We start from the raw sequence: 288,358 nt of genomic DNA on the forward strand, positions 1-288,358 counted from the left end.
TTCTTTGTATATCTCATAGATTATCCTGTTCCTGCTCAGTGTGTGTTTGTCTGTATCATCTAACACATGATACAGACAGGGGGGTGGTGACGACAATGAAGAAAAGCAGGGAAGAGGAGGATGATGAGACATTGCCTGACCCGCTGACAGATGTGTTGAGCTCACCGCTGCTCTGCACTGATGAGAGGAGATGAGAACATGGAGAAGGGATCAGTGAAGAGTGTGGAGGTGTCACATGAAGAGGGGTCAAAGAAATGTGTAGAGCAGGAAGGAAAGGAGGAGAAAACATCACTCTTTCAAATTCCTAAAACATCATTCATTGTTTATTAAAAACAAATTCACACATTTCATTTGCTTTGATATTCATTGTTGTGTTTCCAGTGCAGCCCACAGAAGTGTCTGCTGTGTGTTTTTATCCAAATTTAAATGTGAAAGTCTCGCTGAGATTATTAGATTATGAGTCAGCATACCGTAAAAAAAACAATGACACAACAAAGGTATCAGGTCGCAAAATTAACTCAAAATCACACTAAAAATCAACCACTTAACTGTATAGTGAAGATGTACTGAGCTTCATTTTTGGGAAAAAAAGCTCTTGAGACGTCACATGACTCAGTTTGTTTACACCACCATGTTGGCAGGAAAAATGACAATCTTCAAGTTCTTCATAAACTTTACCTCGTCCTAATCCATAGAATAAACGCATTTGAAATAAATAAACAAGATCCATCCATTCATCCATCTTCTATACCGCTCTATCCTCACATGAGGGTCACAGGGGGGCGCTGGTGCCAATCCTGGACAGGCACCTGGACAGGTCTCCAGTCCATCACAGGGTCACATGTAGAGACAAACAACGTCGAGCTCGAGTGTCCAGTTTGCCTAATCCCCAAATCTGTTATATGTTTTTGAACTGTGGGAGGAAACCACACACACACACACACACACGGGGAGAACATGTAAACTCCATGCAGGGTCGTGAACCTCGGTCTTCTTTCTGCAAAAGGCAAGAGTGCTAACCACAAGTTCATTAGCTCTTGATTGTGTACCTGATATGATGTGATCTCTGCAGATTCACATCATTCCGTCTTTCTATGCTCGTTTTCAGGCAGTGATCTCAGGATCTTTGGAGATCTGGTTAAATCTGGTTCACGACCTGATTGTTTGTCCTTGTTGCCTGACATGTCATGGCTCCCTGTGTGACGTGAGCTACCTGAGCACTGTTGCTGGTTTATTAAGCCCCTGATGGTTCGAAATAATAACAATAATAATAATAATAATAGAAATAATAGAAAAAATGCAGTATGCTGTGAGTGAAACCTGCAGGTTTTATTCTCACGTCTTTGCTCTCTGCGAAAGACCGAGCAGACGAGTGTGAAGACATTCCTGAGCTGCTGAGACGCAGCATGAATCTCTGTGATGAGGTCACTGTTTGTTTTTCCCCTTTAACACAAACCCTCGAAAAAAACACAACCTGAAAAACTCTGGGGGGGGGGGGGGGGCGCGCTGTGGAATATTAGCTCGACCGTGAATGTCCTGGATGCTGCGGCTTCATTTACCAGAAGTTTCGGTCTCCGTTCAGTCATCCTAGTCACGATCATCTGTGAAAATCCTGTCCACTGCCAGAATACGAGTGTTCAGTCCTCTGGACACTGAGGCCTCGCAGGACCCTTTGGCTCATTTGTGGACGGGGTCTGGAGTGTGTGTGGTTGGCTGGTTGAAAGGGTGTGAACCCATGGAGGAGATTCCTGCGAGCTTGAGTCAACAGCAGCTGTGGTTGGTGATGAGGAGAAGCTGTCCAAAAAGCTTCTTCTTCTTCTTCTTTCTTTTTTTTTTTTCTTTTTTGCAGCAGCAACAACTGCCTCTTCAGTGTGAGAGAAGCACTCAGGTGAATGGAGTCAGTGACCATGACGGCCTCTGACACACACACACACACACATACACCTGGGAAAACAAGTCATACACATACAAAAATTAGAACGATACCGTACCTATACATACTCTACTGGAAAAGACAAGATATTGGTTTAGTGCTGTGAAAATGTGCACACACATAGATACATCAAACACATGCACATGCACACACACACATATGGGAACAACACAGACACCTGGCTGGCATTGAAGTGCTCTTCTGTTTGCATACCTCTCCCTCCCTCCCTCCCTCCCTCCCTCTCTCCACTCATCCTCCACACGGCCGCAAAGCTGCCACTAAAACTGGGAAAACAAAAACACACAAAAAAAGGGGAGCAGCAGGCGGCTTCCATCCTTCCTCCGCCCATTCCCTCCCTCCATCTCTCGACTAAACGCACTAAACACTCACCCCCCCAACTCCTCCTCGTGAAAAGAGAGGGATGTGGACATACAGGGTGAGAAAAGAAAGAAATCTGGCAGATGGGAGAGGAGCCAAGGCCTTTAAAGTCTGCCACACAGCCGTGACAAAAGCCTCCTAATCTCGGTGTTGTCTTTCGGCCCCTTTTTCTTCCTGCACATCCTGCCAAGTGTGTGTGTGTGTGTTTGTGAGAGATAGAAAGAGAGGAATAAAGTCAGAGACAGTGTGTGTTTTACAAGCAAGAGCTCGTGTGTGTATTTGTTTGAGAGAGTAGTAAAAAGCAAGAATAGTCCACATCTGTGTGTGTGTTTTTGTGTGAAAAGAGATTGTGTGTGATAAAGACGTATGTGTGTGTGTGTGTGTGTTTATGTGTGAGACAGGAAAGGAATCTTTCCACGGCCGTGCTGACATCACTCAAGCATGCATGGGACAGTTGGAGGAGGCCAGGCTCTACAAAGGCAACAGCCTGCCTGCCGTCACATGCATGTGTGTGTGTGTGTGTGTGTGTGTGTGTGTGTGTGTGTGTGTGTGTGTGTGTGTGACCTCCTGAGCGTCCCTTCCTCATCCTGCAGATCCCTATCACAGGCAGCTGTGGTCCAAAGACCTTCACACACACACACACACACAGAGTGGAGGAATGCATGCCTGAGTTATCACGATGCTGGGACAACAGTGAGACAGACACCAGTGCCACCTACAGGCTGATCAATTTAATTTAATACAATCAAGTCAAGGGATTTGAGTTCAGACGAGCTGATGATCCCCACCTGCCATAAATCAGTGTGTGTGTGTTTTTACACCTGGTGATGAGACTGTGTTAAAAACTCATCCTGAGGAAAAAGCCATGGAACCATTTCTGTCAGCCTCACCCAAAAAGGACACAGAAGAAAGACTGTTGTTGTTTTTATGTCAGTGCACTTGTGCTCACACCTGGAGCCTCAAGATCCTCCTCCATGCACCAGCACGATGACTTCATCGTCAGCCTGAACAAAAAAGAAATGGCAACCACACAAGTGGAAATCCAGTTTGGTGAACAGACAGACGTCAGACGGTGTCAGGTTTGGTGAGTAACATTTTGGCTGCTTCTGCCACTGCAACATTTTGGTTTGAATTTCACCCACTGACTTTCAAAGGAAATATAAATATACAAATCCCTTGCATTATTAACTTGCAGAGAAATGATGAGACACGTTTGTGTTTGCTTTTGTGGTCTTTATTGTATAAAGTTATGTCCCAAAATGAAGTTACGCCCCTTGTTTCCGGACGAGGCCGAGACCTTTTTAAGAAACCTTTATAGTAACTAAACTGACATTGTCATCCCTACAACATCAGCCTTTGCATAAGGTAAGGGAATTAGAAAAAAAATGCATCCAACAAACAATTTTTTTCTCTCTTATTTTTTAACCAACGTTTTTGTAGTTCCTTGAAACATGAGTCTGAGGAAATTTGCCTTTAACTTAGTGGCCAAATAAATGCAGCCTAAAATATATGTTTTTAGATCTGAGTGTCTATAAAGGTTAGTTTAAACCCTTAAAAATTTTCAAAAAATTAATGATTTGGGGGATTTTTTGAACGGCAGATCTCCCTCAATGTCGTTGCAATGATCTAAACCACAAAACAACTGCATTTATTAAATGCACTTAAACTTCACAACACAGGATAATAAAATCACATTTGTTTAATACTCGCACTTTAATCATGGGCAGAATAAATGTAACCACATTCAGAAATAAACACTCTGCGTTGGCCTTTTAGAGAACACAGGAAATCTTCATTAATCTTCGCCCTGTTTTCCCCCTGAACAAAACAATAAAAGGTGATGATGGCGATCATTGATGCTGCTGCTGCTGCTGCTGCAGAGGAAGAACCTGCACAGGAACATTTTCCCTGCGCACCTCACAAAGACAAATAGCTCGAGTGTGAAATCATTTAGTTCATGTCGTGTCTTGCCTTGAGGGGATTACACTTACAGCACCAAAGGTACAAGACTGACATATAGAGTGGCAAAGTGTGAAATCTGGATCAGATTAAGTGAGAAGCTTCTCTCTCTCTCTCACACACACACACACACACACACACACACACACACACACACACACAGAAAGAAAGATGGAGATGTTAAGGGAGGAAAGAGAGAGAGAGAGAAGGAGGGAGGGAGGGGAGGATAAGTTGTGGGAATATGCTGCTGAGTAATTACCACTGACATCAGAATAGTTTTCTTTTGCTCTCTGAAGTGGCAGGGCTCATTTGTACAGCCTGGAGCCATACAGGGGTGTGTAGGTGTGTGTACGTGTGTGTGTGTGTGTGTGTGTGTGTGCGTGCGTGAGAATGTGTGAGAAATAACGACAGAGACTCAGGGAAACAATGGGAGACGTCTTAGTGTGTAAGAAATGTGTAAAGAGGAAAAGTTCAACACATGCTATATTACTGTCAGAGGTAGAGCATCACCAGAGATCATCCAGTGTGTGTGTGTGTGTGTGTGTGTGTGATGGAGAGTCTTGTCTGATTTAGTCTTCTCCCCGTCAGTGTGTGACACCATGACAGCTTAGTCTGCCCCGGGGAGTCATTTCTCTCTAAGTGGACCTTAAAAACAGGAAACGACTTCCAATCCCAGTGAAGCGGAGAGCAGGATCAAGCCTACTGACTTTGTACAAAACCCTACAACCTCTCACACACACACACACACACACACACACACACACACACACAGAGAGTGAGTGCCTGAGAATAACCTGCAAACGTCACACCTGAGCCCCTTTCAATAGACGCCATTCACCGCCCTGACAACCCGGCACAATAGAGGCAAAAACTCTGGTCCACAAAGACAGAATCGGCCTGTCTGAACACATCAGGCCGTCCTCACCGCCTGCTTCAGTGCATCAGCTTTTTCACTGCAGCAGTGACTTCAGGTGATATCGTGTTCCAATACGGCTACAGTTTTCCTGTGCAGCTGTTTTGTAACAAGATTTCAGCGTGAAATAACGAGTCATGTTACCGAGGCTGCATGCAGCAGGCGAGCAGAGCACACACTGTTGTTGTTGGTGGTGGTTGGACTGAATCGCTGCCTAAGGGGGCGTCTGAGCGTTCACACAGCATGGGTCTGTCATCCCTGAATGCTAGTGTTGTAGAACCTGGTAAATGAGCATCACATAATCCCAGTTTATCTGTTTAAATTGAACAGGTGCTGCTGCACCTCAGAATTGTGCCTTTGGCAGAAATCGTGTGCGGCACACTGTGGGGCTGAGGCCTGCGAGTGTCTCCGCTGGATTACTGGAAGTTATTCACTTCCAAAACAACACAGCCAAAGAATGCAAACCCCAACTGAATGACTTGACCTTTGACTGCATACCAGTCACCACCACAGGAACGAGCGCACCAGAATATCTGCACTATTACTGCATCAAAGCTTAAGCCCATAAAAAAATCCTGCTTCACTAGACAACAAAAGGGCTTAATAATAACCAAGAGAAACTGCAAATGAAACAATAGTTAATCTGAGTTTATTGATTCATATACAGTTAAATTGTGGCAGAAGTTCAAACTGAGTCAGTTTAATAGTCTCTATGAAACCTGGGTTGTTGGATAAAACTCACAAAGAGGACTGTGAATTTAGGCTGCGACAGATTTTGTATTTAGTTGTTTTCAGTCAGCGAGGCTCATTGAATCCATGCCTGCTTACATCTACGATATCTTAAGAATAATGTTTGTCAGTGTTAGACAGTCTTTTTCTGACTGGAAACTGAAGTCTGTGTCACTCTGTAAACAAGCTCCATCTCCCACACCAAAGTCCATAGAGAAAAACAGTCATTTTACATCACAGCACCCAAGAGTTGTTGATCGACTGTTACCTCCGTCAGTAGGTTTGAATGTTCTTTTTGTGCGACTTCAGTGTTTGAACTTTGTCAATCAAATAAATCTCAACACTTACCAAATGAAGCAGCAGAGGACCAGCAGCTCCTGTGTCCCACTGAGCTAAAAATGCTGATTTCTCTATGGACTTTGGAGCAGGAGAGTAAGTGGTTTACAAACTCCAGTTTCCAGTTGCAAAAGTTCTTTTAAAAGGTGAAATAAAGCAGCAAATGCATGTCTAAGATGCTGTAGAGTAAGAAAGCCTTTTGTTAAGTGGCTAAAATCTGTTTATCCTTGTGTGAATGTTTGTGTCTCAGGCCGACAGTGAGTGACGACAGTGGACATTTTTGGTCTTGAGGCTTTGTGCGTCAGTTGCTGCCTGTGTGTTTGTTAAGGACGAGGGCAGAGCAGCGAGGACATGGAGTGTCTGAAGGAGGTGGGGGCTTTGAAGATGGGAGACGTCCATCCAGAACTCAGTCCAAATGAAAACTCTGGCGTCGCTGGTGCTCCGTGAGAATGACTGACAGTGGGGAGAGAGGAGAACGTACAGGTGAATTTTTATCACATACTGTACAGAGGATTTGTTATTGGATAATAGCAGCTGCAGTGCGAGCAACATGACCTGCAAATCAGGAACTAACTTTAGTAGAATTGACAAATATACTGTATTAAGAATGATTTAAAATGAAAAATGCACCCGAGGGAAATTAAAACAATCTTCGTTTTAATCTTTATCTTTGGTAAATTAAGCTCAAAACTTTATTTTATTATTATTATTATTATTGTTGTTGTTGTTATTAGTAGTAGTAGTATTATGCAATTACTAATGAAAGATCGGTACTGTCATACAAACATGAGTATTGTATAGTTATTACCTGACTGTTGATGAGCGGACCATGTGATTGGTCAGTATGTTCTGACTGGACGACCTGTGAGGGCGTGTGCCTAAACATCAGAAAACAGACAGCCATGATAAATCACTGAAATTCACTTATTTATTTATTTTTTTTAAAAGTCATTTTTCAGCATATAGAGAAGCACAAAAATGTCCTCTCGCACTTCTGAACAGAGATGAGCGATTCATCAGTTATTAAATGACTAATAAATTCATCAGCTATTTTGATGATCAAATAATCATAATAATTCTAGATGACAGCAGGTTCTGATTTATGTTATGATTTCTTTCCAGTAAACAATATATTTTGAGGTCGTTATCATATTTTTTTAAAATTTGGGAACTACACATTTTTCAGTATTTTATAACAGATTAACAGATTAACACCTACTCAACCAATGCTGGTTAAATATTGTGGCTTTCTTTAGTGAAATATTCATGTATCCAAACTCTCACAGATATAGTGAGAGTCTTCACACGTTTTCAGCTAAATTATTCACCATAACTACAGTCCAATCCCTGCAGAGAGATTTACTCACAGCCCCTCCACAAAACTGACAACATCTGCCCCGGTTTATTCACTGTGGGTGGTCAATTTAAGTGTCCATTACCGAGAAAACAAGCCTGGACTGCCAGATGATTGTGTCTGACTCCATTATAAAATAAAAAATATGATTAACCACACAGTAGCGAGCTTATATGGACTGTGTAGATTTATGACAGGTCGAGCAAAGAGCATACCCATGTGTTCATCTCGCGGAAGACTAATTAATGACAGTCGCGGCACAGACTGAGGCTGAAACATAAAGAGAAAAACAAACATTTTATTTGCTCATTCTGACGGCTACGATATTATTATTACATTTAACACATAGTGTAATAGAGATATTTTATAAATGACACTCTGTAATGCAAACAACAGCTGCGGCAATTGACCACAGCCAAATAATTGAACTTACTTTCCTGAATCGTTCATCAGCTGCCATGTTTTCATTGCTAGCAGACGAGAAAGAGCACGCTTCATTAGTGGGTTCATTTTATAACAAGGTAAAGATCTATAGTGTGTACGGCAACAGTTCAAGTGACTTCGCTTTTCACAAAACTCGAGTTGAAACCTCAAGTAATACTACATTTCTTAAAGTCCACTACAATAACAAAGCTTCTGATAAAATATAAGTGTGTTATTACAGTCCAAACGCACACATTCACACAAAAACATCCTTGTGCGACATTCATCTTTAAATGAATTGACAGCTCAGTGTCCTCCTTCACCAGGGTTCATATCCATAGTAGGACAATCTCAAGTCTCAAAGGATAAAACAACAATTGCTCCATTACATTCAGGCAGCAAATCAATCCTGTGTCAACGGTGTCTGGGAAACACCACAGGGATTCCTGACTAAACCCAAGAAAACCTTGGCTTATTCAGGTGTGCGAGTGCGAGTATGAGTGTGTGTGTGTGTGTGTGTGTGTGTGTGTGATGTAGATGGCCGAAGGGCAGGGCAAAACTACACAGCAGCTTAAGCTAACATAAGAGACCGGGGCTGAACCCAGGTTATAGCTTGTTTACACTGTGAAATACCTCCTACATTTTCTCCCCCTCTCTCTCTCTCTCTATCTCTCTCTCTATCTCTCTCTGTGGCAAAGTGAGAGACAAATAAGGGCAGGCCAGAAAAACACAGAGCATTAAAGCATTAGACAAGGCAAAGAGAGCAGAGCAGAGAAGAAAAGAGACGATGATGTGCAAGAGAGCAGGAAGAACAAAAGCGGAGGAATACTCACACGTTTGTGGACGAGGAGTGCCGTGAAAGGCACACGGGAGAGTTGTATGGGATCTGTAAGACTAATGGAAAGGAAAGCGGTAGTTATAGAAATGTACAGTGATGAGGAAGTGTAGTTGTTAGGGTTAACTCAAGGAAACACATTTTATTTTGCATTCTATCTAGCTGTTAGACACCAAACGCTGGACCCCTCACTCTCCTACACCAAAGCCCATAGAACAAAATCATTGTTAAAGCTCATGGTGACACCAGAGCTGCTGGTCTAACTGAGTTTGTGGTACTTGGGTAAATCTGAACAAAGGATTTCAAACACTTAAATCACAAAACAACATGTATGAATGATGTAAAATCACGATTATCCTATGGGTTTCATCTTGATCATAAAAATAGGCAAACAGATTCTTTATATCGCAGTCCTAAACTGGCATGGATTTTATTAGTTGACCTTTTGTGGCCTAGTTTTTAGAACGAGCATCCATAGATCTTGTTTGGTCCTGGCGAAGTCACTGATTGTGTCCGTACATCACACAAACACACTTCAGATAACCTGAATTGGTGTGTATGTGATTGTGAATAGCAGTTCAGGACGTTTGAGATCAATTCAATGTTAAATCAGCTTGATATAATTACAGAGGTGTCATTAAACTATGAGATTATTTACCTGGTTTATGTCCGTGTGGAGTACTGTAGCTCCTCTGAGACCCTGATGAAGCTTTGACACTGAGTGACATAAGCAGTGGAATAAGGTTTATGAGATAAAACAAAGCAGATTGTGGCACAGTGCTTCACACGCAGTCAAGAAGACCCTTCTCTCTTGAAGGTGACATGAAGCACAGTCAAATTCTTTTTTGCGTAAGTTCCATCTTTAATTTAGTGCCCTGAACTACATTCAATATCTTTCCTCATCATTAAGGCTGTGACATTGAAGTTGAAAAATCACCAGAGACCAGCCCACGACAAAAATCCCCACTATCCCTTTAAATTCTGTTCTGGCTGCAGCAGGGCAGGAGTGACACCTAGTGACAGGTGAAGCATAATAACCAGCAAACAATTCCAAATAATTACAGGCTTCAGTGACTCCACTGAGCCTCGTTTATTCTCTTTTTTAAAATCCCTTTTATTACAATCGGGCAGGATTCATGCCACACAAAATATATAATGATAGAATAACTTAGATCATGGGGAATTAAAAATTAAACAGCAGCCGTAAATGCTTGCAAAGCAAACTGTCTGGTTTGTGGAATCATTAACAACTTATATAGCAACTTAAAAGTTTAAGTTTTACAAGGTTTAAAAGCTTGAATAAAACACAAACTTTATAATATCCCACTTTAAGAACATTAGGCTCGATTGTGTGGTGTACAGTACCTCTGATGCTGAAGACAGTTTTCTAGCTTTGAGATGTAGGCACTCTGTTCATTCAGCTTCCTTTAGAGGGAAAACAAATGCATAAATCTCCAAAATTCCAAAATCAATCAAAATGGATTTAACACGTGTGGTTTAACTTACTTTGACATTTGCTGTATTTCATGTCTCATCTTGACTAATGCCTCCTCCAGTTTCTCATTCTGTAATTGATAAAAAAGGTGCAACGATGCATGAACATGGCAGGATAATGCTTCAAGAACACACATGCCAAATGAAGGACTGAAAAAGATAAATATCTCTCACCCTTTGCTGGTAGAAACTCAACAGTCTACTGTTATGTCTTGTCTGGAACATCATAACCTGAGAGGAGGAAGAGTCACCTTTGAGAAAACACTTTTTTTTTTTTTAGGCCAACCACGGGTTACTTTAAGATATGAAACAAAGAAAATGACTAACTTTTCTGATTTCTGCCAAGTGTTTGGTTGCCACAACATTGATGTCAGAAAACAAGGCCTTCACCTCTGAGCTGCTCTGAAACCGATATTTCACATGGATGTGATGACAGGGTGAGTGCACAGCAGTATCAGTTTATAAAGCCATAACCTGGGTTGTTGTTGACAACCGCACTATGATGAGAAGAGAAATGCTTACCGTATCAGAGAGAGGTGACACTTGGCACTTGGTGTTGCATATCAAACATTTTCCTTGTGTGCCTGCAATTACAGTGTGTGTGTATATATATATATATATATATATATAACCACAATTACAAAGCAAATAAATTAAACGTATACTCTTTACAGGGGGGTAGTGCATTCAGAGCTCATACAAATACATTTAATCAACTGTAAATACTTAATATAATGCTGGAAGCCAGTGATAATTAAAACAAATTACACCCATGAGGAACAGACCTGTGGTGTATGAATGTGAGATATGTTATATAATGACATAATATATGGATAAAATCTGTTTTCCTGCTGGCAGCCTACTACGGTCAGAATATTCTGACCTTATTCAGATGAATATACTGGAAAATGCGCTTTATCCTCTCCCTTTTTAAAATACTATTGGACAAGAACATCATAACAAAGAAGTGACACCCAAATTCTTACCCACAGGAAGTTTGGAATGGCTTATGAGCATGGAAACAATTCAAAGCGTATAAACCTGGTGTCAAATTGAGTAAGAAACTCTGCAGTATCACTCTAAGGCCAACAGATGTCTCTGTCTACTCAGGCTCTAAGTCCTGATCAGCAGGCCTGGTACAAGGTGAAGTGCAGGTCTGCTGCTCAGATGACTCACCTTGTTGATGGCAGACACTGCAGATTATATGGCCACATGTTGTTACAGCTAATCTCCGGTTAGTACTGGGGTAAAGGAAGCAGGAGTTGCAGCAGATCCAGTAAGCCATTTAAAGTCCTGCTTAAGACAAAACCAACAATGACAGGTTAGGACTGGGTAATAATTCAATACGCTTTCAATATTTATTAATAATCATGTTTCTGTTTAATACAGTTGTGTTGTTTTCTGACTTCATAAAGAGGTTTTTAAACGAAATAAACTGGATTATGCAGTTTTTAATCTGGACATGTAGGCTATTTATCATGTTACTTGATCATGATAACAGTTTAATTTTAAGTCTCCCTGTTAATGTGTGTTCCATTAAAAGACAAACCTCTCAGTTTTATGTTGACCTCAATATTTCCCTGAACCCAAACAACCATGAAGGTCACAAACAACTAAATTACTACATTTTAAAGGGAGAAAAATAGCATAGGCTAAGTAAATGTCAACATGGCACCTGCTGAGTTTAAGCTCTAAACCAAAGAAGTAATTTAATAGCCAACTCACCCCTTCTTACTGTCGGTTGATTAGATTTGTTAGGAACTCGCTCTCAAGATATTAGCTAAATGCTAACTAACCTAAAAGCTAAAAAAAGGCTACTACTGTAATCAAATCAGCCGCCGTTCCCGTTCTGCATCGAGAACAACATCCGGCCCGTCGCTCTTCATGATTTCGACTGCGCAATTGATGCAAAGTTTACGGTAATCGCAAAACCGCTATAAACCCTATCCCTATCCCTATAAACTGCTTTAAGGAAAGAGTCTGATTAATTAAACGTATCCTATATTTAAATTTGGACTTTAATCTTTCCTCTTTTTACCTTGGTTAACCTTTTCTAATTTATTTTATGCTGTTTTGTTTGTGACTGTTTTCCTGCTTTGTATTGTTTTTTTCATGTCTCTGTGCAGCATCTTGAATGTGCCTTTTGTGTCATTTATGTGTATACAGTAAGTAAATGCTTAGTTTTAGTTCCATTTGTATTAGTTTTAGTGTTACTATGAGGGTTTTTTTTTATGTAATGTGGAATATTTGCCAGATGCAAGATGCAAACAGGTCATAAGTATTGTGTCATAACAAACCAGCAAACAATACCATTTCAAAAGTTTATTAGGACAGATGAACAACCATTCCTGAATCAAATCGTAAATAGAAGAGCATGTAGTTTATCTTATACGTTTCTTGGTTGAAAATGAGACCCCCTGTCTCAATGTTATAACCTGTGTGTATATATAAATAATAATAATAATAATAATAAAATAAGACGCTGCGAAAGAACCGAAAACACAATGTACAACTCGTGCATCGATGAAGGATGCAGCTAGCTGCGAGAACTGATGTGAATTGCAGGACACATTGATCATTGACACTTCGAACGCATGATTCACTATCGTTACAGCATGCAGACATTAGTGGTTAGTAAACCAAACTTAACTGATTTAATGTATACAAATAATGACTATTCATTCAGTGTTCAATATCAAAATGTATCATTTAATACAGCTCTATCAGTAACCTGGACAGTTATAGGCCTATGAGGAAACCAGGCATACAGTTAAATACTCTCATACTGCCACCTACTGGTAGCGAGGGTAAACATCACTAATAGTCTATCTATCTATTCATCATTCCATCTATCCATCATTTGTGTCTCTACTATCCGCTTGGCTTTTATTTTGAAGTATTTGCTTTTACTTTTGGGTTACCTAACTTCCTGTCCTTCCCTTCGTTCCTCAGACAGAAAAAATGGCAAAATAAATAGTCAAAAAAAACACAAAATCGGCACGTTTGGTTTTCTCATTTCTCGTTTTTTGATTTTGACAACAGAAACGATTTTTCGTTTATGGTTCAAAACGAAAAACGATGGTATGTCCGTTTTCTCGTTAATTGGTTTAAACGAAAAAATGGACGGTTAAAACATGGCAGCCATTTTAAAGGGTTGTCAAACAGAACGGTTGTCAAAGCTATGGCTTACGTCTAAGAAGACAATACACCTGCTATCCAGTACAAGTAAGTCCTATGTACCTACATGTGAGCCGACACAAACATAATATATGACCGTGGTCAAAGCTAATTTTACATGATACACAATAAAATTTAGCCCTCATGCTACCTTGTGTGGGTCAGTTTGACCCGCTCGCCCCCTCCAATCGATTTAATGTAGCTCAAACACTAAATATTGAGTTATAATGAGTTATGTTATGTGTGTTTTTTTGTAATACATTAATTTTGCATCAGTAATATTTATTTTTATTGTGAACTGTATACCATTCCTTATCAAGACAATCATTTTTATTTGGAAATTGCGTGAAATATCGTCACTAATACTGTTATTGCAATATCATTATGGATTTTTGACTTGACCAGCCCCCTCCTGACCAGACTAAATGCTCAATGGCCCCCAGGTCATTATAGTTTGAGACCCCTGATCGTTAATATATACTGTACCACCACAAACTTGTTCATTGTCTATAAAAGTGCATGTCTTCACATTTCAGTGGTTAGTTATTTCATGGAGTGGATATAACATAATGGCCTTTTTCATGGCAGCCATTTTGTGAGGAAGCACAGGTGTAATTAATTAAATTAATTGTTGCTAATTTCCATTTAGCTTCCTCAAATTGCTCATGCTCAGTAACTGTCATACTTTTCTGACTTACTATACAGGAACTCAACAAAGCTATCATTGGTGTTAGCAGGTACTAGTTCTTTGTTTTTGTGTAACTGAGGTGGTTACTAGTAAACATTTATCTCTGCTCACCTTTTATATTTAGCTGTGTTGACATCAACAGTATGCTAATATCTGGCTACTTAATAGAATAGAGCACATAATAAATGTAATAAAGGAACTCTATATTATGCTGTTCCTTTATTACAAACAATAATGTATGTGTGCCCGCATGTGCCCGTTTGACCTTTTTCATAGTATGGTGTTGACCCGCCTGCTAGTGAGTCATACTGGACTTGAGCTAAGACGGCTGTGACAACAAGACTCCATAAGATAATGAAATGTTGGGGTAAGTTATATTTAAAAGTCATATGGTGAAAAGTAAGGTGTAAGGACACAAATGTCATGTCAATGTCACTCAAACATTATAATAAGGATGACATTTTAATGGACATCTTCATCAAAATATAATATAGATGGGCACTGTCCACTGTTTTACAGCTTTATTTATTACAAACACATTTTTCCACACATATCTGTATATCCATCATATGCTAATTAAATGGTTTTATTTTATTGTGTATTTGGGCATAAAGCCTCTTTGTTGCAGGGACAGTATAGAAGGTCCAGTAGAGAACCCTGAGACAGGTGTGGGTAAACGACAGATACAGTGTTGAAAGGTCAGAGCCTGTGGTCAGACAAGCTTCTTGGCAATGAAGAAGTCCTTGAGTCGTTTCATCTGCCAAAAACCGACAAACAACAGGATAGAGGTCTGCACCACAGCCCACCACAAGACTTTACCGTTGGCGTCCTCGCCGATCTGCCGAAACACTTCCTCTTTCTCCTGCGTGAAAGCAGACCATTTAGACCATCGGAGAAACGATGCATGAAAGGTTTCTTAATAAAGTTAATCCTCAAAAAATATTTGACAGAATTTATTTACCCTCTGGTACTCCTGTTGTCTGGCGATATACATCATCTGATCTATGAGGTGCATGAGGCTGTTCTGTAGTGTCTCCATGTCGTCTTTGGCGATTTTATGACTAGGGTCAATCGAGTGCTCTCCCATCTGAACGTCCAAATGTAGCTTCTGTACAGGACAGTGGGGGGAAATGAAGAATGGAGAGTGAATGTTACCTTTTTTCCATATCATGTATGATCTCGCTGGTTGTGCAACCATTGGTTTTCATCTTCAGTTACTTTATTATATCCTTAAAATAATCAAATGGCCAATTAAACTCAGAAAATACCTTTGAAAATGATTTGTCGCAGTACAAGATATATTGTTGTAATTTTATAATGTGTGATTTCATTGTGCTCTCTTTTTGCAATAGTTTTTTTCCATGGGACTCACCAGCCTTTCTCCAGAAAAGACAGAAAACCTTGTTGAGTTGGTTTGGAAGCAAAGGTAGTGCTGACCCGAGTCATGACCTGAAAATGTGAATTTACCAAATTTACCGAAACGTTTGGTCATCAGGACCTAGAGAGAAGGAAAGACACTGTTAGGCTTATGTTTGGTCAACCTAAACTAGAGATGTGAGACAAGATGTTAATAAATAGATTAAAATATTGGTCTCGGTCTGGTTTCAATGGGAAAACCAGCTTGCATATGTTCTAATGTAACACGGCCACACACATGTTTTTACATGAACCTGGCTTAGTGATGAACATCTCCTTCGAGGGCAGTACCTCATGGTTTGGATCTCTGATTGTCACAGTAACACCAAAGTGAGGGGAGTGGCTGGTCACCGCTAAATCCCAAGGCTCCAACAAGAAATAACCTAGAGGTAAGAGACACTCAGTGCATAGACGTGCTAAATGTGCACAAACACACATGGCTGCATTCAAGGTCAAAAACAAAGCCTCTAACATTGATGAGGAAAACATTAAGTTAAATGTTACTCAAGCTCATTTCTTTCACCATAGGACAACTTTGTGTTTCATAATATATTTCTTTACATTTACTTAATGATGTTGTTGAGAAAAAAAAATGTTACTACAGTTTGTAGTCATTCTGTGATTATAAATTGGAATATTCCCCTCTTCAGGACTCACCAGTCACCAGCGTGTCTTCAGGAATCTCCTCAATGATGCATTTTTCCTCCTGCTCTCCAAGATCAAAATACATGGCTGCTGCCAACACCAGGTAACAATGGAGCAGAAAGCCAATGCCTCGAAAACCCATTTTCAGTAAACGGTGAGCTTTTAGATCACAATACACCTAATACTGACCAAATGTTTGGCCTGTAATTCAGATCTTTTTTTGTAGACTGCAAATTCTAAGTCAGGATTGAGGTATTTTTTTCTACAGACAAATACCCATGTCCTATAAAGTGGAGGGCTTCACTATAAGGGAAAAAAGGTAGTGTGAGAATTTCCCAGGTGTTGTTTTGTGTGACGAGATATTCCTGCCGTGGCGTGACTGGTTAACCTTGGAGCCAATAGCAAAGTGTCAGACTAAGGATTAATCTCTTGCAACTAGATACAGAGTAAATGAGCTGTCAAAGAAATTTCTAGAGCATTCCTAATGCTTCAAAGCAGACAATGTCTACCAATTATTATACACTAATTAAAAATATAAGAACTGTGGCTCTTGTTTCAGCTACAGGGCCAAGGTCATTGTGTGCATTTATACCACACATTTACACATGATGATTTATGTCCAAGGTGACAAATCTATCTCTATGTGTTCACAGTGTTGTTTGTTTTGATTGTTCTCTTGGGGTCACTCTTGTGATGATAATATGCATGAGCCCACTATAGACTGATGGTTTTTCTGGTATAAATAAGAGAAAACAGTTTTGACCAAACTACACAGTAGCATAGACCTATGTGAGTGATTATCATATCATACTAAAATCTAAACATTTCTTCTTTGGGCCATAACCTACATGCTCAGAAAAGTTTATCGTAAAACTAAACCTCCTTGGCAAATGTAATTAGACAAATGCACATCTCATGCACCCTACTAAAGCATGTCCTATGTCTTTTACATTTACTAGCTCTTTTTAAAAAATGTAGTAATCGCAGTACAGGAGGATTACCAGTGTCTATTGCGTCCGTTGCTGCTGTCTCTTTGAAAATTGATTGGAAACTGTAATCCAACAGATTGCATGTAATAGTTACCATATGCTTACCTTTTGATCAGGTCACCTATGAAGTAAACCCCCAACACACCCACACAGAGAATAAACCTTTCTCATATTAAACATCTGCAAAAGATGTCATCACCTAACTAAGCGAAGAGTCAGATTTCCCTCTCCTCCCACACGTCAGTGTGAATACTACTATACTGTACCTTGTATATAGTCTCTTCAAACCTTTAAGTCTAACTTGTGATGAATTTGTCATTTTGCTGCCATTTGCCACTTCCTCCATCATAATTGTGTCGTGTCAGATTCAACCTAATCATTGTCATTGTTCATGAAACGAATGTAGGATGGCTTTTGCTGTGTGATAATGGTGCATTATTATAGTGGAAATAGCCATTAGAAGCGGGTATATTGAGACCATAAAGGGATGGACAGAAATTGAGCATAAATTGCGATTAATCAAACCCAACCAAGTTTTCCCAGTCAGTCTTCAACTGTTCAACAGTTTCTATTTTTGGCTGAAAGATTAAATGCTGCTCAAACACACATCCTCATTTCGCGTAAACCAATCTGACAATTCTTCTCTCACTTTACATCAATAAGGATGAATTTGCTCCTGGATAACCTTCACCCACTGGCGGTTTATTTGTACCATTCTCTGTAAATAAGAGATTGTTGTGCCTGATGAGATCAACTTTCTGGCAAATACTATTCTGCCACTGCTGTTTACCCCAATTAATATTAAATGAAGCCCCAGAACCATATGTGCATGACTTTATGCACTGCACTGCTGCCAGATGATTGACTTGATTGACTGGATAGTCGCATGAATATACACCTGTCCAGGTGTCCCTAATATAGTCCCGAAGACAAATTCTTAGTAACATGAATGTACAATATATACTGTACACGCTGTGATACAGTCTTCGTCGCACATTATACTGGACATAATTCTCTAATAACATATTTGCTGATGAAACTACTATTAAGAAAAACCAGAAACAAGCTCTGCTCTCCAACTGATTCTTTATCTCAGTAATTTTCCTCTCCCTTGTTATTCAAAACGGAAGGAGCTCCCTCGTGCACCAGATGTTTAGTTCTCATTGCCATTCAATCTGTCATCTGCGGTATGGTTTCTGAGTTGCTCGTTGGGAAAGTGGGTGGGGTCATAGGCGATTTTTATCTATTTCACATGTGAAAAAAGAGGTCACATTTCATGTAACTGGGGTCTGTTCTGTCCATTAAAATGGACTCTGAAGCTTCAGAGTGGGATGTGCAGAACTTGGCCATTGCAGCACAAAGTGATCTCTCTCTAAGACTTGGTGATCTAAATCAACATTTGTTGAACTGTTTTTAAATATTTGGTGAGCGACTGTTTTACGAGCAACACTTCATCAGGGTACACTGCGGCCAACGCTGGTGCCTGAACTCGGGTCATTCCGTTCAAATTGTTTCTCTCTCTAGTCAATTTGATCCTGCAGCTTCAGTGTTTGTAATATCACCTTGGGAGCCCAATGAAAGTAAGCCCAAATGTGTGATTGAGATTTAAAGGTCATACTCTGCACTGAGCAGAGGCAGTAAAGAGGGATATCAATTCATATCATGGAAATCAATTTTGTGTTTGACACAAAACCTGCAAATGTACTCAAAATATTACTATTTTTTTCCCCATTACAATGCATTAAAGAAACAAGACATTTTCTCAAGATATATTTGGACTTTATTGACCATACAGAAAACATACATTGTTTTTGTACATTTTAGTACTTTTATTTATTTTTTACAAAAAAACGTATTTTCTGCATTTAACTACTATCTCAATAACAAAGGAATACAAATCCAATTTGATATACTGTACATTATCCTGTCAATAAATATATTCTTTGTTCTCAGGAAAATAACCACAATGGCTTTGTAAACATTGTGCTTTTTTTGGTCCGCACATTAATTAATAGTCTGACTCATTTCTCTGTTAGTCAGTGAATGGAACTATTGATGCAACATGTGTTCCCCTGTGCAGGAGCCAATGTAGTGTTTCGTGGATTTGTCTTAAGTGTTGTTTATATGGATTTACTTTCAAATCCGTGAGATCAAAACTGCTGGGAGGGAAACCGTTTTCTGTGATCAGCAGAAATGTCAAACAACACCCAGCTTTATTATGTGAAAATCAGATTTTATTTGTCGTGGCTTTCTTTAAAACACCGTTTTTCTCCATGGCCAGTCAGTTTTGATCATTTGCCAAAAATGGCTTTGTGAGTACAAATCTGTAGGCTGTCGACTCTAACTAATTTAACAGTTAGGCAGTGTGTGCATTACTCATTTCCACAGAAAATGCGCATGGCCAGGGAGGAAAGAACTCTGAGACACTTATGTCGCATGGAAATAAACTGCAGAGCTTTTGCTGTTATTCCTCCGTCTTCGTCCCTTCCTCCCTTTCCTCGCTTTCCTTGATTTCCTCTCTTTCTTCTCTGTCCTCTCCTTCCTCTTCTTCTTCTCCTTCCTTTCTTGGCCTAGTCATAAGCAGTTGTCTGGGAAGCACTTCCGCCCTTCCTCCAGCAGGGGGCAGACTGCTCCATTGTTGGCAGGGTGCAGGAGGATGTAGCGCGTGCGGTGCTGCACACCTGAGTCTCCACACTTGCCCTTGCACAAGCCCCAGGGCGACCACATTGACACCTCACAATCCAGAGGTGTATCTGCAGAGAGAGAGAGAAATGGTCATTATAGTGCCAATATCATTTTTTCTCGGTGCTGCTTTGGTGCATTCACTGTTTTTCCTCTTTCTTTAGACTTTTTAGTGACGTGTAAGTACAAAGATCAAAATCAGGAAAGTAGCTGCTCTTAAACATGTTTGTCTTTCTTTAAATAATGAAAGGGAGTTCCAGTAAATGGTACGTGTCCAGCCTTTTATAGAGACCATAGCTTCTGGTTTTAAATCCTTGGCAGTGGCTGCGCTGCTGGAATCACAATGGGGGAAATAAGTATTCATCACTTAAACACAGTTCCAATGCAGCAGTCTGCATTAAATTATCACCAGACATTGGTATCAATTCCAGATATTCATGCATATAAAGAAATCCAAGCATTACAATACATAAAATGTAAACTGAACACAAGCTCTGTGTGATTTCAACAAGTCGTCCCACAGCTTCTGATAAATTGGAATCAGGTTAGTGCATGTGGCACTACTGTAGTAGTAGTATGTAGTACTGAAGTACTGCAGTACTGTATGTGGCACACCCACCTGTCAGTATGTAAGTGTGCAAATCAGCTGTTACATAAAACTCAACATGTGTGAGGCAAAGGGCTGGACCAACACCTTTACACCATTGTTCTTGCTCTTAACCTGGCATATTTCACAACTTCTCAATGTTCCTGTTAGCACCACTGGGGCCATTACGCATAAGTGCAACTCGGCGTTGCAATTTGGGCATTACACTGTCATATTAATACCAATGTATGGTCAAATAATTTAACATGAATCACCTCCGTGTTGATGTGTTGAATATTTATTACCTCCTCTGTAAATGTCCGTCCTTCCTTCCTTCCTTCCTTTCCTCAGTGCCCTTTCCTCCAACATTGTGAACCTGACTCAGCCAATGTTGTGTACAGCTAATATGTATCACAGGCTTAGCTGTGCTGTTAAGAAGTAGAAAAGCAGAGTGATGGGAGGTGGTGCGGAAGCTGCATGGACGGACAGATGGACAGAGTGATGAAACATTCACATCACGTCTGTCATCTCCCTTTATTTTGTGTGTCTATTTAGGGCAAAACGGGAAAGTATAACTTGATAAGAGGCTATAAGAAGCACTGCTGATGTTTCTTACTTTATGTCGGTGCTGTGTTTCGCAGATAAAATCGAGAGCAGGTGATTCCTAAGCTGCAGTGTATAATTGTTTTCCAGCCCTGGGAACGGAGATTGAGGGAAAGATAAACAGTCGGAGGGATAGGATGGAGTATTGGGAGCAGGGTAGGAAACCCCAACAGATTTTTGGCCCCTCTTTGTTGTTTGTTGATGGGTTGTCAGGGAAACGGATTTGTCGTCTGTGATGCTGAGTCAAACCTTTACAGTCTTAATCTAACTCGTGCACTGTCAGCTCTACTGCCAGGCTGACACGCGATCGGTTCCTTTTCCCTTTCTGCTGAATGAATGCTCTCCTGGTCGAGTCATTTATTTAGATTTTATGTGTTAAATTGCGATTCTATATGTCACGTTGGAGAGTAGAAAACACATGGAGAGGTCGTTCTTTTACCATTTTTTTTCCTAGTCTGTGCAACAGGGACTCTTAAAATCTAACAGTCTGGAAGCCCTCATTATGTAAATCTTGCTTCAGCTCATATAGATCCAGGTCTTGTTAAAACATGCGTGTCCGCATCTCATTTTTTGGTCCCAACTTAGACGCACTTAAAATGATACTTCACTACATCTCTCTGTCGGCTTTCGACTCTCCACTGGATGCCAGATGTGCCCCTGGCGTTTTCGGATGCCCTACACTCGCTTGGCTGCTCAGGTTTCTGGTTGGAAGTAATTGAGGTTATGTGTGTGTGTGTGGCCTGTAATTGTTTGCAAATGCTTTAATATCTGAGTCAGCAGAAGTCAAGAGCTCCCTGTATTGTGTTAAACCCTTCTGTCTGTACGTTTTCCAAAGCGTAAAGCAAATACAGTACATGTTTAATTTAAGCGTGTATATTATTCTTTAATCAGTGCAAATAGAGTGGGTTGACACTGGTGAGGGAAGGAATGTTTAACTGTTGATCTTATCTACATTTCATTCAACTAGCGCTTGTAGACCAGTCTACATCTTGAAACTACTTTTTGAAAGTCTCGTCTTGGACTCGCACACATTTTTACATGCAGTATGTGGACTTGGAATTTCAAACCAAAATTGCTCAAACATACAACTGCTTTTTTGTGGTTGGATGGAAAACCTCTATCTTCAATTCTAACCAATAATATAAGTAGTATTTTTATTTGTTGTCTGAACTCTCATTGGTTTTACATGACACAATGCAAATATTAGCTTATGGTGATTAAGACAGTGAAGTTTGTGACAACAGTAAATTGTAAAAACAGTAAAAAAGTGTTGATCTGTAAAATAGTATTATAATAATAACTTTACTATAATAGTTTAACATTTTGGTTGTGGTCTCAGTTTATGTCAATAACCCTTGAATACTAAATTTACAAATCAGTTTGTATTTGCTTCCTTTTTATCTTAAACCTTTGTTGACGCTTTGCAAAAACCTTTTAAGCCACTTCCTTAATCTCTTGAGTGAAATAGAAAGAAACCAGTGTTGTGTTTTCATATAACCATGTTTGCAATGCACCTGCACAATAAAAACCAACGGGGAACCCGTGGAAATGTTGCTCTATAGCACTACTAGTGGTCAAAAACTCTTTGGTACTTTAATAGCTGTGATTTATGTGGGACTAGTTTTACACTGTGGTGTATTTCAGAAATATAACATTTTTAATCTACTCAGAAGGCTTATTATTCACATACTGTTTATCCATTATTATGCACCATGTGTTTTTTTTACTGCTGTCGTTTCTATTTTTATTATACTATTATAATGCGACTGCCATATATCAATAGGTGTGTGGTCTTACCTATGAGCACTTCTTCAATCTCGTTTCCTGTTGGCAGTTGGTTGGATTCGGTGGGCTCCACAAGCAGGCTGATAATCTGATTGGTTTTCTTAATCTTCGTCAGCGTTACCTTGGCGATGGGTGGGAGGCGTTTTAAGCGGGGGTAGTAAAAGGAGTTGGCAGGGTGGCTGGGAAAGGAGGAGGTGATCTAGGGGGGGAAAGAATGGATGTTGATACAGGGAGATGTTTTAGTAAAGGTTATAATACAACTGGTGAGTTTTTTTTGGATTTAAAGTCAGGGAATTTTGGCTCACCTGCATGATTCTTTCCTGAGGGATAGTTTCAAAGTTTGGAGAGGAGAAGGTGAACCCACTGTCGGTTCCTGCATCATATGGGTAAAGCTCCAGAGACACACTCTCCCTCCAGTGGTCACCGATACACAGGTTCACACTGTCCACGCCCACAAACCAGTCCGGGCTTGGAACAATGCGAACGATAAACGACAGCTGCAGATGGAGGAAGTGAAACATGGAGGGTAGAGAGAGAGAGAGGGAGAGAGAAAATGAATAAAGATGAGGGAATAAGGAGGTGAGGCAATGAAGTATACAAAGATAAGAAGAGAAGAAAGATAATGGCAAAGGATTATATTACATTTATTTGTCACGACTGGGTGAAAGTCTCAAAACTTTACACTATTATTTATTGCTTGTCCCTGGTTTGATTTGAATAGTTTTGGATATCTTTACTTTTGGTGGTAATGTTTTAGAATTTAAAACATTATTTGGAAGTAAAATTAATTATTTACTACTCAAACATAGTAAGGAAGAAAGGAATGATTGGTAACAATTTTAAGACATTACTCTGTCCAAGACAAAAAAAAAATCACACCATTATTCCCTCACTTTATGTGTTAACCAAGCAGAAAAAGGCATAATATTCTTGAAGGACTGAAGGAATCCAGGTGTTGAGTGACTTACATAGGAGTGCCTGGCGGAGACCTCGAACTCAGTGTTCATCTGGCCCGTTCCTCCCACAACAGCGGGAGCCGACAGGATCCCATAAACACTCTGGATCCGTTCGCCGGCCGCCTCAACTTCCTTCATGAGCGTCCAGGCCTCGCCTTTCTCCGCAAACTCCCTCACTCCGTTGCTGGCAAAGTCATTACGCTGCCACATGTGGTAGTCAGTGCTGTGAGTTAACCCTAAGAACAGATAGAAGAGAATAAAATGGATCAGAGGTTGGGTTACATAAGGGCTTAGTCTGCATGATTCAGTTTATGCACTGCTTTTTTGCTGAAGGTCATTTTCTACTGTATAGTGTTTGTCTTAATGTCTTAGATGAAAAGATGGCCTTCAATGCATGAAAGTGTAATATTATCCTTTCTGCATGAGCTCTTTGTTAATCAAATAATAAAAAAGGACGTCACTCTCCGGCATCTGTGCGATAATCTGTTCCACTTACCAATAAGAGTTGACCACTGTGCAGGGGGGCGGTAGATTGGATACTGCTTAGGGAAAGCTGCTGTGGTCCACTTTCCTGTAAACGTTAGACTGTACTGGGCAGTTTCTGAAGATGTGCACATGGGGACATCAGTAGGAACAGGCATTGAGTGAGCACCTTGACTCAGGGTCAGCATCATGACTGTCAGATGGAAGAGCGCCTTAGAGATGGAGAGGATGTTCCAAATGGGGTCCATTGTAGGGGAAGATGAAGGACCTGTAGAAGATATATCCTTATTATTCATACTGTTCAGACCACAACAATCTACCTTTCGGGGGGTGCACTTAACAGCTTTGCACTCGTCTGATTTTGAGGTAGTTGTCATTTATTTTGTCTGTCCTTTTCCTGTCAGATCTGGCACATGGCAAAACTAGAAAAAAGAACTAGGAAAAAGGGGCCGAAGTGTGTGTGCCTGCACCTTCACTGTTGATTTTAACCAGTGGGACATGTGAGTCAGAGGGAACTTGCATCCTTTCCACTATTTATTTTCCACTGTTTTGTCTTGTAAACTCAAGTTAAACAGGGAGGGATCTGACATTTAATTCAATTCAACATTTTGCTGCTGCAGCTCGGTGAGCTGTATGTTCCTGTCTTAGATTATTCTCTGAAGATATTACTTCACAGTATAACGCGCTGCCAGCTGAATTTCCAAACACTGGATTCCTCATTACATCATCCTCACTGTCGTGTAGTCCAATTCTCTATAGAGGGAGCTGAATGATTTTGATAATAACAGTCATGAAATATTTTCCTGAGGGACACGCATATGGACAACATGCACATCAAGTGAAATGCTATTTTTTATGCATTGTCCACTTATTTGAGCATATACACTTTGATGTCCGGCAGGGTTTATAAATGTGCAGAGTTCATATTTGTTGAATAGTCATTTCTTAATCATCTCGTGCATGAAAATTAGTGCTATTGCTCTTGACATATTAACACATTAAAGTAAATCCAGATGTGCATTTTACAGCTCCACTAATTCTTTTATAATATTAAGCAGAATATCCCAACTTTGTTGTAGCCACACTTCTTTGTCACAGATCTTCAAATGTCTTTTTTACTGAGATGGAGTAAAATTGCACAAGGCTCCACTGTAACATGCAGTGGGAGCCTTCTGTCTGTAATACAGTGCTGTCACACAGTTTGTCTGTACTGCTGTTGTTGGTGTGGTGCAGAAACTACTCACTGATTTTGCTCAGGGTTCCAGATGAAAGAAGGGATGCAGCAGATGAGTGGAGAGGAGGGCTTGAGGGGAGGAGAAGGGGAGAGGAGACCGGTGCATGTGGCTGTCTGGAAGACTGACTGCGAGGCTCCAAGTCCTCTTTTGCCTATTTATGCCTTTCAGGAGGTTCACCCCTCTCTCTCTCTCCTCTCACTCTTTCCCTCCTTCCCCCATTGTCTACCCCCCTTTCCTCATTTTGCTCCATTCCCCCTCATCAACTTGCTAAACTCTTACACTCAGCCTCTCTATCTGCCCCCATGATGCCCTTTTGACTTTGGCTCTCCCTCCACCACTCTCCACCTCCTCTCTCCTTTTCTTTTTAAGTACCCCATTAACTGGCTAATGTGTTCAGCAGTGCTGGATTCACAGCCAGGTGTCCTGTGCAGCCCCACTGGTAGTGTCATTTCACACTGTGATACTGTAGGTCTCTGTGCCTACAACTATGACTTATTAAGCTATATAAAGCATTTGTAGAATGTTCTAAATGTCTCTTGGTGGTGTTTTTGAATTGCAGTCAGTTTCTAGATCCAGTCCCTGTGCTACAAGAAGGTATATTACCTATGACACAGTCAATTTGCATAGCTCATTTGATGGCTTTTTCAGGTGCTTTTATCGTCAAACTGAGGCATTATTCAACAAAATGAAAATACTTGGCTGTCACTGAGTCAGGGTTTATCTGAAACCTGACAGCCTCACATTTTTGTCAGGTTATTTCAGGTGTGTAATGATTTCAGACTATTGTAGTATCCCAGTCTGCAGTCCTGTCTTCCTGTCTTCCATTAAGTGCAATAATTATTTTTCCTCAAGTGAATGCAAGACCGTTTTAAATCAACACTTTTTCGAAAGTGAAATGTGCATATACACTCACTGGCCACCACATTAGTGCTAGATGGGGTCTTCTGCTGCTGTGGACCATCTGCTTGGTCAAATTGGAGGTTATTTGAGTTATAGCTGCCTTTCTATCATCTCAAACCAGTCTGACCTCTGGCATCCACAAGGCGTTATTGCCAAGATAACTGCCGCCCACCAAATGTTTTGCCTTTTTCACGCCATTCTCTGTGAAGCCTAGAGATTGATCAGGTGAAAACCCCAGTAGATCAGTAGTTTCTGAAATACTCAGGCCACCCCATTTGGCACCAACAACCATGCCATGTTCAGAGTTACTTAAATCACCTTTATTCCCCATTCTAATGCTTGGTTGGAAATTCAGCATGGTCTTCTGGACCATGTCTACATGCCGTGGGTTGCCGCCATGTGATTGGCAGATTAGATTTTTGAAGCCATTGAACAGATGTACCTAAAGAAGTGGTATATTATAAAGACATTGATGAAATTGGTCGGTGAACACAAGCTTGTCTTGTCTGTGTTTCAAGTGTGCTGTGCTATGCCCCAACGCCCAGAGTCATAGAAGCAGTGTATCCTATAATCAATAACTGTAGGTGACTCAGACTTTAAATATTTAAATTGCTGTGAAGTTTGCAAAAAAATATCTATTTCTCTAATATAATAGCTGCCAAATTGCAACATTATACACAACATTAGTGTTTTGTGCCCATAGTCATCTCCCTCTTTTTACCCAGGGACAGTATTTTCACTATATGACAACACAGAATTTGTTGAATCTTAAAAACAATATAGCCTTTTTTTACATTAAGAAAGACTTCATTCTTCTAAACCTGTATTTATGTCCCCTTCTGGTCTAGTGTTTGACTTACTGAACCTGGAGGTGGCAGTCAACACTCCACACACTCACGTGCAAACACACAAATATGCTACTGTGCTGAATCAGCCCACATCTAATGATTTCCACATGGTCACGTTTCTTATAAACACAAACTAACTCCAGAGTCCAGTCTGCTTTCCGTCAGTGACATTTAAGAGGAAACCCATCACTGGCTTCCCAACTCACGTGCACAGAACAGAGCTGTGCAGTGTTCACTTTTATCGAGGGCAGTAGGGCAAAGGGAAATATAGTAGAAGCATGATCACAGTGGCAGAAGGAAGTGGTTTTCTGATGGGACACAGTACTGCTGGCTTAGTCTTTGCTGTGTGTACCATCAGCACACTGTAGTTCCTTAGACGTGGATGCTCACCCTGAAAACAGATCTCAGACATATTACATTAGGCTCATCTGCACCCACTAAAGTCTATTAAAGTCCACCAAAGACACCAAAGTCACAAAATAACACTTTTAAACCAGTGATGAAGGCAGCAGTGGATCAACAACCCCTGTGTGTTGTGAACAGTGTAGAAGAGTTCACTGATTTACACAACAAAATAGACTTCCAGTTTATTTCCAGTCAGGAAAGGCTGTCTTTGATATTGTCAACTTAAACAGGTGTAAATTATATTAGCCTTTAAAAGGCTAAAATCTTTCTCCTGGTGTCCCTGCTGCCAGCCATATTTTCAGTGAGATCAAGCATCCATATCTCAGGCTCGTTCCAGGTGATGACAGCTGCTGTGTGTCTGTACCAGATACAATCATAGGTTAAAAAACCTGAACTACCCCTTTAAGTGCACTTGTCTGCCCTCTTGTTCCCTGTAGTTGTTTGGAAATTCTTGTTAATTCAGACGCACATGGCCTCAGTTTGTTATTATACTGTTTTTTGTTGTGTTTTGCTGTTGTTATGAAACAATGTCACAAGAGCACGCTGTCCTATTTTTTGCTTCATGTTTATGTGACCATAAAAAAAAAAGGTCCTGATTGAAAAAACATGCAGGTCCTTGTCTGACCTGATCCTGCGCTTGTATAGGAAAATATTCAATCATATGCTGTTGAGAAGGAAGCTGTAAATACCAAGGGCGAAGAGGGTCTACGAGAATATAGGTCAGGAAAATGATCATGAGAAGAAAAACATACTGCTTTGCTGCAAGTGTGTGATTCTCCTTTGGTGAACTCTTGTCCCCCAGCATGTCTATCTGTTAACATTGATCATGCCTTTGATTGTGGCCATTATTGATAACAGGTGCAAAGTGAAAAGTTGTCACATGATATTTGTTCACCCTCAGTAAGAGTGAAAGGAGTAGGAGAAGGAAAGAGCAAAATTTATAGCGCAACCGTATAAGGGTTTGTGGTTACTAAAAAGTCGAAACCTGGGAGCTGTAGATAACCAAGTTTCTGTGACACAGGAAAAAACAAAAACAAGGCAATAGACAACCCAAGCTTTTCTGGTTGAAAGATGTGGAGAAAAAAAAACCTTGCATGTAGTCCATCACAACTGTTTCACAAGCTTTGTTTAATGGTGACGTACCGAAAGTGCTCATTGCACTCAAAAGATGCGCCTGGAAAAACAGTTGCATCACAACAGATATTATGCGTTGGGACTGTTTCAATCTCTTTGTGCACGCATGTCTCTATTGAAAATAATCACAATAACCTGACGCTGCATGCAAACAACCTCTAATTAATAATCTACTCTACCTCCTAACCTGTTGTAAGTCATAGGGAAAGGTGGAATCTGACACCATACCATCAGCCAACATACAGAGATATACAACAACTCACACTCACAATTTTCAGTTGAGAGTCTCCACTTAACCTAACCCAGACGACACAAGCATATGGTATCAGCTCATGATTGGCCTGAAGAAGCAGGTCCGGCACATGTCTGTTGCATTTGTGTGTTGAGGACATGTACAGATGGAGGTAGGAGGTTGAGAGGTCATCCTATAGATTTAATTGGTAACAATGATGATGGCATGTGAGCAGTATGAACCTCTGAAGAAATAGTTCAATATACAAACCAGCTGCCCAGTGTTATTCAACCACAGTTCAGGTCAGTTTAATAGATGTGTTTATCTGAGACTTGGGCTAATTGAGCTAATCGCTGAGGTAGCAGGATGCATAAGTTGGACAGGTAACTGTTGCTCGACCCTGTCCATCTTCAGCTGGAACGTATTATTCTCCCTGTTGCCCCCTTGATTGTTTCAACCAATGCTCTGACCACTTCTCTTTTCCTGTGCTCACTCTTGTCCACCCAGTGTGTAAATCTGGCTTTATCGTTCAACCTTCTACTCGTTCTTCAAACCCCCAGGGCCTTGTTACAACAATTATTTCCCCCTGATTTCCTGAAGTAATTTTTCCTTCTGTGTGGGCGCAATCTGCGTTCACTTGCCCCCATTTGCGCACATCTTTCAAATGTGTGTATTTGTCTATGTGTGTTCCCTCTAGTGGTAGACATACTCTGGAGGTTAGAGCAATAACTGTATATACCCCATATAATGTTGGGTGCACTGGATTTTGCAGGTTACATAAACACAGTGTCCTTTTTTTGTATGGTAATGATAACGTCAGCTCAGTCCCACTATTCCACTCCACAGCAACAGACTGCTGGTATTGTAGCTCAACTTTGTTTGTGTCATCAATCATCGTAACCCACCACAGCCAGACAAGTCAATATTAGATGTCGAGACCTAAGCGATTTATATCTGAGAAATGTGAATGGTCTCTGCTCTGGTCCAGGGTATTAGGTGACCGCAGAGTATTAAAACACAGCGCAATAAATTCACCATTAGGAAATCACAGCTGCTGAGTCGGCTGTTCTTGCTCCCGCTCACTCACACTGATGTTTTTCGTAGTGATTGGCTGAGCAGTTGGCACATGTGTTACTTTGTTCACTCTTAGAAAAGATTAAGGAGTTTAAAGAAGCTGCACAAAGCAGATTTACACACCAGCAACTTCAAGTGGCACAGAGACAAGTTGTAACAGCGGTGAGTGAGCCATCATTGTCATTTAGTTTTGAGTGGCCAAAACCATTGCTAGATATCACTTTGGAAAAATATATGAGAATATTAATAACAGTCCTATTTCCATTAGTTGTAATATTTGTTTTTTTTCCCATGTCACATATTTAGCTTGCTTACATACATTTCAGTGAACATCAACCATAAAAATTCCTTATCTCTTTAGAAAAATAAGTGTGAGTCACACTGACTCACACTTATTTTACACTTATTCTGGAAGTCAGAGATTTCCAGAATGCATATTGAAGCTGCTCCTCTAAGCTCAGCATGCTGTAGATCCTGCAGAAGTGATGCAATTTACCATGGTCTTGAATGCATCTTGTTAGCTGCTCCCTTTAGCTGAACAGGTCGTGAACCCTGCATTCCTTTCACTAGTTCTCATGCGCCATAGTTTCGAATATTTGACCAATAATACCATCAAATATTTGAATAGCAGTTTTGCTAGAGGTGCCCATCCGTTGCACTCAAATGACACGGTGCAGACAGAACATTATGTTATTCCAAACTCTTATCTCCACTTAGTTTGTTTGAATTTAATACAGAAAAAAACAAGCATTTTCAGCATTATTAGTCTTTCAACTTGTTCTGATTACTGACAGTGGAATAATACAAACATAGAGTTTTAGTTGTAATGTTTTAAAAGGTTGCCGTACACCAGACGTTTACAATAATATATGATACACTTTATTGCCCCCGTGGGAAAATTTGTCTTGGACTGAAGAGCTGCACTCATAAATGCTTCCACATTTACAGTAAAATGAACATCATAAAAATAGTAAAAAGGTATTTGTGCTGCATAAAAACAGTCAGTCAACATCGTTAGCAGTTTATTAATTATTTGTTTGGTCTACAACATTTTACAGGATGGTGATATTACCAATATAATAGGATAGTTACTCAGAGTCATATTTAGGAATTTTAAAGATATTGATTTGCTATAGGGAAGGTTTGAAAAAGTACTTTTAATTTAATGGAATCAGTCAAAGTTAGTGGCTTTGAAAGATGGTGCAAATTGAATATGTTAAACAGTTATATTGTATTTTGTCTATAAAAATTCTTGTAAAGAAAGCAAATTGGAATTTTATCAAACACTTAAAAAAAATATATGCAACTGTGTCCATTTCTTCTTTCAGCTAATAGGTCATGATCGCACCGTTTATTTATTTATTTATGTAAAATTTATTGCTCTTTGTTATGTTTTTTGTGCCCTGTTGCAGTGTGGAGTTACATTGCCGGTTGCGTAATAATGCCTTGAAATGGGAAATCTGAGTTTTATTGCCTTTACTGTGGTTATACATCTTCATTTGTCCGTCCGTCCGTCTTGATTTCACTTTCTCTGTGTGCTTTCAATATTTTACCCCCTACTGTCTCTGTATCTCTGTCATCTTGTGAAGACAAGTCCTCCAACCTGCTTCACAGCCCCTCATTCTCGTTTGCCCTTTTTCTCCCCCCTCGCTCTCTCTCTGTGACCCACTAAAGTGAGATCCCATCATGTTTTTCTCATCATGCTGTCCTCCCACCCTTTGGTGAGGCGGTGAACCCCCGGCCGGAGGTATAAGGACATGATTTACAGGGCCCCTTTGCAACAGCAAAAATAGGAAAAAACATCAAATGAAAGCTCAGTTTTCCAACACAGTAGCTCTCTGCTTCAGTGCAGGTTTCACTCTTCAAAATTTCAACTTAAAATATGGCACGCCTGCCACAGCACGGTGTGGTCCAAATTTGTCAGATTGCAAAAGTGCCTAAATTAATTTACACAAGTGGAGAAAATGATGATAAAGCCGGTGTCAGTTTTCTCCATGTGTGCTTTGTTGACATATTGTCTCAGGAAGGAAGTGAAGGCAACAGTCAAGAATTAAGACCTGAGGCTGTGGTTTTGACACATTGTAATGATGTGTTTTAAAAGAAGGCGTGGGACGTAAAGTCCCACTTGAATAAAGTCTGGCTTTTTCATCTCGGTGGCCACTTGTTCATCCAGTTAAAGTCTGCAATGTGCAGCCCTCTGCACGTTGCAGCTGCTGTAGGGGATGAAGCAACATTGAATGAGGTTAAGATAAGCCATTGAAAACCTTTAAAGGTTGATGCTTTTGGGCTAATCTGAAGCAACTGTCATGTGCACTTGTGATAGACATGTCATTATTTCTTAAAAAGCAAGAATACCTGGACTTTGTGAACTTGTAATGAAGCAATAAACCAGCAAAACATTTGATTTCTCACAGTTAGAAGCAAGTCTGCATTTTTTCTCTGCAAAAAAGCTTAGTCTTCGGAATTTAATTCTGCAAAACCTCTAATTGTGAAGTGGAATCACAAGTGTGTCATTTAAGTTACATAAAATAATTGATAATAGTTTTGAAAAGCCTATCAGTTTTTATATAAAGTGCAATAACCACAGGCTTGTGGCTGAGGAGTTACCAATTTACAACCTGGACAGAGTTAAAAGGAAAAAATAAACAAGTTTATAAGCTTCTTTGTCCCAACTGGTGCAATGCAGTCTTGCATATGTGGTCGAGAACAATCGAAGAAGAAGCAGTGAAGCTTTCATGAGTCATTTTCTTGAAAAAATATGGCGGCGGTTTTCCTTCGAAATTACGACATTCAACCCAGGTTCAAGTTTAAGGACACATTTGTTGTGGAATCAAACATGAACCCTGTTTGTTCCAGGTTGATCTGGGGCAGGTTACCCTGCTGGAACATGATCTGAAACACACTGAGTCATTGCTGCGAGTATCTCACATCTCCTGTGAGGTGAGCGGTGCCCAGACAGAAAACTCCTCCTGAACCAAAACATCGTCAGACAGTGACAGACTCGGCCCATAAATTTCCCCGCTGGATCCACACCAGTACATCTGTGCTTCAGTGTCCAGACAATTCCACAACATCCATAAATAAGGCTGATTACAATTGCATGAGCACGCAACTAAGATAAAGATAACTTGATTCTTGGCATATGTTTTTAAAACCATGCAAATACAAATTGTAACAATAAAATACTATAAATTAATAAAGCTCATGTGGAAAGTGGTGGGGATGGGAAAAAATTGGATTTTATTATTTTTTTTACTATTTTTAAAAAAAATAGTTATTGTGATATTTCTGCTTGCTTGATGAACAGAAACAGCTAAAAGTTGCTAGTTTACCGCAAAATGTATTGGAATTGAAGTTGTTCTTGCAACTAGTAAACTAGAAAATTAGCATTTGTCATTTCTTAATTAACACTCTGCATCTATGTTTTCTGTTAAATGTTGTTTTCTTTTACTCATTTTAAAAAGGTATAAAAAGACAGATGCCCCCTACCTCTGAACTAGATCATTCAATTTGCGATAAGCAAAAATAAGCAAGAAAATAAACAATTAAACAAAGAGCTAACAATAGCATTTCGATTGAAGGAAGACACCACCAATCAAGCACATAATAAAATTGACACTCATGGAGTTGAACTATGTTAAATGAATTGTTAAAATCCCCACCAGCAATGAAAGAGTAAATACAAATGGAAATGGAGGCAGCTTTAAAATGTAACATCTGTGGTTGTCAAGCATAGCTAATGGAAAAGTTGACAGCTCACGAAGAGGAAGTTCATATTTCGAACACTTGTGTTGTGGAGCTCCTCAGTAACGTCAGCAACCCGATAAAACTGAACAGCATATGTTCAGGCACATACTTTTTTTCTTATATGAAAGATGAAAAAAAAAAAAAAAAAATAGAATTGGATATTTGATAGCCAGAATGGCACATTGCACATACATCCCCTGAAGTTTCCCCTAATCTAATTTGGTGACTGGATTCAATACGTAATAGTGAGATCACCCTACTCGTAATCAAAGTAGCCAATTTGAAGTTTTCTGGTCTTTGACTTGTGATGGTTGGAACATCTTTCATTTACAGAGGACAAGAAAAATATGTTGGACAGAAGTCTGTCCAGCTGTCAGGCTTTGATACAGTCGAGTTACTAATAGTTTGGAAATGAACAGACAAAGGAGGGTTATTACATTCTCACTACAGTCGAAAGAAGACCTTAAATCTCTGAAGTAAACCTGCACAAAGAAGTCCATCATACAGTAATTTGCTTTCACAAAAAAAAGGTAAGAAAGGTTCTCTCAAAAGTGATGGAAACATTGTGAAATAGATACTGTATGATATCATTCCATAGGTGTTGGGATAACATCATTTGGAAATTGAACTTTAGTGAAACTACGTCACCTTCCTGTTAGGATTTTAAGTCTCAACAAGACACTGAATGACTTGTCAAGATGGTTCATTTTTGTAACAGAAGAAAAAAAAGAATCAAAGTATTCTTATTTCAATGTGACGCCAACTGATTAAAAAAATACACAGCAGGATTTGAATGGATTTCTCAGACATAAGGTCATATCACTCCCTCGACATGTTGGTGGATGATGTCACCTTTACAGTTCAAGGTAAAATGAAGCTTATGCCAAAAAGGACTATACAAGATTTCCACATGGATGAGGTGTAGCATAATGACGTTTGGACAGCGAAATCCCTGTGGTGGCGTATGAAACTGTGGCCAGTCACTTCTGTAATTTAAAGCTTGATTTATGACCTGTTGAAGTTGCTGGGCTAAACGCACACTTCGATGACATCGGGCAAAGTACCATGCATGCAAATCAGCGGGCATCACAGTCACAGGGACATGACTGCACTCATGAATACAGAACAGGATAAATGAAAATGCAAGAACACATACAGAAGATGTGGTTTGATAATGCACCAGATGTCTGCAGAAAGAATGATTTAAAGACGTTCTGTTTTTCATATTATGCGGAGGGAGATTTGTATTGATGGAAAGGCAGAGACACTCATGAAATCTTATAAAAATACAGACATGTCTTCATGGCATTACTGCTGGACAAGACACAAGAGACTTAATTACACACAACATATACATGGACATTAGGCCCCTGAGCGATAGAGCAAGTGGTTCACATGCATTATTATTCAACTTAGGAGGCAAAGTAGGTTACTGTGCAGCTACTCTTTTTAGGAACGTACAAGTATAATGGCTTTCATGTATGTGGCGAGCTAAACCAAAATGTTATTCCAAACCATAACCTAACTATAATAATTCATGTCCCACAACTAAACCTAAAGGAGGTCGTATGTAAAACTGTATCCATAAGCATTTAAAGCAATTACTGCACTCCTAAATCAAACTATTGGAGATAGTCGACCTAGAACTACCACTTGTTCACGATAGAACACTGTCGTCATGCACATACATTAATGTCCCACCATCTGTTTTATTTTATAAACATCAAATTATATTTGGTTACTTTTTACTGTTGGAAACAGGTTTAAAAAGTGAAAGTGTTTCGACTCCAAGCAGCAGCAGCTTTTCAGGTTGGGAAACAATTTTCAATTTTAATTTTGAAAATTTTCAATTTTAATTTAAATTGGCTGTGCCATTGTTATCAATGAGGCCGGTTTAACATAATCCCTTGAAGCAGAACTCCTGGCCATGTGCATTTGTTTTCAACAGAGCCGGCAAACCCAGGCCATAGAACAGTCAACCACCCACCGAAAACAAACCAGCAACACATAAAATGTTAAAAATGGTCAAGCAAACACCTTAACAACAATAGAAACATTGAATACATAGAGAACAGAGAGTTTGTCTTGCACTTCTAAGATAAGATAGAAGTATCTTAGATACAGCAAGAGCAAGAACACCAGGTCAGCAACCATCTTGCATGCTTTTGTGTTTTTCAATTCTTGCTATTCGGAAAAAGCTGGTCCGATGTTTACTCGCTCTGTCACATAGTTATTTCCTCGTCCTCGCTTCCTCCAACAATGGTTTTCTCTGCTTCTTTGTCGCAGACTCTGTAACCATTTCAACTAAAATGCTTAAACCCAACCTCTTTCTAACCAAAATCTAAACCTATACTTTCTCCTGAAAAAATTCCAACAAAACTTGAAGTTGTAAGGACTGGCTAATGGTTTTGAGCCAGTATTTGTCCACAACTGTAGAGACACACACACACACACATATCACACATGCATATCAGTTTTATCTTGACTTTTCACTAGTCAGCCAGGAACATCGTCTTGTGTTTCTGCTGTCTATCTGTACAGAGATTTACTGTCTTACTCTGAGGATCTGTTGGATGATGCTGCTCTGTTTTCCATTAACTCAGACTTTGTCTTTACACTAGAAAACAACTACCAGAAGCACCTGCTGCTTTCATGAACCTGGCTGAACTGGTGAAGTCAAATGAAACCTCCAGATCCCACACTTAGCTCTCCCACTCACATGCTGGATTTGGCCAGGTGGAAGTAGGGTTTTTGAGCATTTTTACATGGATAGTGTCAAAAGCAGGTGCAGTGAAAGATCGCAGTCAGCAAATAATGTCAGGTGCAAGCATCAGGGGGTGTGTGGTGTTGGTGACAGAGGGTAAAATGTCAAGACTTTCGCTGGGGTACTAGAGGCATACTTGTCTCACTATTATTTGTATCTAGTATCAGATTAATAACATGCCATTCTGTGAGCCTGTGGCTCAGGCATAGACTGTATTATATCACTTTCTGTGGCATCTTTCCCTACAAGATTTTGGAAGAAGCTTATGAAGACTGGACTTAAAACAAAATGGTCTTGGCAGTTTTTTGGAGCAGAGGATCCTCAAGCCTTTATACAGATGCCAACCAGGCAGAGAACATAGAGTTGGACTTACAGTAGTTGCAGTAAGTGTGCGTCTTTTCTCGCTTAAACACTGACCTTCTCAGGGTCAATAGTCCTTACGGAGACCAAAACCTGAGGAACTGGCTGAGTTTAGGGTTAATGGCATTAACTGTTAATGGTTAAGGTTATGGATAAGGCTTTGTTTCGGCTTTCCAAATGAATGGAAGTCAGTATAGCATCATAGGAAGAATAGCCGTGCAAGCCTGTGTGTGTTTTGTGTTCAGTATTGTACATTATGCAGTATTGATGCGATAAAGACTGAACCTTTTGATAGTCGTTAATTCCCATTTCTCTTGTTTTTATTTGTCGTTCACACGACAACTGTTGATTCTGCACACTTGGTACAATTCACACGTCCGTGTCTCTTAGGTGATGAATTGCAATAATGTAATTTCCAAGTTCATCAGGTCAAAATTCACATTTGTCAGATACTTTTACTGTTTTGAAGCCAAATGCAAATTTGACAAACATTTGCCTAAATACGTTTTCAAACGTTATTTGTGACGATGCATTCATTTCAAAATGTCCCCAATAACCCTGTTAACCTTACCCTATCATTTTTTTTCTGGGTGCCGTTCTGCCAGAGTTGGTTCTGGCCAATTTCTTATGTAACCTTTGTATGCACTACTGAGACTTCTCTGTGCCAGAAAAAGCTTTAGCTCTGATTTGTGATGATATTTGAGAGACGTTTTGAGGGGAAATTGTGTATTCAACAAGGTACAGCCTTTATTAGTTAGTATTGATATGCTCATTCAATTTGCACAGTTAAATTTTTTTTCTTTAATGTTTTGAACTGATATTTGCAGTAATAATAAATATATTCCTCCACTTCAGCCTCAATACCTAACATGAGACTGAATAAGTACATTTAAGAAACCCATCAACCACTGGTTAATAATTTAGTTTCCTGGACCACCCTGATGTCCCTGTTTGGAAAAGTATAAATCACTGCTGAGGGTTACTCTAGCTTTTTGATTTCTCCACATTTTGTTCCATGGTTTCTCCCCAGCCTTTTATATTATGTAGTATTCGAACAATCCATTAGCTAAAATATTGTATGTATGTAAAAAGTCGAAACAACTTCAAGTAAAAATCAGATATACTGATAATTTTATGTAACTGAAGTTTGAAATGTTGGAGTAGGATAAGAGCTATTATGTATAATGAGATTACTGTAACACCATAATCTGTTTCTTCCTACCTCTGGTTTCCTCTGACGGTGTAACAAGAGCCGAAGTTTGTTTTCATAGGTGTATGCAGTTACTGCCCAATATTCTGCGTCAATGACCTTGCCAGTCGCCGTTTTAGGTTTCTCTTTTAATTAAATAATGAAGATGGATGTGAGAAATGCAAGCAGAAATGTGGCAGCTGGGGGGGGGGGGGGGGGGTGATTGAGAGGAACACTCATCACCTCTGTTTCTGGACCTGTCTGTCTCTTACATTAGGTGTATACACATCATACGGTATGTTTTCTAATATGGAATTTGAACTAAAGGATGTAGTTTCTATCCAACTCGTCAGTCTCACACAAACACCACTCACTCACTTCTTTCTTATATTCACAATCTTATCCTTGCACATTGCAATCTAGTTCAATAACAGTTATTATAGGAACTCTTCTGAAGTCAACAATGCATCATAGTTTGCATAAACGCAGTCCCTATGTTATAATCACATGTTCTTCCTACTGGACTAGTATCTTAGGAGAGAATCAGAGGAAACTCATTCCCATCAAATTGTATCTGAGATATTTATTGCATTAAAGATCAGGTTTGTGAGAATTAGTGACCTCTAATGGTGCGACTGAAGATTGTGACTCAGGACTCTACTGCTCACATCTCTCTGTCCCTTGCGCATTTGGGATCTATGGGGGCCTTTGCATACCAGAAAGGCTGTTAAAAACCTTTAACAGCTCTCTTGCCACGCTCTGTCATTTTCTCCTTCATCTTTGTTGGTTTATGGATCAGGTTTACTTGGGCAGAGCATTTGTTCGTTGTTCGTAAAATAACAAGTTTATTGCGCAGTGCAAAACACGCGTATATTTGGTAGAGATATGTCAGTGCAAGATGGCAGCCTCTGTAAAACAAGGCTCTTGCCTAAAATACATAGGTATACGTAGTATATTAAATGTATGCCAATAAACCTCCTACAAAGAATCACTGTCTCCATTTACTTGACAGTAAAACCTGTAACACAAAAGGTTCAGCCCAGATAGAAAACTGGATACAGTGCATAACACTGTCCTCACTTTGAAAAAAAAAGAAGAAATGTACATCTGGCCTGCAGAGCAGCTATGCTATTGGAGACCATAAAGTGAATCTGTTCTTTAGCAGATTGACCCCTGTTTTACATTAAAACATCCCTCACTTGGAGCTTCAGTTCAGATTATATTGTGATATACTTCATAACACCTGAAGTTGCTTCTGCTTTTCATACAATTTTCTGCAAAAATCAATCAGTGTGTGGGTTGTAATGGACAAGGCACTGGTGTAGAAGTAGTGTTACTTTAGCAGTAGTAACATTTTGGCTAGTAAAGGGGAACCTCAACCACAATGGTTGAAGAAGCCCAACAACTAAATTCATTATTGTCCATAGAGACTTAGGGACTTATTTTGTCCTTCAACACACCCAATTAAAAAAAGGAAAAAAAAAAAAAACAGAAAAGAAAAGAACAAAAGATTTCAGGTGAATGTCATCAGCAAGAAAAAAACTCTTGTGTATGAGACATTGCTTGGCTCAGACAAACGTATTTACTTTGTCAGTTGAGGTTGACTCATTTAAACCAATATAGACTTTTCTGATGTTGTCCGTGACCATATTTATGTGTTATCCAGCCATGGTTTAACACATAAGTGTACAACTGAAAAGTAATGGCTAATTGTTTGATTGTACATAATAATAGACAATTGAGTTGTATCAAGTATTTTTAATGTGATCCACTGCAAGATTAAGGTTGACATGAATTGTTTTCAGACATACAATTTGGATAATGTAATGGAGTATGATGAAGAGAGCAGATTTTTCACCGATATCTAAATTGTCATTCGTTTCTCCTGCTGTGTTCTCGCATGTGCTCTCACAGACATTATCCAGAAATTTGACTTGGGAGCTGGCAGGTGAACCTCTGGAGAATGTCCGGAGCAACTTTTGTCAAAATTTCGACAGCTGCTACAACTGACAGGATTTAGAACACAGCAATCAGTATTGACATAAATCAACATGAGTGCAATTTATGGCAGACTCAGTGGTATCCTCGAGGAAAACTAGAACCAACATGACAACTTTTGTTCGCAGGAATAGAACATACTGTGGTACTGCCTCACAAACAGACATAGAGGTGTATTTTTGCCACCCACAGGATTGGAATCACTTCACTTATTGTGTACTACTCAGTGGCAACAATTCAGTGAGTTCCACCTCCTCGATATACTGGTCCAGTCTGGTTTTTGGCTTAAAATCAAACCAGTTACACAATTTGTATTCTGGCCCAATCTTAGCTGCAGAATAAATGCATACGCCTAAATCTTTACAATCACTGGCATGCCACCAGTTATTCTGGCTATGCCTGTCTGTCTGGTTTATGTATCCATGTGCATATAATAGCTAAGATCATCTGTGTTGGCCTTTACGCTTTAAGTCAAGTGACGAAGACCTCTCAGAAACAGCTTTCTGGATCGAAGTTTGGAAAACAGGCTGTTATTAATCTGTGACAGAATGAAGCACTGCCATATGAAATGAATTTATTCTCCATTCCTAGAAGAAATCTCCTCTTGATTTGTTCAAATAACACTGGGTGCTTCTGCAGATGATTTGATGTTTCTTGGGATCAAGTTGAACACGGCGTCTGTGGTTTTGCTTTGGAAATATACAGAAAGTCTATGAAAACAGGCTCTTGCTATTAGGCAACTTTAAAATGAGAATTCAAAATGTCTTTCAGTCTCATGTTAAGTTTTGATACCCCCCAGCCTCTGCTGTGATGAGTGGATAAGGAATAGACCTGAATACTGATCATATCTGTGCACGAGGGTTTTAAAACCTTAAAGTCACATTTATGTATTAACAAGTCTACATTAATCTCTCAAGAGGTGAGTGAGTTTGTGTGTTTCACTGGACAGTATGTGCGCTAGAACATCATTTTCTATAGTATACAGCATGCAAGACTCTGTACATGCACGCGCCAACACACCTCCCTTCCTTCAACGCACGTCAAGAGCCATGACACCATAATTAATTGCCGTGAGAGTTTGTCTCGTAGCTGATGCGGTGAAGTGTAACTTTTTTCCTGTTTGCTTCAAACTGGCCACACAGAGGTCATAAGGTGGGAATAGCACATCAAAATTTCAAATGTAACAAACAGTGTCAGATTATGTATATTTCTGTCTTTTTGGATGGGCAATTTTGAAAGTTAAGTGGCTTTGCAGCACCACCAGCATTGAATAGTCATAAAAACAGTGTTTACCATATTTTGTTCTCCCTCTATTGATACTTTTTAGGCTTGCCTGCTTAATAGTGCTACATCTACGTGTGTTTGCCTTATTAGGAGTTCCTTTATAGGAGTCACATGGCATCTGTCAAGTGTCAGCTCCTCCCACCTCAGACACATTTAGGCATAAAAATAACAAAGAATTCCAGGAACCTGGTGGCTGAAACTGGGTCACCACTGACTCAGATTTGTTTAGGAGACAAACAAATACAAACCCATGTGTTGAGTGGAAATGTGAAAACATGACCTCACGTCACGTTGAAAAATATAAACAGTGTAATTGGAAAAAGCTGATTTTTAGGTTAATGGAATGTGTCGTGTTCCAGTAATTGAAATGACCTGTTTAAATAGAGGGGCCTCTGTCACCTCATCAACCTTTCTCCATATTTTTCTCCTTCGTATTTTTTCCCTCTACTTCTTCTGTCTTCTTTTGCTCCTTTCTGTTTGTATCTTTAGCTGTCTTTCTCATAATCTTTGTCCTCACGTTTGATTCCATGCAGTTTCTCCAGCAGCTCAAGCCCCGTCCAACAGTCTTTATTTCATATAAACTTCATATAAACTATTGCACAAAGTCTTCCAACATCATATGGGTCTAATAAAACCCATTAGGCCAGAGATAATAATATAATCTACTTTACCAGACCGAGTTAAGGAATAAGAGCCAGTATTTTTGCTTTGTTAAAACCCAAGAAATTGAACGAGGTATTCAAAGAACAGACATCAACAAAACCCAAACGTCGGTTTGGCGTTATGGTCGACCGCTGTTGTCAAAGGGTTTAAATATCTCTTGCAAATTGACAACAGTCTTTGTGCTGCATCTCTGTATCATGACTTTGGTAAGAATTGCTGCCAAAACAGTCGGAGGTCTTCCATCCTCAAGTTCGGTTTGGTGAGGCAGCTCAGTTCTACTGTCATAATACATGTGTGACACAGTGGTGGCCAGATATAATTTGTGAAAAATTATAAATTGTGAAAATATTACACACACAATTTCTGCTCTCACACCAGCAAAATATTGATGACCTGCCAAAGCAGCCAATGGAGGTAGCACCTTTCCAGCAGCAGTTGACATTTACAAGCACATGTCCGGTGTTGTTAACATTTTTCTTGGCAGGGTGGAAGGGCCCTATGAAACCATATGTGGACCCATTGGATTTTGAAACCTGCCTCTGAAACAAATGCTAATGGATTCCTGCATTTTGGTGGGGGGAACTCGTCTCAGCGGGTTGTCTCACCTTCGCAGTGTTATGGCGCCTACCATGTTTTCTGGATAATAATGCTTTGTTTGGCTTTATTTGGACTAAGTCCATTTGAGGGGAGGAGAGAGAAAATGTTGGAATAAACCACATAGAGGTGCGAGGAAAGGGGAGAAGAGCAGAGGGACAGGAGAGGGAGATGCAACGAGGAAGTGGAAATACACCCATTTCCTCCATGTCCATCATTGACCACGAACCTGTGTCGTGCTGCACGAATATATCTTTTTCATGTACAGTGCTTTCCACAAAGAGTGTTCAAATTTGACACGAAACAAAGTTAACATGTCATAAGTCATCGATGTGTGTGTGTGTGTGTGTGTGTGTGTGTGTGGTCTAAAACCTGAATCACAATTTATAATGTCAATGTCATTTATTGTAGAAAATCAAGACATCTGGTTTTTTGCCTACTACTTGGTCCGAACCTCTCAGTCAGGCAGAAAGTTGATATCAAGCCAAAAACTTGCCTTGATATCTTATCAAGCTATAGGGTTTAGGAGAAGACAGCTGTTCGGGCCCAAACAGGGTGTCTGGAGTTTGTCCCACTGACCCTTGAGCTGACAAGGGACAAATGGAAGTGCAACAGCCGGAAAATGCTGGAGAAGTCGCTCAAAACATGTAGAATCTGAAAAATGTTTTGAATTGTCTTTTAGAACTCTTGGAGTGCACCATAAAAGTAGCTGTCGTGTATAATGAAGACTTTTGAACTCAAGAAATATTCTTGGATCAGAGTAATACAATAAACTGTGAAGTTGAGAAATCCACTTTTTATTTACATTACATTTGAAATGGGAAAACATTTTTTCTTCAGTCACTCATTCTGCCATCCATCATCTTTTCAGTCGTTTGGAGAAGGCTTTTGTTTGTTTCTGTGCCTCAGTCTCTTGTCCGACTGCCAAGGGTTTAACAAGGACAAAAGGCCTCACTCTTCCATTTGAACCCTGTAAAACACAATTATTATGCTATAACATGGATTAATGTTAAGTGTCTTGCTCAGGGGCAGCTTCAAGGTATTTCCTTAAGAAGCGGAAAGCATTAGTCTTTCACCTATTCCCCCAAATGTCCCTCCTCCTTACAAAAAGGCAGCATCTCTTAAATCTCCAAGTGTCATCTAAATTCACAATGGAAGACGTGACCGTCTCTAACCTTCGAATTTATGTCTGAAGATGGTCATGGTGGTAAATTCATGAAAACGTCTCTTTCCTTGTGTGACGTGCCATTTGGAGGTCCTCAATGCTAGCTGAATATAATGTGCCCGCTGATTATATTCATTTTTTATTGCATCTGGTTCCCATCCTGCGTCCTGAGATTTAGATTAAACTATCTTGAGTTTCCAGCTGCTGGAGAGCTTGTTCCAGTGGTTGTAACCCTGAATGGATGAACCAGAGAGGAAGGGACAAAGAGTGCAATGGAGCGATTTTGGGATATGTTGGGAGCAAAACAGAGATGGATGAAGAGAAAAACAAAGACAGAGTGATGATGTAGATGTCGCTTCCGTGTCCAGCGTCTGAAGTTCAGTTCAAGATGAGGTTACATGTGATTGGCAGCTAACAACCATTTCTGCTCTACCATTGGACAAAGACAGAGGAAGAACAGATTTGGCATCTCCAAACAAATGGCACTTTTCCACTACAGTATACAATTCTGGCTCGGCCCGGCTCAGCTCTGCTCGGTATATTTTGCTTTTCCGTTACGGATACTACTTTAGTAGTAGTTCTTTAGTACCTTCTCCGGTGGGGTTCCAAGAGTTCAGAAAGTGTTGTCACTGGAAGAGTCATGAGCACGACGACTGACGCAAGAATCAAACTAAACAATGTTGAACTGTAGATCAGTTAAAAAGACTTTAAAAATCATGAAAAACATGCGTTAATCTCCAACATTTAGCAAGGACATTTCTAAAATCTCAGTCCGGTGTATTTAGCGATAGTACTGCTGAAAGCCGCCGATTGTGAGTCACAACCTGTTCAGCCGTATTTTTGGTTCAGTGACTTTGTCAGATGGAGTCTGCTGCACTCTGGTCATGCAGGAAGTACTGAACTAATATTTTTAGTTAACTGATTCTAATGTTTCAGTTACACCGAAAATAATTGCTTTGCTCGGCACGAGTTTGTGTGTTTGTGTCGCGTATGAAACGACGCCATGGCAGTTTTGTGAAGCCGTGCTATGACGACCCCGCCCACCTTGAGGAGGTACTATGGAGTAATAGACGATGTGTCTGTTGCCCAAACCGTATAGAGTCGAGCTGTATATACATATGGATATATCTATATATAGATATATGTGTATATATGTATATATGTATATATATATGTATATATGTGTATCTATATATATATACATATATATGTAGACAGCTCGTTAATATATAAGACCGGCTTTAAGTCGCATCACTTCATTCCAAATTCCAATGATCACAGAATTTATATATATGTATATATATAAAAATGAAAGGTTCAGTGTATAACACTTAGTGACATCTAGTGGTGAGGCTGCAAATTGTACCAAACCTTTACCTCCCTTTACCTATGGTGTCATAACATAAAGGATGTAATTCTTCTTTGTTTGCATTGTAAGATTCTGCTTCAAAATTCAAAATTCCTCTTGGAAAACATGCTCTGACTAGTTTGTTCCAACTAAATGTTACCCACTGGACCTGGAAGTTGAAATAGATATTATTTTGACTTAAACTTGTCATTATGATGATAAATCTCGAGTACTCGGTGTAATAGCCTTGTTGATCTTTTACCAGAATGGTGTTTTCGCAGACAATGATAAATGATTATTCTGTTTTTCAAAACAATGAAGGGATGAGTGTTCACCCTGGCATCCATCTTGTTTCCAATGCAGGACTGCTTGTCATGACAGTGCCAACTGTGAGGAAAAATAGCTTTGTTCTTACCAGCATCTTGTTATTGCTGTGTCTTCACAATGGTGCCTTGTTGTTATCAATAATAATGTAACAATAATAAGTCTGTCATTTCTACGCAACAAATTTAGGTAAGCCATAATCTATAAACCCCACAATCTAATATATATTGATAATATATGTGTAATTTTTAGGTCTCAGTTGTGGAAAAGCACTTATAAGTGTAAGCTAGACACATACATTTTTGTACTAAACCTTTACTTTTCCAACTAGAATCCAACCATACCCAATTGATTTCCACACTGCAAATATCTGAAACAAAACACACTTCCATAATTACAAATAAACCTTCGTTCTCCTTCGTGCTGTCCAAAAAATATAGTGTTTCCGATTTCATAAGATTCCCCTTGAGGCCTTTCAATCATTGGTGTTTTTTTATGTCCAACTCTAAAGCACACAGAAATACAGACAGCGAAAAGTTATCACAGTCAATATGTTATTTTCCTCCCCACACCTTTGAAATTAAAACTTCATAATATGAGTGTTGTATTTATTGGATGATGATTTAATTATTCTAGCTGTTTTATTTGACCAGTGAATGTTTGCAGGTGAGTGCTTGACTGTCACAGGAAGTGTTGACAACCACTGCGATGCTGCTTCACTTGTGCACTTTATACGCCTGGAAGAGGACAGAGGGATAAATATGAATTTATTGCAGCCATAGATTAAACTCTAAAACAGACCTGAGTAGCAGAGTTTGTGCAGATTCACAAAATATTCAATGCTGGCGTTCTTGTCTGTAGTGCAGCAGCTATTTTGGTGACACCTGGTGGAGTCCATGGGTAACTGGCACTGAAATATACCATAAGTAATAACATTTCCTTTGATAAATGAGAGGAACAAATATAAAGCTGTGCATTATAACTTTTCAGGAAAATATCTGAAATATTCATGCCTGTGTGAGGGATCTAAAGGTTTTTTTAATAGAAGATTAATGTCTTGAGCAGAGAATGTCATCTGTGGGCCACTCTTTTGGTATCTGGTCTAGGTGCTGCCTTTGAGTACCGTTGGAAATACGGATTCTTGTATTTATGGTGTGTTTGAATTGGGCTATTTTAAACATGCACGAGAGCAAACAAGCAGCACCAGTTGATCAAGGCACCCAGCTAAAGGCTAACTATAGGCTGACTATATTTATTTCCAAAAGAAGCTTAGTCATTGGCTAGAAAGGCATCAGACAAGGAGAAGGGAGAGCTTGCTCGAGTAGGCATTATAGCTCACTGACATTAGTTTACGCTATGACTCTTATTTTGGTCTGACATGCATACACAACTGCAATGCTTTAGTAGTGCTCAATTTTGCATATTGGACCTTTTTAAAAGGAATTTCACTTTCACTAAATTGTCATTTTTCCCACACATGAGATTAAAAAGCCAACCTATCCCTTCCTCAAAAAAAGATCAGAGGCACACTTCACCTTTCCACAGTTTATTTCCTTTTAAAATAATTCATACAAATGCATACAGTCACAAACATATCTTTGTCAGGTTGTCAGTTTTGACCAAAAATAATGATATTTACTGTAGAATATAGAATATGTATACTGTATATTGCTACGCCTACTATACCATAAAAGGGACCAAGGTAGGCAACAGTGGACTGTTTGTCACTATCAGGGATGGAATTTCAAAGAGCACTTTGTCACTTGAAAACAAACAAACAAACAAAAAAAAAAAACAGTGTGCTGTTGTTGATTGTGGCACTCATTGGTTTGAGTAAGGAATGCTTTGAGTTTATATTAGACTGAAGTACAACTGAAGAGTTTCTCCTCCACACAATGACAGGCATCTGGTGAGGAAAGATGAAGCATAACGTCCAAAATATTTGCACATTCCTTTCAGTGTTTTGGAGGTTCTGGACAAAATCCCCGGTTTGGTATCTGGCTGTAGAGAACTCGACGCTAGCTTGGGCTTGTGAAATTTCCATCCCTGATTGCTACACTGACTACCTCACCATGAAGACAACCAGGTAGGCAACAGTGGACTGTTTTAACTACTCAGCTGCTGGTAGAAGGGGGTTGAGAAAGCACCGTCACTCAGCTGGGCCCGCTAACACCAACAACACAGGAGCTGGAATCGGTAATAAATATTCATCATGAGGGAGAGACCGTCAGGTGTTTTACCCCTGACGTAACAGTTTTGTTTGGTTGTCGCATTGTGGGAATGTGACCAGTAAAAAGTTTGGCTCAATTCGCTATCTTAAAGTTCCAGTGAGGAGATTTGGGAGGATTTATTGGCAAAACATTGAACAAACTAGCCATAAGTATGTTTGTGTAAGTGTGTAATCATTCTTTTGTATCTTTAGCATAAGCATTTTATGTACTTTAAGCAATTGCCTTGCATTAAGGAGGCCACCATTACACCTGGCAGTAAAATGCATGTTTCTGTGATCACATTGCAATAAGATGGCATCTGACCACTTCTAAGTACAGGTGTAAATACATCCGGGAGGCATTGAGGACAGTTATCCGATCTGCCAAGCCACATTGGGAGCTGGTCAGAGACACATTGTGTCCACATTGAGCAGAAGTGTAAATGCAACGAGTCTCTGATGCATCTCCACTATGTGAGTGGAAATACGTTGGTAGCTCCAACCACAGCTAATGTGAAAATGACGACAAAACTGTGCAGTCTCCTCTGCTTTTGTTGTCTTTCCACAACTTCTTCCCTCGCTTTTAAAAGCAAAGAGAAGTCCATGCAATAGAGTGACTTCACATGCAGTTGTTGATATGGCAGCACATAGGACGTGACGCTGTAGTCTGCTGCTGGAAATCTTTGCAGAAGAATGGAGGGAGGTGACGTAAGGGGAGAATTCTAATGCCAGGTGTAAAGGGTGCCTTTCTCATTTTAAAGCAGGAGCTTACTATGCTGATGAAGAAGGGTGACATCCTTTCTGGTGTGCAAAGGCCACTGTAGTTCCCTCACACGCTTGGGAAAGTGGGCATGAGCAAAGGAGTCCTTCATTAGTTCCAATCTGAAGTTGCCACCGTTCAATGCCTCTAATTCTTACACCACTGGACCTTTAAGTCAGAGAGTTATTCTTTTTTAACTTGTGTATTTGGATGGCAGTATTTGTAATGTTGAGTGCTAGTCACCACCCCTCCTCCCAGTGCTGCTTTTTTTTTTTTTTTCTTTAGACACAGATACAACCAAGTCACATTGACACAGGCAGGCAGAACACCATATGTACACATAGACAGAAGCCACAGAGGGTGGCTAAACGGTATACTCAGGAAGGAGCCATCATGAAATGTTAAAGGGATTCTACTGGAACAATTCATACATTCTGACATGCTATCATTAAATATCTTTTCTTGTGCATCCATGATGTCACTCACGGTTTTGTAAAACCATAGTTTTTTTGTTTGCACAAAGTAAAGTAGGTTGTTTCTCTTTTAGCGAGCTCTTTAAAATGACACGCCATGAAGCTCTTTTTTCAAATTATTCTTAAAAAAAGATGATATTGGAGAAAATCAAAAATATAAAAACAAAAATAGTTTTGACCAAACATCAAGCACACAACTGTTCCTCATCTGTCCACTTGCATTAACTGTCTTCAAGAGGATGTGAATGTTTTATCCAGAGCTAGACGGACGACTTTTGTGAAATACTTATTTAGCAGCAAGAAGCAAAACACCGATCCATCGGTGCTGTGCGTCATTTGTAAACCTCGCTGTGCCGAACGGTTACTGTGTGATTGTGGAAGTACTGGATCATCGCACAAGAAGAAGACAAAGATAAGTACATTTTTAGAAGAATCACCTCATGGACAAGCGGCTTTGTCATACACAGTAATTAACACAACCAGTCTGTTTTGCAATTTAGAAATCGTGACTGGTAATGAAGTCGCTCGAGCCAAGCATACCATTTTGCCACCTGCCTGCAGCCTTTCCTCCCACAACCCCTTCAATTTGGGAGAAACATTTACATAATGTCCAAGAGCAAAATCACATGCTCCTTTAAACATGACAAACAAAAGCCGACATTAGATGAACTTAAGTTCTCTTTCTAATGTAGTGGAACACAAAAGGCAAGCAGGTAAAAAAACAAAAGCACGAGGTTCATAGCACAAACGGGTGAAAGAATATTGAGGGGGGAAAACCAACCGCGGAAACTTAATTTCCTGAGATGGTGTGCAAAAAGCTGCCTCTTTTTTTGGAGGGATGGATGAGCTTGTTAATTTGGGGACAAAAAACAAACAAAAAACAAAACATGTTTCAGTTCTCACACCAGTTTGGCTACATAGAGTGATCGCATAACTCTTGTTTTTGTGTAAGACTGGGATACAAATGTCAGTAACTTCTTGCTGCAAGTCTAAAAACTGTACACCGACAGGTTACATTCATTTCATAACCTACTACTTGCTCGTACATCAAACTAAGAGAAAGACACACAGAAAGGGAGAGAAAGACATGAACGGCTCTCTTCTAACTTTGGACACACTACAGTCTAAGACAGCAGAATTTGATTTCTTTTTTTAAATATTTCCAAATCAAGAAATATGTGTTGTTTTTTTGTTGTTTTTGTTTTTTTACTTCTGGCAGAGGAAAATACTTAAAAAGCTAGTCAAGTTGTTGTGTGAAGATCAAACTGTGGACCTTGAGTTTTACAGTCTTTCTTGGGACTTCTGGGCAGAGCAGAGGACAACTGTCTTGTGCTTGAGTTACAGCATTTGACAGCTGTCCGCTCCTCATCCTCTTTAACATCATCTTCATCTTCTTCCTTTTTGTAGAGTGGTGAATGGGCTGTTTTTTGGGACCTCAACCTGTCGATCTGACAATCTGTAAATCTGATAAGTTGTCACTAGGGAACTCACTGCTTTGTCACCAGTTGTCATGTCGACCTCCTCCAGTTACCAGACAACATGGATAAGCTTTTATGTGTGTGTGTGTGTGGCTACAGTTGGTCGTTCAGATGCTGCTCTCTGTCTCCCTCTGGTGGCTTTACTGTGTTTTGTCCAGGAGATGGGGCATGAGGAGGGTGTGTGATAGCAGGCGGGAGGGTGTGTGTGATGGGCACAGCGCTGGGCACAATGCCTTCAACTGGAGGTGGGAGGCCGCCGGCTGGCAAGCTCACAACTCCTGCGGGATACCTGAAGGTGAGAGAGAGAGGCTAAGAGTTAGACTGAGATAAGTAATAAACATTTTCTGAAAATGTCCCAGTCACAGAGTGTGCTTTATAACAGAAGGTCCTTAGTAATGTTATTGTGTGTCTGTGTTCTTGTATTTCTTATCCGTTGAGGACCTTTTGTGGCATAAACACTGACCTAGGAGACTAAAACCTCGTCCTAACGATGCAGAACCTCATATCTGAGCTGAACTGTTTAAGTTTAGTTTAGCTTAGATTTGAACTGTGGTGTGGTTATGGATGGGGTTAGGCATTGACGAGTTATGGTTAAGGTTTGGGATACGGCTTTGTCCAAATGAATGGAAGTCAATGCAGTGTCCTAAGAAGAACAGCTCCGCAAATGACTTTTTTAAGACCTGATTTTAGGGTTAGGTACTTGGTTGTCTATGAGGAATCCTCACTAAGCTATATAAAGTTGTTTTTGTTTGAGAAGACAAGAGAATCTTGAGACTTTTTGTTCTTCATGTTTCCAGTTGTCTAATGTTATCTTATGTGTCATATGGTTAAAACAAAAAAAAAAAAATCCAATTAACTAAAAATCATTTTGACTGCCATCCTACTGAATTACAAAGACAAAATCCATAGTGTCATTCAGCCATGGTGAAATCGTCTGATGTGCAAATATTAAACAGAGCTAGTCAGTAAGTAAGTCAAGTTTATTTATATTTATATAGCACTTTTCACAGATAAAAAGTGCTGTACAATCCTAAATAAAATACTACAGCAAGGAAAAATAAGAGCACATACAACCCTGAGTAAAATCCTTGTCTAAAAAGATACATTTTCAACTCCTTCTTAAAAGAATAAATAGAGTTCATACAGCACAGGGATAAGAGAAGTGTGATGACCTCAGGGGACGCGCTGGGGAGTTTGACATAAGGAGATTGGAAATATGAAGTGGGAGGCTTGGCCATGCAAAGCTCCAAAACTTAAACTGAATTCAAAAATTGATTGGCAGCCAGTGAAGAAATTCACAAATGGATTTCTGGCCCACTTGAGGACAAACAGATACAGTGTCCTATTTATGATAGTTCTATTTATAATTGAAAATGATCTCTGAGCCATAAAACAAGAAATTATAACAGTAAGGATGAAAAACAAGGCATTCTGCTGTCATTTGAAATGTGGGTGGCCCTTCATGCATCTTACCTATACGCCCCGTTTAGCTCTGGATGGACAGACGATGGGTCAACTCCTGTCCAGTGGTTGTTCTGGGAGAGAAACTCTTTGTTCACACAGTTCTTCAGACTGTCTGGAATACGACCTGAAAACAGACGAGAAGAAACGAAAAAGTAAGAGTTTGCTGAAGTTAAAAGTGAGTCCAGTATTCTTGTACTGCACTACATTTTCAGAACAGATTTTTTTCAATAACCCACTTTCTACATAGACAGAATAGGTAGGCATGATTAAACAGGCCACTGGTAAACAGACCGAGCCACTGGGGAAACCACGAGCCAGAGAATGGAAATAGCAGAAAGACTGAGAATACAAAAGTGGGATAGGAAGGGGTTAAGAGAACAGAGACTCTGGTTGTTAAAAGAATAAGACGGATGGTTGACTGTAGCACAACAGCTACGACATGTCACCAGAGACCTGTGTTTACATATTTCAGTGTGTTTGCATTACCTGTAATAGCCCTTCGAATCTCCCTGGCTGCCTCCTCTCTCATTTCCAGTGAAGCCTGTTCACTGTACCAGGCAGCGTGAGGAGTGCAGATCAGATTGGGGGCATCCTTCAGTGCGCCCTGACTGAAACTGATTAAACCAACAATGAATAAAATCACTGTATATTGTATTATAGTTTCAGTCATCCATCACGTCGCTTTGTCTTAAAAAAACAACTTCTCTTTTATAATTTCTATCTTGTAAACCCCTTATTTTAATCAAGGAACAGTCAAAACCCAAAGATATTTTGTCAATACGTGAATTAATTCTACAAGCAGTCAATGTTTATGGTCATGCTGTGTACTGTGATTGTTATGGTGCATGGTTAAGTCAGTTAATCAAATAGAAAATTAATGATTCATGTATCTTGATGATCATACAATCGTTCCATGATTTATTTTGAAGCTCTTCTAATGAGAACATTGTGTCTTTATATGTTTTTTGTCATTTATGACCCAAAAAAATTGTTTTATATGGAGCCAAATAAAAATATGTTGGATAGATGAAATAGCCATTTCAGAGAGTACATTTATATCTAAATTCAACATTTTGAATTCATGTTATTTAAAGCATAAGAGAACTTAAAACTGCTTTTAATTTGACAGCTATTGCAACTGTGATATGATTCATAATCGGTCTTTTTCATGAAAAATAAATTATCAAATCAAATCATGAGGATTTTTTGTAGTCCGTCAAACAAAACATTTTTTTTGGGGTCATTGAATTCCTGAGGCATTACAGAATATATCATCATAATGCTGTTTTGTCAGGGAGCTCATCTTAGTCATATAGTTATTTCTATTATTCTGTGATTCATCATGCAGCCCAAGCATGAACACATAACTTCAGTATGAGGCTGGAAGAAGAAGATAATGAATAAGAACTAAATGCTGTCTCACTTGGCAGAGAAAGTATAATCTCCTGATCGCATAAACATTTCCTTAATCACATCAAAAACCAAAAGAGTGAGGTCATTACCTGAAGGGTTCTGTCTCATGCACGTCCAGAGCGGCTCCACGTATCCTTCCCTCCTTCAGAGCCTGAGCCAGAGCCTTCTCATCCACCAAACCTCCCCTGGCTGTGTTTACCAGGAATGCCCCCTGACGCATCTATAACACACACGTACAGTATGTGGTGACTCACGCTCTTTCATTCCAGTAGAAAGACAAAACATGGTCTGAAAACATGAAATATTCATCTTAACAATATACAAGTATATCATGGCCTGAAACAATTACTATTATAAGTTTTCTGCTTTTTCAGCTTCTTAAATGTGAATATTTTCTGGTTTCTTTGCTCTGTACAACAAAGAAATAATTAAAACAGGTTGTTTTGTGGTCAAACAAGACATTCAAAGACATCATTTCCACGTTTGGTAAACACTGATCAACATTTTATGGACCAAACGATTACATTAAAAGTATACACACACATACACAGACACGTTGTCCCTAATAATTATGTTTTCTGCACCTCGTGCAAATGTTTCTAAACATAACGATTACTATTCCATATTTTATTGAATCAAACTGTTTTTTTCCCCATCTTTCTTCCTCCTTGCCTCAGTGCTGTAATTCTGTAGAAAATAGACATAACCTCATTTGTCCTATAGGTTTCTGTAATATTCATGGCCCTGGGTTATAGTATAGTGTAAAATGGAATAAATAAATAAATAAATCATGCATGTGCATGTGTGCTCCTCCACCTGTTTGATGGTGAAGTCGTTGATCAGGTGGTGGTTGTGTTCGTTCAGGCTGCAGTGTAGAGAGACGCAGTCAGAGTGGAAGAGCAGGTCCTGAGGTCGAAACACAGTCAATTATGTTACTATCTATTGTTTTTTACACTAACCCTGATAAAACACATGCAAAGTAAAAAGGTGTTGTAATGGTGCGTTCACTTGCAATCGGAAGTTGGAATCCAATCCAATTTGAGGCGGGCCCTCAACTTTTCCAACTCAAATCGGATCAACCTCTTAAACCTTGTCACATGATTCCCTGATAGCACAGACACTCTTGCTACTTTCACGGTAAATTGCACGTCTGTCTACTTTGTTTCACATGAAGTCATTCATGCACATCGTTCAGTTCAGTTTTAATCCATTGACATGTTGATAAGCTCTCTGTGTGTGACAAATACCATTTAGAGCAGTGGTTCTCAAACTTTTGATACCAAGTAGCACCTGAGAAAACATTACGCTCTCGAAGTAACGCCAATATCCCAAAGTCAGCGACGGACTTATCACCGGAGGCTGATTTATTTCCATTCAGATAAATTTGCTCTGTCATCCTCCTCCTCCTCTTCCTCCCATATACTTCACACACTGGTATAGTGAAATTAGATTGAGATGGAGCGAGAGATAAGGTGACTCTATTATTTATTTAATTTTCTGCACACTAAAAGATTTCCTTTACTGGGTCCTCTTACTGTACGTTAGATGTAACTAGGTTTTTGTGGCCATATGGAAATGTCATGTCATGATTATTCTGACCAATATCACTCAAGATTAAATATTATGGCAACATCAATATGCGTTATAACTCTTAAAATGACTCTAAACCCGTTGAAATCACCAAACTTGACATGATGGTAAGAAACATTTATTTTAATTTATCTCATTACATTAGGATAGTTTTTATTGCTGAACTGAAAAGAGTCATATTGGTGCAGTATTAGGAATTAGTGACATCTGGCCTTGGCATAGCACAAAGCATGTCATTCCTTCACTTATCGTATAGTAAAAATTTGTGTGAAAATAAAAATGTGAAACGCATGGTGTGGCCTAAGGGCAAAGACGTGGCCTCCATGAAACAAGGTCCTTCTAAAACATAAAAAAGGCTTACATTTTTGCCAGTCCACTCTTAATGTTGCACACTAGATCTTAAAATGAGATCATTTTAAATCCTCAAGTCCTTGAATGACAGGAAAGATGCCGTATTTTCAAGTTGCACATGAAACATTAGTGATTTTTCCCGTTCACAGTGATTCAGAACATGAACATTTTGACAGTGAACGTCACCGAAAATGTGAAAATGATCACTCAAGAAAAGGTGTACGGTTCTGTGGAGAAACTGTTTGTGACACGCATGATTGCTGATTTCAAAGACCACAGTGTGTGTGTGTGTGTGTGTTACCTGTAGTGTGGTGACCCTCTGAAGTCCTAGGGATCTTTCTACTCCGTCAGCCAAATAAGGGTCATAGAAAATCACATTAAAGCCAAAGGCTTTGGCTCGCAGAGCCACAGCCTGCCCCACTCGACCTAGAAACACATGAATACACATTCAGGCAAATTGCAACTCGCACGACAACTCGTTCAGATGGAACATAAAAAAACACAGCACTTCACATTTTGTACATGGAATATTCCTCTTCTTTTGATTTTTACATAATGCTGTGGCTACTCACGTCCGCTCATTATTATGAGTGGAAAATTCTCTGACCGTACGGGGGGGAAAGATTAGCATTCTACCTCAGGTTTAATCCGCTTATAGTTTATTGGCACTAACTCCTCAGGAGGCCAATTTAGCTGAGCTAAGGAGGAAAACTTCTCAAAATTAAAATGCCAAAGAGAGGAAAATGGCTTGATTAACAACTTTCCACAGTGGGATCCTGCGTGAGAAGACTGAATATCAAACCGAACCGGGGGAAAATCAACTCAACAATAACCACATTTTTTTATTTATTTCTTTGCTCACCAAGTCCTATGAGTCCCAGCGTCTCTCCTCTGATCCTTGCTGCCCCCGACGCCACCTCACGTATCTGCTCCACACTCTGAACCCGTGTGCCTTCCCTCAGAGCCTGGCATGAACATCGGACATCAATTGGTGGCGTGCAAAAATTACCACATTAACATGATCCAGGTTTACTTCACTATTCATAATAATATGACCCTGCATTAAACAACCAGAGTCTAAATCCTTTTGGATATTATGACCAACTGCTTTGAGGAACAAATCATTTTTACTGTACCTTCTACATCTTACATCAACGTCTTTCAAATACAGCAACATTCTAAAGGAAACGAAACGTTTCAATTTTGCCGATTTTGCCAGCGGACAATTGTTATTATTAAAGTGTTGAGAAGCAAAACTGTGATGGGCAAAATGTGCAATCTCTAAAAACAACACATTTCAGTGTGAATTGGCTCATTCAAACCCGGTTGAGTCGATTACATTGGTAGCCGCACAGAGACACACAAACCTGATGCAGCCACGTGGTGCGTCGGTACAAGGTGAGGATGTGGCACAGAGTGGAGTCCGCTGTCTCCTCCACTGAAGCTGCTGGCATATTACATACAGCGATGCCTGTGCAAACCAGAGAGCAGATAAGGATGAGTAATTGCTTTTGGGGCAATTTTAGGAGCGGGATGAAGTCTGGCAAAAAGCTATTTGGGCGGAGGAGAAGCAGGCAGAAGCAAGATGTCAGCACTTTTCTTTACAAACACTGCTGCCAACTTTTAAATGGCAGAACATCTTGGTGGAAGGAGATATGGCGGATATTGGTGAATCTAAAAGTGGGAGATTTTTACTAAATGTACCTTTTCTCTCCACTAATTAAAAACGAGTGTATTTATATAAGCAGAAAACAGCAGGGATTTAATATACTACCCATAAGTATGTTTATTATGGTTTGAAAATAAAAAAATCATTTGGTTTTCTTAACCTTTTATATGTACTTTAGACAAGGGCCTTGTTTATGAAGGAGGTCGTCTTGCACTGACATGTTTTTACTGCCCAAACAGACCAATCAGCCACAGAGAGAGATCTGCATTTAGCCACGAGGCAAACAAAGTAGAATAACATGCTGAGTAGTATATATATAGTTGTTTTTCCATTACAGGCTTTCACAAAATAAAAGCATTTCTAATACTTCTCATGAAATGTATTCCGAGATGGAAAGCATTTTGTGTTCCCACAGTTTTGGAACAGTGATCTCGATTGGCGCAACTGCTGTTGCTGTGGTTGTTTTCAAGGCGGGAACGGGTGAACTCTGTCCACACATATCTCTCTATCTTGTCTGAAGTGAACTGGTCATGTGACCCCCCCCACATCCTGTCCATAATTTCGACTTTTTATCTCACAGTTCTGACATTTTATCTCATAATTATGACTTTTTATCTCATAATTTTTACTTACTTTGAGTATATTTTTATTATCAAGGCTAAGTTTTACCTCTTTTTTTTTCTGGCGGAAATGGGCTTCCATACACCGGTGATGTGTAAATGTGATTAAGTTTTATGTCGACTCGTCTGAAAAACCACCTCATGAGAGCTATATTTTTTAGCAATATTTTTTTTTTTTTTTTTTTTTTTTAAATGAGTTGTTTCCATTACCATTTTTTTTGAGTGATGCACCTGTGAAAGGGAGGGGTGGGTGCAGGAGTCTGCAGTCTCACCATAAGTTTTATACGCGGGACATTTAAACATGTTTGGCACCAGTGACTTTGCAACTGTGGTATACTATGGTGTAATTTTTACATACTTATTCTCATTTTCATTTGAAAAACATATTTTAAAAAAATTATTACTTTGTGATATTTGTGCAGATCTGTGAGAAACAAAGATGTTCCCTTCAGTTTGTAGAATAAGATGTGTAAAGGTCTAGACAATAATTCATCTAAAATGATATTTTGATACAATATCTCAGCTTTAACAAATATTGCGCCCCCTGCGATTTGAAAGTCATTGCGATTTAGACAAAATTTCGATTAGTTGTTAAGCCCTAGTTGTCTCCTGAGAATAACAATAATAGTATTTTTGTATGTAGAACTATGTGTGTGTGTGTGTGTGTGTTCTCACCAAGTTCCCCTGCAGATTTGATGTCAATGTTGTCGTAGCCGCTCCCGATGCGCACGATTATACGAAGAGCTTTGAACTTCTCCAGGTCTTCTTTCATCAGAGTGATGGTGTGGTACATCAACGCTCCTACAGCCTCATTCAACACCTGAACACACACACACACACAAACATACTCTTTTAGTGCTTCACCTGAACATGTTCTCTTCATACTGTATACTGTAATCCATACTTAGTTCTTCATCTAAACAAAGAGTTGAGGCCAAGTAACCAGCTGTTGTTTGCGTAGGTGTGAGCACAAAGTGTTGATTTGTGGAAGGCACAGCCACAGTTCACCGAGTCCACCCACAACAAGGTTTCATCTTCTTAAATCATCCTCACATCCTGGTATCATATATATATATATACATATATATATATATATATATATATATATATACAGTATGTGTATATATATATACAGTATATATATACAGTATGTGTATATATATATATATATGTATTCCTGCCTGCCTGCACCGAATAACGGCATTTCCTGAATAGTACCATGGCAACTTAGCTTCTATAACCACAGGAAATGAGATAAGGTGAAAAAGAATTGACTAATATTAGAAGCAGAAGCTCCTTCTTGTCTGGATTCTTTGTGCCGTCTAATCAGGAATGACGCTTTGACGGTGGAAATATAACAAATCAAAAGGCAGATCATGTGATTGTGGGAGGTGAGAAGCGTTAAAGCATCAATCGGCAGCTTTTAATTGATTCTCAATTAATCTTTCATTTCAATCTTTTATTCCTGTATTGTGAGAGTGGGCGAGAGTGAGAGCATGCGGGTTCAATTACAATAAAGAAAGCCCTTTTAATTACACAATGAGGTGGCTGCTGCTTACCGGAGAGCCAGACAGAGAGAGAGAGAGAGAGAGAGAGGAAGAGGGAGAGAGAGATGAGATATGAGTGAGGGATAGCCATCTGTTTCTTCCGTACTGTGGCCTACCGAGCGCGCTCACAGAGCCAATGTGCCTGGCAGTCACCCAGAACGAGACATAACCCTGCCAGACATACAAACCCAGTTACATTCCATAGTGGCTGTGGCAAGATCTGACCCACATTTGCTCTTCGCACGCCGTACTTGCTTATTTCAATTCTCGGGTTGACCTCTCTTTGTTTTTGTTTCCTTTGTTTTGATTCAGCTGCAACTCAGGGATCAGTTAAAGTACGACTGTTCTGCTAAATCTCTTTTCTTAAGTGATCACGCTGCATTCATGAGACACAGGAAAGAGGAGGGCAAACCACGGATTAATCACTTTATGTCAACTACTGTGTGCTTTGCTCCATAGAAGAAAGAGATCATTAGAACTGAAGAAATTTTTGTTTGTGGACAAAACAAGATGAGTAAATGTCGTCATTTTTGAGATGTGGGAAACACCATCAACATGTTTTCCACATTTTCTGATATTTCTATAAACTAATCAAGAACGACAGATTAATCAAGTATGAAAATAATCGTTAGTTGCAGCTCTGTTTTCCAGTCCAGGTATTAATGCTATTAGAAAAGGTACAAAAATAGTACTTATTTCTTTTAAATTTACTGAATTAAAGGTTATTAACTGAATGCTGATAGCTTTTTATGACACGTAATTGTATGGAGATATATATATTTATATATATACATATATATGTGTATGTATATACATATATATGAAAGTAATTAGTAATCAGTAAAAATAAAGATACATATTGCGCTTGTTCTAAAAGCTATGGTACCTTCTCGTGGATCTCCTGTGTGGACTGAGCGTCACAGAAGGCCACGGTCGCTACGTCTTTGAGGATAGGCATCTCCACAGTGCAGTCGCGCCCGTCCAGCAGCGCCACCAGGGGGCGCGGGTGCATGGGTCCGTTCATGATGGGTGGCCTGATGCCTACACACACACACAGAGAAGAAAAGAGAGTGAGTGACACGTGCATTTATTTAGCTGAATTTCTTATTGCTTTGAGGAAGCACCTACTTGGCTGCATTCACTCATTGAGAAATTAGGAAACATGTACATGAACAACCATCCCTTTATTAAACCTGTTTGCTTAGACACACAATCGATATCTTTAACATAACTACACGAGTGTTTAGGCTGCTTTTTTTCTCCATTACTATGTTAAAACGTATGTACAGAGGCTATAAGATATAGAGTGTCTTATATCTTTTTTTTTTTACTCGAGTTTACTCAAAAACTCAACTCAAAGTACTCAAAATGTTTCAAATCGGATTGAATTTGTGAAATTTGGAAATACATCGCAATTCAAAGTTTCGCCAGGCTCGTTTTTATGAACAAAAACAAAATAAAAATTGTCTATTTTGTGACTTCTGCACAATTATTTCTACTTTTTGAAAAAAATAAAATGAATATGCGATATAAAATTAATTGTAACTTTGACTCAACAACACGTATGAAAACGAAAACCGCGTTTTGTAAAGTCTGAAGGTGCGAGCTATAAACACACACCCCTCCACAGGATGTCCATATAAGGAGTTGAGTATTGGGAAGCGGCACAGGTCCGGGGTTAGGTACTGAATTGAGGCAAGGCCCCTTATTTCCAGTGAAGGATAATCTTAACGCTTCAGCATACCAAGACATGCTATGCTTCTAACTTTGTGGCAATCTATTCTGACATGAACTGTTCCCCAGTGCACAAAGCAAGGACCATAAAGACATGGTTTGACTAGTTTGGTGTGGAAGAACTTGACCGGCCCACACAGAGCAATGACCTCAACCCCATGGAGCACCTTTGGGATAAACTGGAACAGAGATTTGTGAGGCAAGCCTTCTCATAGAATTCCCATAGAAACACTTCACAAAATCTTGAGCAAAGTCTTCCAAGAAGTGTGGAAGTTGTTAAAGCTGCAAAAGGCGACCGACCATCTCCATTGTTAAAGTTCTGTATATGCGTTTGAGTATTACAGTCCCTGTTGGTGCAATGGTCAATATAGTGTAGTATATGTAGTATAGTGTTGAAGCAATGCAGCTGTTTCTGAGCACAGATGAGGCTTCCCCTGCATCCCATAATGTTTCCATTCTGAGCTGATGCATTTGCTATGACAACTCTGACAGCACTCGCAGGTCGAGGTGTTGTTAAAAAAAGTCATGGTTCCCAGCTGTTTATTGTTTTGGTTTAATTATTTCTGAATATCTGTGGTTTCTAAGTTTGCCTGCTCTTCCAAACAAACGTTTGTATCCCTGCAGAATTAAAACTCATGATAATTCTTATTTGTTTTGTTTGAGTGACTCTTGGGAGCTTGAAAAATGGGGCAGTTGTTTTCTTAGTATGCAGAAGCTAGAGATAAAGTGTTGGTTACTCAATTATCCGGTAGTGGTTGCAGTGTTATGTTTCATAACTGAAAACCCTTAAAAACATAACTGCATGGAGGGAGTAAACACTAGTAAACAGCTTTAGGAGGTGCAGTCATTTATACTAGAGGATGAGATCTGTCAGGAGAGAAATTTGAGAAAATGTCAATGACTCAGTAAAAGTGAGCTCCTTTATAATCTTTACATAATGAGACCATAAAGAAGCATTTATGTTAAACTTTATGTCCTCAATGTGGACAATTGCCTTTGGCTTCTAATGAAAATATGACATAAATTACAAATACAAAGGAAAATATAAAACAGTAAGACTGAAGAGTTTGGAGTTCAATTCAATTGTGTTCAGAAATATAATAATTTAGCAATTTATTTGCACTTGTGTGGATTGTGGAAGACTATAAATCACCTCTTCAAGCTAAATCAGTTCAAACCAAGTGATTACTGGTCAGGGCGTCACCATAGTGTTTACTTACATTATATTTTTATATAGACTCTATAGGTTTGTCTCTAGTTAAGAAAGAACTGCTGGGTTTCTCATTCACTGACTGTGGGAACCAAGACACCTGAAAGACTGAGATGTTGTGATTGTGTTGACATGTAAAAGTTCTGACACTCTCCTACAAAAACTCTGCAGATGAAATATGAATAGAGTTCTGCCTCTTTCTGATTCTGCTCACGCGGAGTCGAATCATCTGTTATTCTTGACTGTTTTCTCACAGTTTTCTCAAAAATATTCCTCTAAAACTTGTTTTTTTTGCAGCTTAAGCCTCCACATGGAGCCCGTTGTTCCGACTTCACGGTCTGACATCATGAGAAAGTAGCCAGATTGTTAAACCAGTTATTCAAACTCGGGCTTTCTACTTGTCTGTACAATATTTTGAATTCCACTCATCCCTGAAAATCAGACTTGTGAAAACAGATGTTTGGCAACTCCAACCCCACAGATTAGTTTAAAACATTATGGGCAGGGACACTTTTGCATTGCTCTTCTCCTATAGGAGCTATCATCAAATATTGAAATAGTAATATTTATTCACAAACAAATCTCAATACAGCAGTTTCTTGTGTTATGCTTTACCAGTTGTTGTTTTTCTGGTATTTAACCAACTTAATACCACTGAACATGTCTTAGTTGGCTTCATGGATGTTAATTAAAGCCACATAACCTCTTGTAAATGCAACACATGCAGCATTGTAATAAGCATGAGCTTCTTCTGCAATCAACTGATTTGCCCTTGTTTTGTTTGTTGTTAAGTTTGTTGATTGTGGCCTCATTTGCAGCGATATTCAAACCTGACATTTAGCATTTATTTAGGTTTATGTGCTGGAAAGAAGTGTGCGACTTCTGGGGATTTTTAGTTGTTGTTGGTGTTGCTATTATTCTGCCTCCATGAATGAACAGAAACTGTGAAACATGATTTGTGTGTTTCCTGCTTTATCTGAAAATGGGCTCTGACTTTACCAGCACAATGTTGCCGTTGCCTCTGTCTGTCTGTCACCGCAGACATGAGAACAAAAAGAAACATGCTATATTTAGAGACAGAGTCGTGTGGAGCTGATAGGCTTATATATCTGAATTCATTTGAATCTCACAGACATTTGTCTATTTTTTAAAGTTATGCGCTGAAGTTTCTTGTTTTTCCCTCCATTTGCTTGTGTAAAAAAACCCTCACAAGGTCCCACAAGTATAACTTTGTGAATATTATGAGTAACAACTTAAGATATATACACAAAATAAGATATATTAAAACTTCCCTGGGCTAAATGCAGCTGGTTGATCCTCCTCCTCCTCGCGTATGAGACACAGTTTTAATACTCGTCTAAAACACATTCTGCTCACTAGTCTCGAAACTGTGATGATTTTCCTTTTCCACAGACTCGGTGGTTTCCTCTGGTTGGTGACTGAGTGAGTCTGTGTGAATGCATGCATGGGGAAGTAATGTACATAGTGAGCACATGGATTTCTGCTCCACTCTGCTGCACGCAGTGCTTGGCATTTGGCTTTTGACAAAATACTAGAGAACTGACATGACATGGTTTTACTGTATATGTCATTTAGATTTGAGGAACAGTTTTAAATAGTTTTAGAGGAACTTGAATTTGAGTCTAAATTTAAAAATTACATTTTGCTTTACAGTTATTTTTCAAGCTCGTCTGGACAGAAGAACTGTATATACGTGGTTATAAAATGGGAAATCATACACACCATGTTCTTAAGGTCCTTTTTTTCTGCCCTGATATTCCTCACAACACGAAATATCACTGATAACTCATTTCAGCCCCACTGTATGACGTTTGAAGCACTTCCTCTGTATTTTTTTTTACTGTTAATAATCAAAGAGTGGATTAAGCTACAGTGAAGCAAAGATGGCATCACTCAGTTTCTGCATTGTCTTCTTATCTCTGTCATCAGATTGTACCGTGAAACTCGATCTGATCAAGCAGCAGGGGAAAAACCACTAAGGTGAAACTCAAATCCAGCCCACAATGCCTTATCTGGCCTGGTAAAACATTAGCTTACTGTAATAGAATTTGTCCGAAGGCCACTGCACTTAGACATCAATACAAAATCAATGGTGCATAGCTGAGAAATTGGAATTCAACAAGAACAAAAAAGAACAGTGAAGCTCCAACACAGCAGTCATTGTACCTCAGATGTGATCACGCTTGCCTTTAGGTGCTGCACTATACAGGTTTTTTTTTTTTCATCTCTGCAAGATTTTGTGTAAGTCAGAGATGGTGTGAGTAATGTTGAGTCAGTGCTGCGGCACAGTGGCAGTTTTTTTTTTGGAAAGTAGCAGAGATTCCCCAACATTTCCACAGCACACACTTGGTCAGAGTGAGGGAGGAAATAGCTCTCATTCCAGCTCCAAGCATGACCTTGGAAGGACCAGCACACACTGCTGAGTAGTGCTGTACAATAAAACACTCGTCTGTTCTCCCTCTGTCGCTCCCACACACACAGGTTTTGGACAGCTATCCTTTCAAAGACTCTACGTTGACTTCCATTTTTTCTGGATTGCCTAACCAAAGTGTTATTCCTTACCTTAAGTCTAACCAGTTATTGCCTAACCCTAACCTCCATGTGGACTACTTGTCCTAAGAGTGTAGATGCCAGAAAAGGTCACAAATACAATTAACCACCGTATTTTAGTCACTGTCAATATGAATCCATTCTCTTTTCTCATTCTCAAATTGAACAATTTCAAATGGCTGTTATCGCTCACTCATTAAATTCCTCATTACGTTAAATAATTGCTTTCAGCCCAGCTCTGAAACTCTAAAACTCTTGTCCATCTCGTCCATCTCTACCCTCCCTTTCTCATAATATACAATACTACAGTGCAGTCACTCTCTCTTTTTTTTACCCCCATAGCCCCAGGGTTGGGTGACTGCTGGGAGCTCTCGCAGTGCAAACAGCTCTTGTCACGGCCAATAGGGACTCGACTCTATTCAGAGTCTCTCTGCAACTACACTGATCTACTACTGTATATTTAAAACAACAAACAAACTAGTCTGTACTTCAAATATCAAGTTTATTTTCCCTTCTCTGTAAATCAGCCTCAGGACTTTAAATTCTCCAAGTCATTTTAAGTCAAACCTTAAAATTTACATTATTTACAACTGTGAGTAATACAGCAGTAGTTTATAGCTTTTCAAAATAAAAGAATGTCTGTCACAGTGGCACCTTTGCCAAAATGAGTTCACACGGTGCTGATTAAGCTTATCAGCCCCAAAATGACTCTCTTTGTGTTTCTTAATATAGCAGTTTTTTTTGTTTACATGTTTCTGACGACGTTCCCACACAGATTATTATTATTAAGAATACAACAGCAACATCATCACAAGACAAAGTCACTCTCTTCCTCTCATACATACACCGCAGGGTCCTAAAGACCACATTCTGTTTTAGTAATTACTCAGAAATCAACAGGAGGCGAGAGAGGTTCCGCACTGGAGCTTTAAATCAGGCCTCTAAATACAAGCTTACTTTGTTGATGATTGATTTGGATTTATTTAATTGTTGTAATTAGAAGCTTAATTACACAAATGAATACCTCTGACCTCTTGCGGCCCACATGCAGTATCTTCCCTGCCCATGAGGGGTCTGCGGCCCACACTTTGGGAATCACAGTTCGGATGGGATTTGAAGTGCTGCAGCAGCAATGCAGTAGCAATAAATTTTCCTCGGTGGGTGATTATTTTTCAATCTAAAACTGACCCTGTATAAAAGCGCCTCTCCCTGGGACACTAACAGACGTGACCTGGTATGGAAATCTGTAATCACACCAAAAATGACTGTGTGTTTCTGTTTGGCTGGTACTTGGAGCCGGAAAAGATGCCTCTGCCAAACAGTGACTGCTGGGACTGCAGTTTGAGAGCCAGTGGGAAATCCCTGCAGCCTGTCTGCATCCAGCTGTCGCCGACCAGCTCACAGGAACAGCTGGATTTCCGTCTCAGAAGAGCGAGACAATGTTTTCAGACCGGTCAGTCGACAGAGAAATCAGCAATAATCATGTGCTTTCTCTGTGTGTGTGTGTGCGTGTGTGTGTGTGTGTCAAATGAATACTTTTAGAATCAATACAATATCTATGCAGCTGAAGTCTGTGAAGCATTTGCTGCTTTTCAGCTTCTAAAACCACATTTTTAAAAAAATAATTATTTGTGGATTGAGAAAACAATTAACCAATTAATCAAATCCTGCAAATAATGAATACAAAAAATGCATAAACAATCACTCTCATTTTCACAGCCAGAGCACATGGGCCATTCAGATATGAAGTATTAGGATCAAAGCAAAGTGGTCTATTCAAATTGCAGTTCAAACACACCAAACGTTTTCAGTCAGTGCCAAACATACCCACTCAACTAACAGCTGCGCAACCTTTTTTTTTTTTCCTCTGTTTTTTTTTTGTGTCCTGGAATAAGGTCAGACTTCCTGATTTAAATCTGGTTTCAGTCCCTTCTCGACTGAACTAAAAATGAACCCCGGTGAGATGACACACTGCATTTCCAGCACCAGTGTTTGTATTTTGCACCACGAAGGATGGAGGAGAGAGGAGAGCTTTGCTGTCGGCACCTGTGATCAGTCAGCCGCGTGCAACTCTCAAACCACCGAAGCCTTGGCGCGGCAGATGATTTATAACGTTCCTGGCTGTTGTGGCAGGCAGCAACATGACGTGGTTAAAAAAGCCCTGATATCCGTTTTTTCGCTCCCTCAATGTTGGTTTTCTCGACCTTTCATCTCGTCGCTGCCTCATTTTTTTAGATCTCCATCTCTCATTTCAATCTCACTTCCGAGGGCTTTCTTCTTCTTCTCTCTAAACATTTCCTTTTTCTCTCTCTCTCTCGTTCTCCAGTCTCCTGTCCAATTCTTAAAAAAAATCCAAGTTTTAGTCTCTACTATCATTACTACAAAAATGTCTTGGCTTAAAAAGCAGCTAAATGTGCAGATACACACAGTTTCTGTGTGTGTCCTTGTATTTATTGTCTCTTAAGGACCTTTTCTGGCATAAACACTGACTTTGTCAGGACCTAATGTAATGAGGCAGAACCTCAATAGAATACATTAGGAACAAGTTTTGGCTACTGGGAACCAAAACCTGTTCCTAATGTAATAAAGCAGTTATTTAAGTTTAAGTTTTGCGCTAGGATTTGAATTATGATTAGCCTTAACTGATTATAGCTAAAGTTAAGGGTAAAGCTAAGATAAGGCTGCAGAGTCCTTAAAACAGGGCCTTTCTTTTGGCCTTTCTTTCACATCCGGAGTCAGATAACATAATAGGAGGTGAACGCATGTATCTGTCTGTCACAACTGGATTTCAAACTCTGGTTTCAAAGCACAACTCCTTACCAGCTGAGCTAATGGGGATGACACATGACATGATTTTCTGTCCCACTGCATTGTGGTCCATAAATAATACATTATAAAACCAAAGCTGCGGGCCCCACGAAATCTAGCTGAGGGCCGAGATTGGCCCACGGCCCAGACTTAGGACATGCCTGTCCTAAAAGAATAGCTGTGCAAACGTATGTGTGTGTATTTGTTATCTCTTTAGGACATTTTTTGGCATAAACACTGACCTTGTCAGGCCCAGTAGTCCTGAAGGAGAGGAAAAACCTGGCCCTAATGAGGCAGAACCTCATTTCCAAGGAACTGGTTATGTTCTGGCCTTAGTTTAATAAGGATTGGGTTAGATATCAACTGGTTATGGTTAAGGTTAGGCATGACACTTTGTTTAGAGTGTCCACATTTATGGAAGTCAATGCAGTGTCCTGAGAAGATTAGCTGCACAAACCAGAGTGTGTGTGTGTGAGGAAGCGTGAGGAAAGACAACACACACACACACACACACACACACACCCTGTCCAACCCACATATACAGAAGTGCAGGTGCATACACAGCACATTAATGCATGCAGGTTGGCGTAACTCATATGCAGTGATATATGATTCATATGAGTGCTTACACATATCACAACTGATCAGTGGGTCTTTTCTTTCTCCGTCACACACCTATACACACACACAATCAACACTCACATACAGACACACACACAGCACACACTAATACCATCTACAGACACTGTATCAACAAGCCAATTCAGGTTTGTCGGCTTTTTGCCTGTTCCCATTACTAAGTCACACCATTGTGGAATTTAATAAAAAAGAAAAAAAAGGCACATTCTCTATTAAAATTAGTTTTTTTTCATTATATTTTATCACTGTGTTTCAACTGTGAAATAATAAATAATGTTAATTAGAAGTTAATGCAAAGACCTCATTTTACGACATTTTAAAGGACTTCATGCTTTAGGCGTCTTTTCCTGCACAACGCTAACTGCACAGTCAAACGGTATAAATTGTATTCATCTGTGACATTTTCTGTGTAATCTGTGGGGGATTTTATTGTGAGAACTGCTGTTAAAACTGCATAATGTTTTACTGAGTCATTCAGTATCTTATAGGATAATAATTTTGTTCCATTCTTGGGTGCTTTACTTTCATAAACGTCAGTGTCAGAAAAAGAAAAAAAAGTAGAAAAGCCAATTTACCCAAGCTGCTGTTCATTGTGGCTGCTTAGTGGAAACATATATTGGAAATCACCTGTGTCCTGTGCTTTTATTCTGAAATCGGTTATAATATTGGGTATCTATTAAGTATATGATGGACAGAAAATTTATCAACTTTGTCAGATTTTACTACTAATCATATGAGAGAAGAGCAGAGGTCTCAAACTCGAGGCCCGCGGGCCATATGTGGCCCCCTAATTGAGTTTATGAGGCCCGTCACTTAATATCATGTCATAATGGAAACATGGCCTGTGACCTGAAGAGAGAGCATTTGCCAGTGAGGTGACAGAATATAGACAGATTATAATCCTGAACAGGTTTGTTCCCAATATTTTTTTTACAATTATAACAATAACACATTCAATCACATTATTATTCAACATTCAATTATAAACATAAGCTTGCTAAGTGTTTTAACTACAGTTATTTGTGTCTGCCTGATTTTGTTATTTAAACTTATTTTTGTTTATTCTAAACATTTTATTCTAAAATATTTGTGTCTGCCTGATTTTGTTATTTAAACTTGTTTTTTTTTATTCTAAACAAACACTTTTACTAATGTAAAATACCATTATAGCTTTAGTTATTGCAAAATAATGATGGGCAAAATGAGTATGTTATCACTTTAAGGTCATGTTGCCCACCCCCTGCTGGCCCCATTTTGACCAGACTAGATTAGGGATGAGGATGATACGCTACGGTATCGGTCCGATACTGGTCAAAATCCCTGGATCGGATATCGGACAGATAAAAGAATGTAAATTCTGATACAGTCCCAACCCAAATCCCATATATCAGAATTAAAAATCAGCAACATTTTTAAGTTTTTGAGTCATGTTGTGGGTTGTTTGGTTTTTTTTCTTTATGGGAGACGAATATTTGATAAGATAAACTTTATTTATCCCACAAAGGTGAAATTAACTTGTTACAAAACAGAGTAAACAGAGGTAAAACAGAGAAAAAAAAGGACTATAGTCTTATTCTGCACGTTGCAGCGTAAATAAATATTGTGTATACAGACTCAGTAAGAATATAAATACTTGAATGAGCTCTTTGAAATGGCTACACAAATGTGTTTGTACCAACTTCATCCGAGTCCAACTGTTATCGTAATGGTGTCGTCTCTAGACTAGATGCACATTGGCCCTCAGGTCATTAGAGTTTGAGGCCCCTGGAGTAGAGACGTCTCCAAGATTAATTAAATACAGGTCACCACAGTAGATCAGTTAATCTCACTTTGATTTACACATAAAGGTGCAGTGTTGTTGTTTTTTCTTTTTTAAAGTGAAGACACCACTGAATGGCTGCTCCAAACCGCCTGAGTGATATTTCAGCTGCATGTCTTTCTCCAAACAGACTCGCAGCACAGTGTGTTTTAGCTGAATTACAGCCTGTCCACTAATTGTTGTTTTGGGATGTTTCACTCCTCCTACAGGCCTGTCGCGTGTGTGTGTGTGTGTTTCTTTTCATATAAGTGATGACACTGTCATTTAGCCACCACCTGTCCAGACTTTTATGCCTCTCAGTTACATTTCCATTTATGAATCGAATATAGCCGGCTAATTTTATAGTGGCTAACCTTCACGCCGTATACGCCGAGCCTTCAAATGCTCTTTCACCGCAGCTTCCTTTTTTTAGCTCGAGCATTTTCCTCTTTTATGCGTTAAGACATAATAGACTTTGCTTTTTACAATGGGCTGTTATTGCGTACTGTATACTATGGTGAGCACTTACAGCTGTATGGATTTCCAAGTGCTGTCATTTAACCCTGCATGGGCACGGACTCGCACCAGAGAACAGAATTAATTGTCTTTGGAGATAAGCGGGAAAGAAATGTAGGAGTTTTCATGGACACAGAGCTGAATTTAAAAGTCTGTGTACTTAAATATCATCTCAAGTATATATCAAGACTCAAAGGACGTATATGGCGTGGCAGGATCTGGAAAAACTGGTCCATGACTTTATCTTTAGGCGATTAGCTTGCACTGCTGTTCTCACTGGCCTCCAAAACAAAAAAAAAATCCATTAGACAGCTGCAGCTGATTCAGAACGCTGCTGCTCTTGTTCTCACTAAAACTAAAAAAAAAGTGGAACACATAACTCCAGCTCTGAGGTCCTTACAAGAATTGATTTTTAAAATGTTGCTGTTCGTCTGTAAAGCGCTGAACAGTTTAGGCCCAGAATACTTTATTCTGATGTGAACCATCTAGACCGCTACGGTCATCTGGGTACTACTTTTTTGTGTTTTAATGCCCCAAATATCTGGAACAAACTCCCTGAGTCTGCTAAATCAATTTGTTCTTTTCAAATGTAGCCTGAAAACAAGCAAACTGTTTGTCACTGCGTTTAAACGAAAATAAAATTATTATCACCGCTGCGCCTCTGCCGTAACTGCAACTTTTAATTCCTTCTTCTTTTACTTCTCTATTTAAATGTTTTTATTGTGCTTTATCGTGCCCTTTATACCTTTCATGCAGCTGCTGCATATCTCTTTCTTTTTTTATTGCTTGCTGTTGTTGAAATGTGCTCTACAAATAAGCCATTTTTTTAATATTTACTTTATGTTTAAGTAGATAGTATCGTAGATGCAACATGTGACATTTCTAAAGCTGATCTGCAGTGTTTTTGTTGCTCTTTTACAGTATTTCTACTCTGTCATGTCGGTGTGTTTTTGCCTTTTAACTTACTAACTAACTAACTAACTGCATTTCCCAGTGACAGTAGTTATGTTGTGTATGATTGTGAGTTTGGCAACGTGTCACAACATGAGCAGTTTCCTTGATTTTAATCCTGTGACATTAGAAGGCAACGTAAGCACCTGGTGGGACACGGCCTGCAGCCATTAACGCACGCGTCACGTTATTCTTAACCTGTTCAACGGCTAAAGATGCACATGTTAGGAGGTTTTTTTTATCAAGATCAGAAAGTCTGATTTTACAGAAGATACGTGAAGTGACTCGTGTGTGTGTATGTTTGGATTATTTGTGGACATTTTGACTGAATATGGGGTTTTAACTGTCATTGGCGGTTGGATTCATGTTATTTTCAAATTTCAATCTTCTTCATCTTTGCAAAAAAAAAAGGCTTGAGTTTCAGAATTTACCTTGTAAGTTTAATTGCACGAGTAAATCTTTCATGTGACTCCAGCCGTGTTTGTTTGTTTGTCACACTGATTACACAAACTATCACATCATCCTGATTATCGCAGTGACATCTTTTGTTTTTTGGGTGCCGTTATTAGAACACGTTTTCCTCTTTTGCTCGCTTTGTCATCACAAAACACATGTTTATTTTCCTTCTCTGTCATGTTTGAGGAAACAAAAGATTCATTTTTGGCCAACATCAGCTCCTGCTCATTCCTTCTCTATCTCTCCCTCTCTCTCTCTCTCTCACACACACACACACACAAGTTGAAATTCAGTGACAATGGCAAAGCTAAAATAAATCCTTTAAAAAAACAAGAAAATATAACCAAAAAGGACTTGTTTGAAGCTAAATTATCTGCCAGTGCAGCAAGAAAATGGCACTTGTCAAGTTTTCTTAAAACAAGTCAAATTAAATTAATTAAGTCATCTTCAGCCTTAATAAGTAAATAAGTCCATACACTGAATTTAAGTCAGTTGCACTCGTACATACTGTATTTGAATTTTTTGCAATATTTCAATGATGCTCATAATTGTAATATCACTAAAGTTTCAGTATTTATCCACATAATGATTATGTTCATCATGCAAACACACACTCTGAGTTAGAATACAATCAATTTGCATGTTTTGTCTCTGTTTTTTTTTTGCCCACAAAGAAGTCAAAACCACAAGTAATTGTTTGCTTCAACTTTCTATATTAATATTGTGAATTTTCTTGATTAACATCCCTGACACTGATCTGCAGTGTTTTGCTCTTTATTTTAACATTAAATCAATTTAAACCCCAATTGCTGTTGTACAGTAGATCTACTCATGTCATGCGGCCGTGTCTGATGTCTTTTCTACTCGTCATAATTCCTGGTGACAGTAGGTTGTGGGTTTTTCTGAGGCTGGCGACGACGTGTAACAACACGAGCAGTTCCCTTGATTTTTATCCTGTGACATTAGAAGGCGACCTAACCTCTCAGTGGGAAACTGCCTGCAGCGACTGAGCACAGCCACGTTATTCTTAACCTGTTAAACTGCTTGTGTGAGGTGCTTCTGTGGAATCGAAGCACTTGTTAAAACAAAGGAGGAAATGAGCAATAAAAGGAAAAGATCTGACTTTTTTTTTCATGCTACGTTGGAAAGGAGATCAGACATAAATCAGCAGCCACAGCTCAGAGGACAAACATGAATGAACTCATCCACAGCTTCACTGTGTGCCAGAGCTGACTGCACGAGCACACCATTATCACAATTATTGACTGCTCGTGAAAAAGGGGGGCAAACTGTGTTGTTATTCCTGTCCTGTGACCTTGGAGTCTCTATAGCTGTTGGGGGGGGCATAATCATTTGGGGGTCACAGCCGGCAGCAACTTCAATCTTTTGATGTCATCAAGAGACACAGCCCTGCAGCTTGTTGATGACATCACAGTCTGTGGTTTCATTTTCAGCGTGTCAAAGCTCAGGTTGAGGTGATTTTGAGGATTTTTTTTTTAAGGTGAGCACAGATACGGTAATTCTGACATGGAGTGGACGGCCATTTAGTCTCACACCCACCTCATCATTCCTCCTGCTCCTGCTCCTCCACCCCCTACGCCCCTTCTTATTCCACAGCAGCCATACCTTGATCCCATTTTCTACAACAGTCTTGTCCAGCAGACCCTTTCTATGGCTGCATTTGTCACCTGTGTGTGTGAATCCAGCTCTGTGTGTTCATGCACTGGAATAAATTTAGCCAGTTAAGGTTTCTGTACATGTGTGAGGTATGTGTGCACATGCATGCCTGTATGTGTGTGTATGTGTGTGTGTGTGTGTGTGTGCCTCAATTAAGGTGTAAAAGCAATGGCACAATGAAAAAGGGAAATATGTGTCATGTCCTTGCTAGCCCTCGAAGGAGAGACAGATCTATTTCTGCTGCCACAAATGGAGGTGTTCAAGCAGCCTTCAATAGCAGAGATTTGCCTCCTTACACACACACACACACACACATGCACGTACACACACAGAGAGCGAGAGAGGGAGAGCTGTACAGAAAAGGCTAATCATTCTTGTGGCAAGAGAGAGAGAGGCTGAGTGATCGAAAAGATAATGGTGTGTGAGAATTAAAGAAGAGAAGAAGGAGTAGGAGGAAACAGAAAAGGGAGAGGAAGAGAGGGAAGGGGGGAGGGGAGCAGAAAAAGGCAGAATATTGTACACTGAATTCACAAATATTGGCGCACACACACATAGACGCACACACACACACACACACACACACACACACAGTTGCCTACTTGAAAGCAAGAGTACTGGTTGTTTACCTAGAGGCATGCCTTTGTTGAGGAGATGTGAGCTTCCCATGGTGTGTTCCCCAGCCCGGCCAGCACACACAACACTAACCTACAGTCTTCACACAGCAGACATGAACAGGAATCCAGTCAGCATATGGCGGCTGTGGCCAGCTACCTCGCTTCCCTTAGTCCTTCTCCCAGCCCCTCAGTGACAAGCATACACATGTGCTCCCCCTCTTTTCTCTCTCTCTCTCTCACCCTCGCTCTCGTTCTCTCTCCCCTCCCTTTCCGTCCCCTTCGCTCGCCGCTTTCTCTATCTGTCTTTACCCCTCCCTCTCTCCTTCCCTCCCCGCTGTCTCTACCTCCCTCCCTCCCTCCCTCCCTCCCTTTTCTCACTTTCTATAACAGCAAATCTCTCTTGTCTTTATGTGTCTCTCTGTGTGAAAGAAGAAAGAAAGAAAAAATTTACACATACACTGAATATAAGTTGTGCCACACGTATGGGAGCAAAGGAGTGTGAAAGAGTAAGGTGTGTGTTTGTGTGTATGTGTGCATGTGTGCATGTGTGTGTGTGTGTATGTGTGAAGGAACAGGGAGGAGCCAACACCGGCCAAAATTCATCTTTTGTTCGCTGAAAGACAAGAAGGAGGGGGCCAAAAAAAAAGTTATGCAATGACACAGTTGTAGCAAGAGAAGAAAAACTTGTTCTTAAAAAAAGTTATGTTACACAATTGCAAATGTTTTGCTTTGAACAAATAATACAAATAATGACATAGGTTTCTATAGAATACACTGTGTCATTTTTGTGTCATATGACTTTGATCCATGCTAAAATATTTGCAGTTATACCGTTTTTAGTTTCAGCTTTCTTTTAAAGCCTTTATTTGCAAATGTTTTATTTCAATTCCTGATGATCTTTAAAGACCTAAAAAATGCACACATAATCAAACAAATTCACTGTAACTCTGGGGAGAGCTTTGTGATTATTAGACCTTTTAAAAAACACGCTAAATAATCCTTTAATCATAGTTTTAGTTTCATTATACAAAACTGTCAGTCATGTAGAATTCTTGACATTTAATAAAATACTTGCCAGTGAAGAGGACACAGATTGTTCACAGCTTTTTTTTTTTGAAGCTGTAACACTAATAGTCTGTTACAAGTCAATTTAATGGGATGAATATAATTGTGATTATTTATTTTTTTATATATTTTATTTTAACTTTTTAAACTTATACAACAAATAGAAAAAACCTACATACAAGATGGTATACAGCACCTGACGTGATTATTTTTAACAAGGGCACATTCGAGGCTATTTTTGCTCAAATGTACTCCGACACTGTGTCAATACATAAAAAGAGTGAAACTGTTGAGTTTCAGAGTTCAGAATTTTTGTAATGTGCATACAGTAAATGTGGCTTATAATTCCTCAGCTTATTTGTCATGAACACCAAAACACTTTCTGCGCTCCTGTCACTCTCATCTACACTTGGTCACTTTAACCACAGTGATATCAGTGGCCTCACATGTCCCTCTAACTGCCAGGGCCTAACCCAGTTAACAGCAGCGCTGGTTACATCACGTCCTCCCTGTGTTGGTAAATGTCACACACAGCCAGTGGTCAATATGTTCAAGTCCAAAAAGACGCAGAGGGGTGAGGGTAACTGTTGGGTGTCTGTTGTTTTCAGTGCTGGTGATGGACTCATTTATAACCGCTGACTTTATTCTAAACAGGAAAATGGAAACAATTTAGCTTTAAAATGATGTGTGCAAGGACCACACTGTTTCCGCATGGAGTTTGCATGTTTCACCCTGTGTGTGTGTGTGTGTTTTATTCTGAGTTGTCAGCATGTCCAAAGACATGCAGGGGACATTTGGGGATTGGGCAAATTGGACCCTCTAAATCAGGGGTGTCAAACATACGGCCTGTGAGCCAGAACCAGCCCACAGAATGAATTTGTGAATTAGAATTAATTATATACTATAATTTGCTGTTCCAGATACCAGTGACTAAAGGTTTTGGGTCTTTGTAGATCCACTGTGATCTGTAGGTTTTAAATATAAAAATAAAAATAGTAAACTTAAAGGCATAATATTGTTGAAATTGCACTTATTTTTCTCAGGAAATTTAGGAAAGATACTCCATTAAATGTTAAACAAAAGGAAACATTTGGAGTTCTTGTTGTTTACAGGTTATTATGTTATTATTTAACTGGTCTGGCCCACTTGAGATAAAATTGCACTACATGTGGCCCCTGAACTAAAATTAATTTGACACCGCTGCTCTAAACTGACGTAGATGTGAGAGTGGATGGTTGTTTGGACTGGCGATCTGTCCAGGATGTACCTGTGACTGCCCACCTGTAGATAGGTTGCTGCAGGCAAATAACACCACCACCACCACTCTCCACCAAGTGGCAACTGGTAACAACATGACCCATAACAATCTGAATTTCCATTGAAAAGTCTCCGGAATTGTGATTTCACTGGAGCAATGTGGACAACCGTAGGTTCAGCAGCGTCACCTGTGAACAATACCAGACTGTCAGTCACACTGTACAGTATTTTAAGCTAAAATCTCCAGTGTCTAACTTCTGAACTAATTTGGCAATGGTTTCAATGTAACAGACAATCTTTTCCCTTTCAAAGAATGCACTGTAGGTTTAAATAAAAAGATGCAGCGGCCTCGCTTGACAGAGTTACCTCGGAGGCTATTTATTATCGGAAAATAACGTATCAAGACAAACAGCTTAGTTAATTACTTGGAGTGAAAAGGAAAGGGTAAATGAGTGTACAGGAGTGATTTTGGTGTCAGCAGATATACCGCGCACTCAGCTGTGATGTCAATATGAGACACAAAGAGTGGTGTTAAGCATTCCTCCCACCTAACAAAAGAAGAACAAAGTTCCCTGTTTTGTTTTTTTGTAGGGTGAAACAGGAACAAGCTCAGGTTTGATAAGGGCAGCTGTCACTCTTTTTATCACTTCCCTGATTTTCAAACTTTACCATCTGATGCTGACGAGCTCTGCTATGTGGATTGAGCTTTGGCAAAGCTCCGCCTTCTTAATTCACTCCGACAACCGACGAAGGAGTCATTATGTTAGTTGTAAACAGCTTATAGAGCTTTGGATGTCACATGACTGTCACACCCACTGATTTATGTGCTGTCTCCGCTATAAACCAATGTTATGAGCCACGTTCTTTCCTGAGGTGTCACCTAGTTTGTGTGCGTCAGCTATACCGGAGCTCCATTCCACAGTATTTCTGAGTTTCCTCCAAGTACCATCAGAGGAAGCTCACGTAACACTGGTGGTACACGTACCACAGTTTGAGAACCATGGAGATTTTTTTCGGGGTCTGTTCTTTTTTTTTGTCCTGGTCTGTTCTTATGAGAGATTTTTTTCAGCGTCTGTTCTTACGAGATTTTTTTTTCTAAAAAAAAAAGCATTTACAAAAAATAATAACTAATAAAAGAGCGAAGATGCTCTAAAAACGAATTGAAAACTGAATTTGAAAAATAAAACTCATGAAAGATTCAAAGCTATTATAACCATGGTCAGAAATGGCCCATACGCCAACAATATGAGCATAAATCTCAAATCCCAGCTGCTACTTCTACAGTTTACACCTGCATTCCGAGGCCTTGTGTTGCAGAGAATGTCAGCCATTTGCAAATTGAAGAACCATTTGCGGTGCCTAATGTCATGCTCTAATAACCATGATATATTAAACTCGACAAATTATGCCAATTCCTTCTCTAAGCTGATTCATTTGCTAATATCTCCGTGACATTTCTCACCAGCGCCTCCCGACATGAAAGGTATTGCCACACATCACAGAGACAGTTGTAACAGGTGTAACAGACAAATTCAAACTGACAACCCCGCTGTCAACAAAGTGAGAAGCTACGCAGACACACATTTATCTTGTCGACAAGGCGGATGGCAACATAAACTCCCACTTTTTGTATGCAGGACACAAATTGAGGGAACAAAGTTGGTGCTTCTTAGAAAAAGGACAGAGAAAGGAGGAGATAATAAAGAGTGGATGGATGAAAGAGAAGAAATCCATTGCACCACAGGAGGGTGAAGTGATTGATAGAATATTTACTGGTGCTCATGAGGGAAACTGGGGAAGAAAGAGTTAAAAGGGGAAAATATACTGCCCTGTAGTGTGTTTACTTTGTTGTGTTCACTGTCTTTCATGTGTGTAGAAACCAGCGTGGTGTAGAGTCACAGTCACACCTCTCACTATCACTACACACCCATGTTTTTTTCAGTTTCACCCCATCTACAATGTCCTCTCCTCTTCTCACCCTGTCTCCTTTCGCTCTCCCTTCCCATCCATCGTCCTCATACACCTCCACTGTCTCCTCTCTTCTTCTCTGTCTCTCTTCTTTTACCTCCCACTCTCCCCCCCCCACCACTCCCACTTCTCTTTCACTCTCTTTTTCCATCTCAGGCTTTTCACACTACACATCTCCACCCTCCTCCTCCTCCTCTCATCCCCTCCTCTTCTCTCTGTAGTCACTGCAGCGTGTCTAATGGTTCAGCTCCTTCCCGGCAGATCCACCATGCGGAAGCCAGGCGAGTAGCAGCCCCAGTCGAAAGGCCTCCCAACTGCTGGCCTTATCAAGACTGACAGCCAGCTCGACCAGAGCTATCACACACACTTGTACACACAATTACAAAGATAGATGCCTCCACACGCACAACGATACAAGCTTGTAAACAGAGAAACACACATACAACCACGCCAGTGGAGCAAGTTGCAGAATAATGCAGCAAAGCATGCGCACACAATAATATAACGCACACTATAGCTGCAATGCCGGCAGCGACACATGCTGCAAACGTGCCGGCGCAGGCACATAAACAGACATCAGTCTGGATATATGGATAGTGACAGCGCTGCTACATAAGACACCGGAGAGAATAACAATCTACCGTAGTAGGAGGCGTGTACTGCAGGCATGGAGGATCTAACCCACGTGTAGCAGAGGAGGGAGGGGAGGCTGCAAGAGAAGAGAGGAAGGAGGTAGGAGCAGCAGGAGGGATGACAAGGAGGAGCTGGTGGGTGGAAAGGAGTGATAATAATAATAATAATGATAGAAGAAAGTGATAATAGAGAAAGAGTAAATGGAAGAAGTGGGTGACAGATGTCGGAGGGGGAGGGGTTAAGAAATGGTGCAGATTCAAGGCAGAAGATTGGAAAAAAAAAATCACAAAACAAAATGTTAACAGTTTAAATGATGCGCTCACGATGAGAAAGTCATGCTATAACAAACCTCCGTCTCAAGAGACAAACATTAAAACATCGTAAGGGTAGAAATACATGCTGACATACCTACATACCTGAGTGTATTCAATAATATCGATCATTTGAATTTTCTTCTTTCTCTCTAAGCAAAAATAACTGAATGATACATTTCTTTGTAAAATAATTCACACAAGTCATATTTTTTTAAAGCAATGCACAATGCATGTCAGTGTGACATTTATCCGCATTGAATGGAACAGTGGTTTATGACATGTACAACAGAATGAACTGCTACATTTACATTGTCTTTTCAAAACTCTGGATTGCAGATTACAGTGACAATAGAAATCTTGCAATACTTTTTTGAGGTCAATTGACAACTGCTTGCATCCGTCAAGTCTTTAGAATGATTTTGGAGAGAAAATACATTTTAAAACAATGAAAAAAGAATCACAATAAAAACATTTTATGATTTTTTCTTTTTGTGGATCAAGTACTGTATGTATTTATTTATTTTTTTAACTTGAAGATAATTATACTATTTCCCCATTACGTCAGTGTTGCTAATTATCTTCTCGAGTTCAGTTGATAAAATGTCAGGTATTTGTGAGACGTTACTCACTCTCAGTGTTCACATACTGTACCAGTGCTGTCGCTGTAAAAGACAGCGTATGAAATAATCTTACATTGTTTCTGTTTAGGAAAAATAAACAGAGGCAGAATAATACAACAATACAACAACAAGTTACACACTGCAGCTTTAAATCTACACTATTTTAACTGATGATTCATACTAAAAAGGATAGTGTGCTGGCCACCTGTGTTTATGTGGAGTTATCGTCATTTTAAAGTTTTATAAAGAACTTTCTGATCTCGGATTTTGGATCAAATCACTATTGAAGAATTAAAGAACTGGAGTGTTGAACATCCAACAATCACTGTGGGTGAAATCCATCTTTTAAGAGGCACAGTTTACTCGTTTCTCTGCCAACTTCTCCATTAATAAATAACACTTGGGAACAAAAATCAACATATTCACATGAATGAATTTTTATAGTCACATTTTGAACACACTTTCATTTCCCTCTTATTTGGCTTGGCACATAGAACATAAACATATATTCTCACACACACACACACACACAGGAAGTACTGTAGCCAAAAATAAATCACAGACCTGCTTTGCATCATCTTTCTCTCTCTCTCTGTGTCTACTTATCCACTTTTGTTCCCAAGGCTGTGGGTGTCTGGGAGAGTGTGGGCCATGCAGCAGTTAATGTACCAATCTGTGCCAGTCAATCAGCACGGCCTGGACACTAGAGAAGGTTCTAGTAGTTTTTGATTTTTTACAATATTGTGGTTCTCTCACTCATCAATGTGTTGTGCTGGTATATGTTCATCTCTAAAGCCATTCCAGGTCAAATTCCTTTTACTTGTCTTCACTTTTAATTTGGATTGGTTTTTTTTTTCAAATAATAAGATAATAAGATAAATAAATATTTCTTTTTTATTAAATGATAACAAACAAAATACATTTTATTTTTTGGACTGCAACTAACTAATATTTTTGTCATTGTTGTATATATTCTTGCTTAATCAGTCACTTTTCATAAAGTGACTGATATTTGATTTGATTATTTTATGCAGATTTGATGATTATTATTATTTTGACCACAACCCCTTTACACCATATTTCCTTACTCACTTTTTTTTAATACTTTTACTTCTAAAACTTAAGTACATATACTTTAAGACTTACTTTTAAGTAATATTCTAAAAAGTGACTTCAACTTCTACCAAAGTCATTTTCTGGTGAGATACTTCTATTACTACTACTAATACTACTATTCTACTACTTTATACAAGGCTGATCTCCGTACAAAAGTACTAAATCATCGTAAAATCTACAGAAACAGGGCCTTTTATCCCTCACAAACATGCATTGCTGACACCGTCCCACCAGGTGGCAGTAGTGAGCGCTAAGGCCGCTCTGAGTTGATGGAAAAAAAAACACAAACAACCACAAGAAAACCACAAAACCAAGATGGCGGTGCAGGAGACAGCATCTCAACTGTCCATGGCTCTCAAAGTCCAGGAATATCCCACTCTGAAGGTAAACCGTGACTGGAGCTCGCGTCGTTTTTACACGTTAACGACGTATGTGCCGCTGAAATACACACATCGTGAGGTGTTTGCTGGGAAAAGTGGGGGATTTGTTGTCCATTCGAGGCCGAGGGCAGCGAACTTGACAGGGAGGCTAGTGTTTGCTGGACTCGCTTAGCCAGTTAGCAGCGCCCTTTAACCGCATATGTGTTTGACAGGCGACAGTAATTAGTTAGCCTTTTAATACGTACATATGCGTGGTGGCTGTTTAGCTGTGTTCATCGGCTGCTTTTTGAATGATATAATCGTCGTGCCATGGGGTGGAGGGCCGCAGATAAGCTACCCCCAAGTAGAAGCGTATTGTTTTTGACGAGGAGCTCCCTTCACTGTAGATACATGAGCTGTCAGTTAATGGCGTCAGCTTGGTGTTTAACGGTGGGGACACTTTAACGAAGTAAGTGGTGATTCTTGTTCAAACTGAGCTGGACACTCGACTGGCTGACGGTTGAACTCATTAGGTTTGTTGCTGTTGGCAAACCCATATTTTCTATATCTTCTACTGTGGTGTAAGACAACCAGGCTGTGCCACACTCGAGAGCGAGCATGTAGGTTGCAGCTGCCTGGTAGATGTGTCGGTGGGGGGGTTGGGAAGCCTCGAAAGCCCTGCGAAGGGGGCAGTTAGCGCAGTGTCATCAGACCGCTGCTGCTGCCTGTGTGCACTTCAAAATGGCCAGCGAGAGACATCACAGCCTGCTGCTGCCGCCGCCGCACACACCTACTGTTCCTCCATTCCACACAACGTTACTGCGACACTACCTCTAAAAGACGAGCTGAAGCAAAACCCGGCTTTTCCTCCTGCCCTCACCCCATCTCGGGGAGACAAGACAACGTCGACTTTATATAAGGCACGGCTGTGAGCACCAAGGTATTGATAGCGTTTGTGTAGTAACTAATGGTGTGTGGTATGTCTGATGTTGCCCTGATTTAATATATCGTGACGTTGAGTGTTCTCTGTGGTACATGTTTAGACATCACAGCTCTGTTTTTGCTTGGATGCTGCAGTAAGGATGGATGGATGGTGGTACAGGAAGGGCACCATTTTAAGACAGGAGTGATGGTTATAATTGGCATCAAATGGGAGTCTACAGGAGGAGCAGTGGTGATTACATTTGAAGCTGTATTGAGTAGAATTATGACGTCACAATCAATGTTGTCTCACACGGATGAAGCTGTTAATCTGTAGGAGTGACACATTACAGTATGTGTTGGATATTATGTCCTTGAAGATGCCAATGCAAAGTAATAGCTTAATACCACCTTTTCTGTATGATATCTCAACCTTGAGTATCTACCGATAACAAGATCCGTTTGATGCTTTAATTGAATGCTAATGCCCTCATTACTGAACCATAACCAATCATTTAAAAATCATAATACAGTCTTTATACAGCACGCCACATGTGCAGAGTAGGCCAATAATGTGATGTTTAGAATTTGCAGTTGCATTGATGTATTTTTTAGGTATGCACGACATCGGTATCTGCAAATATTGGCTCTAAAATGTATTATCGGATATAGGGTAGATCGGCAAAAACACCAATATCTGCCAATATGACTTCAACAGTAACACTAAAGGGGTGCAGGGTCAGTATCGGTTATCGGCCCAAGCACTCCTTATATATCGGTATATCTGCAACAAGTCCAATATCACGCATGTCTATTAAATTTTTCTCAGGCAGATCAGAGTAAGGTTTACAGCAACCATTCTCTAGGGCCATGGTTCTCAAACTGTGGTACTTGTACAAGAGCGCAATGAAAATTAAATTAATAACAAAAAATAAACGAAATGTAATAATATATTAAGAAACACCTCATCTCTCGCTCCATCTTAAATGGATTTCACTGTACGAGTGTCTGAAGCATATGTGAGGAAGAGGAGGACGAAGATGATGATGATGAGAGAGCAAATTATCTTATTAAGAATAAATCTGCCTCCTGTGAAAAGTCCCATTTCCTCGGCCTATTTACGTCACTGGATTTTAACGTTGGCGATACGGGCGTTCCTTTGAGCACTCAATGTTTTGTCAGGTGGTACTTTTGTCAGGTGGTCCCACTGATCTAGGGAAATGATAACCCAAATATTTACACGTTCTCATTCAACATAACATTGTAGCCGATTCAAGATAAATATGCTGTCTACACCGGGACATTTTTCTTGGACTGGCGTGCTTTCACAGCTGCAAAGCAATACACAGCACAACAGAGCCAGCAAACGACGGCATACAAAAGACAATATGCAGAATAAATAACACAGACTAAAGACAAGTAAAGGTGTAACATAATTGCATTTACCCAAAATGTGCAAGAGTAAAGTTCCAGACTAAAATGACTTACGGCTTATTGAGATTCTTTTAAAATCAAACTATATTCTGATTGAATATTGTCATAGATGTTGGAATGAATGAGAGCTTGAGGTGGTTTGTAACATCTGCCTGAATGTAATGTATAATATTCAGCAAACAGAATATGTGATGGATTGTATTAGTCTGATCACATAATCTACACAGATCATCTGAAGCAAGGGATGTTTTTTTAAGTTGTTTATCTGACTATCTGACTATATTCTGTAGTCATTTAAATGCCGAACATTTAAGATATCGTGTCCTTCAGACTATAATCACTCAGGCAATGTCATGACTTTCATCAGTGTGCAATGTTGCTGTTAAAAGGGGGCTTACTACAAATCCTGAAAGACAACCACTTACAGTGTCAGTCTGTAACAGCTGCCTCTAAATATGTTTATGGCTTAAATACATTTTTGTATTGATTAATGATTGAGGGGAAAAAAATAGTTAGTTTGAACTTGGTGGTGATGTAATTGATGTCACACAGAATTTCCTGGACCTCTGTGCTTCTTTGATAGTCAAGGTTTTCATTGTCACACCAGTATTGGAGTTATTTAACAGTATTTAAAGCTTTCAAGTCAATGCACACTTTACAGGGGATTGCATCAGACGGAAAACATTGACATTTTGTGGGGAGTTGTTCTTTAGTGTGTATTTAGACTCCATCCTTTCCCTCTCATACAGCTGCTATGCACATTCCTGTGTGAAATAAGCCTGCAGTTTCTGCCAGCACAACACGAATGAATATTTAGTAGTGCACACTCTGTCACGGTTTGAGGTACAATTAAATGTCTGAATCACAGGGTCACAATCTTCTGCACAAACACACACAATTGAATTCTAGCTGAGCAAAAACATTCATCATGCGTCATAGACGACCCATAATTTTTCTCTCAAATCTCAGTGAGCTGTGAAATGAACTGGCTCTGGAGAAACAAATCACGGTGAATCAAAGTTCTCCTCTTTCGTCCTCAATTACATGACACTGTTATCTACAAAATCATTTTGTTGTAACACAGAGAGGAAAAACACTATTTTATATTGTTTGATTATGAATAATTTTCTCTACATTCTGTTTCATTCAGTCATTTAAACATGTTTTTTTATGATACTTTACAAACCACAGCCGGTTACACGTACTGTATTCTTAAATGCAACTACTCTAGCCTCATGTCTGTGGAGGGCAGAGCGTATTTTATATATATTTCTTCATCTTCTTTTTAGTCTTGTTCAGACAGAATTAAGACTTGAATGGTTATTTTCATAATCAATAAATCTGTCGATTATTTTTTCAATTAATCAGGTAATCGTTTGGCCCAGAAAATGTCAGAAATTGTTGAAAAACCTGGAAATATGATGTTCTCAAAACGTCTTTTGTCCACAAACCAACATTATTCCGTTTTAATAAATTCTTTGTTGTATGGAGCAAAGAATCCAGAAAATATTCACATTTAAGAAGCTGAGAAAACACTCAAACCCATTAATCGATTATCAAAATTGTTAATATAGGAATTGATTAATTGTTTCAGCCCGTACCAGATCATTTATTTATATTATAAACCACCACCTTAGCTATTACAGGTTAATAATACAATTTTTGTATAAAGTAAAGCGCTTAACTATGGCAGAATAGGGATGTTGTCTGTGAAGGTTCTCAGTCACCCAGGTCATTAATTTATATCTTCAAGAGTGAAGATGTAGGCCTGGAATTGATTTTGTTTTAGCTTGAAGGAATAAAAGGTCTTTTTTGTACCTCGCCTATCTAAACAAAGTCATCTTAATCTATATCTAAACGCCTGAATCAGCCACAGGTAATTTTCATGCTGAATGCTTCTGGCCTTGTTTTCACAGGTCCCCTACGAGACTCTGAACAAGCGATTCAGAGCAGCTCAAAAGAACATCGACCGGGAGACGAGTCACGTGACAATGGTGGTCGCGGAGCTGGAGAAGACCCTGAGCAACTTCCCGGTGGTCGACTCTGTCGTGTCACTGCTGGATGGAGTGGTGGAGAAACTCAGTGCCCTGAAGAGGAAGGTGAGAGGTGCAGATGTTACAATAAGTAAAAAGAACATAAAAGAAGTACAAAGGGATGATATTCAGGTACAACATTCATTGCTTATTAAAAAGGTGTTATAGGGTGAAATAGGGTTTAATTGTAAGCCCTCCAGTTTGGCTAAGGTCTTACTACATTTGGAAACTTGGAACTTGGCTGTCCTTTTCCCAAAACATGGGTTTCACACATTTTTGATAACTGCGTGAGTTTTCACACAAGCTTCTACTTCAAACAGTCTTATGCACTTACAACTTCTATTGGATCTGAGGACCCTTCAGACCTGCAATTTCCATAATCTGATCACTGAGGATGGATGTTAATACAAGGTCCGAATAGTGACTACCAGAATAATCAGAGACGGCTACATCTCACTGAATGTTGACTTTAGATCACCAGCAATTTGCTGTTACCAGCTTATTAGGTCTTGTGTTTTAAAGTTACAATGAAAACATGGACAGTTTTCTAATCCATTATTGTCGGTGTGCACTGGGCTCGTTAAACCAGCACTAGTTTTGGTCCCAGTACCTGTGTACTATACCAATAGTATCCTACTAATAAACATGGGTCTCCCTCCAGCTGTAGCCAACATTTAAAAGCCACATAACTCAGCCCTGTTGACAGCAGCACATTACTGTGGCAGTGGTTCCTCCACAATGGTGTATGTGATGGGTTGTTGGTGTCCGAGGTGGAGGAATGCCACCTGGCTGGTTTGTAAAAGGAGAGAAAACGGCCAATTGAAACAATGCTGTGGGTATTCCCCCACCCCCTCCACCTGTCCCAGAATGTTGTTATACACTAAACATACTGCACTTTGTTGTGGAGAGTAGTCATAAAGTCACAAATGTTTTTTAGTACATTGCCTTAAGATGAATTGGACCAGAGAACAGAGGGCCTGTATAATTGAATCCTTATAAGGCAGTGTGCATGGAACAGTGCACACAGGAATGCAGTCATTCACTCCGTTGTAACGACATTATTAACCACTCTTTCCTGACTGCTTTGAGACTACAAATTATTGTTGAAGTAAAGCAGTTTTATAAATTAGTTTTTTATAGTTGTGACACCCAACTATTGAACTGCAAATTCGCTGTGGGCCTTGTAGTCTTGGACTCTAGACTTGGGTATATCTCAGTCTGGACATTTCCCTTAGTTCAAGGGCAGATTTATCACCTGTGATGAGAACAGTGTGATTTTCTTATTTGTTCATTTTCTCTGCACATGCAAGTCTCAAAAAGGAACTTGGAAATTCAGCAATGTGTCGAAGTACAGTCAGGATATTGAATGTGGTTTAATATAAAATTGAGCCTCCTTGCTCCATATTCACCTCTTTTGTATATATCTCATTATTGATATTGTTTGTATGTGTGTGTGTAGGCTGCAGAGTCCATCCAAGCCGAGGACGAGAGTGCCAAGCTGTGTAAACGTCGCATCGAGCACTTGAAGGAGCACAGCAGCGACCAGCCGGCCTCGGTCAATCTGTGGAAGAAGAAGCGCATGGACCGCATGATGGTGGAGCATCTGCTGCGTTGCGGCTACTACAACACAGCTGTTAAACTGGCCAGACAGAGTGGTATAGAGGTAACTGTCTGTGTCAATATTGATATCTGTTTAAAATGACTTTTTAGCTTCAGATTCTCTAATACTCTCTCATTTACTCGCCTTTCTTTTTAAGGATCTGGTGAACATAGAGATGTTCCTCACAGCCAAGGAGGTGGAGGAGTCTCTGGAGAGGCAGGAGACAGCCACCTGCTTAGCCTGGTGCCATGACAACAAGTCTCGCCTCCGCAAGATGAAGGTACAGTGATTACATTCCAGGGGTCAAATTTTGCCTCAAGAATATTTTGTTAACTAAACTTCCTACCTCTACCCAGGGTTCATTTTTTATTAATCTTGACAGTGAAATAGCAAGGATGTATCATGGAGCTGATATTATGACATCCCTACAAAGATGTAGGAATCATCACTGTTGGGCACATACCTGCCTTTTCATCTTTTTTCTTTACTTGTCCCAGCATTTGTGAAAATCCTAATACAGTTTTCATGTCGCAATGAAAAGTGATCAGGTAAATTTCCCTGGTAGTTGTTGGAGATTAACCCACGTTTTTAGGATTATTAAGTAACTTGTAACTTAAACAGTAACAGATCTACAGTTCGGCATTTTTCGTCTCGATTCTTGTGTCGGACGTCTCTTCCTGTGACAGACCAATCAGTGGCCGGCAGTCTGGCGATGTCACGCATAGTATTGCCTCAACTCACTTGGAACCTCGCCAGAGAAGGTACTAAAAAAGTACTAAGGTACTATCGCTAGTGGAACCGCAACTTAACCGTGCCGATACAGTAAAAGGGATATTGAGATAAAGGGTTTTCCTCCGTGTTGCTCCTTCATGTCCAGGGTTAATAACAGCCAAAACAGAAAAGTAGTAAAATGGTGGAAACTCAATTACATTCTTTTGTCTCTTTTTTTCAACAGAGTTGTCTTGAGTTCAGTCTAAGAATCCAGGAGTTCATCGAGCTCATCAGGCAAAACAAACGCATGGATGCAGTCAGGTGCTGGACATTGAAACACCACACTTATGGACTCTTCCACCTTAAATTCTTATACCAACAAACGGTTCCTGTTACGTAATCGTACTAAAACAGGCACAAAACTGAAGCCACTATTTTTGTGCCTGTTTCAGACATGCAAGGAAACATTTCAGCCAAGCAGAAGGCGGACAGTTGGATGAGGTTCGGCAGGTGATGGGGATGCTGGCCTTCCCATCAGATACACACATCTCTCCTTACAAGGTAACAACTATGCTCTTTAAATTATTCAAAAGACTTAATTTGGTCTGACCCACTTCTGCACATGAACCATGAAGGAACATTGAATTATACTTGTGGCTACTACTATTCACACATGACATGAAATTAATGAAATACCTCTATTATTAATACCTCTAGTTATCTGTATTATTTCTGAGCAGAGGCACATGGTGGAGGTGTGGCAGGCACTGTTGCCTTTTTGGTTTTGAAAATCAAATAAATAGACATGGGTCATTAAGAGCGCTTGAATTTGGTGCACGAAAGAAGTTAAGTTGATATTTAGGTAAATGTCTCCCTTGTTAACGTTAAGCAAGTCACGTGATTCCAAATTGCAAGATCTCTCTACCACCAAAGAAAATAAAAACAGCTGATTTTGACCAAGATCCCAAAGACAATCACTTAATCAATAAATCAATGAAAGTGGACGCCATGGTTGGAGTGGCTCTTACAAGTTGCCCTCCTATCTTAAGCAGCACATTTGATCCTTGAATTTGAGGGAATTGGTCCTGAAAAGTCTTTGGAAAGTCCTTTCATTTGGTGTAGAAACCTTGGAATAAAGCCATGATTAGTGTTCTGCAAGCAGTCTCATGCAGAAGGGGAAAAAACAGTCTGCCTAAATGTTTTTCCCCAGTGGAGACAAATTATGTGCTGTCAACAGCTTTGTTTGTACATGATGAACAACATGACTCTTCAAATTGTGGTTCATAAATGTCTTAAAACCACATTAATAATTGATTAATATGACATTAAGTTTAGATGAATGCCCAGACTGTTTCATTTAAACTTTAGAGACCAGGCAGAAAAGGTGCAATAGCAGCAGAGCAGCCACTAGATGGCCCCCTTTGTCCATGTAAAATAAAAAAAGTTGCTTCTTGTGCCTCTTCACAATTATGCTTGGGCAGCAGTTTTCAAAAGCAGTGTTATTGTTTTTAATCTTCAGTGGCAGGCTGATGTCTTATGAGAAACATGGTTTTACTATGGCGTCTACATAATTAAATTTAATTTTAAACATTTAGCACAAAGTAGATTTTCCAGCATGACGTAATTTTCTTTAACATTTTCAAGGAGATTAAACTCCTTTAATGTCAACACAGCTGAATAGAATAGAAGGCATTTAGCTATAATGTAATTTAAAAACAACATTTACCTTCTACACAAAGAATTATCACCACATTGTCTGTGTTTTTGATGAGTTAATCACAGTTTGCTCAAATCAGCAGTCATGTGTATTGATCCGCACATTCTGCAGTGACTTAAAAGTCTTTCCTTTTTTGACCGTTCCATCAGGATCTTTTGGACCCAGCCCGTTGGAAGATGCTAATCCAGCAGTTCCGGTATGACAACTACAGACTGCATCAGCTTGGAAACAACTCTGTCTTCACTATAACCCTACAGGCCGGTCTGTCCGCCATCAAGACACCGTATCCTGCCTTACTCTGCTTTCAATATTCATCCGTAACCCATTCAGACTGACGCAGTAATACGAACCTGTGTCAGGAAGTCTCATCAGTGTAGGCTAAACCGTGTCGGCTGACGCTCCATGACGGTTGTTGAATACACGTTGGTTGTCTGGCTTTGGACCACTGGTGTTATTCAGGTTTATACTTTTGTCCTGAGTGATCTCATCACACGTGGACAACACTCAGTCTAGGTCTAATCCTGTTAAATGTGTCCTGGATGCATCTTCAGATCCGATCACATTCCTGTGCTGCATGAGCAGAAAGAGAAACATCCTCTGACCATTTATTTGTTGCCACCACCATTGTATTAACACTGGTCGATTAAAAAAAAACCTTCTGTATAGTGAGACTCGTTCAAAACATCATTTTGTTCTTGTGAACTGACTTAACATCAGTCACAGGAGACGAGGCCTATTTTAATGTGAGGTGTGAACAGTCGTCCTTGTTATTTATAAGTGCCTTAAAGCACCCAGGGACACTTTATAGTAAATGACAAAAATTCACAAAACAGAAAAGATAAAAAAAAAGGAACAGTGTAATTACAGAGAGTTTGCTGATTTTAACTGACACGTTTTTCAGTTTCAGTTTAAATAGAAGGGAGAGAGTCGACGTCGGGTGGGAGTGAATTCCAGAGAACTCAGTGGTGCTGCGGGAGGAGGTGACAGTGTGGAGGAGATCAGACACATTTGGATGAGCGATGTCATGGATGTCCTTGAGTGTGAATTCTATTCTGAAATTGACCGGGAGCCAGTGCAGCTGCTGTAGGACTGGGGTCGTGATGAAATGAGGGGGTTTTTTGTTGATGACTCGAGCAGCTAAATTCTGCCTGAAAGAGTTATATTAATCTGCAATTAAACCTTTTTTTTTTTTTGGATAAGCATAGTTTGGATTATTAAAGGTCTATTAGTTTTATCATTATAACGTTCTTCCCAATTGTTTGTCTTTGCTCCGTATTGTCTTCTGTGACACAGAAGTTTTGTTCCTTAACCTCCATGTCCATTCCAGTCAGTGCTACAAGGAGGACGGTACCTCTAAGAACCCCGACTGCCCGGTGTGCAGTAAATCTCTAAACAAGTTGGCACAGCCCCTACCCATGGCCCACTGTGCCAACTCCAGACTAGTGTGTAAGATCTCTGGGGAGGTCATGAATGAAAACAACCCTCCAATGATGCTTCCTAATGGATATGTCTACGGCTACAACGTGAGTGCACTGTGAAATTGACTACAGCACAGGCACTGTTTAAATTTCACAACTGAAGCTGTGCATTCTCTGCTTATATTTTCCAGTCCCTTCTGTCCATCCGCCAAGACGACAAAGTTATCTGTCCCAGAACCAAAGAGGTCTTCAACTTCTCTCAGGCTGAGAAGGTCTACATCATGTGATCACCCGGATAAACCCCCGTCTGAGTGTCGACATGATTGATTATGGTCATCCCATCACCTGGCCTTTTCAGAGAGGCACTCGTGGACCCCCCCCCCCCACACACACACACACACTCAGTCATACCCAGACACACCCAAAGTACTCCACCGTCTCCCAAATCAACGATCAACTCCTTCGCACCCTCTCCTTTCAATTGTATCACACAGAAACTGGGCTCTACTCCATTCTGACTTCTTTCACTGTGGCTAGGAGTTGTTTGATCCGATTCATTCAAGCACATAAACTACCAATACTGTCATTACCTTTTTCAAGCCTTCACTCTGAAGATTAGAGACTAGAGAAAAGGACCGAGGGGCTGAAAAAGGGCTAGGTAGTTGTTGGATTTTACTACAGCAAATAAAATCTTGTTGAGGTTACTTTGCCTTTTTTTTTCTCCCCTTTGTTAAATAATGTGGCAGGACTGTGTTAACTCATTACATTTAGCAGATTAACACTTTAGATTTGGGCCTTTTTGGACAGACGTGGCTGCCTGGTCTCATAGTACCATCTTATTATGTGATGCATGCCGTTTGTCTTCTAGCCATGTGTGTGTCGGTGGATTGTCGAGGCCATAAATGTGTCCCTTAAACTGCCTAATGACATTCTTGTATTTCACCCCCACCTTGGCTGTGAAACCAGAGCCTGATTGAGTTGCGGGAGGCTCTTTTTCAAATGTAAATATTAGATAGGATTTGGTCATTCTCATGTGTAAATGTGGGGTTTTTTGGGGGAGGGGGACAAGTAACGACAACACAATTCAACCGTTTACAATGATTGCTTTGTGAACTGAACACATGTTTTTTAGGCTGTTAAACCTCACATAGCCTTCAGTATCCTCACGTTAACCGGTAGTTGTGTGTAACTTATGATTCCCGGGGAAAGCTGTTAGTTTTACAAATTTGATAATGTTAATTATGGTGCATTTATTACCGTAGTGACATTTCTCAACATTCAGTCTCTGCAACCATCTCTTGCTTGTTTTTAATGAACAAATTGTCTTCCGTTTTGTGTGTTTTGCCATGTTCACTTCTACTCGAATCAGTTTTATGAGTTCATTTTTTAGTGAATAGAAAATATGGACTGTCTTTCAAGACGCGTTACGCAGATAATTCAACATTACTAGTCAACCCATTTTTTATTAATTCCACAATTCTTTTTCTGTGACTGTGGTGAGATTTCCTCCCTTTCTGCATATGTTTGAGTTACTTGTGGCACCAATACGCTACAACGTTTGCTCCTCAGAAACGTACTGTAGTTTCCTGCACAACATTTTCTTTATTTGTGAAATTTACCAGAGATTTCCAGAGAGATGGAAACCTGTGCAAAAAGAGCGGGACTGTTTCATCAACGGCATGACAAAGAAGGAAGAAATTACACTTCCAGTTTTTCTTGTCTGTATTAGATGGACGGACTTGGGACAGCACACGATAAAATGAAAATCTTGAATGTGGACATGAAAATTTACTTAATTGTCAACTCAAAAATTGTTGGGGAAAAAAGTCTATGAAAAACAAGACACAAAATTATCTAAAACTGTAGTTTAATGCTTCACACGAACAAGGTCAGTATTTTATTTGAATTTTTTTTCATTTTGTCATTTATTAAAAAGTGAAAATATTTTTAATTTGTGTCCATAAATGATTTGAAAGTGTATCTGTAAAGACACAAAGTGTTGTGTTTTGTGTTGCTAGAATAGATGAGGGATTGTCTCATGAGCAATATGCCTCATAAAGATTTCAGTGAACTTTGATTTCAGTGTTTCTTTCTTTGCCCCTGTGGGCTCTAAAATCAGCTGTACCGTCTCCCCCCGGTAGGTGGGATGAGGTAAACTGTCCACTTTGTCAACATGGAAATGCAAAGGGTTTTGTCTTACCTGAAACTACCCGAATCTGCTTGATCGAAGTTTGTTTGCATTTTGTGTGGACATTGGTTTGGTATTGCATACATGTTTTATACTGTTATTTGTACACATGGCATACAAGTATAAACTAAGGCTTTTTGGCACCCTGCAATCAACTAATCGCTTTAATTTCTTATGTTTCCACAGACTAATGTGCTCAAATGGTCTTGGTTTGACTCGTTGGACAAAAATAATTTATCATTTAATTCTATGTCAACAGATCTTCATTATTAAGGTTTTATACCTATATTTTCCTAACTAATTATTAGCTTTATTGCAAACAGAACAACAGCTGCAATGCCTTTCATGTAAGAAATCTGAAGAAATAATTCAAACATGGTTTAACATTTCTTTAAAGTGGTTTGGATTCAGTATTACACCATCTACATGTTTCAGCCAAAATCAACAATTCACACATCACAACTTTTGGCCTGTTTAGGAACAGATTTTTTATACTAAAATTTTAAACTACTTATGCAATTTTACTTTAATTGGAATTGGATAGAGAGGGCCGATTAAAGGTAATGTTGAACACACTTTCGAACTGTCATAATCATCATCTGCCGTTTTTTGGTCATCGTCTCTTTCATGGAACATGTTTTTAAGAATAATTTTAGCAAAAGCTCGAGCTCGATTTTTCTTCTAATAATAATTTCCGGCAGGCTGTATACGTAGTGGTGTAACGTTGCCCTCTGCCGTTTGAATATATTAATCTGCAGTTACACACTTCTAACGTCTTTATTGTAGTTTTCTCATTTCTGGTATTAAATTAAAGTCACCAGAAAGTCATTTTTGAAGAATAAATGGCTTTAGTGTTGTTTGATGAGTCAAAAGAACGATTCCAGGTTTTGATTCCTTTGATACGGAGGAGAGAGGGGGTGGAGAAAGAGAGACAGTAGCGCACCGGAAGAGGTGGTATCACTAGTTGAGCTTCATCTCCGGTATAAAAACAGCTGCGTCCTTTGCTCGGCCACCATTTTGAGATTTACTCACGCTCCAGTTAGTCTCGCTAGTAATCTCATCGTCATTGTTTAAACATGAGCGACCAGCTTTGCAAACTTTTCGTCGGTGGACTCAACGTGGACACCGACAGCGATGGCCTGCGCAAGCATTTCGAAAAGTACGGTACGATCACCGACTGCGTTGTCGTCGTGAACAAGCAGCTGCAGCGTTCCCGCTGCTTCGGCTTTGTGACCTACTCCACGACGGAGGAGGCTGACGAAGCCATGAAGGCCAGGCCGCACACCGTCGACGGTAACGCCGTCGAACTGAAGCGCGCCGTGGCGCGAGAGGACGCGAACAAACCAGAGGCCCTCGCTAAGGTGAAGAAAGTCTTCATCGGTGGCCTGAAAGACGAGATCGAGGAGGAACACCTGATCAACCATTTCAGCCAGTACGGCGAGATCGAGAAGGCCGAAGTCATCTCGGAGAAGGAGACCGGGAAGAAACGAGGCTTCGGCTTTGTCTATTTCGCCGAGCACGACGCAGCCGACAAAGCCGTTGTGGTGAAATTCCACAACATCATGGGACACAAAGTTGAGGTAAAGAAAGCCCTCTCCAAGCAGGAGATGCAGGCCTCAGGCAGAGGCGGCATGTCGATGGGCGGCCGGCCGGGCAGAGGCATGAGAGGAAATCAAAATGGCTACGGCGGCAGGGAGTATGGCGGAAACTACAACTACGGAAATGGCGGAGGCTACAACTGCGGCGGCGGTGGTGGTGGCGGCTACGGAGGATACGGCGGATATGGGGGCGGCTATGGAGACCAGGGAAGTGGATACGGTGGTGGAAACGGCTACAACGAGTTTGGAAGCGGTTATGGCCAACATTCATCCGGCTATGGTCCCATGAAGGGGGGCCCCTTCGGCCACCAGAGGAGCGCTGCTCCCTACAGCAGAGGCGGCGGCGGCAGTGGCTACCCGAGGGGGGGCTATGGCGGCGGCGGCTACTAGATGACACTTCCGAGCGGAAAATCGACCACCCATCCCCCCCACAGCCACTACACAAACCCCCAACCTGGATTCGAACGCCAAATTCAAAATCAGTTACGGGGCGTCTGCCGTGAACCAACCATGGCAGAGATCAGGACACAAAGAATCCCCACTAACCTCAAAAACCCAAACAGGTAGGAAGGTCACTTCCCAGAGAACCTGTTAATAACGAGCATCGGCTGTTGCCGTTCAACTAGGACACGAAGAATAGAACACAAAATGGCCCCTTTTATGTACCCACGTTGCGGCGTGTGGCTGTCGTTTAGAGTTATTTTTTTATTTGCGTTCGCTTCGCTTATTTTTTTTTTTCTTATTTGAAAGTTTCGATGTAGGATTGTTTATGGTTTTCTTAATATCTACATTTTAAGCCATTAGAATAGATTTGTTTTCTGGAGTAGGTGTGTTTTCATTGTATGAGGATAAGAAAGCATGTTAATGTGATTTTTGGATTTCAGCTGTTATCTACCTGTATAATACTTACTTGGGTCATTCAGCAAAGGCGGGAACGTGATACTGCAGGATCCAGTTTCCTTGTTTCCTTCCCCGTGTTGTATTCAAACTCAACGCATAGTACTAGTTTCAAAATATTGTTAATTTTTTCCCGTCTACCTGTAGCAATATACTGTATATTGTATACTTTCATGTCTGGAGAACAAACCTACTGTTAAAACACTTTGATATGCTTTATGTATGTTCATTTTAAATAAAACGTTATACCACTTAGCTTAGTTATTTTACTTATTTAACCAGGCTTCCTCAAGTTCATCCACAGGTTTTATAGGTGACATCATCATGATCTTTAGTTACGCGGCACCTTTACCACAGTTTATTCCCTTACTCTCAGGTGGGTGAAATTAATGGTTGTAGTCTACCCACAGCCATTGCATGTAGGCTTTGTAGGGTTTGACCTTTTTTATTGTGTTTCTCTTTTTAAAACCATGCTAACTTATATTTTATTTTCTCTCTGAATACATATTTATTTGTGGACGTGGGGGCTCTGATATTTATCTTTGATTATTCCTACATTTAGGTGTTCTTACAAGTATTCCTGTAGGCTATCCCAGCCAAAATAGCCGTAGCAGTTTGTTTGTAGGCTACATCAGGACCCTATCATCGATTGTGATAGGAGTCTGAAATATCTCTTTAGGATATCCACATCCAGCCAAATAGGTATGTAAATCAACCTGTCTTTACTCTGTGTTGGTCAGCCATGTAAGGTATTTATTTCATCAAGATGGTGCACAACTGTGCCATTATTTAATTTTACACAAATGTACTTACAAATACACCTTTTTATATAGCTAATTTTTGTGGCAACAAAGGGGGGTTAATAAATTTGACCTTAATTTAACAAGTGGGTGGAAGGAGACTCGCATATTGTTCCACTATTGCATAAGATAATGGAGCAAATAAATTGGTCTCTTCCCGAAAACATGCTCTGTTCAGTTTCTCATTGTGTCTCTCTCCATCTCCTCCAGGTTGCTATGGTAACCTGGGCATGAGGACATCACCCTGAAAACTATTGGGGTGCGTGTCTCACCGCTGGCGGGGACCAAGATCTTGTGTCTTCTCCCACAGGTGAAGTTTCACATGGGATTCCACTGTGCTCAAAATGAGTTTGAATGCTAAGTTTTATTCTTTTTTAAATTCTTTTTTACAATGGTATTTTTATAAAACGGTGCTCGGGTGCAGTGAGTCATGGCACTATTGGTGACCTGGCCCTGCAGGTGATGAAGTCCTGTCTTGGGTATTGAGTGTGAATGATTTAATTTGTGTGAATTTTTTTACTGGCCCAAACAGGCTGATATTTTAAATAAAAGTAAAATTGCAACATGAGCCAATTCAGTTGTCTTCCGAAGTCTGATTTATCCGATCAGCTGGACTGATTTTAAAATGTTAATTGACTTTAGGGAATTTGAATCTCTTGGATGGACATGTGACTTGAGTCACATACAGCAGATGTACTCTTATTTTGATGAAAAACTTAAATAAAATTATACCTGACTGTGTGACACTTATTTTGAAAGGTTTGTTTTTGAATTGCTACATTGGCAGTTGTGTATGTGGTTGAAAATATTTGATACAACAGCTTGGAGGTAACTTGGCTGCAGACTAGTTTCTAAAAGGAACAGTGATGGAGAAACCTGTGCTCCCTGAAGCCAAAGATGTAGAGTACAGCGTCTTACGTTGGCTATTTTACTGTACTGCAGGGCCGCAACTAACTTATTTCCATAAATCTGTTTTCCTGAGGTTTGCACCATGAAATATTTCCCAAACCTGAAATTCTTATTTTGTATGCAGTAAGAAGAAATTACAGGTTTACATTTACGGAGTTGAAAAATCTCTGGAAGCCGATGCGTTTGTGTAGTACATTTTTAAAATGTTAATGCTGAAAGTATCACATTACCCTAACGTGAACATGAATCTAACTCCAGAGGCTATGGTTCCTCACCTATTCCATTTAGAATGGTTGTCTGTGGATGCAGAGAAGTGAGGAATCTAAAAAGATGAATTTAAAAGCTCTATTAACCTGCCTACTGTCCTTAAATGCAGAGAACAGGCTCTAGCCATTGAGACCATGCTGTAAGATGGTTGTGGTTTCTGCTACACAAACGATACACGTACCACTCAAAAGTGGTGATGGAAAACTATAATTTACTTAGTTTTTCAATTTAAAATTCAGGCAATAACGGATCAGTTAATGCTGCATCTGCTGCAGTTTCTTACCCACCTTGCTATGATGTCTGATTTTTAAAAACTGCTTTATTTACATGACAGTCAAGTGTATGTTACTGTTTTTGTCACTTTTTTTCATAGGAAAATGATATCTCTGGTCATCCAGTAGGAAAAGGAAGCATCTGTTATCTTGGCTGTGCTTTTTTTTTTGAATGACCTCACAATAAATCTATATATTTTATATACAAAGTGATCGTGTCACATGATGTTCTTTCACTGATCATTGTTTGATGGCATGTATCCCTTGATCACTCTTTCATCACAAAAGGGGTCACAATAAGGTCTGTGTTAATTGACTGATTATGTTTAAGAGGTTTGGGAGGACAAAGTTGATCAATCTAATTTGTGCTTTAGGCCACTGAAACGTGTCCAATGGTGCTTGTTTTGTGCTTGTACAGGCAAGAAGCTTGATAGGTCTATGACAATGCTGCAATTCTTAACTTGGAGTGAGACCAAGCATGGTTGTCTCTGTGTTCACTCTTAGGTCTGGTTTCTGTTTAGCCCTGCGCAGCAACCAGTGTGGCAACTTTTAAAGTGTTCATTTGATTACCCCGTAAATACAACTTAACACCAGAGCACCCAACATTAACTTCCTCATAACATGTTAAGCAGATTTTTTTTTTTTAACAAATTGTTGACCTGGTTTAATCATCTACAGCATTACAGGGGACAATAAAATACAACTAGCACTGGTACAAACTGTCCATGCTTCAAATTCTGTTTCAACCAACGTAGTGCAGCCTTATCAGGGAGGAGAGAGTTAGAGTTGCTCTAAAATTATGTAATTTAACAACAGTAAAAACATTTCTAATCCACTTGGGAAACTAGAAATTTCAAAGACACCAAGCATAACGCATAGCACATTGAGGATTTACTATTTTTTTAAGTAAGAAGGGGAAAATCACCCAAGCTGGTCAGCATTATTCATCAAAAACTAAATGTGTAATGTGCATTGGTGCTTTGTTGATATTTTTGCTTACGGTTCTTCCTTATCTAAAGCTGTGGGACGGCACATTACGGTTGGAAAATACAGTTATAATTTACAAAGAGTAATTTAATTACAAAAGAGTAAATAATTTATAACTAACAAATCCTGTCGTGTGTGAAATAGCCCATAGTAATGTTTCTAAATAATAAAAAATAATATATCTGTTGCTCTTTGTTTTGTGTTGGTTGTGCAGTGCGAAGCTAAGTGCTAAGAGATAATTATGACATATTATACTACGTGAGACAAATTGTGCTAATATGTAAGTTTTAAGTAGTTTTTGTATGTTATTATATACTCGATATAAGCTAAGAACAACGCTTTCAATTGTTGAAATCCGCGCCTCGAGCAAAGGAACATGGTATTTCCGATTGTACTTGAAAGCAGCAGCAGCGAGTATCGCTCGCCAGCCAATGTGGGTGTTGATTTTATTCAAGACGACCAATCAGCGCGTGCTACGTATTACGGCGGCGCGTGAGTCACACGGAACGCCTCGACGTCGTCCATTGAAGAAGAAGAGGAGGGACGGTCTACTTTGTCCCCCTCCATCCACAGCAAAGATTCAGTCATGTCGGCCCAACTTTGCAAGCTCTTTGTCGGGGGACTGAACGTGGAGACCACGGGAGATGGCCTCCGCAGCTACTTCGAGAATTTCGGGACGCTCACCGACTGCGTCGTGGTAATGAATCAACAACTCGGGCGCTCTCGTTGCTTCGGTTTCATCACCTACACGACGTCGGAGGAAGCCGACGCAGCAATGGCGGTTAAGCCACATGTTATCGACGGCAACAACGTGGAATTGAAGTGGGCCGTAGCCCGGGAGGACGCGAACAAGCCTGAGGTGCTCGCCAACGTGAAGAAGATTTTCGTCGGCGGTGTCAAAGACCACATGGAGCCGAACAACCTGAGCGACTACTTCTCCCAGTTCGGCGTGGTGGAGAAGGTCGAGATCATCTCCGACAAGCAAACCGGCAGGAAGAGGGGGTTTGGCTTTGTCTTCTTCGAGGATACCGACTCCGCCACCAAGGCGGTGGTGGCCAAATTCCACAACATCGATGGTGAGCAGGTGGAGGTGAAGAAGGCTCTGACCAAGCAGGAGCTGTCCACCGGTGGCGGCCGGGGAGGAAGAGGACGCGGCAGAGGGATGCAGAACAATGGCGGCGGAAGGGGAGGAGGCGGCGGCTACAGAGGAGGCTACGGCGGTAACTACGGAGGTGGCTACGGCTACGGTGGCGGTTATGGCGGGGGATACAACGGCGGAGGGGGAGGTGGAGGCTACGGGGGTTACGAGGGCTACGAGGAGTACGACAACCAGATGGGTGGCGGGTACAATAACGGTGACTTTGGGGAAGGCTATGGACAGCAGCACGCCAATTATGGTCCAATGAAGGGGGGCAACTACTCCTACCGGAGCGGGGCTCCTTACAACAGAGGCGGAGGCGGCGGTGGCTACGGCAGAGGAGGAGGTGGAGGAGGCGGCGGCGGTGGAGGAGGAGGAGGGGGATTTGGCGGGGGTTATTAATTATTACCTCCCTCCATTTAGAAATGTTCATAGGGAAATTCTGATTACAACAAACTTGAATTTACACACGTAACACAGTCCCAGGTGGGGGTGAAGGGTCTGCTGTTCAATTAAGAGACTGTGCCCATCACCCACACAGGATGAATGGGATCCTGGCCCCCATCCACCTCCACCCGGACCCCATATGTCCTCTTATTCCACACGTAATGGACTTTACTACTACAATTTGAATTGTACATGTGTTATGTTTTTGTTTGGGGAGGGGGGGAAATTCTTGTTTTTGAACCATTTGTAAAAACGAAACCAATGTCAGTCACTGCTTCTCGACTCAGATTTGAGTTTGTCTGTCTTGCAAACCAGCCATGTGTTACTTTTGCGTCATGAACTCAGGGTTTTAAGTGGAGTTGGTGGCAGTGTCGGGCAGCATGGGGCTCAGTTGCTTGAGTTTCTTGATCTTAAAACACTTGTGACTAAGTATTCTTTTTGAGGGTGGGGAAATGTCTCGTGGTCATTTGTTTGTACATTTACCTTTTCCACCTCTCCCGTCCCATTTAGGCCTACAGGCTTTTGTTTAAATTAAAACTGTTCTGAAAATCCATGTGTTCAGTTTGCCCCTATGTTGTATTCTGCTTTTATTAAAGTTTTTAATGTTTTGAAAATCTAATCTTGCCGTTTTAATTCGTATCCAGTGGAATTGCAGTCCTCCTGTGTAAGCTTGTAAATGTAGTTCATAAAACAACCAACAGGAGGGGGTGTTCCCTGCGAATTGCTGGCCTTTCATGTTCATCGGCCATTTTGTCCTGCCAAAGATGATCAGCGCTCTGTTCCTGTCATTGGGGAAATAATTGATATGACGGTTTTCAGTCAAATGAGCAACACATGTAACCTTAGAAGAATTAAGTTGACTTCACACTGATTAAAGATGTTTTTTTTTTTTTTAATAACTGGTCGGAATAAGTGAAATTTGAGTAGTACTGTTCTGCATGCAACGAAGAATTGATTGTATAGTTGCATGTCCGCAGGTATTGGGGGACACATTTCTCAATTAAACACAACAGCAATCAGGGAATGTTGGCAGAGAGTTGAGTCCCCCTAAAAACAACTTTATCAACAAAACCAATGATGTTCTGGGAAGTTGATGTGTGAGACGGCCTTATTCTGCCTCTCTAAAAGAATAACGGTGCACGTCATCACTGCACTTGCATAATTTATGTAATGTAATACTGCCTATGAGCACTTTATTAGGGACACACTAGGTGGCAGGATTGGCACTCTGCTGTGCATTTATTTGCACTATTAGGTTGACAGATAAAACTGCATAATTTTAATTTTTCAAACAATTTATAGTTATGATTTGTAAAATTAAATTGAGTACCCTTTTAAGGGCCATATTATTTTCGAGTAAATGTAATCAAAAAAGAAAATGCATATATATAAAGGAAAAAATATATCAAGAAAAAATGCATATATTTATAGGGCAATTTAACGGGTTGTGAGGGTTTGTTTTTATAATGAACACTAAAGTGAACCGTCGCACCACGTGTTCATAAATAAATTCTTATTAATATATAATATTATTATTATAACAGACTGTTCTGTCAATTCAGAAAGGAACAACTACATTATTAATATCATCATAGTAACTTCGGCGTAGAGACCAGCCTCCAGCGCGATAAACTGCGTATGTGTGTGTGTATATGCCATCTTTTTTTTTGCGCCGGAGTGATTCATCATCGCGGTAGTAGAGGATCTTGGTGCAGCCAGCGCTCATGCCTGCTGTGCTCTGTGGCTCTGGGAGGAGGAGGATGGACGGTGTGTCGTTAGGGTGAGTTGAATTGGGGCATTATTTATTTTTATTTTAAATCTGTGATTCGGTTGGATAGCAGTGTAGGCCACATGGCTCGCTGACAATAAACCCACCACCGACAGTGACAGAACACTTTTACCCCCGACCCTCGAACTCAAACTAGCCTTGTTGACCAATTAGCTTTGGTAGGTTAGCTAGCATCGGTGGGCTGCTGAAATCCAGACTCCAAATGTAAATGTGTGAACAGCCATTGGTGTCCCATCTTACCGACAATTAACTGTGTCCTCACGAGGTTACGACCTCTATATGAGCAGCGAATCGTGGCAGTTAATGGCATGCTATCATGTTATATGTATTAAAATTAGCAACGCTAAGAGGGAGCTAACCTGACAAATTGAACCGCAAACTCAAAACAAACACCATTTTTTTTAACCTAACTCCGTGTATTTGTTTGCTCACTTGACACAAAGAAAGCCACTCTCTGAGACCTTTTTTTGCTGTTATTTAGTTCACCCACCCTTGTTTTGTCCTCACTGCTGGCTCAACATAACATTCCCACCGGTCTTGTCAGTGCTGCATCATTATTTGTTCAATCTGTTGTTCTGTTCTCATACTAATCTCATTATTACGAAAGTACAGATAGCATATAGTGGAGACAGTCAAATAAACACTAAGATGAAACTAAGCGTAGATTAGTGACACCTGCTCAGTGTGGAACACATTTGATGATTAAAAGTAAAAAAAAAAAAAATGAGAGAATGGTGTAGTTATTTTTTTATGAATCGATTAGTTTGGTCCATAAAGTGTCAGAAAATGTTAAGAAACTAGAAAATACTCAAATATGAGAAGATGAAAAATCTGAGAGCTTGTTTAAAGAAAGCACTCAAACTCATCATTCGACTATCAACATCAGTAACTAGTTGATTAATTGGGTTGTCTGACAGCCAGTGAACATTTTACAGCTATAGCTGAAATCAGGTCTTCTGCAACAGTTCTTTTGTTTTCTGCTTCCCACATTCATGTCAAAACAATATTTCAATCGTGTTCCATTTATCTGGTCTCTATCTACAAGCATACAGCTTACTGTACACTGCATGTAACACACTGACTCCACATGAACGCCTTATGTACCTGCACCACCACCTCAAAAAACAGGGGTATGGATGTTGTGGTATTTACAGTCCAGCAACATTTCTGGTTCTCCGTTTCTGTTGTACAGTCATTAATGTTTTCAAATGCTAAAAGTGTCTTTGGAGGTTCTCTCTTGTCTAGCTCATTTTATCTTCAGGAGTCTAGATAAAGATGTAACCCTCCTGAAGTGAAAAATGTCCAAATGAATTAAAAGAATGGACAAAATCCTTATTGTTACAGTACAAAGTTTAGGCTCTACAGCTACAGCTGACTTCCATGGCAACCAAAGCAGATTACTGTGAAGAAGTGAGGATTATGAAAGGAGACTGAATGGGTCAGTGGGGTTTGAATGTTTAGAAAAAGCAAAACACTTGCACACAGGGAAAACATCCAAACAGACAAACTTTAACACCTCGTCCTCTTTTTATAATCCAATAGATAGAACCATTAGACTGTCTTGTAGTCTGTCTAACTGTTGGGTCCCCATCTATTTTCCATTGATGCAGACACTGCCTCTCATGTCTTACCAGTCTGGTGTCCACACCGGCCTCACCACGTCCAAGCTGCACCACGGACTCGGAGGAGGACATGGTGAATGGAGGGATGCACACCTTCAACCAGACTCATATGAGGAAAGCTTTCCAGCTGATGAATGAACTGAGGAGGTGCGTTACTGACAGTCAGGTTTTTTTCCACTACAGAGAAGTTGAAGCCAGTATGTTCATGTCTTTGACACAGTCGATTCTTAAACACAAGAGTTATCCATGGGTAATCTTTTCCGCTCTGTGTAGTCTCTCAGTGATGAACATCAGGTCAGAGTTCTTCTCCTACCAGTACACAACAGTACTTGATTTACTTTTCTATGTTTGGGATTATTCCGTGTGTCTTTTGAAGACGCACAGACATTTTATAGACTGATCATTAAAGAAATCTATATTATTGATGCTTAACAAAACTAAACATTACTTTACACTGTGGTGCTTGTTAGAATCAGATATATCCTCAAGCCAAGCAAGTTGAGATGAAAATGTCTTTTTGCAAGGTAGTGATACTGGGACTGTCCGTGTGTCCTTAGGCAAGACACTTGGACGCTCTAAACTGAAGTATGAGAGTGAATGGTTGTTTTTGTGAATACATTAACTACTGGTAATTAACACTAAAGGGCACAGTTGCTGGCTGCCAACTGCCTCTAGTGCCTGTCTTTGAAGACGTGTCCTTTTCCTTGCTTCTGTATGCATGTTTAGATTTAAATCCACATTCTAGCATAACTGTAAAGACATGCTAAATGGGAAAAGTAAAAGTGTTCTTTCTTTCCACTTCACCCTTCAGTAAACAGATGCTGTGTGATGTCCAGCTGGTCGCAGGGAGCGTTGAAGTGCCAGCTCACAGGGTGGTCCTGGCCTCCTGCAGCCCCTATTTTTGTGCCATGTTCACAGGTGAACACACACACTGCTGTCTGCTTGATATTGTGATAAATGTGTTTGTGCGCGTGTGTGTGCGCTGTTCTGTGCTTCACTGTGTGTTTCTCTGTGTGTTTCTCTGTATGCAGGCGATATGAGTGAGAGCAAGGCCCATCAGGTGGAGATCAGAGCGGTTGACGGTCAGACGCTGAGAAAACTGGTCGATTACATCTACACGGCTGAGATTGAAGTCACAGAGGACAACGTCCAGGTGTGTGTTTGTTTGTGTTGGTGTTTACAAAGAGGATACGCAAGGAGGAAGGCAGTGCAAGTCAGTGGAAAGGTTTTCATGTTTTTACTTCACTGTTATGGCTGCTTTTACCTTGTTTTCAAGTTTTTAGAGGCAGCGCACGGTTATGAAATGTCCTTGTTGTCGAGGAGGAAACGTCTTGCTGCTGTTGTCTTGACCTTTTTCTGGGCGGACCTTTGTTTTTGCTCACTGGTATGAGCTGTGTTTTAGTTGGAACTGGAACTATAAGAAACATGCTCGCAGAAATTGTGTGAGGGTTATATGAGGTCTCTGTTTTGAACAATTGTGAACAAGGAATTGCTGTTAAGTAGTATGTAGTAAGTAGGTAGAGTAGTTATTAGTAGTAATTACCATCATTTTTAAACCCGTTTTGCTGCACAATTTATTTAGGAGTCATACATGTTGGGTTATAATGGATGTTTAGATTAATGAGACACAGTGTGAGCATGGTTTTACTCTTTTAAAGGATTTGCTTGTAACCAGGGACGTCCTCTTTGAAGTCCTGATTACTGTAATTCTTTGGTTTTTCACTAAAAGTTCAGAAAAGCCAGAATGAACCTGCCTGAGGAGCAGATGTTTACTACATGGGATGTAAAAGCTGGTAAAGGTTGTGAGCCGTGCTTTGCTGATTACTCACTGGGCTGAGTGTGGACTTGTTTATGACTCTGTGGCATTAACTCGGGGTAACTGCATGGCTCTGCTGCGGGGTTGAAGAAATGCACTGGGATCAAGCTGCAGTCTGGACACTTCCTCCGATTATTAGCACAGGAAGTGTGCGTGGAGAGAGACAGGAAATCCTCCCACTGTTAGCAGCGTGCCTGCCTGATTGGTTCACTTACATACACGTGATGTGCATGTTTTGACGAGAGGCTCGTATTCAGTAATAGCAAATTCTTCTGACTGTTTTCACTGTAAAATATACACTCACTGACCCCTTTACTGTATCATTAATCCACCCTGATAATGTGCCATGTGCACACTAAGATGGGCAGCAAACTATTGTGCAGAATTTAATGTATAGCGTAAGATCCTGTTAGAGTAAAGATAGGCCACATCCTGTATGTGCTCAGTGTGTGAGCAGTTTCACAGATTAAGCAACATTTATTGGTAAAGCTCTTTGTTGCAGATGAATATACCACCTTACCTTTAAAGTATGCTGGAGAACAGTCCGAATTTGTTAGCGTCACAGTTTAAAGATATTCCAATATTTACCTGACAATTATCTTTTATGGATACACGTCGACATAATGGGTCAGCATTTTACAGCTGTAGCAATTAATACATGAATCAATTACTAAATTAATTGACCCTTATTTTGACAGTCAGTTTGAGCGTTGTTGTTTTCTCAACTTTTCAACTTCTTAAATTGGAATATTTTCTTGTTTTTGCGTCTTTTGAACCAAACAAAAACGGAAAAAGAATATATTTGGTTTAGCAAACATCATTTACGTATTTTTTCCATTTTCTAATATTTTATGGACCAAAGGAGTAATTGATTAATCAAGGAAATAATCAACGCATCAGTCTATACTGGGCGTCATTTGTTGCAGCTCAGTGATCAGTTTCATACAATATCTCATGTTATCAACTATTTAGGCTAATTTCTCATTTAGTGTCATTTAGAAGTAGTTCTTTTTGCACACGCACACCAATTAGTGATGGTGAATTTAACCCATCCTTTTTACACACCAGTAGTGAACACACACCAGCCTGGGAGCAATTTGAACCGGAAACTAAGTTACAAGCCCAATATCGACCAACTTTTTTAAAAGGTCTTTATGGACCAAACAGCTAATCGACCAGTAGAGAAAATAACCCAAAGATGAATAGTTATGTGAACTAATGTACTTGGAGCTGCATCCAAAACCCACGTTAATGCCACAAATCAGTGTATGAACAGTGCCAACGTGTGTCTCCTCTGCAGGTCCTGCTGCCTGCAGCGAGTCTCCTGCAGCTGATGGATGTTCGTCAGGTCTGCTGCGAGTTCCTTCAGTCTCAGCTTCACCCCACCAACTGTCTGGGCATCAGAGCATTTGCTGACCTGCACACATGCACACAGCTTCTCAGTCAGGCCCACGCATATGCTGGTAAGCTTCTCGCTGTTGACATCGCTGACCCTGAGTCATCTTTGCCACTGTGCGTGTGTGTGGCAGGTGGTGGCTCTCTTATGTAAAAGCCCATTTTCACCAGCCCTGAAAAAGGTTGAGAACTACAGATAATTTTGTGAAATGTAATGATGAAAGCGAAGATCTTAGTTTGTGTTTTGTTTAACTCTTCATGTTTGTGTTCTCTTAGAGCAGCATTTCACAGAGGTGGTGCAGGGGGAGGAGTTTCTGGGCCTTACTCTGCAGCAAGTGTGCAGCCTCATATCCAGTGACAAACTCACAGTCTCCACGGAGGAAAAGGTCAGATAGCACAATGCAGATACACACACACACACACACACACTCTTTGATAACAAAAACAATTCCATGAGGGTGGAAGTATGTGAGAATTGTGTGCATCAGGGGGTTTTCCTGGAGCACGAAAAATAGAAACAATGACTAATGACTCAAGGTACTTTAGCAGAATCAAGAGCTGTCCTCTTAATATTCGATGCGCCAGTCAAGAATATTCCAAGTAAATTTGCATTTTCTTAGCTGACTCATTGCCACTTCCTCTCAGTGCACAGGGCAATGCAGGAACAACAGTTTGGCAAGCATGAACTTAGCAGATCGAAACGTTGTCCTAAAATGACCAACTCCAACTAATGGAAGAGAAAAGAAGGGCAGCACAACACCAGACTGTGTGATACTCTCCGCTTTAGTGTCTGTCTGGCAGCGCTGAAGAGAAACTCCTCTGCACTGTAGGATTTTATAGCTCAGCTGTGACAAAGGGGCCAACTTGTTCTCTCACTGACTGTTTGGAGATGTGGGAGTTTGAACATCCCTGGTTTAAACAAAGACATAAAACACAAGTTCTAAGTGGGGGTGTAATGGTTCTGTGTTTGGATCTGTGAGGGCTGTGATTCAACCGTTCTCTTCACCCAGTAACACTAGTGGGTGGGTCAAAATGTCGATTTGGTGATATATCGTTGTCTTTCCTCGTGCAATGCGATAATCAATACGTCAGGGCAAATATCGATAATTTAATGAATAAATTAAGGCACACTAGAGTAAACAAGCCCTGCCTGTTTCACTCACTGGGCTTCGCTACTATGCGTCTCCTCAAATCAATGAGGGAACCTTGGGCAGAAGTTACCCGGCCAAAGAAGAGGGGAGTTCACAGCGGGAAAATGGCGGCGAAAGCTACGTTAAAGGGCTGCTTCACCCATTTTTTCCACTTGGTCAAATGAAGAGTAAACTTAAAACCATTAAGATGATGCGGTTTGATTAAATGTAAAGTTTTTTTTAATATTTATTTTAGTTTTTCCGATCTTTTACTCATACATTTTGTTATAATTGACAGAAACAGTAAAGAGCAGTGTAGGGCTTTTATTTTCTTTGAAGGCAGTCACTTTGTGGGAATGAGACGTGTATGTCAGATCCACTGTCTGATGATCAAATAAATCTGGAATTGAGAAAAAAAAAAACTATATTTTTTGGGTGAATAGCCCTTTTAAGAGATACCCCATCCAGATTCATTACACAGTCTTTTTGCACTTTGTGCACATTGATGTTGAATAATTGTATGCTGTATGATTGACTTGTAGTATATTATCACAGAATCATTGTTGTGATATTAATGTTATTGTGGACCATGCATCGTGTATCATATACAATAGTACAAAAACTTTATCTGTTTGGATCACAACTCGATTAAAACATGAAAAAACAAAAAAGTGTGGTGTGGGCAGTTTCAGTTTATCAGTCGACTCGTTCAAACCCTGAGACGCCTTCATCTATCATCGTGCCTTTGTGCACAACAGGAGCCGCACTCGGGCCTTTGTTTGCTTCTTCTCCACAGGCCAACAGGAAAGAATCAAGTGTGAATGTGTGCAAATCGATGAATTTGAAGCAGCAGCTCCGTGACAAGGCGTGGTGTCTTCACTAGAGCCTGTTTCAGACAGAAAGGGCTGTTTAATGCTGACATCCAGCTGGGAGTGAAGTACCAGCAATCCATACTGGTATTTCACTATGAAAGCACAGTATCTACTGCAGTGATGCATTTCACACTGGCCGCTTGATTGTCAAGCTTGTGAGAAGCGCAGTGTCCACAGGGATTTGTGGGTGCTTAGAACATGTAAATGGCTGTGCAGTGTCTGAAACCCCCATCCCACTCACACCTTTTCAATGCCAGAAAGGCAACTTTCCAAACCTATCCGCCTATCCTGATGTCGTGTGTTGTGATTGACCTGATGTGCTTTGATGAGAAAATTAAGCTGAAATGTAAAACTTCAATCTTTTTTTCACTCTGTTTTATCCCGAAAGGCCAACACGTTCAAAAAATACCAAAAACAGAGCTCTAATGTTGATGAGTCACTGCATATCTAGGTCAAAGGAAAGGACTTAGAGTTAGGAATGTAAACTAACTTTAAAGATTCACTCTCTTTAAAGCTTTGTCTCTTAAATATGTACCACATACACTGTGTGTGTGTGATGTACTATTAGCTTCTTGTCCTCACTGCTCACTCATGTCTCTCTTTGTTTCCTTAGGTATTTGAGGCTATGATTTCTTGGATCAAACATGATAAACCAGCTCGTCTAGAGTTTATGCCCAAACTGATGGAGCATGTCAGACTTCCACTGCTGTCCAGGGATTACTTAGTGCAGGTAAACTAATAATTCATAATCTGCTTTGCTGAATTCTTCTCCATTTCTGTGCACGTTACTAACACAAAGTTGTAACTAGTGTTAGACAGTATCAGCAAGTGTGTTTGCTTTGCAGGTTTTAGACATTACACTAACAACCATATCCGAAGGCAGTATAACATTTGTATTTGATTTATTTATCTTTATGTAGTCTGGATAAATAAAATATACAGAGAAATGCACAGCCATAATCCAGTCAGGACATTTGTAGCAGCTGCAAAACTCCAATTCCTGTTCCTCGAAGACCCCAATCTGTGGACACTAACTTCAGTCTTGTGTTTGTTCGTACAGTACACAATCTTTATACCCCTCCTGTCCACTAGGACTGTTTTTACAGTTGTATTGTTATTTTAGATGAAATGAAACGTCTCTTTTGTTTCAGATTGTGGAGGAAGAGGCTTTGATAAAGAACAACAACACCTGCAAAGATTTTCTGATCGAAGCAATGAAGTATCACCTGCTGCCAGCAGACCAGCGGCACCTCATCAAAACAGACCGGACCCGACCAAGAACACCCATCAGCATCCCCAAGGTAAACTAATGACCCTTTTCCACGATGGTCCCGGCACGGCACGATTTAGGTCGCATCTCCACTACAAAAAAAAAGTACCTACTCTACATGGGCGGAGTCATCACTGCACGGCTGCGTGGAACTGCAGTGAATTTGTTTTACACGCGACCCACACACACACAAAGAGTGTAAATACGTTGGACTCCTCTGTTAAATAATGAGATTTTAGACATTTCCCTGGTAATTGTTTGAGATTCACCCACGTTTTTAGGATTGTTAAGTCTTTTTGACTGATCTACAGTTTGGCTTGATTCTTGAGAGCCGGTGGAAATACGCCATAACACACGCGTAAACATCTGACTGGCTTCTCACTACCAAACATCACACAACTACTCTTTGGTAAACACATTTAAAACTGTATCCTCCTGACATGTACTTGTGTGTGTTTTTACAGGTGATGATTGTAGTCGGCGGTCAGGCTCCTAAGGCAATTCGCAGTGTGGAATGTTACGACTTCCAAGATGATCGCTGGTACCAAGTTGCCGACCTTCCTTCAAGACGCTGCCGTGCAGGTGAGCAGCACCACTTTGCACTATGTCTACACCAGGGGTCGCTACCATATTAACATATTACTATTTAATTTATGAATGTTGTACACATTATTTCAGTGCTTATTCATAACGAATAATGCATTTGACTTTTGTCTTTTCAAAATGTGACTCTGTCACAGTTAGTTTAGTAGACAACAGCAGCATAAACATCTTTCTCTCACACATGCACACACCTGTCCAGCTGGGTCAAATCTCCGTCAGTTTTTAGCTTCGCTTCTTCACTTTTTGTCTTGTTGACGACAAGAGAAAATATCCTCCAATGCAGCAACACAACAGCCTCCTTCTCAATAGGTTTGGATCAGCTTTTTGTCCACTGACACAGTCCTGTCATGTCATCCCTCTACTGTTCCAGGTGTCGTGTCCATGGTGGGCAGCGTGTATGCAGTCGGCGGCTTCAACAGTTCGCTGCGAGAGCGGACGGTGGATGTGTACGACGGCGGCAGAGACCAGTGGACTGCTGCGGCGAGCATGCAGGAGAGACGCAGTACACTAGGAGCCGCTGTACTCGGGGATTTACTGTACGCTGTGGGCGGCTTTAACGGAAGTATAGGTAAACACTGACACCCACACTGTCGCATACATATTGTATGATATGCCTCAACTGTCATTTCAGGCCTTTCTTGTATGGTATTACATTTTTTTAATCATATGATTTTGATAAAAGTCCACCGTGCAACATGTAGGAGACACAAATTGAATATACTTTGCCTTACGCTTTTCATTCTTTGTTTTTTGATAATTTTGGCTTTGTTCATGCATATGGCATGAAGTTTGGCAAGATTGTGTATCTTTATTTGATCTTGTTGTTTCCAGTACACTGAACAAACACTCATACTGTTGAGTGCAAAAAATGTGCCATTGAAACCCATTCAAACTGCACTTCCTTTCGCAAGCATTATACACACATTTTATTATTGCCTTTTAAAATCCTTTAAAAAATTAATTCTTATTTGATATCAATAATTAGGTCAGGTGTAGGTGAAAAAAAATCAGCAAAATGAAGATGGAATATAATTATGTATTATATGTTTTTATAGCTTGCCTTTTTTTAAAGAAACGGGTGTGTCTAATTTTAGACCTGGGCCTAAGGGTTCAGCCTTAAGGGTTTGTTTCAGTGTATAATCACTTTAATAAAAACTGTTTCTACAACAGCCCTGACAGACAAACCAGCTAGAGTGTGCTTACTATGCAAACAAAGAATGACGACATCCTTTCTGGTATGTGACGGCCATATTTCAGGTCAATGTGTGGGACTTTAAAACAACACAAACAAAATAATGAATGAAGGAAACTACAAGTTGTTATTTGATTGTATGATTTGATTCTATTCAGTTACTATTAAAAGTGTGTGGACGTGCATTACATGGAGCGCACACAGAATGTTTTTCCAGCTGTTGAAAGAAATAGAAATTTTAATTGTTTACCCCTTGTGTCAAAAAATATGATTTGAAATAATTTCTAGTAGTAGATAGACCATTTTTAAATCTTTTTATGTAGTGAACGAATTGGAGATTGAATATCTGTGAGCACAGCAGTGAAGATAAAGTTAAAGACTTTGTCAACTAAGAAAAATACAGACAGACTTTCTCCATCTGACTCAGCCTTATTATGCGACTGTTCCCTCTTTTACTCATTTCCACTTGGGAGTGAGCAGATGTCACAGCTCACAGTAGCGCAACTGTCTACTACAGTGTTGACAGTAAACACAAGGAACAGGGCAGTGTTCATTTTCACTGAACACACACACAGTGTAATATGTTTCTAACTTATTCATGTTGTGCTTATTCATGTTGTCTCCGTCTCGTTCAGGTTTGTCCACAGTCGAATCCTACAACTATAAAACCAACGAGTGGACGTACGTAGCCTCCATGAACACCCGACGCAGCAGTGTTGGTGTAGGCGTGGTCGATGGTAAGAATGACGTGTGTGTGACCTGATATACTCCTATACTTAAACATGACCTGTTGTAATCTGGGGTGTTTGTTTGTTAGATTTTGTGAAATTGACTCCTGAAAATTAAGTATTCAACTGTGTGTGTTTGTAGGTAAGTTGTATTCAGTAGGAGGCTATGATGGAGCGTCCCGTCAGTGTCTCAGTACAGTGGAGGAGTACGACCCCGTCACGGACCAGTGGTGCTACGTAGCTGACATGAGCACACGACGAAGTGGAGCAGGTACACACACACACACACACGTTAACCCTCTTATGACCGCCTGGATTTATTTTGATTTGATGTTCAATGAGTGAGTGCTTCTGCCCCCTTCTTCCAAGATAACTTTCAATATATGGCAACCATTTATTTATTACGATACTGAGAAGCTGACGTCACAAATGTGTGACACGCTGGTGAATCTTGTCTGTGATTGGACGTATCCATCCATCCATTCATCTCCTACTGTTGTATCCTCCACATGAGGGTCTCACGGTGGGGCTGTGGCAATCTCAGCTGTTAGGGAGAAAGGTTGGGGTCACACCCTGGACAGAGTCCATAGTTTTGGAATTGTCTAGATATCACAAACGGTCTCAGAGTTACGGTAATGAGAAGTGTGCGATGGCAACGACAGGATGGTAACGGAAGTGTTCAAAAATCACAGATGCATGGTTCTATTGTTGTGATCACACAAATTAATTCTCTCACCCCCACATCTTTACCTTAAAGGTCCAGTGTGTAACATTTAGGAAGGGTTTATTTGCTGAAATTTAATATACTACTCATAAGTGTGTAACATAAAAGTCGTTCTGGTTTTCATAGCTGTAGAATAATCCTTTTACAAATGGAAAACTGCACCCAAAGCCTGCGTTTTTCTTTTTTCTTTCCAAATTAAACATGTGGGGGTAACATTTCAAGATAGGGGTAAGAAATCTACAGTTGCACAGGTAGATCTCACTATTTCTCACATACTGGACCTTTTACCTTCTTAAGTAAGTCTTTCAAAAAACAGTTTGCAGTTGTGAGGACTGGCAAAAAAAATAAAAACATTTAACACACATTTATTGTGTCATTTTCTACATTAAACAGCAAATTTACACTTACATGATACTTAAATTCATAGTGTACTGTAGCAATCATGTTAGTTTGTGCATTGTCTGACAGTGTTACAGTTTTATTGGGGTAACAGTGCCACCTGGTGGGTGGTCTGTAATTGTACAAAACGTGTTTTTCTTTTAATAAAAAAAAAAACTATATTTGCACAAACATACAACTTGATTTCACCATCTCACACTGGTATACTGGTCCTCATTCATTCATCTGCTGGTGTGTTTGTGCAGGTGTGGGTGTGTTGTGCGGTCAGCTGTATGCAGCAGGAGGACACGATGGACCTCTAGTGAGGAAGAGTGTCGAGGTTTACCACCCACAGACCAACACATGGAAACTTGTCTGTGACATGAACATGTGTAGGAGGAATGCAGGTGAGATTACACCCACGGACGCGCATCATCATCCAGTGAATGATGCGCGAATGAGGATTATTTTCATGATCGATTGATCAGTTTATTATTGTTTCCCAAACCTCCAAATTATGACGTCCTCAAATGTCAAAGTGATTCAATTTGAGTGATTTCTTTGTTAAAAACTGATGAGTCAGTTATCAAAAATAATAGACAATTAATTTAATTCTCAATTAATAGTTGGAGCCCTAATGAAATGGCAAAATAAGGAAAAAATTTTTTAAATTCACTGATTTTATAGCTCAAGTGAGAAGTTGAAGCTGTAGCAGGTTCTCTATTCAAACAGCAATCGCCCCCTGGTGGCGATCTGCTACTTCTATTATATTTCCTGGGCTTTACTTTTCAAACTGTCAATTTATGGCATGAAAGCTCTTCTAGGGACAAGTGTTGCAAATAAGCATCTGCTACAAACACTATGATGCATGTCTTTGGCAACTGCTATCAGTGCTTTCCATGTTTTTGTATCCGTAAGTAATTAAAACCAAAAGCTATGTCTGTGGTTTAAAGATGTTGCTTAACTGTCTCTCCTCCAGGTGTTTGTGCCATTAATGGACTGCTGTACGTGATTGGGGGAGATGACGGCTCGTGTAACCTCTCCTCAGTAGAGTTTTACAACCCTGCCATTGATAAGTGGAGTCTCATTCCCACCAACATGAGCAACGGACGAAGCTATGCAGGTACGTCTCAGGCTACATCCATATAAAAAAACTTCAGGGTAGTGTTTTTGTTCTGGACTGGCAACAAACTGTGACTTTTAGAGCAGACAACAGTTACTCTACTTTACTTAATTTATTTCTTCTTATTGACCACAACTCAACTATGAGCTCTGGATGAAAAGCTTCATTTACACTCGATTTCAGAACAGACCAGAACAGAAATCCTTTCAGGTCTTTTCCAACAGGACAATATGTCAGTTTTTTTCCATTTGTTGATAGAGGACAATGTGTGATTGACAGCTGGTATCATCCAGTAAGAGCCTGGTTACAGGTGAAGTCTGTGACTTTCCAGTTTCAAAAACTGACATGGTGTTGGTCAAATTGTGAATCTCGAGGCTTCAGATTCTAAGATAGTGCCGTGTTTAATTGAAAAACATCGGGAGTGTCAAACTCAAATGACCTGGGGGCCTGTTCAGTAAGGGTTTGGCAATATCAGCTTCAGGTTAAAACACAATAAATAAAAGATATACATGATGATATTTTGTCAGTAGTAGTGCTTGTTTTGATATGGGATAATGTGCACTTCACAATAAAAGCATTTGTATGATGCAAAATAAATCAGTATATTGACTGATCTGCACATAAGCGACCTGGCCAGAAAACATCTACACGTGACAGCTGAGTCAAGGGCATAGCGCCACCTGGTGGCACAAAGCTGCTTATTGCTTTAACTAGTATTATATTCTGTCTAAATTCTATCAGCAGCTGTGCCTCAGACACGCACACTGTGTTTGAAAGGAAGCCGTGACATGATATTAAGTGACGGGCAGCATGAGGCCCGAGGACCGCCAGTTTGACACCTCTGGTCTACAGTGTGTAGTCATTTCTCTCTCTCTCTCTCTCTCTCTCTCTCTGTCTCACTCTCTTTCAGGGGTTGCAGTGATTGACAAGCCGTTATGACTGCAGGCGTCGCAGAGCCTCAGCTTTGCGTCTACATCCAGTGACTCACAGGAGAAGTAATAAACTCCACGCTCTCAATCCTCAGCTCACAGATGGACCGCGACGAGGGGGCAGGGGGGAGGGCGGAGGGGCATATGGCGCTCACCCACGACCCGATTCTGTTGCCCCCCCCGAGCCACTTCCTTTACAGACCCTCGAGATCTCTTCTGCTGCACTAGATACAAGAAGCAATAGCTGCAGGAGAGCAGGTTTAAAGTGACATTGTCTTAGTGAGAAGTTGTTTTTTTTTGTCTTCACATGCCAAGCACATAAGCAGCTGTATCAGCTGATAGAAGACTTCCACAGACGCTGACTTTAGTGAAGAGCTTCACCTGTGATGGACTGCTTTATAACACCAGCTCAGTCACATGACTGCACAACCATCGCGGTTTGTTACGTTTCAGGAAGACTGTCCTGGAAGTGAGCCAATCTTTTTTTAATATACATATATGTGATGAGACTTTGAACCGTTGCTACAATATAAAGAGAGAGTCTGAGAAAAGCACCAAGCAAACTGAGTTCTGTGCCGACCGTTCTCAACCCAAGGACCTAGAGAGCTGCAAGATCTTTTAAAGAATGTTGAAAGCATATCTTATATGCAAAGTTAATGTCATATTTAATATTTTTTGGGATTGTCTTCAGAGTCTGAAAAGTCATTTCTGCGGCTTCAGAGATCCCAGACTGGACCTGGATCAAAGCAGACGGGAGTCGCGGTGCCTTCAAACGGGACAAATTTAACAATTACCAACTCCATACGACTAAAATTGCAATATATTACTTTTTTCATTAACTTTCTGCCACACACAATTCTGAACTCCTCCGCTTTCCCCCTATTCTTTTCAGTCAGCTACGGTGGCCCGCGCACACCATAAAGGATGTAAACACACTTTCTCACAACGTTCTCCTCGCTTGCAAGCGACCGCTAACGGTTAACGCTGCAGACAAAGAGGACAACCAATGCCAATCATGACATGGTGCGTTCCATTCAGAACTTGTGAGTGGACCGTGTTCCAAACTAGAAGTCGTTACAGTTACAGATACAGTCACACAGTGTAAGACAAAGTTAAGTAACTTATTTAGTAACAAATAAGTGTAAGTAACGGTAAAAGTAGCCGAGTGTCATAAACACACTCAAACCAGTCAAAACCCTTGCAAATTTGGGATTAGATTAGAGTTTTTTTGACCTGTGGAAACGTCTTATTAGACCAGAGTGGACTCACAGACATGGATGCACAAATCCCTTTAAACACCCTAAAATGTAACAGGGCTCGTAAAAAAAACAAAACCACAGTAGAAACTCGACTCCTGTTTGAAGGCACCACTGATTGTTGGTGATCACACTACTGATGCACTCAACACTTGCACTGACTGATGTGGACTCACTCATTCACTCACTCACTCTAACTGAGGAGGAACTGGAAAACTGACCTGCTGACAGATTTGTTCTCGTTTAAAGTCGACACTTTCATCAGAGATTGTAAAAGAAAAGTGCCAGTTATTATGATCAGAATCAGTAAAGTTTGTTTTTTTAAAGTCACTGTTTCTGCTCTGTAGAAATTATATTGTAAGAAAAAAACTGCAGGTTTAAGATTTTGTATTTATTATTTGGTTCCAGTTGATAATAGAGCATTTATTTTTTTTTTTTTTAAATGTTATTTCATTTTCTCTTCCAGATAACGTCACATTCATTCAAATGACGTTGGGATTATTTTAGATGTAGCGTATGCCGCAGACTGATTGGTGCTATAGCTTTAATTCTGTGAAGAAATGACATTTTATTGAAGGTTTTTGATGGAGTTATTCTTTTCTTTATTCTCAGCCAATATTTGTCTTCAATCTTCCAGAAAAATCACAAAACAATGACAATAACCTGCTGCCATTTTCAAAGCCCCCCCCAACAAAGCAGTATATTAAACCCTTTATAGATTATACGGTTGTTTTGTGTCAATTTACAGGCTGCGTGTGCTGTTTTGATTTCATATGATTTAAGTGCAAAAAAAAGGTATATTCCAGTTTTTAAAAAAAGTAAAAAAAGATCATGGATTTATCCTCAGTATGGCTTGTGTTTTAAATAATGTTATTTTATTAAAATTCAGAGTCAAAGCCAGCAAATGCTGACCACTGGTCTACATAGTGTTTATACTGTGTATAGAAATGTGTAACTACGACTTTAAACCACTCGTGTGGGCGTGGTCTCTGACGTGTGATTGACAGGTTCATCACAGTAACGAGCAACTCGCCCGGTTAGTTTTTATTTTTTCGAGCTTTGGTTCAAGGGAGAAACCTCGTTTTTTTTAGATTGTCAGTTGATTTAAAAACATTTTATATATCATTTCAACCCGAAAAAGTAGTTTTTTTGGAAATGAAATGAAAATCTTTCGGGAATAATTCAACAGAACCGTGGACGACGTGGAGCAACGGCAGCAGCGGGTGAGTTTCAACTCATTAAACTCGTTAAATGAAGATTGTATTTTTTTTTTTACTGTAGTTGTAATCAGGTTTGATCAAGTGTTTGCTTTTGAGGAGTCACTTTTCCTCCGTCTTTTAATTTATGCAACAACTACAACAGGGTTGTACTTTCTGTAACTATTATAATGTCCACCAGAGGGCGACACCTGCCTACAACTGTATTTAGTACGTTTCCTGTTTCCTGTTTCCAAACGGTAAAAATATTCATGTCATAACGCAGTTTACGTGTATATATATGTATGTATGTATGTGTATATATATATATATAGACTTTATATATAGGCATTTTATGGGACTTTGTTGTGAAATGTACTGATATTAAAGCCTTTAATTATTTTTAATTAATGAGTTGAACAGTAAATGAAATGAAGGTATGTTCGTGAAACAGTCTGTCCAGGATAAGACAAAGTGAACGAATTAACAATTTTTAAGAACAGAATAGATAAAAAAAAGTATTGGTGTATGTACTTTATTAATTTATTTTAATTAAGTTAAAGTTTTTATAGATCTGAGTGTTTGTAGATAGTAAAAAGTTTCTCCAAAGCAGGGTGACATCTTCATGTTTGTTTCTCTCTGAATCAACCGTCCAAAAGACAAACACTTTTAGTTGAACCCTCCATTTATTTTAAAACAATGACTAAAATTAGAACGAGGAGAAGTGATGTGGCAAGCTTGTCGTCGTTTTTATTTTCATGTGTAAATGTCTGTTAATGATTGTATTTTCTCATCCGTTTTGTTAATGAAGAAATAAGAGAACAACATTCACAAAGTATGAAAACATTTACACACACAGTACATACAATATATTATTGTGATAAAACACACATGGAGGAGGAAAACACAGCAAAAATCAGTGTCAACTTCACTTAATTCAACTCTGACTAATATTGAAGTCTGCATTTTCTCAGAAAAATCACACCACAGACTTAAAAAACACTAATATTGAAAGTGTCTGCTTTTTTCTTCCAGGAGGAGGAGGAGCCGACCTCATTGACAGTGACCTCTGCTGTGAACTCCACACAGTGTTTGTGTGTGCGTGTTTGCATGTGAGAAACATCCGTGTACGTCAGGCGGGGTAAGTGTGATTTAAAAAAAAAAAAAAATCTTCACACCGACCTAAACAGAATACATGTTTACAGTTTTACTGTTATGTCGCGAGCAACTGACTGACTGACTGACGTGCCAATGAAAACAAAATCTGCAGATGATGCTTCCACTTTTCTTTTTGAAACGGTGGCGATAAAAACTTGGAATGTTTTGAGATACAACACATTGATACGTCATTGGCTTTTCAGTCCCTCTTCACCTGTTTTGTTGTGTAGTTTTGGTTATTTTCAGTGGCGCTGACGAGTGGTAAAAACAGAGTGTGTGTGTGTGTGTGTGTGTTAAAATGTGAAAGGAAAGCACCTAAAACATTGATGAAAGTCATTGTGACCCGACACTTTCTTTTTTAAAAACCTCCACACAGTTTTATTATTGCTGCTTCTTCATGGCACAAATAACACAACAATGGTGACACTTTAACATCACAGTGCAGTAACAAAAACAACATAACACGTAACATTACGGTAAAAACGCGTCATTTCTATAGAAATGAGCAAGTAACAGCTTAGTAATGACAAGTTAGTAGAACATAATAAGTTAAATTTCAACTTTAATTCGCATTCTAATTGTCTTTTAAGAAGCGTTTACCTACGTTTTTACGACTGTAATATTATCTTTATTACAACATTATTACGTTGTTATTACCACGCTGGAAGTTAGAGTTGAGATAGTTTCAAATTTCCCTCCCATACCTTTGACTGTATTATTGTTACTCGGGATGGACATTTCAAGCAAAACTGCTTTTTGATTAATCGCCGGATCATTAGTCAATATTCGAAATTGCAGCAGCGCATTTTGTGAAAGTAACGCAGGGTTCAGATTATGTCTTGTGCGTCAAATTACCATTTTTAGATAAAATATTGTCCTGATCTATACACAAATATCACACAGCAATCACTAAAACCATGTGGATCAAAAGAGAATGACGGGCGTCATATTGCGAAACATAATTGCAGTTCACAGCACGTGTGATGCATTCAATGATCCTGGTAAATTGTAATCACGTTGGAGGCTCCCAAAGCGAGTTGATTTTAGAGGAGCAGCTTCAAACCACCCACATGCAGTCACAAAACAAAAATGCTTGCTGCTGCCACCTAGTGGTAATAAGACTGGTGTATTTTAATCAGTGCAATCATTGACTTTTAAAACGAAACAATCAAAGCCGTCCCTTATTGTTACTGCACTGTGACACGTGTGACAATGACATAATATGACATGTGTTATTTTGCACTAGTATGTTCTCATTTGCCATGCAAGCTCACTACAGCTCTGTTAGTTTTAGAACTTTTTTTTTGTCTTACAAAGAGCAACAAAAATAAATCAGAAATAGAGCGTGTTTGATTAGCCACACACGCGCACACACACACACACACACACAGTGCCAGACTAACTTCAACAGCTGTAATTTTTTTTGTTTTTTTTACAGTTAGTAAGTAAATACAACAGGATTAATATTCTTATTATCCTCATTATCACACAAAAAGTCATGGGTTATGGTTAAGTAATAGCAGTATTTATAATGATTAAAAAAGAGAAACATTTTCAGGGCATCACAAATATATAATTAAACCAAAGGGGGCCAAACGTAATGTTTGAAATAATTTAAACATTTCTGACATTCATTCCTTCGGGTGTGTGTGTGTATGTTTACTTTTTTCTTTTATGTACAGTATATATATATATTTATATTTATATAGAAGTAGTGCTTCATTTTTAGAACTAAAAATGAAAAAAAGAACCAAAATGAAAAGGGCTGCATTCTGTGAACGCTGTGCAAATAACATTTAACTCAAATGACCTCTGTTTGTTTCCATGCCGACAAACATACGCTTACGCCCCCCCCCCCCCCCCATGGCTGCTGAAGCTCGCCGATAAACGTCCATGGATACAGTAAGAAAAGCACATTTTTGTGTGTATGTTTCAGCGGCTACAACGCGACGATCAAATCAGCCACCAAGGTTCTGACAATCAGACTTTAGCCACTTAATTAACGTAACCCTTCCCAAAGCCAAATTAAGCTACAGTTGGAAATGTCTTTGTCCCGCGTTTGAAGTAATGACACCGCAGAGGACAAAGTCATTGGCATGTAGCAAACCCTCAAAATGGACTCTTCATCTTCGTCACCTTTTTACCTGCCAGCAGGAAAAACAAAACTCGAGAGTAACACCTCTGTGAAACGTCCTCGTCTCTTTCTCTCTAATGCTTCCAGTCAAAGACATCCACAGATGTTTTAAAATCAGTGCTGACAGTGAACGCTGCCTGTATTCCATTCCAATTAATTATACAACCTTTTGTTTTGTGTTTAAAGCAAAAAAACTCAATCTCCATGTTGTAAAAATGTCACTGTCTCAGGCGGGTGAAAAAAGAAGCGAAAACATGCGCGGAAAAGCCAACTCTTGTCGTATTAATCCTTTTTAGATCCCGTCAGAAATCTCTAAATCACAAGGATATGACGTAAAAAAGATAACTCTGAAGAAAGGAAGTAAAAGTTGTGTTTCTGCCCGTCAGAAACAAAATGCTGAGAATGAGAATCACACTGGGAGTCCAAACACTTTTTTTTCTTCCCTTTTTGTAGAATGCGACAGATTTTTCCTTCAACATAAACAGCAGTGTCTCTTAAACAAACAAACAAACAAACAAACAAACAAACGTACTTGTGTATATGGTTTGGTTTTTTTAGTAGGATTTTTTTTTTTTTTTACAATAAAACACGCAAAAAACATGCGTTTTAAATTAATTTAAAATCAGTCTGAAGTGTTCGGGATGTGAAGACATTCAATCTTCAGTCAAAAAAAAAGAAATCAATGGCCTCCTTTTGTGTTTTTAAAATCGTGACTCCGTGAAAGAATTGTCCCAAACAAACACGCGTGTCTTAAGTGAAGAGTGTGTGTGAAATGTTCAAAATCAGAAAAAAAAATAAGTTTAGTTTCCTCCAGACGAGGACGTGAGACGCGAATAGTCTGATGAAGACAAACCAAGAAACAGTGTTGATGCAGATTTTTCTCTGTGGTTTCGAGAATGAGACGAGGCAGCACAGACTGGCTGATTGTGAGGTTGCACTGAAGGTGGCGCTGCAGTCACGACATGGAGAAATGACTAAATGTCATTTTGCGTCTCACTTACTTCAGGCTCTCGGCTCGTTTTTGTAGACTTGAAGTCTAAAGAAACGAAATACGGAGGCTTCCTAATTGTATTTATTCTTTGTTCTAACACCTATGCTGTCAACAGCCAGTGTTGGACTGCAGTCTGAGAAATGCTAACTTCACAGGTTACATGCCAAAGTCCCTAAAATGCACCTCGACCTCTCGGCGACACTGTCGCTCTGGACGCGTTTTTGTCCGTGACGTGACTGCAGGCGTCTTAAACTCGTCTCCGTGTAGTCAGTGATGGAAAATCCTGGGGCGGTTCCTCGCTGCGGTGAGTGATTGTGTCGGGTGGGGGCGGGGCTAGATGGATTTGGAGGAATCCTGTTTGCTGATTAGGACTTCCAGGAGGCGGAGTTTGGCCTTGATTCTCTTGTACTCTCTGTACTCCTCCAGCATGGGCACCCTGTCCTCTTTCTGAACATTTCTGTATCCGAAAAGGAGAGAGAGATTGTCAGTTTTGAGCCACATCACAGGTGGAGTTTTCCTAACAGTGACGTTACAAAGGAAGTTACAGGAAAGGGCCTTGATGAGTGTGTGCTGGCATAGGCCTCTTTGGTAGCTGCAATGTGTGGGGGTGGTCCCTGCCCTGACACACCTGAAAGGCATCAGTGATTGCAATCACCTAACGCCAGAACAGGCGCGTGCAATGCATAGCACTGGTGAAAAGAGGGGTGCAGACTGGAGCGTCAGCGAAAGCGTCAGCCCCGCGTGCAGCCCTAGTCGCGTGAAGACCGTAGAGGGTAAAGACCGGCATGTCTACCTGTGCATGTCCACCGAGCACTGGACGCCCTGGCCGCAGGGCTAACTCGGGCTCCTTCCGGGAGGGATGCCCTTCACAGGTACACCATACCTAACATCTCCCACCTCCACTACTGCTACACCCTGCTAACCCTGTGCTGTGAACCCAACACAGATGGCCTCCGATCAGCCTGCAAGACCACATGTCAGCCCTCTGTTCATCGAGCTCCACTGGCTAACCCTTGGCTACATGCTTCAACTTCAGAACAATGACACTAGCTAAGTGCCTCATGGGTCTGCCACCACCTTCTTCGATGCTCTCCTAAAGGCTTGCGTTACCCCTCGACGACTCCATTCATCAAAGGTTTGTGGTCTGGCTGTGCCAGAACCCCGCAAAAGACAATCCAGACTCTTTTCCTGTGTCGTTCCACGCTGGTGGAAAGACATACCGAGCGCTACCACAACAGGGTAGCTCTCGGATCCACTCCACTGCTCCTAGCTAGTGGATTTATTTCCAAGACTTCTTCTATGTTGCTGTCTGGTTTGTTGCTTTGAATTAAAGTGTCTGCTAAAATACTTAAATGTAATGTATACGAGACGCAAATTGTTGAAACCCCACGGGCATGCTTGCTTTTCTCCTTGTCTGCGTGTGAGTGTGAGATGGCTTGCAGGTGTGCATGTTTGACTGAGTCTAGGTGGATCATGGGAGCTGATTGGTCCTACACCAGAGGTCCCTAGACCTGGTCGTAACACAGAGTCATAATAATGACTCTTCTAATATGAACGACTCAAAGTAAGCCTGTGGTCGTGAGCTGGGCGATTAGAAACCCAACAAATACAGCGTCGCACTTCTCTGTAAACGTCTTTGTTTCTCTAACTCCAAGGCTCAAGTTCAAGGCTACTTTATTTGTAGAGCACCTTTTCAACAACATTACATAAGCCTATAACATTACTATTTACAAGCGCTTAATTGTTTTCGGACTGCTTGCGATCCCATTTCTGTTCCCTCATGATACAACAATGGACATACGTCTACTTTTGATGTGTATGCGCCAAGTGTCGCTCTCACACCTACCTTCCGTTATGCTGATAGAAATCTTCCTCAAACTCTCTGATGGTCTTCCTCATTTTCTTCTTCTCTGCTCTGGCCTTCCACAGCTGTTCCAGCAGCTCTGGCCTAGAGGACAAAGACACGACACAGTTAGACTACAGATGGAAATCTGTAAATATTACATCACGTCACTGACTTCTGCTGTGAGCTCACACACGTGTAACACATTAAACTGTAATTTGTCCTGTTGCAGTGCTATCATCAGGGGACACCAATAATCTGACTTAAACATTCCATGGATTACATTGTGATATTTGAAGGACTTGGTATGAACCACAATCTGGGTCTACTTAGCGGCTCTTTACTAAAAACACGACTGACATTCTTTAATCAGACATCAAATATTCCACACTGCTGACATCTACTGAAATAGTAATAATCTCTTTTAAAAAAGCCTGTCACCATAGAAGCATGAGGATAGAACTGAAATCTAATAAGTGACGTGTCTACTTCAATTGAAAATAACTACACTTTCAGTGTTCACTCGCCATCTGTGATACCTTAACTCATTTGAGTGACAGTAAAGACAGGAGCCGTCTGTCATGATTTGCATGGGGAATTTTACAGTCAAAGAAACAAACAAGCCGCCTGTTCTGCACACGACTGCTTGCATCGCCCTTGATTTCATTTACATTCTCTGCTTCTGTCAGAAATTCAATTTGTCCAGTAGATAAACAAGAGGACTCTCCTTTACTTCGTTCACTGTGATGGTTGAGCTGTAATTATCAGATATGCACAACTAAAACAAGTCAAACTAGACCGATGGGAGAGATTTGTCCTGCACATATACATGTTAAGAATTCGATGTTAGTGTGTGTGTCTCTTGCTCTTACATGGATGAAGCGTTGGAGCTCGAGAGTCGCAGGTCCAGCGCCAGCCTCCCCGACCCCTCCTCTAGCTTGGCTCTCATTGAACAGTCGCTGTCAGTTTGGGTCTGGCTCCTCCCTTGCCTGTTGGCCGGGGACACGAGGTCCACGGCCATGATGACGTCGGGGCTCTGCATTTCCCCACCGCTGCTCTCTTCGTCCTCTTCCTCCTCCTCCTCTTCGTCCTCAACCCTCTCCTCCTCCTCCTTGTCCTCTTCCTCTCCTCCTCCTACTCCACCACCACCACTGCTGCTGCTGCCGCTTTTCTGCTCGTCCTCCTCCTCCTCTTTGATCTCCTCCCAGAAATGAGCTGTTTCACCTTCTATGATTGGCTGCAGGGTCTGAGTCCGCCTCTTGCTGGAGGGGGACACCTGAGGTGGGGGGTGGTTATTTACACAGGTTTAAAATGCAGCAACAACACTATGTGAGTGACTATTTTCTTTAGGTTTTCTCATGTTGATTAGGTATTGCGTCATTATCCAGTTTTAAAGGTTCACAGTGTAAGAAATGGTGACATCTAATGGTCCCCTTTCACAAGTGCCAGGAAACTTCACATATGTCCCCTTTCTTGGTTTGAATAGTAAGTTTCTACTTTAAAACGTGAAATGCACACACACACATTTATGTACAAGATTTATCTTAGAAATAACGTGTAGTAATTCAATTTCCTCCAATAAACACTTGTAAATACACACTGGCCCTTTGAGACAACCTAACTAAAACTAAGTCTAATTCATCCACTTCATTCAATAAAGTTTTAAAAAAATGGACTGCAGCACAAACTACTCATGTTAAGTCAATACTTGGAAACTACTGTATTTACACAAGTGTTTTGTATGAATTTAATGACACTTAAAGTCTACATTTGAGTTATTGACTTATTGTACAAATATAACCGTGCGTTCATGTGTACGTACTGTGATAGGCGTGATGCTGACTCTGGTGAGCATCTGCTTGACCAATCTGTAGCGATCGTAGAGAGGCTTCACCACCTGACGCTCCTCTCTAGTCACCTGAGAGACAAAGAGCTAAAGTTAGAGAAATGTTTGAAATAGTTTGGGTTCCAGATAAATTGTTTCGTTTGGTTTGGAAGTTACCGGTCGCCCGTGCAGGCCTTCGTAGTGCAGCAGGTTCTTCTGCAGGACAGTTTTCTCACAGGACAACTGCTCCTTTGTCATCTTCTACACACACAGACAGAAAGACAGACACTGTTGGTTAATACAGATATATTTACTTTTGCGTCGCTGAGCCGAGGAGTTCTAAACAATGAAATGTCTCGTCTCATCTTACTTTGCCCTTGAAACTGACATGCAGCCTATTCTTCCCGTCATTGATGCTGTTATATCTAATTTTTCCATTTTCTAAACGTTGCAACACAAAAAAACACTCTCCTGCTCACAACTCACACTTGTGTCTTTAATTAGCACATGGATTCTTGTAGCTAATCAAGTAATTGAACACCTGAGGATAGGGATGGTTACCAACACGACACGACCCTGAGGCGAATTTACCATCTTTACTATCTTTACTATTGCCTTTTGCCAGAAACAATCGGTCAAAATGACTATTAGAAATCCATCACCTGCTTGGACTAAGGAGGAGCAATTTAGTTTTTGACTGTGTAAGGTTATGCAAATGCTAATGTTTACATAAAAGGGTTAATTAAAATTACAACACTGGTAACAGTTCACCTTGATATCATCAGGCCAGCCGTCCTCCTGCTTCTTCCCTTTGACTCTGCGTTGTATTAACTCCAGTGTTTCCTCCCTGGTGGGGTGTGAACCCTTGACCTCCCCCACTGCGTCGTGGGCACCTTGATCCAGTGTGGAGCCAAAGCTTTTGGGCAAAGTGTTGCTCCGAGGACGAGTCTGAGGGCCCAGCTCGCTCTCTGCGCGGTGTTTGGCGTCTGAGGATGGAGGGTTAACGTGAGTAAGACAGGGGCACCAAGAAAAAAAACAAAAACAACAGACGGTGGAGGAGACAGAGGGTGTGACGTGGCGTAAATGGAAGAACCAGCACTGGAAAATGTGGTTGAAGAAAATAAGGATGATGAAACCTCAAGTCTTCACATAGAACATCCTTGACTGAATGATCAGACACGCGGGAGGTAAAGAGACAGCTGCAGGTGGTGAAAGGTGAGCACCTCACAATCATGAAGAAAAAACCGGCATGCTTAGAAAACACACACGCACACACTAACGCGCGCACACACTCGGAAAACAAAAACACGCCAAGTAAAAGCCCAAGGACGTCAAGCAAAACAATACCCTGTACATTACAGCAGTTCACAATCATACTGTTCAAACGCCACTGAAACAATCTAAGGATTACACATACTTGCCATGAGCCTAAAAACGTTTAATTAACTCAGATTCAGATAAATACCAAACAAACAAATCTGAACCACGTGGTGTTGTTTTTTTGCACTCGGTCAATCTAAACGTGAATTTATCAACACACGTCCCTCCGGGTATTTCCCCATTTTGTCGTCTATGTAAACATTCAGTGACAACATGCTCTTTCCACACCAAACACATGAAAACAAAGAAGCAAGATGCTCTCACAATGCCTCCTCAGGGTTACTGTCAGGAGTGTATGTAAGGTCTACTTACTGAGGGGTTGGTACTTACTGAGGTGAAACGGTCTACAGTTCAGGCCTGAGTAGGGGTGGCGCGGGGGGGTGAGTGTGTGATGGGGAGGAGAGCAGAAAGAGGAGGAGGAAGGGGAGGAGGGAGCATGGTGGCGTCTGTGTGAATGGAGCAAAGCCTGGTGCCTCAGCGTGCTTCTGGGTAAAAGGTGGTGCTGGCGTCCTGGTTGGCCGATCAGTCAGTCAATCAATCAATCGGTCGTTGGCCGATAGGAGGAGGAGGAGGGAGGAAAGTGGATGCTTGCGTTATTGTTGTTTTTCAATTTCGATTTGAAACAGTGAGAGAAATGTTTTCGGCCACTCTGTTCTCCACAAAGGAGAGCCGTCACCTCGCAGAGACGAGGTGGACGAGTGTCATGGGGTTTGTTCTGTGTGATGAAACAATGGGATTGTCCTACACAAACTGTACACATTGACTCGGATTTGTTTGGCTTCTATTTCATGCTTAGAATAAATTCGTAAGAATGAAAATCAGATTACCAAAGTGCGAAAAAATAAAGAAAAAGAAAAAAAAAAAGCTATTTCTTTTCCTAATGACTTATTCCCACAGTTTCATCTCACCGAACTCTCCTCAGGTAATGAATGTGGGTTTACAAGGACGCACCAGCACACTGGGGGGTGGGAGCCACGCTTATGAAAGCCACGTCAACCCCTGGCATATGCATGTCTGCTTGCGTGTGTTAATCCAGCATACATGCAATGTTATTACACAGGTCAAAGGTTACGAGTGGGGAGGGTCAAGCTGTCCAACAAGGAACAGGATGGCACGCAGACACTCTAACCCTGACACACAAACACACACTCGCTCACACACACACACACACACATTCACGGGAGTAAGAGAGAGTGGAGTCTACCTTTAATTTGCCTCCGTATCTTGGTGAGGTCGGTCATCCATTTGAGGACTTTGGGGTTAGCTGCCTTTTCTGCATGAGAGGGCTGTGAAGCAGAGGAGGGGACAGAAGTATGAGTATTTACAACAGAAATGTTGGCTCTTGTTTTCACACCTAAATGTTGAATTATCATTTCAGTGGACTCTTGGTTATCTGATCCAGTTTGTGAGTTCATTTGTGATTTAAAATTCAAATTTTATAAACAAACACTGGAAGAAACTTGTTTTCTCAACAATAACAAACACTGCATTTCTGCGAGTGATAACATGTCAGGTTTACTGCCTTTGCAAGACAAATTGGGGATTTGTTAGTGGAAGATGCTACAAGCAGTACTTACGTAAAAAAAAAAATACAATCAAGGACATTTTACCTTATAGTTCCTCTCTTTCTCAAACTGCTCTTCAAACTGCTTGATTTTCTTCTTCAGGTGCTGTAGCTTTTTGGTGAGTTGGTGAGTCACTGCATCTCCTCCTCTCATCGCCTCTTTTGAGCCAAACGAAGCTCGGCGTGGCCTGAGGGACAGAGGAAACACCAGTATGAGTAAAATACATCAAACGCCATCTGAGAGACCTCGGTGTCTCCGCCCCGTCCTTACCTCTGCGCTTTGGTGGGTGAGGTGACGTCTGGGTCCTGCTGAAGGAAGCGCTGAGCACTGTGCGCGCCAAAGTCGAGGAAGCGCCGAGCCAAATGGTGATGGTGGGAGCGAGAGGAGGAAGGGGAGGCTTCCTGCCCTCCATCCCCATCCTCGTCCTCACCCTCCTCTTCCAGGGGCAGTGGGGGGAGAGGAACCATGCGACCAGCCAGCGGGGAGAGCTGCGCCTCTCCGCTCTCATTGTCATCGTGCCAGGATTTGTAAGCTGGGATGGGGTCTGGAGAAGAAAGAAAAATGGAGTGAAGAGCAGTCAGAGCCAATCCACGGAGCTCAGGGAAGCAGCACGGAGAGGAATTAGTCGTTTCATTTGCACGTGAAGTAGGTGGTGAACATCTAAGAGGCACAAAAGCTGATGTGGGTGACAGCAAATTCATTGTCTTCTTCTGCTCCACGCTGTTTCACTCGCTTACTTTACTTTCAGTACAATGCAAACCAAGCAGTGGAGGAGGGAAAAAAAGAGGAAATAAATGGACGAAAGAGGGGTCAGAAAGATGATACTACATGAGTGAGGCACCTAGAAGCAAAAGAAGGTAAAAGTGTAGTCTTGATCACTCCGCTTAGTGGCTGAGCAAAGAGAGGAAAGTAGAAACTGTCCTTCTGCCACCTGATGGCATTTACATGCAGGGATTTACTCATCATTAGTATCACAGAAGCACATTGAAAACTGAACATGTGTTAATTAAGTCTCCTTAATGCAACCACGAGGCAGGATGAAAAGAAGCATGGGTAGATGGGTGGAGGGTCGGGGAGGCATGAAGCTACTTACCTTGGCCTTCTTTTTGCAGGTGCATACATGAGAAATCTATGGGAGGGAGGTGGAGATGGGAGGGGGGCGACGCTGTTTTCGATGAACGACGACAAGGTGGAATAAAAAGGGAAGAAGAAGAGGAAGAGGAATGAGGAACGGGGGGAGAGAGAGGCAGCAGAGGAGAGGAGAGGAACGGTGAAGTCAATCATTCCTGACAAATTCACTCAACATTCATTCTAACAAGTGTGTGTGTGTGTGTGTGTGACATTTAACATAATTACAGAGAAATGGAGGATAAAGACAGCTCACAAAGTTTTCTTTCAACATTCAGCAGTTGGTGACATGATTACAAAAAATGTCAACAAATGTCAAATCTCTGTAGTGACATTTTATCAAACAGACAACATGTTGTTACTGGTCTGCTGATTCTTTATCGCCGCGTCTGTCGAAGAACAACGAGCATCTTTGGTTTCCCGGTAAATAAAGTGTGCGTGTGCTGTTTTTTTTTTTTTTGCAGAGACAAGAGAGAGAGTCCTACCGTCCCATTGGTTGTCGGGAAAGAGTTGGAGGTGGGGGTTCTGGCCAGAGTTTGGTTGGCATGGCAACAGGTGATTCCTGTTGGTCTCGCTGGTGTTGGCGTTCTGATCACAGCAGCATGGATCTGTGTCCTGGTGAGAGAGAAAGAGAGAGAGAATACAAATCAGAGAATTGAAGGAATACAGAAAATGGACGCAAATAAATAATGATAGACACTGTTAAAATGTAATATCTTACACAGCTTATGGTGTCAGTCTGGTCCATGTTCTCACAAGGTTGATTGTCCTGCCTGAAATGACAGATACTGAAAGTAGTAAACAACACAGGACATACTTCTTCAATAGTTTTTGCTCTGAAATCTTGAAATGGGTTGATTGTTTTTACAGTGTAATGTATTAAAGAATAAATTCCTGAACCCAAAATCTTTAGCTTTGAGCAAAATCAAGCCAATTTTGATCCTGTTGTCAAAGGTTACGGCACAGACAATAATCTGCACTACACTCTTTCCCTCTGAACTGCATGAGTCTCCACCCACAATCACAAGAAATTAAATTATCCAACCTACGGGAAACACTGGTGAAATGTACGATGCGTTAAATGACACAACAATGTAGCGTGACTTTCACATGTGAGGCAGAAAGAGATCACAAAGATCCGTATCTAATATGGCGGAAAAACAGCTCTGGCTGACACGGCATTTCAAATTGGATCACGTGAAGTGATCAGCTCATGACAACATCGCTGCTCCTCGTTCACACGTAGATTATGTACTCGAACAATGTTCCTTGTTGTTTTCTAAAAACAAAAGTAAACACATGGGTGGAAAGTAGACTGTGAAGCAGGCGCTGAAGCTCACCTGGCAGTGTTGATGTTGTTCTCGGCATCTCTGACAGCCTCCGCATCCAGATCCATTCCTAAGCTCTCAGCCACGGTGGTGTTAGAGTCCAGTGAATCCTGGGAGAGAAAAACAACAGCTGCAACTATTTTAAATAATTCTCATTTCTGATGAAATGCAGGAGTCAAAGCAAAGTACCGACGAGCTAGAGATAATAAAGAATGTGTGAACTGGGACTTCAACGTAAACTGGTACATCCCTTTTTTTTATTTCACATCATGTGGGTATACTTTCACTTCTTTAAACTATAACATTCCTTAGAAAGAAAGGGAACAATGAGGCCAAATCTACATTAATATACAGTATAACTATTTTTGATGATCAAAAATCAGTTTGAGTTCTTTCTTTTTGAGACGGAAACAAGTTTTTCTCTGCTGCTACAGGACAGGAAACTGAATATCTAAGGATGACTGAGTGACAGTTTTCAGCATTTTCAGACAACAAATTCATTCAATGTGAAAGAAATGATCAACAAATGAACCGATAATGAAAACGGTCATGAGTGGCAGCCCTATTATATACGACGAATTAAGCTCATCACCTCTGTCACTCTGATCAGCGTCAGTACCTCATGACGAGATATTAGTTACAACAAAAACACGCTGCCTCTGCAGCACAAGTTTATTGATGATGTGTGTGTGTGTGTGTGTGTGTGTGTGTGTGTGGATGTGTGTGTGTGTGTGTGTGTGTGTGTGTGTGTGTGTGTGTGTGTGTGTGTGTGTGTGTGTGTGTCTGAAACAGACAGGCTGTTGTCTCTGCTCTCCTCCTCTGGTAAAATTCTCGCTAATGTCACAATCGGAGAAGAACAAAGATGGACTGTGGTGATAATATCAAACGTTCACTCTCGGAATGAACCAACAGACTGAAACAGGAAGGAGGTTTGTTATGGAAAATATGCTGCCGTCCCACACAGCAAATGCTCCGCGTCTGAGCTCTGGTGCGGTTGTTTTTTTGTGAGAAATCTTGATGATGATGATGACGATGTAAAAATGTCACCTTTTTTTTCCCTTTCTAAATTTCTATACACGGGCGAGACCGTTATACTTCAGTCATAGAAATACTCCCAACATTTAGACACAGAACTTTCCCTACAGAATATATTTGTTAGTTTTTCGTACTTAAAAAATATCTTCATACACATGACTCTAAATGCAGTGAGAGAGAGAGAGAGAGCGCAAATGTGAACTTCTGTTGGAGTAAAATCCTGGAATTATCAGGGTTGTACAAATATTTTTCATTAATAAAAATAATTTATAATGAGAAACAAATGATTACATTTTGAGATGTTTAACTTTGAGTTGTTTCGGTCTTGTAGTTTTGTTTGTTTCATTTAGAAGTTTTGTTTGTTATCTTTGGCCGCTCTACTTTGAAGTTAAGAAATAAACTGCAACACTTTATTAAATCGAACTTTGACTTCTGCTTTTCTTCGTAGAGAAAGGGGTTTGGGAGCCGCACACGTTATCCCTGGTTTTCCCTTAGACCAGGAACATACCAGTATACTCCAGCATACAGTACAGTATCCAAAACCTATGCCGTGTATTTTCAGTGTGTGCGATATGTAACCTTAACTACTATGTTTGTTGTATGTAAGTGTGTGTGTGTGTGTGTGTGTGTTTCCCTCATCGCACACAGACCTGTGTGTCCGTTTGGCTTTGTTGCACGTGTTCCTCTGTCTGCGTGAGTGGGGTCTCCCCTTCTGTGTCACAGGGACTGTCCTCGGGTTCTGTCTGTTGTTCCCCGTCTCCATGGCAACCCTCATCTGCACTCTCACTGGGACTTACTCTGAAAAATAACATTCAACAAGATGAAAAATGTATAAACGTATTTAAATTAAAAAGAAATAAAAATAAATGGGTAAAAGCAGCGTTTTAATAAACATTTCAGACAAAATCCTTTCAAGTTAGAAAACCAGTGTTTCTCTCACATTGTTTGGTGGAGAAGAGACGTCTCACGTGTAAGACAAGATGAGACGAGCGTCTAGAAGACCAATGCTATCATTCATCAGAGTTGACTTAGATATAAAAAGTACTGTATATCGTGAAACTGTCATGCATGCGTAGAATATAAAATGTCTGACACCAAGGACAGCTGGCAGTTCTGAAAATCACTCGAAAGATTTCAAACAACATTACGCTTTAAGAGAATTTGTCCTGCAGGCAGTAGCAAATAAAGCTGCCCTTTTTAGTATGCAGTGTAAAATATTAACGGTGTCATGTCTCCATGATGTTGGAAACTCCTCCACGTCTTGTTTTGTCCTTGAGGTGACTGACACCGAGCAGCTGCTGCCCTCCACTTTGCTTACTAACATCACTGTTGTCAACATGTTTACTGGTAACCCGAGTCATTTGACCTTTAACCTTTGTCTACAATGTTCACAATGCCAAACATTTTTTTTTTTAAATAACTCGATGCCACTTTCAGCCGCTGAGGAATCTGTGTAACGCGTGTTTCGTAGCAACAGAGTTTTTACTGCAGGTGTTGCTTTTCTGTACGTGTGCATCTGTATTGTGTAAATAGCAGTGAATGTGAACTCTCACCTCTGGCTGTCATAGTTGCTGAGGCCATGGTCGATGGATGTTTTCAGCTCAAAGAAGTGCTGCTCCACTGCAGCCCTGATGGTTCGCTGTATGATCCTGAGGGAGAAGAAAACACAAAGTATATTTATTAATTCATTATTTTTACTTATATTCCTATGTGTGTACAGTGTGTTAAACCTACACACACATAAAGAAAAAAAATAAGGGTATACAGGATCACACGACCTGAACAACAAGTAAACAAAAAACAAGTTCTATTGAGTAACAACTATAATATAGATCACGCAACAATGACCTTGAATGTCCACTTACTGTGTTCTAAGTGTTTTTGACCTATTTAAATAAGAGAACCACAAATAGTCCTGCGTATACCACAGTTTTACATGACAAATTATGTGTTTAGGTGACCGTGGTCTGTTGTCATTAGGCTCAACAAAAAATAACAGGTGTTTACTAAAGGCCAATAATATTTTAAACATTTGGAAACAATAAGAATTAGAGGAGAGGACATTACAGCCTCTAAAACGGCACTCTCCCCTCTGCTCCACTGACTTGAAGCAGCGGATCCCCAGCCTCTATTAAGATTTATTTAGCTTGTTTTATTTACTGGACCATGTCTGTGTGTGTGATTGTATTGAATTCCTTCATCAATCACTCCGACATCTTGCATATGAGATTTTTTCCTCTCTCCTAAAAATCTGGAAGACGTTAACGTGAAAAACCCACCCAGCGCTCTCCGACTCCTCCACAGCAACTGTTCACCTGACGGCTTGTTGCAAGTCATCTTTTCCAGCAGTAGCAAATCTACTCGGAAATCAAATTGGCGTCTGTGCTAAAAATATGGCGTAATGGTTACTAACAATGTAACGTGGTCTTTATTGGAAGCGGAGCTGGAATACAACTGTGCTCAAGTTTCACTACTGTGTCCATTTAAGGTAAAAACTCATAACGCCGCCTGGACTCGGGTCAAATAATTGAGCGCCGCCAGTTCTGCACATTTCCCTAGGCCACACGCTCACTTTCACCTGCAGCAACAACTCTGCCTCTCACTGCAAAAAGCTGCACTACCAATAACTATCCATCACACGCATGCAGCCACACGTACTTTGAAAACACACACACACACACACACACAGCCCAGAGAAGCACAGTGTGGTTTTGCCTCACAAGAGAGGAAAGGCCTTTGAACACATCCTGGCTGCCAGACGAGAGTAAGGACATTATTTATACTCAGGGACAGAGGACAGTCAAAGCAGCCAAGGCCCCTGCAGTTATCTAAGACAATTGATTTGCGCCAGTATGAATATTCATTTTTAAACTTGTGCACAGAATCTTCATTAGATTATGGGAAACATGCAATGTCAATGTTTGTGGAAGAAAAGTCCTACAAAGGTAAGGAGCCAAACTGGCTCCTCTTGGCATATTAGAACCATGACACAGACACCTCGGAGGAAAAACAATGCTGAAACTAGAATACTGATTTGATGAGTCATTTTTAAGAATAACTCCAACATTTACAAGTCCAAGCTACATTATGTGTGAACACCTATGAGGGTTCAACAAAGTCAGAATGTCATCCTGGGCTTTGAAAACTATAATAAGACCATAAATAAAACATAGAATAAAAACCCTTAGCTCAAAACTGTAGTCTGTAACTTCTAAATATAAACACTGTCAAATCAGTTCACATAATGCTGACTAAGCCGATCAGCTCCACACAACTCTCGCTGTGTTTCTAAGTATAGAGGGCTTTCTATGTCACGTCGCCCGAAGACATCACCACGCCGAACACAGAAGGTGATTCATTCTGTGTCCAGACAGATGAAAGCAACATCAACATTGTGCTGGTCAGAGTGAGTCAACTGCAAACACAAGGGTCCATTCTTCTGCCCAGAAAAAAACTGAAATCAATAGTTTAGTAATTTGAAAGGAAAGATGCTTCATGTCCGCACTCACACCTCATCAGTCAGGTCTGATAGTATTACCTGACAAAGCCCACTTTCAGATGAAGGACAACACAGAGGCAGAATAATAAAACAACTGTTGTTGAATTTGTGTAGCAGATACGCACTATACGGACAAAAGTATTGGGACGCCTGCCATGACGTGTTAACATATACAGGACTTTAATATGGAGTTTTTTTGCAGCTACAACAGCTTCCAAGAAGACTTTCCTCGACTTCTGCATTTATGAGGTCAGGCAATCTCTGTTCCACTTCATCCTAAAGGTGCTCGAAGGCGTTGAGATCAGGTCAGTCAAGTTCTTCCACACCAAACTCTTCAAACCATGTCTTTTGTCTTTTGTCCATAAAGTGCATCTACACAGTATGCTGGCAGTATGATTGCAGTGACATTAGCTGACTCACTGTCACACGTCACTTCTATAACACACTGACAGCCTAAAGTCATGTGATATCTGAGTTCATGTCCTTGAGGCCTGGACGGCACCAAGTCATGTAACGCCCTTTAGTTTAGCTTCATTATGAAAACAAAAGCTCTGCTTTCTTCTATATTATTTCCTCTTTGCTTCCTGATTCTCCCAACACTCGACACTTCTCAGCACTGCCTCCTCTTCTTCTTCATCTGTTTTAGTTCCTGTTGTTTTATCTGCCTCTCGAGCAGATGGTCCTTTACTCCCTCTTCACGCTTCAGCTAATTAAAAGTCTCTCTTTTTACCCTACACTTACAGTTTCTATTACACTCCTAATAAAAACGTCAGGATATATCCACTTGTTTTGAGTTCCTTATATTTGGACAGCTAGAGTTTGAGGTGTGTGTGCGCAGAAGAAGTGCCTGTGTGTGTTATTGCGAGTAGATAAAATTGTGTATATGTACTTACTCAGCAGAGTCGGCAGGCAGGATGGGTATGGAGGAGAGGTGGGAGCTGTAGAGACAGAGAGGGAGGGGAAAGGAAAACATGGTCAGGACATCACGTTTCTTCTCAAAGTCACACCGTGACCTTGGAGGGCACAACAAGGATGGCAGCTGAAGACAAAACTTAAAGAAAAAGAAAATAATATTGCATCTGCACGTGTTGGATCTAGTGTTGAGTACTTGAGATGAAAAACAAACACACACAAGTGTTCGAGTCAGTGGCGCCACACTGGGTGGGCAGATTGTTATTTAGGCTACAGAGCTCAGCTTAACTCTGCTGATCAGACAGGAGGGTGTGTGTGTGTGTGTCTGTGTGTGTGTGTTCCTCAATAAGAAAGGAAGTGTGTGTGTTTATGCACGTGTGTGTGTGTGTGTGTGTGTGTGTGTGTGTGTGTGTGTAACAAGGAGGTGGCTGAGATGTGTCTGTTGATTTGGCAGCCTGCCTCTGACCTTAAACACGCAGTGACGGCAAAGTCAGGAAACCAGAATTATATAACAACTCCAACATGGGCACAAACAGATTTGCATAGCTATTCTCATTAAGAAGAATATATATATATATATATAGAAGGAATTTCTGATTGAAGATATTTTATTCTTCTTTGTCCATCTTTTCTGTCAGTTCATTTCTTGTTAGTTGCTATTCTTTATTTAACTCTCTTCAGTCCTTTCATTCTGCTCTCCTTTATCCCCTCGCCTCATTATTATCCTCTTAAACCTCCCACCAATGCCTTGATTGTGTGTTTTTGTTTCGTTGTCCTCTCCAGATGATGTAGAATCTACAGCATTTCATCCATCATTCTACCACATCTTACATGTTCAAGTCAGGGTTTACATTAGATTCTTTATCCCTCATCTCTTTTCATATTACAGTACTTTAAATGCTCACACACCACACAGGCTGCCTACAGCAGAGGACAACATGTTGTGTCGCTTGTTAACAATAGATCTTTGACAGGTCCCTTAAGAAAGTTGTATAATCTCCATGGGCCTTAAGTAACAAAGATAACATCTGACCTCACACTATTCTGTCCCCAAGGACTTGAACTAAAACTGCTCTTGGGTCCTTTGGGATGTTCTCGTCCTCCTCAGGCTCCCAAAACAGAAATGATAACATCTAGGCCTTCAAGCCCTGAAGGAGCATACAGAACAGGCTTTATACAGCCCTTTAGGGTCCAGTATTTCCTCCCTGGCTAGGACACTATGAAGGACAAATTAGATAACGGAAAATATTGTGTCCATGTTGCAGTAGCGAGTCGCTTTAACAAGGTTGTGATTATGTCTGCGGAGAGTTTATCTTGCCGTTGTCTGACTGTATGCGTGTATGGTGCCAAGGTTGACCCGTGAGCACTAGCTAGAGAACGGAGATGTCTTTCCATAAGGTTGATAAGAACGTCTCTTGTTCTACACGCACAGTGTTAGAAGCAGCCACGGACACGGATACAATCCTGGTGACAACATATGAAGTCGCACCTTTAGCTGTTAGTGTTAGTGGCAGTAAAAGAATAAAACCTTTGATAGTGATCAAAGCAGAGCACTACTTTCACAGTTGTGAAATGGTCTAAGATTCATTTATCAAGTTATGAAACTGATAATGGAAGCCTCATTTCACCTCCAGATATTATAAACTTATACACCTAACTAATAAAGGTTACCTGAGGACAGTTGTGACTATATTTCATCAAAAAATAAATACATTTCTTATCAACAATTCTCCCTTAAGATTATGGTTGTCGTTGATAGTAACTTCATGATCCTGTTTTGATATATGAAGAATTGTCTTTGAGACGCGAATAAATCCCTGCATGCATCGCAGAGTGAATGCCAATTAAACACACTTCCCATTTTAACCTGGGATTAAACTGGTTCTTTAACCAGTGACAACTGGGTGTCAGTAATAGTGAATCTATGTACATAAACCATGGTGTGGGACGTCCCGATCTTTATGAAACATAGGAGCCTCGCGACTTAGAGGACCACGGTGCAAGTGTCAAAATATAGAAATTCCTATTTCTGTTCCACTCAGTGATTTCCAAGATTAAAATAAAATCGGGTTTAGTCATGATTTCACATGCTGCATTTAGATATTGTGGCAAATGATCAAGTCCTGTTCAGATGTTGTGTAATCAACAGACGTAAACAGATTGCACAGTACTGTGTGTATGTCACAAATGTAGGCCAAGAGTATCAATTTTACACAGCCAAGACTCTATAATGCAGAGCTGTGCATCAGGGGCCGCGTCTCAACTGGCTTAACAGAAAATACAACACTGTCTGCTGCATTAATAACACAAACTAAAAGACAACACATTGCCACATTACTTACAACACTCACTGTGTCAATATAAGGTGAGTTTGAGGTTAGTTGTGATTCTGCAGAAGGGCTTTTGTCAGCAAACCTGATTCTGCTCTGTTCTGGCTGGGAGGTAAAGACTACTGCAGTCTACGCATCCTTCTCTCTCTCACACACACACACACACACAAACTCATACCACACATACACCAGTCGGCTCAAGAAACCACATTTCACTGCTTTATACTTTTGCTTTTGTAAACGGTTCCTTCCGTAACAAAGTACAATAACATAGAAGAACCATAAGCGTCATCTTAGAAGTCATAAACAGCTTCTTGCTGCCTCCGATAAAGTAAATATTTATACACGAGTCCTTCCCTCATGTCGGGGCCAAGAAACTCTCACATACTCATACAACAGATGTTTGCCATCACACCATCTATAACACAGAGATGGCCGAAGATTCAAGACGTGTGTTTAGTTTTCTGCCCGGACGCTGCTCACTGGTTTGCTTCCATCAGCTGCCTTGCACATGGGACCGTGTGACTAATACGGCATTTCATTCTTAATTATTCTGCAGACATCGCAGTGTATTTTATTTAGTTAACCCAAAACATCTTCTTCTGCAGCCCCGTCTCCACGCCCCTCCCCATTAATTCAATCTTCCTTTTCACAGTCACAAGGAGATATCACGACTGCTGACAGCTCGCACAAGAGCTGTTTTTTCTATCGAGAACCATGATTACAAAAGAATAAAACAAGTTATAATCTAATTTAGGGCTACAACTACTGATTGTACTTTTTTTCTACAATTTTCTAATCTCTCAGAATATTGATATTGCTGCCATTAAATCTTCGGACTGATCTATTACTTGATCAATAATTTGACTACTCATTTCAGGTCAATTCTATAATCAAGCACATTAAAACAGAAAAAATTGACTTGCTGACATTATTGGATAAGTGAATTAAAAAATTGACTTAATTAATGACAAATTTCAATAAATTATATTAAAAAAAAAGATTGTTGATTAGTTTTCTGTCAGACTAAAACAGCTGCTTCCTCCGCTCTTTACATCGAAACACAGACACATTCTCAAAACCTTTCAAAGCTTTCCTTATAGTTAGATTACATAACATAATAACAGCTGTTAAGTAAATGTCATAACCCCCTTCTCTTCCTCTTCACCTGCTCCACTTCTATTCCTGACGAAAACACATCCTCCCTCTCTTCTCTGAGATCTCTTTTCCTTTATTCCTGGCAACAGACACAACACAATCCAACCGTATTTTCCTACATTTGCTGTAACAAAAAGGATAGAAATCTTTCAGCGTGAAGGTTTCATCAAATTCGTTCGACCACTCACGAGTAAAATAATTATTGTTCATCCATTCACCCAATGCGAAGCCTTCTTTCTAGTTTTACCCCATACATCTTTCACTCCATTCCTCCATTCATTCATCCATCCAGTAATGTATTCCAGTCAGACTACAGGAGTTACATAAGGCTGGTGTTTACCTCTGCAGCAGAATGTCACAGGCCATTCTCATTTTTCCAGTTGTCTTTTCTCTCACTTTGTTCTGTCCTTTTTCTTTAGTTTCTTTTTTTTATGTCAGTGGATACAGCCTGTCAGTTGTTCGGGCTGATGGCCGTCTCTTTGTTTCTAGTGGGATGTTTCCACTGTTACTGTTCCACAAGCCAACACGCGGGTTCTTGAAATCCAGTCAGTCGGAAGTTATCTTGACTTTTAACCAAACGTCAGCAAGTTTCTCCGGCTCTTCCTTCTGCGTCTCTCCTCTGCTCAGATTGTGTTGCTTTTAGTATCTGTTCAGTCTACAAGGCAGGACAGGACCGCCTTGTATCCGGTGTTTAAGTTATCCCAGTTGAGCACTTTGAGGAGTCAGCATCAGCACCAGCAGGTCTAGAGGCAGAGGCAGGGTATCGCCTGGGTGCATTGTGTGGTGTCCTCTGAATGTGTGTGTGCACGTGTGTGTGTATGTGTGTGTGAGTGTGTGAGTGAGTGAGGGTGTCTCACTCTGCACTCTGTAAAAGTGCTGCAGTAAACATCCAGACCTCTGCTCAAATATATGAGCCTCTGATGCAACCAGGCAACAAGCCCTGAGGGACCAATCAGAAAGGAGGAGCTGACGTCGAGAGCCAGTCATAAAGAGGGAATGAATCCTGCGAGCCAATCATCAGGGAGAAAGTGGGAAAACAGTTTTTTTTTCCTTTTTCTTTTTCATTCAATGTTGTGACTATATACTCAGCAGTTTACAGCCAACCCAGTGGGCTGTGTAATGGTGTGTGCGTCTATATACACGTACACGCAGACAGACACACACATATTGGTCGGAGACTGATAATAAAGGGAGTGGAAGAGAGGGAGCACAGGGTGTATGATTAGCACAGGGTGAAAGAAAGTTAAATGTTAAGGTAGTTAAAACGTAATTTCTATTTTTAAATATTAAATATTAAATATTAACTATTCACAAGTTCTGTTTGTTTGGGCCACACGGCAGGGCAGTGGTTAGCACAACTGCATCACAACACAGCAAGGTCACCAGTTTGAATCCCTGTTCGATCCACTTATGTGTGGGGCTTGCAAGTTCTCCTTGTGTGCATATGGGTTTTCTCCCACAGTGGAAAAACATGCAGAGGTTAACTGGTCAACTCTAAATTGACTTTGAGAGTAAATGGTTGTTCATATCTTAAGTTTGCCCTGTCCAGGTTGTACCCAGACTTTGATCCTATGTCACCTGGGACTGGCTCCAGTCCCCCTTGACCCTCATAAAGCGCTAGACTATAAATGAATGAATTGCTTCTTTAACTTTATTATTAATGACCAAAAACATTATCCTCAGAGACTTCAATGTGATCATGTTGAATCTCTTTGGGCTGTGCGATTATAATCAGATTCAGGCTTAGGGATCGTTGTCCTTCTCTTAGTTATAGACAGAATGAAGCTTGTGAAGTGATTTATATTAACGGATGAAAAATGACAATAAGTCATACTAAACCATTTCTGCTAAACATAAATGAGTATGTGTCATGATCCTGTTCCTATAAAAAATGACTAATTAAATAACTCAATAATATCCTGATTGCTAAAAGAGTATAATTTTTAAACTGCATTATGTCTCCTGTCCATATTCCAGACTTTAAATGAGGGAAGAAAGAGGACAAGGAGGAATAAATTATATGGAAGTTTGATCACATTATTGAGACAGCTTTGGCTACGGTTTGGTCTAAATTCACCCCGTCACATCTTACTGTGGCTGAGGAAAAAAATGAATAAAGTCTGTCTTCTGTTTTAACAGAAATCAACTACATTTCAAAGAGGCTTCAAAGCAGCAGCAGCAAGTAAGAATCACAGTAATTATCTTTCCTTGGTGATTTGGGAATGCAAGTGCTTATTAGAAAGTCAAACTGGATGGCTGTTCCAGGACTGAGAGTGAGAACTGATAACACGTGTAAAAGAATGGTGTTATCTAGGTCAGTCACTGTATCATATTACACTTTGTGCCCAGCGCTTGAACCAAGACCTCAACACAATTTGGAAATGAAGGGTGAGAGAGGGAGGGGGAGGGGGAGGGGGAGGGGGAGAGAGAGAGAGCGAGAGAGAGAGAGAGAGAGAGAGAGAGAGAGCATATAAATGTAGGGTGATCTGAGGTAAAGAATGGCAGGAGTTTTTAATTAAACATTAACTACAGTGGAGTCCAATGTTAAAAAAAGATTTATAAATCACATCTGAACACATGGAAGAATGAAAGCTTTTTGAGTATTGGCTATTTACCAACACAGGAGTGTTAAAACGTTATTTTTGGAAAATAAGTCCCAGAGAAAAAAAACATCTGTAAAACGCCACCCTTGCATTTTTGTCTAAACCTACAACTTGATACAACTGTCATAATATCTGCTCCTGGTCTCTTTCTTCTGTCTCTACCTCACCTCCCTCTTTGATTTTCTCTCTCCCCCACCTCTCCTCTGTCCCCCATTTTTTCCTTTCACCCCAACCGGTCGAGGCAGATGGCCTTCCTGGGGTTTTTTCTCTCCACTGATGCCTAGTGTTTGCTCATTGTGTCAACTGTTGGGTTTCTCTTCTCTCTATAATACTGTCAAGGTTTCTGCCTTACTATGTACATTACCTTGACAAAATGTATGTCAATACTCTGATTACCTTTGGTGTTGTCAGTCAGGGAAATAAATAATAATTTGTGATGAACTAGGTCAACACGCCCACAGCTGATGCTCCTGTACTGACCTATATACTGTATGTGTGTCACTGTGTAGGCAGGCACATTAAACTTGATGGATAAGCATATTATGAACCAGGGCCCAACTCAACTGCACTTGACGTAAAATCAAAAAGGATGAGGCACAAAATGTAGATAAAGTAGATCGTGATGGATGACGCATAAACTGCACTTGACCAAAAACAGATGAGTGTACATTCATCATGTCGTTTGTGAGTATGTGTGTGTCCGCACATTTTGTCGGCAGAAACGGAAAAGGTATCTGCTGTGCAGCGTGGTGTCAAATTGGGATATAAAACATTCCCACAGCCATGTATTAATAACAGGAGGACCTTTTACGAGGTACAAACCTGGTTCACTGCAACACGATACAGAACAGACGTTAGTCATGGTAGAATTGCACGATGGTTGTAACAGTGAGGAATGACAGGAGGCAAATTGAAGACAAGTGCTTTGTTATGTGTCTAAATGCTTCCCTCTGGTCAGAGCTTTTCCCTCGAGGTCTGATATTGCAATTTCATTCAGACTGAGAAATCAATACATTGCTCGGAGGTGGGGATGCTTTCCAGTCCTCTCACCCTCTTCTTGCCCCCGACCTTCTTTGTCCTTTTATTCTCACTTCCCTCACTTATTTTGCCCTATGCCTCCTCACTGTGTCCAGAAGTATATCAGCAGCCTCATCAAAAATTTATTTCAGTGGTCAGAGAATGTTGAGCACGGGACGGGAAGGGGAGAAAGCAGTGACAGTGGAATAAGAGTGATGAGAAGAAGAATGCCAAGGATTAAATATAGATTCAGAAAGAGCAGAGGGGTGTCAGCATCTTAAGTGTATGTTTGTATGTGTTGGCTGTAAGACTCTATTAACGGAACACAGCAACAGCCACAGAGGACAGACTTCCCTGTCTGTCAAGTGCTAGACAAACAATTTAGAGTCATTAGATAGGAACTTTCACTCACTACTTCTGAGCTGTCACAACACGTTACATGTCAAAGAATAGCTGATAAATGCTAAACAATGACAACTCAGCTCAGGAGTACATGCGTACACTGACTCATCAGAATCCTGAAGACAGTACTCAAGGTTATTTGGCTACAACATTTCTGAGGCAGTCCAGGCAGCGCTACACACAGAGGGAATGAATTGAGGAATAAATGAAAGGGACAACAAAATGAAATAAGACGCTACTATGACATGGCACATTTGGAAAAATGTTTCACCTTTGAACAGTGAACAGGTGTGCCATTTTCCTCACACAAACGATACAAAGTTTATTTTTGTAGAAAAATAACATTGGAAAAACCACCACACCCTAATATGACTTTACTTGAATATGTTTGACCCGTGACTCAGCTCTGAGCTTCAAGTTCCTTCAAGAATATCTTATCATAATTTCCCAAAATGTCAGAAACAAAAGGGAAATGGATTAATAAACTAAGTTTTTTTTGGAGCTATTCCGATCAGGCAAATGACCTGGAGTTAAACTTTTGAAATTTTGTGTCAGAAACAACATGACTTGTCCAGTATGTGTGACCAGCCTGAAAAATACTTTCAGTATTTTCAGCAATTTAAGCAGATGTGTTTTGTAAAGCTGTGGCTCACCAATGATTTAAATAGCATTGACTCTCGGGTCTACTAATACAGCTATAATCCCCCAGACCAGACACTCAGGATAGGCTAGGTCACATAGACGAATGCTTGCAGAGTATTAATACCAACTAGAACAATCACATTAATCTTAATGATCAAAAGAGTCTGAGCAGCGTCAGTGCTGAATAAATTGCTTGATGTGGCCGTCCTCCATCTCCATCAGTAATGACTAAATCTCTGAGCAGTCTGACCCCTAAAGTACTACAGCTGCCACATAAACCCCCGCAGTACAACACACACACATACACACGGGAATTTATTTTGCCCCACAAATACTTAACTATTAAAGCACTTTGAAAGTATGCGGACAGATGACAGACATGCACACGGGAGCCTGAGCACGGTTCTTCTCCGTGACCTTGTGTATAATGTTTTGCTGATCTTTGGCAATATAATCAGAAAATAAAGACACACTGACAGCTGAGAGCACATTCAACATTTTGAACTGAAAGCTCAAATCAGTAAAGCCAACTATAAATCCAGGTTTTGGCACAGTTTAAATAGGCATAGACGTTATAAAGTGTAAAACTGTGTGCACATGGATTATGGATTACTGTCTATAATCATCTTAGAGGCCACAAGGAAAAGCCACCACACACACACGGTCGACAGATTTATTGTTTAACAGCGCTTTATATTGCCTTTTCTAACGGGTAAGTTGGCTACTAAAATAGGTCTGTAGTTCAGACCTATTTTATGTCATGACCTGAAGGTTCATTTTGCAACTTTTATTTTCCAAAGTTTAATTTTGTACACCTCTGATGGCGATTTAAGAAATAATACAAATAATTGTGTGATTCCAAAAATTAAACCATCAGAAAAGAAAGCTGTCCTGTCCCCATATTTTTAGAAGCATTATTAACTTATTTGTGCACTACGACATGACAGACCCTCTCTTGTCTCTTAATGCTCGAGATTACTGTACATGGTGTAAAATGTGGAGGTGTCTATATACAGTAGTCTGGGTATCGTGCTCAGTAATCAAGTTAAAAGGAGATCAGCAGATTAGAAGAACCAGACATCACCGTGTTCCTGCAGGGTATTGAACTCTGGTCCTCAGCTCTGTAGCGACACTCGTTATCTTGTGTACGTGAGTGTCTCCATGTGCATGTCAGATGCTTGTCTTCTGATTGGGAACCAGCTAATGATCAAATCATCAGAATCACACAGGATCTTTAAGTGCGGCCAAGTGGAAAGTGCTGTAACTGTGACATTTTAAAATGGATTTAATCTGCTGCCATTAGCATGCAATAGAAATTAGTTCTGGAAAAGCCACCAATTATTGCCATTAATTAATTAAGTTGTTACATTTGGCTTCATGAGCTGTGGTGGGGTGAGCATCATAACTCAAAGTGTTAAATATGTGACCCAAATTTATCATCTAGAAAAGTCCAGGTAACTTTTCCGACGCACGACTGAAATAATCAGTAGATGAGTGCTATGTAAATCTGCATTACACAACAAATAAAAACTGTGTAAGCCATAGCAGTAGAAAACAATGCAACCAAATAATTGCTTCCTCAAGACAGTAAACTCCATATCTGCAATGTCCAGGTTTTTAAATCTGGGCCTTTGGTCACATGCTATGAGCTTTATCCTCAGTCCCCTTGTGAAATGGCTCAATATTTCTTTCATAAAAATATGAAAAAAAAGAGTACTTATATCTCACCTGGCTGCAGGGCTGTCATCAGCGTGAGTGTGTTGTGGTGAGTCGGAGGAGGAAGGACCCTCCTCCCCGTCCTGAGGCAGCTCTTCACATTCTGCCTCACACTTGTCATCATCCAACAGCTCTGTGATCTGAAGACAGAAATAGAAAAGGTCATTGCGAAGGTTACCACTAAATATTTCCATTTAAAAAAAAAAGAATATATATATATATATGTATATTTATATATGTATATATAATAAAAGACGGGAGATTTTCCCTTTTAAAAGGGTAAAGAAATAAATGCAGCATTAGAATCAAATGTTAGTAAACCCCCATATTTACAATTACATTTAGCAGCCTGAAAACAGACATTAGAGTCCTGTTATCGTAAATATGACCCTTTTTTTAAGCTTTCAATCCTGTTTTAGGCAAAAAAAAAAGTGGTATCAAATAACCTGTCATGTTGTACATTACTGATTTGCAGGACGCATGTGCGAGATAGGACCAAGACATTACAGTTTGTGCCGTCACACATATAAATAAAAAGGAAGCCAATCGGTAACACACTGACACCACAGATACGATGGGGAGAGATAAAACTGTAATGAAATAAGGAAAAAATTAAACATTTATATTTTTGTGGAAGAGTGAGAGATAGAGGGGGATGAGCTTGAAGAGCAGATGAGGGAGAGAAGAGGGAGGGGATGAAGGGCTTAAAGTACGGTTCAGTGGTATATCATTTTCATGGTGACTTAGCAATGTACCCATACATGACAGTCACATTACAAATTACGTAATAGGCTAAAGAAACCCACCACGATACACCATCACATCTATTTCAGCGCTCAACATACAAATAAAACATTTAATTACAGATGTTACACACATTCTTTGAGCGATATTCAAGGTAGACTTGTACTGCAACAAACATATTTTAGTGTGGGTGATATATAAATATTTTTTTTTTTTTACAGTTTCAAGCCTCTATTATCTAAAGAGGAAAGTGCAATATTACAGAGAGAAGCCCAACAGTTCCTATATTGAGCAAGCACTTGGCAACCATGGAGAGAAAAAAACAAACTGCTTTAGTTTGCGGAAAAAAAATCAGTGCATAATAAAGGAAGGCAGCAAGTGTCTTAAATTGATTTTCACACCATATATAAATACATATAGTTATATAGCTTAACCCTAGTTTAAAGTCAGAGGTAATGGCCCTGAATTAAGGGAGTGAAAAGGGCATAAAAAGGGTGGTGAGAGCCAGAGGGAAGAGAGGAGTAGGGAGTGATGGAAGGCACAAAGTAATGAATCTGACACTAAGAGAGAGGGAAGGAGGGAAAGCAAGGAGGCGAGGGGAGAGGGAGAAGGGGAAGGTAAACGCGCGGGAGAGAGAGAGAGAGAGAGGATTAAATATGTAGACAGAAATAACTCATCATAATTCAGACAGCTGACAGGATGAGAACAAGACACACAAACAAGAATCATTGAGCTGGAGTCCACCGATGACCAACAACTTTTTTACTCTTATTAAAAACAGATATTTTTTTGCTACTTAAATTCAATATCAACCAACAGAAGCTTCATCATCATCACGCCATTTCTACCATACCTACCAAAACATAACTGGGGGAAAAAATCTGTTAGAAAATGGGGTTAAAAGGTCACCCTGTCCTTTCCTCTACTCTCTCTCTCATTCTCTCTTCTCAACAGCAATCCCATCTGCTGCTGTCACTGTGTTGTCGCTATGGAAACATCGCCCTTCTGAGGGCTACGATGGGCTGTCAGGAATTTCTTGCATCGCCATGAGCAGATTAGGAAGGATGAGTCACAATATGTGTGTTTGTTTGTGTGTGTGCCTACTGTGATGTTCATCTTTGCATGCAGTGGCCATTCAAATATTAGCTAAATTAAGAGATGATAAGAAAGATGAAAATAATTATACATTATGACAAGTGCACACGCCACCCTTTACAGCCCTTGTGCAATAATAATTACTATTAAAGGGGCCACAGAATAATATATACCGTTTATACTAATTAACAGAGATAAATGCGTAATATGATCATCAGACAGTGGATCTAAGATACACGTCTCATTCCCACAACAACAGAGGAAGTTGGGATTGAAAAAATAAATAAATTTGACACAAAGTCGACATCAAAGTCACTTCCTTCAAAGAAAATAAAAGCCCTGCACTGCTCTTCACTGTGTTCCTGTTAATTATAACAAGTTGTAAGAGTAAAAGATCTGAAAAAAATTGTACATTAAAAAAACCTCTGTAATAGGATGTGAGTTAAACAAATCCAGCAGCATCATAATGATTTTAAGTGTATTCTTTATTTGACCAAGTGGGAAAAAACCGAGTGAAACAGCCCTTTAAATATATTATAATTATTTTATCTGTATGGCATTTGTCTTAACAACTGAACAGAGCACTGAAATGATCAAGGCAAGTCTGACCTCCCCATCATTATGTGAACTGTAATGAAAGCCATTCTCTTGTTACAAGGAACAAAGGATACCATGAATACAACTAACTATACACCAGTTTCAAAGGACACATTCTATCAGGGCCACTGATCAGTGATGTGGAAGACTGAGTCTGGATATCGCTTTATATAAAGGAGTCGATTTGTGTAGATGGACTGAAGAGGCTGACATAAAAAAAATACAGAAAGCATGTATAACTTAAAGTATAGACTTGAGCATACATGCACACACATATATACATATACACAGTGCTAAGTCCTTGTGTATGTTTGATACATAAGTAACTTCACTCTGTATAGTCTGGATGTGTGTGTACTAGAGTGGGTAAAAGCACAAGCTAAAAAAACACCCTGGAAGAAAAGGTTGTGAGCTTCACCTTGGTTTAGAGGTTTCGTCCAAAACTGAGAAAAGAACCGTAGTGTTAGTGAGCCAAGGGAAAAGAACATTGGCAACTGACATTAGTTAAACAGGCCCTTTAACAGTGACCTAAATCGGTGGTTTTTAAGGCTCTTAACTACACTTGTCTGTATTCTGCTGCTAGATCAGGCATCACCAATACGATTGATGTGGATTCTGTTTTTTTATAATAATAAATTCATGTTGTTGTGGAGCCTGAACTTGTTTTTTTTAGAATCTGAGAATAAAAAAAATAACTAAATGTGTGTGTAAGACTCATTACCACTGAAGACAAATCCTCTGGTCTAACATTCCTGCAGTGAGTGAGCCATGTGATGCAGCTCTCATCCTGTCAAAATGTGTTGGCAACTGATTTACAGACGTACATTCTTCAACCACCCAAAGTAAATATGACAACAAACTGGCTGTGTGTTTGAAGATAAAAATGTGTGTTCATACTATCTGTCCAACTGCAGAGATTATAGTATATATCGTCATGGCTGCCCAACTAGGCCATCACCTCCTCCTTTAATAAATCCATGCTCCAACTCAAACGGATTACTATAATTATATATATATATATATATACATATATATATGTATATATATATATATATACATATATATATATATACATATATATATATATATATATATATATATATATATGGATATATACACATGTATATATACATATATATATATATATATATAATATATATAATTCACCTGACAACATGCAGGATGTTTACTGCAGCTGAACACATAACATCTGGTAATTAGCCCATTCACCCAGTTCTAAATAACATGGCTGAGCTCCAGATGCACTTGACTAAGTTGGCACAGGTGAAGAAGGTGAGCCCATTCTGATTCCTGTTTCTGCTTAGGGTTAAACAAACTGTTCTGGAAAAGTAAGGCTATGATTAACAGACTTATTAATTTAGCGGAGAGGCCGCCAGCAGTCCTCATACATCCTGCTTACTTTGTTTATCTGATAACAGAACGGGTTTTGGACCATCCAGACATCCATTTACACGCAGTAAAATATGGATTTGTTCACACGTGACGTGATAGAACATTTACAGTAAGAACATACAGGAGGACAGTGGTGATGAGTTTGTCTTGGATACTCAACTTGAAGTTGTTGTGCCTTGTGAGCCCCAGATTCACACTGGCAGGATTAATGGCATTAAATTAATGGCCATGAACTTTGTGTAATGAAGTTTATTATTTAAAGTGGGGCTTATGAGGCACAGGCCTATGAATCATTGGCCAAATGATCAATTCTACAAGCTATACCTTGTTTTCTCTACAACCGAGTAAACAGTAGCCCCAAGAAAAGTAGTAGTATTTTTAAAGACACAAATATCTGCTGTTCTTTAGGTTCTTATATTAATTTGCAATAATAGACACTGAATTCAAATGTCATTGTCACGTTGAAATTTAAAGACATGTGGAGGACACATATGGTGCTACAAATTGCAGGACTTTCAAAAGTAATTGGACACCTGGATATTGAGTGCGTATTGGGCCGCTGTATGCCAATTCACCATCTGTTCATACGCAAAGATAAAATGCATAAAATAAGAAACTTTGGGCATTGTGTGATCAAGAAGCTTGATTTAATTGATGTAAAGTTTCATACAAGACTATTTATTATCATGTACATTATTCTGGCAAGGACTAAATAGTAAAAATGTGTTAATATCCACACACCTGTGCTTTGGAGTATATAATTTAAAATGACAACATGTGAAGTGTTTTATTATGACTACAAGGTGTAGTCATAAGTGTGTGTACAAGTACACTCAAAGGAAATGTGTGCCGAGGAATCAAAACTGACTCCAAGTAAAACCAAAAACATCACAAAAACAAACACACCAACCTAACCCTATCAAAGCAACAAAAACAAGCCTCAGCTAAGTTTTATTCTCATCCAAATAACATAATTCCACCAACACTTATTTTGCCAACAAACAAAACAAAATCCAGCTTGGCACTTCACAGCGTTCACTGACCCTGCCAGCCTCAGCGAGTTTCACACACTCTGTTAAAACCCTGCATTAGAATGTGTTTTGTATGTTTATTTTTAAGATGATTGCATTTACATCTGGAATTAATACATCTCCGGTCTCTGCACTGAGATCTAGCTGTGAATATTCTCCCCAGCTCGTCTTACATCTGACTCTAATTTAAGACACTAAAGGAGATGGCAGGCACCCTGATGTGTGTTTACTTATCATTTCATCTCCATCAACAGGGGCTTTAAATATTGTGAGGAATCTGGAGATGTGTTCACTGGTTGATGGCTCCTCTAGCTGCAACTACCTTGCTGGTTTGGAACAGTTGGACAACATATGTTTTCCCTACCATGTAGCTGTAGCTTGACAACATTATTGGCATTTACATTTAACCAATGTATTCCAGCTGGATGTATTTACACCTGTACTTTAATGTAATCATACTCAAGGTGTTCACAGTTTACACCCAAAGAGGCCACAAAAGATTGTTTTATTTCTTATTTCTAACCTTCCATCCTTCACGTCATTTCTTCATATAAAATGAAAATGAAATTAAAATGTGTTGCGAGTTTTAATCCTTTTTAATTTCGTCCGTGAGAATGTTTTTATTTATTCTAAAGTCTACTTCAAGGCTTAACTGAAAACATGAATCATGTGTGAGGGGGAGATAATCCCCTTCATGAGTGTGTTGTTCACAGAGAGCCATCCCCATGCAGTGCAGGGGCTGTAGGTGTGAGTTCCATGGTTACATCATCACCGGCTTCTTTTCTTATCCCTCCCTCCCCGCACCATCTCTCCCTTTGTTTCTTCCTCTCTCTGCACTGCCATTTCTCCCCCCATCTACCTGTCTGCATCTCTCCCTTGATGAAAAAAAAAACAATTTCAGCGTTCAAATGATTTGTTTTTATAGCTTTCCCTCAGTCTGCTTCTTTCTCTTTCATTCTCAGTCATCTGACAACCAGCCAACAACATTTACAATGGCAGAAAACAACCAAGTAAGATAAGGAAATTAAATTAGGAGAATTAAATTCAATGAGTTGCATGGAAGAGTGTTTTTTTTTTTTTTACAACAGTTAGTAGCTGTACTGAGCTCAATTTCAATCCAATTAGCTTTCTTTTATACACTGCAGCTTTTGTAAGAGCTTAGCGTTACAATAAATGAGATAATAATGACAATAAAAGCAAAGTCAAAACAGAGTTTCTTGGTGTAGTGTAAGTAGAGAACAAAGAAAATGTCACTGGAATTTTTTTAAATGGTTATAAACGGAATGGATCTGTGAAACAAATGGGTTAAAGCAGACAAGAAGAGTCCAGGATTGTCTTACTGTTGAAGTAGTGGTGAGTTTGAGTTGGGAAATGCCTTTGCACTCATTTAGGCTGTCTGTCAATCTGGAATTCTTTGAGCCTATATTTGTTTGCACACTTCAGAAAAACATATAAAAAATATAATATATATAATATATCAAGTGTGGATACATTCATATAGAAGTCGGAAGAATCGGTCTTCTGCAAATCTGTTATTATGGCCATGTTTGTCTGTTTGTTCCCCGCAATGCAGGTGCCAGTTTGCCATGTGATGTTAAAAGTATAATGTTGTACCACATCTTTAATCCTTCCTTTTTATTACAGAAGGATTTATCTGGGTTCACTAAATGTTCTCTTGATGTATTCTCTGAATCTCACCCCTGACCTTGGCAGAGTTAAATGCCACATTCTAATATTTGGACGTCATTATTGAGGAGGTAAAACCCATCCAAGAAGAATAAACAAAGCTGATTTTTATATGTTTTATAACTCTGGACGCCTTCGCTTTTATGTTAAGAATGTTAACAGTGAATTTGTGGATTTACAACAGTTTCTGAGCAAACATACATTGTCAGATTGTATATTTTTCCATCATTTTTATTTTTATTCTATTTATCACAATATATCATAGGTTCAAAGCAATTGGTCACGTGTACAGTGGAGTTATAGACTAAAAAAGGAAATATAGATGATCTAAAACAGATTAAACAAACACATTTTACTGATAAGGGGAACACTGAACAACAGGAGAGGAGAACTGATGTGAAGCCTACAAACATGCAGCCCGATTTAGAAATGTTTATAATCATCAATACAAAAACACAAAACAGAATGTACACGTCTGTGATGTCTATGATATGAAAATGAATTCTATGTACAGTATAAGCAGATGGTGATTCACAAAACAGACCTTATTTTTGCTGTTATAGCAACCCCTGACTCCACACATGATGCCCGTTTCCTACAAGCAATATTATCTGTCAAAGTTGTTGTCCCTGCTGTGTAAAGCTACACAACAACAAACAGGAAATGCCAAACCGGAAGTCTCTCTACTGACATGTTTCTGACATGTGTCTATAAAAGAGACATAGAATAAAAAGATTGTAATAGACAAAGGAGATGAGCTGTACCTGTTCGGTGATGGAGCTGTAGTCGTTGGTAGTAGAAACATCGTCATCCTCCGAGTCAAACAGGCCCTCCTGGTTGTCCAACAGTTCTGCCAGGACTCTGCTTACCGACTCCTGGTCCCGGATGTCCTCTCCTTCTGTTGACAGACTAGAAGTGGAGGACAAAAACAGCTGTGTTAATCAATGTTGTCAATTCTAGGTAGGTGACATTTCCTGTGTATAACTGTGTTACACTGCCTATATGTGCCTCTGTAAATTGAATTCCTTCTTGATCACAATAAAAATAAGTACCTTTAGCTATACTGGCAGGCTGTGAGTCAAATCTGGACTAAACATCTGTATGGATTCCAATGTGAATCGATGTAAAATTTCATCAAAATCAATTTCTACCAGTATTACAATTGTGTTTTCTTGATATATATATAAAAAAGTTTTGATTATTTTGAAAAAACAAAACAATGATTCTGTTAATCTATTGTTAGGTGGCCCTGTGCATGCATCTTACTGGAAGATGTCTGGTCCGAAGACGGCGGCCAGCGCCCCGACGTTCCAGCTTTCCTGCTGAAGAGATGCAACGCTGGACAAGAAGCGGCAGAGGAAACGCAGCAGGCCGTAGTTGAGCTGGGGAAGCTGCTGCAGCAGGTACTTCAAGTTTCTACACAACTCCTCCTCACTGCTGTAATCTGAGGATGTTTAAAAAAGACAGAGAACTTGTGGTTATCATTGTATGCGGATATTAACATTTTAATTAACTTCATTGTACACCTCTTTCTTAGTGTTACAACTATTATTAGCTTCGCTGGAAAAAGGGTGTTGGTTTACGGTTACTACTAGTACGAGTACACTTTACACATGCTGTGGTTTATGTTCCTACATAGATTTTTCTTTTCATTAATGTAATTGGAGATGCTCTTGAGTAAATTATAGGTCACCCAGTACTTTGTATCCCTTCACAGTTGAAACACAAACATATTTAAACAAAGAGTGCAGAGACCGATAGGATAGTGATCAATACTCAAAAAGGTTAAATTAATTCAAATAGGAGAAGGAACTTATTATCTATTCATTTATGAGAGGCAAACGTTTTAGAACATCATTATAAATTAAATGGAGAACATGTAAAACCTCCCTACTGCTATAATCTGCATGACAGCAACAGGGGAAACACTCCCACGAGAAGAGGATTAAAGCAGATTATCACGGACAGAAACTAAGATAGGGCAAAATGGAGAAGGAGTGATATAATATAGATAACACCCAATAAGCTAATACATAATATTACCTATTCTTTTGTTGATTGATTCATAAATCTGATTACTAGTAATGGTATGATACCATGAACGAAATATTCCAAAGAATCATCAATTTACATCAGTGTTTCCCATTATTTATTTACTGAGATTGTGATGGCCAATCACAGGTCAACACTTAAAAAGGTGTCCAACGTAGTCACAGCTATGATATACCAAATTGTAATGCTTGGAATTGCTTCTGTTTTTGTGCCTGGACATTTGGTCAGTTGAGGCACTGACCACTACATTTTCAATACTATCAACCTCATCGGGATTTTGGCAAAGAAAAAATATAATTTTCAGCAGCACATAAAAATTAAACAAGGCAACAAAAGGGTTTGATCAGTCCATCAAATGAGGGTAGAGTGAGTCAGCCAAGATAAACATAAGATACATAACAGCAATAGGAGTTGTCACACACCTTGGTGTAGCTGTAATATGTGTCCCTGTATCGCTGTTGGAATAACGGGCTCAGGAAGCTCCTGCAGGAAGAGTCGGAGCAAACTGACCGCTGATGCCAGGTCAGCCTCCTTCTCTAGTTCCACCTCTTCGCCGCTGTCGTAGCGCTGTCTCAGCCAATCCACGCGCTCTGCGTTGCCATTAACCAGGAAGAGACCTTCCAGGTCCAGATGGCCTGACACAGGAATAATTACATGGTCAATTACATTACATTACATGTCATTTAGCAGACGCTTTTATCCAAAGCGACTTACAATGAAACTGAGTACAATCAGCCAGGGGTTGATTGTTAATATATCCAGTTTTAATATACTGGATCGTTGTTGTTATTTTCTGAGCTTGCTTTGATTATTAACCACACATCCTTGTTTTTAAAACACCACACCAGACAGCAGTATGAATAAGTGTGAAAACTCTTCTAGCTGACCCATCCATAATTATAAAGTGCAGAATATATCTTCATAAGTGCCTAATTCCTTAACTGTATTGAAATAAAAGACGTATGACCATACTGTGCAACACCAGTAAGTGTTGGTGATCAGTGAGGCAGACAAGTTTTTCCTTAGATTTTTAACACGTTTTCTGTTCACCTTGCATAATATTGTTTGTATTGACACATGAACATTTTTGTGTTTTCTGCAGACGCAACCACAATTTCTGGTTGTACTTTGACAATTTTTGATTAGATTTATATACATTTAAATTTACATCAGGAAAGTACATATTTGAGAAATATCTCTGCATCATAAAATTCCTTGTCTCATATTTAATACTCCTTTTTACTTTTGTGGAACATCATACCAGAGAAACGCTATGTCTTAAAAGAAATTAGTCACTTTTCACACCAGAATGTCAAGTAGTGTCAACAATGCCTGTGTGTGGACATAAATGCTTTTAGTCGCAGACTTTTGAGTAATAATTTGCTTGAAAATTTAGTTGAGGAAGACAATAAAATATTTTTAAACATTTAGTCCCTCTTCAGACAAAGTAAGGCATTTAATCTGTCACAGATGCCACAGCTTTGGTCTGACACGCCTTTGGTCGCTTTAAATTTTCCATCTTTGCCCTACATCCAATTATCTTTTCGCCTCATATCTTCAACACCCTGCTTCTACAAAAACCTCGAGCATCACACACACACAAAAAAGAGAGATTAAAGCCTTTTCACTGGCTCAATAACTTCTAGACTGGCAGCACTGCTGCTGCCAACAGAGCCCCGGGGGAATTAAGGACATATTACATAACCTCATGTGGCCGAGCAGCCCCAGGGTCAAATAAAACCACGGCCTGCTTCACTGGTCACTTGAGGGGACACTTCTTTCCAGTGCCTGGAAAAAAGCCACTGACTTGACAGGTTTTACAAGAAAATGTCTTTGTTTTGAGACTGACCATGCTTCCTGCATGATGGAAAAAGGTTTTTTTCCAGTGATAACCCTGTCATTGCAGATGTACTGTATGTTTCAGTGTGTACTGTTTTAATCCTGGGGGCAATTAAAATCAAACACATATTTATTATTGTCCAGAATAATTTTTATGGTTCCGTTGATGTGCTTTAAAATCTGAATGTTAATTACTTGTTTGTCTTCTACTATTGCAAGTAATTTATTGACTTTTCATTATTTTTACTTCATTTGCATAAAACATTTAAATGACCACTACTATAAAAAAAGGAGAAGGTTCTAAATGAACGTTTATGAGCTATTTACTCTAATAGGAGATGTACAGTAATTTTGCACAGACAATATAGAGAATGGAATTTCATTAAACTAAATGAAGTTATTTTAAAAATTTAACTAATCGGAATGAAGGAATCCAGTCCTTTGAGGTTCACACCAACAATGCATTTTTGACTCAAAAAAGTCAGACATTGTTTTGTAGGCAGCACCATTAACAGATCATTTCTGGCTTTGGCTTGCAAGTTAATTGATGGCATAGATGATGGCAAGTAACTATTTCTATCCTCTCAACCTTAAGAGCAGAACATCTGAAACTGCTAAGAGAATGACCTAAGGAGATTCCTAGCTCCATTGTTAAGCTCTTGTGTTTTCACAAGTGGGATCTGCAGTTGACAGAATTGTTTTGTAACGAGGGAGGAAGCAGACCTGGTCTACCAGTATGGTTTAGCATGGTGGAGCATTCAGAGTTCATCTCATCACATAACCTGGATCTCCACTCATGATATATTGGGGTATACTGTGACAGCAGGTCAACAGCAGCTGTGCCTACGTGTGTCCGAGAATAGACCTTTCGCAGATGGTGCGTGCAGTGGAAGCAGCCGCAGAAGCTGCTTCGAGGAGCAACATACTACATGCTTGTATGTATATTATCTTGGCTCTGTGTGAGTAGCGATCACTCACCATGCTCCTCGATGTAGTCGACGATGTCTTTCACCAGCGCAGGAACCTCATGGCCATTTATTGTGTGTGTGCGTGACACCTCCTCCAATGGAACGCCAAAAACACGCGTGGTGCAGGCTGAGCTCCCGCCCTCATTGCCTGGCAACAGAGACACGCTCTTCCTCATGGCCTCCTCCTCCTCACCACAAACCCGCCAAGACCTCACGTCTTTAAAAAAAACAAAGAGAAGGAGATAGGACAAAATTATTATTTTTTTTAAATAAGAGCTTTAGCAGTCTGACTAAGAAAAACATCAAAAACATCAGGAGAGAGGAGGAGGAGAGGGACAATATGATAATGATCTGCAGAAGCTTTAACACCTTTTACACTTCAGCTGTGGAACTCTTTGCCTTAATATTGTAGGCAGGCAGTAATCATCATAATTTAAAAATGCTCCACTTTTTATATATGGTGTAGTTTTTAATTTTGGTTAAATTGATATTTGTAGTTACATTTTATATTCCTCTGGTTTGGCAAGATTGTATACTTTGTTTTGGCTAGATTTTACGACTCAGTTTCCCACTTTCATTACTAATTTTATTCTAAAGCACCATATGAATATTAAGGTGCTATATAAGTAAATTTATTATTTAATTATTGATCCTTTAGCAGGAGGAGGAGGCGCGCATGGGTAACTAAGCACAATTAACCAAAATTATGTGGCAGCAGTACAATCATGCACAGGGACATGAGAAGTTTTAGTTAACATCTGCATTTAATTAATCATTTAATTATCACTTTAAACATTCCCAGTTTTGGGATCAACAAAGTACGATCCAAAGTCTATCTTTGCATCCATCCGTCTATAAAAATGATGTGGGGGAAAAACAGCAAGGCAGCTGCTCTACAGAAACACCTATTTGCAGAGAAATGTCAGAGTGGTTTGAGCTGACAGAGAGGCTTCAGTAACTCAGATAACTACTTTTTGCAACTATGGTGAGCAGAAAAATACCTAAGAATGCACATGTCAAGCCTCGAGCCAGATGGGCTTAAACAGCAGAGGACCACATCAGGTTTCACTACATTCAGCCAAAAAAATTAAAGCTGAAGCTGCAATGGGCACAGACTCATCAGGATTTGACAGACGAAGGTTAGAAAAATGTAACCTGGCCTTATGAATCTCACTTTCTGATGAGAAACACAGATTGTACCGTCAGAATTTATCACACAAGTTACATTTAATTTACTATGCTTCAGTTGTTACAGCATAGCATAGAAACAAAGTGGTTGCATGAAAATGACTATGGGTTCACTGAACGTGGTGGCCTCTGCATTCATTTGATCTATATTTACAAATGGGATGTGGTAGAAAATTAGATTTGCATGAACGGGCAGCTGAAAAAGTTGAGCAGAAACTATAAATCTTTTGGACATCTTGTGCATACAACACTAGAAATAATGAAGGCTGTTTTTAAAAGCAGTGTGAAAATGAAGTATGATTTGCGCTCCTTACAAAGACGCGTTATGGGTGTACAGTATATTTACGGTGCGTTAAATGTTTGCGTTTGAGAAAGAGTAAAGTCTATAATTCTGTCACCATTGCACATAGATGGGCAGTCAGAGTTTCTAAGACAGAGAGTTTAAGAGACAGTGAGATCTATGTTTATACAACAAAAAGGCTCAAGTAAAAAGCATTGTCATGGATGTGCTGCTGCTATTAGCAGGGATAAGGAAGCAGGTGACCCATCTGAGACAAAAGACACTGTTACTACTTAAACATTAGTGATCTTGGACAAATGCCTTTTCTTCTAATACGTATCCAGTTGTCTGTTGCTTAATCATCATTTAAAGCGGTGATTATAATCCAATTTCTAACCTATCAATTCAGCTTTTATATATTCTAATTTCATCATTCTTTATTGCAAAGGAGAAACTGTCAGTGGAATAAAAAAATCTATTAAGCTCGAACAGAGGAAGGCAAGAAACCGCAACCATCACTTCTATTTTAAGCCTGACTTTGATGATGGTTGTTTGGTGAGTAATCTGAATGGAAACAGTGGTAGATGGCATCCAGTCTATTCAATAAGGAGGAGGAACATGTTTACCAGAAAATCTATACTGAAAAAAAAAAAAAAACAAACATTACCAGTATATCTAAAAAGACAATTATATTAGTGCTGGGTGATATGTGCAAAATGTATTCACAATGCCACGTTTAAAGATATGTGTGAAACTGTAGAGCAGTTGAACATTACCTCACAAAGCACAATGAAATCATGGAGTCACTTTTCTACTTTTTCTTTTTTTTAGTGGGTTTTCATCAAAATGGGTGAGACGTTTCCTTGACTTCACCTGGTTCACTGTTTTCTCTGCTCTGCTGTCAGCTCTGTCTGTTTGTGTACTCACCGTGAAGCAGTGAAAGTGTGTCCTATCCTCTCCTCCCCTGGCCAGTAAACCACTGAATCATCTATGGCTGCTTCAGGTTGTGGCAGAAGATGAGCCGGTAGTTCCTCATTGACGGACCGCTAATCCCTCGAGCAGGATTCCCTAGTAGCTACACAAGGCAGAGACAGAGGAGAGAGAGAGAGAGACTATTAAAATCCCATAAAGAAAGTACAGGCCATGTTTTTTAACCCCAGATCTTAAGAAATCTTGGCACTCATATAGCTCTGCAGTAAATAACACATATCAAGCTGTGGCTCATATTTATAGGACAATAGTTCATCATGTTAACATACAATGACTGTTTACGATTCTTTATTATAATGGCTACATACAGCAAGTAGTTATAAGCAACTGCAACAGAAGGAATCACACATGAAAATGCATATTAAACTGTATGTTAAAAATCAGGTAAACTGTGAGACAACAAAAAACAGAACTGCAAAGATGAAAACAAAGCAAATATGTGGACTCTAATTACAACCATGCTTGACATTTTGATTCTAAAATCACAGTCGTGGTAAGACATGACTTAGAAGTGAAATCGTTTTTGGCCAAATGGTGACTCACCACAGGACACACCCTGTCCAAGACAAACAAGCCTTCACACTAAAGAATGTCACAGAATCAAACCAATTAAAACTCATTATTTGTCTTTCCATTGAGATGATACAACAAGCCAGATTTATTCACAAACTAAGACTCTCTTTTTGAGCTGTCAGGTTGCCCGGGAGTCTACAAACAAAGCTACAGCACTGTGAGTTTGCATATGTCCTCATACATGTCTGTGCATGTCCATCTAAAGCAAAGTGTCACTTTGAATCAGACTACGTGAGGCTTACGTGTTAATTGCTGCCACTTCAGTGCATGCGTGCGCATACAGATAGATGTTTCACAGATACTCAACACCTGAATGAAAACAAGTCCCTCACTTAAAGCAAAACAGTCACCTGAGACGGTCAAGAAAAAAGTTTATCTATGAGATAAGATTGTTTATGAATATGCCTGTATGTGCCAAGAGTTGACACGACATATAATGGGTAACTTTGTGTGTCCTTGCATGTCCTAGTGCACATGGAGAGAGAAACAGTACTTTGAGGCTGTCCATGAGGGCAAAGCTTCAAATGGCTAGATAGTAAAATATTAACACAGCTTTACTTTTGAGCGTTACAGACGAAGAAAGATTCTGAAATATACAAGGAATGAATAACACAGCAGAAATAGATTAACTCATCAACATAAATTAAGTTATAACTTAAGTTAGATATAACCATGGAAACCCGAGATTAAAATTTCCACATGAAAATGAATACATTGAGGAAGTCAATAGTCAAAGAACCACACAGACAGTCATGTTTTTGTGCCGTCAAATCCATGATTTTCTAAATCTAAATAAGTAAGAAAATGACTGTTACTAATAAATATATTATATTAATTCACCATATTGACCCCTTGCCCTGCTCTGTCACACACATGATGAAGAATAAGCTGCAGGTAAACCACAGCCATTAATATGCACACATGTACCTGATTGCGCATGGACAGGTTCCGTGCTTCCTCTCTTTTTAGAACAAGTCTCTCATTCTTCCTTTTCTGTTAGAAAAACCCTCTGTCCTCATGCACCTTCTTCCTTTCATTCACCCTCACGGTGCCTGTTAAACAAGCTATCTGACCTACTTAAGATAGTCTGCATTACCTCTGCCTCACGTGGAGTATAGGAGTATGAGCTGACTTAAGAAATATACAGATACCTTCACCTCTCAGTCAAAAGCATCTATTTTTACACAGTGTAAGATCACCAGTACTCAGCCCCGAAGGCATCTTTAATCAGCTCATATGACAAAGTAGCAGATCAATTCAAGCCAGAACCAAGCACTTGGTTTTGGCAACTATCACATGGAAATAAAACCATGTGATATGAAAGCAATAGATTCATTAAAATGCACACTCGGATAGAATTACTGAGCCCTTACACTAACATAAACTTTGAGCTTTTAACCATTTTTGCTGAATACAAAACCCAAACGCTTGCTGACATGAAGGTCACTGCAGATGTATATAGCCAAGGCTGCTGATAAATTCTCACATTTTAATAGCTCCAGAGGAGAATGAAACCACAGCAGTGTTAGGGAAATGCTGTACATTATGTTTACTTAGTCTTCAATCTTTCTAAAACACAGGCAGATTCAAGGCAACTGCTGGACCACACCAGTCTGCTCACATCATCTTTGTTTCGGTAACATCAAAATGCATTAAGAGGAGATTTGTTCAAATGTAACCTGTACAGTGTTATGACTCACTGCATCACAAACACTATGACTGAAGTAGGCAGGACAGACTCTGCTTACATGAAGGAAGTTAAGTCATAATATCTCAGTATTTAATCAGTGTGGCTTCCTTAGGGGGTTGTCATTTATCATTAATTGATGAGTAAATTAATTGTCAACTATTTGATAATCAAGTGTTTTTAGGAACAAATAATAAAACAAATAGCCACCCTCAAATAGCTACAACTCATCTGAACGTGTGCATTTGTTAGCCTCCAATTCCAAAACCCTTTCTTAAACCCAACCAAATATAAGAGTTTAAGCCTATTTAAAGGCTAGAGAAAACCTTAAACTACTGAAATAATTAATGTCACTCACAGTTACCTTAGTGAGCGATGATAAAGTTAACAATCACACTGCTACTGCTATGTTTTATCAGACAGTCCAGGACAGTGACACCATGAGATCGGTGCACTCGATGGTCCCAAACCAGCACCGTGAAAAAAGACCCTAAAAGGCCTCTGGTGAGAGGATTTGGTCAGTAATGGAACAGCCTAGAATGGCCGTGTGTGTGTTTCTTTCAGCATGTCTTAATCCCAGATATGCTTGACAACCTCAAGCTCAACAGTGTAATACATTGTTAGGATGGTAAATGGAGAAAGTTAAGACAGTGCTGTTAAGAGACAGAAAGAAAATAGGACTGAAACTTGAGTTCCATCGGGGAAAAGGGGACAGTGGAGACCACGAGAACAACTCATTTCAATTACAGGGCCACTCAAGAACCTGCAAGTGCATTTTTCAGAGCTAAATTTGTAATATGAAAGCGTCATGTGGGAAAACTCTTTAAAGAGTTTCATCATATTAGCAGAACATCAGAAAAATGCACTCACATAAAGACTTATTGGTAAGAAAGTGACAATAGTTTTTTTCTTCCCCAAACCAGCAAGTACTTGGTTTAAAACTGGAGTAGCTGACTACAACAAATGCAAAAGATTGCATTAAGACTATGGGACAATCTTGATAAGATTGAAGATAAAAGAGACAAAGATCAACTTAAAAATGTTTCAGAAAGAAACATTGCAAAAACAAACCTGCAACTATCACGGTCATCATTTAAAACCATGACGTGAATGTTAAAACACACAGCAACAGAACAAACATACTACAGAGAGATGAGATGACGCAACACTTGACCAAAAACTGGAACGACAATCCACAAAAATAAACTCTGATGTCTGAATAATAGTTAAGAGCCTTTTACATGCACATAAGAGCACAAAAACACTGTCATGTAATGATACATCTGTTATCTCCCAAAAGCCCCAGTTCCATCAAAACTAAGTGCACGATCAAAAGAAGGAACATATTCACACACAATTATAAACAACTCAGCATTTTTCCTCTAACTTGCATCATGTTTTTGAGAAATCTTCAAAAACTAAAAATAAATCAAAAGCACACTTTCATGACTGGCTAAACTGGACGGATAAAATCTGCTGCATTTGTAGAAACTGCTGAAATTGGAGGAAGTGAGAGAGAAAGTTTAGCCTGAAAGCACTCCCCCTTCAAAAGTTCAAACTGATCAGATTCCCTGAGTGAAAGCCTTCAAACCCTCAGGACAGTAAACATAGCTTAACAGAATGTATCTAGTTAGATTACACAAGATAAAACATTATTTGTTCACAAGAGAAACCATGATCTCCTGGCTAAATCTTAAAGATGTGGTGGGAAAAAAGCAGAAAAACACCTCTGTGCAAAAGAGGAACCCAGTGACCTCTGCCCTTTGGCCTGAAAATTCCATAAACACATCAGGGAGAGAATGTATGACTGGTACTTCTACATATCTGCACCATGTTAAGTTAAATAAAGACATTCTTCACACACAGATCCTGTGACCCTGACAGACTGACCGACTTCCTTGTTCTCTGCAGTATTAGCGTGACCTGACACACATTCACACAAGTAAATGCACACCCAAACAAAATAACACACATACAAATCATGAAAGTCAAAATCAGTTAAAGCCACTCCTGACATGTTAACTACAGAGACAGACTGTGGACTTTATCATCTTATCTGAGATGTAGTCAAGCCTTATCAGGTACAGATAATGAAAAGATCAAAGAGACAAAAAAAAACATGCAAGACAATCATTTTGACAGCTTTCAAGCCACATAATCGGACAGGAGAGCGTGAATACGCGGCTGCCAAAATGTAGTATTTATATCTATTTTAGAGGAAGTTTTACTTTAAAAGGAAAAGTCCATGGATTAATACTATCTCACCTCATGGAAACTCCCCTAAATGGATTAGAAGTAGTGTTGTATTTTATTTTTAAACTTTTAAGACTTTTAACTTAAAACAAACATTTTCATTGTAGTCTCGATGCTCCAAATACAGATTGTGTTAATTTGCAAGGAACCATTTAACAATCCATGCACAACCGGTTTAATATGAAGCAATTGTTTTATCTTCACCCAATATATCTGCTACACTGTTGTGCAGGTAATCACAGCTACTATTTATTTACATTTATGGCCATTCGTACTTTATTCTCACTTTTTTTTTTTAATTCATCCAGGCCAACCACAACCACTTATCTAAAATGGCCTGGATTTGATGGGATGAAACACAAACGCCATAGTGGCATTTTCATTTACAATGAGGATTTATTGTGGCACAGTGTGAAGCAGTCTTTCCAGACCCACTTGCAAATGTGAGGGGGAAAAACAAGAATACTGAGAAGGGTGAAAAAAGCTAATCCTAAAATTAGATTATCTATACATATGTATTCACACTGACCACTGGTACATAATACCCACATGCCAAAACAGTAAACATGTGCAAATGACAGCCTGTAGACTACAGTGCACCATTGAAGAAAATGCATCTCTGATTGAAACCCACAAACACAGAGAGAGAGAGAGATACAAACACACACCCCGAACAAATCCTGATGTTAAATGTGGCAGTTGACACAAAACCTGCCTGAGCACATTTTAAGCTGACTGCTATCAGAACTGAGCCATTTTCTCCAACTTGGCAGCAGGCCAAAGGTGGGGACTAATTATGAGGCCATTGTTGTCGAGAAACTGTTTGCAAATGTGGACGAGTTATGTAACTGTATTTTAATTTATCTGTGGGGTTTTAGATCTGCAAATATGTTAATATGAAAATAAATTGCCTTTAATCTGCATTCACATTTGCAACTATATTGAGTTGTAAATGTGTCTAAAAGTCCAGACAAAAGTGTCCATCACTATCATAAAAGGACAGCGTAATCAATAAATTCTACCAATAAAGATAATGGAATATATTAATGTAGAGTTGGAAGTATTGATTTGGATGCACACATTATCCAAAACCTGTAGTGCAGAGTGTTAGCATTTGTTTTGGAACAATAATTGCTTGTGTTGCTGGTCAAGTAAGCTGGAGAGCAAAGTTGCAAATACATAAATAAACAACAATAGAGGTAGAGAGACTGGCAGAGGAAGATCGTAAGAGCAGAGAGAAAAGGAGGTAACAGGATAAAAAGATCAAGTGGGAGGGAAATGGGGAGGCAGTGAATCCAGCTCTTGCCCTCGAGTCAGTAACAGCAGTTTACTGTCCTAGCCTAGTTAGAGCTGTTCCCTTCAGCCTCGCCCTGTCATTGATGAATTAATAACCACATCTTCAGAGGACATGGGCTTCTTTATACCTTGTCTCTTACCCTGAATGCACTAGCAAAATATTCCCTTTATTTATATGGAAGATATCACAGAGCTGCACAATGTGTCAAAAATTGATGATCATTGCGATATTAACATGCACAATGCAGACATTGCAAAAAAATCTCATACAGCTTGAACTGCAATAAATGTATGTTGTTTCTCATGCTGATTTTGTTAGGCCTGAACAATCAGACCACCAGGTATATATATATATAACTAAAAACAATTAGCTGAAATGTATTTGCAATGTTGACAACACATGTTCTATGACAGTAAAATGAACATCTGGTTCTGAAATATTTGTTAGCAATACAAACATATGGCATTTAACAATGTTACACTGCAACAATTAGCCAATTCATCAATTGGTTGTATGACAGAAAATTAACAAACAAAAATTATTTGTCTGCAGTCATTTTTGTAAATTTACAAATTTGGATTTCAATATTGTGTCTGGATGACATTTTTTCACTAGAAAGTAATTTCCTCAGCAATTTATCAAGAATATAATAAAAAAAAAAACATGTATACCAGTACAGCCAAAGCCTTCTGTTGCTATTGGTTATTTGTCAACACTCACTTCCACTGCCAGGGTGAAGTGCCCGTCTAAATAACATCTGCTGAAGGAGGAGTGGGTTTCCCTGTGCTGGTAAGCTTCCTGTCTTGAGCCTGCTTCTCTATACTCAAGGTTATCATAATCTGCCCAAGCCTTTCATGTCACTCTCCACTACATTTAGTACAAGGGCCTACATGACATGTAAGTGCTGTTAAGGAGAACCAGTACAAATATCCACTCTTTGCAAGCCTGCATGGCTGTGACACTGCAACAAGCTTTAACGCCTACACTGGAAACAAGTGAAACTCTGTGTATGCAACTGTGGGAGCGGAGGCAAAGCAGCATTTTGTTTGGGACATTTGCATAAAGTTTGCCAAGTTGCCATCTTGTTCTTTTAAGTTTTTTTTTTTAATCTGCCTATTGGATTAGGAAAGAATAAAAAGTGAAAAAAAAAAAACAGGAAACTGTCTAATTACATCAGCTGTCCTTAGTAAATTCCATGTGAAAATCGGCTGTACACTATATTTGCATGTTGGCTTCACAACATTTGCCAAATGGCCCTAATTTAAATAGTGTTTGGCCTTTAAATTAGGAAACCATTGTCCTTGTTTATCACAATGAATTTCAATATATTATAATACAAGCAGTGCATAATACACCCTTAATAATTATTTTGACATTTTTTACACTTTTTGTAATAATGCTTGTATAATCATTGCCAGTGTTCTATTCATGTCATACTGATTCACTTAGTGGCAAAAGTATGTTCAAAGGACGTTCCCTCTAACAACAAAGCAGTGGGATGTTCACAGTAGCATTAGGGGACCACTGAACAGGTGTGATCCCAACCTTCACAGAGCCTCAACTGCAACAATGACATTGGGTTTTATTGATTTAGTATTGATCTGTATCACCTCACCCTCTTGCTTCATCTCACACCGATGGAAATTTCCAGACCACTGCACATTGAACACCGAGCAAGAATGCTTCTTGTTGTCTTCATATTTTATACAACATACGAATTACAGCCGTGCAAGAGAGGGCATGGATGCAGGTCATGGCACCCTCTGCTGGACAACTAGATAATTACTTCACTCAGTCTGATACACTTGTAGGCTGCAGATTTTAAATGTATCCGAAATTTGCTGCACACTCGAAAATACAATGGTCTGGATGACTGAGAGAAGGGCATAGATGGAATGATACACGTCCCAGAGGTTTCTCATTGAAGTACAAGACAATCCCATGTGTCCTCTGTGCAGGGATACACTCACAGTGACAAAAAAAGGGCTAATCTGAGCATCAGTAAACATGCAGCTACACTGGGCTGCAAGGACAAATAAAGCTATTACATTTTCACTTTAGTGTAGTTTCATTGTCCAACAAGAAGCTTTCAAAAAAACCAGACAGTTATGTGTGCAAGTTTTGCAGTGACCAAGCTAATATCTGAAACCTCATTCAGGAGAATGACTCTACAAAAATGGCTATTATGACATGTGTGTGTAAAACTCTTACACTCTTCCCAGCATTCTGTCAAAGGTTTCAGGACATTAAATGTAAAGAAAAGAAGCTGAACATACAGTTTGGTAAGCTGCTTAATGTGGAAGTAGCTGATGTATCTGAAAATCTACAGTATGGAATTATTTAACTACAAAGCATATTGAGCTCAGAGGAAGTTCAGTTCAACAGCTGTCAGAAATTCTGTTTTTTTTCCCCAATATATCTCTGTTCGTGACAACCTCCTGCTGTGAGCAGTTCTTTTTAAAGCACTTGTGTAAGAACTTATTTTTTACTCAAGACTGGTGGACTGAAAGCTGGGCAACAAGATTCTAGTGGCATCATCATCCCTACCACCTGATCCGGCCATGGCATCGGTGGAAAGGGTAGAGCACTCAAGTGTTAAATAATTTGTGTCCCCAGAAAAGACAGAAAATTGAAAAGGTCCATTGTAACAAAGGTTCATTTACTGTGGACTACTGTGATAAGTTGACTTATGTTTGCCGGTCTACTCGTCTACTTAAAAAAAACCAGCACCTTTTGAGAAAAAAAGTATACAAGTATAAAGCTTGCTGCAGATGACACTGTGATTTAATCAAACCTATGTTAACTGTATTATGAGCCATAGATTCCATTCCCCCTGACATGAAACACAACTGAATGCCATATGAACCTAAAATGATATCAAAATGCCAGAAAATACCAATTGAAAGTAAAGGAAGAGCAAACTTTATTCTAGGTAAACAATGACTCGGGCATCTACTGTAAGCATCTCAGGTAGAACTAGTCAATTAATATGTCAATAAATAAAAAAACTGGTCAATAAAACTTTCAATGATGGATTGATTAAAAGGACAATCTTAGAAAGATCTTCCAAACAGCCAACCATCATGAGTGTTTTTTTGTTTGTTTTAACAATTCAAAAAGAAATCATTAAAAATATTTTCCAACATTTTATTGGACCAAAAAAATAACCGATTAATTAAGAAAACAACTGACAACGGACTAATCTATGATAAAAATAATCATAATCAGCCTAGTGTCAAACCCAGATGACTTCATCCTAACCAGCAGCTCAGAACAGGACCTCTGCTGCTACTTTTAAAGCTGTGACCTTTTTGGTTTACATTTGGTACAGAAGTCTGGCAAGGGGAAAATTAGGCTGCAGCTTGTCGATATGAAGACTTTGCAGTCCAATTTCATATCTTTATGTCTGCTTTCACAGATGAAGAATGAAATACACGCCACAACATCTGTTTCAGGGCACTTCAGTGGATTAGAAGCCTGACAAATCAATTAATTTCTTTGAAATTACATATAATATTGACAAATGCACTACTGCTCAATGATTCACTGTATTTTCTGCGAGGACCAAATGTAGTCAGAGAATAGAAAAATAATAATTATAGCTTTCTAAGCAGAAATGACAAAGAAACATGTTCAGTACCTTAAATATTTTAGCAAACTAATGGACCATCTCTATTTAGATGATCTTTGGGCCAGGTCAGTAACATAACGTGCATTACTGCCTTCAGCCCTACACCAGGAGACAATACTCTAGCTTTCCACAGCACATTACATACAAATATATCTATTACACAAGTACTCCTTATATTCACTACACTGAATACATTTAAAATGTTGTCTCTTGTGATTATCTTATCTTTGACAAAAAAAGATATGTGTACTTAAATTATTAATTTTTTCAAAAAGCAAATGACATGACAAAATGTGTGAACATAAGAGGACTGGGATTAGTCACAAAAACTTTGGCAAATCTGTGGCAGTATGGGTCCAACTTTAGAGAGATTTGGACCCAATCTGGTTTAACTTGGCCCATATCCACAGTATCTAAAACAACCAGTCACTGACCTGGCAAAAACAATCCCACACTGCAGGAAGCTGTGTGGTTATGACACTGCTTTTGCTGTGTACATGCATTTTTCCTTCCATTAAACACAAACTCTTATCTCACACTGCAGGGGGCTGAACCGTTATGAATCGTTATGTGCATAGAGGAGATCACATGAAGGACCACAGGTTCATCTTAGATGCCCTTGATAATGGACGTTTGACATAAACCTATAAATGTAAGCTATACATGTTATATCAACAGTCACAATCAAAATATTTGAATACAAATTACATTAATGTAGTATTTAGTAACAGCAGCCCTGCACTGGATTAAAATTAATCAACTCAACTGAACATCCCACTGCTTTGTTGTTGGAGGCAACTCAACTCGACCTTTACTCCAGTCTGTCTATAGAAATAGCTGCCGTCTCTTACACAATAATGAAGCTGTTCCGCTCACACAGGTTAAAATTTACTGAGCTATAGAACACATTTTGCACAATGTGATAAGAGTTGACATCGTGTGTATTTTGTAAAGTAGCTGCAGATCAAACATAACTTGTTTAGAGTGCTTCAGCTGTAAAACAATTAAAGCTTCAACAATAAAACTCCCCATAACACCTCAACTCAACTCCCAACGCCCTGAGGTCAAAAACAGGCCAAAGAAAATATTAATGTTAAAATAAAAGCACATAGCAATCACTTACATTAAAAAAGACTGGGATTGACACACTTTTTTTCAGAGAGAGACTGAGGACTGTTTGTCTGCTCCCAAATAGCCATTGGGTAGTCAAATGAATTTCTGACATGTAAGAAATTTGGGTGGCTTCCAAACAAGCTCTCTCAAAATTGAAGCAGAGCTGCGACACGGTTCCTCAAGATCTGAATCTTTTCTTTCACTATGTCATTGTTTATAGTGAGAAGAGCACGTTAACTAGCGTGTTGTTAATGAGAGAACCAGAGATTCTGTATGTCACAATGACTCCTTCACTTAAGGCGCACAGGCACCATATGGAGAGACCAATCCGTCTTAATTCGGGGCAATAACCGGATGCGATTACACGACATAAAAAAGATTTCAGTGAGCTCAGACATACAAGTCAGCATTCCTATCATATTAATCGCGTTTCTCAACAACTTATTGCGCATACAACATTTATATATCAGGAACAGGGCATTTAAAAACAGCTTAATGGTTGTAATCGTTATGACACAAAACACTAGAACATTCCAGCACAGGCACTTTACTGTAACCGAGCAATAAGCATCAGCCCCAGTGACAAAGCTTCCGAATGTTATCGGAAAGCGAAACTACCCCAGCTACCGTTCAACAGAATAAGGAACTACAGATACCCGAAACACAGGATATAAAATATGTGTCTATGGGCGATTACCGTTGAATCGTCCCTTGCAGCTCACAGTATTGCTAATGAACCAATAATATGTACAACTACTTACTCAACACAGGAACGTCAACAAAGCCGACACAAGATACACGTATCTTTCAGCTTTGTTCACGTCAACCGAAAAAAGCAAGACTATTTAATTAATTATGGTAGTTTTTTTTTTCTTGTTCCGTCTTCGAGTTAGCTTTGCGGAGGAGCCACAGATGTGATGGAACCAACCGTTAGCCATTAGCTCCTAATCAACACCAAAAAAAAAGCCACAACGGATGATTTACACCTGGTTATAACCCTCTAACTCAGAACAGACACACACAGCTGATAAGCTCTCACATGTAGAATTAATAAAAGCGACAAAGCAAGTGATGAATATAGACAACACAGAGCGCCTGACACAGTTAGCTTAGCTGGTTAACATTAGCTGCTGTGATGCTGAGTGTACCGGGGGAAGCGCTGTTAGCATGGGGAAGCTAATGAGTCGCTCCGGGTGTAGCAGCAGTTACCTTACCAGGTCAAAACAAACAGGAACGCGGAGCAAGACGCATTAATTTCTTCTTCGGTTTTTTGAAGCCGATGTCCGGACAACTTCGACAGGATTAAAGCTGGAGGTGTAGAAATGTCGTCGGGAACATTGCAAACAGTCGAAATTAGTGCTGTTCCTGGGTTTTTTTCTTCCCTTCTTTTGCTCGGACTGAGTCGGGTGCCTGTTTGCAGGTCGTCGCTGATCAAATCGGTCTACACAGACACATACACACACACCCTCCGAGGACGAACCTGCCAAAAACTGACCCCACCTCTCACAGTAAGAACACAGCGGGAGACAGCTGCCAAATACTGACCCCGCCTTGCTGGAGAAGAGAGCAGATACACAGACAGAAAACTTGCAACATACAGAGATAATTATTGATTTGTTTTCTTTCTTTCTTTCTTTCTTTTATCTCTGGTGAAAACACATCAACAAGTTTCACTTGCTACAGGTTACAAAGTTTATTTACTTAACCCTATTTTTTAATGTTCCACTTAGTTTTACACATATTGCCTGATTGAAGCCTACATTCAAATATGTACATTACCGAAATTAAGTCTCAATCACCATAAAATAGTCATACAAAATCTTGAGCACAATGATTTGTAATTACCATAGTTGGCCATAGTTGAGAAGATGGATTTTTACATAAAAACAAACTCATTATTTCCACAAGAATGACAAAGTGAGGCTCAATTTAATAGACATGCAAGTATGTTTCAATTATCTTGGTAGATGGGAGAATATTTCTACACCACCTGCAATACCGATTGGGCCCAACCAGTGAGCTGCAACCTATATTTTGGGATGCACTGAACCTCCCCCGATTTTTTATACCTGCATCACCACCACCAATCCAATCATTTCTTGCTTGGGCCCAAACCCACATTCCCCCTATAATTTGATCAATATCTGTCCTTTTTCTCTTTGAGTAATGCTTCTGCTTACAAACAGAAAGAAACGCGCCTCAAACATGGCACTAACAACGAAGCATTGGTAGCATAAGAGTCTATTGTTTTTCTGTAAAGGTCACCCAAATATTTAGTCACATTTGAAATATATTAGTACCACGGTTCTCAAACGGTGGTATGTGTACCTCCAGTGGTATGTGGGCGTCCTCTGGTGGTACTTGGAGGAAACACCGCTCTACTGTATATACCAGGGTATATAATAAAAAACTAATAATACTAATTATTATTATTATTATTATTATTATAATAATTATTACAGTCAGTTTATCTCTTGCTCCATCTCAATCTAGTTTCACTATACCAGTGTGTGACATATATTGATAATATATATTTAAAAAAAAAATATATATATATGCTCGGCCTATTTACACCACTGTATTTTAACGTTATTTAACGTACGTGATAATGGTGTTACTTCAAGAGCTCAATATTTTTTTCAGATTGTACCTGGTGGCACAATTTATAGCTAAACTGTTTTTTCCCCCCCTCGTTGTCATTGCAATTATGGAGAATTTGATTGTAAACTATAAATCTGACCCGAACCCCACATTTCTTTTATATATTTGTAACAGATACATAACAATTACTCCCTTCTGGAGTTGAACTGATATAAGTCAATGGGTATATGCCGCCACCTGGTGGACTGCTTCCCTCACAGCAACTATTTTGATAGTGAGTGCTGAGTCAGCGTTTATATTTTGTCTTTCTTGCCCTTTTCACATTTGCACTGACGCCCGTTTTGTTTCACTTTCAGTGGTGAACTCAAATTAATGGAGGACAAACATGAGCTGTTCTGCAGACACTTTATTGCTGTGTTTGTAGTTTAATAGTCAGTGGAACATCTAACTGTGTGTTTGGTGGACTAGTCCAGACATGCACCCTCCCAAGTATATGTCGTCAAACCAAGATTTAAATAAACAAAAAAGCAACAGCAACTATAATGCAGTGACACAACATACATGACACTATAAAGTCTTTAGGTGAATTCATTCTTTCTAACATATAGGCTGCACTGGTCCATTTACAAAATACTTCTTTGTATACATATATATATATTTATTTATATAAGATATAAAACAAGAGTAATGCACATTCTTTCAAATGCAAAGAAAATGTGATGTTTATATATGCCGTTATATTGTGTGTGTGTGTGTATTCTGTTTGGCGGCAAAAAGCAACAACCAAAAATCATAATTACAAAGTGTGTCCACAGTATACAGAATAATAACACAACTGACAGTAATGTTCAGGAGAGCTACAGATGGAGACATCACAGAAGAGCAGAGTATGAGGGCTGTACGAGACAGTGAAATGAGCACTAGCAGAAGAAATTAATACCCTTTATGTTGTTTTCAGCCAAATTGTATAATTTTCTTATTTTAAGTACAAAGTGTGTGCAATTGTCAAATCTTTATGACATAATAATACAGTTTATTGCCCATTACAAAGTTAACACATATAATGTTTTTGTATTTTTTTACTGTCAAAAAATAACAACAAAAAAAAACATGAAAAATAACAAATCCAACCATGAGTCAACTCCAGCAAACCAGTGATGTATCCAAAGCGTGAAATATGTCATTCCCCCTTGTTGTTCAAAAACTAAAAAACAGATGAACAAGCCACACCATTGCACCGATATGGTTATTTATTCCTATAAAATAGACAACGTATTTTGTTTAGGGCCATCATAAACACTTGGCAAAGAACCAAATGTAGGAAAATCCATGAGATAAACTTAGTATGTGTAGTTTGAACTATATAACAATATCATTATTTCTGACCTGTTTTAGAAGATTCTTACCTCTGCACGAGAAGTGAATGGAGTTTGGGACGTAAAGTAAAGCATTGCTGATTTGGATATTTTAATGGGATATTAGTTCACACAAACAACAATAGAAAATAATACCCTTTAGGGCTATTATAGCTTAATACAAAGGTTATAGAGATCATTTCTATTAGATGTTGCTTTATTGCACAATTCATTGAACCGGTGGAACTAAAAAAAACAACTATGAAAACTATAGAACATTTAAGAGATTTTCTCTCGTTGATGTAAACTGTAGATAATCTTACTTTGTTAGTGTTTTAATAATAATGTTTTCCTCCGATACACACACTGTAATGTATGAGGCAATGGCACATATGAACTATATGTATTTGTCATATCAACGGAAACTACACGATGCATGTTTAGTGACACTTTTCTTTTTCTCTTTTTTTACATATTACTGCAGAGTGGTGTGTTTGTTTGACACATATGAATAACGTGGACCAGAAAAACAGTGCACAGTGGTAGATCTCGCTCTGACCAAACAGTACAAACTCCTGCCTCCTCTCTCTACACACACACACACACACAGAAGAGCGACCTCTTAAACACAGGTAACCAGATCCTAAAGGTCGACATTGTATAGAAGTTTACACCTGTCATACTGAATACAAAAAGCAACAAAAACCCCAACGCTATCTGTCACAGGAAGGTTTGCTTTTTTTTTTATCATTTCTATCATGAAAGAAGCCTAAAAACCAGACGCAAAAGTCCCTTTAAATCATAGTTGAATGAACCTGCAACTGTGCGAACACAGATGGCAGTGGCTTGTACACTGTTTGACAAGTGTAATAACAGCTGTGAAGACTGGACTGGTGAGTGGCTGTACCTACAGTGATGGCCGACTAAAATGTGCCCAGCGGCTTTCATACAAACTAATGGAATCTCTTAATGCATTTGACAGATCTCAGGCGAAAGGGAAAGAGAAGTACAACAGGACTGTCGATTACATCGTGTACTTCAAAGACAGTCCTGGTGGTGGTTGTGTAGAGTTTGTCTTGTTTGATCCATGTGGGATGGGATACTGATGTTTTAAGCTTCATATACCCTGAGGAAGACACAAAAATAGAGTTATTTCTTTCAGTGATTTCACACACTCATCACATTTTCTTCCTCTACAAGAAGAAAACAGACATGCTCTACAAGTCAGAATCAAATGATAGCAGAGATCAGTAAAGAAAGGGCCACAAATTATCTCTCTACAATTGCAATTATCTTTTCAGAGTATATAAAGTATATAATTAACATATCGGTTCGTTACACATGGATATTTGATCGGACTGAGGTGAAGCCTCCTCACACCAGCTGGGATGTCTCCAGCTCTAGCAGTTTCCCTCTGTTTGCAGACTATGTGCTAAGCTAAGCTAGTCAGCTGCAGCCTGATAAAGCACATTTTCCAGGAATGATGAATTATTCCTTCAACAGCAGATGCTCATTTTATTTTATTTTATTTTTATTTTTATTTTTATTTTTATTTTTATTTTTATTTTTATTTTATACAGTAGCTTCTCTCCCCACAATACATGATTTGTGCATGGTCTTAAAATCTGTTTTATAATGTTTAATACAATAATAAGATATTCTGAAGAATGAACTAAGTACACCTCAAACACATGGTCAATAATCTCAACCACAGGCTACTTTAGGCCACATATAACTAATTTTTAATCTAACCTATCATCAGATTATGTGTATGAACATCAAGATTATTTTATTACCTGTGCTTGTCCTTCCAGATACGGAACCATTTGACCAGATTCTTGGTGCTCTGAAGTTTGGGATGAAGGCAATATTCCTGCCCTTTGAACCGAGACACATTCTCCATCGTCACACTGAAGAGAAGAACGAAGAACAAGAAGAAGACAATATTAAAATCACTGGAAGCTGAAAATGAATAAAATACGGCATACTGGAGCATAATTGAAGCAGAATTGTATTTCACAGGATAATTAAACTGAACATAGCAAGTCAATTTTTACCTCAATCTGAGTTTGATTTAAGATTATATCAGCTAACAGCCCATTTAGGATGATAACGAAACAACATATAAAGACCATGAATACACACTTGATTAGGTTAGTTATTTATCAATTTCTAAATGAATCCCAAACCATGTTGATAATCAAATAATCAAATTGAGTGTTTTTTTTTTTTTTTTTTTTAAATAACCAAAACAAGTTTTTTTCAGCTTCTTAAATGTGAATATTTTCTGGTTTCCTTTTCTCAAGAAAATCAGCGACAGATTGATCGATCATGAGAAAAGTCATTCGTTCAAGTCGTTCATTCGGCTGCATAATATGTCTGGACAGCTGGCTTTGACTTCAGTGGTTTGAGAGATAATCAACTCCAGGAGCCATTTGTGTGAAGTGAGGGAAGTAAAAATGCAGATTAAAGGCACTGAAAACCAGTCTGACTCATCTGAATAGGAACTGGTCAGGTTGTACCCTGGTTGACACATTTCCCTCCCCTAAATTTTAGCACTTATTCTTCGCCCGTGTCACCAGCATTTCCACAGTTGCCTCCACTGGGAGGCAGTTTCTTGGCAATGAAGCAATATTTTGAAAGTGCCACTGAAAAGATGTGACATCTAAGCTCACTGAATCACTGGGGCCTGTCTGTAACCTGCTACTTAAAGGCAACGGCAGAGATAGTCTGCCTGCATGTGGCGTATTCAGGCTGAAACTCTGAAATGTGGGAAAAAAACAATCACCATGCAATGGGGGGGGGCCTCTCCATCCAGTGACACACTCAAAGGCTCAGAGGAAAACACAAACGTTCAAAGAGTTGATTGGAGGAGAAAAGGCCTGACTCTCAATAAACATGTTGCCTGCAGTTGTTATAAGAATTAGATTAAAGTGTTTTGCGTCGTCTTTTAGAGCCCATTGAGTTGTCAGTAGGTTTGGCTGTTGAGGTTTAGTTGAGCAGATGCTTTGTTGTGGGCGAATTGAGCTTTGATTGTATGCTTGACAGATGCATGCCACTGGTCTCATATCAGCAAGGTTTAAAGGTCCAGTCTGTGTGTGTATAACTGCTTTAAGATAAAGACTGTTTGGCTTTCAGCCCAAACAGATAAAAGAGCCAGAGCGGAAGCTTCCTACGCAAAGGAAAGCTAACATTCTTTTTGGTACGCAAAGGCCATTATCGATAACTTAAGTGCTTGGGCAAAATGAGGGGTGAGTGGATGAGTCAATCTGCAGTCTGCAAGCTTATGTTTCAATTGTTTCACCAGGAAATCGCTCTCAGTTGTGTGTTTTCTCGTATTCTTTGAGCGTTGACGTGCACATGAGTGTGCGGAAATGATGAAATCTCTGCACACATGTGACATGAAAAGTATCACCTGGTCCATAGATGTCACTGATTTCTACATACTGGACCTTTAATGTGTACACATGGTGGCTTGTTGTTATCATTTGACCGGCAGCTGAAGTGCCACTGGCTGCCATGATTTGATGAGTACATCAACAATTAAATTACTTGACAGCATTCAGCTGCAGTTTTCTTTAGTATTTGCCCTTTTTTTATTTTATTTTTTTTTATTTTACTACTCCACTAAATGTCAAAAGAAAATACTGAAACATTGTGTAGTGGTCCGTACACTTGATTGATTGCATTTATTGCAGCTGCTAGTAGCTTTACAGGTTTAGACATAAAATAATGCTTTTTTTTTAAAAATCTGTCAATATCAACTACAATATGAAAAAGCATAGATAAAAGAAGATATCCCTCATAATCGGTGCATTTTAAGTCCACTTTTAAGATAATACTTGGGTGATACTTGGGTAACATCCGTTATTAATAAGTGTTCTTAATGGTATATTTATTTAAAAGTAAAGGGACTGAACGCAGCTTATTATAGGGTAGAAAAATGGGGATGGATAAGAAAAGACAGAAAAGCAGGTGAGATAGACAAACAAAAGCAAAAAACATGTAACAAAATGGATGTGTTATTGAAGTATAATGGAAACAACTGTGAATTTAAAAGTGGAACTGTAGAAACACGAGAGAAATATGGAGAGAGCAGGGACATTTCGTGGCTCTCAGCTTGTGTGTGCGTGTTTGTTGTTCGGGGTGGTCGTCCAGAATGCCAAACTGAGCGCCGTAAGCCAAACGGCCACAACAAAGGCTGGAGGGGGGACTCGCTCCCTCATTTCTCTCCCGCTCACTTTCTTTCTGTTGCTTTCCGGAGCCGACTGAGGCTCGTTTTTCACCAGGCACTAACAGCTGGTGGCCCCCATCTCATGCTAATAGAGTAGCCTTAACTAATAGCTTTGTAACATACACAACAGGCCTGAGGGTCAAAAAAAGACTAAATCAAATAAACTTCTCAGACTCAGTCTTTTTTTTAAGGGCATTCACACACACACACACACACACACACTCTCCCCAGTTAATCAATTAACTAATGGATAAAATGCATCTTAAATATCTTTATATCCAAATATATAGCATTTGTAAAAAAGTCGAAAACATATATTAATATACAGATATTTTAATGCTGGCGCTTTAAAGCATACCCCTTAATCCAAACCCTTAAATTTAATGTCTCACATATGTGGACTGTTTTGTCCCTGAGAGGGGATTGTGAAGGTGTAAACAGATTTATTCACCATGTCACATCCACACAATCTGTTTCTCTCACTTGGCTGCTGCTGCTGCTGTTGCCCAGGTTGTCATTTGTAATTTGCCAGCAGGTGGCAGCAGAGATTACACCTCTAACACAAATCTCACTCTGGGGATGCTGCCATAACAATCCCATCTGTTTTCCCCTCGAGTGACTTTGACGTGAAACGATGTACACATTCCACACTAAGATCACGTCAGGTCTCTTCTTTCTGGCTTTTGTTGAGACTTGATCACCAAACACTTAAAATTCTAATGTATAAATAAAAACATGCTTATTTATTAAACATTGCTGGTCATGACATTAAACATGTCATGACACTTATATGCATATATAAGTCATAAGGTTTGATATAGGGGGGGTAACAACTCTTGTATGTACGATGCTTTGTATGGAAGCTAAGATTACATATATATTAAAAAAAAAAAGGGTTTAAACTTACATTACAATGTCATGCAGCACATACTTGAAAGTTCTGGAAAGTTCTTGAGAGCTGTTTCCTTTCTAAGACACAGTTTTGCTCATAAATCGTCTCAGCCTCCCGGCTGCAGGTTGTAATTAAATCATCACACACTAAATACTCCAAAGTGTTTTCAGCACAGATGACAACAGTGTTGTGATAAAGCCCATAAAGCTGCCAGATATTTTTATGGTTTTTCTGGAGTCCAGTCACGGAACTGTATATCTGTCCAGAAGGAACAAATAGAGCTTGTCGAGCGCATGCACACACACACACACACACACACATTGGAGGGAAGAAGAAATGAAATACAGAGTGAGAGGAGAAAGAAGTAATGTGAAAAGATCAAGAGACAGATAAGGAGGAATACAAAAGAAGAGGCAAAAAGGGAGAGATAATGAAAAAAAAGGTCTCACAGTACTCACAATATCATCTTCTCTTGGCAGTATGGGTGTTTGGGTTTGATCTCCAGCTTCTGCACATCCTTGTATCTGATCTTTGGTCCTTTCCTGGTGCACCTGCACTTGTAGGCTGTTCAAATCAAAGCAGACACATGCCAATGATCATAAAGGCTATTACTCATCACAGAAAAACATGAATGGGAATCCCGTCTCAGACTGCCGGAGCCTGCTGTGAGCGGTGGAGACTGGAGCAACGATGGAACGCGACCACCTGGGAAATGAATTGTTTGACAGATTATCATAGTTGGTTTCGTAATTACTTCCTGCAGACCGATGGGGTGGGGGGGAGTTTGTTCTTTGTGATTTGACACCAAATTGGCTCTCATTCATTACTGAAATCCTGAGGTTTATCTACAATTTGCGCTGATGTGGAGGATTACCGGTGCTGGTGCTTACATTTGGTACCTCACTGCTAATGATACACAAGTTCTTCTCTGCTCTAGTGCATGCACTTTTACGTTTTTTGAAATGGAGTCAAGGGCAAATAGGCTAAATTTGAGTTCTGCATTAAAAAAATCTGGTTAATTGAAGTGGTTTTTGCTGCAGCCATGGAAAACCTACTGCACCACTGCGTTCATGTAAGACTTTGTTGTTTAGAGGATTTTTGCCATTACAAGCACACACACACACACACAGAGGCAGATGTTCAACTGAAGTAACATGCAGAGTGAGGTATCTCTACATTTCCATCAAACATATTCTGGTTCAGCAGTTTTTTTAAGCTGCAGATTGAACAGGAAATTAGTTTCGCTGGGTTGTGTGTGTGTGTGTGTGTGTGTGTGATGGGAGGTGATGACCTGCATGGTTCAAGGTTTTCCTTCATCCATCACCTGCTATCTGTCCTGACTGCCTATACCTCTAAATCTGTCACAAACCACGCAGTCGTGCCAGCACTCTGCACAAACACACCGGACAACAAAGAAACAATAAAAGCCTGTGCAACTGCCTAAAAAACACTTTATATACAGACAGAAACGGGTGTCATACTCACTGATTTCACTTGTTTAGTTTAACTCCAAACATTTGAGAAACAACATAGAAAATGAATATATGGTGATGAAGACAACTTTTTCAGCAAAAAGCTAAAAAGCTGTCCAAAAATTACATTACAACATATTTGATGGGTTTATTTCTCTTATAGTACTTATAACTCTTCCTGATATGAATCTTGACAGAAACAAAAGTCCTTCATTGCAATAGAAAATGCATTTGGCTCAGTCAGTTGTCACCAGTCCTTGGCTTTTAATGATTTCAGCTACAGTACATAATGGCCAGCTTCATCTGTGTTGTTACCAAACTTAACAACAACACCATAGCCTCATCGTCACCATGTTGTTTTAAGGAGTTTCTGGTGTCAAAATAAGTGTTTGTCATCAGATTAAAGGTAAAGTACATGCAGCTGGGGACAAGATTATAATTTCAAATTAAAAAAACATATATTTTTTTTATCAGAGACAACATGGAAGCAAATGCATCACTGAGGGCATTTGAAGGTATCTTTACCCATGATTCCTACCTTCCACATTTTGGAAATAAACAGTGGTGTTACACATAATTTTAACATTCTCGCAAACCAAAAGTTGATCAATACAGGCTATTGACCATAACATAACATCGTCCACTTATTTCTCATACATTTTAGTGCACACAAAAAGGGTAGTTTACCTTCTGCGCTCAGGAAGTACAAGGCCACCACGAACAACAGCAGCACCGCCGTGCACCGACGCATGTCGTCTAAAAAATAATAAAACAAAAGCAAAAACAAAAAGATGGAATCTTTTGCTTTCCAACCAGACTCTTAAAAAAATCCGAACTCTCCAAAAACGGTTTCTCTGTGCAGTGTAAATGCACAGAAATAACGAAAAAGTCTTCTGGCAGATGCAGCAAATATTATCCACTCGCAGTCAGTGTTGGATGAGAGAAGTGAAGGAGCGCAGAGAGAGTTTTCTGTTTTTGGAGCGCTGATTGTGCAACTCTGAGTCTGTGCGTCCTGCGCGCTTGGATGAATCTCTCTCTCCCTCTCTCTCGCTCTCTCTCACTGAGGCAGCAGCTCTTTTAAAAGCAGCCCGCTGTCCCCCTCTCATTAATATGCACGGCCAGACAGCGAATCAAACACTTGTGTCCAGCGAGGGAAAAGTGGAGAACGTGGAAAGAGCGAGGGGTAAGAGAGCGAGGGAGGGAGGGAGGGAGGGAGCGATGGAAAAACACAAAGTGCACATATTGTTCACTAAAATGAGGCTGGTATGTATGACGTCTGCTTTGTGGTTTATTTTAGGCTCCTGAGTGAGTGAATCTATAACTGACTGAGACATTTTTCCCAAAAATAAGGGGGAAATAAGACAACATTTACGCACAATATTTCAACGTAAGAACAACGTTTACGGTGTGATTTTGTAAGGTTATTTTTACATGTGCAGAGAAAAGGTTTTTAGTCCATATGGTGTTCTTTGGACTTACAGCAAATACCTTGTAACACTAGCAAAGTTAGGCTTTTCTTACATTTGAGGGCAGCAAAGAGAGCACTTCAGGTATCCACTGTAGTCTGTAAGTTTATTATATTCTGAACAGAAAACAAAACAACAGAAAATGTGTTTTGTTTGTCTTTTTTTTACAAGTCATTATGAGCTGATGTTATTGCAAGATGGATCAATAGTGATGTCCACATGATTTCTCTCTGATTGGCACTTTTCAATAAAACACATATCACATGCTGTTTTTAGAACATCCTATGACTATTTAATATAGAGTTATTGTATAAAACACTTTACAAACTGAAGTTTGTTAACTGCTCACACCCTTACACCAAAGTCCAGAGAGAACATCTTCATTTTTTTCTTTTATATCACAACACACAGGAGTTATTAATCGACTGCTGTGTCCATCAGACAGTTCAAACTATACTTTTATCTTGTGACTTTGGTGTTTGAAATCCTTTGTTTGTAGTGACACAAACTAACCAAACACGATCGCAGTAGACAAGCATCTCCTGTGTCCCCATGAGCTCAAAAAGATGAACTAAATATAATAATTCAACATTAAAGACTTGAGCAGGAACCTAATCTCTGTCGGTGGCAGTCTCAGTGAAGTCAGTGTTGATGTCAACACCTGATTAAACCACACTTAAAAACTGAATGATCCCTTTAAACCATAGTTATGGCTTGGAACAGTTGTTGCCACATTTAAAAATGATTAAAATTCATCATGTACTGTGTGTGTACATGGTTTTCACACAACCACTCAGCCCTTTGTATATGAATGAATGCAGTCATTGTATCAGGGGTTGCCATCAGGCTGAACCTTTGGCCTGTAAGAGATAGTCCTGAGACGAAGGTCTGACCCCTCCCACCTGGGACGCTCTGACCACAGAATCATCACCGTCCTGCATTGTGAGGGATGGGTTTGTGTCCACTTTGCTGCCTCACTGTGTGTGCGTGTGTGTGTTTGTGTGTGTGAGTTCACCTCCCTGACCCAAACACTGACGCAATCAGTTCCCGTCATCACTCAAACCAGCGGCCATGAAACGTCTTCTGCCTGCAGCCTGCACCTGAGTGAGTGCGGTGTGCACGTTCACATCCGTGAGGTTGAGCACAAGCATGGACACTTTTAAAATGTTTATTATGAAGTATGTTTTACGTGTATATGTGTACACGCAGTGAGCAAATCAGATTTGGATCCATTTTTAATGCTGTTTAAGGGCAAAATGATGAAACAGGGTGTTGAATTTAGCGGCAAGAGGATTTATACCCGTATGAAGACATGAATATGCCCCCCCCCTAAAAAAAATCTTTAAATCTGGAAATAAATAAATAAATAACTAAATGAATAAAGAAATAAATCTTTGAATCTTTGAAATAAAGAAACCCCTCTTGCAGTCCAGTATCAAGGACAGTGTTAAGGACACACCGTACATTTTTCTCTAATTTTATAAATATATTTTGTATATCTTCAATTAAAGGTGTCAATAAATAAGTCAATATGTGATTAAGTTCAAGATTTCCTACTGTAATGCTTTATTCAATAATTAATTATAGGGTTGATGGGGGGGGGGGTCACTTGAGCCCCTTCTCCCTGAAAAATATGTGCATGCCACTGTCCAGTGTCCAAACTGTGACAGATTGTATAGTACGTGACCCCTGCAGGTGACACTGAGATCTGTTTGAAAGCATCACACATATTTATGATCTGAGGATTAAATACGTGGACGTCCGAATATCCGAATGCTTCTCTCTTCAGCGGTTAGTTAAGCACTCATATTTCTCTCGCTGTGTACACTGTACGCTACAGTGTTTCGCGTGTTTTTTACAGCTCTGCCGAGTTGAAGAATGCAGCTGTTCTGTGATAGCAGTTGTCACAACACTTCAGCCAAATCATGAGCTTTTCTGGACGTCTTGAACATTCTCTCAGTCAGTCTGACTTCATCACACCGAGACGAGCAATGTCAAGTTACACGGAACTTGGCTCGCTGACCAAATGGCTTTTTTTGTGGACTTGGCAGCAGCGCGAGCGCAGACTTAATTCACAGGGAAAGTGAACAGTTTATGCTAAAGTCAAAACAAAGCAATGAGTGTGTGAAGTGTGCTGGGGTCTGTTTGGGTTTGGGTTGACCCTGGATGTGGTTGCAGGGTGTGAACAGTGGAGAATGATGTGTTGTTAGGATACAGACGGATTATCTCAATATTTAAATACTGAAATAGAGTTTGTAACCAAAACACTTAAAGCATCACGGGCCGATTGTGAATGGTCACAGCTTGCAGATACAACTGCCTTAAGCTGCAGTTTGCAGGATTGTTGAAGTTTTACTCACTTTTTGGGGACTGAGCCCTCGCACCAGGTGAGAAAGGACAAATCCATGCGCTTCATATACGACAAATGACCTGACACAATCTCTCAATCTTTGAAATGCTGCTAATTTTATTGCGGGCTGGTATGAGCAGCCAATAGGAGTGCACGCTCATTCTAAACTATTCTTCTTATTAGCACCGTTTGGCTGGAATTTTCCTCCAGGTGCTCATGTTTCCTGCCACAGTTAAAAGACAAAAAAAATGTCGTGAGAGACGGACAATATTGAGTTTTGCATGCATGCTCGCAGATCAGCTGGCACACACTCACACAGGTAGGCAGGTGCTGGAGGATAATTGAGGTAATAATGGATTCTAAGTGTTGGGTAATGCGGGCATGTACGGACACAGACACAAAGACACAAAGACAAGTGTGCAGATGCTGGGAAGTAACTGCTGATAATAAGGGGATGCTCAGGAGTGGCTCTGTTTTGTTTTGTTTCTCCTTTGCAAGAAATGCAGAGGCCATGAAAAGGTGAGGAGAAAAGGTCGCGTTCCACTCGTCGTCACCATTGATTCTGTGGGCATCAAAGTGAAGGTGTGGCCCGAGTCCTGTGTGAGTTTGAGTTTGAGCAGCTTAGCAGGACAGGATGGGAAAATGGAAAGAAAGGAATGTAAAAACAAACTGTTCACAGGCAAAGTGGCAGGCAGGTGTTGGAGAGTAATTCATGGGTTGGGTTGGAGGTTGAACTGCCTGTGGGCAAAGATGTAAATACTTTAAATTATCATGTTCATGTCACTGTATTTAAATGATGACTCGTAGTTGTTTTTTTTCTTTTCCTTCCACTGTTTTCATTTCACATAAAAGTCACGATTACTCTTTAAACATTTTTGGCTTGCCGTTCTTATTTTTAAATCTACACTGACTAGCTCCACTGTTAAGCTGGTTCTGACTGCAGCTCATTTTTCTTTCTTTCCTGAACACCATGGAGGTGAACTGCTGCTACACTAGAAATAATAATGTTATAACAAGATGTTTTTTAGTGTTATAACAAGATCATTTGTCGTCTTTATGACATACTTTTCACAATGAAATGGAAACAATGTCATTATATGTGAAATGTTTCACCCCAGCCAAACTATACGTTATCATATAACTGTAAAACAACATATTTTTATGTTATAATAGCATAATCTATCGTGTTTTAAAGTAAAAAGAAAAACATTATGATAAGACAATGTATCACGTCATAAGGGGGTGAACCATTTCTCATGAAGTGCTAATGAAATAAACTCCACAAATTTGCAAACTCCACTTCTCATTTGAGAAATTAAAGTTAATTCAGAACAGTTTTCTCTGAGGCCTATAGATGATCATTTATTTGACAAACAGACCAGGGAAACTTCCAAAATGAATTTCTACTGTGGAAGTAATGCGAACCAAACTAAAGTAGACTGTTCTGTAAACAGTCCTCGGTCTGAGTGAGTAAAATTCACAGGTTACTTTTGTGCAGTAACATAAAATGACCTGAGAACACACACACACGCCATCAGTTATAGTGTGTTTGGACTTGGTGTGTGTAAATAGATTCTTGAAATCCATTATACTCATGTCAGTTTGCTCATAAACAGGCAGTCCATTAGTACTCAGCTGCAATGCAGTGTCGATGACAGAGAAGTATGTGAGCGCTCGCCCTGGTGCACTCTGAAAATAACTCTTTTTCGACAACGAAAATGTGTGAAACCTCTGTGAACATAGAGTCTGTAGGTTGTGTTAAATGTAACAAAGTCAGGTGTAAATCTGGGTCAAAGAAATTAGTTTTGAGTGCATTTGAACAAGTTATCAATTCCTCTGAATACGTGTATTCGTGTTGTACGGAGTGAAACAAAAATATTATTTCTCAGCAGCATAATTTCTGTCTGCTGTGGGGCAATAGTTAAGAAAAGCTGTACTACAGTGTGTAGTGTGTGTATAAAGTGGAGAACACTATCATAAAAATGTGCATTGCATATGCTCTGAGTGTCCTAACTGCATCCTAGAATAAAGTTATGGCTTTGCACAAAAGGGGCTTGATTGCTTTGGTTAGAGAGCAGCACGATTCCTTGTTCATGCAAATCAAGACATCGTTTTCTGACAAAAACTGTGTCCATGTTGCCAAGGGAAGCATAGTGGAAGTGCAGATGGCGTTGTTTTCCTATTGCCACGACACTGTGTGCAGTCATTTTCAACACTATAATGGCACGTTTTATTTTATTGCAGCTTTAAAAACCAGTTGGCTGAGCATAAAGCAAAGCTCGGTCTGAAGCATATTACAGAATATTTGTGTATCGTGTGTAAGACAGAAGAAAATCCAGCCAAACCGTCATGTTCTGACTCTGACTGCATTCAAATTCACCATGACAGCAGCATTTGTCCAAGAAAATGTCCTATTTTAGGTATGTCATGACACTGATCCTGGCTTATGTTGATGTTATGTAATTTTTCTTTTTTTTTTACTCCATATTGAGGCGGATTCTAAAAAAACTGATAGCTCACTCCACTCCACACAGCTTTTCTAAAAAGAAATTGTCCACATGATGCCATTAATGTAAGAAAAATGATGTTAAAATGCACTGACAGAGAGAACAGTTTCTGTCCGTTTTACATGTCGTCTGCAATCAGTGCACTTCCCCTTTAACTCTGAGCCTCAGTCAAAGTTTGTCCAAACGAAACCAGCTCCGGTGTCAAAATGTGAAATAAATCCCGAGGTCCTATCTGCCGAGGGGAATATAAGTTTATACAAAGTGTAAACACGCGCAGAAATAATAAAATGATAAATGTGAATGTGAGCAGATTGCAGCCAAAGGTGGAAAAAACACACTCTGAAATTAAATATTTTTATCATCGCCAACCCTTTTCTGGTCATTCACACAGTGATGCATTGATATGTTGCCCGAGCTCGAGGTGAAGCCATGATTCCTTTGTCTGCTGTTTGGCGTCTGGAGAAATGACAGCAAAAATCCCATAAAACATCAAATTTAACTGTCAGGTTGTGAGTTTTATTGTTATTATTGCATGAGGTTTCACAGTACAAGGTTTTTAGAAATCAGGTATATATGGAAAATTAGAAGAAATGGGAAAGATAAAACCAGATTGGAAATGGTAGTAATCCAGATTGCATGTGCCATGAGATTAACCATATTTACTCACGGAGATGAAACACACACACACGCACACACAGATGTGAGGGCATCTGTCACTGTGCTGTACTAAATCGACAGCATGTGATGCAACATGTGACGAGCATGATTATTCTTTTGTCCTCGTGATCTACAGGTGAACTAAGTGTATGACGGCTTTCGTTAATCTGGTGCCCAGGAGGTTTTACATCAGTATGACGAGGATTTATCATGTCATGGTTCCCATCCAGCATTTACATGGATTTTTACGACACAGGATTAAAAAATAGTGGTGATGTCATTTAACAAAGGGTGTTGCACATCCTTTAATCCAGATTTTATTCACACAGTGGCAAACAAAATTATAAAGCATCAATTCATACAGCTACAAAACACATATATTTCAGCTCTGAGAAAAAAATGTTTCTCCTTAAATTATACATGAAATTATGGCCCAGTTGGGTTTAAATCTTTCATTGTTTTCTCCCCACTGCATTTCTAACAACTAAAAGATGTTAATTGATTAATCTGTATTTATGTTAGATTAAATTCAGCTTGATGTGATGATAATATGAATATTGTCTTCTTAGAATGTTGTAATTTTGAGGTTTGGGAAACACCAATTAATGCTTTTCCCAATGTTCTGTCATTTTACAAACAAACTATACAACAAAACGAGAATATAATTGTCTGTTTCACCAGTGATGTAAATACACGTTTAGAAATGTCTGAATTCCCCTTCACTTTCAACATGAAGTTAAATAATCTCAGCCCTGTGAAAGTTCAACACAGTCAACTATCACTATGAATTATCCGCTGCGCTCATCAGCGCAGTGCATCATTATCTGCTCATCTAAATTACTCTCAAGAGATACGGTTTCACGGTCAGTTCACTCATTCTTCTCTCAGGACTTTGTTTTCGTTCAACCTAATAACAACCACGTGCATCGTGTTCGATCCAGATTTGGCCGACGCTCGTTCCCAGTTTCACAAAATCACAGTGATTATTCCTGATTTCAGAGTCATTTTGTTCTCGTGAGGTCATCTCCAACCACTTTCAATCAAACTGAAATTATGTTTTGTTTTTTCTGTGAGTCAGGGGATAAAAAAAACAACCCAGGATGTGAATTATTTATCTTTGGAATTTGATAAAATTCCAAAAATTTGATAATCAAAATGTTTCAAGAGAAATATTCTGATAGAGTCTGTATAACCATTTTATGATTGCATCACCTCAGAATTACTGTGATTAAGTGCAGGAAAAAGACAATTTTGTTGTGTTTCATACGAAAGGATGATAGGATTTTGTTGCTTTTTCGAGGGGCAGGAATGAGGATCAAGAAGTTGATTTCCTGCTGCTACAAAAAACAAAAAATCTCTAGGCAGTTTCAACATGAAACTGCAAAACACTGCATCAGGTTTGTTATTGTGAACCTAAACAGTGAACAAAATGTGAGAGAAGTAAAACGGGGCAGGGTAACAAACTGTTCCTCCCCGACGTTTGCAGCTGATAAAACAGAGATATATAAAAAAAGAGAGAGTCAGTTTCAAGGACAGCAGATGAATGAAAACTGTGTTTTTTATGTAACGTGAAGGAGTGGAAATGAAGCTTGTGTTGTGTCATAATGTGTAGGCGAATGTTTTTCGTTTTGAATATGGATTTAGTTCCTTTAGTATTGTAAAATGGATTCTCATGGTTGGCAAGTGACTAAACTAGTGAAAGCAAAAGGCCTGTGAGGGATCAGTGTAAACATGGATGTTACTTTTAACACCATGATAACAAGTTTAAGACAAAAGTTGTTGAAATAATCCAGTGAATTTGCCTTAATTATGACAAACACACACACAAAAACCATTCAATCAAATGTTGTAATTAATACCCTTTAAAATAATTGCTGTTAAAGGAAGAGTTCAGCATTCCTGACAGTTAACAGTGTAGATGATATATCGCTGTCCTTCCAAGGGCAATGGGATAATTGATACGCCAGGGCAAATATCAATATTCTAATGAACAAATGAAGGCACTATACTTGATGTCTCCTCTTGGTGGCGCTGCTCTGTGTTTGCATGAAAGAGGGAAGTTACCCGGCTGAGGAAGAGGGAGTTTAGGGCGGGATAAAGGCGGAGAAAGCTACGTTAAGAGACGCCCCATCCACGTTCAATACATTGACTTTAAGCCCTTCTCTAATGTTGTGAATAAATGAAGAAATCCTGAACTTTAGAAACTTTTCACGGACTTGTTTTCTTCATTTAGACCGATATCGTGATGTATCGCTATATGACTGCCTTGTATTGATTATCACAGAATTGTTGTATCGTGATATTATTGGTATCGTGTATTATTATGTAACGTCAGGTTACCCTGTGATTCCCACTCCTCGTATACTGTAGCTCTGAGTTGAGCCCATAACACGTCATGGAAAGTTTTCATCCCCTAAAGTTTTCACAACGTGGCACTTAGCTTCCAGTCAGTCAAAACACTTAGACACTGGCATGGCTCCACCAGGATTCTGGTTTCTGAACCAAAATGTTTGAACCAGCTGGTGCATTCACGGTGAAAATAAATTGGCTTGGAACCTGAAAAGTTGATACCCACCAGGAAACAGGAAAGTAGTGATGATGGCGAGGGTAACTGTTACGTCCCCGTACAGTCCAGGGGATGTAACAAGGTAACAAGGTAAAAACAAAAAAGAAAGAAGAAGAAGAAAGGCTGAGACAAACGTAACGTAACCGTATATAAAAAATGTATTTAAAATAAATAAGCATAATGTAAACTTAAAATGAGCTGCTCCAGGAGTAGCTGATTGGCCTACAAGAGAGCGAAAAACAGCATTAACTTAAAGAGCCAGATCAAACCAAACTTAAACCCCTAAAGTAAAAATACACCCTTTCTCCACTGGAGAAAGTATCCCACGTACCGTTGGTAATAAGAAAAAAGGCAAGTCCCGTTAAGTAGTAAAAGTATGATCAGTTGACACAATGGTCGCACTTCCCATCTATGAAAACGATAATGAAAGACAAAACATCTGAGAGAAAAACAAAGACAACCCTGTGCGCTTCACTTTGCAGACTTTAAAACAAACCGTGACAGATTTAATTTTTCTGCACATGCATATAGGTCACCACGCCGATGCTGGCACGAGACGTGGTGCACGCCCAAGGAAACGTGACCTGGGCGCCTAAATAATTCACATGTCATGTAAAGAGATAGCGCTGTGACACAGAAAGGCCACTCGCTATGAAGCTGGAGGATAAATGTGGCGCTGGCAAACTAACCGAGTGTGTGTTGTGTTGTGTTGTGTTGTGTTGTGTTGTGTTGTGTTGTGTTGTGTTGTGTTGTGACTGAGTGAGTCATCTTTTGCAGCAGTTAGCGTGTGACACACGAGTGCCAATTCCACGGTCGTAAAGGTGTCAGTCTGATTGCATTATTGTCAGCGTTGATGAGACTGCTTCACCAAAAAACAAAAAATGAAAGGAATAACAGAACAAAAAGAAAAATTGTGTTCATTAAGTCTTTTTTACCTCGTGAAGGCGCTTCCTCGGGTCTGTCCTGTTTCTTTTGTTTTATCTGCTGTATGTGTGGGTGATGAGTGACTGGCAGGTTGCTGGGAGCCTTTGTTTTTATTTTGTGACGTTGCATTGCTTTATGTGAAGAGTATGTTTGAATTGCTGGTGAAGACTTGAATTATGGATTTAATTTATATGAATAAAAACAACAAACAGGTTCCACAAGAACTTTATGTTCTGGAAACAGAAATGTGACAAAAAAAATACAATCTTACTGTCCATTTAATATATTTTTTTTTGAAATTCAAATAGCATGTCATGTTTTTCCTCGCTTGTTCCTACATGATCACAGTGATCTGGTGTTAAATATTTTTTGGCCAGGATTTCAGTCATGCTGGTTTTTGAATAGGAATGGCACGGTGGTGAGATGGTTTGCACTGATGCCTCACAGCAATAAGGTTCTCGGTTTGAAACTCAATAGGATGTTCTCCTACTGTTGGCTTGAATTTTCTTGCGCGGTCTGAAAAGCAACCTGCCTCTGACTTATCGTAAGCTGAGATTGGCTCCAGCTCTCCCTGCTACCCTAAACCTTACTCACAGCAGAAAATATTGTTTTGCTTTATCTAACAACTATAAAAATACTAGTGTGTAAGAGCTCTACGTCGTTTTCCATTAATTCATAGTAACCGTCGTCTTAGGACGGCTGCACAAAACTGCCGTCAAGTTATTTTAGACGTGACACAATCTAGTGACAAACAAAGCAGTACTTTTCAGTGTACAGAATCATTAGAATCAGTTAATTAAAAAGATTAGTGGTGCAAAGACTCGTTCTGACAGTCACTGAACAAAAATACAGCTGAACGGGTTGTGATTTGACTCACGATCGCCGGCTTTCAGCAGTGCTGTCGCTAAATACACCAGAGTCCTCTGTTAAATATAGAGATTTTAGAAACGTTCTTTGCTAAATGTTGGAGATTAACACATGTTTTCAGGATCTTTAAGTCTTTTTACCTGATCTAGAGTTCGGCATTGTTCGGTTTGATTCTTGTGTCGGACGTCACACTCTGCCAATCAGTGGCCGGCAGTCTGTGGACGTCACATTTTTAGTATCAGCTCAGGTACTAAGAAAAGTACCAGGCACCAGGTACTACACCCTAATGGAGAAGCAAAAACAGGAACAACAAAAAAAAACGAGTCGAGACGAGCATCATGAAAAGCACCATTTGTGACGTCTCATGTTGATACTGCAGATCATAGCAAAGGTGAGACTTCTCCGCTTAACCCTCCATTTTCGACCTTTGCACACACAAAAGAAGGATGTCTTATGTCCTTTGTGTAGAAGTTTTCCATTTCAAAATATGAATCTGGCTGCTTTGTCTATTTGCTGCAGCTGTAGAAACATGGTGGCCTCACTAAACCAAGGTCTTTGCCTTCATACATAGACTACGAAGTCCAAATGATGCAGTATTTATTTTAAAGTGATTACACACTTTTGCAAAGACACTTGTGGCTACAATATTCAATATCTGCCCATAAACCCTCCTAAATGTTACACACTGGACCTTTAAAAAAACAAAAACATTGATGATATTTTTAGAAAACCTCTGGTGGAGGAGATTTCAATCTTTGAGAGGTTCAGCAGCTTTGCATTGGTTTCATGAGGTATTGACGAGGTCGGTTAATTATTAACCCCCTCGTGCTCATTAACTCTGACCACGCTGACCTTGCGGTAACAGATACGAGGCACACTTCAGAGTGATGCCACTCATGCTTTGTTAATCACATGTAACACACACTGTCACGCTTACACGCAGACGACAAAGCGTGTTTACAACTACACAGGTAAGGAGACTCGCTCACGGAAAAGAAAAGAAATGACACACACTGAGACCCGAGACTTCCTTTTGACAGGCCAAAGATGTCGTCTCTCCTTTACCATGGAAACGAGCGATCAACTCCGTCACTCCAGCAACTCAAACCTTCAACTCCTGCAGCGAGCGTCACAGCCAACAAAGGAAAAAAGGAGACGACCGAGCTGCGGCTTCAATCTGTGCCGACAGCCATGAGACGACCGGCTATCTGTCTTCACGCCACACACGAGTGAGCGGCTATTCACCCGCTTCTGTTCAGACAAACACACACTAACAGGAGAGAACTGGTTCACACAGGAAAGGAAAGCAGGCCAGACAAAGGAGGAGCTGATGCTGACTAAACTATTTTCATCCTGTGAAGAGTTTCAGTAACAAAACACCTGTCACCCCTGTTTCCTCTGTCTATTAATAGGATCATTAGGTTTTGATTAATTAGTTTTTTATCAGTTGGAGTAAGGAACAGCATTTGAACCGTTCTCTCCCTCACACACACACACACACACACACACACACACACACACAGGCATGCATAGACAACTTTACTTTTTTTAAAGTTTGGCATAAAAACACCCACCCCATCTGCTCTTTAATGTAGAATTTGTGTGTTGTGCAATTCCACAAACATACACTGCACCCATATGGTCTGTGACTGATGAATGGACAGTTTCCCATTGAGAAATGGTCAGTTTTTTTCTATAAAAGGTTACTCTGTGTCTCCACTATCTGCTAAACACACATTAACGTGCAGCTTCCAACATTTAAAAGCAGCGACACACAGGGACCAGCTGCTTTGCACCCTCATTATGTCACTGTCACACTCAGGCTACTTGGGCTTGCAAACACGGGCCAGACCGATGTCCACTGGCCTAATATGATGATAGTCGGACACACAGACACACGCACGTGCACAGCAGCAGCAGCAGCAGCAGCAGCAGCAGTGATAACCCACCTTAAGATTCAACATTGTCTATCAGGTGTTATTCATTCATCATGCATTATGTCTTAATGAGCCCAACCTAAGCTTATTAAGAAAATGAGTGTCTTCCCTAAACTTCATAATCAGTAATGCAACAGTTGTGGTGAACAGAGCAGACGATCTTTGCATCGACGTGTCAACTACTTTTATGTGGATAAAATACAAGTGAATGCGATCGCAGTCAGTGAATGTGTCTGCGAAAAATAGGACCACTGGAACTTATGGTTAAATAAAATAATTTATTTTGCAGGGGAGTTGGTGGTAAATTCACAAAATAATGTGGCAAACAGAAAATGGGCAGAGGACTCTGTTCAAACAAAACAAGAAGCAAATGAAAAAGGACTCTTTAAAGGAAAGAGCTTAACTACTTATCAGTCAAACACAGAAATAAAACTCCACTTGAAATTAAAATCTAAGTACCTGAGGCCCAATGTCTATGTAGCCAAAGATTCAAACACTCAGCTTTACTCAAACAAACTCACACAAACAAGATCACAAGGAAAATCCCAAACTGTTACTCAGCATGAGGCTCTCTGACTCTCAGAGGCGCCCAGTGTGGACTGAGAGATGCCTTCTTGTCTTCTTCCATTGGGGGCGGGACAGTTGGTGGTTCAGTGGCCGCACCAATCGCTGTCCAGTCCACCTGCGACTCCGCCCATCTGCTCCAATGGTAGGCGAGGGACCACAGAGGCTAGTTTGCATACCTAACTCAAGGCTAATTAGGGAGGACAATGTCCAGCTGCTGTAATAACATGTTTCTTTTTCATATTCTTGATTTTGATTTACCTCCTAATTCACCTTTGTAGGTTGAGCAATGTCGCACGATGACTCCAGATGTTTAAACTTGACAGCAAAACACTCACTCCCCTCATTTCAGTGCCCCTTCAGAGGCTCAAACCAACATATTCATACACATGGTTATCCACCTTTTCAGGTTGTCCTTCCATCCCTTGATCGTAGAGGACAAATGAATGGTTATATGACCATTATATGAGATGATTTGAGAGTGTTTTATTTATAAATCGGTCCGTGAGAGGGATAGTATCTGGTACCTGGTGCTTCTTTTAATACCTTCTCTGGTGAGGTTCCAAGTTCCAAGAGTCATGAGAGCGACGTCCGACACGGGAATCAAATCGAACAATGCTGAGCTGTAGATCAGTTAAAAAGACTGAGAAATCCTGAAAACATGCGTTAATCTCCAACATTTAGCAAGGACATTTCTAAAATCTCAACATTTAACAGAGAAGTCTGTATTTAGCGACAGCACTGCTGAAAACCGTGTCGAAAAGCACCATTAGATTACTACACCTTTTTTGTTTCCCCAATGTAGAGCCAGGGCTGTGTGGCATATATGGATTACAACCACTAATCTGTCCTTAAATGTATATGTGTGAGAATTTTGCATCAAATACCTGACAACTGGTGATATAAAGACAAAAAAAACAAATGCAATCTGGGAGTAAATATGTTCCCTGAAATGCAACCGAGGCTGCAGCTGAATTGTGAGACAGCGTTGAGTTAGACTCTGTGTGCTGCCTGATGTTAACGCTCCTCAGCTGAACTTTGCAGGTTCACTCTAAACGCAGTGTGACTCATTATGGAATACACAGTACAGTAGAGGAATGTAGGCAGCACTGGAGGCAGCGAACCGGAATGACACACGCTGCGTCGCGTATCAGATGCACAACAAACGCCACACACACATACTCATACTCATTTTGTTCATGAGTCACTGGGTGACAACAAGTGCACAAAGTGACCAAAGAGTGGGAAAGGAAGTAAAAAAGATGAGGCTTCTGTGTTAAGTCAGTGCTCTGTTATTTCTTGTGCCTGAATGCACATTTCTGTTAAAATCTGAGTCAGTCGTGTTGGATGGGAAACAATTTGATGTTGAACAATGCGTCCCTTTCTTTGCGCCGCGACCACTGTGTGAAGCATTTGACGTACTTCATAAGCGGTCGACGCCTACTCGGCACGCATAACTTTTCATGACACACTTTTGGCCGCGCACAAAGTCTTGAGTGGGCTTCATGGTTCATCGGTACAGATCATGTTAGTTTGTTATCTTTGGAACAAATAAAAAAGGACAAAAAAAAAACCATCAGATGATCTTTGAGAGTTTTATGACAAGGTAGGCTGTGAAATTCCAAACATGGGTCAGCTTCAGCCCACTGAGAGAGCTGAGATCAGGATGACAAATACTGGAATCTGGATAATAATCTGCCCTCAGACTTGAATTGCTATAGGTTATGTTCGGATAACCAGGCTGAAGTGACTCATATCAGATTGCTTTCAGTTGGCGTGACTCAGATTGGAGTCTTTTTTCAGGGCTGTGAGGACACAGAAATCACATTAGACCTGTGTCAGATCTGTTATGTGGACATGCAACATGAATGACTATGGTTATATCTGAATACATGTAGAATTTTTGCCTGTATGCATGTGCAATGTGATGATATTTTTCTGTTGCCTCTGTTGTTGAAAATGCTACAAAGACGTGTGTGCAGTGCAAGAGGGCTGTTATCTCATCTGAAAAATGTGGCTGGTAATTTGAACCCCATAAGGCTCTTAGCAGCCCTTTTTTAAATCTCTTGCCCCGCCCATCAGGCTTAAAAAATAAATGAAAAACATTGTTTTATATAGTAATTTAAGGCCACTTACTCGGTCACAATACACATGTAATACCTTGAGGCCTCTGCTCTACACGGTCAACCGCGCCTGAGAGTTTTATGCTTGTGAAGGTCAAAGAAAAACCTCTCTGTGCTACACTCCAGTAAATTCATTGAGTGCGACTCAGAGTTGGGTTTGATGACCTGATGCATCAAAAAAAGCCGTCCACCACACATTCCTCTTCTTGATTAGCCCAGCAGTGACAGACACAATCCCATTTTCTATTGTTTTGGCAGTGTGCAGCAGTACATGATGGGTCTGACCGCAGCCGCACCATGAATCGTGCGTTAGATGCATCGCTACCTCATTTCACCGACTCCACGGATGCATCTCGGTGACAAAACAAGGTTGAAGGGAGGTGGCAGGTAGCGAGGAGACAACCTGATCCATCGCGGGGCTGTTGTCTCATGACAGGGAACCACAGGTGGAAAACCGGAGCCAGATGGGGCCTGATGTGCTTCTGTGCGTCGCCTCGGGGAGCTGCAGCATGGACAGACTCCTGATCAGGAGAGAACAACTCTGCTGTTTTTTCCACATGATTTTAGACTGTGATGTTTGGTGTTTTTATACTGATCTAAGATGTTCTTGTTAAATATCTTGTATTTTTAAACCTAATTAATTTCAGCTTATTTATTTACTTATTTTTTAAATGCTCTACGTGACCGGAAATCTTCATATTATCAAATCTGGCCCTCGTTGGACACCCCCTATTCTACCTCTTTGTATTAATTTTAACACTTTTAATCTGAAACTTAGATGCTCCTTTCAACAATTTGTTGATTTTGTTTTTACAATTCTGTCTGTTGTTTTTAAATGATCTTGTACAGCACCATGACTCTGGCTTTGTGCACGAAATGTGCTTATTTTTATTGTAAATATGATGTCATGCATTTGGATTACGATCAAATAGGTATTTAAGACATGGTATGATAATACTATTTATAATAATGCATGTCAAATCCAAAAAAAAAGTCATGTATAAAAGATGGTTTGTATTAATGTCTTTAATTTCCCAAAGCAGCTGGTTGCAGTTCAGGGAAATGCAACTGAATCGTTAATAAGTTTGTTGAGGGACTATTTTCAGCCGTGGATTCGGTTGATTTTGATGTTGGTTTTGATTCCTTTTAAAAACAAATAAATCTTCATAAGAAAGTTCAGTGAAGTGATAGATAATGATTTGCAGAACGCTGTGGTTTATAGCTACACCCGATGATGGTTCTACATCTGTCGGTAGAACCACGTCATATGCGTCATATGAGGCTCACACTTTCCTGAAATCCTCGACAGAAAACATTCTAACTTCAAACGCTTCCAGCATCATATGAGACTTTTTTTGGGAGCAGCAATCACGCAGGAAACAACTTGCAATCCAATCATGCGCTAATCTGTAAATTCGGTTTTTATGCCAAGGTTGCCTGGCAATAAAACAAACAAACAAACATCCACAAAACAAAACACACATCAACACAGAAGTGTAGGCTTGTTTGTGTATATATATATATATATTTATATATGTAAAAAGGCACGTTTGCTCTGTCTAATTAGAACCTTGAGCTGTCTCATTCAAACCACATGCATTCTAAGAACTTCACATCCTGAGGTCGTCCTGTGCCCTGCAGCAGATGACTGACAAGGGGATTTATGAGCATACTGTGCATTCCCCTGCACGGATTCCAAGATATAGTCTTCTGCCAAGTAATCCTCTTAGTGATGAGATCTGAGGCTTCATTTCCTAAAAGAGTATCAGAGGGAAAACACACACACACACACACACACACACACACACACACACACACCCACACATACAGGGTGTTGAATGCTTCAAAGTCTGTGTCTGAAGTAGTTTTACTGCTTTTCTTATATTTCTAATATAATATTTACTGTTGCAATCCTGACTCTTTCTACAAGGGGAAATATTGTTTTATTAACTTTAATTCCAACATATCTGTTATATCATAATCTGTTACTCCGGTTGTTATTATTTTTGTCTTATTTGAGTAATATGTCAATTTTCTTTGTTTGTTTTTTGTTGGTTTTCTTTGTCTTATAGACCTTGTGTGTTCCGCCTGGCTTTGTATTCTGTTTTATTATGAATCATATTGCCTTTATTTCTTATTCTCTCTATGTCCTGGTATGTCCTGTATTTATGTTTGAAATTTCTAATTTGTTTGTACATGCAAGACCCATGGTTCTCAAACTGTGGTATGTGTACCACCAGTGGTACACAAATGAAACAAATAACAAAAAAATTTAATAAAAATTAAAATAATAATATTAGAGTCACCTTATGTCGCTCCAACTTAATCTAATATCGCTTCACCAATGATCTAATTGGGAATAAATCTCCTCTCTTCTCTTTTACCTAATTGAAAAATGGGTTTCATAAATTCATTAAAAACACATTTTTAATGAATTATTTTAAAGGTAAATGTGTGACTATGTAAACTTGATGGATAAAGACAAAAGTGAAAAGAAAAGGTCACTACTCTGGCAACAGAAACCCAAGACATTTGTTTTTGTTTTGATGTTTGTGTCGCAATGGAAAAAATTCACCCTCTCGCCAGCGAGTCTGTGAGGAAACGTAACACCATAAAGGTAATAACAGGAGTTAACTTGATTTTCACTTTATGACATTCGATGGTGGAGCTGTAAGACTATATGAGACGGGTGATAAAAACTAAAAAAACTAAACTATGTAGAAAGTCTAATAAACGCAACATGCCATTAGAGATCTAAACTTGTCTGTGGGTACTGATGATTTTAATAATAATAATAATAATAATGGTGTGTTTGGGAATGTTTGTGTGGTTATTTTAAGAGATCATTATCTACAGAGCTATTTCCTGGGGCCTTGGAAAGATGAGGGAGTCTTACGCAAGGGGACGCGTCTCTGACGCGCTGACAGCGGTTTGAAGGTGATGCTTGAAGGTCATGTTACACTGAACACTGAAAACATAATGGGTGGATTTGGTTTGTTTGTTTGTGTTTTATCGTTGCCAAGATGCCGTGTTTTATTCATCAGAGTATCGAGCATGAATCTGCCGGAGGAAAAAACCTTTACCTTGTTTTTACAGGTTTACTTTAAACTTGTCGTCCGGGGTCTGCTGTGTACAATTGTTTGTGTAAGATTCACAAAATGAACTCATGCTCTGAAGTTGAATCTTTGTCAGTCATGTTCACTTAGATTTGCCGTATGGTAAGCTCCAATCATCTTTTAGAGATCTTATGTGAAAATATGAATTAAAACATGGATGGCTCTAAATTTGGGCCTTCTAACCCAAAAAATCCAGTCTTCTGTTAAAAGCCTTGGTGTCCATTTTGACAGTGCTTTTAAATTTCATGTCAGCAGTTGTTAAGTCCGACTTCATCTAAGGCTCTTTGCCAAGGTGGCGGCCTATCTCCCTCTCAAAGTTTTAGAGACACTGATCCATGCTTTTATAACATCTCGGCTGGATTATTGTAATTCTGTATGTGGGCCATTTCACAGGAGACAAGGAACAACCTGTCTTGCGCTGCCCCCACTGGCTTCCTAATTATTTTAAAATAGTTTGACACCATTTTACCTCTCTGAACTCTTTCATCCTCACACCCCATCCCGAGCTCTGAGGTCTAATAACAGGTTGCTTCTGTCCCCACCATTGAACATTTTAAATCACTTTTAAAGACCCAACTCTTCGTCTTGGCCTTCACTTTAAAACGAGAAAAGTCAACTTGGACACTTCTATCTGCATTTTTACCATTTTATAATTTTACTATTTTACTTTTTATAGTTTTTTACTTGACTTAAATTAAAAAGCAAACAGGATCACCCAGAGCTGAATGTGAAGTACTGTATCAAAGGAAATGAGGACCAGCTTTATTTTTTAAAAATTTACTGTATTACACAAAAGTGAAGCGAGAGCTCACATTCTGTGAATTTCACATAAATGTCTTCATTCTGACTTTGTCCCAGTTTCTTCCAGCATGGAGTGAAGCAAAGACTCATTTTCCCTTCATCTCTTTGACTTCACACAAAATCCACCTCACGTGCCTCCACATTCATCAACATCACTGTGGTCCAACGAGGACTCAGCCTCGTGTGCACGATCATCGGGCTCACATGTTCACGCCGTCGTCCCCGCAGGCTCATAGATTATTGCCTGAGAATGTGTTTGTCATCTCACGTACACTCTGCAGAGCCTGTGCCCTCTCGTACCCTGTCCCCCCGCCTTCATCACCCCCAGGGAATCTTGGCATCAACGCTCTATTCTCCTCCCTCGCCCCCTTAATACTGCCATCCTCCTCTTCTGTTGTGTGTGTGCGTGTGTTTTTTTGTCCTTTGTTCACAGAGTCACAGTATCTTCTCTTTAATTCTTATTTCCATTTTAAGACACGTCAGATCACCGCAGCGACCACCGAAGCCTGGCAAACATTATCGCGGCATGTATTCATCATCTGGAACTCTGTGCGTTTCATTTTGCTTTTTTATTTCGTGGCATTTCCTGCCGTTGTTTATTTGTGTTTTTGTTTTGTCTGCAGGGTGTTAAAAAGAACCCTGGCACAAATAATAATTAAAAAAGAAAAGAAAAAAAAAAAACACACAAGGGCCAAATGAAAGACAACAATGAATACAATATGTTACGTTTGGTACCAAAGCTAAATTTGAATTTAAAGAACATAAATATGATGCTCAACTGGAAAGAGGCAACATTTCTCACGTCTGAACACACAAGACTTTGAAAAGCATTGATTGTTGGTGAAAGTTAAACAGATGCAGGGTTGGGGGGAGTCAGCGTCCGGCCTTCACAACTGACACCGTCAAAAGCAGATTGTTGGACAGACAGGCAAGCAGAGATAAAAAACACTTCTTTAGAACACTTTACAATTGATGTGCACCTCCCTGGTTCCTCGTGTCGATATCGACTAGATGAGCAGGTGCTAAGGAGGGCAGGATCCTGGATTTTTGTATGCAAATACAATGGAGACAGATACGATGTTTTCGGACACTTCACTCACTTCCAAGTTGCATGAAGAAGGGAAAACATCTGAAGAGTCATACACTTTACGAAAGCAATTAGAAATAGATGTCGGGCACGTTTGCCTGTATGCTTTTTATAGCATCATGTTTTAGATGCTGCTTAATTTTTATTATACAATGACAAGAATGATTCTATTCTATTCTTGGTGAAATTCATAAATTCATCTTGAGAGACTAAATGCTTCTCATTCACTTTGAATGGAGGCGCCACGCACTGCTGGCGCCTGCGTGCGACAGAAATCAAAACAGACAAATTGAACACAGGCTCTAGCCAATCAAATCATAATAACATGTGTTCAGCCTGCCCTACACAAGCTCTAAGACAAGGATTTTCTCCATGTATCTTCTCTTACAGATGAACCATAGCTGAGAATATGAGAGTGAATGGTTATATTTGCCTTTCACCCTATGTTATGCTGGGATTGGCTCCAGCTCTACCATGACCCTCATGTGGAGGAAAAAAGCAGTAGACAAAGGCCAGTCATTCAGTGTGTTAAAAACATTGAATCAATTTCAAGAAAACAGAGAAAAGCTGGGTCTGTAATGTCCATTTAAGGGGAATAATGAATAATAATGGGCTGTTTTCTTGCCTTTTGGAGGAGATATCTACTATGCTACTCTTCAGGATTGGTAGTTTTTGTTCTAAAGCAGCAACAGAAAGTATTTGAAGAAGTTATGCAAGAATCTGATTGTCTTGTTTCGAATCATCTGGACCTCAGTGGCTGACAGACCTTATCTAGTTCATTGTCTGATTTATTAGGCTCTTATTGGACCCAGCTTCAGGTTATATTCTCAAAAGCTCATGTGAAACATCTGGCTTCAGGTTGTGTCCGAAAATAACTTGTACATACTGTATGTACGCTGGATGATTTTTCTACACTGTCGTCTATAGAACCATATGCCAATTTGCCAAAGACGCTCACCTACAATGATTAAGACAGACACTGTAGCGATTGAGCTGTGGGGAATGTGTGTGTTGCCTTTTCGTTGTGTTCATGTTGTGCTTAAACTGTGTTAAACACCTCATTTAGAAAACCTGGTTTGGTAAACACAAACAGAGACACATTGAGAGGAAAATCAGGGTACAGATGGAGTAACAGATGTGATGTAAGCTCAACCACCGCTCGGCAGCAATTTTTGAAAACAGCACAACACATCAACACACAGTGAGGCTACAAAACCCATGGTGAATATGCTTATTTGAATATATATATACATATATATGATTATATATATATATATATATATATATATATATATATTATTATTATTATAATAATATGTATTATATGTTTTTAAACCTTCCTGCAGATTTTCTCTTTGGATTAAAGTCTGCCATCATTAATCTGAGTTACATATCTGTCCAAAGGCTGAAGTAAAAGCCAGCTGCAATGTCTCTACCTCTGAAGGGAGTCTATTGTGCGTGATGATTGAAGGTGTTCATGAGTTCACTGTGTGCTGAACTTCAGCATCTGGTGATAAAAAAGTAAAAAAATCAACTCAAGATGTTCTTATATAAATATGCATATACCACATGTGGTGGTTATCATTGATGCTTCACTGTAAGAAAATGCTTTGTTTGACTCTCTGTTTGATCATGGGGCCATTCTTTGTGGAACTTGAATGTCTCCAAAATCCCAAAACATGCAGATTAGGATTAGGTGAAGGACTTGAATTGCCCACAGGTGTCATCACTTGGTTGGTGAAAAGCTCTCCAACACACTCTGCCTTCCCTCAATGACATTTTCTACACACATCTCACCCGCAGAGCCATCAGCATTGCTGCTGGTGACACCTCCCTCCCCTCAAACTCCCACTCTGGTTTCCTGCCTTCACAGAGAGGATACTGAAGCCTCCAGGCCCACTCAACAAGACTCACAAACACTTTTATCCAACTCTGTCCATTATCTTCCCCCTCTTCACCGAGCCCTCGGACTGTAAATGTACTGTACCTCCCCTGCTAATATTATGTAACATGCCGTTCCTTAGAAAACTTTTGTATATTGCCATGCACACACACAAATGTGACAACACCTGAGGTTTTTCACTTCTTGCACCGTTCATACAGATAACAGCTAAGCCATCAGGGGAGTCTGCAGATTTGAGTTACTTTGACATCTATGATGAAGAACCTGAACAATTTTGATGCTTGGGGGATTGCTTGAATGTGTCGCAACATAATATCACTGTCTTATTTTGCAGATGGCTGAGCTCACATGCACTTAATAATAATAATAATAATAATAATAATAATGATAATCAGTCAGTCATCATCTACCGCTTTATCCTCCACCAGAGGGTCGCGGGGGGTGCTGTGCCAATCTCAGCTACATCGGGCGATAGGCGGGGTACACCCTGGACAGTTCGCCAGTCCATCGCAGGGCCACACACAGATAGAGACAAACAACCATTCACTCTCACACTCACGGTCAATTTGGAGTGTCCAATTTACCTATCCCCACATTGCATGTTTTTGGACTGTGGGAGGAAGCCGGAGAACCCGGAGAGAACCCACGCACACACGGGGAGAACATGCAAACTCCATGCAGAAAGGCCCTTGTTCCAACCGGGGCTCAAACCCGGGTCTTCTCGCTGCAAGGCGAGAGTGCTAACCACTATACCACTGTGTGACCCATAATAATAATAATGATAATAATAAATTTAATTTAAAAGCGCCTTTCAGGTCACTCAAGGACACTTTACAAACAAAATGAATTAAAATCACACAGTTAGATAAAAACCAAAAAACACATAAAATCAACACAATAAAATATGGAAGTGACGTTAAAAGCAGGGAGGTTTGAGGGGGTAGGTGGTCCGGAACAGGTGAGTTTTGAGTCTTGATTTGAAGAGGTGGAGAGAGTCACAGTTATGGAGGTCAGGTGGTAGTGTGTTCCAGTGCTGGAACCACGTTGTAATTACCTAAGATGGTCTGATTTGCTTCTAGGCTGTATATTTTAAACTCAAACAGGTGTTTGATAAGATAAGATATAGTTTATTGTCCGTCCCTAAAAGTGACAGAAACTTTTCTTTGACAAGGCTCCAAGTTTTACATTTAAAAATATTGCATGCAAATAAAACATGCATAAACATACAACAAAACAGGGGGTGGGAGGAATCAGCAGCAGTGGCTATTGCAGAGGGAATGAAGGATTTAAGGGTTTAAGGTTCAAGTTTGGTCTTTCCCCAAGTAAGTGTAAAGGCATCCTAATTTCAGATAAAAGTGACATCCCTAATTCTTACTCCTGTGCTTTCATTTGACACTTGTTTTGAATGAAACTGGTGTTCAAATAAGAGTCTCACCTCTATACGAGAAGTAATAATGACTTAATAAAGAAAAAAATCCCGTCAAAAAGGAAGAGCAAGGATTTATGTTGTGAGAGTGACACTGAAAATGAAACCGGCAGTGGAATTAACGCCAACAGTGAGCGTTGACAGAGCTTTTCGATCACAGCTGGTACAAACAGTCAGGAAGCAAATGTGGGTAACTGCATCATTTTCAAATCATTTTCATCCCTAGCTTTTATCTTGTGGTAATGTGGATGAAGCCTCTGTGTGTTAGCTCTCAGACATGTCCAGGATGTATCCTGTCTTCCACCCAGTGACAGCTGGGTCTTGCTCCAGCTTCCTGTGCAGTGGGAAGATAATGAATGGATTCTTTTCATTCTTTTACAACCTGTGTTTTCATGAAACGACAGAAAGAAAAAAAAAAACCTGTGACTGAAACTTGCAAAATAGACTGAAAGAATCAAAGATAAGAGGATCACATTCCAGAAAGATTAAAATTCCCTTTTGGAGGATGTTTGTCTGAGCCCCCCGTGCCCCCGTCCTTGTACCAGCAATCTGTAATGAGATACTTCTCTGGTAAAACTCATTAGTGCTAAAAAAAAAACAAAAAAAAACTGCCTACGAGCATATTCTCCTAAACCCAAACTCTTGTGAAATGAATGAAAGCAGTGCTGATAAGCAGGAGGAAGGAGGAGAAGCAGGTTTGTGATGGGGTCAGATGGAAAATCTGAAATTCATCATTCTTTAATGAAAGTTGTGGCAAACTGTCAGCGATAAACTTTTCCCAGCTGAGGTTCTGTGGGAAATTACTGTCACATATTGAAATATAATGACTCTTACAGACACATGTGTGGTCAAACTGTTCAACTGACAGAATGTCCACAGCGAACACAAGTAAATAGACTTACACATGCAAAATAATCTAAGAAAAATATTGCAAATGGAAATTCAGTTTATAGATTAAGAGTGAATACAAGTGTCTCCGTAGAGCCTGAGCTCTGCAATCCTTCAGCAAACTTGAAAGCTGGTTCTTTACATATAAAAACCCTTCTCATTTTACCTTTTTCCTCTACCGGGCAAGATCTTCAAGTCTAACCTATTCCAGAAGTGAATGAAAACACCCTGAAGTAGAAAAACAGGAGCTCAGTTACACATTTGCATTTCTCTGTTTTTCCTCCAGCTCCTCATTTTGAATTTCATGTCACAAATGACTTGATGTAAAAACACACACGATACAACAAGATAAAAGCACTTAAACGTAGAACTAATAAACATGGAGTTGTGTCATTCTTTGGATGTGAATTCCCTCGAGCAGTGATTATGTAATAAATCATTGTCAACTTCAAAGACGGTGGCTTGATGTGACGCTCACCCTCGTCAATGCTGAGCTAACGTTACAAGACTAACAGTTTAAGTCCAAGAAAACCACTTGGCAAATAGCAAAATAGATTTCCTAGTGCTGCTCTCGCCCTTTGAGAGTAATACTCTGCCATACTATAAATGTGCTTTTGCAATATGTGCATGGCCAACAAGTCTTACCACTTAAATAAACACACAGTTCACTTGGATACGACTGAGCCCTGTTTCCACTAAGCAGTACAGTTTAGTACAGAAATGATTGCATTTCTACTGTCAAAAGATGTGCGAGATACACGGCAGTCTGTCGATTGGATGTGAGACAGTCTTTCCTCCTTCTTGGCACATGCCAAGAAATACTGGGTGTCCTCCATTGTTGCCCTTTGTTTACTGTGTTCCATTATTATTCATCCTTGAAACTATTAGCAGACAACAAGGCGTCAACGCGCTCCGCAAAAGAAACATTGTATTTTGATTTAAAAATTTGGAATTTAATTGAAAAGCAAATCAATCCTGGTCTTGTGAGAAGGTCATGAAAATGTATCCAACCTATGCAAAACACACACACAAGCCATTCAGACAAGGAAGGAGTGTTAAGAAACGACGTGTGTGAATGAGGTGTTAAAATCCCTGCTCCAGCCAGCAGGGGCACTGCTGAGTATGGGCTGTAACACTCACACACTTACGTTCCCACTTTGCTTAATATTAAAAATAATTCACCAGAGCATCTTCGACATGATTTTAGCCTGATTTAAAGCATGTTAACAGGGGACCTGGAAAATGTCCCCTGTTCAACGTGGGGTCCCCTCTTTGTGAGTCTGTAACGACACCAAAGTCCCCTGTTCTACTGGTTCACAAGTACACACACACACACACACTGTGATTAAAGACAATGCCAATGGCAGAAGGAGAGATGAGAAGACAAAGAAGAGAAAAGGGAAACAGAGCCAACCCTAAACCCATCGATGTTGTACCTGATGAGTGTTGTTTGGGAAGAATGAAAGAAACTGAGTGAAATAACATTTCATACTGTTTGTTTTTGAGAAAAAAAGTCACTCTCTCTACACACACATAGTAGAGACAGTTCCTTATGAATCCAGGAATCAGCATACATTAATCATCCATGTTTGTGGTGAGCGGCAGAAGAGCAGATGGCAGTGCCACAGGGTGAGTGCGATAGATAGATAGATAGATAGATTCACACTTTTAATTATTTCCATTATCAGTCCTCAGATCACCTCTTTGTCACATTCCTGCCAATTATCCTGTAACTGATACTACAGCACAAATGAGCACGAAGAATGTGATCCTTTAGAAAAGTGCCCGTCAAGTTGCAGCATGATTTATGGTGACAATAAATACAATGAATTAGACTTTTTTTTTTACACGCATAAATAAATAATCGTCACTCTTTCTGAATGGAAATGGAAATATCACATTTTTAAATGGTGAAAAGAAAGTATTACTGTGTTTCCTGTTGGCACACATCTACACCTTCCTACATCTCCATTGTTGTATTTTATTTCTTTATTTTGGGGCCTGCATTACGTTGTCTCAAACTCAGTGTGAGACAATGCTGCCCTCTCTGGACACTCACTGCAGGACGAGGGTTTCCCCAGGCTTTTTGACTGCACGCACCAGTCAGCAGTTTTCATAAATTTGACAAACAGGTGGAAGAGAGCGGATGCTACACTACTAATACTAGTAATAATATGGTAAGATTGTATATGCAATTTAACTTTTATCGATGTGCAAAACACAAACATTTCTTACATCCATGCAGCAGAACTTTGTTTTCAATGAATAGAAATGGCCCTAAAATGGTCCCTGGCTCAGGGGTTGGGAACCCCTGCTGTGGGTTCCTGTCGGGGCAACTTACTCTAGGCTACATCTTTATGAGCATAAACTGATTATCAATACACAGACAAACCTCAGTGACCTTCTACATCCATATTTACCATCACGATCACTGAGGTCTGCAGATAAACTACTTCTTGTGGGATCGAGTATATATTGCCCCCCAATATTGAGTGTTTTATGGGTTTGATTTTTATATTACATTTTATATTTAAATTGTCTGTTTTATGTATTTATGCAATGTACAGTACGACACTGTTGTTTTTTAAATGCGCTATAGAAATAACTCTGGAGTGGATTGGAAAACAAATCAAGACTCAGCAGTTTAAATTATTTAGTGATATCAAACTTGTTTTAAAAATTGTTTTTATGGAATAAAAGAAACGGAAATAAATGAAAAGAAAACAACAACAATAAAAAGCAAAGAACAAGTTATATTATACCAGTTTATCATAACAGTTTACCATCTATAAAGGGACTCAATGGCTGATAAGTGACTACGTGTCCATGTGAGTGTGTTTGTAATCTGTGACCACAAAATGTTGTAAATAAGATAATTAAACCATGAGACCTTTCACATTAACACATGAGAGTATGAGCATCGGCACGTACACACACACACACACCCTTAGTAAGCATGTGTCATGTGTGTGTGTGTGTGTCTATGTGCATGTTTATCTCCTGCTCAGACTGAAGTCAGTGTCTCATTCATTATGTCAGTGTTTGAAGGTGCCGTCCTGAAATTGGGTGCAATTAAATCTAAACCACAACCAAACTTGTGCCATGTTGGAGTTCAATTATTTTGTGTTACATAACAAATAACACTTAGCATTTTCAAGTTTGGCACTAAATTGTGGAACATAAGAAATATGTAGATAGATGCTTATATTTAAGACATTGATTTACATTTGTATTTACTCATTTATTTATTGTTCTGCCCGTTAAATAATTCAGCAATAAAGCAACAGAGAAAATTGGTGAGCAAATTTCAAGAGTCAAAGATAAGGTATTTAATCAAAAGATTTGTAACAGCTATTACAAAGGCCTGGATGTTTTTTTCCATCCCCATTATAAATGCATCTTTATCTGATAAAGACTTTCTTTTTGTGAAGTCACACATACATATACTATCTGAATTTATTCTGCAAATTAAGTGTTACAAATATCTTGTGCAAAAAAGTTAACTTTGGTGAAATTTCCTCTTGTGAACAAATCATTGTTTTCTTGAGGAGGAATTACTGGTAGTGGCAATAAAAATACTAAACACAATCTCATCGTCTCCTTTTTCTTCTGATGTTACCTTTTCTAACTTTAGAAGGGTGACTTTCCATCTTGACTTTCCATCTTTCACAAAAAAAAAGGAATGTCCACCTGTTCCCAGTGAGATGAATCAGGGCAAAGAATTGGCTGTGGTGTCATGGTTGCCCCAAGTAAGCGCGAGGACAGTTGACAGATGACAGCAGCTAATTGGAAAACTAATGAGGTCCAGAAACCCAGCCTGGGCTCTGCTGAGGAGGAGCATGGATGTGTGGAGAGTAATAAAATCCAGAAATAAGGACAAAGTGAGAGGCCAACCTTGGCTTGAGCAGATGCTCATAAAGCAAACAACCTGTCAAAGAAAAAAACTTGTAATTGTAGGAAGTGAAAAACTTGTTTGTTATGATACAGACCACATTCATGTTTTATAGAAATCAGAGAAGATTAAATCTCTGAAACAGACTGAAGTCTGAAATCAAATTCTTGCTGAGTAACAGCAAGGTCAGGATTAATTAATCAACATGTATTTATCCCACTGACTACAAGCGAAGTAGCAGCTACTCTTCCTGGGGTCCGCATTCAATTAAGTGCAAAAGGAAAACAACCAGACAAAGCACAATTACCACGGCAATAAGACAAAAGCCTAAATAACAAATAAATGAGAGTCACACGAGCAATGAAGCTGACAAAACTGAGAGCAAAACAAAAGAAAAACACCAAGATTAACTAAGAAAACAATACAACCTGTGACAGACAGCAACAGAATTGGATATAGTTCATTATTATTATAAAACAATTGTGATTATTAGAAAAAAACAGAGTGAAAAGTAGGAGCGACATTTTTGTCCCTTCTCCATCCAAATAAATGTAATCTGGTGCCACAAAGATTGAAGAAGGAAAATAACATCATGTATAAAGATTTATACATAGATATACTGTGTTTTTCATGTATTCTTGCTTGAGAAAACCTGCTGGCATAACTATGTGGATCCAAAGATGGACAGATTGACTCTTAATGTGTACGTCGTCTTTTGGGATGTCTGTTATGCTTTTAGACACGAGACTGGAGAACTCAAATGCACGACTCAAAGTCAATGTAAAGTTTACTTAATAAGAATATAAACAAAAAACGCTCACAAGGAGGATCAAATAAATCTCAACACGAGTAAACTAAACCAGGAATAACTTGCTAGGAACCAACTTGACGACATAACTCATAGACCAAACAAGGCAAACTGGCAACATGACAGGGGAAGACCAGGACTATTTAAGCAGGGAAGGAAGTGGTAACAGGTGAAAGCAATCAGGGGCGGGGCAGACAATCACAGTGGCGGGAAATCACACAAGGGGAGGAAGTCAGGTTCAGAAATGAGAAGGAAAGGTGAATACAAAATAAAACAGGAAGTGCATATGAAAACAAGACATGAGTGACTAAACTTAACAAACTTGACGTGATATTACAATGTCTTCAACATCGCATTTGACGCAGCCATGGGATCTGACGCATATTTTAGTGGACAAAATATTAAACCCCTCTCATTTATTGCCTTAATCCCCCCAAAATAAGTGTTAGTTTTGAAAGAAACAATGTAAGAAATAAATAAAATAAAGATAAACATACATTTTTAACCTTTTTTCAAAAAAAAGTTTAAATCATTACATGTGTAATGATGGGAAATCACTTTTTTAGAGCAAAGCTAAGTAGAGTATTTATCATCTGCTTTACACAGGAAGACTAAATGTCTTGATATTTATGGTCATAAACAAATTAGAATGTATGAAAGAGGCGTACTGAGGTGCCAACAACTAAAAAAACTTGCACCGGAGACAGAAAACGTGACCCTGACAGTAAAAACTTACATGACGTCACGTGACGTATTTTTGTTTTATTATAAGAAGCAGAGCTGTTACACGGGGTGATTAAAAACCGAGCATCTCTTCACGCCCCATTTGCACACATTGGCGGTTTATCCAAGGGCCATCACACGGCCTGCAGCGACTCACTGTACATCTTCAAGTAGAGATTAAAGAAGTGCAGAAAGAGGATTAAAGTGAAATGAAAGAGGGAGCAGGAAGTTGGTGGTACAGAAGGAGAGAGAGAGAGAGGACGAGATATGGGATGGAGGAATAAAGGACACTGGAGATAAAAAGCTGTCACATGCTCCAGAGAGAGAGGGGAAGTGAGAATGACATGAAGGGCAGAGAGGATTTATATGATTGGATTCATTATTATGTACATTACAATGGTGATGGAGGGAGACAATGAATAAAGGGGAAGAATAGCTTTTAACGCTGCATGAAAGGATAGTTTCACAGTCATATTTTTGAACTGTCACACTCACATGTGGGGGCTTTTACTTTAACACGTGAGGTAAAGTCTTTGACTTTAACAGCAACTGGCTTTTAAAGAGACACTATGTAACATGTCTGCAGTAAAAGGGTAGTGTAGTGTACATTATCTTATGTTATATCCAATATTAGTACAATACCCTAAAAGTTTCCAACAAACTTTGTGTTGTGTTGTGTTTTTTCATTTAACAAGATTCCCAAAAATGTCCACGGTTTGATTGCGAGACATCTGGTGGCAGACATTATGCTCTGCATTGTTTATAGAAGGTGATAATAGAGTTTTGGACTCTGGTTCATCATCCTTGCCAAGATGTAGACAGTCGCCTCGGTGAAACTTTTTGTAACAAAATGTTTAAATATTATACTTTATACGAAGAATATTCCCCCCATATTTCTAATGGATGTTCTCGCATTCAAACACTAACACTAAACTAGAAGTTTGTCTGTTTCAGTCGCAGTAAAACACAGCTATTAACACATGAGACTGGGAAGATAATATTGAATGTTAACCTTAAATTAAGTGTTATTAAATGTAAGTTTCCTCAGACAGTTGCATTTTTTCAAAGGTCCAAAAAATGAAAATTCCTGCAAAACTGTTAAACTGTATTTCTTTATCTTCATAAATTAAACAAAACAAACAAACAACATAATTGCTATTAACCCTCAACTTTACAAAGATATATATTCAGTAGAATATAACTGACAAGCTTTAGAACCTTGCTATGCTTCACAAACATCTGGTGCACAGCAGCACTGGATTCTGACACTTCACTCCATGTCAAATCCATCGTCCTGTGGAAGGCGGCGTGTGATTGGACGAAGACTTTTAGCTCTGTTCATATCATGAGGGCACGTTAAAAGGAGCGATTAAAGGAGAATATTTCATGTCCATTAGGAGTTCGCCCCCTCTGTAATGCCCTGCAAGGTCAGCTGTTTCTTTTCCTTCGATGCAAGGTTGAACTTCTCTTCTTCTGTTCGATCTCTTTGTGTTTGTGTCGACCTCATTCTTGTTAGGACCTGAACCAACCTTGCTGTGCTCCTCGTGTCTTAGTCTAGGTTTGTTATTTCAGAGTTTCTTTTGTTACCACTAAGTTCAGGAAAAAATGTACAAGCCCAATTATGAGTAAGAGGGGGAACTTCTATTATTCTAGTGCATTTTTTAAAAAATCATGTCAAATATTTTTTTCCAAATGTTGCATTTTTCAGCCTTCATTTACCAAAACAACCAACCAGACTCGACAAATACCACATGCACAATCCACAGTTTGTTTACTGTGACATTTAACATGTTTTCCTCTGGTTCCTCTACAGGAATTTGTATGGTTTGCACAGACCAAACATTATTCTGGTCAGCCTTTTCAACACTTGTTTGTGTCCTAATCTTGTTTTGACAGATAACAACACTAATGGTCCAACTTAAACATTTACGGGGGAACACACACAACCGCAAAAGCAACCAAACCCACATTTTTGTAAGGAGGTCATTAGTTAAAATAATTTTTTTTCCACTGTGGTGGCTTTTGATCTGTGGGAATCCGCCCAGGTAATCAATCATGTGTGACACACCGCTGGTGCAGTCTTCGTCAACGCGAGTTCCCATGAATGCAGACAACAAAACAGAACAAAAACATGTCAAAATTATAGGTGTGTATTTTATTGTACTGTATTTTTTTTCCTCTTTAGGACATCGAGACTAAAACCTAGTCCTCACGAGGAGAGGTCCGGGCTAAGATTTGAACTTTGGTTAGGTTAGGGTTAGGGAACAACTGGTTATGGTATGTCTTCATTAGGCCGCATGGACAAATTCTATTTTAAAACAATCGCTGTGAGGACATTTTAGGAAGACATTTTTACTTTTTATGAGGTTTAAGAAGGTTTTAGCGATGCAATAATGTTTAGGCTACATTTTGTGTGTCTGTGTGTGTGTGTGTGAGCGAGACTGCTGTTCATGTGATTGACAACAGACCCATGCTCAAAATACGATAGGGCTTAAGACACATATGGATTAATTTGATCAAATTACATTTGCTAGAATTGATTTATTTATTTGACATATGATTAAAAAAAAGAAAAGAAGAACTCATGACATATTTGTCCAAGTGGAGTCAAATTGATGAAAGATGCTCACAGAGATTTTCCATTTTCCTGGAGTGGGGCTGAGTATATTCATGCAGTGCCAGTGATTTCAACCCCACAGTCTGTTGGCCCTGACATGCCTCCTCTCTCTGTGTGTGTGTGTGTGTGTGTGTGTGTGTGTGAGTGAGAATGTGAGAGAGAGCATGGTGATGGTGTCCCAGGCCTGAGGGGCTGCCAAGACAGCTTGACTGGTGAGAGCAGATGGCAGCCCGCTGAGTGTGTGTGCGTGTGTGTGTGTGTGTGTGTGTGTGTGTGTGCGCGACAGAGACAGTCTCTGTTTGCAAGTATATGTAGAAGTGAAAAGATAGTTTTCTATCAGAGTGCATGTGTTTACATTGGAGTAATAAGAACGTCAAAGCACGTAACAACCCATGACTGGATCCACTGATTCCTGTGGTGCTGTTCTGACAGTCAGCAAGGGATCAAGATACATTGTGTTAGTCAACTTGACCAACAATGGCAACGGAATTTAACTGGAATGATCTCAACGTGACAGAAGTCTGGCATTAAATTTGCTTGACAAGCATAAATGGCAAATACACGTGCTGTCCGGCTAACTTCACTCATGTTTTTACGGCAACAGGTGAAATGTGTTTCCTATGAGTTAAACCACCTTGACATTTGTCACAGTGTAGATACAATAGACGTCGGCCCCTCACTTTCTATTTCATCCCTTATCCGTTGTTCGTCCGATTGTAAACAGCTCAGTAAGCACAAAGTGTGAGTCTTGGCCCCTAATGTCTGTTGTAAACACATGAAGGACCTAAAATACTAGAAATCAGAAAAATATCTGCTAATTTGTAGCCAGGTGACACAGCAGATGGATTCTGATGATTGTGCAACTGAAAAATAAAAGAAAATGGATGAAAACTGCAGTTTGGTCTACCAGAATCACTGGGAGAGAGGAGTTTCTTCTTCTTCTTCTTCTTTTACTTTTGTCCTAAGAAGAGAAACAGGTTTTTATTTAAAAATAAACGTGTTGTGCTGTTTGTCTTCTTGCGATTCAACTCGTGACCCGATGAGAAAGCATCTTCTGTGTGGGCCATGTTCCTCCTCTGTTCCTCTCCTTGTGTGTGTGTCTGTTGCAGCCTGTTACGATCTGACCCTGTACACGGGGCCAAATCAATTGCCACACTTCTGGAGCCAAGGCCTCGGGGCTCGGCTGTGGCTCTGCAGCCTCTCACACACATCTGAAGTGAGGACATGGACGGATACAATGGTCTCACGCTATAGAGTTACCAATGTACTGTACATAGTTTACCAGGAATCCTCTCTGAAGAAGCCTGTGGTTCCGGCAGCTTGAAGATAAACAATGAGGTTAAAGATATGAAGTGGCTCGAAGATTCTGCATCAAGGAAGAAATGGAGGGATGCGCTACCAAGCCTAATCTGATCTGCAGTTATCTTCATAGTTGTCTGATATTTTTTTGATAGCGTATAAGGAGTAGTGGTGAGTGCCCTCACAAAGATGGGTGTCTTTGTGTGAGTGTGTCCCTGTTGCTCAGGGGAAACATGCCCTTATCTGCCAGTGCCAAACAGAAGCTAATGAGCAGTGGCCAGATTTTGTTTTCTTTAGTTTGAACTCATGTTCACTCATGTTGGCCGTATCGTGTCAGAACTCATCATCATCTGCCAAACTGCTGAACAAAATCAACACAGAGAAAAAAAAGCACAATAAGTCACTACTTTACCAAAAACTATGAAATCCAAGTCGTCACATTTATTCTCTCTGTGTGTGTGTGTGTGTGTGTGTGTGTCTCGTCCAGGCGCCATTTGTGCACCATCTGCCCCTGTCGGTTCTCATGGCAACCATCACCAGCTGTGTGGTGGGAAATGTTCACTTCACTCTCTGCCAGTCATGTTCCTTTCACACACACACACACACACACACACACACACACACACAGATAAACCTGTTGTTACATCTTAGTGAGGACACCTCAAAGACATAATGCATTCCCTTGTCCCTTACCTTAACCTTAACCATCACCACTGAGTGCCTAACCCTAAAACCAGGTCTTAAAAAGGTCCAGGTCCCCAAAAAAGTACTGTAGGGCCCCAAATGTCCCCACAAAGATAGGTTAGAACATTTTTTTTTACCTCACAAATATGTAAAGTACACACACAACTCAAAAATATGTATTTTTGTATTTCTTTGTGAGGAGAGGAAAATAATGCAGTTGGCTCTATAGGCTATTATCATAACTCTCACTTGACTTTATAATGTTTTCACATTACATTTTAATGATTTATGGCTGGAAGTTGGGGACAAGTTGAGGTAAGATTCAAGATTCAAGCACTTTATTGACAGTGTGTGTGCAACAAAACTGCTTGTGTCACGTCCCCACAGAGGTCCATCACAAATCTCCAGGCATACATGAAAAAGAACGATCATGTCCATTCCAAAGCAGAGAATAGTAATCACAGATTAACCCTAACCCTAACCCTTTACCCTAAGCCACAGAGGAAAGTAACCAACCACAACTTCTTGCCAGTTATTTGACATAATGTATTCTCTAAATGTCAAACCCCAATCAATAACATCAACAAAAAAAACTAAACATAAAAAAAAACAAATGTCCTCACAGCACCTAGAGACAATATCTCTCTCTGTGTCTCTTATCTCTGTCTCTAACATGGACACTTTCTCACCCTCCAGGCGAGTTTGATATTAACCCCTGCTGAAACTTTCAAGGTTGAACACTTTGTTTTGCTACAACCACGGAACACACTGTGTCTGTTTGTGCTGACTTGTTTGACCTTTAGCGGGAACTGAGAAAGATTTGCTTTCCAAATGCACTGTGTCTGTTATGTTTCGGCAATCGCTATAGTACTGTCTCCTCTGTTTTTCATTCACTGTAGGCCGTACAAGTTAATGCAACGACTCAAGGCTACACAAAATACACAGAAAACTCGCAGTGAGTGCGTCTCAGCGATGACATGAAGTTGTTTGGCCATGGAGAACGTTACTAATGTTAAAAAAAAGATCATTGATCATTGCTTGTTAGCAAATGGAAATAAAAAAAGATACTATTAAAAACACACAAAGTTGAAGGTGTAGAATACTATTTTAAAAATTATTATTATAACAATGCATATTAGAAACCAAACATCAGTATGATTATTATGATTATTATTATTATTATTATTATTAATAATAATAATAATAATAATAATAATAATAATAATAATAATAATAATAATAATGACGATGATGATGATAATAATAATAATAATAAGAATGATAATAATAATGATAATAATAATAATAATAGTAATAATAATAATAATAATAATAATAATAATAATCATAATCATAATAATAATACTAATAATCATAATAATAATAATACAAATAATAATAAAAATATTATTATTATTATTATTATTATAAACAAAACAGAAATAGAAAAGGCCTTTCTGCATGGAGTTTGCATGTTCTCCTTGTGTGTGCATGGGTTTTCACCGGGTTCTCCGGTTTCCTCCCACAGTCCAAAAACAAACCTCATGTGGAGGATAAAGCAGTAGAAAGTGGATGGATGGGAATAGAAAAGCTCCTATCAGCCACTGTGCCCTGAAAAGCTGTACATCTCTATTCTGGGCACCAGAGGGGGCTGTACTTCCACTTTGTCCATAAATGCATTTCATCAAAAAACATTTCCTCTCATGTGTATTAAAAATAAATAGTATATCATATACTGTGCTGGTTTCCATGGCTTCAGAGTACATTCCATTCATGAAATTGATATGGGGACTTGCTTTTTGTGCATTGTGTCCCCATAAAGAACACAGGTCCCCATAATGTGACTGTGTAACCAGATGTAGGTCCCCGCAACATGAGTTAGACCTGGAAAACACACACACGCACACACTGCCAAGTCACTATTAATTTGCCTGCGCGTGTTATTTCACTTTCAGTTAACTGTCCTATATTCAGCTGACTTTCTCAGTATCATCGTGATAAATCCTGATTTATGTGGGCTCAACACTTTGAAGACTTTATAAAAAAGAGGAAAATAACCAGACGGAGGCTCAGCAGACTTCACACTTAAACTCCATGAAGGTGGTCGGACAGAAAAAGCAATGTGAACGATGGGGCGACACATTTGTGTTACTATATAGAAGCTGTGATTGTTTGTATATTGGAGTACACTGACTATGACAACATAAAGTGGCTAAAACATGCCCGCTACTGCTTTACTAATTAAGGTTACTAAGCCCTGGGAGTGAGAGCACACATCAATTCACACTCACATCAGCACGGATGGATGGAAAAGGCCTCAGAAGAAGAAGAAAAACAACAACAACAACAACAACAACAACAACAACAACATGCTCTATGAGACATGAACAAAAAGACATTGGGATTCTCCCAGAAGGCTTGAATGAATGTTCCTGTGACAAAGGGATAAAGTTAAAGGATGATTTAATGCGACTAGAAAGGCTTTAATTATTGGATGAGTCATGAATTCTGCTCTTTTGTGATTCTCTCGCCGGAAGAATATATGAAGCCTTTGTGTTTGAGCTGAAGTTGAAAATTCAGTCTTAAAGAGTCTGGATGTAAGTATGTATTTATAATCTCTATTAAAGCGTATTTTTTTTTGTAATATAACAAATGTTTGTCTTGTGCTGACACCACATGAATCATAGGCTAAGTACAAATTTGTGTTCCATTCGTTGTCGGAGTTTTGTTGACTATCCTAAGGCAAGGCGGCGCAGGGCCTTAAAATCTGGAAATAAAATCTTTAAATGAATCCTGAAAGCAACCGGTAACCAATAAGCCATAGCAGTGAATTTGTTAAAGCTGTGCTGTGTTTACTTTTCGAGATAAATAACCTCGGGTCTATGTAGTGTTTTAGCATCAAGTCATTTCCAAAGGGAGCAGAAAAGCTGTTTCGAGCTAAATCTGTGATAAACCATCTGCCCGGCAAGACACAGCCGTGAAAACTGAGACACTTGGAGAACATAGTCAGATATACAACTCCAAAACAAATACAAATAAAATAAAAACAGCTGAGAGAAAATAAATGATTACTCAATCAACACACAAGTATTTGTCATCTGGTGAAAACGGAGAGTTTATAATTTTCTAATTATCTTTGTTTTATTCATTTTAATTACAAAAGGAACGAGACGTCTTAAAGACAGATTTGATTCCTTTTTTTTGTTATTATTTACCAACGACAGAGAGCACAAACCCTTACATTTGTCAGATGTTAGAGTAGAAGAAAACATTTCACTTTCCTCATTTTCCCACTCAGTCTGAGCTGAAACATCGAGTCTCATACACTCCTCAATATCCTTTTAGCCATATAAAGCTCCGGGGATGACTCAAGCGATCTAAGATTAAAGGAAAATGTTCACAGTGCAGATAAAAAAAAAAGAAAAGTCAGTTGAAGTGTTTAATACTCTCGCTGTGTTTCGTTTGGCTGGTAATAACACTCTGAGATCACACTCTGTTATGCGGCTGTGCCACTGAGACTCTCAGATCTCTTAGAAAATGATGCCTTCTCCTTAATACATGTGACGGCAGCTATTAAAGCTGTTGTGCTGCTTGTGCTTTATGCTAAAACCTACACTACTAGAGGCTTAAAATAAGTCAGCGTCTGCACGGTATTTAATGTTGCTGTTGAGAGCCAATTCGTGTCAGAGACTCCTCGTCTGAGGCGGCTGCGGAATCAATGAGACGAAGAGGAAAGTGAAATAATAAGTCTGTCAAATTAGATTAACCCCTGGTACATAATGCAATTGAAATTGTGTTAATGAAAACAAGTCAGATAATTAATTAAATAGATCTATAATCCATATGAGTGGCTGGGGCAGATTTTGCCCCCAGATTTTTTTTTGTACACTGACTTTAACAAACACTGAATGCAATTTCAAATGAATGGAGAATTTTATTAAGGGCGATTCTTAAAAGCCTTTATTCCTACATTTCACTTTAAATCAATTGCTCTAAGCACAGTCACATTTCATCATGTCGTGTGATTAAACAGCTTTTGTACTGAGAGAGAAATCCCACAGGAACAGTTGAAATTTTGAACTTTTTGAAAAGATGCCACTCAGAGGACACAGAGGATTTAGCACATAGTTTTGTCTTTGTGTTGTGGAGTAAAGTGTGTGTGTGTGTGTGTGTTGGGGGGTGGGGGTGGGGGGGTTGTGGAGGGGGACACTTTTCAGTGCCGTACCTCTCTCGGTTCGCTGTAATAATAACATTTGTGAGTTTCGTCAGTTTTCCTTCACCCTAACAGGCGGCTTTGAACTCGTCACCAGAGGCTTTTGTGCATAACCTCCTTCACTGTGTCGCTGACACTTTTGCGTGGCTGCCGTGGAGATCAGAGTCGATCATGTTCACTTTTCACCTGTGTGGGAATGTGCAGGGTGATGGTGCGGGTGGTGGTGGTGGTTGGGGTTGGTACTTTGAGTGTGACACTGGGAGACAACACAAAGAGCAGCAGCAGAAGTCACACGGCGGATTGTCAGCTTCTCCGTGTGAAGCAGGCGAGGGAAGTGGCTGTGAGATTTACACTCGGTGCTAAGAGGTCTGGAGTGACAGAACACTGAAAAATACGTTTCTTTCTGCAGAAGCATCTCAGTGTTTATACATCACACGCTCAAGCTTCAGCTTAACAGATTAGTTTAGCTATATAATAATAATATAGACAACTTTTAGAGGATATCTCTCAAAGGAAAAGTTGTTTTTTTACAAGGTAAGTAGCAGACATGCAACATGGCTAGGCTGTGCTATGCGAACGGCCAGAAATAAATGTGTCATAGCATTACACTGAAAATAGTGCAGGCATCTGCATCACTGCCAGAAATGAAGCAGACAAAAAGGGCATTATCATGTGTCGCCCGAGTCTTGCGCCCTCACGAATGCTGATTTTAGGCGAGGCTGATAAAAAAACAACAAAAAAAAAACTAGAATGCACTGCAGAGTCATTTCCCGCGGGAGTGAATCCTGATTAAACACATTCCCACTGGTCAAAAATCCATTTAAACCGGCTTTTTGACCAGTGGGTATAAGAAAGCTCTGACTATATTTCTTCCTTCTTATTAGTTTCTTCATTAGTTGTCTCCATGAAACAGGAAACCTGGAGGGCACAAGTTGTTTCTTCATAAATCTTCCTATACACATACTTTATGCTATTCCAGACGCTTACCCTCTCGAGACTCGCGCACTTATGAATAGTTGTCCCTTGTGCTTCATTGTGCAGGAAAAAATACACACCATCAATTTCCCCTTTAACTGACCTCCTCGCTATTTTCAGGGAGACACTCAATACTTGTTTGCATCATAAATAATGTTAGCAACAGTTCAACAACTACAAATATAGTAGGGATAATTGCTGTAAACGACATCCTATACGGCTTTGCACACAGCAGAGAGCTTCAATCTTGCAGCAATGACAGCAACTAATAACTGCAGTTGACCTTTGACCTATTTTACTAATAATTCTGTGACTAATACCTGACCTTTCTTAAACTGTCTCCATTTCGGGCTTAAATTAATCATCATATCAGAGTCACTGAATCACACTTGAGGGTTTTAACTAATTAAAGCATTAGTCATTTTTTTTTCTTCTTCCATGTGTTAAGTGATTTGCGATACATCTTGTATAATTTTAGCCCAAGGACAACTATGAGCTGTTTTCGTATCCTTGACTGAATTTTCAAAACTGCCGTCAAGGAAGGAGGAGCAGCGGAATACAGATTGTCAAACGGCAACTGCACGTCAGATCTTTGCAGCAGGCGTTGGCTGCATCTTGTCGTGATTTGCTGCAGCAGGAGACGTAGGTTATACGTATTGTACTCATCACATATTCAGTCTTTACAATGTTATTTTGTTATGTGCTGTTGAGTCAAAGTTATGGTTAATTTTACATCACGTGTTTAGCAGTTGAGTGAACTTTGAACTGTGACATATTTCCAAATTCCACAAATTCAATCCGATTTTAAACATTTTGAATGGTGAAAAAAAACACAAAAAAAAGGATATAAGACACTTTATTGCACATTCTTATAGCCTCTGTATACTGTATGTTTAAACATAGTAATGGAAATGGAGGTCTATGGGTTAATAAAGCTGGGAAATGAGACGTTGTTGGTGTCGGATGAAAGCATAGACTGTATGTGGACATAGTCTTCCACTAACTGGGAAATAAAATGACACTGAAGAGCCACCAGGGGGCGAGCAGTTACAAAAAAAAAACATTCCGTGTGAATGGACATCTGTGGGAAAACAAACCTACTTTTCTCTTGATTTATAACAACAGTTAACATTTTCCTGACAGGTCTTCCTCAGTGGCATTTTGTAAACTATGTTCCCAGTGGAAAATAGACACTAAAGCATGGCACAGGTGGGTGGACACCGGCGTGATTGATGGATGGTATCGTCCATTGGTGCCTGGTTTCAGGTGACATCTGTGAAATTCCCCTCTGCAAAACCTCAACATGGTCAAACTCTCAATGTCGAGGCTTCAAAATGGAAGTTCAGATTCCTATGGGTCAAAATGCTCAGCTCTGGTGAGTGCGCTGTTAACTGTAATGACTACAACGTCATAGAACGGGACGTGATTGCAATTTTCTTATGGCTTAAAGGTGCAGTGTGGCAGCTACAGTATTTGTTGAAGTAGTCATGGCAACATATCAATTTCTCTCACCTAATTATCTTCCTGCAAGCATGTAGAAAAATCAATGGTGACCTTCAGTTGATGTAAGAGTGTAAATTACCCTCTTTAGAGCCAGAGTTTGCTTTTGCACATTCATAAAACAACAAAATAAAACAAAAAAAACTAAAACTGGCAGTGTTGGAATCTGAAAATGGACTCGCTTCTGATGCAGATACAAAAGGGCATACTTTCCAAGTCATACTCTCAAGTGAATATTTTGAATAGATCAATAGATCCGTCTAAACTCCTCACACTGGACCTTTAACGGCTGCATTAATGTGTTCTGTGAGTCAGAGTCTGTCAGAGCAGCGAATATGTACGAGAGGCGAGTGAAAGAGAATTCACTTCAGCAGCTTTTTGCCCTGTGATATCTGTCATTGTGTTGAAGCTGAGATTTTTGGATGTCAGCATGTAGTCAAGACTTTGCTGATTGTACGCCTCGGGATAAAAGTGCAGCTTATTGCTGTCTTTAAAAAAAAAAGAAAAAAGAAGCACAGTTGCTGTCAGCAACATTTCTCTGATACCGCAACAGAAAAGAGCATCTTGTGATGGAATCACAGCAGCGCTCTTCCCACTACTTTTTTATTTTAATGTCAACGGCACACGTGTTTGGGGATGTCTTATGTGCATCTTGCCTAACCTGAACAAGAACCTCATCCTAACCAAACACTTAAATGTATATGTATATGTCTTAGTGAGGACACCTCATAGACATAATGCATTCCCCTAGCCCCAGGATGTGTTAGTATGAAAACAGACACTTTTGTCCCCTCTCCACTCAAATAAAATTAATCTGGAGCCACAAAACCATAGTTGCATTTATGAAAATTTAACACAGAATTATGTTGACCTTGTCCTTCCATTGTTTGTGGAAAAGTGATGAAATCAAAAGTAAAAGTGTACTTTTTTTTTTTTTTTTTTTAAAGCTAAAGGGAGCCACTGCAGAGAGGAGGAAGAGCCACAGGTTGCAGACCCCTGCCCTGGCCCCTTAACCATCGCAACTAAGTGCTTAACCATAACCCTAACACCAGGTCTTAACCCTGAAAAGGCATTTTAAATTTGTGTTAGGCCGTACAAGAAAACATGTCCTCACACACACACACACACACAACATAAACATTTGCTTCATTCATAGTGAGAACACCTCACCTCTTACGCTAACCATAACCATAACAACTAAATGCCTAACCCTAACCTTTACCCTAAGCCTAAAACCAGGTCTTAACCCCCAAAAAGCCCTTTAAAGATGTGACGACCAGCCACAATGTCCTCACTCTGTATGGTTTATATGAGTTTTAGTCCTCACAAAGCCACAAATACAAGAACATACACACACACACAAGCAGAACATAATAAAGGCAAGAGGTTCAATCAAGGATTAACTGGTAGCAGCTATAAGGAGACTACTGCTGCAGACCCAGTGCACTGAAATTGAAAACTGAAATTACATGTGAAGTGCCAACAGCGAGAATAAAAGGGGAACAAACAGAAAGAAAAATAGACACCAACTAAGGACAATCTAAAAAAAAAAGAAAAAAAAGTGAGAATTTAAAAGTCTAACTGCGTGGAAATATGAAACAAACACAACAGAGAGGAATGTGGAATTACTGAGGAAGAATGCTGAAAGAAGTGACAGACGGAGTGAGAAAGAGAGAAAGAGAGGTGGTGGGGGGCTAAGGGAGGGGATGAAGTGAAAAGCAGAAGAAGTTTTCTTGATGACCTCAAGACTTCAAATCTCTTTGCAAGTGAACAAGTGAACTAGAGAGGCAGATAAAAGAGAAGAGGGATGAAAAGAATAATAAAACAGAGCTGAAACGGGAGCTGAAGAAGGCATCTGAGCAAATGGACAAGATGGAAGACGAAGAAAGAGACGCAGGGAGAGAGAGAAATGGAAGAGGGAGGAGACGTGAAGACAAGGAAAGGCAATGCAAAAAATGAGGGAGGAAGGAGACGCCAGAGTTGAAGAAGAAAGAAACCCTGAAGAGGGCGATTCCACACATCATGGTCTCAAAGACAGATGAAGGAGAAGCAGGTGGAGGTGAAGAGTGAAGAGTAAAGATAAAGAGCATCTGTGTGTGTTGTCAGTGCTGCAGGAGGACGGACCACTGAAAACCACTGATGAGAAACAAGGAACATTTAACACCAACAGGCCAATAATGCAACTGTATGACTTCTTACTCTCATAAAATAAGATAAAGAAATACATAAAACTGACTACAACAGTTTTTATATTGTATTTGTTCCTTTTCAAGACTGAGATTTTACGATGTGTTTTTGAAGATCACGTTTATTACTTCTTTTTGAATATTTTTGAGTTTCAGTGGAGAGTATAAGGAATAACTATGAATAAAGAAGTCGTTCTGATTATGTCTTCCTCTGAGCATGGAGATGTGGCAGTAGATGTACTGTACACATTAGTGGGACCACAGATAGTGGAATCGTTGAAAGTGAGGGTGGATTACACATTTTTTTAATAAAAATAAACAAGTGTGTGTTGTTATTCATAGTCCTTTGTCAGTTGTATTGCTAAGTTACACATTATTTGCTAGTTTCAAAGAAGCAGTGTCTCATGCTTGTCAAAGCAGTGGGCTTAAGTTTCATGCTTAAAATGGAATTATGTAAATTGTAGCAAATAGAGTGCAAATTACACAAAAGTCCCAATAATGTTGAATAATACAGTGAGATGAGAACTGTTGCCGTTTTCTTGACCACATAAAAAATGTTTTAATTTAACCACAAACAATGTATTAGATTTATGTTTCACACAATTACACCTTTGCAGGAGTCATAAATAATACTTAAAAGAGTTATTATCCCCTAAAGCACACAATCCCAAATACTTTAAATTATAGATATATGGAGCATCTGCTGTAATCACCATGTGTTATTCTATCACATTAATTAGTTGGAATGGTTGAAGTTTCCTTTAAACACCAGAATAATGAATATTAATTTTGAAATAATTGGTGCAGTAATGAGTCTGTTACACTGTCTACAACGTGTGCATTTGTTCATAAACACTAGATGGCAGCAATGTATCAGAGCCATCAAATAGGGTATGTAACTACAGTCTGACAACTTCCCTCTAATGCCCCTGACATTCTGTTTTGTATCAAACAGAGCCAAACAAGAACATATTATGTTATCAACAAGGATGATACAGAGAGTCGTTCTGTAGGATGATGTATTGCTCAAAGATTAACAGAGAGGAGGAGGAGGAGACATGTCCTGCTGCTTTCACTCCTGATGCCACGATTGACTTTTGGCTTCTCTAATCAATAGACCTAACATTTCCTCAGTGACAAGAGCAAATAATGGAAGGTTACTCTTTGGCATGGACACTGACCCTCCTGCTGATCTGGAACAGACTGAATTACAACCTCGAAAATCATTCGGAGGCTCAGCCATTTCCTGGGCACCCTGCTGTGACACTGGATTGGATCTCCCTCAGAGGAAATCATCTCCCAAAGTCTGTATTAACACCATCTTGCCCCCCTGCCAAGTAAGACCAAACTGTTCCACTTGTCCATTGCCAAGGTGACAAGTGGCACAGACAGCAGCATACCTTTCAACATGGGCCAAGCCAAGATTCTCCAAAGGTGGGATTCTGATTAATTGATCGCATAGCCACTGACAGATACTAAGCACAGGTGCCATTTTGAGCAAAGGCGCTTTCCATCTTGCCCCTGGTGACTCATTCTGTGCTGGGGAATAGAGCTCTCTCACAGCTTCATCTCCAGGAAGCAAGATGACCAGACTCACAACAGCATGTGAGCATTAGCAGTGTGCAGTGAGGGGTCACTCCATTGTGATTGATTTCTAATCTGAAACACCTTCACCGGAATTCAATTACATTTCTATTTCACAGAAAAATGATTAACATTGGCCAATTATTGTCCTTAGACTTAATTAAGTATTGCTTCCCCCATTTTCATCACCCAGAACTGAAATAGGTTACTACCATGGTAAGATTCTACTATCCCAGCAGTCAGTCTTCATCTTCTGTCCACAAGCCAGATATTTAAGCTGTGTTTCCATCATGGTACAGTTTGGTTTGGTACAGTACGGTATGGTTTGGAACAGTAAAGCCCTCGCTCAGGCTGAAGGTACTGAAAACGATGGGGGCCGGTTATTGTGGTACTATTCCTGAAGGACACGCAAACAAATGCGTACCGTACCGAACCGTTCCACTCGATGGAAACACACCATTCGTTCTGTCAGATACTTGTAGCCTTTCATGGTGACTATGAATAACATAACATAACAACCTCCTGTTGATTTATGTTCATATACATGGTATTTCAACAAGTGGCATGTGAAATGCACTACCTGGAGTGTGGGCGTGTGCATATTTGTGTGTGTTTATGTGGCATGTGCGACAGCATTTATAACTGTGCCTGAATATCATGAGAATACATCGACCTCTGTAGCTCAGAGAGGTCGGGAGAAGTGGGAAGACAAAGAGGGAGGGAAAGTGGGGGAGAAGGAGAGATTTTAGGAGGTAGGGAGGATGTCTTTCGTACTTAGGGTAATGTGAGCCTTACAGTAAATATAAGGCAAACATGTATAAGTACATCCATGTGACTAGAAAAGAGCTGCTACAAAGTCAACCTGATTGCCTCTTTTCCACTAAAAATGAATGGTATTACCCGGGATTTTGAAACCCACGTGAACGTGCTAAAAAGGGGCACGAGGAAAACTCTCTGATAAGGTTATGATGGTGCTATTTTCTTTTAATCTTTTACTTCGCTCTCTCTTTAAATTGACACTGTCCTCACTTTTAGAAAGTAAGGGTCGTTACAAACATTAATGTCAATGGCTATGCTAATGGCTGGAAGATGAATGTGTAGAGAAACGTTGTGCTGGAAATAGCTGGCAATCGCTCACTGTTCACTTGAGTCTTATGGTGCGCTCCATTTGACTTGACCTCCAAGTTGACTGCGTTCCACTTGAGAGGGTGGCAGAAAAACAAAACATGGATGCAAACACATCTTCGGCTAGCCACTGAAAATATCCTGCCAATGGTTTCACACTTTTCCAACGATCTACAGGCACCAGCAACTCACAACCGCACGCAGCAAGGTGCGAGTAGTCATCACAAGTGTTAACGATGCCAAGTGAAAATCTAATAATCAAAGGGTTTTCACTAAGAAGAAGTAAGACCTCAAGAACAGACATGAGTGACATGGTTAATTACTGTTAGTGAACTGTTTCATCAACTGTTTAATCAGCATTATAATTATTCTGTGCCAGTGTTATTGATACATCTAACTGCAGGTACAGATAAATGTTCATTAACACAATTTGGAGCCAATTAGAACAAATTAGACACTAGGTCACAAAACTGGGGAGAGTAGCAAAAAAGGCAATGAAGAAAAACTCCAAAAGGACTTGAGAACTACTGCATTGACGGGAAATTCTCTAGCAATAACAGTTTATAACAATTCTCTACACGGCGCTTAGCAAACAGTTTTGCAACATGTCCAGGTATAAAAAAGTATTATGTGTATGTCTGATATAATGTCAAGCTAATAAGACGGAAGTACAATTAACAGTAAAAGTAGCAGAGTGTTTATTCATGTGAGTGGCAGCCATTTTGGAACCCTATGTTGGGGTTTGTGAGGTTGTTCCGACTCTGTACTGTAATGTATTCTCACTGATGACAAAAACCTGTTTAAACTGGGACTAAACATGTTTTTTAAGTGGTAAATTAAGTGGGTATTACACATAGTCTGAACCTGAAACAGCTGCAGAGTTGTTGCAGCCAATTGGTCCAAAGTGCTGTGTTCTGTCACACATGTTGCCTGAGGATAAGTATATGCCAATTCTTCTTTAAATCTCTTCTTCTACAGGTGATGCCTTGAATAGGTTTATGTTTTCTCCCAGGGCATTTATGTTATTTTATTTATGCAGCTCTTTTAATTGTTTTTTTTTTTAATGTATTCTAACACTTTATTTATTTAAAGAGATATCTTGGCAGCTGACAGCTATCCTCTAAGTGGTCTTCATTATACATGGGCATTTTCATCTGGGAAAAACAAGGAGGTAGCAAATGTGTAGGCAAAGAGACCAAGGAGTCAAGGATACACATGAAGAGCACAGTGCTACTTTTTTTTTTATCATCTAACCTTTCATTTCATCTTAAACCCTGCAATGTTTTATCTCATTATAGGTTTCTTTTAAATGTTTAAATCTTGACACATTAATTGACTTCCATTTTTCCTCTAGTACCACAATACATCTAATTATTACAGAGGCAGAAACTATGGCATTTGACAATAAAGGAGGTTCTTCATGTGTTAACAGAGGTTCTAAGATTTACGCCTGTTTGGCTTGTAGCCGGTTTCTGTAACTATTTCAATCTTGTTTAAAATAAATGATCTTTGTTTGACAGGTACAAGGCTTAGAATCCTTAAAGATTGTAACTGTGAGCTTTTTTGATGGCCCATCTGCCAAATGCTATTTAAAAACCTGATAACAGATGTGAAGAAAATATCCTGCCAATGGTTTCACACTTTTCCAACGATCTACAGGCACCAGCAACACACAACCGCACGCAGCAAGGTGCGAGTAGTCATCACAAGTGTTAACGATGCCAAGTGAAAATCTGATAATCAAATGGTTTTTCACTAAGAAGAAGTAAGACCTCAAGAACAGACATGAGTGACATGGTTGATTACTGTTAGTGAACTGTTTAATCAACTGTTTAATCAGCATTATAATTATTCTGTGCCAGTGTTCTTGATACATCTAACTGCAGGTACAGGTAAATGTTCATTAACACAATTTGGAGCCAATTAGAACAAATTTCTCATCAATGCGTTTGTGTTTCATAAAATGATAGGTGTTGTGTTATGGCCTGGAGGACTGAGAAAAAACACAAAATTAGACACTCCGTCAAAAAACTGCAGAGAGTAGCAAAAAAGGCAATGAAGAAAAACTCTGAAAGGACTTGAGCACTACTGCATTGACTGGAAATTCTCTGGAACGAGTGAAGTCTGAGTTGGCTTATATAGAGAGGGTGAAGAGTGGATTGCAGTATGCTTCATCCTTTTTTTGCTCTTTGCAGAGTCAATTATCTACTACTTCTCAACTGATAAATAAAGTAAATTGTAAGGCTGTGCTTGCAAAGTACCAACAACTGTTGTATTGCTGTATTGTGGGTTCTAATGATGCTAATGCACTGTGATCAACTTTGAACTTTGGCTCGACATCATGTGTTTTGTGCTCAGATCGCAATTCACAAACGGCTCCAAAGTGAGTAGCCGAGGTCCAACAAACACCAACCAATTTGAAGTTGGGAGGATGGGTGTCCAGTGAATCACTGGTTAGACACAGATCCATCAGTTTATTAGCAGGACTAGGACAGTCACTCATGGGATGTAAATATGCAAAAGGAAAAACAAACAAACAAGCCATATACGCTACTGTTTTTGAAAACTGTTCTATGAATAATTCAAAGTGTTTGTTGACAATTTTTACGCAAATGATGCATCATGCATGGATGGGATGCATCTATGCGTCTATGCATCACAGATGAATTCAGCTTCAGTGCTGTAGGTTTGGAAGTAAATATAATTCACTTTGAGCAAATGCAAATGATGCAGGGGGGAGTCAGAAATGCAGCTGTGCTAAATTATATGTGTGTCATGCTTGTTATGAAGCATTTATTTTATTGTTGACTCCAGTATATTCTGTAAGTTTCGACTGTATGTGCTCCATATTTTAGGATTTCCCTCTCCCTGTGTACAGTATGTTCTGTGTCAGTTGCGGGAAGGCTGAGTTTTGTGGGGAAGCTTCGCTCTTATCTGCGCCTCATTATATATCGTATCATAGCTCTTTGCTGTGAACTGCTGACAATTGGAGTGAGTTGCTCATTATAAGATTCAAGAGACATTCCAAATGGAAACTTTCATACCCCATCCAATGCTGTAATGCTTATCTGCCAGTGTGAAAACAGATTAATACTGTTTCTTCAGCAAAATAATTGATTCACAGAATATGATAAGTGGTGATGAAGTGGAAGCTATTCAGCGATGATGTGCCAGTAACAGTTTGTCTAACAGAAGACCACGGCCTTAGACTGGATTCATGTCTGCCACAACTGTATCCCGAAGAGTCAATGAAACCGGTTTACCACGGAAGACAAGATGAAATTAAAATGACACTTTATGTGTAGGAACAACCTGCATTATCGCTGCCAAAGATCTCCTTCTTTGCCCATCAAGATTAAAATGCAGCCTCAGGGTTTTCAAACTACAATGGGGTCAGATGCATTTATACCCTTCTCCCTTTTTGGGGATTTAAAAACATCCAGTCTTGGTCTGTGGTCTTGGTCTCTTCTCACACATCGTCAAGCACAACAAGCGGCTCATATTTGCAGTGATGGACATTTTTTTTCTTCAATTACTTATCTAATGAATTGTGTCCCAAGCCGCCCTTACGACGACAAAAATCCTTTCTGTGGTACTCTCATTAGAGAGCAGTTGAAAATGCATCAACACATTATTGGGACTAGGTGGCTAGAAAACTTTAAATGGGCTTTCACAATGACTACAGGCCAGGACGTGAGACACAAATGGCTGTTTCATCAGGATATTCACTGCTGAAAACTACATTTGCTAAATGTACTATCCAGTCTGCAAATGCAAATCATGAAATGCTCAATGCTGAATGTGTCTGCAAAAGTTTTATAGACTTATAAGTTCTTTTCTTGCAACAATATCAGTATGAGTAAAGCTCTTGCTTTTTTGTGACACAGCACATGCGTCAATTACAATTGCCATATAAAAAGAGTAAAACAGATATACAGACGTGTCTGTTTCTGCACAACACTGTATGAAACATGATCATTTATTTCATTCACTCAGAACTCAGTCAAACTGCTATAATTCACAAGGTCAAAGAATCAATCTTAAAGCTTGAGTGCAATGGAGAGTTGGTGGCAGAGGTGCTCGAGTGCTGCAGGCAGACAAACACGGTGAGGCAGAGAGGAGTGAAGGCAGGTGGGCAACCAAACCAAACAAAACAAACATGAAAACACAGGTGAGCGTGGTCAGAGAGGCAAACACAGCTGAACTATAGACTCAAGAGCGAAATACTGTAGCTGCCACAAGAGCACAACTACGGAAGGCTGACAAACTGGAAAGGACTGGGTGGAAGCACCGTGTATATACAGCAGCAGGGGTTGATTGTGAATGATTCACAGGTGTGAAGTGATCTGTGAGCAGCTGGAGAACTAGGTCAGTCACTCTTACCTGCCACTCACACACATGCACGCAACGAGGGGGGAGGGAGAAAGGACACAAGAGCAGAGAAGAGAGGGAGGCAACAGCCAACATCCTGACACAAACAATGCAGAAGCAATGAGTGAGTGAGTCATGGAAAAATGACGAGTGCAGCCCAAAATCCTAGTTCCATTACTGACAATAACGTCCAGCGATTAGGTCTCAAACGTTGCATTTTGTTAAAAAGAAAACTGTAGTCTGCAACTCTTCCAGAATTATTCTCTCGTTTTCCAAGATTGACAGAACTATTTCTATTAAACCTGGAATAATTGCAACACAACATACACATATTCACATAGCTGTATACTAATACATCTAAAACATCATTGCAATGTATGTGTATTTTTATACACATACGTGCCTTAAAGAATTGTCCAACAAATTATTAAACAGATTGAAAATATTCATTCAACATACAATGGGTTTGTTTATGGACTGCCAAATTAATCTTGGTAATTGTACTTATCTGGAGTAAGGGTGCAATCTTGGAACAATGATGAAATACCCACCATTTTCTAGGGCTTTTCATACTGCCGGTGTGAAGGAGTGTCTTAATAGCCATCACACAGTGGAGTGCTTCGTGCCTTTTGTGAGAAGTGTATGTGGGAGTTAACAGTCTACAGCTGCACATGGGGGCTGTTTTTTTCAGGTAAAAGAAATTGAGTTGCTTTTCATGAGAAAATGGGGAAAGTGTGAGCAATCACACACACACACACACACGTGCACACACTTGACAGAGATGCAAGAGTAAAAAACAGTTTGTTCTCTGCTGCTATAGCACTATAAATTCATAGGGTAATGTTCCTATCTATAATAGTATTTTGTTTTATAAAGGCTTTATAATTGATATTCTCTGCAGGTGAACAACACAGTTAGAAGGAAGGAGAGCTAGGTTTAAAAACGAGTGTCTAAATAATGTCAGTGCTTTAAACACTGTGATCACACATGTGATTTTCTGATGTCTTCATGGGCATCATAGATCCAATCCAATCCAACGTTATTTGTTAAGCACTTTAAACAAACCACAATGGACCGAAGTGTTGTACAGAAAAAAAAAGGCATTCAAAATTAGATAGAACAGCTTAAAATAAAATTTAAATCATAAAAACACAATAAGAAATAGCAGAAAAAACAATAAATTCTATTCAAATATAAGTAAAATAAATAAAAACCAACATCTCATGAAGTGTCAAAGGCCAAAGAGAAAAGGTGGGTTTTAAGAAGGGATTTAAAAACAGACAAGGACGAGGCCTGTCTTAGGTGCAGAGGCAGATCATTCCAAAGTTTTGGAGCTGCGACAGCGAAGAAAACCTAAGTAGATAACCTGAGTACGTCTTTTGCTAGAGGTTGCATTTACAAGTCATAACCAAGCGGCTACCAGTTGTGTTTGTGTTGAAATATAAGACATTCTGATTCTTACTGTGTTATAATGCTCTTTTTCTTCTCTGTGTTAAAATTTTGACCCACAAAGGTATGGACTCCACAAAGTGCCTGCGGGTGCCTTCACAGCAGGTCCTATAAGGCCTGAAGATTGTAAGGTAGAGCCGCCCTAGATGAGACGTACTTCAGTAAATGCACTGCTGACGAGGGAACTCCCCACAAGCCACTTCTAGCTCTTTAGATGTTCCAATTCTAGCTATTTGGTCCTGTTTAACATTGCTCAGGCCTTTACAAGTCAACATTTCCCTTGCATCAAACACACTTACTTAAGGGAACCAACTGTTAACTATCAACAATGCAGAGGCATTAAGATCTGCTGAGGCACACAAACTGGGGTATTTTACACAGAGTGCTTACCGAGTGTTTACTGATGGACTAGTGAAGTATATGAACTTAGAAGAAGACATTAACACAGCTTATGTTTAATCCTTAAATGTATTGATGATTGACATTAATAAGTAAACATGAGACAAGAGGGTCTCCTGGACACATGACAGTCAGACCATATGCTTTACAATATGCATCCTGTATGGGACAGGAAGCTTGAGGGTCTGTCCTGGATATGGTGTGTTGAGGAAGTTTAGATGTCTCTTGTTTGACTAGATCATGAGACAGTATGAAATAGGAGAAAGGCGGGTGTCGGAACATGTGATGCCTACAATGATAATGCTAGATCATCTATTTAAGGTTAGTTTTGCTCTTCTGGGGCAGAATTGTTCGGAGATTTGGCAGGAACACATTCTCCCGAGCTGCTGCAGAGCTTGGTCTGATGCCTGACTTGTAACCAAATAAAATCCCTTTGTTCGGTACGAGTCCTGTGTCAGAGGGGTTTCTTTCTACACCATCAACTCATCACCTATCTTTTGTAAGAGGAAGGAACCCTGACTAAAACGACACAAGCATGAAGAATTGGTTAGGCACCTCACCTGCTGAGACACAGTAAGTTAATTGTATGTATTCCGGGACTTTTCTATATTTATTTATCAATTGAAATCACCAGAAATAGCTATAAGTGGCGCTTGGGTCGTCTTAATGCAATTGAGCCTGAGAAACTCTAACACACTCACACATATTATGCTGATACAGATTGTTCCCAACACAATTGTGTTTCTTTAAAGCGTTGCATCAATGTCAATGTCTGTCCTCATTCAGTCATATACCGTGTGGTGAACCTGGAATGACATTCCCGCCTCTAGCTTCATAACTGAGGAAACACATCTTTTGAACAAGGACCTCTTCCAGTTACTTCCTTTCTCATTTGACACAGACCTGTGCTCAGACCCTGCAGAACCATGGGTAACGAAAGCACTGCCAGCTGCAAATTCATTCATAGATCATCTGGTGGTTTTATTAATGCATGAAGACTTGCTGGGTAGACCCACACCTCGCCCCCACCCCAGGAGAGCATGATTAATGGTGTTCCCCCAAAACCGCATCAGTTAGCCAGTGCTATCTGGTATTTGTCTTTACAAGATCGTATCGACTTTTTGGGAGATCATGCAGAAAATGAACTGTCATGTGTGCAGGATCTTGCTGAACGAAGGGCGGTAATACCCTCGGTCTGTGGGTGAACAGAAACAAGCCTCAGCATGGAAACAGATACCACAGTGGGGGTGTAGATGATGGTGCACCTCCATGGTCTGGTTTCTGAGGGGAAGAATCTTACTTTTCCTCTAATAAGTGTGGCTCTCTGCTTCTTTTATGGAAATAAGTCAAACAGAGGTCTCGGCAAGGATATTTCAACATATAAATCCGTTCCAGTGTTTGGTTACACCACATAATGACATAATTATTTTCCCTTTTTGCATGTAGATGAAAGATGTACCCCTCCTAACACTGACAGCCTACTTCATCTTTGTACTCTGTAAATGGCTATTTAAAGTCAGATTAACATCTGAGACAAACTTTCAAAGGGGTTATTTCTCTCCTCTCACATGTTGGGATGAAAAGACTTATTATATAATACACATTTTTCCTTACATAATGACTGTTGTTTATATACACTCCATTTCAAAGACATTGTAAATCCTCCTATAACTGATACATTCAACAGGAAGGAACCTTTGAACCTTTCTTTTTAAGCTTATTCTCATACAATTCAAAAGTTTCATTTGGGTTATTTATTTGGGTCATTATCTATTTAGGATTTGCAAAACATAGTAAATATCAACAGATGTGTCATCATTATCGTGCAGTATACTCAGCCTTAGAGGCACAGTGTGTAAAATCTAGCAATATTTATTGGTGAAGTTGCATGTTGCAGCTGAATATCCCTCATCTGACCTTTCCCGAGTGTGTTGTGGGAACTATGTAACCTTCCTTTAGCATCAAAACTCAAAAGATGTTTATTTTGTCCATTGTGGGCTTTTGTCAGAAGATAGCAGCCTCTGTAAGGCTGACCTTGCTCCCGATATAAATATACAAGGCCCATTTTGAAATACACCAAATTGTACACCAAAATAATTTATCTTCAATTGCTCCAAAACAAAATATTTCAAGGCAAGGCAATGCAGTTTTATTTGTTTAGCACATGGTTTATATAAAAATAAGATAATATCTAAAGGTCGGAAACATTCAAATGTACAATTTGCACAAAACCCACTTATAATAAAGCTATATTATAATAATAAGTACTGAATGATACAGAGAAATAAATCTAAAATGGAGCATAAAATATAACAGTGTAGCATAAAGCGTTAAAATAATTAAAATAATGTACAGTGCAGCAAAACATTGTAATTAAAAGTGCATTAAATTAGCTCAATCATATGCTTCTGAGAAACGTTTTTAACGTGGATTAAAAAAGATATTTTTATTTCACAGAAATAAAGAGTTATTATTTTTATCCACAGTGTCATCTGTGTAATGTGATGTTCACGTTTCAGAACAAAAGTTTGTGCTTACTTTAATTCACATACCTCAAAATCTAGCAGTGCATGGGACTCAAAAGTTATCCACAAGCCATTTTGGGGCATTCTGGAAGAAAGAGATTGCATCAATCACACTGATAATGCAAGTTATGCCCAGGGCTGATTCTCTGACAGAGCAGAGGCGAGGCACGAGCGAGTTCCACAACCAACAACCAATGCAGGGTGGAAAAAAGGAAGGCAGTCCTCTTACTGAGGCAATTCACATCTGCCCAACAGAGGATAGAATGACTGCTTTGGGAAGATAATTGTGCCTGGTAACACCCAGCTACAGGAACACTAGGAGTTTTATCAACAAACCACCTTCCTATTTGCCGATATGGTGGGTTTTGAAGTGTGCAGGTGGAGAGGCAGAGAGTGTCATTACCGGAGGGTCACTGCACAAATGATAACCCAACCCACTCTTCTATTCCTTTCATTTTGTTTATGCTCTCTTCTCGGTCGCGTGCTCCATGAGGTAAACACATTGGTTCCCTGGCTTTTGAAATCAATTTGATTCTGGTTTCGTCTCTGTAAACACCTGATGGAGCCTGTGGCGCAGCTCCATTCTGGGGCCTTAAAGGGGTTGCTCTTTGTGCCTTCCATCCCTTCACACACTGAAAGAGGAGGTGGTGATTAACTGTGACACAACAACAGACATCGCTAATTCACAGGCATAAGTAGAGATGCTCCCACAATCTCTCCCAATCCTGCCTCACTCTGCTTCCCTGCTGTGTTGAAGTCTTGGGTAGTGGCCAGAACTATGCCATTTTTCTGGATGAGACTTGTTCTTGTGGGCGCCTTGTGAGAGCTTCTGTCTATAAGGTAAGGAACATTCTGGAAAATAATTCTTTACATTTGTGATTCCCATTAAATAAAAATCGTAAATCTTGTATTACATGTTGTCATTTGGTTATAAATGCTGCAGGCTGTCGCGTTTGGACACAAAATACTCTTGTCAGAACTGAGAGACAAATTACAAATGACTGCCGTCAGTATACAGCACATCATTTCTTCATTTGATGTGCATGACAGGGTGGTGTCTAATGTCCTGATAAATAACAACTGACCTGAAAACTATTTTGACGAAACCTTCAAATAATGCCTCCAACATCATTTTGGTACATTGACTTACAACAGGGTGAATGGCGCCCCTGTCAAAGCCTGAGTGGGTCAGCATCGCCTGCATTGGCACCATGGAACATCAGCATGGCACCAAAACAACTACAAAATGTGACTACTTTACGGTATACGTCACAGTCCCTGTGAGTCATTTTCTCATTCACAAGTTCACATGTCAGAGCCGCCTGAACCTGATCATGGTCATGGCTGAAGGATCGTATTAATCTCTGATTGATGACTTTAAAAACTAAATAAATTAAGTGTTGATTAGTGGTTGTAATGAATTCCTCATATTTAGCCAAGTGGAAAGGGAACTTGCCAGGTTTGGCAGCTCAAGTCCCCACCAGGCCAAAAGGCTGGGGTATCCCTGAGCATGGCACCCAACCCCCATTGCTCCCTGTGCACTGCTCGGTGGCTGCCCACTGCTCCTAATTCTAGGAAGGTTTCTAGTAGAGGAGGGATTAAATGCAAAGAAGGAATTTACAATATTTACAGTACAATATTTACATTAACCTGCTAACCATCAGATGCATTAGGGTATATAACTCTACAACTGTTGAGTTGAGAGTTGCATAAAAACATACTGTCTGAGGCAGCTTTGTATTGCTTTTTTTTACTTAATATAGCTGGTATTACCCCTCTGAAGTCATCATTCTCACCAATCAAATAGTGAAAATCCACTCATGTTTGAGTAGTTTTGTCCACACAAAGACAGGTTGGCAGAGATTAATTGTGTAATTTAGTATGTCACTATTATATAATATATTTGCTAATGTCTTTGGGAATAGCCAAAGGCGTTCATGCATGAAGAGGGAAATTCAGACATGTTGGAAAATCTGTTAATGCAACATGTGAGGTTGAAGGTTGACGGTGCAATCATTTCAACTAATGACCCCTTGTTGTTTTTCCTCAAGAAAGAAATCAATATTTCTTTTTTGTTAACCTTGACCATAATCCATCATGGTCAAACCTATGGTCATAACCCACAAAGATCTTACATGCCATGGCAAATGGTAAAAAATAATTGAAATGATCTAAAGTATATTACAATTACATCACACTATCCAGCTCTGTTGTCAAAAGTCAGTGTATTAGAATGAAATGAAAAAGAAAAAGAGAAAGTGAAACAGAAAAGGAATATGGATTCATAACATCATAAGAACACCTGCAGGTTATCTCTAACCTGAAACCAACCTGAATTATTTCTAAAGTCTACCTGACACGGACCCATTGTCTTTGTTTAAAAATACATGACCTTGTTTAGCTCTCCTGCTTCCTCCTCCGACTTCTTTGGTTAAAGTCCAAGAGCGGCTGTGCAGTCGAATTAGCCTGATTACCACAAACACTGATTAATAAAGACCTTCACCAGAAAGTCCAACAGCGAGCTGACGTGCACCAGTTTTTCTCGCTGCAAGCTGAATAACTCAAGGTGAGATCAATAGGCAAGGCCTTTTCTACATGAGGCCAGTCTCCAGTGTGGCTCTTCCCGTAAAGAGCCATTATTTACTGCTTTCTCGCACTGCGACAAATGAACTCAGCATGGGCCCATTAATGTGTAATTAGAGAAAAGAATGAGACAAATATTTAACAACACAATTGTTTCTGCTCATTAGAGCCTCTTCAATGGAGGATTATTAATGGTTTCCAAGTTTAAGTCGCAGTGATGGGAATCGGGTTAGAGGGGAGAGTTCAAGTGTGATTTATTACAGTGAGCTACACTCTTGGGACATGCTAAACATAAAGATAATTTTACTATCACTGGTATTTGTATCTTAATAGTAAGTTGAAGTGAGAGAAACTGATGTGATCGCTTCCATGCAGTCATAAAAACACAAATCGGGTTAGGGCTGCTTTAAAGATATAATATGTAGCATTTCTGCATTGAAATATCTACAAATAAAGAGACTAATTTTATAGGCTCTGTTCTATTCTACTTAGCCAGTATGTTGTCTTTGTTTTTGTTTTTTTATTTGTCACTAACGGAGTTAGACTACTCTGAATATCCTGCTGCCAAAGGTCTCCCCATAAAGCAAAAACAAATAAAACAAATACAAAGAAATAAGCCCGGACAGTGTGACTTTCTATACTCAGACTTTTCATACTCATATAAAAAGGAATAACCTCCACGCACTCCCACCCATCAGCCCGCCCCTCACTCATCAACCATCCCAACAACACATAAGACTGACAAATATTAAACATCAAACAGATCAGAGGAATTGAGGAATACGAGGAAGTGTCATGAGGGAAAACACCAACGACCAAAAATACTTAATAACATAAATAAAATTCCTCCTCTCTCTGCATTAGCCTGGATGCCATTGCTGGAGGGAAGCATGTTCACAAAAGTCGGTGCATCCACAAATAGGGTTTGACACCTGACATGCAGGAATAATACACACAGCCTATATATAGAGAGCATACAAATCCTACTTTAGTAGTAGTTAGAGTAACTTTATCCACTGGACTCCAACATCTCTATCCACTGTAAACAGACACAAAAGCTCACACTTCTGCAGTAATAGAAAAAAAAAAAAAAGAAAACATGTTACAGGGGCTTCATTGCAGTAGATGATGCCTTCCAACACTGTCCAGGACATAACAGGTAGTGGAGCTTGAACTGTCTATATTAGACTCAGACTACAGGGACTGGCAGCAGTGGGATGACTACTCACCACCCTTAACTTGCTCGTGTTGGTCTGATTAAAATGAATGCAGCAGTGGTTGGGCTGGCAGTGGTGAAGCTTCCCCATGTATTGTAATGCTTAATTCATACGCTGGTTGTGTGCGTGTGTGTTTTTATTCCACTCAATCATGTTTTTGTGGTTTGTTCACGCTCACCCGAGGAGGACACCTCCTGTCCACAAAGGTCTCACTGGCAGTGGATCATGCGCCACAAATAATCCCTCACTCTGCTTCTTTTTGAAGTCACACCTTCCTGGGGATTAACAAAAATCAACAAAAAAAACATGTCTTTTTGGGAGAAAAGCCAAGTCCATGAGAGGCTGGATTGGGATTTGTTCAACTCATATCCAAGAAAAATGAAAAACAGGACCACCAGATACATATGATTACTTATTTAGGGTTTCATTCAATCCAGGACAATTATCCAGAAAAAGATGTGCTTGCTGTTGAGGAAAAAAATATCAGTTGATGGAATTTTGGCAGCTTTTGACATTAAATAAAATGAGAATAAATAAAACCAGCAGTTGTAGCTGTCAACAGTCGAACAGCAAGCCCCGAGGCAACACGGCCGAATGTGCAGCAGAGTTTGGATAAGAAAGCAACATTCAGTCAATTACACTGTGCAGGGTTTTTTTATTTAACGCTTGGACTGTGGGTTTTTAGCATTTGTCAGTTATTCCAGGCATTTAGGAACTAAGATGTCATTTGGACTGTGGCTTGAAAGACTTGGAAATATATAAATCATTTTGAAATTTCGAAGTTGATCAGTTGACACAGGACAGTAAATGATAAAACCCAGAAGGAAGAGAAGTAATACATGCATTTGCACAGCTGAGATACATTATTAGAGACATGCTTTAAGGCAGGCGTTTCATAAAACAGAGTATAGGTAAAAGCACAAAAGCTAAGTGCATAAATAACATGTGAGAGAAGTAAATTGAATGACAAGACTTTGAGGCGGGCTGTCGACTCAGTGAAAAAAAATGCCTTTATTGTCAGACAAAGCTATTTTTTCTTTTTTGAAAATCAACCTATTCAGTATGTTTAATGCCTTTCAACGCTGGGTTTTCTTTAGGCCGTTCTCTATTGCGTAACACTGCCAGCTGAGAATGAACTTGTGGATAAATGGCTCATACAGTCACATCACTTTGTAGTGCCTGTCAGCAACAATAGAATCAGAGCAGCAGAGATGGCGGAGGATAAACTTAATGAGCAAAAAAAAACCTCCACAAAACTGCACTAATACAACACGCTTGCATTTTCCCAAATGAACCTGACACCTGGGTACAGTCAATACTTTGCAATCAATACTTGGACCATGCTGAAGCCAACATTTTCAGATGATACCAGACATAAATCATTTATGTCATGGCTGAGATATTGACCTCAAAATGCACACACACACACACATACACACCTGCACACACACACACATGGCCCGTAGAGACTAAAATCCCTATGTGTATTAAGGACCATTGTTACACTAACATGAAGTGCCACCACTATTTATAGTCCGGTCTCTTTCCCACATTCTTCCGCCACTTATGCACATAAAACAGGATCATTTGTGTTTCCCCCTCTCTGACATCTCTTCTGGGCTTAGTCAGGGTTACATATGTACTAAAGTTCTCCTCATTGAATTTCTAATCATCGAGCAAATAAGGCTGGGCCTCTCAAGGAAAAATAATAATGAGGAACTTGCACAAAAAAACTAAAAAACCTTAATGAGGTTTTTCCTGTACTGCACCTCTAGAGGCACAGGTCTGCTTTGCAGCAATGTCATTAGGCAATAATTAAACTGAGGCCGCGGTTTTACTGTGCTATCAATGTATAGGCTTTATTTGCATACCCAAGTTGTTCTGCACAAAGACGGAGAGATGAAGATGCAGTGTGACCACATTGGTTTTTTTCGTAAATTTGAACAGTATAGAACATATTTAAAATAACATTTGTTTCAGTCTTTGTCTCAATGTCCAAAATCAGGCCAAAAAACATGGAAACTATGCACAGGCGTTTTTCCAACTCTCTCCACTCTGGTGACAAAGACGTTGATTCTCAGGGTTCATGCAACAGCGCGAGTGAAATTACTGCATTAACCACATGTTGGCTTTGATGTGCAACTCCTCAGCTTTCAGAAACCGTTGGAATGTTTCCGATAGCACAGACTCTCATGTAATCACGGTAACGCAAACTGCGCCATACACAAACGTGTCGTCTGCGATGTGCTCGGTGTTAAAGGGTGAATACAGTCCTTATTCCACGCTGTGAAGGTTGGTGCAGCAAAGGCACTTCGATGTCAACAGTATTAATTATTAATGTGATAGTATATTCTATTCTATAAGCATGGGATAAAACTCAGTGAATGGTCATGAAATGGGATCAACTGCAAAAGGTAAAAGAGAAACAAAACAGATAGTCTGACACTGAGAAAGGGGAACATCCATCCATGCAAGAGGCAAGGTCACAGCCTTGTTCTATTCACACTTACATTGACACCATTCAGATTGTCAGATTTACCTAAGCCCGAGCCGCATGTTCCTGGTCTGTAAGGGGAAATTGCAACATGGAGCGAGAGAGAGAGAGAGTGAGAGTGAGAGGCAGAGATCATGCAATATACAGAACAAACTCCAAAGAGAAACGACCTAGATTCAAAATGGGAACCCTCTTGCAAAGTTAACACCACCTGATCTCATATGCAGAGGGAGATTGTGTGGGTGAGACACGCTCACAACAGCAGGATAATTGTCAGAGGATTCTGCTGAGGTGGTGGCATCAGGCTGTAGTATGAACAGCACAGCCGCCCATTTACTCACTGCAAATTACGCAGAGTTTTCTCCTGCTGCATCCCCACATGAGCTCACTCGGACATTATGCGGAGATTAGACCGGTAAGCTGGCAGGGAAATCTCTGGAGAGTGACTTCCGTGGATATTTCTGTTCACACATATACAACCCCTCTGGACGAGAGAAACTCCAGAGTTGTATGAGTAGCTACAAAGACTTAAATACACGGGGGTTACCTACAAATGTTATAAATGATCTGAAAAATTAAATGGGAAGCACTGAGTCCATGTGAAGGCATACAGAGTAGCAGCTTTGGACCAATTTGAGATTTCTTGTTGTGTCTTTATCCGTGCACACACACAAATAAACCCCGCTGTTTGGTTTTGTAGATGTATTTTGTTGCAAAGTTTTTAAACTAGAGCAAACACACAAACTCAGTCCCGAGAGAAGCCATAGATTTGTAAACACCCTTTAGCAAGCTGGGGACTGTGTCCTAATAGTATTCAGCCACACTTGGCAATCCATCATGGAGATGGCAATCTCAGTTTGTCCCCGTCTACCACAAACACACTTAACTGTCTTCACATGCACGGGCACATTTATGCACCAAGTAAATCAGGACTGTGTGGGAATACAACACGACACGACAAAATAATTATATAAAATGCTTCAATCATGATTTAATTACAAGTAACATTAAACTTTATAAAGGAGTTTAATCACTCTCGATGCCAAGCAGATCATTCAGAATGGACTTTCAACATTCAAAAGGAAGATGATTCATATCTTATTTGAATTACACCCACTGAATAAGAACAAATGTATTTCACCCACATGTCGCCCTATGTCAGCTGGGATTGGCACCAGCAGCGACACGACCCTCATGTGGAGGAGAAACTATGTTAATGCAAAATGATAGTGACAAAGACAGACGAGGTGTAATTCATTGCTATGTGAGATGGAAACTATAACACATAAATGTGGGAATAAACTTGATTACTGCTATAGTTTGATGATTTTATCGCGTTGTGATTGCAAAGCCCACTGAACTGAACAGGACTGCTTTGAACATCAGATGAGTCTGTCAGGGAGAATGTTTGCAGACAGACACACAGACACGCAGAGCATGGGTACAAAATCTGACAAAAGATGTCAAAATGAAAAATAGTTCAATTTCTTTTCTTCTGTATTCTTTATTTTCCCTTGCTTTGCTGTGCATGGAAGTAACAATGTTTGTTTTTTTCTTCCCTTTGCATTTCCGCTCTTTTGATTTGCTCACATGATGAAGGCATCCTTTATTCTCACACGTCTGCCTTGACATAAGTGATGTTTGCTCAAAAGCATATTTTTATTAATTTAATTTAATTTAATTTAATTTGCCTGATTGTGTTGCAAGATACCAAACTCTGGGAGAGAAGAGAGCAGGGAGAATATTCCGGGATTATTCATCATGGGGCCCCCACACTTCAGCTTTCATTGCTGCTGCCACACAAAACCTTCGCAAATTGAACCTGAGATATCAGGATGGGTGGCACTGATGCCAGGTGCATACTAAAAATAATGCTCTCTCATTGGACCCTCTCTCAGGGATGCCATTTCATCATGAATTATGCATATATGCAAATATGAGACAAGAAAATGGATTACTTGAAAGGGCACCTGTGGTTCTCTGCTCAAAGATATATTCAAAAGGGGAAATGAAGTGAACTGAGCGATCATTCAGCTGATGCTGATGCACAGCTGTATGGAGAGGGGGAGAAACACTCTCTGAGAGAGTTTAGTAACCAAAAAGTGGTTGAGGACTGATAAATAGGGATGAAGTTGCAAGCAGAATGGAGAGTATACTGTATGAGCAGGTACTCACCATTATTAGCTTAATTAGCTTTGGAATAAAGATGGAATGTCAGAGCACATTAGAGCACAATATAGCATCAATTATTGCCATTCGAGATAAATGTGTATTTGGGTCTGAGGCCACCCAGTTAATTTGCAACCATTTTATTTGCCCACACAGTTTTAGGTTTTAAAGGATTTCTTTTCCACCCGAGGACATGAATCGAAGAAAGGTGCTACATCACACGCTAAGATCATTTCTGAAAGGCATAATCACATATGTGCTCATTAGAATGGACGTCTGTGGAGAGATATTTATAGTCTTCCTTCTGAGGCTTACTGCAAATTCATATTAAATATAAACATGCTTGTTGGGTTGTAACATTATCCTTACTGTTGTTATTATTATTATTAGTAGAAATAAGCATCATCATTTCTCTAAAAATGTGAATACTCTCTTTGGTTGGTGACTTTACCTATTTATCACCCACTGATCTGCTTATACATTATATACTGTCCAGTTCAGTCAACAGTGCAGCCAGAACAGACCCCCAACATCACCAGCAGCTGTCTTCTAGTCATAAAGCAGAATATAAATGCAAACCATTTACCATCTTAACCGTTAACAAAAAAGCTTCAATTATGCTTATGCTCATGTCAGTCAACTTGTCAATCTTGCCCAGGTTTAGATAAACAGCTGTGGTTGGTGTGGTGTGAGTGTACCTGCATTTGTGTGTAGTATCTGACTCAGCTAATTTGTTTAGACTATGTTAAAGATGTGCATTCCATTGCGTTGAAAAGCAAGCAGGAAACTCCTCATTGGGGTCACGAGCATATAGGACAGTTTTACAACACATTTATGGGCCAGTCCTGGGCCAGTCCTGGATAAGGCTTGTTGAAGAAACACAGAAACTTCCTATATTGGAACTAAGTGGTCCCGATGTCAAACCTGTTGTTGTTTCTCTAATATTTACGATCATGTGTTGTATAGAAAGAGGATGTTAGAGATAACCTTTAACAAGTGTAGAGAATTGTTCAGAGATTCGGCAGGAACATTCTCCCGAGCTGCTGCAGAGCTTGGTCTGATGCCTGATTGTAACCAAATAAAATCCCTTTTGTTCGGTACGAGTCCTGTGTCAGAGGGGTTTCTTTCTGCACCATCAACTCATCACCTATCGTTCGTAACAAGAAGGAAGCCTGACTAAAAACGATATGTGCCTCTTTAATTTCATTGAGAATTTGTTTTTTGTATTTTATTAAAAGCCGGGTTAGTTAGTGTCACTATAGGTCTAGTAAGGGGTTTTCTGAACATGGTGTTATTACATAGCTAATCACAACATTTAAGAGGGTTCTCACAAATTTGTTAACAATGCAATCAGGTGTTCTTGCGAGCCCTAGCCTCATCTCGGGGTGACCTGCCTTGCTCACCTCGCTGGAACATCCTTAACAGGGATACATGTGTCATGTAGCAGTGATTCTCAAAGTTGCATCTGCAACAAAGTAGCAGTAACCAGTATTGATGTCACCTTTAAGAATCGCTGAAGCCTTTGAAGAAGTTTTGCAACTGGAAGTTCAAAGATGTCACCTGCAACCACCTATTGGACAACACCAACTGGGCTCCACTCATACGAGCTGTGCTTTATTGTCTATAGTAGTATTTTCTCTAAATGGGAACATATTTTATAAAATTGACATCATGTGCTATTGAAGAAGAGCTGAAACTAGCGACTGAAACATTACCTCTTAAGTTTATAAATCAAGTGGGAATTTGGCTCATTTTCCCATAGAAATCCATTCCAACTGACTTCTTTTTGCAACCAGTGGAGTCGCCACATGAGGCAATTATTATCACGTACAGGACTGGACCCAGATTCAGGACGGTGGTCAGTAAAAAGAGTTTATTTTTAGCACACAAAAAATAAGTGAACATGCACGAAGATCCTCAAATATGCGACAAAAGCGCAGGCGCGGGATCAACGTGGAACAGGTCACTGACTGGAACAGGAAACAGAGATTAGCAGAGTCACTGAAGCACGAACGTGCAAATAATCCACTGCCGAGAATCAAAAACAAGGGGAGAGCTCAAAAAATACATATCACTCTGACGACGGACAAAGACTAACTCACAACCAGCCAGAGGAAGAGGGAGTGGTTATATACTCTGAGGAATCAGGGGGATAACGAACAGCTGTGACAGACAAGACACAGGTGAAAAGGGTTGGGTAATCACAGAGGGGAAAAGTAAAGTGCACACAGACAAGGGACGAAAAAGACTTCAAAATAAGAGGGAATTTCACAAAAAGGCAACGGAACATGACAATTATTCTTTCTTCCATGTTGGCTTCAGCCAGCAAACCTGGGAGACTACCTCTACTTTATATATATGTATATATATATATATAGTCTTTAATAATTAGCAATAGATTCTAAAAGTAAAACTTTTGGATGCTTTCGTGACTGAGATGGGCAATATGTGTGGCTGTACAGGTGGGGCAGCAGCAAAGTCATTACCGCACAGATAAAGTCTGTCAACCCGAGAGATTATTGCTCTGCACTGCGAGCTGCAGCGACAGGAGCTCGCGTCCAAAAGCACAGAATCAGATCATCACTCTGTTTTGAGTGCAGTTAATTTTGTGAAGTTGAGGCCACTGGAATTGTGTTTGTTTGTCGGGAGATGGATGTCAGACGTGACGAGATCGCTCACTCTGAAGTGCGATGTTTTTCTCTGGTAGCTGAGTTTCTAAGTGGATGCTGAGCTACACAGCGTTTTCACATCATCTATGAGCACAGGGGTCTCTGGCCCTGAGAAGTTTGAGAAGCCCACATGTATAGGCTGTCTAACTTTCCCCTTTTACTTATAGTATTCAATTCTATCATGCTTGTGTTGGGAATGTACAGTATATACCCCTCGAGATACACACGCCTGTAACATATTTTCACAAAATTAAGCAAATTCTACAATTGTATGTGAAGCTTTGGACTCATGCGAGATAAATGAGGTGCATCATCCTACTGTGAAGTAATCCCTCTCCCTTTTCTCAGAGAGATTCATCCTACACAAAGCAAAGCATGGCACAATTTCTTTTATCCTGTCATGTGGGCACAAGAGAGCCAAACACGGCCTACATCCTATAGAGTGTTGAAAGTGGCTGGATGCACTGTTAGCTCTGAACAAAGGTGACTGTTCTCAGCCAACCACTCACCGCAGGTGAAATTGGGGTCGCAGTCTGGGCTCTGGCACAGGCCTCTGTGACTGGGGCTTAGATTTTAAAAAAGGCTGAGGGTGTGAGGCGCAAGGGGAAAAATAAAGAAGTCAAGGAGGTTGAGTGAAACCCTAATCCCATCATGCGTGTGTCGGCATGTTGGAGTATGTGAATGTCACGCGCGGATGGCGTAAATAGAAACAAATTGTTGTAATGTCTCTGAAGAAACAGTGCAATTATCCCCCTATGCATGTCTTCCTTCCATCTGCGGCGTCTTTGTGCTCAGGTTGTGTAAGCTTGATGCTGCATAAGAGCCGCGTGGCAAAGAGGTATTTAGTCCATAAGCTTCTGTCTCATCAGCAGAGCCCATGGAAGCTGATTTCCCAAGCGTCTCCTGTTCACTCTGTGTGATGCACAGTTCACCCACACACTAGGCCATGCATGTTTGTTTGTTTGTATATGTAACACAATAGTCATCAATTTATTGAACCGACACAAACAACACAGCGGCTTTTAAAGTGGGGGTATATTAGTGAACGACCAATGAATTTTGTGTTGTTGAACATATAAAGCTGCATTTATCTTGTTTTTTTCCTTTAATTAATCTGGCAATGCTGTTGCTGGGTACACATTTTAATGGTGAAAAGATTTAAAATTGAATATAAAACCATTTATTTATTTCATCTTTGGTTTTTGTTAGTCAGACTGAGCATTCATATTCATTTGCAATTTTGGAAATTTTGATTGGCTCTCTTTTTCTTGGTAACACTCCGAACCATTGACTGATTTATTCAGAGAATAGAATATTTGGCTGTGGAAAATGATCAATAGCCACAGCCTATACTGTATCCATAATTGCGATGACTCATCCTTTTATTTACACAGCTACTGTACGTGCTTCTGTCCGTGTGTTCGAGTTCCTCTGATCTTCAGCCAGCTGTGGTCATTAGCTGAAGGCTGAGCCTGTTCAGACGTGCAGGTCAGTGTTCTGATCTAATCTGGAGGATCTGTGTCTGATGAGGTCCGTGTTGTAAACAGAGTGGACCAGACAGAGCCAGTTGCAGAAATCATGAAGCTTGTGAGCAGTGGGGATGGAGTGGGCAGGCAGACATTAGCACAAGGGTAATTGCTGTACCCACGGCAGCCCACGGAATGACATCTAATATTGCTGGGGAGGGCAGCTAACTATTACCTGGTGTAGAATAAGAGCTTTTTCTGATGGCCACTGAAGTCCAATTGGGCTTGAAAATGGTTCATCATACACCACGGTTGACCAATTTAGCCTCCAAATGCTGTTGTGTCTGTGAGAAAGGTGCATGAACTGCATTAATGATTGTCCTTGACATTTTTCATACATTGATGATTTTCCATAGACGTTGAACTGACAGGTGGATTGTTAGGGTAAAGTGAAGAGGGTGACTTCTGCATTTATGGATGTGGTGCATTGCAGAGGCTCACATGCCTGATAATTGGAGGCCTTTGGTGACTTAATTTAAGCGTAGGCTTCCTCGGCTATGCAGGGATTTTAACTTACTACGGAATAATAAGCTTTATATGCAGAAATTGGCCTGAAATGTGCTTTGTGTTTGTTTGCAGCCTGTTTCATCATTCTATAGTGATTCAATCTGACATTAAACACGCTTTGAAGAAAAAAAAAACACTTAGTTTTCAGAAAACATAATTTCATTAATGTGCCAAAGTGTCACAGCCAATGCTTGCAGAGCTAAAGATTCTGTGTCTCATGAATACATCTCCACAGGGAGCGCACATACAGATCAGTGATAAACATATGCCGCAAAAGAAAGTGAATCACTGAAGCTGTATATTGGATGATGAAACAGTGACTTCACAGCTCGTGTTTGCAGAAGCCACCCAGCTGTCTGCTCCTTTTATTGCAATGGGAATCTCACATCCCAAAACACAAACAAAGCACTGGATTAACGACAGGCAATTTGCGCCATTCGTTGTTACCAGGTAGTTTAGTTTACATTGTTTTCACTTGTCCACATCACTGTGACTTCTTTTTGCAGTTCTAATTGCTGCAACTCTTTTCTGAACCCAGACTCTCATTTGTGCTTGCCAAAGAAAAAGCTTCTGTCAGTCTGCAACCCCCATCTGCTTCATACCCTCCCGATCATCTCTACAGCTGTTCTTCAGGCCCTGGTTTATGTGCAGATGTGGGCTTTTATTCAAATGTTCTGCAAAACATAAATGGGCAATTTGAATTTACAATGGTCAAAAGTTTACTCGTGTTGGACATTTTAAACTGATTGTGACTAAGCCTGCAGTTTCACTCCATAAAACAGCTGAGAATTGATTGCTTCTCCTCTCTTCTGTTCTCATGCATGTACCTCTGAAGGAGGACTCTGAATGTACCCTGCCTTTCTCACATGCGTCAGGGAACTATGACGCACGTCAAGTCTTTTATGCCTCGAGTTTAAGTGAGTGGGGCCATTCTTCTTCATTTGCATCAGCTTCAACTTCAAAATTCAAAAAAAGCAAGCACTGGTTAGTTTTACCATGCATATGGAAACCTGGTGACCTCCATAAAGCCTAAAGTACATAAATAAGGCTTATTTTGAGGCCATTTAAGGCTATGGGTTGTAGCTGGTTAAAAACTAAAGAAATAATACCTCAAGTTGCATTTGTGAATCAAAAAAAAAACAAAATACCAGTCTCTTATTCAGAATTTACAAGGCAGTCTCTCTCGTCAGTCTCCTGTCTTGCCTCAGCTGCAGAACTCCTTTTCTTGTGACAGCCTGGACTACAGTTTGACCACTGTCTAAAAAAAACCCCCAAAAACACTGCATACTTTCAACACAGGAGTAAGAATGTGATGCTGGAGAACATTGGTGGCCAAAACACTGTGGCATTTTGACTGTGCTTGTTAAGGGATCGTTTTAGCCTTGTATCAACGTCTGTGGGTACGATTCCTCGTCGCATCACCACGGCTCTACGGACACTGACATAAATTAAGATTACTTCCAGTTGGATTAGAGATGGAGGCTTCTGTAATATGATTATAGAGGCACATCTGTCAGTCAGCTGAACCAGGCATCAACCCGGCACTGGAGTGGAATTGGAGGTGAGGAAGACACGGCGTAAGATTATTAAAGTGAGCAGAGGGCTGTGTAAAAGCAGAGGCACACCAAACACCGACAGGAGGTAAGAGGGCGGGGTGTGTGTGTGTGTGTGGGGGGTCATTAGAGTCATAGAATGAGTTCTAGCATGATGAAAAAAATAAGGGATGGCGATATGAAAAGATGTGAATCTGACAATCACATGGGAATTGCACGTCTGTGTCATTAGGTGTGTGTAAGAGAGGGAATAAGAGACAGCATGTGTGTGTGTGTGTGTGTGAATGTGTGAATGTGTTTGTACACAGCATAGTGCACACATGGGAAGTTCCTCCCAGGGGCTATTGTTTGTTTCCTATCTGTCAAATTGCATACGGGAAATATTCAAAACATGTTCAGACAGACACTTTGTTGGTGTTGGTGAACTTTGGAGGTCATGCAGTCTTCAGGGGGAAACAATGTTTACCATGCCAAAGGCTTTATGCTTATGGTATACTAAGTAGTCTGTTATAGAAATATGAATATGTGCAGTTTTTTTCATTCAGATGTTTTCCCAATTATTTCAGTAACATCGGGACACCAACAGACGTCACAGGTTTTGATTTGTCATCAATAAACTATAGCTGTCTGTCCGTATATTTGCGGTCCAGGATAACAGGTACCAGTGGTTCTGATGAGCACTATCCGCTCCTCTACAGCTACAGCTCGGGGAACCTCAGTGGACACGTGCAGAATACCAAGTGGACATTTGGTTCACTGCATTTTATTATCTCACACCCTCTCTGAATGAGAAGCAGGTCCATGCTATTCACCATGCACAATTAATGAGCAATTCTTTGTCCTGCCGAGACATTAACAACAAACTTAATGACATTACAGACGACTGTCACAATGCACTAGTTCTACATACTGACAAAGGCCTGCCAGCTGAATAATGTGTTTGGAGGCCACTGATTTGCTTAACTTGTTAATTGATCACACCTGGCTGATTAAAACAAATACACACAAACAAAAAAAGAAAAACCAATGCCAAGACATAAGCATTTCATTTAATGAAAATAAATTGGTTCATTTGGATTCACCTTCAGTGACATATTCTTGGAATTAATCTAAAACACATGCTTAAAGGAATCTTTTCGATATTTATACTTATTTTAACATTTCCATTTCCTGCCACCTATAAAGTGCTTACACTGATGCACAAAACTGCATCATCAAATCATCAAATCATGTATAAAAGATGGTACTTTTACTGTGTATTTTTCTCTTTTTAGTGTGTTTGTATGATTGCTGCATTTGATTAAACTTCACTGAGACATTGAGTCCCAATGCCTGGTTGAAAAAAAAATATCTTAGAATGATGATGATAATATTAATATTAATATTAATATTAATACAAAAGATAACACATAAATCATCTCAACAGTTAAGTGGGTTGCTTGACTTATTCTAGTCCAACCTGTCTGTCTGTTTGGAATACAATGTTTTGTTCAGTGTTCCCAATGCTTTATTCATTTATTTTTAAAGAGAGATGTTTCCTTTTTTACCCCAGGGATCTGGTAAATATAAAAAAAAACTAAAAAACTAGATCATTTCAAATCAGCTTTCCACGTGAGAGTCTGTGATGACACACAGGGAGAAGCTATAACCTGAAATTTCAATGCAGCATTCTTGTCTCTGTTGGGACATCACAATTTACCATCAGTAAATGAATGCCATTCAGTGTGTTGCCCGCTGTGCTGCACAGTTCTAAATGTAGCAGGAGATGAGTCAAATGGTTAGAGGAGAAAGATGTCTCCTCTTCACTGAATGAACTGCCCCGTAGCTTACCTTAGTCATCTTTCAAATGTCACCCGCACTCTGGAAAAAGTGTTGTTTATTATCATCACTAGCGCATGTTGATATAATGATTAACGCTGCAGAAATGCATTACCATCAAAGCCACTTTATCTCCACTGACATGCAAAGAGGAGATGATGTCAGATGTCATGTTTGTGCATGACTTTACATTTTCATCAAATCAAAAGCTTGCACAGCTTTTTTTTTTGGCTCCAAGTTTAATAGAGTATCCACAGTATTTCACCTCACTGCAACCAATGGAACGTCAAGCCATAACAGATCAAAAGCAACGCAACAGTGTCTATCGTAACATATTCACCACACACACACACACACACACACACACTCTTGCTACATATCTTTCAAGCTGAAATACATTTTTACAGTGTCAGCATTCATCTCTTACCTCCAGGATGGCTCTATTTCCTCTGAGGCCTTCCTACACCTTGTTAGCCAGAGAGCTGAACATTGTGCAGAGCATGCAACACTGTCAACTTCATGGCTGTCTGAAAATCCCCACAAATCACCTCAAGCATTTGCCACTTTGCTCCTAAATTCAACCCTTGACAAGTTTCCAGCCCATTTTGCTTCATGTGCCCACAAGAATATCGACCCGTTGTTGGTGTGGTTCCCCTTTCAACCTAGGGGTGGCACTGTTGCATTTCTAAGATCTGCTTCTCAGGGCAGAACACCAAGATGCTGAGGTTGAGTACCCTGTGTTATTTGCAGGCAGAGCCACACTGTTTAGGGAGACCTTGGTCAAAGGTTTGGGCACAATTGTTCATTCACACACTCGCCAAAGACCTTTTACGGTGCAGGCTGCCACACTGCCGAAACACAGAAAGGAGAGAGTGAGAGTAGTAGAAATGGAGTGAATTCAGACGATGTGGGTGCTGCACTGTGTTGTCTCCAAGCAAATTAATCTGACAAGTTCCTGTCGATCCTTCCTTTGCAAGCAAATTCAAAATCAAAATGTGTCATTGCTGTGCAATGGAGCCATCCTCCTCCCTCTGCTAAAGTCCCCATACAAACAATTATTATTTGGTGTCTGTCATTGTGACAGAAATAAATAAAATGTATAAATAAAATTACACTTTTTTTCATCATCTCACATCACATTGAAAAAAAACAGTCTTGTTCCTGCTCCAAAGGGTAAAATGTCATTAACACACTTCAATGATATTTCACCTGCTAATGGAAACATATATAGCATCACACATGTATTATATGTCACTGTTATTATACCACTATTACAATGTTTACACAGGTTTACAATCCGTTCATGTTGTAACATCATCATCCTTTAGTCTCTGGTTTCTGGTAAGAGACAACTCCCCCAACACACTTTTTTTACGGGGAACAAAATGGAAGAAACCTCAGGAAGAGCCACAGAGGATAAATTCCTCATCCAGGACGGACAGTCGTGCAATAGATGTTATGTGTTCAGAGCAGTTTAAAAAAAATAGAAACAGCAAGGAAGTCCTCAAAGGGCTTGTTATACGGGTTTATTCGGGTATAAATAGCCAGTAAAAACGACTTCATTCACGTGGGACATAAAGAATATTTGTCTCCGTACCTGCAGATCTGCTGACCTGCCCTGTGCCCGATGCACTGTACAACACAAAGAAAGAAGACAAGCGTATTACGATGCACAATAACATGGGATCTTTATATAGAATTAAGGAGGTGTAAATATATACGTAGAGGGCACTGCGCCAAACTGCCTGTCTGTGTTGAATTTGTATTACAAATGCCCAGCTAAATCCTTTCCCCTTGTCCTGTACCGACAAGATAGCTGGTGCCATCAATCAGAAAATCCCTTGATAGCTATATTTCCCTTTTTGTCTCATCAAACCATCAAACTTGCCTGTCTCTGAGGGAGGTGGTTGGCAAGGTGATCGCTGGCTATGACTGACAGCAAAAAGAGGGATTGAGAAAGAGGAGACGGGGAACTAATTTAGAGCTGATCATCACTGCAAACATTCATTTTGTCACTGTTAATGCCGCGGTGCTGTAGATGCCTGAGATATTGGCTCCCAAATTGACTCATAAACCTATGACCTCTCCCTGAAAATCTTCCCGATAAGACAGCAGCTAAGATCGTCTCTGTCGCACACGGACATAGGTCTTAAGAAAAACAGTCCTCGTGTTTTGATCCATCGGCAATAATGTGCTATGCACACACCAAGCACAGTTATTGTGTCACGGAAGCTGATGAAGATATCATCAGGTTCACTCACTTGTGATCGACTTGTTATATATGAATTGATTGACTAAATCCCACATCATATTTACTGTATGAGGCACCAGAGTTTTAATACACCATATCACTTAAGTGAAGCAAATGAAAATGTCACACTGCACATTACTGTGGCATGAGTTGTAATAATTGTGTCAGAATAGATGAGGGTTTGCAACTCTATGTATATATATATATATATATACATAAATACATATATATATATTTTTTTCAATTCAATAATTTCAAGTTTTTCTCACCTCACTTTTATTTATATGATTGACTTCATGTTAACATGGACACCAATAATTAGATTGGTGACATTGTTCTAAATAAGACTCTCATTAAAAGATCATTCTATTATGATCTTTTGCTAACAGACCATTTCATTCATATTCCTGAGAGCATCATTTGTTCATGAATCGTGAATCCTTCACTGTGTCCACTGCCGTGAGAACAACACTAATAGGATGCAATAATCAGATGAACACACACAGACACACACAAGCATTACGAAATATTACTGTCCGTGCAAACAGAGGTCCACGATCGCTCAACAAACAAAAAGTGGCAAGAGGATTAATGTAATTAATGTAATACACACGATTCACCTATAAAGCAGATGTGATTTGGATGGAAGATGTTGACTCACAGCAAATAAAACGATGTACTCATTTATGAAGCTCACATATGATGATGATTATGTTCCACTATGATTACACAGACTGTATAGCTTCCAGCCACGGTTTCAAATTTATGCGTCCACAGTTTCAAAATGACACAATCAATAAAGTTAACTTTATAACGATTAGATCCCTAACTGTTCCTTCATTGTAGACCCGTGTGCTGTGCTCTTTGCCCTGCTGTGACTGCCTCTCTCTCTCTCTCCCTCTCACTCAAACACATTGACCCATCTGTCACAGCTGGACTGACGACTGGCAGCGCCACAAGTAACCCCGCTGCGTCAGTTACCTGGTGGACCTTCAAAATAAATCCAAAGTTTGACCATGCGGGCAGGCAGTAATCTCCGTTTTCCCCGTACACACACTGTTTAGTGGAGTGGTACGGATGGTGCAAGATCACCTACGGACATATGTCATGTAGATATGCTGGAAGTGTTTTGGTAATTACTCTGAATTCCTCAGGGGGCCAACATAAGTTATGCACTGCAGCTTCAAGCCATGAAATATCCCATGTTTTGGTGGCTGAGATCACATTAGCCTCTCTTTATGATGCCTGGCCCATTCTCTGCTCACTCAGACATGTATAGTCTCGTGGACTTGCAACCTTCAGATCTCAGAAATGGTCTCACCCGACACGTGCTCAGCCCTGTAATTCAGAGACGACACAATGGGATTCAGCCTCGGTGTGACTGACTCATCCCTCATGGTTATGCAAACTCAGCTCATTTTCTTCTGTTCATCTTTATTTTGTGGGTCTGAATTCATAAGCAAGCTGTGCTAGCTGAAAATCTGTGCACAATTTTATGAAAATACTGCCACTATCAGTGGCATTGCTGAATCACTACTGCAAATAAAATAACAATATCCATAAACTGGAGATGGAAATTAAGCCAACTGTTTCTCAAAGGTGGGTGTAATGTGTTGCTGCTACCAGACAAGCTCAACATTATTTTCATATCTGTGCTTCATTGATTGAAAATTGTCTTGGTGAGTCAAACAATGAGCCACACTATAGTTGTACAAATTAAATGTTTAGGCAGCACAGTCAAACTACGTAAGATTTCAACCACCAAAGACAACGTGATGCAGTGGACACGGTTTAATTGTTCTGCACAGCACCACATTAACAGGCACGCTCATCTGTACCCTCCTATTCTTCTTCTGTGCATGTAAATGCATTTCCTCTTACCAAATATTGGAGCGTTTGTTTAAAATATATGCTTTAACGGAAACTAGGTAATGTGCGGTGTGGCACAGTGTGAAAATCACACATAATCAGACAAAACTGGCTGCTAAAGCGATGCAACTCTCAACGTGCAGCACTGAAGGCTTTCCAGACTTGGCATATTGTTACGTCTTCTGATTGTGCATTACCAAAAAAAAAAAAAAAAAGTCTTCGGCATTTTAATTTGAAAGCCATCCAGAGTTATTATGTTCATTGTCAACAAAGTCTCCTCGAAGCAGTGGGGGGATCCCGTTTGACATCTCTTAAATATACTCCAGAGGTACAGAAGTCATTTCCACTGACAAAAACAATCACTGCATTTCAATTGAGACTACAATTACTGCAACATTTAATCTATGATTCACCCTATGCAGCCTTCACCAGTATCAGACTCACTGTAATTACTCGAGGGTCTTGGTGGCATTTCTGACATTTCATTACCATCTGGCAGTTTGACACAGTAAATAGTAAACACTATGCAACGGGACAAAGACGTCACATGCAGGGCAAAGACATTGTGGAAAAATACAAGCCATGCTTTACGCATTCTGTGAGAGTCTTCAATTCAAACAGCTATTTCATGCAGTTGTAATGCACTGGCTGTGCTTCCACCGCAGGAAAAACACACACACACACAGTGATGGACCCTGGATGTCAAATTCACTTTGAACTGTATGCAACACAGTGGTGGTGTCCTAGACAGATTCCAGCACAGGCCATGAATGTAAACTACGTTGTGTGTTGTTACAGCACGTCTCATGGCTAAAACATTGTAAACATCACTGCCTACAAGCCTGGGTGGATGCAGGTCAGCAGGTTGCACAGTGTGATGACTCTGCCCTCCTGTAGCAGTGGATGGTAAATTTGGAAACGTGTAACACTGATCTGTGTTTGAACCATTCTGTGAGCTCCAACTGCTCTCACAAGGTTTTTAGGTTTATTTTTTTCTATTTGTATTTCCTTCCTTAGCTGGTGTTTTTTGGTTCAGCTGTACTTTGATTTTGGCAAATTGAGAGATTCTTAAATGTATAAACTATACAGAGCTTACTTGAAGTTGACACAGGAAGACTGTCTTTCTGTAATTTTCTCCTGCAGGGCATTTCAGAGTTTCCACATACACTAGTCCATTAAAGTTTGATATTCAAGATTTGTGTAGAGCCCAAAATTTTGTACCTGTCGACTGCTTATTGGAATGGAACATGGAGTGGGATGCAGGTTGGCAGACGTGGAACGCTAGCACACAAACCCTGAACTAGAAATGTAATTGCACACAACTAAGTGTGACTGGAATGTGTGCACACACACACACACACACACACACAGAACTCCAAAAGTATAGAGAGGTCTTTGGCAACAAACACGGTTCTCAGCATCTCTGAGCACCTTTGCTGTTTTCATCCAATCACAATCTGGTGCCCTTGCTTTGAGTCAGTCTCCTGTATGCTGTCAGATTTTAAAATTCTCTCCTTCTCCTTCCATGCAATCAACTGCCAACTCATGAGAGACCCCAACTTCATGCTCCACTTCTTACAGCAGATAGAAGTCTCCTTCATATCAGAACCCATGGGGTCAGACTTCCCACATGTCCACAGGTGTCCACGTCAGTCTGGCTGATGTAAATGTGGTCACCTGGCCGCCATCTGTGGCGCTGCACATTGACCCGATGCAGAAAAATGGGAACGCTTCCACATTTTGTGACTGTGACAGTGCATGCTCCCTATAACACGACATTTTCCAGTCCAGTTGGAGGCACACTCTTGTTTGGTTTGTTGGACACGGCTTCCCATAAAGGACAAAGGAATGAGGGCCAACTCTGGTAAACACATGGCAAGAAAATTGCCAGCACTGGAATGGAAGGTGAGATCAAATATACATGCATGGATTGCTAGACTGATGCAGAACCTTGTTTTAATATGAATGGAACCATGACGGTGCTCTGTGGACATTGAATTTGGAAAATATGACTCAGACATAAGCACTAAAGAAAATCATTTTCACACCACTCCTAATTTGTGTCTTATTTATCCCAGACATTGAATATTTGTAGACGTCGTACTCGAGTCTGCTTGCACACACACAGTCCTCCTTGCACTGGGTGCCGTTGCATTACTTCCCTCAGCTACAGGAAGGATCAACACAGACTGGGCGGGATAATCCCTATTGTGCTAGTCTGAGAGACTTGGCCTGCGGAACACCACAAAAACGACCCAGAGAAAAAAAAAAAATCGGATTCGCTGCTCAGTACGAACTCCCTTTGACCACAAAACATAATCACGCTGGCTTTCAGTTATCTCGCTACTTAGAATGGCTTCACCTTTACAACGCAGTTGTGATCCAAATTGAAAGGGACAACCTTAGGCCTGGGAAGAGGTGAGTCATCTGAGTTATGTCTACATTCTCCCCTCAGGCAGTGTTTTATATTAATTTCCAAGAATATGGCAGTCTCCTGTAGTCTAATTTGTCCAGCCAGTATAAAGATGAACCAAAATCATTTTTACAATTACCATAATAATACATAAGATCTCCGCCATATTGTTTTGCACCATTGCATGGATTTGCTCAGCTGCGCTTCACCCCACGGTCTGTCTTTCTCTCACAAACACATTAACAGTGGACATGTCTGTCATTACTGTATGGCCATCTGGAGCACCAGGAGAATTCCCGCCATATCAGTGCTCTGCTGAACCATTTAAGAATCTATAAAGATTTTATGGTCCTCAGCGGGAAGGTAGAACTCGGAATGGCGTGGCACTGTTCTTCTCTGCGTACTTGTTATTCAGGATATGCACATGAGAAGGTGCTGTGTGCGTGTGTGTGCGTATAACGGGATGCTTCCATTCCACGTCCTGAAGCTGTCACCACAGATTTAATTTAATATTGTGGGAAACGCGATCAACATGACACACTCTCTTCAGGTGAAATTAAGAATTAATGTGAATAAGTGAAATCTAATGATGGTGAGACTTGAGAGTGTTCTGTTCCAGTCACTTTGCATACAACAAAGGATGTAAACACACTTTCACATCTCCATCCTCACACGCACTCTGCCATTTCCTCCATTTTTGTCACTGGTTTACGCATTTGGGTTCTTCTTTGTTTGCACAGGAAGCGTCCACTTCACATTCTAAACCCAAATATTTTTCTTTAATCAAACGGTACACTCATATAAATGGGTAATTGATTCAATGTCAGCCAGTAAACCTACAAACAGGATATTTTAGTCAACAAAAACAACTTCAGGAATGTGAAAATGCTATTAATTTAGTGCATGATGTTGGTGTGTAGATGGGATTTCTCAATAATACAATCCATAGGCTAAGCAAGAATGCAAGTAATTGTAAGTAAGTATCTTCAGAATGGCTGAATATCAGTCTGCGGCTGGCAAGCAACTTTTTCCGTTTGTGATGATGTTATTCATAAATTCAATAGCCTTGCTTATTTTGCATTAATTAACATGCAGCACAAAATCTGCACCACCACCAATTAATCATGACCCAAAATTAAGAACAGACTGCAATTTTGTTTTTGGCAAAGCACAGCAAACTCGTCTGCAGTGCATTTTTAACCGAGACCCAAGTGTAAGCGCTCACTAATCCTTCATTATTGCTTTGGTTCTTAACAACACTCAATTAACAAACTTTACTTTACAGCAATTCAAGGTGTCTTTACAGGCAACCCAGGGAGATTCACAGCCTCACACATGCAGCCCTTCTGCCACTGTCCCTTGGCAGATTCTGCTTTTTGTCACTGTGGAGCCATGGCACTTTCAGCTCCGCTGAGCCGTTTTTCTCTGTGCAGCTGGAATAAAAAATGACTTCAGTCACACTGTCTTATACAAAGACTTGTGTGCATGTACAGCAGATGTATGTATTTCCTACTGCTGGAGGAGGAAAGGCAATTCAAATTCTCACCCAGTAGCCAGTAAGTAATTTGTAGCTACTTCTCAGCCAACCTGCAATTGATAGTTTTTTGTTTGTGTGTATGTTTTAAATTTATCTAAGCCACCTAGGGCCTCACAGTAAGTTTAATCAATAGTAGTTATACTGGGGAAAAGCTTTCATCTCACCTTGCTCTGGCTTTCTCCCTTTTAATTTACAAAAGGAACACTTTTTTTTTTTAGTGAAGACAACAACAACCCTTACTTTCTAATCATTGACATTTTTTTTTTATTATTATACAAAAGGTTTTGTATAAAACCACTAGTAAATAACAAAGTGCATGCACACCTAAGCAGTCCGACACTTATTTCACTCTGTCTTTGCCTGACCTGTTATGAATCAACATGCAGTGTTGTTATGCTACCTTCTTCTTCTTCTTCTTCTTCTTCTTCTTCTTCTGCTGCTGCTGCTTGGTGGTTGCAGAGCTTCACCTGCTTCACTAATACTTCAGTCCAGTGTCATTTCAAAGCTGCTATTGAGTGGTTCTGTAGCAAAAAAAAATCCATTCCAGCTATGTAGTGCTTGGTGGGAAAAAAAAAAATGTTTTTGAGCTACACTCTGTCAGGTATACAAACACACTCACACAAACATACGTACAAGAAGCTACATCCCATGGGATGATTATTGTTTTGAGAGGTTGGAAGACTTTTTGACTTGGTGACTGAAAAAGGCTTTCCCCTCAGGAATGAATGCATGTCGAGAAAACACTTTTGCTGCCAACCATTTGACCACTATACTGCATCCTGGTGAGAATCAACCAGCAAGGAACATATAAATTAAAGAAGTAGACACAACACAAAGCATTTAGTATTTTTTCCCAAAACAGAAGCAGAAAATAAACCACAAATTCAGACAGAATAATACTCTACCAAAATCTAGCCCGTGAGATAAAACCAGCTTTTCTATTCTCTGTCGTACAAAGATATAAAGTTCCTTGGCTTACGGAGGGATGAATACATTTACCAAGGCATAGGTCAGCGTTTGACCCCCATTTGATTTGTGAAGTTTAGCGCACTCAAGAGAGAGAGACATCAATTAGTGACACTGGACACTGAAGGCGTTTTGTGCTTCATTGTAGATAATGTAAGAGCAATAATGCAAGAGCATAGTTCTGAAACCAAGTCATTTTCTCAGGGAGTCTCGTCGATGATTGGATTTTGACTCGCTCTCGACTTCGGTAAAAGGAGTGTAATTATAGTCTTGACCTTTAGGGGCATTCTCTGCACTGGATTCTCTTAATCGTGTTCAGAAGTGAGAAGAAAACTGTGAGCCATTGAACTTTATACATGTCATGGTGCCACAATTTTATTTCATGGAATTAACACATTTAGGTCTGGGAGGTTTATTTCCTCCTTTTTTAACCACATTTTAAGAGAGAGAGGAGAGAGAGACACCAGTTAATCAGAATCTGTTAATAAAAACTATGTGTTATATATATATATATATTATTTTTATTTGTTTTTCCATTCACCTTTAAGGTGTTAATTTAATGAATAATAATTAATCATTTCTTATTGTTGCTATGTGTTGTCGACCGACTGAGATTTCTCTACCAGAAATATGATGCACAAAAATGAAACTCTTTGGCCTTTTTGTGGATCACTTGGTGGAACTGCATTATATTCCGTGCATGGTGTGGGTAATCCTTCAGGGAATCAAACTCCTAACCCCCCTTAAGTTCCTCTAATACATTAGGCTTTCATATGCTTTAATGTGCTTTGATTTTTCTTTCACCTCGTCATATTATTTATTTTCTTGCACAACAGTATGGTAAGAGCCGTCAACCTCTGCAAATTGATAGGGTAATGGAGGCTTTACAGCAAGCTACCATAAACTACTGGCAGTGAAACTCTGAGTGAACTGAGCAGTAATATACGCTAACTGAGATTTAAACTTTTTAGGAGCAGTTCTTTCAAATTTACAGTCTCACTGTGAACATCACTTCCTTTCATGTTTCCTGTAAAGTGCAATCCCACAGATAGTGGTCAAAAGAGAAGGCAATGTCTGTTTTTTTATACAGGAAGTTGTAATCAGTAATTGCTCACCTGTGATCAGACAATGTTCTTTCCTTCCCTCTTTAAATGAGGCATCACAACTGCTGAACATAATGCTGCACACCAGAATAAATAGTAGATTGCTGACACTGTCTCCGTTGTTGTCTCGGACCAATTTGCTTCCTGTGAACCGGTAGACAACAGAAAAGTAGAGTACACTCAAGAGGGCAAATGGTTCACGTCTCCGAGTTGGTTCTAAAGATGGACTACAGGGTTGGCTATCCTGTGACCCAGGGATAAACAGTATATGTTAATGCTGAGAGGATTATGGTGAACATACAGTATGTGCAAAAAAGTGAGAAGAGCTGTCATCCACCTTTAAAATCTACAACTGCATATGATGGTAAGACAACATCTGCCCCGTGATTTGACTCTGCTAGCTCACCCTTCAGTCAGATTCAAGTGTTTTTTCTTCAGGCATCAAAGGATTGATTTACTTCTACAAACTTGGAACAATTATGAGTGAACATCCAGGTACAATAAGGTATCTCACTGAGCCCAAGCTGAGCCCATAATCTCAGTCTTATCAACTTGCTGTGGTGTCGTTCATTGCTTTGACGCAGATCATTTGCTTAATTAGCCGAGCTGTCACACACTGGATGTACAAGAGAGACGTGTGACGATGTGATGGTTTATTATCTCTGACAACACTGATTTTTCCTCAGTGGTGCACTGTTTACCGGTAAGTCAAGACACCATTCATAGTATACCACAAATTGATTTTTGAGAGAAAATGCAAATGAACTTCCGAATAGACTCGCGTGTGATCATCTGAATGTGCTCACATCAAATAATGACTGGTACCTTTGTACCTTCATCTGCTCCCACAGTGATAGGAGAATCAGCGTAGTCAAGTATTTTCAGTTATTAGAGGGGAAATGGAATTGCATGCTCACATTCAGGGAACACTTGACTCCCAGAGGCAGTCAGACATCACTTTAGTATAAAGTGTCTCTTTCTTTGACAGCCTCTTTTCTGGGGGCCTTGTTGGCAGGGGTCACTGTCCTAGCAGTTCACCACACTCGCTGTCTGCGTGACTGATGCAGAGCTGCGTATCTGCAGGGGAGGCTGTTTGGATAACTGTCAGCGCTTCCTCTCCCTCACTGCCATCAGCGATGAAGGGTCATTTTTCTCTATCTCGCTGTGGCTGCCCCTCAACACATCACCCTCTAAAATGCCAAGGGATGGCTTCCTCGCCACCCTCTCACAAGCTTGTAATGGATGGCTCACTTTTGAGTGACAGTCAATACAGCATATATGTACTGTTTTCATAGCCTTAGTGCGCCTTAGTTAAGTGTTTTTCACTAATTGCCAAGAATATTCCGGCACTGTTTATCACTCAAGTTTAGACTTTTCACACTTTCCATGACATGAAACATCCATATAGTGCTTTCTGCTGTTGTGTCACTGTAGAGCACCCCACCATACACTAAACTGAACCTATATCAATGTAAAATAGATACATACATATTACTTATTATAAGACATGATTTAAGGACTTTTCATCTGTCAAAACACTGAGAACATTTCATTCCAAAGCACAAGTATTATTTGATTTTAATTGGACATTTTCAAAACATCATGAAAGAAATAATAGGTCAGCTGACTTGCGCCAATGTGTTTCTATCATAAAAACAACGGTAATATAGTTTTCTCTTCGTAAAGAATTTGATATCAATTTGCTTCAAGGTCTCTTTTTTCTTTATTTTCTCTCCACCCGACATGTAGTTACAAAGATTCTCCCTGTACATGACATTGGAGGTTACATTTCATTTAATTTTGTACTTTCTGTTGCATAAAGCACTCTATATCTTATTCATCTAATAAGTAGAATGTTTCTTGGCATACTGTATATGTGAATATTTGTATGGCTGATTCATTCTTTATGAAAGAGTTTGTGGTGAATGAAGTCGAGGGAAAAAAACATCAAAAACATGTTCTTCAATGAGGCACAATCTTTATATGAAAGAAGAGTCTAACCCTGAGTACGTGCTAGGCCAGACTGTTTTATGTAATTTACGTATGTGGTGAATACACTACTCTCTGATACAAATTTATATTTCTGCTATATCTTATTGTACATAATCACACTACATTAGTAGGGGTTTGTGGCAGTCTGCTTGTCAACAAACTTAAATCTGTCTCCACCGTGAAGCCGCAGAGAACCACTGACAAAGCCCAATATTACAGCAGCTTCCTCTCCTCCCAATAGCCGCCATTCATCATCCTCGGCCAGAGGACTCTTCAGCATGTCTCCCTTTGGGTGAGAGATTAATGGTGACCTCAGCTCAGTTTAGCAAGCAACTACTGTAGCTACAGCTCTTGCCAAGTGAGGACCAACTACACAACCTCACTCTCCTCTGGTCCACCTTCTTGTGTTATTCTAATAGATTTCTCTGAGGTAGTCTGGACTTCAACGGTATGAGAAGAAGTCAGCTAATCTCCCAGGATTGACAGCACGACTGTTAGCTCCTGATTTTGGTCCCTTATACTCAAACTGGGGACCGGTTTGTCTCAGACACCATTGTTTTAAAAGCCACTGTGGAGAAAAGTGCCAGTTTCTCCAGTTTTAGATCAGTTTTGATGGTTTGGATTCGTAACTACAATGTAACAATGAATCCAATGCTCAGCGCAGGCATGGATTCTAACTGTTCTCACTCATGGCCACATATCAGATTCTATCTATGCCATTTTAAACTGATATAGCACCAATCTAGTCTCAAAATTGGAATTGATGATCTGATGTCGGTGTCCACACAGCCCTGATATAATCTGATTTGAGTCGCCGCACAGAGATTTACTTATGTAAAACAAAAAGACACTGACATTCATGTCATATTTGCAGTTTAAAAAAACATAAAAGACACTGTCAACTGTACAACACCTAAAACGAACAATCGCACAACTCAGCCACACTGACAGGGAGTGATTGATTTTTAAATAGAGATGTTATTGATCCTTATCCAGGAATGTAAATGAAAGTCTCCCCGACATCACTCCTGATCGCTCTCGCTGCTTCTATTAGGGAGATGAGAGGGAACGTGTGGAAAAATGAAGGCCATCTGTCTTGACGGCGCCATGTCCTCTGTATTGCTGTGTCTGATGTAAACAACTCCATTTGTCAAGATATGATGAACCTTGGACTGTCATAACACATACAGCCCCCGCTGAGACCCCCCCAGCTGCTATGAAGCAATTTATGCCTGGTGTGTGCTCAGTCAAATCTTTGTGAGAGACACAGCAGTGTGTGTCATCTTAGCAATGGTCACACACACACACGCACGACAAAGGTTTCAAAGGCCGGTGGACTCTGACGATGAAATAACGTAAAGTGGCAGTGCGCACGGTTAATAATAGCTGTATCACACATATATCACATCACACATACCCTTATTATCTCACATCGGGCAGAAGGGCAACTCCTCCTTCGCTAAGTATGCATATGCACTCATGCTCTTACACACACACACACACACAGTGGCCTTTGAAGTCGACTCCACTGAGTGCCCACTCAGCCACGTGCTCACCCCATAAGAGATTCATATATACAGAACATGCACATTTCAATCTGCAATGCAAATGCAATTATTATATACAGCATAGCTCAGAATGGACAAAGCCAACAATGGCTCTAAAAATATGCTTTGCATTTGTTATGTCACTTAAAACTTCTCCCGTGCTTAAAGTGACAACAGTGGGATATCGATGGTAAAAATAATATATATTTATATATAATAATGTAATTTCAGTGTTAGATACACATACATCTTATTCTTTTTTTGTTTTATTTGGGCAATTTACATACATGCACATAAACATGCACTCATTAAACCCAACATTAAAAACATTCTCTGCCAGCCTGTCACTCAGGCTGTTGACTGAATTATTGCAAAGTTGAAATCAATCTTTGTTCAAAACTATCAAACTGTTTGTTTCTTGTAACTTTAAATTTACTCTTTTCAGAACATCAAAACTGACAATTGAATGTTTCACTCAAATACTATGAATAGTTACTCAGTGTAACTCCAAAAAGAAGAGAATATATTCTGCACCAAATTACAAATACTGTAATCAGATTTTTGTCCACACATCAAAGTATTTCTGTAAAGTAACACAAAACAATCCCAGGATTAAAACCTGTAATCTGCTCTAAAATTTGCCCAATTCTTACATCCATTTTGGTGCAACTCTGCCCAGTGCTTCACATATCATGTATATTTTTTGTAAACAATACCAGAAAATTTGGCATTACAGTATAACCACTACATTTAAGTGAGTTGTAATTTAAATCGCTTTAATAATTTACTGACAAACGTTTAATATGATATTTTCTTTCGACCGGGTATACGCACCACAACTAAAACAAACAAAACCAAAACATCACACGAGGCACATAAAAGGTAATGTAACATTTGCATGCTACACTATGAGCTTTATTTACTTTATTTAGACGTTGTGTTTCAGCAGAAACAATTATTCTCTGCACCCAGATGGTTTATGCAGATTTATTAACAATCGGCACTGGTTGGTCAACAGGTGTGTGGGGAAATCTATAGCAACTGGAACCTTGCTTTTATAGTGGATGTGTCCAATTAAAATTGACAAAGGCAGTTAGTTTGTTAAATGGGTTTATTTTCACCGCCAATGGGAACACTCAGTGTTTTTAACTGCGCCTTCTTACAACATGTTAAACAAACTTAATCTGCAAGGAAAGTGAATTAGTGAGCCTTGAACCCTAACCCTTAACTTGCATCATCCCGCCAGCTGAAAGCAGCAATAATAATCTTAAAATAAACCTTTGATTATCATGGAATTGAATCCCTTCAGCAACACAAAGAGTAACAGTCTTTCATAAATAATTTTGCAAATCGCAGAGCTGGGGGTTTTGCAGCACAAGCTGAGGTTGTCTTCCCTTTGCCGCTGAGAGATTATCAACTGAACAATGTCCATCTTAATTGTATGACAATAAAACAATCTCTTCCCTCAGAATATTATAATTCAGTCACCATCATATTGAATAAGTTTGCTCCACACTGGATCGGATGGCCTATTTCTAAGCATGCCACACTCACTCTTGCAAAATATGTGATGCAACCACATGGCCTCCGGCATGTGTTAATGAGTGGCTGCACAAAAAATAAGTAATCTCTTTGCTTCTCTGCGGTGTGTATAGATGTTTTAAGTGACTTTTTTTTTCTTGACTTTTTTTGTGTTTCACACACCACGTGCTAAATGAAAGGTTTGTACTAACGTGTACATCAGGCTGTGAATCCTTGTCTCACATTCAGCCCCCAAGCATTGTGAAAGAGCAGTGTTTCCTTTCTACACGGTATCTCTCTGTTGCTTTTGATCAAGTTCCCCAGTCACAACTATGCCTGATCTGCTCACGGCCAAGTCCTCTGTCGACACTCACTTCATTTCCTCTGGCAATTTGTACCTGCTGAAAGGTAAGTGGATTGAATGTGTGAGCCGGTATGCAAGTGGTTACTGGAAGAAAAGAATCAAAACTTTTTGTTGCAGTTTCAGTGTAGCAAATTGTCACATCACCGCCTCAGCCGTGATACTGTGTCTCAATGAGAAATGTCCAAATGTTTTCATATTAAGGAATCCCAATTATCTGCACAGTGGACCAAATAACTCTATTTAATTTGTGTTTACTACATAGCACTCGTCCTGATGTCATCTTTACTTCAGTAGAAAATTATTTAATTGTGTGTGTTCAGATTTTTTTTTTTTACTTCACTGTGCACAGAAGTAGCAAGAGTGTGAGCAGGCATACATAATGATGCGACTGTGCATCATTTGGCATGATCAGTGAGCTTTGAATCCCTTTTCGCCAATTTAAAGCAACTCAATCAAAACAGAGAGAAAAAAAGGTTTTGCTGCTACAATTTTATTAGTAAATTCACAACAACCCTGAAAATAAAAGTCAGACATGAAAACAGTTACATGGGTAAAAAAAAAGCATCATTATTTATGATGCTATTAGTTTAAGCTGTTTTAAGTTGATTTTTTTCAAATCCATTCAAATTTACAAATTAGAGGAATATATAATTGCTCAGATATGACTTTATTAGTGGGAGTTTAAGTCTGTTTTTTTTCGTCAAGTATTAAGTAATTTGTTTTTACAGCTGTACATTTGGAAAAATCCTGTGTACTCAACGTCTTGAGAATGGATTCACAAAATTATCAAACTCAACAAAGGAACACATCATCATTAACCTACTTACTTTGTTATTCTACCTCAGACATATGGCATATACTAACAAAAGCTGTAAATAGCTTTATTGTCATATAGAAGTGAAATGTAACTCACTTAAACAATATGAATGCTATACTTAATCCAGTGAATAGAAGCCAATAATGTACGTATCGAACATGATACGGAGCTATTCACTGTTAGATGTTTTTGTCTTTTCTTGTATGAATGAAAATTAATGGATCCAAACTTTGTGCATTCAGCCGGATCGATATCATAACATATACGCCTGGTGAGTTTCTTTCTCTGTAGAATCAAAACCCATTACAGTATATACTTTTTCATTTTATTGCAGGGAAAATAGAGTTGTGATACAATACTGCCAGTTAATTCAGCATTTGATATGAACATAATAGAACAATGCAGTCTCAGTCTGGGGGTAATAAATAATAAATATACAGTAACAATACATTTGTATTAGGATTTACACTTGAGTTACACACCTAGAACTACATTTACATCCTTAATAAACCAACTTCACTTTTAGAACCTATTTTTTTGTATCACTAGAACTCGACCACACATGCACTTGACCGAAGTATGGGAACGCATCGGCCAGGACACTCAATATTTCCACATTGATCAGAATTTCAATGGATATTTTAAAATCTGCAATCTTGTTGCAGACAAAAGTTGCAAACAACAAATAACGACCTTCCTTGTATCGTACGAAAGCTCTGTAGTGCGTGTTATTGTATGTTCACAGAATATAAATCCTCCATTTTCCATTCCCCTGAATACATTTCCATCTCTAGCGCTCCTCTTCTCTAAAATTACTTTCGACGAAGTGTGCTACCTGTTTTACAGGAACCTGCACAAGTATGTGTGGTCAGCGATGGAGTGAACGTTCCCTGTACTGTATCACCGAATGTATGTTATTAAAAAGATTTCCAGCTCATCCTCGGCCATCAATGTTTTACCTCTTGCTGTTGCAATTAAACCCAACAATCCAGCAAACCACCATTTTTTTCCCCGCAGCCAGAGAGCAGTCATTATCTTCCATTACACACGGAAGCAGCGAGCTTAGCTGGAAACCACGTCAAAACAGGACCATCTTCTAGGAAGAAAAGAAAGAAAAAATGAAGAAGAGGGTCTTGCATGCATTTTCTCTCCAGAATGAAGACAATAAACCCATTGTTAGTAAGACAGTGTGAGGACAGAATTTGAATATATATATATTTAGTGATATTTTGAGCAAGGAAGAGTGCCTTTCAAAGGGGATTGTGGTTACCAGGCAACAAGCAGAAGAGCCAATTGAGGACTAAAGTAAAAAAAAGGGAAAGTTTCTCTCTCTCTCTTGCAAGCTCGCTCTCCTTTTCTCTCAATCATGCAGTCCCGCTTGCTCCTCCACAGTCTCTCGTCTTACCGCATGTGTAAGTCACAGCTTTGCCTGCAACAACAATCCCCTCTGAATTCAGCTTGACCACAGAACAGGGACTTAACACATTTGTCATGTAGGGATTCAAGTCCAATTAAAATTGAAAGGAAATGCCTCGATAGCAGAGAAGGTGCACAAAGGAACGTCTGTGTTGGTGCGCTTCTGATACTACCGCCACTCTTTAAGTAATGAGGGTTTAAAAAGCAAAAATACACACACACGTAGAGGCAACCTTTTAGCATACAAGAAAAAAAAACACCACTATCACAACAGCAAGTTACGTCACTGAAATATGGTTTTGTTTGCCTGCATCAGTGTTATTACAAAATCTCCTGATTTCTTACTCTTCCAGCACACGATTAGCTGCACTGTACGGTTACAGTAATTGAACACTGCAGCGCTGTGATGACACAGTCTCCAGTAATTCCAATCTGGACTCTGTTGTAGTGTAGTCTCACCTGTCACCTGATAATGTGTAAGAATTAAGATACAAATTGATGATCATCCTCAACAAAACTGTTTACATCCGTGTAATAACCAGCATTGCACATGTAGGGATCTTTACGCCATGGCCAATTACTTCGTCCTTTACACTGCTGATGCTCAAAATCCAGGGAGAGGAAAGGAAAATACAATTTAAAAAAAAAAGAAAAAAAAAAAACATGGACAGGTAAAGCAGTGGTCTAATTCCTGCAGCTATAATTGCCACTAATGACTGGGGTGGAAATGAAAAGCCCACACTCTCTCGTGCTGTCGCGAATATCCCAGCTTGGTTTTCAGTTAATTTTCTGCCTTTGTTATGTTTGCACATCTTCCCTGAGCAAGTCGCACTGACAGTGACAGGTATCGACTGTCGGAAGCATAAACACTGACTGACTGCTGGGAAAAGATAATTACTCCTGGAGCATCCTGTAAACCCCCCCCCCCCCCCCCCCCCCACACACACACACACTGCACATGCTACAGCTGCCACAGCTGCTTTTTGCAACAATAGCACAATCTGAATTCACAGTTATCTCAGGTACAGCACCTTAGCTCTGGTCATCTATCTATGTTATGGACATTATCTTTTTTTTTTAATATAAATCTCCTTTGATGTTTTGTTGGAGGTTCAATTTGTCAATTTAAGATGATATGGAAAAGAAACTTTGTCAATGGCTAGACCTTAATCCAATTTAAAGTCTTGTCACAGTGAAGAATCTGTTTAAAAAGAATGGGAAACAATTTGCTATAGAACAGAAACAAATCCTTATGCCGACACAAATAAATCCAACATCAGGATGGTACAAGAAATGTGTGGTTAAATGAGAGCTTGGCTCACACCATTTAACATTTACACTATGATTCACTTTGCTGTTTGGCATCAATGTAATAGTGAAAGCTTTACATGATGCTGCTCTGTTCAAAAACAACAAACAGGTCCTAATATAGTGTTTTAATTTCAATCGTTGTTGACACTGCTTTACAATTCCCTGGCTGAATTAATAAATATAATTAAAAACAAAACAAAAAAAATCAAAGAGTCAAATGTGGCTTGTAAGGCTGAGTCAGATCCTGCCTGAGGCATTTTCTTAAATGTCAGGTATGGGGGTTTGTCCTCACGTAACCTGTTTCTGTTTAATGCCAAAGTTTTCAGCTTGGTGTTTTCTTGTTCCAGTAGGTAAACTCACAGAAGACGCCAGTGTAACCCTGGGAGTACGTTAAGCCCCTTTTTCACTGGTCGGAAAAAGCCACGACTAAATCTGGGGACTCAGTGCACAACTTTCACAGTCTTTACTGATTTTGAAAAGACTCGTTTCAGCAGATTTTTATTATGACGACTGAAAGACTGCGGATCACACACATAAGGACTGTGTCGGATCAGGGATCACACACATAAGGACAGTGTCGGATCAGGGATCACACACGACCTGATTTGTCAAACCAACTGAAGAAACAACCATGGACGACAAAGGGTTCGCCTTTGCTTGCGCAGCGATCTGCTCTGAGAAATCAAAGAAGCAAAGACGGGTATGTGTGAAGTCATGGAAGAGTTGACGTTGTCCTGTGTCCCACCTGCTGTGTTTCATTGTCTGTTTGAGGCTGGGACAGTAACCAGTACACACTACCCGATTGTGTCCAGAGTCGACTCAAAAAATTCAAACATGTTTGATTGACTGCGACTGAGGTCAGGTCAGGTCTTTTACCCAAACACACCGATTGCCGATTTCTTTGCCGACTGTCACCAACTATAGTGCTACCTGGAGTGGACTCTGCCCAACTGTGAATCGTGGGTAAAACTGAAGCAAAGAATCTTGTAGTGTGTCCCCATGATTACCACAGCCCATTCTCACTCCAGGAACATTATACACTGCTGCTCTGTCATGTCCCTCGACGCCGCCTTACAGACACACAGAGTTCCCTCCTGCTGGGCAGCACATTTAGATGCTCAGAGCAGCTGCTCTGAACGTCCAAATACTTTAATGTTGCTGTGAGAATCAAACTGACGGGGCAAAAAACAACAACCCTAACCTCATAAGGGCACCGGTAAAACCAGTGGGTTTTAGTTGAATGTGCTCATATGCTATAGTTTACACTTCATCTAACCCTTACCTCCAAATTGGAGGTGTATTTGTGTTATTGTTAAAACATGACTCACAAGAGAGAGGGAAAAAAGAAAAGAAAACTTTAGGAAGGAACTAAGTCACTTAGTAATTTGATGATACACAGGGCATTGTTTAATAAACATGAATTAATGACTGCACAGAAACTGTTGGCAATCTGGCCTGTAAGGCTCACTTTTGTAAGATCTAGAGTAGATTTCATGTTGTGCACCGCTCCACACTTTCACACATACACATCCAGCAGGTACTGGCAGAGTCTTCTCTCTTGGCAACAGAACATCAGCGGTTGGGATTTGAGTGACTTGCTTGAGGGCACCGCAGTGAAAGTTTGTAAAAGGATCACTTTTTTTTTTTGGTAACAGTTTGTCATAGAAGTAGATAAAAATAGAGAAGCATCCTCTTTGCCTGCGTTGATGAAACCAACGACAACATTTGTTTTCTTTTTACATTAGGATACATTTTTGGATCCATGAGGACAGGGATGTCTTTATAATTGCAGACACACATGATATGACACTAAAATAAGCCCAGTTAACTTTACTGCAAACATTTAGAGTAATAAACAATGTTGAGGGGTTCCCAGGGTAGATAGAGCAGAGAGAAGCTGGTTTTGTTGGGTGAAATTATGGCTGGTGGCAAAGGTAAAAGAGCAAAGACATTCCCTAAAAAGCAGGAGACATCAGGAGACATCAGGACACTATGACATTATAACATGGAGCTACAGAACAAACTGGGGAGTGAAGTCAGGTTTTTATGCTGCAGCAGGTGAGTGTGGCAATCAGCGTGATTATCCACAGGTGTGCAGGTGGAGTGGCAGGAAGGTAAGTAGGTCAGCCACGCCCTGCCAGAAGACAAGAACATGCACACTCATGCTGCCTTCACTTGCTATTAGAATTATGGTAAATACAAATAATAGAGTTCCTGACTTTTATATGAGTTGTAGACAATTTTGATACATGACTTCCCGAGTGGAGATAACCCAGAGTCAGTTATCCATGTAGGCAACAAAGATATGCTATGTGTGCTTCACATAATCACATGTAGGCCTATAAACATGATAGAAACATTACAAGAAATGTTTTTTTGTATTTTCAAAATACTATACCACTGATTTAGTCTGTAAAACACTTAGTACATGAGCATAGCAGGTGAATAAACAACTGAAAAATGGTTTCACCCAAGAAGCAGCTAAAGGTAATCTGTGTGTGTCAGCCATTTTTTCATTTCACTCAACAAAACAAAAGCACTTGAGCCTCATGCACTTGTATAGTTCCAATTTCACAAATGGGAAGTATAATTTTTTCTGATACTACATGAAGGCAGCATAACAACCAACTGACAACTGGTCATGATGTTGATCAGAAGAATCCCAACTCCAGTTTTGAATCATCAAGAATCATGATTTTGCCAGCGCAAATGTCCAGAGGTGTCACCGGCACCTGGACGATACCAGCTGTGAATCACACCGGTGTCCACTGGGCCACACTTTATCTATTTTACTCTAAATGGGAAACTTAATTTAAATTGATATCGTGTGCTAGACTTCTATTCAAACAGAGCCGTTTTTGCCTCTTATGGCTATTCAATGTTTTTACCTCTTATTTGGCTTCAGGACAATCCCGACATCAATTTTTTCTTGTATTCGTAACATACTCTGTTTGTATGTTACACATAGTAACAGGTCCTTATTTCGTTTGCCAACCAATGATCCTTTTGTTACCCAGGAGATAATGACAGGTGCAGTGAATTGTTTTGTGCCAAAGCTTTTTTTGGCACCGCAATTTGTCCATGTTGTCCCGTAATGTGCATTGGCTCTTTTTCAGTCATCAGTGACTATATGGCAGATTACTCTGATATGATGAGTTGGGATGCACCAAAATCCGGAGCTGGACACAATCCCATCTGATACTGGACAAGAGGTACCTGGATATATAAGCAGCATATGAGGGCTGACACATAAAGACAAATACCTGGTTCACTTTCACATGAGTTCCCAGCTTATGTGAGGAAATTGAAATCAAAATTATTGACACTTCAGGGAAACAAACAACACGTGAAACACAGCTTTAACACGAACATAAATAAAGTGTAAATCTTATATAGATGTTAAATGTTAACACCTTGTGTGAATTATAGAATATAAAAATCCAGTATTTCCTCTCTGCCGCATGTTCTCGGCTGTGGAGAGAAGAAAGGGACCTCGGAGTATAATCCTACCATTTTGTGGAGCATGTGCTGAGAAATAAATCCTCTCTAATCATGAGTTGTTGGCAGTCGTGCTGTCAATCATGAAGATATAAAAGCTGTCACAGATAAAGACACAGTCGCTGCGTTCATGAAAATGTTTTAGCATGCACCATTATCCTCGTTTTTTTTTTTTCAAGTGCCATGTAGCTAAAACACAGTGAAATGAGAAACATTGATTTTGGTGGACGAGAAATAGAAAACAAATGTTGAACACTGTCAACGTCTGACACTTGGCCGTGCCCTGATCACACAATGATCATTATTCTCAGTGTTTTGAGGTAGGTTAACTTTGTGCCCTTCACTTGTCCAGTGTTTTGGGTACACACTTTTTAAAGATGACAAACCATCACAACCCAATTAAAAACACAAATCATATCAACAGCTATAAAAGACTGTTTTCCTCTAATATATAATATTATTTTAGACACTTAGGCAGTGAGGTGTCTCCTTCAAGTCCTCACCTTGAAACTCTAAAACTACAACTTACACCACATGATCTGGAAACTAGTTATCCTTGGACATCCCTCATTTCCTCACTAATGCTGACAGAACTGGATCCAGGTGGATTGAACTACAAACCGTCCTAAAACTCTATTTAAAAATGTATTTTATTGTCTGATTTGCTGTCACTGTTTTTCTTATTCTGCATCTCATTTCTTCTATTGAATAATTGTATCTTCCGTGTTTTGTTGATTGTTTTTTTATATTGTTTGGAAAAGAGATCTTGATCTCAATGACTCCACGTGACTAAATAAATATTTGATAATCTTTGATGTTGCGCATATATATATATATTTATATATATATAGAGAGGGAGAGAGAGAGAGAGAGTGGATTTTGGACCCAGTGTGCAGGCTGATGATCCAAACGGGACGTGATGAATAATAGTTGTATTGTCATCGACTGTTAACACTGCTAAAGGGTAATTTTTGGAAGCCACATGAAAGTTCCTGGTGCTCTGGAGAGTTAAGTGGGAGAACTGATAATTCTGAGTGATTGAATCTGTTGAGGATTCTTTTTGGAGAACAAACAGTTCCCTTGAAAATGTTTTGCTGCAGCTCAGAGTAACACATCTCACTGAGCAGGTTTTGTCTCCAGATCTGAGCCAGCTCCAAACACTAATGAGGACAATATGGCTTCAAATCTGGAAAGCAAACTATTCATTTCTCTATCTGTCTGTCTGCCTGTCTGTCGGTCTGTCTGTCTATCTATCTACCTATCTAGCAGTTGTTGTCGTATTATATAAACATTTCTCATCTCCTTATTATTTTCACCTTGCAAATTCAAAGGATTTTGGCTGTTAAGCTGTTTGAATCTAATCACCAACAACAACAACTTTTACTTTGAAATGACTGAAAACTGACCTTTGTTAAAAGATGACACTAAAATTTTACTTCAAAAAACCAGAACCATTTCAAAATATTTATCTTTTGGCAAAACAGTTGACTTTTCTTTATTCGGTGCTGCAAGCAACACCATGTCTGTAGGTGGGTTATTATGTCTGCTTCCTTAGTAAAGTAATCCCACCATGACCACCACAACCAGGAGCATAACGTGCATAGAGCACACTGGGGACTCGGAATAATTTACTAGTAGTTAACAATGACAACAACAACAACAAGCCTTGAGAAAAAGAAACCAAGTCATATTTGGACCCATTTTCATTTTCAAGCTAAATGCATTTGTAAAGGAAGCCAACATGTTCAAAAACATAGCAATGAACAAAAGACAATCCTTTTTTTATATATTGAGGCAGATAAAATGGTCACAGCAGTCGTGTTCACCACTAAGGCCGGAACAAGAAGATAACAATTTCTCTTCAAGCAGATTCTTGACAAAACTTGACATTATAAGGGTAAGATTTACTGCAGGCCTGTTTCTCCAGGTTCTGTCTGACTGTGTAGAGATTCTCCTTAAAGTTGCTAATGAGTGACTCATATTGCAAGAGTTAGCTTCCACTAGATTTGCAAATGTTGTTGCACTTTCTTCAGACTTTGTTGTTTTATTCTCTTTCATGCCGGGATAGATTAATCACATCAGACCAAACACCCGTGAGGCTTATTTGCATTTTTATTTTATTTTAGCCTCAAATCAGTCAGATGGAGTCTCACTTAAATACTGTTTTCTTGACTCTCAACAAATAGACTAAAATAGACCAAGATATTCATTTTCATCGGCTAATTAACTTTCAATTAGAGTGAAACAGCTGACAACATTTATACCAGTTTAAACTATGTAAATCATTTGTTAATGCACCCTCAAAATGTGTGACTTCCAAAAAATATATATATTTCCTAATCACAAGCAAGGTTTGAAAATAAATAGTTGTAATTGTTGTTTTATATTTTGATATTTATATTTTAGTCAGTGCAAAACAAGATGACAGCTTAAATATCAAGAACAAACCAATGCAGCTGCTGTGCAAATTCATAAATTCAAATATGCACGCGCGTACAGTCTAAGCATATAAATATGTGGATTAAGATGTGCATATAATAAATCCCTCGATAATTCTAACTCAAAGCCCGTACAGTGAAAGTAGAATTTATTTTTCCTTTTTAAAGAAAGAATTTAATTAGAGAGTGACATATTTGATGAATTGAGTGGTGTTTGAAGAGCGAGGCCTGGACTGTTGCCTGCAGCATCGACTGTTTCTGACTACGACCAGCATAAGTTGACTTCTCACCATCAATGAATGCAAAGCTGCAGAAAAAGTGGGGCAGAGACAAGAGTGTTTACCATAATGGAAAGACTCCTGAATCTGATTTTGGAGGCATCTGCTTGCTCAATATGCCTCCAGCCTGGGGCAGAGTGTGTGGACAGCTTCACCACCACACCCCGCAACCATCCAGCCATCCAACAACCTTCAGCCTATGCATGTTTGTAAGGGAAACGATGATCAATGCGTCACAGGAATCAAACAGCTCAATTAAAACCGAGAGCTCTACAGTGGAGAGGTGAGAAAAGAGCCAGCTTCGGATGATGAATCATGTGCTAGTCGCACCTGCTGCAGTGTACTTTGATGAATATCTGGCTGTCACTGCAGCATCCCCAAAGGAACACATAATTACAACTCTTTAATTTTCTCCATCTTGAGCGTACCACTGTGTCCCAGGGAAGCCCAGTGTTGGTCTGGATTCATCACATGCTTATTACCACAGGTCACGGCTCCTGCTGATGTTCCTCTCCCTTCTCTCGCGCCCCTCCACTCGTCTGCAAGATCAAGGCAATGACTGCATTTGCATAATTTGTTATTCCCTGGCAGGCTGCAATTTTTTTAAATGTTTTATTTAAAATAAATATTGGAACAAGGAAAAAACATGCGTTAGAATCATGAATCATGTGCAAAACTGTTTTTCATTTGAGCATTCAACTCAAATCAGCAACATGGAATGAGATGATGTCTCTCAAATTTCTAAAATGCTGGTCATTTATCATTTTACGTCATACCACGAATGGTGACTGAACTTTAGTGTTTACATTTCAAATGTTTAATGTTTAAAATGCACGTTCTGCTACAATCAATAACCTTACAGAACATGGAAAAGCTGTGGAATTTGAACAATATTGAATAATACAGGAAGACGGGACATTTTTCATCATTATGTATTATTATTAAATAGCAATAGAACACAGATGTAACCAGCAGCCATTTCCTCCTCCACAGAATACAAGTGTGTGTGATTCTTTCTTCCAAACAGACTCAGTTTCTTGCACAATCTTAAAAAAGTCCTGATGCTAAAGATGATGCGGTACTGATAAAATAAAATATGAATTATATTTATTTGTGAAGCCCCAATCAAAATTCTACTTCACGAAATGGCTCTTAACTTGACGCATGTTTTACCCTAAAACTCGTATCTCAGAGACTTCTGTACATGATCCTGAGATGCATTACGTGCAAATAATCAAATCATAAATGTTATATAAATAAATGCATAAATAAGAAATGACATGGCAGCATACATACATGCAAATGCACTCATTAGATAATCGTTTAGCGAGTGTTCGTCTGTCATTGATAGGGAAGGCAAGCACTGAACTGCTCTGCAGAACATATTGGTGTAATCGATTCAGGGAATCCTTGGGGTGTCAAGAAACTTGTAACCAACACTCCGACCATCTGCTTTCTCAACAGTAAATGTCACATGAATGAACAGATACGCTAAATGGCATAGGGACACTGTTTGTCAACATGACAACACCCACACAAATGATGCATGAATTATGGGGGAAATATCTCTCTGTCTCTGGGAACTTAGAGCTCATATAGGGTCTTTTCAATCAAATGAGATCTTAATTTAAATTCTAGTACATACAGTATGTTTTAAATATACATGAATGTCCAATTGTAAAGTTATTGACAGATGCAAAAGTGAGAGCACAACAGCAACTTAGCACTAGTAGGGTATAATACTACTACTAATAATACCTTATAATTATGTTCATACTTTATGAATCTAGATTGTGTCCTTCCATCTTCACCAAACAAACACTAGCTGCCATGTGCAGATAGTGTTGATAGTGTCCTATTTAAGGACTTAACGTTTCTCTGTTTGCCTTATCAGGCTGAAACCTGCTGCTTGCAAAGCTAATGTTTTATCGTGTCATCTCTGCTTTAAGCCTTTTTTTTTTTCCCACCCCCTTGTTGCCTCAGAGGAAGAACTCTTGCATCATCATCATTTTTTTTTTTAAACCACAGTCGCCTTTCAAATGAAAAACTGTATGGCAAAACTGCAAAGACGACAGAAAAAAAACAAAGTCACTTTGGCTAAAAGGGCAAATAAAATAAATGTGCCAAAGAGAGTGAAAAGTTCAGCAGGAGAAACGTGTCCTGACAGACTATCTATTATCTGTCACTAAGCACATTTGCAGATCTCACTGGTAGCTTTGAAAATAGAGGAAAATCAATCACACAGTGCGGTTTACAGTGGGAATGCACCTGCGTTTCAAACAATCCATCCCCCTCATCTCCTGATTTTAGTGAGGTTTCTTTATACCGACAGCTGAAAATGTGGAGGGGATGCTATACCCAGAACTTTGTTTACTTTAAAACAGGATGAATCACCATGGCAACATGGTGTGAAACCAACCTGTGGAGATTTAGCAGGGTTTACATCGAAATGTGCAAACAAGCCTATAGACTATTGCAATTATCGTAATTATTTTTTTTACTTCTGTTTTTCCATTGGTGGATATCATTTAGAGGACGGGTATAATATATCCACTAATCAGGGATAAATGATAGCAATCTACTAAATTTGAATACATATTTCAGCAATTCATTTTAAAATGAGAGATAAGACTTGCTTTTTTTCCGGATCTGGATCAATGTGCAGTTTATCTCTGAACAGTAAAGCATCATAACTTTACCATTTGAAAAAAAGGGAAACAATAACCTGATATTTCCTGTATCGATCACAGTTATTCATTATAATGGAATGTTATACATTCTAAAAATTGCATCATATTTGAAGAAAACTAATGACAATGTATGACTCTTTTTTTTGCCATTGTTTGTTTTTGGCCACCCTACTTACATGTATTACTGGTCTCTGTTATATTAATATTACCTTAATTATCTAACCATCTAAGGAAACCCATTTTGCAAAGGAGACCTGACCAAAAATTGCACATGAAAATGAACAAAATGATGATGTAAAACAATACTAATATTCCTTATAAAACTGTAAGTTTATGAATAAATGTATTATTCATTTATCATAGCATTTGCAATATTTCTCTGCAAATCAGGGTATTTTGCAGACGTGTCATAGAAACTGGGGCAGAAGCTTTTCGAGAATCTTTATATCATCAAGATTTGTTTGGAGAAGCCAAATAATACAAAGCAAAAACAGAGTTGGATTGACTTGGATTTACAAACTTTCAACCATGAGTCATTTAACTGCCTTCACGCTGACCCACTGATTGCTTGGTTTGAAGGACATCTTGCAGTTTGGTTCATCTGCACTTGCTGCAGGATGTCAGCTGGCTCTCGTTTAAAATCCGCTGGCAATTCTTCCGAAGCACTGGAGATAAGAGCGTCAGTTTGTACGGATGTGAGTAGAACTTCCTATCACACACTTGTTGAGATTATTCCTGATGACACATCAGTAGGGTCAATGGGAGGAAAATGTCCTCCCAGGGCAATTGGCTCACTTAATCAAGAGCTGTGTTGGAACATCACGCACACCGCCGACTCTGATGACGAGAAGACCGCTCACCTTGGACTTTGGATTTTGAAAGGTGAACATATACTCAGTAGCAGCAGATGTACAACATGTAAAACTGTTTTTACTCCAATAGCTAGTCACAGTGCTCAGTAACTGATGAAACATTGTTCCCTTTAAAATATAAACTAAATATTCCACGTTACATAAATTGGTATCAACATGACAATGGCTTCTTACAAATGATCGTCTTTATCATGGTTTTTAAAGAGAGACCTTAACTGGTAAATTATAGATATCAAACTATTTTTCTGTCCATATAAAAAGCATAAGAAGGTCAGATTCATATTCCTCTTATAAAACAGGTTTACCTAATTCAACAGCCCAAGGCAAACTGTTCTAATGCAGTGTATACATTTAACTACAAAGGACTTCTCTTGCATTATTTTTTTTTACCAGTAAGCCTGTTGGAACTGGAAAATGTATCATGTAATTGAGAAAAAAACATGCAATATATGGTAGTGTAGTGTACGTTTAATTATACAAACTATCACAACATTTTGTGATCAAAGACATAACATTTCTGCATTGAAATATCTAAAACAACATTTCTTTGGAGTTCTTTACTGACTTCAGCCAAATGTTTCGAAACAGTCAATAAAACCAAATCTGTGTTTATATTGAAGGCGATGGACCATTTTATTCATATGCATCACCTTTAATTGACGTCATTCACTTTGTGGAGCTGCTGCTGATGTTTTACAGGAGGATTTGTCCATTGTAAATAACCATAAATTATACAGGTTTAAATGCTTTTTACTGCTACTCCAGAATACCAAGTCCTGCAAATATTTCAGAATAAAAGCATTGTTGAAATAAACCTGGAAACAGAAACACCAGACTGCTTTTTGTTTCCAACAAGTGTGTTTATTAATTTTCAAAGACAATTATCACAACACTGCAACAAAAAACATCATCTTGAAGTGTCACTGTTTCTGTTACCCAGAAGAGAAAAGCGCTTCATTAGAATCACTAAATACCTGCAAAAACATGCTTCCAATGTGTTCCTTCCCTCTAGGAATACTATGAAAGATCTCTGTAGCTTGTCAAAGATCTGGTATTTACCCTTCATCATAAATGTGAGTTTTTCAAGCACTAGAGAATCCGACAGTTCTGCAAGCCAGAGACACATAGGCTTTGGTTTGGTACTGGATTTCTAAGGCAATGGTATGTTTCGCTTGTAACAGGCGTAATACTGTGTAATCATAGACTTGTTTGGCTTACTTAGTTTACTATTTGCAGGGAAAATACCAAGAAATACAAGTCTTATCCCTACCACTTCAATCCTAAAAGCCTGGATCTGTGGGCAGTCCCACAGGCAGTGGTTTAATGTGCCCTTTCCACCACATTTGTAACATGTGTCAGGATTATTAGGCGTAGAATATGTTCAGCTGAGTTGGTGTGATATACAGTCTCATTATCCGCTTATAGTGAAGTAGTTTAAAATAGGTATTTATTGTTTGTGTTTAAACGAGTCTTCTCACTTGAGATTTCAGAGTTTAAGACCTCACACCATGCCAGCATTTTATTACCCGAGATCCATCCATGACTGTTGCTTAGAAACCTGAAGTCAAGCCACCAGAGTGCTTTCACTTTAAAACAGGTACAGAACGTGCTGCATATGCGACACAAACTCAGAGGCACTGACCTGATGTTCAGCGGAGCTGAGATCCATCAGTGGTACAGAGGTTTTTAATCGTGCTCTTCAGTAGCAAGTGGAAGGAGAGTGAGGGAGGGGGAGTGGTGGTCAGAGTCATAAGTCATACTGTAAGTTATGTGGCATATGTAACGTCATAAGAACTGGAATAGAAAGCCATGTTGAGAAAAAGACAAAGAAGATCAGCCACTTAATGAGGATGTATGTGTGTTAGAGATGCCTCATGGCAGAAACCACATAATCTGTATTTAAATCTGGACAATCCCATTCTTGAAGTAGGGACTTGTTAATATGCTATGACAAGGTGAAATGAATAAAAGTGCGGTCCCAGTGCTGCATTGTAATAGAAAGCTATGAGATATTTGATTGAAAAAAGAGATCTGATTAAAGAGAATGGTTCAGAATTTTAAATAACTCATAGATCTGGATTATATATGCGTAAAAGCGTCAGATGGAGAGACACACGTGAAGCAGGTTGATTAGTCATTGGTCACCAGGAGTCTGCCATTAGCTAATTATTCCTGTGGCTGATATTTTCCATCCTGTCTGCCTGAGGCGCGACCATGATGGAATTCACAATGATGTGAAATGCATGGCATAGCAAATGACTTGGCGGTGCTGGCCTCCCTGCGCACTATTACCTGCCAAGCCTCTTTGCTGTGGTGATAGGACCTTTCCAATGAAAGTCTGTCCCTCAATTACATTGGCAATGAAGCCAGGGGGCGGGACCAGAACATAACAAATATATATATATATATATATATACATATATATATATATATATATATCAGTGCAGAGACTGAGATACAATTTGTTGGCCCAATGTGGGATTACATGTTTTTTTTTTTTTAATTATAAAGGCAGACTTTTCTGCTGCGTGTTTGGAAAGCAAGATGGAAGAAGCAAATTTACATTGGAATGATGCTTTGATGTGATTTTCAGAGTGATCTTCAGAGTGATCACCTTCCTCTTACAACTTAGCTTTTTGGTTCATGTTAAAAAGACGGAGAATGAAAATTAGTTATTCAAGTCCAGCAGAAATAAATCTTCAATAAATACCTAATGTGGCATACTATAAGCACTGAAAATCAACACTGGCTGCAACGCCAATCAGTGTCAGGGGGAACACAAGAACACAGTTGCACAACACATGCAGGGCAGTGGGTCATGAGGACTAGGATTGAGAAAAACTGATCTAAATGACTGATTTAGAGAGAGAGACCAAAGTAAAATGCACCACAGTTGCAAAAAATGCACCACTGTTTCTGTGGTTAGTAACCACAGAAACATGGGGGAGGGGTCTCACTTGTTTTCCTTGTTTACAGCACATCTGTGATGTCACAATTCATGCTTGAATTAAAAATCACGGGTATATCCGTCAATTTTAGCATGAAATTTGGCATGACCACGGGATTGAGGGTTTACTCCGTGGCTCCTTCAGTCTTTATGCAAATGTGTCCACGGGTAAGACACTTAACCCCAAAATTACTAAATATGTCAGGCCACAGGTGCCGGACCCTAACCCTGATAAGGTAGCGGGTTTTGTAAGGGATGTCTGTTGTGGTGACCCCTTTCTCGCAGGGTTGAGCAGAACAAGCCGAGAATGTACAAACATGGCTTCCAACGCCAAGCAGGTTGGAGAGTGGAACAGGCAGATGGTTCAGGCTGGCAGAGATTGTTCATTGAACAGGCAAAGACAAGGCTGGGCATGGAGGAGGATGAACCTTAGGCAAAAGCAGAAACAAAATGAAAAAAAAACAACTTAAAAAGGTATGTGTGGAAGTAATGTTTGTACCAACTGTTTTAAAGTAAATATGAGTGAGACATAAAGGAAATATACCTTAAAAACTTAAGATCCTTCAAAGATAATCTGTCTGAATTGTTAGCTCGTCCACTGTCTGGTCATCTCATTTTAATGAAACACTCTCAGAACTAACTTACATATGTTGAGCAGTGCATGCAAGCAAGTACATCTGTATTATGTCTGGAAAACACTCTGACCTGTACACTTATGTATGATCACAATGAAATTGTTTGTTTGTACAGGTAATTCCACAGACTTTGACAGAAGTGCAAGTGTGCTGCATTAGATCTTATAATTCAGTTGCTTAACACAGCTGAGTGAAAAGTATTTGGGTTTGTGATGGTTCACCAGAGTTATCACAACTCCGAGACTCACTACTGTTGGTTGTTACCATTGATTTTTCTTCCATGTAATTTCCTTGAGCTCAGTCTGACGTTACATTTCTGCAGTAATGAGTTTTGCACTTGCCCATGGACTGGACCTCTCTCTCTCACACACACACACACACACACACACTCTCATTTCTTTGTGGTAATTTTGGTGTATACTTAGCAGTTTTGTCTCTCTCTGGTAATTTTGCTGTCCCTTTGTAGCTCTTTTGTTTGTCTTCTCTCTTTGGGGTTGATTCCCATCTTACTGTGCATCTTTTTGTAGTTGTTTAATTGAATTTCCAAGTAGAAATGTAAACATTCACTAGAAACATAGGCCGATTATTGTCCCTGCCACACAGTTTCAGCTATATAGTGTTTATTATCGTTATTATTTTGTCATGACGATTTAATCGTTGTGAAATTGTTTGTTTGTCTACTGATGCTCCTTAATCCACCCAACTTTAATTTCTTAACATACTACAAATAGAAACAGCATGCTGTTCATTTTGTGGCTTAGCACAGAAACCATCACAAGAAGTTGTAAGTCCTCTCTCCCGACACACTGTTAGACTCGCGCTCTGCCACATGCTGGGTGTCTTTTTGAGATCTTAATAGCCCAATTATCACAACTTTGGAACGGATCAATGGAGACCTGCCAGCGAGTGATCCCTCCACAATGGGAGATGGGAAAGGTGTGACAAGATGCATGGAGACCCTTTAAAGGGGACATATTATGCAAAATCAACTTTTTAACCATTTTAATACTGATATTTGGGACTCTGGGGGCCCTACCAGTCGCCAAAGTGTGGAAAAACAATACTCAGTCATGTTTTCGTGGTTCCGCTTAGTGTAAGTATAGGCGATAAAACGCTCGATGTTGAATTCCCTGCGCTTATGACGTCAGCATGCGCATTTCACCGCGAATGTTACCGCCCCACCAGTACGTTTACTTCGCAAGCTCCACCTTAGCTCCACCTTGTCCCTGCCAGAGTGCAGGCGAGGGAGGAAGAGCGGTATTATGTCAACGTGGCGGGACAAGTGTGCTGTTGGTGGCTG

At 39.7% G+C, this 288,358-nt stretch overlaps 10 protein-coding genes and 1 long non-coding RNA gene across 18 annotated transcripts; 5 read left to right on the forward strand and 6 right to left on the reverse strand.

Moving 5' to 3' along the window:
• Positions 1 to 5,844: 5,844 nt before the first annotated feature.
• LOC131472798 (probable E3 SUMO-protein ligase RNF212) lies at positions 5,845 to 12,220 on the reverse strand. Its single transcript, XM_058650252.1, has 13 exons — positions 12,080 to 12,220; positions 11,531 to 11,647; positions 10,877 to 10,938; positions 10,682 to 10,756; positions 10,529 to 10,585; positions 10,367 to 10,425; positions 10,226 to 10,285; positions 9,519 to 9,577; positions 8,859 to 8,919; positions 8,036 to 8,072; positions 7,818 to 7,872; positions 7,057 to 7,126; positions 5,845 to 6,701 (listed from the first exon to the last, which is right to left on the reverse strand). The coding sequence occupies exons 2-13, from the start codon at positions 11,637 to 11,639 to the stop codon at positions 6,572 to 6,574; spliced, it is 834 nt and encodes a 277-aa protein (XP_058506235.1). The 5' UTR covers positions 11,640 to 11,647; positions 12,080 to 12,220; the 3' UTR covers positions 5,845 to 6,571.
• Positions 12,221 to 13,285: 1,065 nt separating this feature from the next.
• Positions 13,286 to 16,420, forward strand: LOC131472830 (uncharacterized). The gene is made up of 5 exons (XR_009242133.1): positions 13,286 to 13,579; positions 14,496 to 14,586; positions 15,572 to 15,645; positions 15,956 to 16,024; positions 16,286 to 16,420. It is a non-coding gene; the product is annotated as an uncharacterized LOC131472830 (long non-coding RNA).
• si:ch211-255i20.3 (transmembrane emp24 domain-containing protein 11) lies at positions 14,932 to 16,422 on the reverse strand. Its single transcript, XM_058650293.1, has 5 exons — positions 16,293 to 16,422; positions 15,927 to 16,018; positions 15,592 to 15,717; positions 15,181 to 15,327; positions 14,932 to 15,081 (listed from the first exon to the last, which is right to left on the reverse strand). Exons 1-5 carry the CDS (start codon positions 16,420 to 16,422, stop codon positions 14,932 to 14,934), a joined length of 645 nt encoding a protein of 214 aa, XP_058506276.1.
• Positions 16,423 to 19,026: 2,604 nt separating this feature from the next.
• spon2b (spondin 2b, extracellular matrix protein) lies at positions 19,027 to 25,690 on the reverse strand. Its single transcript, XM_058648924.1, has 6 exons — positions 25,609 to 25,690; positions 24,378 to 24,632; positions 23,894 to 24,117; positions 23,231 to 23,422; positions 22,938 to 23,124; positions 19,027 to 20,022 (listed from the first exon to the last, which is right to left on the reverse strand). The coding sequence occupies exons 2-6, from the start codon at positions 24,610 to 24,612 to the stop codon at positions 19,844 to 19,846; spliced, it is 1,017 nt and encodes a 338-aa protein (XP_058504907.1). The 5' UTR covers positions 24,613 to 24,632; positions 25,609 to 25,690; the 3' UTR covers positions 19,027 to 19,843.
• A 21,468-nt stretch (positions 25,691 to 47,158) lies between these two features.
• On the reverse strand, positions 47,159 to 74,418 carry LOC131472543 (C-terminal-binding protein 1). Of its 3 annotated transcripts, none has more exons than XM_058649842.1 (11): positions 74,189 to 74,418; positions 60,089 to 60,243; positions 58,331 to 58,475; positions 56,734 to 56,837; positions 56,229 to 56,331; positions 55,668 to 55,792; positions 54,242 to 54,331; positions 53,515 to 53,645; positions 52,499 to 52,626; positions 52,022 to 52,136; positions 47,159 to 50,837 (listed from the first exon to the last, which is right to left on the reverse strand). In XM_058649842.1, exons 1-11 carry the CDS (start codon positions 74,226 to 74,228, stop codon positions 50,642 to 50,644), a joined length of 1,332 nt encoding a protein of 443 aa, XP_058505825.1. In that variant the 5' UTR covers positions 74,229 to 74,418; the 3' UTR covers positions 47,159 to 50,641. The 3 variants fall into 3 exon arrangements, with proteins under 3 accessions (XP_058505825.1, XP_058505826.1, XP_058505827.1); XM_058649843.1 differs by having other exon boundaries at positions 74,268 to 74,417; XM_058649844.1 differs by lacking the exon at positions 74,189 to 74,418 and adding an exon at positions 63,890 to 63,960.
• Positions 74,419 to 81,430: 7,012 nt separating this feature from the next.
• On the forward strand, positions 81,431 to 93,419 carry maea (macrophage erythroblast attacher, E3 ubiquitin ligase). 2 transcript variants are annotated; one of them, XM_058650610.1, is made up of 9 exons: positions 81,431 to 81,533; positions 85,780 to 85,962; positions 87,356 to 87,559; positions 87,654 to 87,776; positions 88,452 to 88,528; positions 88,660 to 88,768; positions 90,074 to 90,207; positions 91,252 to 91,447; positions 91,534 to 93,419. In XM_058650610.1, the coding sequence occupies exons 1-9, from the start codon at positions 81,465 to 81,467 to the stop codon at positions 91,627 to 91,629; spliced, it is 1,191 nt and encodes a 396-aa protein (XP_058506593.1). In that variant the 5' UTR covers positions 81,431 to 81,464; the 3' UTR covers positions 91,630 to 93,419. The 2 variants fall into 2 exon arrangements, with proteins under 2 accessions (XP_058506593.1, XP_058506594.1); XM_058650611.1 differs by lacking the exon at positions 81,431 to 81,533 and adding an exon at positions 82,258 to 82,448.
• A 1,111-nt stretch (positions 93,420 to 94,530) lies between these two features.
• Positions 94,531 to 97,393, forward strand: LOC131473088 (heterogeneous nuclear ribonucleoprotein A0-like). Of its 2 annotated transcripts, none has more exons than XM_058650614.1 (2): positions 94,531 to 95,691; positions 96,588 to 97,393. In XM_058650614.1, the coding sequence occupies exon 1, from the start codon at positions 94,607 to 94,609 to the stop codon at positions 95,516 to 95,518; it is 912 nt and encodes a 303-aa protein (XP_058506597.1). In that variant the 5' UTR covers positions 94,531 to 94,606; the 3' UTR covers positions 95,519 to 95,691; positions 96,588 to 97,393. The 2 variants fall into 2 exon arrangements, with proteins under 2 accessions (XP_058506597.1, XP_058506596.1); XM_058650613.1 differs by having other exon boundaries at positions 97,036 to 97,393.
• A 2,386-nt stretch (positions 97,394 to 99,779) lies between these two features.
• On the forward strand, positions 99,780 to 101,464 carry LOC131473087 (heterogeneous nuclear ribonucleoprotein A0-like). The gene has a single exon (XM_058650612.1). It carries the CDS (start codon positions 99,847 to 99,849, stop codon positions 100,798 to 100,800), a length of 954 nt encoding a protein of 317 aa, XP_058506595.1. The 5' UTR covers positions 99,780 to 99,846; the 3' UTR covers positions 100,801 to 101,464.
• Positions 101,465 to 102,517: 1,053 nt separating this feature from the next.
• klhl3 (kelch-like family member 3) lies at positions 102,518 to 118,394 on the forward strand. 2 transcript variants are annotated; one of them, XM_058650513.1, is made up of 15 exons: positions 102,518 to 102,625; positions 104,245 to 104,403; positions 105,068 to 105,174; positions 105,288 to 105,409; positions 107,373 to 107,535; positions 107,744 to 107,853; positions 110,083 to 110,199; positions 110,621 to 110,770; positions 111,204 to 111,321; positions 111,713 to 111,910; positions 113,170 to 113,271; positions 113,405 to 113,533; positions 114,631 to 114,771; positions 115,344 to 115,487; positions 116,398 to 118,394. In XM_058650513.1, the coding sequence occupies exons 1-15, from the start codon at positions 102,570 to 102,572 to the stop codon at positions 116,424 to 116,426; spliced, it is 1,845 nt and encodes a 614-aa protein (XP_058506496.1). In that variant the 5' UTR covers positions 102,518 to 102,569; the 3' UTR covers positions 116,427 to 118,394. The 2 variants fall into 2 exon arrangements, with proteins under 2 accessions (XP_058506496.1, XP_058506497.1); XM_058650514.1 differs by having other exon boundaries at positions 102,543 to 102,625; positions 104,269 to 104,403.
• Positions 118,395 to 119,593: 1,199 nt separating this feature from the next.
• fam13b (family with sequence similarity 13 member B) lies at positions 119,594 to 173,460 on the reverse strand. Of its 3 annotated transcripts, XM_058649147.1 has the most exons (24): positions 173,186 to 173,460; positions 161,355 to 161,502; positions 158,970 to 159,176; positions 156,575 to 156,787; positions 155,367 to 155,544; positions 154,865 to 155,009; positions 147,547 to 147,674; positions 137,648 to 137,692; positions 134,809 to 134,904; positions 133,906 to 134,053; positions 132,233 to 132,330; positions 131,614 to 131,665; positions 131,378 to 131,507; positions 130,858 to 130,929; positions 130,035 to 130,308; positions 129,810 to 129,951; positions 129,404 to 129,485; positions 128,530 to 128,709; positions 127,591 to 127,805; positions 126,997 to 127,080; positions 126,817 to 126,912; positions 125,867 to 126,270; positions 124,998 to 125,099; positions 119,594 to 123,608 (listed from the first exon to the last, which is right to left on the reverse strand). In XM_058649147.1, exons 3-24 carry the CDS (start codon positions 159,133 to 159,135, stop codon positions 123,485 to 123,487), a joined length of 3,174 nt encoding a protein of 1,057 aa, XP_058505130.1. In that variant the 5' UTR covers positions 159,136 to 159,176; positions 161,355 to 161,502; positions 173,186 to 173,460; the 3' UTR covers positions 119,594 to 123,484. The 3 variants fall into 3 exon arrangements, with proteins under 3 accessions (XP_058505130.1, XP_058505132.1, XP_058505131.1); XM_058649149.1 differs by lacking the exon at positions 128,530 to 128,709; XM_058649148.1 differs by lacking the exon at positions 130,858 to 130,929 and having other exon boundaries at positions 173,186 to 173,459.
• A 1,503-nt stretch (positions 173,461 to 174,963) lies between these two features.
• cxcl14 (chemokine (C-X-C motif) ligand 14) lies at positions 174,964 to 183,598 on the reverse strand. Its single transcript, XM_058650482.1, has 4 exons — positions 183,213 to 183,598; positions 181,512 to 181,617; positions 177,724 to 177,837; positions 174,964 to 177,053 (listed from the first exon to the last, which is right to left on the reverse strand). The coding sequence occupies exons 1-4, from the start codon at positions 183,274 to 183,276 to the stop codon at positions 177,038 to 177,040; spliced, it is 300 nt and encodes a 99-aa protein (XP_058506465.1). The 5' UTR covers positions 183,277 to 183,598; the 3' UTR covers positions 174,964 to 177,037.
• Between the last annotated feature and the right edge of the window lie 104,760 nt (positions 183,599 to 288,358).

Source organism: Solea solea, chromosome 14 (assembly GCF_958295425.1).
Source record: "Solea solea chromosome 14, fSolSol10.1, whole genome shotgun sequence".
In the NCBI taxonomy this organism is placed as follows: domain Eukaryota; kingdom Metazoa; phylum Chordata; class Actinopteri; order Pleuronectiformes; family Soleidae; genus Solea; species Solea solea.

Excerpts from the sequence above, each read along its gene's own strand:
- LOC131473088 (XM_058650614.1), top strand. The coding sequence starts at position 94,607 with ATGAGCGACCAGCTTTGCAAACTTTTCGTCGGTGGACTCAACGTGGAC.
- cxcl14 (XM_058650482.1), bottom strand. The coding sequence starts at position 183,276 with ATGCGTCGGTGCACGGCGGTGCTGCTGTTGTTCGTGGTGGCCTTGTAC. Across the intron at positions 181,618-183,212 it reads GTACTTCCTGAGCGCAGAAG|CCTACAAGTGCAGGTGCACC; the intron begins GTAAACTACCCT and ends TGATTTGAACAG. Across the intron at positions 177,838-181,511 it reads TGCCAAGAGAAGATGATATT|TGTGACGATGGAGAATGTGT; the intron begins GTGAGTACTGTG and ends TCTTCTCTTCAG.
- LOC131472543 (XM_058649842.1), bottom strand. The coding sequence starts at position 74,228 with ATGGGAAGCTCACATCTCCTCAACAAAGGCATGCCTCTAG. Across the intron at positions 55,793-56,228 it reads GCTGGGACTCATAGGACTTG|GTCGAGTGGGGCAGGCTGTG; the intron begins GTGAGCAAAGAA and ends ATGTGTTTCTAG. Across the intron at positions 54,332-55,667 it reads AGAGGGTCACCACACTACAG|GACCTGCTCTTCCACTCTGA; the intron begins GTAACACACACA and ends TTTCGACCTCAG.
- klhl3 (XM_058650513.1), top strand. The coding sequence starts at position 102,570 with ATGCCTGCTGTGCTCTGTGGCTCTGGGAGGAGGAGGATGGACGGTGTG. Across the intron at positions 107,854-110,082 it reads CAGTCTCCACGGAGGAAAAG|GTATTTGAGGCTATGATTTC; the intron begins GTCAGATAGCAC and ends TTGTTTCCTTAG. Across the intron at positions 113,272-113,404 it reads TGGTGTAGGCGTGGTCGATG|GTAAGTTGTATTCAGTAGGA; the intron begins GTAAGAATGACG and ends GTGTGTTTGTAG.
- LOC131473087 (XM_058650612.1), top strand. The coding sequence starts at position 99,847 with ATGTCGGCCCAACTTTGCAAGCTCTTTGTCGGGGGACTGAACGTGGAG.
- spon2b (XM_058648924.1), bottom strand. The coding sequence starts at position 24,612 with ATGGACCCCATTTGGAACATCCTCTCCATCTCTAAGGCGCTCTTCCAT. Across the intron at positions 23,423-23,893 it reads TCTCCGCCAGGCACTCCTAT|CTGTCGTTTATCGTTCGCAT; the intron begins GTAAGTCACTCA and ends CTCCATCTGCAG. Across the intron at positions 20,023-22,937 it reads GATTGAAGAAGTGCTCATAG|ATACACCTCTGGATTGTGAG; the intron begins GTAAGACCACAC and ends CTCTCTCTGCAG.
- fam13b (XM_058649147.1), bottom strand. The coding sequence starts at position 159,135 with ATGAGGAAGAGCGTGTCTCTGTTGCCAGGCAATGAGGGCGGGAGCTCA. Across the intron at positions 127,081-127,590 it reads GCTGGCCTGATGATATCAAG|AAGATGACAAAGGAGCAGTT; the intron begins GTGAACTGTTAC and ends CTGTGTGTGTAG. Across the intron at positions 123,609-124,997 it reads TTCTATCAGCATAACGGAAG|AAATGTTCAGAAAGAGGACA; the intron begins GTAGGTGTGAGA and ends TTTCGGATACAG.
- maea (XM_058650610.1), top strand. The coding sequence starts at position 81,465 with ATGGCGGTGCAGGAGACAGCATCTCAACTGTCCATGGCTCTCAAAGTC. Across the intron at positions 85,963-87,355 it reads TCAGTGCCCTGAAGAGGAAG|GCTGCAGAGTCCATCCAAGC; the intron begins GTGAGAGGTGCA and ends GTGTGTGTGTAG. Across the intron at positions 91,448-91,533 it reads GATATGTCTACGGCTACAAC|TCCCTTCTGTCCATCCGCCA; the intron begins GTGAGTGCACTG and ends TATATTTTCCAG.
- LOC131472798 (XM_058650252.1), bottom strand. The coding sequence starts at position 11,639 with ATGGCTTACTGGATCTGCTGCAACTCCTGCTTCCTTTACCCCAGTACT. Across the intron at positions 10,426-10,528 it reads TGAGTTTCTACCAGCAAAGG|AATGAGAAACTGGAGGAGGC; the intron begins GTGAGAGATATT and ends TATCAATTACAG. Across the intron at positions 7,873-8,035 it reads CTGATGAACGATTCAGGAAA|CCTCAGTCTGTGCCGCGACT; the intron begins GTAAGTTCAATT and ends TTTATGTTTCAG.
- si:ch211-255i20.3 (XM_058650293.1), bottom strand. The coding sequence starts at position 16,422 with ATGGGTTTTCGAGGCATTGGCTTTCTGCTCCATTGTTACCTGGTGTTG. Across the intron at positions 15,718-15,926 it reads TCAGAGATCCAAACCATGAG|GTCCTGATGACCAAACGTTT; the intron begins GTACTGCCCTCG and ends CCTTCTCTCTAG. Across the intron at positions 15,082-15,180 it reads GACAACAGGAGTACCAGAGG|GAGAAAGAGGAAGTGTTTCG; the intron begins GTAAATAAATTC and ends GCTTTCACGCAG.